The 254,920-nt window shown below is 53.3% G+C and overlaps 11 protein-coding genes across 19 annotated transcripts; 5 read left to right on the top strand and 6 right to left on the bottom strand.

Annotated features, from left to right (window-relative positions):
* Nucleotides 1-8,321: 8,321 nt before the first annotated feature.
* On the bottom strand, nt 8,322-18,884 carry ARFRP1 (ARF related protein 1). Its single transcript, XM_084296889.1, has 8 exons — nt 18,806-18,884; nt 17,877-17,976; nt 17,392-17,479; nt 16,816-16,898; nt 16,255-16,336; nt 15,695-15,765; nt 10,734-10,834; nt 8,322-9,208 (listed from the first exon to the last, which is right to left on the bottom strand). The coding sequence occupies exons 2-8, from the start codon at nt 17,967-17,969 to the stop codon at nt 9,121-9,123; spliced, it is 606 nt and encodes a 201-aa protein (XP_084153015.1). The 5' UTR covers nt 17,970-17,976; nt 18,806-18,884; the 3' UTR covers nt 8,322-9,120.
* A 280-nt stretch (nt 18,885-19,164) lies between these two features.
* Nucleotides 19,165-26,320, top strand: ZGPAT (zinc finger CCCH-type and G-patch domain containing). The gene is made up of 6 exons (XM_084296592.1): nt 19,165-19,908; nt 20,826-20,959; nt 21,672-21,830; nt 22,842-22,973; nt 23,766-24,183; nt 24,607-26,320. The coding sequence occupies exons 1-6, from the start codon at nt 19,265-19,267 to the stop codon at nt 24,743-24,745; spliced, it is 1,626 nt and encodes a 541-aa protein (XP_084152718.1). The 5' UTR covers nt 19,165-19,264; the 3' UTR covers nt 24,746-26,320.
* Nucleotides 26,321-31,333: 5,013 nt separating this feature from the next.
* On the top strand, nt 31,334-33,321 carry LIME1 (Lck interacting transmembrane adaptor 1; the record flags this gene model as incomplete). Its single annotated transcript, XM_084296461.1, has 5 exons — nt 31,334-31,452; nt 31,802-31,853; nt 31,954-32,041; nt 32,137-32,558; nt 32,923-33,321. 5 exons carry the CDS (start codon nt 31,334-31,336, stop codon nt 33,319-33,321), a joined length of 1,080 nt encoding a protein of 359 aa, XP_084152587.1.
* A 3,899-nt stretch (nt 33,322-37,220) lies between these two features.
* On the top strand, nt 37,221-40,955 carry SLC2A4RG (SLC2A4 regulator; the record flags this gene model as incomplete). Its single annotated transcript, XM_084296392.1, is given in 10 exon segments — nt 37,221-37,520; nt 38,336-38,486; nt 38,489-38,495; nt 39,231-39,340; nt 39,444-39,691; nt 39,947-40,047; nt 40,155-40,404; nt 40,488-40,514; nt 40,516-40,610; nt 40,706-40,955. Coding segments are annotated over 10 exon segments (1,401 nt in total). The 3' UTR covers nt 40,818-40,955.
* Nucleotides 40,956-42,400: 1,445 nt separating this feature from the next.
* On the bottom strand, nt 42,401-100,759 carry ZBTB46 (zinc finger and BTB domain containing 46). 3 transcript variants are annotated; one of them, XM_084296694.1, is made up of 10 exons: nt 100,698-100,759; nt 93,514-93,641; nt 91,603-91,741; nt 83,085-84,054; nt 67,792-68,073; nt 61,719-61,891; nt 60,567-60,618; nt 60,168-60,479; nt 53,305-53,480; nt 42,401-47,812 (listed from the first exon to the last, which is right to left on the bottom strand). In XM_084296694.1, the coding sequence occupies exons 3-10, from the start codon at nt 91,654-91,656 to the stop codon at nt 47,426-47,428; spliced, it is 2,406 nt and encodes an 801-aa protein (XP_084152820.1). In that variant the 5' UTR covers nt 91,657-91,741; nt 93,514-93,641; nt 100,698-100,759; the 3' UTR covers nt 42,401-47,425. The 3 variants fall into 3 exon arrangements, with proteins under 3 accessions (XP_084152820.1, XP_084152821.1, XP_084152822.1); XM_084296695.1 differs by lacking the exon at nt 100,698-100,759 and adding an exon at nt 98,499-98,869; XM_084296696.1 differs by lacking the exons at nt 60,168-60,479; nt 60,567-60,618; nt 61,719-61,891.
* A 19,942-nt stretch (nt 100,760-120,701) lies between these two features.
* TPD52L2 (TPD52 like 2) lies at nt 120,702-137,206 on the top strand. Of its 2 annotated transcripts, none has more exons than XM_084296781.1 (7): nt 120,702-120,809; nt 121,374-121,492; nt 122,583-122,731; nt 123,659-123,718; nt 128,870-128,971; nt 134,996-135,044; nt 135,258-137,206. In XM_084296781.1, exons 1-7 carry the CDS (start codon nt 120,791-120,793, stop codon nt 135,351-135,353), a joined length of 594 nt encoding a protein of 197 aa, XP_084152907.1. In that variant the 5' UTR covers nt 120,702-120,790; the 3' UTR covers nt 135,354-137,206. The 2 variants fall into 2 exon arrangements, with proteins under 2 accessions (XP_084152907.1, XP_084152906.1); XM_084296780.1 differs by having other exon boundaries at nt 120,746-120,809; nt 121,347-121,492.
* A 2,665-nt stretch (nt 137,207-139,871) lies between these two features.
* On the top strand, nt 139,872-170,715 carry DNAJC5 (DnaJ heat shock protein family (Hsp40) member C5). 2 transcript variants are annotated; one of them, XM_084296771.1, is made up of 6 exons: nt 139,872-140,025; nt 155,433-155,500; nt 159,096-159,231; nt 161,573-161,786; nt 162,870-163,041; nt 163,898-170,715. In XM_084296771.1, exons 3-6 carry the CDS (start codon nt 159,125-159,127, stop codon nt 163,999-164,001), a joined length of 597 nt encoding a protein of 198 aa, XP_084152897.1. In that variant the 5' UTR covers nt 139,872-140,025; nt 155,433-155,500; nt 159,096-159,124; the 3' UTR covers nt 164,002-170,715. The 2 variants fall into 2 exon arrangements, with proteins under 2 accessions (XP_084152897.1, XP_084152898.1); XM_084296772.1 differs by lacking the exon at nt 139,872-140,025 and adding an exon at nt 143,492-143,621.
* A 2,253-nt stretch (nt 170,716-172,968) lies between these two features.
* On the bottom strand, nt 172,969-173,385 carry LOC311215295 (urocortin-like; the record flags this gene model as incomplete). Its single annotated transcript, XM_084296391.1, has 1 exon — nt 172,969-173,385. One exon carries the CDS (start codon nt 173,383-173,385, stop codon nt 172,969-172,971), a length of 417 nt encoding a protein of 138 aa, XP_084152517.1.
* Nucleotides 173,386-183,533: 10,148 nt separating this feature from the next.
* On the bottom strand, nt 183,534-200,501 carry UCKL1 (uridine-cytidine kinase 1 like 1). Of its 3 annotated transcripts, none has more exons than XM_084296665.1 (15): nt 200,422-200,501; nt 194,424-194,617; nt 193,898-194,004; nt 193,581-193,751; nt 193,312-193,383; nt 192,234-192,423; nt 191,754-191,815; nt 187,903-187,922; nt 186,131-186,229; nt 185,654-185,747; nt 185,454-185,516; nt 185,035-185,157; nt 184,753-184,860; nt 184,377-184,533; nt 183,534-183,909 (listed from the first exon to the last, which is right to left on the bottom strand). In XM_084296665.1, the coding sequence occupies exons 1-15, from the start codon at nt 200,469-200,471 to the stop codon at nt 183,833-183,835; spliced, it is 1,587 nt and encodes a 528-aa protein (XP_084152791.1). In that variant the 5' UTR covers nt 200,472-200,501; the 3' UTR covers nt 183,534-183,832. The 3 variants fall into 3 exon arrangements, with proteins under 3 accessions (XP_084152791.1, XP_084152790.1, XP_084152789.1); XM_084296664.1 differs by lacking the exons at nt 187,903-187,922; nt 200,422-200,501 and adding exons at nt 190,674-190,690; nt 196,864-197,148; XM_084296663.1 differs by lacking the exon at nt 200,422-200,501 and adding an exon at nt 196,864-197,142.
* A 4,970-nt stretch (nt 200,502-205,471) lies between these two features.
* Nucleotides 205,472-231,438, bottom strand: ZNF512B (zinc finger protein 512B). Of its 3 annotated transcripts, XM_084296660.1 has the most exons (17): nt 231,319-231,438; nt 227,006-227,128; nt 223,927-224,006; nt 223,166-223,294; nt 222,687-222,859; nt 222,259-222,512; nt 221,483-221,554; nt 219,895-220,029; nt 218,672-218,796; nt 216,139-216,231; nt 215,198-215,296; nt 214,191-214,478; nt 213,405-213,596; nt 208,811-208,912; nt 207,715-207,777; nt 206,158-206,256; nt 205,472-205,826 (listed from the first exon to the last, which is right to left on the bottom strand). In XM_084296660.1, the coding sequence occupies exons 2-17, from the start codon at nt 227,124-227,126 to the stop codon at nt 205,530-205,532; spliced, it is 2,322 nt and encodes a 773-aa protein (XP_084152786.1). In that variant the 5' UTR covers nt 227,127-227,128; nt 231,319-231,438; the 3' UTR covers nt 205,472-205,529. The 3 variants fall into 3 exon arrangements, with proteins under 3 accessions (XP_084152786.1, XP_084152787.1, XP_084152788.1); XM_084296661.1 differs by lacking the exon at nt 215,198-215,296; XM_084296662.1 differs by lacking the exons at nt 227,006-227,128; nt 231,319-231,438 and having other exon boundaries at nt 222,259-222,469; nt 223,927-224,007.
* A 9,225-nt stretch (nt 231,439-240,663) lies between these two features.
* Nucleotides 240,664-248,672, bottom strand: SAMD10 (sterile alpha motif domain containing 10; the record flags this gene model as incomplete). Its single annotated transcript, XM_084296865.1, has 5 exons — nt 240,664-240,728; nt 241,845-241,985; nt 243,977-244,145; nt 246,658-246,851; nt 248,603-248,672. The coding sequence occupies 5 exons, from the start codon at nt 248,670-248,672 to the stop codon at nt 240,664-240,666; spliced, it is 639 nt and encodes a 212-aa protein (XP_084152991.1).
* Between the last annotated feature and the right edge of the window lie 6,248 nt (nt 248,673-254,920).

The raw sequence follows: 254,920 nt of genomic DNA, 5'->3' as shown, positions 1-254,920 counted from the left end.
AAGAATTTTAGCCTTGTGTTGACCAAAACTGAAACCTGTCTGAGGAATCCTTTTATGAGAATGAGAAAGCAGTTAATGAGAAGGAAACAGTTTGGTATCTTGATGTTACTCCCTAAAAAGAAGCTAAGGCACTTGGGCAGCCTGAGGACTTCACAGGCATTGCTGAAGGGTCCCCACTTCGGATCTGTGTCTGTCTTTCTTTTTCAAAAAAGAAAATTTTTGCTGTCTGCTGCGGTGTAAATCAAGAACAGGTGACTCTCCTTCATCCATGCTCTCCCTAGGTGGATTCAGCTGTTCGTTTGCGAGTATTAATACCCAGCAGACTCGGTCAGACAGTGCTGCAGCAGTGAGTCAATAGCTAAAAAGGGAGCTAAAGAAATATTTGTGTAACGTTTATTTTCAAGAAGCCTTGGATCTGGTTTCTTGCAGCAGCTACAGAGTGCCGTGCTGCGGCTCTCATTCATCTCCACTGAGCTTCCAAGCGGGTGCTGGGAGTACAATTGTCCTTTACAGAACATCTTGCTTTGGAAGACGTCACTTACAGGAATTTGTCCAGCAAACAGGGTCACATCTGAAGCAGATTCCTTGTATTTTCAGCCATTGTTTGGATCCCCCGTTTGTTCCCAAGGTACTTAGCTCGTAACACTCAGGTCTTGGTCTGGGCACTGTCTCCTCTTAGCTTGAATAAAAACAGAATACATTAGTAAGCCTTCTGATGCCCTTTAGCTTACATCAGTTTTCTGGGAAACATGCTCAGAAAGCTTGGAATGACTACAGCTACAACATCCTTACACAACACCCTCGCTGCTTAGAACCACAAGCGCTTCATACACTGCATTCCAGGTCAACACAAAACAGGGGTCTTCCCAAAGCCATTATTTGCTCAGCCTTTAAAAACATTGGCATTTTCCAGCTTGCACCACACCAGGGAGCCCAGTGTTACGTGACTAAGCAGCACCACGAGCCAGCGAGCTGGCATCACCCCGCTGCCGGCCCTTGCACCGCTGCGTGCCGGTCCTGCGCCCACCCCGTGCCAGCTGTGACCCCCAGCTCATTTTGGGGCTTTCCCAGCTGCTCTGGCCATAGCGGAGCTCCAGCTGTGCCGTGACTTAGCTGTGAGCCAGGGGAGTGGAGCCGGGAGACTTTGTCATTTTTCTATGGAAGCGCAGGGAAGGATGACTTCCCAGCTATCTCTGCAAGCGCATGAGGTCAGCGGGATGTGCGCCGGGCGGCCGGCGTGCTGCTGCTCTCAGGCTCGCGGGCTGCAGGGTGTTCTCAGCTCCAAAGTCTAGGTTAAGGTTTGGAGAAGTCAGCCCAGCCTCAGCGACACGCTGCGATGTGGTGTGATCGGGGAATCGAGCAGATTCCCCGATGCTGGTTTCTATTTCTGTCCCTACTTCCTTCCGCGACGCTGGAGGTTTGTAGGTGTTATTGGACTTTGCTTGGCCTTCCCAGAAGCAAACGGAGGAATATCTCATTGGGGAACTCGGCAGATAAGAATAGCCCGTGTGCATTCCCCACTTCGCAACTCTTGAGCCTCAAGGAACAGATCCGACCTGACGGGATCCAAAACAAATCCTTCCTCCCCTCGGTTTTGTGTCAGGCGCTGAGAGTGACACCAACGCACCAGCCGCCCAGCCCGTGACTCAGCACCTCTCCTCTGAGATCCCCTGCCCTCTGATACAGCAGCAGCACTCATCTGCTTATTAAGTCTTTCCCAGGCTGGGGCATGGAATATCTTGTGATCCTGCCTCTTCTCATGGCACAGAGATGAGCTGTCAAAATTTCCACTGCTCTGACAACGTGGGTGCGGGCTGGGGAGCGCTTCATCCTTCAGCGGATGAGGCTGCGGGCGCTCGGTGCTTTCAGCCCTGCCACAGGTGCCCAGCCGCCTTTGCTCCCTCTGCAGGAGGTGAAATCCAGTGAAAATCCAGAAATCCAGGCTTGCTGCCAAAAGCGTGATGGCCGCTGGATGTGGGTGTTGCACACAGCCTCAAATATGAGACCTAAAACCGAGCCTTGCTCAGTGTCAGAGGAGCGCGGTCCTTCACCAGGGCAGGATAAGCCCTGGCTGTTCCCTGGGCACAAAAGCAATGAGCAATGGGTTTTGGTCACAGAATGGGAGCACCCCATAAATCCCAGAGAGAAACACAGAGGCTGCTGTTGTGCTGCTCTGAATCCTACTGCTTAAACGGGGAGGCAGTGAGGAGGTGCTCCTTGTAACTCTTGTTCCTGGCGACAAATTCCTTATTCCCCTTTATAGCACCCAGTATTTTGGGAGCGTGTGACTCCAAAAATAGTGCTGAAGGAAATCAGCAGGAGCAGCAGTGCCGGGTTCGCTGACTTCTGAGGACTTGGAGGAGTTCCTGGCTGGGAACTGAACCAGAGCACAGGGAACCCTGCAGGTTTCTGCTTCAGGAAAAAAGCTGAAGGACCCGCTGAAGCTTACAGCGAATGCAGTTTGTCCTTGGAGCACTCCTTACAGTGCACATGAAAATAGGCTTCTTCAGGCTGGACTGAAGTGGAATTAGTGCCTCCAAACAAAAGGCAGGCCACAAAAATCAGTCAGAAGGCTGGAGCCTGGGGGTGACCTGACAGCAGCCTGCCAAGGCCTGAAGGGGCTGCAGGAAAGGTGGAAGACGGCTTTTTATTGGGGAGAAAAACGATAGGACAAGGGGTAGCAGTTAAACCCAAAGAGGGCAGCTTTAGATGAGGTACAAGGAAGAGATTCTTCCCTCTGAGGGTAGCGAGGCCCCGGCCCAGGCTGCCCAGAGGAGCTGGGGGTGTCCCAGCCCTGGGGGTGCTCACGGCCAGGCTGGATGGGGCTGGGGGCAGCCGGGGCTGGTGGAGGGGTCGTGTCCATGGCAGGGGAAGGAGCTGGGTGAGCTCTAAAGGCCCTGCCAACCCAAACCCATCTGTGGCTCTGTGAAATATGCAGCCTGCCATCCATCCGGGTGAAGGAGGTATGCCTGGCATGCTGGAGCTTCCACTCACAGCGCTGGGCCGTCCCCGGGGAAAACAGCAGCACTGCAGCACCCGTGTAGCTGCTTGCTTTGCACAAAAATCAGACACCAGGCGAGAATGTAAGGAGCTGCAGGAACCGTAGGAAGCAGCAGGAGAGGGCTGGAGGGAGACGTGCAAGCTGTAAGCTCCCGAATGGCTTTGCAAAGCCAGTGCCATCTATGGCCATGCACCGAGCGATGGCATTACTCACGAGCTGGGAGTGTTGGTAAGGTCACACGTTCTTCCAGCAAGGATTTTGTTTTAAGGAAAGAATTTTGCCAACCTGTGACTTCTGAAGCAGATAGATCTGCTGCCTCATCTTCACACTTACTAGTTGGTGGCATGTGCAAACTGGGTTGTGGGGAAGGGGAAGCTGCTGCAAAGGCGTCGGTTCCTCCTGTGTTCCTGACATCCTTGAAAAAAAAAGATGGGGGTAACGTGGGGTTTGTTCTGAATCAGCAACCTTCAGCTTTAAGGAAAGACAGCACAACTGACTAGGAACGAGGAGATTCCTTCTAAGCCCAGAAAGAGTGCTTTTTTTGTTTGTTTGTTTGTTTAAAAATAAATGTCAGGCAGAATTCCACAACCGAGTAAGTCATTGCAAATCCTCCTCATTCTTGTCTGATAAGAACCCAGCTTACGGAAGAAATGTGGGTCACTTTTTCCCCAGTGACGTTGCAAACTGCACTCTCTGTCCAAGTTCAGTGCGCCAGTCCTCAGTCATTTTCCTACATGAGGTTCCAATTACTTTAGTACTGAGTTGCTTTCATCAGAAAATGTAATTTGCACTCGCTTCTGAGGTAAGGAGTGTCACGGGTGAAGACTCTCGCGATTAGATTTAAGCTGTGCAGATGAAATGGTATGAAAGCAGGGGGCTGAGGCTACATTCTTGTGAACTTGTTCTGGATACAAAAAGAAAACAAACAAAAAAAGCCTAAGAATGTCTACAGAAACTAATGGAAAGCCCCCAGTAGCTGTCACGGAAGCTGGTTTTACCAGAGGAGCAGTAAAACAACTCTTTGACGTAGTTCAGAAGCACAAGAAGCAAAACTGAGGGGCGATGCTGCAGGAAATGCCTGAGGTCCCGCAAACAAAGCAACATGTATGTTATATACCAGGAATGTCTCGCTTGGGATTTCCAACTTCAAGTAAGTTAATTACAAGTTCCCAGTGTGAAAAAGCACCTGCTGTAGTTTCTCTGGCATTCTTTATCCTGAGAAGAGCTCTCCACTGCCTCTTATCTCCCTGGAGACAAACTCGAGCCAGATTTTAACAGCAAACTGTGCCAGAAAGGAGTTAGGGAGGGCATCCAGTCTACACCCTGCCTCTGTGGCAAGGTCAGTCCAGCCAAGTTTTTTTGTTTGTCACTTCTCCAGGTTGTTTTGGGGAAACCTGTAGACAAATCCTTGGGGGCACTTCTTTCAGCCTCTGAAAATGGGCCCAAGACTGAAGGCAAACTCTGTGCTTTTTGGGGGAAAAGCTGACAAAGGCAGCTGCAGGCAGAGGCAGAACCCGCTTCCCTCCACGCCTGGGCACCGCTGCCTGTGGCTGCCAGTCAGATGCCATCTGTGTTAATCGGATTTATTTAACTGATTGTTTGAAGGGACAATGATGAAGACCAGTGACAGTTCCACCCTTTGCTTTTCCTAGCAGATCCCTTTAGAGGTTCCCTCCTTGAATAACGCTTGCCAGCAGCGAAGTCCCATGATCCTGATTCAACAAGTGAAATGCCTAAATCAAGTCAGAACCTTTTAGGAACTTTGATCTAGGATTTCAGCCGAGGACTGTTTTAACTGTAAACCCATAATGGGGGGGGGGGGGGGGGGGGGTTATATACAGCTACGCTAACCTCAAAGTTATTTACAAGCACATTCTTCTGGAACTCACGACTAACCCAGCAGTCTCCCATCCATCTACAGCACCATTGCTAAGGAGAAAGAAGCTTCCAGACTCATTAAAAAATCCTTTTGTTTGAGATCACTATCGGTAATGTGGAAAGGCAGATCCTTACCCTAGCTGAACTGGTGGACGTGCTAGACGTGTAGGAGTGATGTTACAGGACACGTCAGCAGTACAGAAGTAGATGGTTAGGAAGAGAAGACAATAGCTAAATTAGGAATAAAACCACTCTGGAGCACTCGGAAGGATATTAAGTCCACTCCAGTATTACAGGCTGGTTTCATTTTAGTAAAAAAGGAGAAAATATGGCCTGGGGCAACATACCCCCCATAAATATCTCTGTGTTGCTTCTGCAGTGTGCTCTGTAATAGCTGGTGCTGGCCAGAGCCTTCAAGAAAAGGATGGATTTAGCTTGAAGCTATGGCTGCTTTGTCCCGGTGTTTCCGCCGGTTCTGCAGGACGGGATGACGTGGCAAGGGGGGGGAGACCCGGCATCTGCATAACCCAGAAGAAAACCACACATCAGGCCGCTGAAGCAAGGCTAACACACTGCTGCTGCCTTGCACTGGGAAGGGATTAGCTAGGACCAGCAAGAAGGAGCTCTAACTCAGCTAGTCCTCATCTTTCATCGGTTCCAAATGGAGCTGGAATTGCCACCACATGGGTAGCGCTATGATTCAGAGTTCTCAAAAACATTGTGTTTGGTGGTTGTTTTTTTTTTGCTCTTTGTTTTAAAGGAACATTCTTGCGTTCTGCTGCTAACAGCTAGTAAATATTTGCTTAGTAGGGAAATTCCAGAGGGGTGGCAGAAAATTAATCTTCCTGCAGCGTTCAAATAAGGCAAGTGGAGTAACTACCACAGTAATTAGCCACTTAGCTTTATCTCAGTGTATGCATTTCCTTTAACAAAGCATGTTAAAGGAAAGAGTGATTGCTGGGATGAATCTGTTTCACCTTCAGAATATAAAACAACTCTTCAGAGAAATGAATTGCTGGTAATGGGTATGGTCCAAACAGGCCCATCTCAAAAGCATCCAAAATCTGACAAACTGTTTACAAAAACTGATCTGCTTACAAATATCTTGGCATAGCTCGGAGGTTTTGGAGGGGACTTGTAATGCAAAAGCATTTTAAATAAGTCTGTGCTGCATTAAGGAATTAAATAAGGCGTTATTCTAAAATGTGATGAATTACCTTTGAATTACTCATCAGAATACAAAATTGGTATCAGCATACCATCTTTGACTACCTCAAGGGGATTTTCTTTTAGCAGTGCTTACGCACCGAGTACCATTCCTTTTCCGAATGCTTTTTTTCAAATTAATTTGTTCCTGTTCCTTGGGTCTGTACCGCTGCATCACTAGCTGTACAGACCTGCTTCTACAGACTAAAGCAGCAATAAAGTCAGCTGGAGGAGGAAGTCATCAGTGGCCTTATGCAGCCATTTATGGCCACACAGAGCAGATGGAACCAAAAACCCCAGCTGACTTCACAGCGTTCCATTTCTTTTGCCGTTCACGTAAAGGAACCGTATACGGTACGCGATCGGGGAGATACACGTCCAGGTCATGCTTGCACAGCAAGATATTTATCTTGCACCTGTCAGCTGATCAAGCTGAATTCTTTCAATGCGGTCATGCTGCAGCACGGAGGACACACCAAAGCAATTCAACAATAGGTTTGACCGTGCTTGCCTGCTGAGCTCACCAGGCGCCCAGGAAATCATTTGACAGTACCAGGTAGGTGTACTTATCTGTAATGCTTAAAAAAAACCTGTCTGCTAAGCTCTTTCCTAGAACAGACCTCTGAGGCAAGCAGCTGCATCTGTGTGACCTGTGAAATAATTGCTGTCACTGCACTAGAAGCTAACTGCGAATGACATAGAGGCTTCCACTACCACTTTTGGAGAAATCCTCCCTGACTTTTGTGGGCATCAGTCCATGCTCCTACTGATGCATCACAGCTCATTCATCTTTCAGGATGGAAGATGCTCCCACGCAATAACTTTGTAATTTTAAGTCAGAATGTTTGCTTTACTTGATGAGGTCCCACTGATACATGCTACAAAGCAGTCTTTGTGTCTAGACACTTGTGAGAACAGCTGTGTCCTTGGGCTCAGAACTGTTTTTCCTCTCTTGTCTCCCAGGGAAAGGAAGAGATATGATAAGGGTATGGAGATGGCTTGGGAAATTATATCCCATTAAACAGACATTGCACGTTACTTGACTAAAGCATTTTGTCTCTTAGCAAGGCACTTTTTCTCCACCAGCCACCATTTCACATCTTCAGTTTAATTGTTAGCATCAACCGTGCCAACTGAAACAATAGCCAGGTACCTTGAAAATCCTTAGGCTTTCAGAGACAGCCAAGTGAGGGATTTCCGTTCGAGTTAATAGCCACTGAGTAATATTCTGTTGTACACCTGAAGCTTTCAGCCTTGTAACACATGAGGTGCCCAGAAGAAGTGCCACTTCTTACAGTAGATGAGTCATCTTGAAGTCATCCTCTATGTCCACAGAGTGCGTAAGAAACCTGAGATGGGTTCCTGGATCTACAGAACCTTAATGAAATCTGGGTTCTTGTTGGATCTGCTGTGTTTTAACTCTTCTGGAATGCGGTAGTGACACTTACACCACACAAACTCAAACTCATGTATGATGTTATACCTACCGTTCTAACAAGAGCAAGTAACCGCAAGTAATTCGAACCAGATACTGGAACCACTTCAACTCTGTACCAATTTTCTTTTCACTAAAATCCCATCTGATAGGTCGCCTAGCCTTCTATTATCTTAATGTTATGGAGAAGTAAGATTCTGTTTTTCAGTATGAAGTTACTCCCACTAGATTCATGCGCTTAATGACGTACTGTAGCTCCCTTTAATTCAGTCATTAATTCCCTCACGTAAGTGAGAGGGAATTAATGTTCTCTTGCGGAAAAAATCAGCAGTAAGTGGTAAATTCAAGTGGTAAATTTAGCACAAAGTTCTTTGTCAGATGCCAAATACCATATATTTAAACAAATACCACTATCTAACTTGCTCAAACAGAGCTTGAATAATGTACCCTTACTCATATGAGCAAACACTCGAATGGTCACCAGCGCCAGGAGTAAATAAACACACGAAGAGCAATGCCCACTGCCAAAGCACCACAAAATGAATCCAAGTATTTCCAAAGAGGTACTCGGAAAAGTGTTAGTGATATGTCAGCTAAACCAGCTAAATAGGCTACATGACAAGTGAGCACTGGCTGACGTTGAGAGCTGCCTTCCTGTTCTTTCTTCCTTTAAAAAAAAAAACAACAAAAAAACAACACCTAGAGGGTTAAGTACCACTGTTTCCGAACTTAAACACCTAGAGGGTTAAGTACCACTGTTTCCGAACTTAAAAGACTCATCAGCTGTTTCAGAAAGACGAGTTCAAAGGAGCAGGAAACTTTATTGCATACTGATTTCTCCCTGCCTAGAGGTTCAGCTTTTGGCCTAGAAATTACACAAAGAGGGCCTCAATTCGTTCCAGTTACAGAAGATGATCAATTATTCTTACAATTAAGGGGAACGCACAGCAGAGAGACTGGCAGTCAAAGCAAGGCAGTGCTTCTGGAGTTCCCGTACTGTTAACACCCTTTTTAAACAGTGTCCCACTGTGCTGTTGCTGGCTTCCATTTACCACAGGTAAAAGTCAGGAATCAACGTGCCAACTGAAAATTGAGTTATAATCAACACTGTCTCTCCCCATTATACAAACGACAGCATAACAGGGACAGTAACACCACCTTTAGTAACCATGGGGCTGGAGCAGCAAGGTGTCTTCTCAGGCAGGAGGGTTCCCCAGGCTCCCTCCCCTTTCATATTCACCTGCCCAGTTCCTTCAAGGGAGGAGAGTTCCATGTCACTGGCCTCTAGCCCATTAGACTAATAAACCACAAATCACGAAGTAATACAGTAGAAAATTAAGTCCTTCTCATCTGCAATAAAGTGTGGATTGCCACATAGTCTGTGATCTTAGGCCAATGACTTAATATTTGATGTAGGAGATTCACCCTCCACCCCAGTTGGAATTCTTTGCTCAAGTGTTTTAGACACAGGAAGAGAATGTTTGTCTCCAAACTTAGGAAAGAATCAGGTGTAATAGAAATCTGGTGGACCACCTTCTTTGAAGAGAACACTAAATTCCGTGGAAAGAGACTGTCCGTTTCTTGGCTGACGTGGAAGGTCTTACGTTATGTCCTTCTTTCTTGGAGGTCGGTGAATGTTCCTCACCACACACTTCACCATCCATTCAATTCCCTCGTTCACTCCTTTGCTAAGGAAATGAGATACACAGGCAAGATTAAAACACAAAACCATGGCTCATGAAGTCCCTAACTGACCACTTACATGAGCAAGCAAAGGGTTCTGCCCTGCACTTATGCATTACTATGATAGTTTCTCACACACCCAAACAATGGGGAACTAATTTCTTTCCATTTGGTATTTACACTTTATCTTTTATTTTTCAGTTGTTTCTCCAAGTCTACATCCAGTTTAGTTAGTCATCAACTCTGTGGAAATGTTGAGATGAACAAGCATCAAAAGACTTGACAGTCAGCTGGTTTGAGGTTATTTTGCTGCAAGTCTCAGCAAACTTTTATCACATATTCCAATCCTGGCTTCAAACTTCTACAGTCATCTGTGCAGGGCTGCCAAGCAACTCACTGGCCTGTACAGTTTCCCAGCCAGGACTTCTGCAAGTCTTTTATTACTGCAAACTCAAAATGAAATTTTGAAAGGAAATTCCACATCAATCAAAAACAGAAGTGTTTGTACAAAAAAAAAAAAAACAACACATGAGAATGGTAAAGGTTACATTTCATAAGATTATTATCTAATTGTTCTTTTCTAGCCAGTGCCTAACAATTGCCCTTGTGGTCATCATCTGCTTAATGACATTTGATTCTCAGCAACGCAGACAGTAGAGGTTTTTCTCACAGTTTAAAAGGCTTTACTCACCCCTTTGCAGTAGCTTGTATTATATTACAGCTTTGTTTTTACATTAAAAGAAAAGAAAATTCAGAGCTCTGGATTCAGTACAGGCAGCAATTCAAAGAATATTTCCAGTCATCCGCAACAGTACTTTTGCCTTAATGCAAAAAAGCAGTTTTCACTCAAAGAACTAGAAATGCAACCAAAGTAGTGCAAGACACAACGTGCAATAGCGATGCTAAGATGTTGAGGATTTAGTGGCTTGGTCAAGGTCGTGGTAGGCAGCCATGTAGGCATGGAGAATCCCAGTCTCCCAAATTTTGGTCTGTTCTAGTCACTGCATCTTAAACCGCATGCTTTTCTACTGTACAAACTGTTATATCTATGGTATTATCTACATAACAAAGTTCATCTGCACACCAAAAAATATGAAAGCAAAAGCTTAATTACTCCAACAATGATGGAACACCCCTCACTGCCCTGGCAGTGTCATGAACAGCTCTATTTCCAACTGACTTCTTATATAAAAGCTGGGAGCTGTAGCAAACCAACTGCTGCCAGGATTATTTTGTAGGGAAAGGGGGACAATAAAGGAGAAGAACCAACAGCTCCAAATGCCTCCAAGTCCCATTGCTCTGAGCCAATGAGTAGACCAGGCTTGTACATTTTCATCAGGTCTTACAGAAGGAATCTACACGTGGAATTGCTGACTTGATGCGAATCCAATGTTCACAACCACGTGTCTGTCACTGCTCAGAAGGAAGCGCAGCTCCCTTCAGTGGTTATTACCCTGTAATTGTCGTTCTGCTTGTATGATACCCTGCAACTGTTCAAGCAACCAGAACACCATCCATTCCCAGACTCACCCAGTAAGAGCAGAGCAGGCTTGTGTCAGGCAGTCTCTCTTCCCGATTTTGTTAATGCAGTCACTAAATGCTGTCTTGATGTCAGGTATTGACAGACAAGTCTGCAGAGGAAATCAAAGAGCTACATTACAAGAGACAGTGACCTTCCAAAATGAATCCTCCTACGTCCAAAGTTCTGCTTCAGTCAAGATGGCACAATGTATTAAACTCTCTTATGCACTAACATAGAAAATCCTTTTCTGATCTAAGTGCTCGCTTGCTCTCAGAAGCCTTGGACAAGCCATACAAGGATTTTAGCTAGCCATGAGCCCAGCTTTCTTCCCCTCTTCGCAAAGAGATTTTGGCATTCCTGTGAGGCTCAAACACGTTTTACTCAAATGCCACACCAGATCCTCATGAGTCTTAAGGATTAGTCCATGTGGAAGTATACTTTGGAAGTACAGATTACATACAAACAGAAATTCAGTCTTCTCTAAGCCTGGGCCTTAACTCAGCAGAAAGATGGAAACTAATGATGGCAAGTATTCCTTTTGCAAAATACTGGTTCTGGAGAAATTAGATATAGGAAACTACTGCGAGGATGACTGTGTGATAAACAAGCACGTTTCAGAGCTTATAACTAAGAGCGGTTCTTAAGAAATGGCTTGAGAGGAGTTTAATGACACCCAATTCACCCAGTGCCCTTAAATCCAGACTTGTGACTTTCCATCCTGAAGAATCCATTAGTTGTGCAATTTTTTATGACTGTACTTTCTTATGACCTAAGTTACATTTCAAACTAGCAGTTTCAATTAATAAGCTTGACATCGTATCCAGAAACACTACGTATTTATTGCACCAGAGCCATAAAAACTTATTTCAAGATTTCTGCCAAATGGAAAGTGTGAAATTCAAAACGATGACCTGTCGTCCATACGATAAACAGTTATAAATAAATTTAAAATGTATATATATAAAATACTGACTTCACAGGAATCAGACTGGACTTGGGAGCAGGAATTCATACCAATATGTCTGGAAGATGGGCAAGAGATTACTACCAAATGATCGTTCTTTGCAAGTTTCTAAAAGATGCTATTTACTTTTGACACTATACTCACTGCCAAATAAGAAAGGCAGGACCAACTAATTCTTGATTAAAGCCAGAGTTCCAGACAAATCAATTACCCAATAACTGGGGAGGAGTGTTTTTTTGTTGTTGTTGCTTTTGTGTTGTTTTTTTTTTCAGTAAATGACACTTGGCAGCAGGAAGGTTAAACCCCAACGGAGTGAAACTGAACAAACATTTCCTGAAATATACTTTAATGTGTCGCAGTTTAGTGCCACAGAATAATAATTTTTCCTTGTCTGGATGACGATACGTTTCAGAACTTTTAGAAAGGAAATGTGAGAAAAAGCATAGGAAAGGTAGAAAATAATGGTGCAGAGCATTGCAACACTGTTCTTTACTTCTGTTTGCAAAGCAAACGGGCAATGAACTTCCCAAATATCATCAGGAAACCTGCACATGTCCAGCAGCACAGCGAACCTGTCTCCTTCACCTTGTCACCTTTAAGATGTCCACGTGTAGCTTACAGCTGCTGTAACCATATTATTTCCACCTTAATCCTTCCCAGTCCCTTCCCGTTCTCACTCCCTGGTGCAATGGTGGCCTGCTCTAACCTCCACGAAGCTGTCCAGCTGTTGATCTCCATGGGGATTTCTTTCAGGAAGGGTTTTCCTTGAAACTTTGCACCATTTACATTTGTTGTAGTAGGATGTCACTGCATCGTGACACTACACGTGGCCTAAGGCACATTTTTTTTCCCTGTGGGATGAAGCACAGCAGCACTGCAGAGAGGACAAGGCCACTGAGCTGATCCAGAAAAGCTTTGTGTTACTGTTCAAGGGGAAGCCATGGGCTGGAATCCTGTCTTACAGCAGAGGAGGAGGCAGCTTGCCCATCATTTCAACAAGGAGCATTTGAGCTTCTCGTGCTTAGGAGAAAATGTCATCTGTGGCTTCTAAGTTCCCCTCTTCTCCTCCTCCCTGTCTCCATTACAATGTATTTATTTACAGATGTGTTTCATTTCCCAACTGAAACCACATAAATCAAGAGCAAACTAGGCAAACGGGATCTGTGATAACATAAACAGCATAAGATTACAACAATAAAATCCACAGATGACCTTTCTGGAGCAATGTTATCTGCCACACCAGGGAAAACTCACAACTCGAGGAGTCATACTTCTATCTCAACTTCCCCTCAAGAATGAACTGTAAATCATCTTTCCACACAGGCTCTTCAAGGCATAGTCTATCTAGCCTGACCTAGTCTATGCTACATTATTTTTTTTAATAAGTTTATTTGAAATTAAGACAAATTTATCAGGGAAGCTGTAGTATTTCGTAAGTTGGAACTCTGAACTGCCATTGTGCAGAAGGTTTATTTTCTAACACCTGTACCATGAAGATAACACTGTGAGACTTCAGAGAGAGGCTGCCAGTCACCATGACTCCTTCAATTTTTCAAAGACACAATTCCTTCCATCACTCTGGGGATTTCAGATTACATTTCCAAAATTTATCTTACAGCTAGGAAGGCAATGCTTCCTGCCAGAGACATCACACAACACTTAATTCTTTCCATAGACTGTTTTTTAGCCCACTCTTTCTACTATTTTTAACAGTATTCCAAAATTGGTCATTCTATCCCCAAGTTTTAACTGTTCATTTCACAGCTCAGAAATACAGAGCTTGTGGAAACCTTTAAGCAGCTGTATTCACATCAAAACAGCAACAGAAAATTCTTATTTTGCAGCTTTCTCTGCAGTAAACAGTAAGTAGAGCAAAACCACCAGATGTTTTCAAAAATGGCGTTCTGACTTGGGAGTCCACATGAAATATCAGATAGCTGCGTCCCCAACAAAGCTGTAGCTCTCTTAGAATACAACAAACAAAACCCTCCCACAACACACATTTGACTCAGTATTTGAATGAATTACGAAGTGATCTAGTACTGAAGCCTCTGCTAAACACAGAGCACATTCCTCGTATGAGAAAATTAATCTATGTTATTATCAGGATGTTAATTTTTTCCTAGTCTGTGACTGTGATCCACCCCCTGATACTACCACACACCACTCAGGCAGTGCTGCGTGGATGCATTCTACTCTAGCTGTGACTATTAACAGAGGAATTTTCTTTCTACGAGGAATTTAGCTTCTGAGCCAAAAAAAAAATCTTACACTTTATGATTTCAGGCACTGAGTCCAAATTTTTTTAGCTTGCTGCTAGGAATGTAAATCTCTGTCAGAATTCTGATACATTTCACCACAAGAATTCTTCTGGCCTTTAAAGATGTAATCAACGTAAATTATCTTGCATCCACAAATACCAGTAAGGTTAAGACATCATTTATCTTCCCTCGCTATGATCCCTGTTAAAACAGAGGAACCGTGGGGAGAATCCTCTGTCACAATTACATGTCTGGAGATCCAGAGCAGAAAAATCTCTGCCAATGATAATCCTGCAATGGGCGATTTCCTTCCAGGGATCTTCACTTCTGCTCGGTCAGTGGAAGAGAAACAGACCTTTCCATTTTCTAAACCTTGCTTAAGAGAGCGTGAATAATTATTCAAGAATAATACACTATAGTCCATTTAATATTTGTTACAAGCATCGGTGTCCCTTTGCTCTGTGTTCACTTGATCGTTCTCAAAAGTACACTCATAAATATGGAATTTAGGTATTTCTTGGAAACAGATCTACCTCCAGTCAGTATAGCTTTGCTGATCTCGTCACAGGTCTGTGACCAAATAACGGCAGCGAATCTGTGGGCTGGTCTCGGAGCCTCTAGAGGGGGCAAGGAGTCATTCATAGTTTTTATCTTGAGAGCCTGTTCCAAATACCTCTTTCTAGTCATGTAAAGAAGTCCATTTGTTCATTATCCCAGCTAGGGTGCCAGAAGAGCTGGCCCTTGTAGAATGCCCACAATAAAAAAATGCATATACGGCCATAAGGAAAACTGAACAGCTTTCCAAGTCACTGCATGTAGTTTAATTCCCAAAATCTAAAGGTGAGAGTGCTGCTTACTGCTCACTGCTATAAAGCTGCAGTGTGGCATGGAAACATGAGTTAATATTCCAGGTTCCACATAGAAAAGATCATTAATTTCCCCAGATATCAGAGTTCACAGCAACGTCAGGAGCAGAAATCAGGAGTCTTGGCTCTTAATCTCATGCTGTCTCTTAAGTGCAATTACATTTATTTTATTTTTACGGCTAGGTAACCTTATCATCGTCCAAAAGATCTATTGTGTTGTACAACAATATAATGAAATCCTCCTTTATAACCAAAGCGATTTCTGTGGAACTCCCAAGTACTTCCTACAAGTACACTCCCTGAGATAGGTGTAAAGTCCAGAAGAAGCTGGGACGCACTGGCATACTTTGAAGGAGATCCTGATCACAGCCCTACAGGCTGGCACTCCAAATTCTACAGAAAGCTTCTAGCTCCATCTAGAGACTGATCTCTCAAACTGCAGTCCTGGAATTCCAGTACAATGCATGGAAGGAAAAGGAAGTAAAATACGGGAGATACCACAATCACTTCAGGCTCTCTCTTCCCTTTTTCTTTCCCAATTCTCTTTCCCAGTGCTGGGAAAGGCAGGGACTGCCCTGGGTGCATCACCTAATGGTCACACCACAGCACCCACAAACTGGTCGAGTACAGTTTTACAGTTCTGGATATGCTAGGAAAAAAATATTAAATTATTTTCAGGAAAAAAGCATTCATTGCCATTTACAGTCTGTGACGGAACGCTCCACAACAAAGAGGTTTCACTGAACAGATGTTATCTGATTAAGAACAATATTTCTTCACATACGTTTGCTGTGCTGTTACTAGGTAATAGCAGAGGCCCAGTTCTTCTTCTCAAGGCCCAGTTGCTCATTTAAGAAGCATGTCTGCAATAATCTTACCTCTACATCCTGCTTGTTAGCCAACACCAGAATAGGAACTCCTTCCAGAGCTTCACTTGTAATCATCTTCTCTGTAAAGCAGAGAAACAAAACCAGAGACATTTAGCCAGTTTTGGAAGACAAAGTTGCATAAATGCAAGACATCTCTTGCCTGATGAAGCAAGAGGCTCCTCCTCGTCTTATAGTTTCATTTGTAATGTTCAAAGCACTTTACTGAGAATTAAATAGGTGGTAAAAACAAAAAAAGGAAAAATTCCAAAATAATTAATGTAATAATATAATAAAAAATACGTAACATAATAATATAATAAAAAATAATTAACAATTCAAGGTCACTATAGGCGATGAAACTAAGTCTTGTGTTACTGACAAGACAGACTTCCAACACTTTTGCCTCAGAAACACACGGATTTATTATGCAAAGGTACAGAAGTACTACCAATGGGTCATCAACAGGCCACACGGCGTACTTCAAGCACAAGGAGCAGACAAAATAGCGATGAGAACTGTGCCACAACGCATGATGAAATCACAGTGCAGCTAAAATACTGCGTACTCACCAAAAGCCCTTTTAGATTCTGAGAGTCTCTCCTCATCAGTGGAGTCAATGACATAGATCACTCCGTGAGATTCAGCGTAATACTGAAAGGATAACAGGTATTAGTGTATGGAGCAGCTAGGACCACTTGTTCCTCTTCTAGATTTTTTTAATTTGGTAAAATTTTGCTAAGCATGAAAGAGATCAACCAGTCAGAGCCAGCTGTTTTCATCATGTATGCCTGGAGAGAAGAATGGTGGCACACAAAACGCATTGCCTGTTCTGTTTGCAGCCCTACTGAATGAAACAGGAAAAAACACGCCTGGCCCCCCACCACAGAAAAGCTCCTCTCTGCCACCACAACCCTCACATGCAGGTTGGTAATTGCTGTCTGTAAGCAACAATGCAAATACTAAGCACAATCTTTGCTAATCTTGCACAGATACACTTGAATCTCTGAAAAAAAAGTTGTTAATGCTGAAGACTAAGGTTACCAACAAAACTGTATGATTATTAAACGATCATAATTCTGCAATTCTGAAAGAGACAAAAACGTTTATCAAAGAAAAAACACATCTCCAACCTTGTCCCAAAGAGACTGCAGCTCCTCCTGGCCTCCCAGATCCCAAAACATTAGCCGAGTTTTGCCAACATCGATAGTACCAACTAGAGGGAAAGAAGGAAAAAAAGCAATCCGATGAAATCTGAAGGTGTTCTCTAAAGCACCAACACTTGCACATCCCCCTAAGAGTGCTGGCATGGCACAGTCTTCTCGAGGAACAAATCATATCCAGTGCTACTTCCAACAACAGAACTATACCTTAGCAAAAAATGACCATTAATATCAGACAGAACTGTGTCAGTGCAAATAACATCAGAATCAGGCCAAAGAACTCCAGTAAAATTTAACTTAACCTCTGAGCTTAGCACTGAAGTGGGATACCTGTTTTTATTTTATTTTTGTAAGGCTTTGAGTTTTCTTTCTCAGAAGCTAAGCAAGCCAACTTTATTCTCTCACAAAAAGACATGGGGAGTTGGGAGACAAGACCTCCATTTCCAGGAACTACTTTGATCTTGTCAATTTTTAAACACCTCAAACATCTAAGAATCAGCTGTTGCCTAACTGTGAAAAAGCTGAAAAAAATCCAGAATTACTTACTGTTTAAGCCTACAGTGGTTGTGATTTTGGATAAACTCATCCCTTTGTAGTTCTTGTTAAATCGAGTTTTAGTTTGTTCAAGAAACGTCTGAAAAGGAACGTGAAAAAGTATTTACTCTCAAATATTTTACTAGCTTGGGTAATTCTACCCCAAACCTGCCTTTTCATTACTGCAGAATCCTGTTCCAACAGATACTGCCCTACCTTGGAACAAACCACTGTTCTTGCTCCTTATTTTAGCAAAGCAAGAAGGGATCACGGGTGATTACGGGATTATCAAAGCCTCAGCTCCACACACCCCCCCCCCAGAAGATAATGCTGCATTTAAATACAAGGGAAAAGTTGATTCTTTGAGGGTAGCGTCACTAAAATAACTCACATTCCAGATGAAGAAAGACTGACCTGCCTGTTGCAAGTTTTATCTTTGGAGGACGGGGATGTTTAGAGTTGCATGCGATCCCATGCAATTGGTAATAAACACTCACCGTTTTACCAGCATTGTCCAAACCAAGGATCAAGATGCAGTACTCATCCCTCTGGAACATGTATTTATAGAGCCCAGACAGCAAAGTATACATCCTGCTCCTGCAACAAATGCCAGGAAATCGTTAACAAACATGATCATTAAGGTCATTTCCAGAAACCTTTCATTTCACAACCTAATTTCTTCCCAACACAAAATAAATATTTTTCTTTTTTTTTTTTCTTTTTTTTTAATCAGTAACTTTTATATTTATGGCAACCTCAGGAAAATCACAGACCCAGGAGAGATCGTATTTGCAAACGCGTGCAGGTGAGGGATGATCTCCCAGGGAGCTCAACCTCTGTTCCACCTCATAGCACACAGCGTCCTCTGTTCTCAGTTCAAACCTTTCTTATTTGCTTTGGGGCTAAAATGAGAGCTAAAGACAGACTTTAAGTCGCTTATAATAAATATTAGACCTGCAGAAAGAAGGAAGGCGATGGGATACAGCCAGGAGCAGAGTTTTGGGCAGGAACGAGCAGGTCAGCGCCCTCACGCCTTGCTCCTGACCCCTGTGACAGCACCGGGGGCTCTCAGCAGGCCCAGCACCCTGTGAACCCCCACCTACCCCAACCTTAGCCCCCTGTGAGCGCACCCTCGGCCCCAGCAGCGCTGTTATCTCCCAGCGCCACAATAAAAAACACGAATTTGCATCGCCAAAAGCGCAGCACAAACCAAAGCGACGCCTACGCGGGCCGCAGGCGCTGCGCTGCTGCTGGGCCCGCTGCAAGGCCCGCACCGGCTCCGGGCCTCTGCGGCCGGTTACCGGAGGGGCCCTGAGGCCAAAATAAGAAATAAAAGCTCCAAATTAAACATAAAATAGACATAAAATAAACATAAAACAAACACGGGCCCCGCCACCCCCTCAGGGCTCAGGGCCCGGCCCCTCACCGGGCTCCGAGGCCGCCTCCCGTCACCCGCCGCCTCCGCGCTCCCCCTCGGTACCGGCCGCCGCTGCCGCCGCCATCCCTCGCGGGGCACTCTGGGAAGTGTAGTTCAGCCGCGGCAGCGGCGGCTGGGATGCGAATAGCGGTCGGACTACAACTCCCAGGATGCTCAGCGCACAGCGAGCGCGCAGGCGCAGAGAGAGGGACGGGGCAGCCGGTGGAGCGGCGCTGGGAGGGAGGGGGAAGAAGCCGGAAGTGACGTTTGGGAGGGCGGAAGGCGGCGGGGTGTCATGGCGGCGGCTCCGTAGGGCGGCGGGGGCCGTGCGGGGAGGCCGGGGGGGACCGGGGGAGGCCGGGCCCGGGCTGAGGCAGCTCCGCGGTGGCTCCGAGGCTCCCGGGAAGGCCGTGAGGAGCCCCGGGTGCCCGGCGGGAGGCGGCCGAAGGAGCCGTGAGGGTGCCGGGGATGGACGAGGAGAGCCTGGAGGCCGCGATCAGCGCCTACAGCGCGCAGCTGAGGCAGGTGGAGCTGGCGCTGGGCGCCGGCCTGGACCCGTCGCAGCAGTCGGACCTGGTGCAGCTGCAGGAGGATCTGAAGCAGCTGATCGAGCTGACCGAGGCCAGCCTGGTGTCCGTGAGGAAGAGCAAGCTGCTGGCCACGCTAGACACAAATGCGTCCTCGTCTTGCTCGCCGGGAGGTGTGCAGGAGCACGGTGCCGACCCTGAAAGCTCTGCCCAGGATGAGGAGTATGCTGCCTTCAAGGAAGCCATCGCTGAGCTCGGAGCCGACGACAAGCCTGCGGCTGAAAGCAGCGAGATATCTGCAAAGGGAGATGAGAGCAAGGACAAAAGGGAATCGAAGGGCAGTGAGGAGGAGGAGGAGTCTGACAGGGAGGAGGAGGAGGAGGAGTTGAGCGGGATGAAGGTTAAAGCCCCGTACTACAGCTCCTGGGGGACGCTGGAGTACCACAACGCCATGATTGTGGGGACAGAGTACCTGGAAGATGGCAGTGCAGGAGTCCGAGTGCTGTACCTCTACCCGACTCACAAGTCTTTGAAGCCGTGCCCGTTCTTCTTGGATGACAAATGCAGATTTAAAGAGAACTGTCGGTAAAGGAGAAAAAGGAGCGGGAGGGGGTTTGTGGCCTGGCTGTTGCCAAAGGCCTTGTTCTAAGGGAGGAAATTCCCCTGAATGTTCTGCATTTGGGTTTTGAAACCAATGGAATTTTGTCTTTGCCATGTTTTTAAAGCGTGGTGTGTGTGTGGTGAGCAGCGGCATCAGTTTGGCTGCTTTCCTCAGCGAACGCAGAGATGAAAGGGCAAACCCTGTGGGCAAGTTGCAGAGGTTTTACCTGGTCATTTGAATAGCTAAATTAATAACGTGTTAATTGGTTAAATAAAACCACCAAAGACTGCTTGTCTATGGTGTGTAAGTCGCCCCAGATACATGAAGTTGTGGAGGCTCCATCTTTTGAGCCCTTCAGAGCTGAACTCGATGAGGCCTTGAGCAACCCAGTCAGTCTGAAGGTGGCTGTGCTTTGAGCAGGGGGCTGGCCTACAGACCTGCATTTCTGTGTGATCCTGTTCATCTCAAAGTTTTTTTGTTTTTTTTTTTAACGGACATCTCACTAGCAAAGAAACCTGAATTCTCTGGGGGTGGGATGTCTCCTTTTTTACATGGCATAAAAGATATGTTTAAGATGAAAAATGAGTAATTTCATCATTGAAATAACACGTGACAATCCAGTAACTACTGGTGCAGATTCACCCTTGCTGACAACTTGTTCCCCTTCCCTTTAAAGGGGGGGAGGCATTTTTATTGACAGAATCATTGAGGTTGGAAAAAAAAAACTCAAAGGTTTTGTAATCCAACCATCCCACACCCTAAACATGTCCCTAAGCACCACATCTGCCCCTAAACACCTCTGGGGACAGTGACTCCACCACCTTCCTGGGCAACCTGTTGCAATTAATTTAAAGGCAATTTAAACGAGGTCGATCTAATTCCTATTCACCTTCTCTGGCAGGTTTTCGCACGGGCAGGTGGTGTCCGTGGAGGAGCTTCAGCCCTTTCAGGAGCCCAACCTGAGCACCCTGGAGGTGGGCTCGGCCTGCCTGGCGAAGCACAGCGACGGGATATGGTACACTGCAAAAATAACTGGTGAGTGGTGTTTGAATGTGTTCCACCAGGATTCTGCGTGGAAAACGAACGCCCATGCTTAATTAAATAGAACTGGACTGTTTTGGTTGATAATAGAAAAGAGTTGAGTACGTGGTTCCAGCCTGAAACTGGAAAGCTTGAGGTGGCTGAGAAAAAGTTCTGAGCTTGGGGAGGGAACAGGGGAGGAAATAAAAGAGTGTTGGACAAAAACATGACATAAAGAGCAGGAATGCATGGAAATGTGCAGAAATGGTTACGTAGCTGTGTAGTGCACTGAAAGGAAAGAGATGATGCAGGAACTTGCATGCTTATTAGGTTAGAATTGCAGTAAGCTGTTCTTGCTTAAAAACAAAACCAAAAAAAACAGGGAGCTGGCCTTGCACGTCAGCTGTTGATGCAGACTTATCCCTGTCCTGAGAAGGGAAGGCTGAGGGTTTATCACATCTTTCCTTCCTTTCTTTGGCTATTGCTAGGACAGAGGGAACAAGTCAAGCTTCTCTTTAGTGCTGTTTGTCAGCGATCCATCTTCATCTTAATTAAAAAAAAAAAGCTTGAAGTATCAACCCAGACGTTGTGAAATAGCTTCTCATTGCTTTTGTCTCCCTTCTAGGCAGAAATCTAAAGCAAAAGGAAAGACCAGATTTTTTTTTTTTCCTAAACATGTATTCCTTGGGCCTTCCTGAATGTTTGTTCCTTCCTTTTCCTTCTGTAGATATCGACAGTGGTTATTACACTGTGAAGTTCGACTCCCTGCTGCTAAAGGAAGCTGTTGTGGAAGGGGACAGCATCATTCCCCCGCTACGGAGCGAAGACGCTGCCTCGTCTGCTGAATCTGATGAAGACAGCGTTGATGATTCTGGTTACGCCAAAGGTGAGAGCGGTGAGGGTGGGAGCAGAAGCGCCCTGTGATCTCTGCCTGCCTGTCTGGGACCTGGAATTGCTCTCCTGAAGCTTTCATTACGAGTGTCTCACTTCTGATGATGGAGTGGGTAATCTCTTTTCTCTGTTGCTGAGAGATAGAGACCATTAAGTATCCGTTGTGCTACAGCTGCAAACCCAGCCCTTTGTTTTCTGCCAATTACGTGTCTTAACGAGGGTTGGACGTTTCCGTGGGAACTCCCAGCACGTGGAAGTAGAGGGCGCAGTGTTTTAGAGCAGAGTTCAAGCTCTGAGTCTCTTTTTCATGTGGGTGGCTGAGCTGAGCTAATAAGTATAACGAGAGACTTTTAAGTCTCTCTGGGACCTTCGTGTAGCTGCATGACACCAGAGCGCAAGGCTGCAGTCATTAGGAGTGTTTGAACCTTCCAGTGCCTCGACAAGTACCGGCCGTGTCCTGTTTGACTGCTGAAAGCTGACACAGCCTAGGTGGCTTCTCTGAGCTTCCACAAACAGCCGTGTGCCCGTGCTCGTGTCCCAGTTATGTCACAGGGACAAACTCGTGTCCTAGAGCTCTTTAAATTCAGCCTAATAGAGGTTATTGGATCCTAATAACACATCGTTAGCGTGCTGCCCAGAGGAGTCTCCTGCTGGAGGCACGAATAACTATTAACATGTGTCGGTGCCAAACTTTCCTGGGATGGCACATGTTGGTGTGACCATCCCAGAAGGAAGGAGGGAAACATAAGGATGATTCTCCCTGGAACTATGAGGTGGTGCGTGCATTAAATCAAGCCAGATCTCATTTAGGTAACTCACCAAAAAGGTGATGTCTGTAAAGATGCCAGCTCAGTAGGAAGCAGGTAAGGCTGGAGGATGACTCTGAATGACTCTGTGGTGGGAGAAGTAGGTTGTGACTGCCCTGTGAGGGGTTTCACGCTTGTAAAGATTTTGCACAGCAGCTTTGTTTCTGTTTTTCACTTGTTTTGTCTCCTTTGTGCCACAGTGATAGATTCGGGGGGCCCGGAGAATGGGGAATGGGCTCCTGCGTGCAGCTCCTCCTTCGGTGGCTGGGAAGCCCACACTCGCGGCATCGGCTCCAAGCTGCTTGCTCAGATGGGATACGAGTTTGGGAAAGGTAAGAGAAGGTGGTCGGGGTGGTGCAAGGGCCTTCCTGCCTCTTTATCTCAGTCTCGTGATGGACCCTAAAGCTAGTTAAGAGGAAAAAGATTTTAGACAAGGCTAAAATGTTAGATAAGGCTCAAGCTCTGTGAAGAATTCCCCCAGGTGGAAGTGTTAGCAGGCGAGAAGGGGTAAGTGGTTAATCAAAGCACAGGCACATGTGTGCACCAGCCCCTGTATGGTAATAGCAGAAACTGGAGGCATTTCGAGCCATGGTCAAGTTCATGATTAAAGCCGTGAGAACTGTTGTGTGAGATGTTCAAAGGCTTCAGGAAGAAGGGAACTGATCTACGAAGCTTCTGATGTCTGTGTTAAGGCATCTCCCGGCTCTAGACACAGACTTCAAAGCCTGCTGAACTCGCTTCTTACTACACAAATGGCATTGAGCCTTGGGGGCTTTAGGAGGCCAGTCTTGTCTCCAGTTCTCCCAGAGGAACCAAACCAGTTTTAAAAAAGAACCTGGCTTGAGAAGCTGAGGATGTAAGGCTGAACTTTGTTTCACAGAAACTGGCCTGATGGATGGCCTTGGGGCTTTTACTGCCTATCTTCTGCAGTAAAGCTCCTGCTGTCACATCCACCGACGTGCTGTGGTTTGTGCTGCTCCCCCTCTGCTGGTGGTTACAGCATTTTGTACCCCAAAAGCCTGTTTTGAGTAAGCTTGTCACTGAATTTGTGGTGGGAAGTGGCTTGGAGAGGGGATGTCCTTCCTTGGGTAATCGCTCGGTGTCTCACGGCCTCTGCTTTTCAGGGCTGGGGAAGAATTCTGAGGGCCGAGTGGAGCCGGTGCAGGCCGTGGTCCTTCCTCGAGGGAAATCCCTCGACCAGTGCGCCGAGGTGCTTCAGAAGAAGAAACAGGGGAGGCTGGACCCTGGCAACTCGAAGAAATGCCGGGCAAAGGGAAATAACACTGGCAGGGCCTCTGCAGGCAGCCGCAAGCCACCCCGCAACGTGTTTGACTTTTTGAACGAGAAACTGAGAGGGAAAAGCACTGGGGAGAAGGCTGGAGGTGTGGCACTGCCTGAGAGGAACAGCAAAGAGATCTACCATGCTAGCAAAAGCACCAAGAAGGCCCTGAGTGTCCGCCTCTTCCAGACAATGGAGAAGATTGAACAAACGCAGAAGGATATCAGAGGAATCCAGCAGGCCCTGGCGCGCAACGTTGGCCGGTAGGAGAAAATTCTCTCTGGGGCTGCAGGGTAAAGTGAGGGCTCGTGGTGTGTCTGAGAAGGGATGGGCTTGAAATGAGATGCAGGGAGAACAAACGTGTAGAGGAGAGCTGAGGGGAAGTAGAGAGGAGAGCTTTTAATGTGTGTTTCAGCCCAGTTTGGGCACCGACAGACGTGTCTGGGGTCCTTTGCCTGTGGGGAAAAGAGGAGCTCTCCGAGGGAAGGGGCTGGGTCCTTTCCTCCCCACGCCCAGCTCTGCAGCATCACACGAGGACATGTTCCAGCCCAGGCTGTGCTGAGCATCAGAGCCTTCCTCTCTTCCTTGTGCTAATCCCCTAGGAAAGGGGAAAACCCTCTGGGATGGGGACGAGCCTCTGGCTTTACCGTGCAGGGTGACGTTGCTGTCATGCTTTTTGCTTTCAGGCACAGCATTGCGACTGCTCAGCTGGAGGAGAAGCTGGCTAACGCTCACAAACAGCTGGGGCAGCTGCAGGCGCAGGAAGCCAGTCTGCAGCGGGAGCAGAAGAAAGCAGACACTCACAAGAAGATGACTGAGTTCTAGGCTCCGAGGGAGGCGGTTGCCTGCAGTGATTATCTTTCTAGCCAGCCCCTGTGCTCGTGGCCTTCGAGCCTGGGTGTGAGCCACCCTGCTCCTCTGGCTCTCGGTCTGCCTGCCCAGCCTGAAAATTGGGCTGAAAAGCAGCGGTTTCCAAAACTTGCTGCTTCTGAGCTCTGCTGGGAGGGGGGAAAAGCGCACATCCGTCCAGCCCTGAGCCTTGTGTAAGGAGCAGCTCCCAGAAATACGGTTCTCTGCTGTCTTGCACACTTCTTTCCTGTTATCACTGCGGCAGCACCTCCATCCAGGGCGCGTAGCTGCTCGGGTGATAACGCTGCTGGCAGCGAAGCAGCCGAGGAGGGGCTTTGAAAGCCCCACATCCTGCCATCAGCTGTGGCTTGTGTTTGCAGCCAACTGATGAAGACAAGCGGAGGCAGGGTCCCGGGCACGTTGTGGCAGAGCAGAAAAAGGCGCGTGCTGGGTGCAAAACAACAAACCAGCCATGGCAAACGGCTTCAGCTGCGCTCTGCCATCCCTTCTGTGCTCTGGGATTTATCTCAGAACTCTGTTTTTTAAGAGCAGTTTCTTGTAAACCTGGTGTAACGCCTAGATGGAAAAGTGGCAGCTCAGGTGGTACCGGGGGCCTCACGAATCATATTTCTCCAGTTTGACTGTAGGAGCATCCCTAGGACATGCTCTAGCCTAACTTGGCGTAGAAAGCTGCCTGGTTCCACAAGCAGAGTGCCAAAGAGGGGAGAATGAGGCAGCAGAGTAACAGGTCCTCAAACCTCCGAGATAGGAACATCTCTACGAGGAACCTTGTGCTTCTGCTGCTGTTCCTTTAGTTTTTCTGTCCCAGGTGGCTCTCTGAACACAGCTCCTTTTATGAAAAACCCTCAGGACCCACTCCCAGCTCAGACCAGGCCCTGGGTGAGCACAAAGATGGGAAGTCTGCGTGTGCTGAGCGCACGGCTCTGCCCCGGGGAGAGCCTCGGGCTGTGCTGGAAGCAGGACACAAGCCAAGTGCCCTTCCCTGCGCCACAGACAGTCCTCGGCCACGAAGGATGTCTTCTCCCCAGGGTTGTATTCGGGGTTAGCAGCAGCCAGCGCTCCCCACGGGGGAGCTGGTGGTTTCATCAGACTCTCTTTCTGGTGGGGCTTGTGCATTGTAATTGTGTTGTGTTTTTTTTTTTTAAAAAAAAAAAAGGTTAGCAATTTCATGCCAGTATCTTAAGGACACATTTTTTTTTTCTTAATTTAAAAAAAAATAATCTGTTTCCTTTTATTCTGTGAGTCATTTTTCTCACGAAAAGTTCTGCTCCCTTAATGCCACCTCTTTTTAATCTGTTTCTAAGAAAATTCTGAAGCTGTCAGCCTGGGCAGGGCTGCACCACCTTGTAGGGCCAGACCTGTCTGATTCACTGCCAAGCTAACCAGAAAATCTAAGGCTGAAGGAGATACGATCAGAGCTGCAGAAGCCCTGTGTGATTGAGCATTACTGCAGACACACCTCAGAAAACACAGAGCGACAGCAAAAATAAACAAGGTGAATGTCTTCAGGAAGCCTCTTAGTGTCTCTTTCCTCTCGGCGAGCTTGGGTCCTGTTGCGATGGGCACCGTGCAGATGTGAAGGGCTCGTGGAGCGCCTCAAGCACGTGGGCATCCACGGCTTTCTGTCTGAATTGGCTGTGGTCTCCTCATTGTTCTGAATTCGTGCTCTCCACACTCTGGGTTTAACTCGGGGTTTAACACGGGCTGCTCAGTGCCCTTTCCTCCCCTTCGTTTCCCACTCTCGAGTGGTGACAGGGATCGTGGGTGCTTGCTGAAGTGGGCTGTGCCACGAGCTGAGCCGGGGAGAGAAATTTCTTGGGTTAATTTTGTGCTCCAACACTGTCCAGTATCACCTCTGTAACAGCTGAAGGTATCAGCTGCCTCGTGTTTCCATCCTTTTTGGATTTCCCTCAGCTTCCCTTGTCAGACTTCCATTCCAGCGGCTGCTGCCTCTCACCCGGGACAGTTCGAGTCCCTGGTGAATAAAGTTTTGGGTTTATTGTGTTTGTTTGTTTTTTTTTTTTTTCCCTCTGTCCTCGTTAGGCGCTGTTCATTTGCAAGGTAACGATCACGTGTAGCAAGTTCCTTGCCTTATATCCACCCGGGGACAGGCGGCTGCCTCCAAAACCAGCTGGGTGGGAGCAGGGGAGCGGCAGAGGGTGCTCGTGCGTGCTGGGTGCCTGCAGAGCCCGTTTGCAGCGCTGCTCGCAGAGCCAAGGCGGGGAGAAACCCAGCCTCCCGCCGGGTGAAGCAACAACCTCTGCAGGCCAGGAAGCGAGCTGTGGTATTGTGCTGCATGGTATCTGCACAGAGCTGCCTGCTCGAGAGCGAGCTGAAGAGGAGCGGGAGAGCTGGCATCGAGATGCTCGAAATCTTTGGGAGCAGCTAATTAGGACTAATTCCGCGGAGTAGAGGGAACGAAGCTCTCCGGGCTGACTGGCAAGGAAGAGAACATGACTGGATTTCTGTTCCCGCTCACCGGCTTTTGAGTTTCTGCAAGTAAGTGCTGGTTACTTTCTCGCCTGGCAAACTTGGGTGCCTGCATCTAAACCAGGGGCTGGAAATAGCTTTAATCCACGCTGCAGCCCCGGCTGAGATGCTGCTGCGGCTAGCTGGACTCGACAGGCAGGCTTCATATTTTTAATGCTTCGGAGTTGAAGCGTTGGCCGGGTAAAACTTTGAGCCAGCTGCGGGGAACTCGGCAGGCTTGGTGCAGCTTAATGGTTTGTCGCTCTGGTAGCATCTGGGCTCGGAAAGGAAGCAAAGGGCTCGAACGAGGCAGCAATGCTGGGATCCCAGGGCTCAAATCCTGGGGCTGAGGGGGAGCAGAGCACTTCCATGGCGAATGAGTTGTTTAGTTCAGGAGTTATGGGATGGTTTTTATTATTTTTTTTCTCCAAAAAAAGGAAAATCAGCTACTTTGTAGGGAGGGAAGCTTAGAGCTTTTGCTTGCATCCGGAAGAGCTCTTTGGGGGGGAAATGCTGAGCTCCTGGCTGCAGGTGGGGTCTACAGAGGCTTGAGAGAGTGCGATCGCTGAAACGCTGCCTTCGGTTCATCTGAAATTATGTCAAACCGTGCTGAATTTGTGGCAAGCAAACCACAGAGGTAGGCAGGCGATTCTGGAGAGAAAAAAAAAAAACAACAACCTGCATCTCCTGCCTGCCCTCGTACTGCCTACTGGAACCTGGCTTCCTCCCACTGCAGCACCGAGGTCGTGGCGGAGCTGGGGTCCTGCTGAGGCTCAGCTCTGCAGAAAATCCTCGTGCTTCCAGCGGTCACACGAGGCTGGGAAGGAAGGAGAACGCTGAAACGATCTCAGCCTCAACCGAAGCCACACGGCCTGGACAGAAGGGTCACTTGCCGGAAGGTTTTAGGATGATTTTTTTCTCAAAAGCCAGTCCAGCAGATCAGTAGCGGTCGGGACTTAGAGGAGTTCGTCCAAGTTTTGTGAGGTTTGGGTCTGAAATAGCCTTTTGGGTTTAGAAACAGCCGTTGGGCCTCTCTGCATGAAATGCCTCAGCAGGTGCTCGGCTGTGAAACCTCCTCAGAGCCTGCCTCTCCCGCAGAAACACAAGTGAAGGGAGTGAAACCTTGTGCCTGCTCCTCACTTGAAATATTTTTAAGATCTACTGATCGCATCCCATGATCTCGGGCAGGTTAAGCATCGGTGAGTAACTGCTACGAGGCTTTCACTTCGTAATTGGAAAAAAAAAAACCAACAACACCCTAAAATCTACTTCTGCTTCTCGAGCCTTTTTTCAGTACAAGTCCCCAGGGTACCAAGGCTGTGTCAGCTGCAGCCTTGGCCACCATCACAGGTGGAAATCGGCTCCGAATGTTTGTCCTGCTTCCCTGCAAATACGCTCGCAGTGGTTTCTTGGACTGCCCTTCCCCTTGCGCCGAGCATCGCACGCGCTCTTATCAGGCTAGATGGATCGCTGTGGGCAGCAGAACTTTGAATTTTCTAGGAAATTTAATTTCTTGGTCACGAAGCCCAGCGAAGAAACAAACGAACTCGCACGTCCTGCAGTCACGAGCCCACTTCGTGCTCAGCTGTCACGAAATGGAGCCGGGCCTCCTCGGGGCGCCGCGGGTCGCACCCAAGGACCTGCTGCCATCAAAACCATCTGGGCCCGTGGAGCCAGCGCCTTGCGAAACGCCGTCTGCCGAGTCTCTTGCCCCAAAGAATGGCCCCGGGACGTGGAGATTCACGGCTTTATTGGCAGGAAATTCAGTTGCACGTTTCAGGAGCGCTGTCGAAATCCTCGGCTGGCGAACCTGCTCGGTCTCGTCTCAGCAGCCTGGGTCGGGCACTGGGTTTTCCAGCGTCGGGGCTCCGGTTTGTAATTCTGGGGGAACCCACACATTGTCCCCAAAGTGCCTTCTCCCAGTGACTGCTGAACCTGAATGTGCCGGAGACGTTTTCTTAGGTCGGCAGCTCGAGAGCAACCCCAGACCCTCCTGCACAAAGCCGAGGCTTGGCAAAGTAGGTCAGGAGAATTTCTCCGCGTTAACCCCGGCTCAGGAAGCATCCTCGTGTTTGAACCTGAAAATTTCAAGGCTGGAAAACCCAGCTGCTGTGGGACCGGCTGTCCCCGCGTGTGCTTTCCTCGGCCTTCAAAGTTCACGCTTCGACTCCGATTTGCCGTCAGCCTCCGGCCCTTGCACCTCGTTGTAATTTTGTCCGCCCAGCTTGGGAGCCTGCTCTTCCCTCCTGCCCTGGGTGCAGCTCCTTTGGCAGCCTGTGATCCTGTGGCTGTAATGAGCCAAACGAGTTCAGCCAGGATTGTCTCCAGCGCCTGCCTGTGTGGCAGGTAATCCGAATAATGTATGCTCAGACAGAAAAGCCGTGTTGTCTAATTAAAACGTCGTTGAGCAGAGAGCAGGGTTTCCTTCCCAGCTCTGATCTAAGCCAGTCTGTCCAGCCCGGTTGGTCCCCTCCACGTCTCTGTCTCCGTTTCTGCATTGAAATAATTGCTCTCCAGGGGTTAAGGCTGCGAAGTCGGCGAAGTTTCCAAAGGTGTGGGAAGTTCTCAGATAAAAAGGGCCGAGACTTGCCCGTTTATCTGGGTAAAGGCGCACCCAACGTGCTCGTGTGTGGCACCAGGAGCACGGGGGTGAGATGTGTCCCTTGGTGGGGGCAAATCTCAGCTCCTGAGGTCCTTCCCTGGCCCGTGATGCTCTCGGGGGATGAGTGGCACATCTTGGGGAGAGGAGTCTGAGCTTTGGGTGCGTTGAGGATGCCCCTCGGTGCTGGGTTGGGCTCAGCGAGCAGGAGAGGGGCTGAGGGGAGCGCCCGGGCCTGGATCAGCGTTTGGGATTCCTACAAGGGGGCCTGGGCTTCTCGCCAGGCTTTCTCTGATCACTGGGGACAGGATTAAGAAAGGGATGAAGGTAAGAGGCCTGGAGGTGCCCTGTGGGGACCGTGCTGCCCGCCTCCCTGATGGCATCATCTTTGCACCACTTCTTCCTGCGTCTCTCTTTTCACACCGTGCGTTTCCCGATGCTGGCACACGCATCCCTAGGAGTTCACCAGCCCTTTTGGGGGCACAGGGATCAAGGAGCAGCCCCCGCTGCCATTTCTGACATGGGTGCGGGTGACATGGTGGCCGCTTTTGCTCTGGGCTTTGCAGCACACCAACCGCCGAGCAGGGATGGGGACGTTGGGTGTTGTCAATGCTCGGTGAACACCAACGGATGGGTTGAGAGCCCCGCTGGGACGGGTGGGGGCTCCTGGAGGGCTGGGGAGCCTCTGCTCTGCGTGCAGGGCTCCCCGACACCTCCCCACCTCGTGTTCCTGGGTGTTTTCTGCTCCTTTGCAGCCGCAGCAGCGAGCTCAGGGTGCTGGTGCAGGAGGGTGCACGGGGTCTGTGCGAGGAGCTGGCGTGGGCGCGGAGCCGCTGCAGCAGGGGGGTGCCCCGGTGTGTGTCCCCCCCCCGGGATGCAGGGATGAAGCTCTCCCCCGTTCTGGGAAGCCCAATCCTCCCCTTCTCTGTGTCCCCTGGCCCACACCACGACCTGCACCATCCCGGTCATCGCAGCCAGCCTCGGGGGCCCTTGCTGTCCCCGGCGTCTCGGTGACCTCGCCAAATATTTCCCCACTTTTCTGCCCCACCTCCGCGGTCAGTGCCCGGCCCTGGTGTCCCCAGAAAGCCCCGTGGTGCTTCTGGGGCGTCTCCTGCGAGTCTCCAAATTAAGATCCTGGGAGCTTGAGTTCTGCGTTGGTTCTTTTCTAAAAAGAACCAAAATCCAGAGCTTTGCCGTCCAGAAGCAGAGCACCCGCTGTGGGGCGTTTACACCTTGCTGAGCAGAATTGGAACCTCCAGGAAGGCAGCAGCTGGCCAGAAAATGGGGTCCCCAGTGCCTGCTCCCCCCAAACCCCCCCAGATTTTTGGGGAAGCCTCCAGGGAACCGGCTGCTCCGTGGGGCCCCACAAGGATTGGTGGCAGGGCGGTGGGAGCCGCAGCGCAGGACGCGTGGCCCCCACTGGTGTTTTCTCTCCCCAGGGCTCGACCCACGGCGGTTTCGGAAGCGGCCCCCCCATGGCTTTAGTCCACGGCGAGGGGCTGCCGGGACCCCCCCTCCTGCCGGCCCTGCTCGCTGCCCTGGCCCTGCTCGGCCTCCTGGTCTACGTGGGCGCCCTGTGCGCTGCCTGCCGCCGGTACACACCTCACCCCCAACACTGGGGGTGCATTTTGGGGCTGCTTTCCCCCCCCCGGACCCTGGCTACCCACCAAATGGGGGTCCTGCACCCAAAGGAGATGGTCTGGGGGTGAGGCTGTGGCCTCGGGGGAGCCCACGAGGCTGAGCTGCCCGCAGGGAGGTGATGCTGGGGGGTACTCGGGGGGTCCCGGGGTGCTGGTGCCGCACGCTCAGCGGGGTTTGGGATGGAGGTGGAGCTGGGGGGTGGGTTTGGGGGTGCTGCTGCTTGGGGGGGGCTCACGGTGATATCAGGGCTCTGGGTGTCTGCTGCCCAGCCTCCTGCCAGCTCACTCCTGCTTCTCCCACAGCCAGGGCAGGAGGAAGAAGGTCCCTCCGGATGGGGTGAAGCTGGTGGACGAGGTAAGCTGGGGTGGGGTGGGGTGGGGGGCAGGCTTGGAATGAGGGGGGGGCTCCGGGCATCCCAGCCAGAGCCTGATCCCTGCGTGTGTCCCCCCCGCAGTCCCTGCTCAGGCAGACGCAGCTGCGCTCGCTCAGCAAGTCGGACACGAAGCTGCACGAGCTGTACCGGGTGAAGGCCAGGGATGACAGTGAGTGCCCCCAGAGCTCGGGGTTTTGGGGTGGGGGGGACACACCCCACGGTGCCTGCTCCATCCCCGTGCCCCCATCTCCGCTCTCCCCGCAGACCAGCGACCGGCCAGCCTGGATTTCCCCCCACCCTCGGCCCCCCCGGGCTCTGACTCCCTGCACAGCTCCGGGGTCAGCGTCCTCCTGCACCGCGAGCTGCCCCAAATCCCCGTCCCCGAGCCCCCGGCCCCCGACCAGACCTACTCCAACCTGCTCTTCGCCCCACCGCGACGCCCGGCGCAGGACACGGTCTACGAGTGCCTGGCAGTAGGGGGGGGGGAGGACACCCCCATGCTGCCCCCCGTGCCCACGGGGACCCGGGTGTCCCCCCCACAAGCCAGGCGTGGGGCCGGTGACTACGCCTGCGTCCGCAAGGTGAAGAGGACGGCGCCCAGCGAGGAGCAGGATGGGGCCGTGGGGGGGCCCCCTGCAGCCCCACGGTGCTGGGAGGGCGCGGGCAATGCCCCCCCCCAGCTGAAGGTACGGTGCTGAGAGGGGTTCACCGGGTAGGGGGGTGCGGAGCAGCCTCCCCATAATGTCCCTGTCTGGAGAAGGGTAGCCGAAGGCTGCTCTGTGTTAACAGGAGCTTTTTTTTGGGGGGTGGGGGGTGCAGGATGGAGCTGGGGGGGCAGGATGGAGTTGGGATGCAGGGAGCGATGCCCGGGTGCTGCTCCGTGCCCTGCAAAAGGTTCCCAGGTGGTGCACAAAGCAGGGGACCCATGGGTGCCGTCACCCCGCTGGGGGCTGTGCCAGGCACTGGGGGTCCTGGGTGCGGGAATACCCTGGGGGGGGACACCCTGGGGTCATCCCCACCCCCCCCAAAACCACCCTATTCCCTCCGCAGGTGGAGGACATGTACTCCACGGTGTGCAAAGCCACCAAGAAGAAGAGCCAGGGCCCCGCTGCCTCCCCGAGGGCTGCGGGGCAAGGGGGGGCCGGGCAGTTGCCCCCAGCCCAGGAGGAGCCCCCCCAGGCTGGCTGCTGGTCCGCAGCCCCCCTCCCCGAGCCCTGCTACGAATCCATCAACGAAAGGGCCTGGACTGCCCGATCCCGAGGCCCCGACCCGGACTACGAGGCCGTGGACGTGACCTGGAAGAAGCCGACGAAGCGGGACAAGGCGGGGAAGCCCAGTCCCCATGAGAACCTCTATGAAAGCGTTGGCGAAATTTGGGCAGGGGAATCCCGGCGAGCCTCCGGCAGGCCGGCTGCCAACGGGCTGGAGGTGTACATCACCAACCTATAGTACGGATGGACGGACAGACAGACGGACAGATGCCATCGTGGCACACGTCCCCCAGGCTGGGCTCAGCCCCTCTCGGGGCCGGCGGTGGCTCGGTGGGGCCGGGCGTGCTGAGCTCTCTGTATATATTTTACGTTATTTTACGGGATTTTATGTTATTTTACGTTAATTTCCCTCAACCGTCCTTGTCCCGTCCCGCCCTGTGCCTGCGGGTTGGTGTCGGGGTGCCCCAGCCAGGGGAATTTGCAGGGGATGTCTTTTGGGGTTGCTGCTGGCAGGGCTCCGAGCTGGCCCCGTGGTGGATCTGGGCTGCAGGATCAGGCCACCCCACAGCAGGGCTGTGCCCTGAGCGAGGACGGGATGCTTTGCTCCGTCCCCCAGTGCTCCCAGAGCTGTTTTTGGAGGCAGGCAGAAGTGGTGGCTCTGGCTGTGACCATGGTGCGAGGCAGAGGTGGCCGCGGGGTCTGCTTTGGGATGGCCACCCTGCCTCGTGGGCCCAGTGCTGGTGCTTCAGGCACTGCGGTGGTGCCAGGATCACCCCTCCCGCACCAACACTTCGCCTACGGGGCCGGATCCTGCCCTGGCCGTGCCAAAGTCACAGCCCCGGGGCTCTGCCAGCTCCTTTTGCCACCGGGGTGGTGGCACCTCGGGGACCCAAAGGCTGCGGGTCCTGGCACGGGGCGGGATGCCCAGCCGGGCGCCGCGGCGCAGCGGGGAGGAAGGAAACCGTGCGCCCGCCTCCGCCGGCTTCGCCCTCGATCGAAGCAGGCGAGGAGATGAAAAGCGAAAACGCGGCACCAGGAGCCGCAGGCTGGGGACGTTAAACCCCCGGCAGGCGGGGAGGCAGCGGGGTGTTCGTGCCGGGGCTGCGCTAGATGCCAAACCACAGGCCTGTGAGATAGCACGGTTGGCCCCGGCAGCTGCTCCCATCCCCCTGCGAGATGGGGGCCCCGATAGAAAAGGGCACAGGATGGCTCGTGGTGATGCTGCCGCACGTGGGCTCACCCGCCGGCTGCGTCATTTCCCTGTCCCCCTTTTTTTCCAGCCCTTTTTCTCCATCCCCGTTCCCCCGTCTGATTCATCCGAATCCCCTGGGAGCTGCATTTGGGCTGCAGCAGCCCCACACGTGAGCGTCACGTCCTAGTAGGACCAGGGAAAGATGGGACCCACGAGTTTTGGGGTGGTTGGGATGTGGGAATCTCTGCGCTGCCTCCCCAGGAGCGGCAGGCTCCGCACGCACACCAAGGACAGCTTTCGATCGCTCCTGATGAACTCGGGGGCTGAAGCATCCCCCAAACCTGCCCCGGCAGCACCGTGGCAGCCAAAAAAAGCCCCGCTGGCAGGGTGCTGTCACCTCTAAGTCCCATTCAGCCTGGCGTGCTCCCAGTGAAATGCGAGAGCATTTCCCAGTCCTTGGGGCAATGGAATTGGGCCCCACAAAACAGGGTGGCAAACAAAGAATCCCAAAACATCACTTTGGGGTCTGACAGATGGGGTCCCCAGCGTGGTGTCAGGGGGATCGGGCAGGGCTGGCAGCACCGAGCACCCTCCCTGCCCGGGCACAGCTGGGCCCTACAGGCTGCAGGCTCCTGCCCCTCTGCTTGGGGTCCCCATCCCGCTGCAAGGGGACGGTGCTGGGCAGTGCTGTTCCCACAAGGGGGAGCGAGCAGGAGCCCAGCGAGCTGTAGGGAGCTGCAAGCAGGTTGCAAGTAGGTACGGTGCTGGAGTAGGGTGCTGTGCTGCACGCTGTAGGGTGCTGCGTGCTGTAGGGTGCTGCACGCTGCCCTGCACGCTGTAGGGTGCTGTGCTGCACGCTGTAGGGTGCTGCGTGCTGTAGGGTGCTGCACGCTGCCCTGCACGCTGTAGGGTGCTGAGCTGCATGCTGTAGGGTGCTGCACGCTGCCCTGCACACTGTAGGGTGCTGTGCTTCATCTTGTAGGGTGCTGCATGCTGTGCTGCACTGCACGCTTTGCTGCACAGGGTGCACATTTTGTGGTGCTGCACACCGTACTGCACACTATATGGCCCGGCACGCCCCATGCAGCCCGTATGGCTTCACACACCGTATGGTGCAGGCAGCCCCAGGGCTCTGCACCCACAACAGCCCCACACCCGGAGCTGTGCCTGCTGAGTGGCTCCGTACCCTACATACAGCAGGGTGGAGCCTGTAGGGCTCCAAACCCCATTTAGCCTACTCCCATACAACCCTATATCCCGTACAGTTTGCACCCATACAGCCATATATCCTATATAGCCCCATATCTCATACATCCCCATATCCCATACAGTCTGTGCCCATACATCCCGATATCCCATACACCCCCACATCCCATACATCCCCACATCCCATACAGCCCCATATCCCATATATCCTGTGTCCATACACCCTCACATCCCATACACCCCCACATCCCCCACAGCCGCATGCCCCATGGCAGGGGGCCGAGCCCGGTGTGCCAGGAGCGGTGCCCGCGGTGCCACCGGGCGTTGTGCCATTTGGGGTCGGCGGCTTTAACCATTAAACCAGGCCGGGGGACGGCCAGTGGGAGCCCCCACCCCGCTCCCGCTGCCAGAAACCCTAATAACTCATAAACCCTAATAACTCATAACTCAGGGTGCTTGGTTGTTAACTCCCGAGTGCTAACGAGGGCTGTGGGGCCGTGCTGGTCCCGCAGGCTGGGGATGTCCCGAGCCCCCACGGGTGCCCCTCAGCCCCCATCTGTGGTGTGGGGTCCTGTGGGTGCAAGGGGACAGTGGGGCTGGGAACTGGGGGATACTGGGGGGGGACACAGATAAGGAATTTGGGGGAGGGACAGGCGGGGGCCACCCAGGGGTGACCGCACGGACTCTGTCCCGGCCTTCAGGCTGTGGGGCGGAAAATCAAACAGCCCCACAGCGGCCCCTGCCCGCAGCCCTGTGGGTTTTGGGGCAGGAGAGGAGCAGAAGCGGCACCCCAAGGGTGTTGGGGGCCCAAGGACTTCACCCTAAGCACCCCACGCTCCTGGGGCACCCCAAAACACCCCGTGCTCCTGGGGCACCCCAAGCAATGGGGGCACCCCAGGACCCTGTGGGGCCGGGGGCTTTTTGGTGGGGTCTCCCCCAAAGGGGGGGCACCGTAACTCCCAGGGGAGCCCAGCAGCCAGTGGGGCACCCCCATAACTTTTGGGGGACCTTAGCGTTTTTCTGAGGGGGCTACCAGGATATTGGGGAACCCCACAAATTTGGGGGATCCCCTGTAACTGTGGGGTGAGTAATTTGGGGGGGGGTCCATAAATTTGGTCAAACACCATGTGGGGTGGCACAGCTTCAGGGGGAGCCCTGTAAATTATGGGGGACCCTATAGCTAACGGGGGAGCCCTAAGGCTATGAAGGGACTTTTTTTGAGGTCTGGGGGGGTCCTAACTTCGTGGAAGCCCCACAATTTTTTTTGGGGGGGGGGCATAACTTTTTGGGGAACACTATAGCTTATGGGGAGCCCCCCGACTTTGGGTGGCGGGCTACAACTCTGGGGACCCCTTTGGCCTTTAGGGGGCTCTGCAGGCTTCCCTCAGAGTTTGCAGAAGCTTTATTTTGGGGGGGGGGCACAACTTTTTGGGGAACACTTTAGGTTATGGGGCACTTTGCGCGGGAGGGGTCGGCAATCCCTTGGGGTCGCCCCGTGCTTTGGGGACGGCACAACTTGGGTGTAGCTCGGTGTGTGTGTGGGGGAACCGCTTTATTTGGCGGGGGGGGAACGGTACTTTTGGGGACATTCCGTCAACTTTCGGGGCACGGGGGCGGGGTGGCGGCGGAGGTGGCGGCGGGGCCGGGGCGGGGCGGCGAGAAGATGGCGGCGGCGGGGCCGGGGCGGAGGGGCGTGGCCGGGGCAAGGGAGGGGGCCAAGTGGCAGCGCGCCGCAACCAATGAGAAGCCGAGGAGGCGGCGGCCGCGTTCCATCCCGGCGCGTCGCAGCCAATGGCGAGAGGCGGCGGGGCGGGGGGGGGCGTGGCCTCCGCCGATACCGGGCCGCGCGGCGGAGCGCTCCCCGCCGGGCCCCCGGCCGCGGCCGCCGCCGCCGCCGCCGCCGCCCCGCATGGAGCCCCAGCGCCCCCCCCCCCGCCGCCTGCGCCCTGCTGCTGCCGCCGCCCGGCGCCGCCGCCTCCGCCGCCCGCCGCCGCCGTGCTCGCCGCCGCCTCCCTCCCGAGCCCGACGGGGCCCCGCAGGTACCGGGAGCGGCGGTGCCGGTGGTGGTGCCGGTGGTAGCGGTGGGGGGGGGGGCCGTGCCCGGTGTCCGTCCCGGTGCCGGTGCTGACAGCGGCCCCGCCGCGCCCTCCCCAAACTTTCCCCGCCGCTAAGATGGCGCCGGGGGGGGGGTGGTGGGAGGGCGAGGGGGGGGAGCGGACCCCTCCCCGGTACCCCCCCACCCCCCTCCGGGGACCCTCCGGTAACCCCCGGGACCCTCCCGGTGTCCCCCCCCCCCCCCTCTCCCGTCCCGTCCCGTCCCGTCCCGTCCCGTCCCGCTCGCCGGTGCCGCCCCCGGGAAGCGCGCGCTGCCGCTGGGCCCCCGCCCCCCCGGGAGGGATCCGCTGGCGGCCGGCCCGGCGGACACGCCCCCCCCCCCCCCCATTGGGATCCACCGGGGGATCCACCGGGGGATCCACCGGGGGGGCGGGGGGAGCAGCCCCGTGGTGTTTTTTGGGGGGCTGGGGATGTCGTGGGGCTCGGGGGGGTCCCCAGTAGATCCCAGTTATATGGGGGGGGGGGTCTATTTGGGATCTATTTGGGATCTATTTGGGATCCACTCGGGATATACCAGTGGGATCCCGCACTCCCCAAGCACAGCGCTGCCCCCCCCACCCCCCCAAACCCCCAAAATCACCCCCCCACACCCCCCTTATCCCCCCCAAACCCCCCTTATCCCCCCCCATACCCCTCCTTACCCCCCCCCCCCCCTATAGGGAACAGATCCCTGAAGGGATCAACCCAGGATCCAGCCCCCTAAACTAACGTGCCCCCCCCCCCTTTTCTCTCCCCGCAGGCTGCGCTGCCCCGCCGGGGGGCTCGGGGCTGGCTGCGGCGCCTGGGGGAGCCCCTGGGGCTGGCCCCCCCCGAGCAGGAGGCGATGCTGCGGGTGCTGGACGCGGGGCTGGAGCGGTGCCTGGCGCTGCACGCCGCCTGCATCCCCTTTCCCCCCCCAGGTAGGAGCACGATGGGGGGCACCATGCACCGATGGACCCCCCCCCGGGGGCTTCCCTGCTCGCCATGGGGGTCCCGGAGCCCTGGTGGTGGCCCTGTGCCCGGGGTTGAAAACGGAGCTGGTGGAGGCGGCAGCTTCTTGGCACCGGGGCTCCCCCGGTCCAGCTCTCGGGCGCGAATTTGAGGGAAAAGGGAAAAAAAAAAATAAAAATAAATAAAAATCTGGGCTTGCTCAGCGCGCGCCGATTCGGTTTTCGCGGGAGCTGGGGCACGGCAGGGCGCTGTGTCCGTCCGTGTGTCCGTCCGTGTGTCCGTCCGGGAGCCCCCCCACCCAAAATTCAGCCCCCCCTCAACCCCCCCGGGGCCGTCCCGCTCCTTCCTGCGGGGCCGCAGCTTTGGGACGCGGTTGCAAAATGGCTCCTGCGGCTCCTGACCTCCCGCTCGCGGTTTGTTGTTTTTTTTTTTTTTTATTATTTATTTTTTTCTAATTTTTCTATTTTTTTTCTATTTTTTTTTTTTCCACTTCAGGAAGTCGTTCGGCCCCGGCTGAGCTAAACCCACGTTTAACTCAGCAGGATGCAGGTGCCGGTGCCCCCCCCCAGCTCCCGGTGCCACCTCGGCTTAAGGGGAGGGGGTGGGATCACCCCAACACCCCGGGTGGGAGATGGGGGGGCATGGGGAGGATGAGGGGGGGCCCAGCCGTGCTCATTGCAGCCCCCGTTTGCTCTCGTTGGCAGAAAACCCCTGGGCAAGGCGGGCATCGACGAGGTGATGGCAGCGGCGGTGCTCACCAGCCTCTCCACCAGCCCCCTGGTGCTCGGCCACCCCCCAGCACCCCCCACCCCAGGTAAGAGCAGAAATTTTGGGGACACCGTGCCCCCCCATATCCCTGGGCATGCAGCGTGGTGGAATCTCACCCTCCTCTTCCTCTTCTTCCTCCTCTTCTGCAGCAGATCCTGGTGGCGAGCCCTGGCTGGAGGCGCCCACCATGTCCTCCAGCTGCAGCAGCAGCAGCAACACCAGCGGGGACTGGAGCTGGGACCCCCCCAGCGACCGCTCCACCCCCTCCACCCCCTCGCCCCCGCTCTCCGGCCACGTCCCCGGTGCCTTCCTGCCCGCCCCGCCGCCGGACGAGGGCCCCGACGAGCCCGACGGCACCCACTTCGTTTTCGGGGAGCCCATCCCGCGGAAGAGGAAGGTGGGATTGGGACGGGGACAAGGATGAGGATGGGGGCGGGGATGGGGCTGGGTTTGGGGTTGGGGCTGGGGATGGTGGTGGGCTTGGGGCTGGAGAGTTTGGGGGGCTTGGGGTTGGAGGTGGTGGGCTTGGGGTTGGGGATGGCGGTGAGTTTGGTGCTGGAGAGGGTGGTGGGATGAAATTTGGGGTGGCGGTGGGGATGGGAATGATGGTGGGGCTGAATTTGGGGCCGGGGCTGCCCCCTGTTTCCCGCAGAACTCCACCAAGGTGATGTTCAAGTGCTTGTGGAAGAGCTGCGGCAAAGTCCTCAGCAGCTCCTCAGGGATGCAGAAGCACATCCGAACCGTGCACCTTGGGTAAGCGCGGGGGCTCCCCTCACCCCGCAGCCCCCAACCCCTTTATTTTTGTGTTTTTTTGGGGTGTTAAACCCCTTCCCCTTACCCCAACCCCGCCGTCCCTCCAGCCGCAAAGCCGACCTCGAGCAGAGCGACGGCGAGGAGGACTTCTACTACACGGAGCTGGACGTGGACGTGGACTCGCTGACGGACGGGCTCTCCAGCCTCACGCCCGTTTCTCCCACCTCCTCCGTCCCCCCCGCCTTCCCGGGCACGGAGGCGCTGCCCAGCCCCGAATTGCCTCTGGCCTCCCCCCGTAGCCCCCCGGCGGCCCCCCCCGGCGGCCTCTGCCACGTCCACACCGACCACGCGTACCAGGTGAGGCCTCGCCCCGTGCCCACCGTGCTGCACCCATGGGTGCTCTTTTAAACTTAAGGGGTGCCCCCGTTATCTCCCCACAGGGCTGCCCGGCCCCCCCCGCGGCTCCCAGGGGGGGACAAGCGGCCGCCGGTGCCCCCCACCCCAGTGGCGATGACGCCGGCGGTGCCCACCCCGGTGCTGCCCAAGCCGCCCGCTGTCCCCAGGTGAGTCGGTGCCACCGCCGTGGACCCCCCCCCCTCACCCACCTCACCCCGTGACGTCCTCCTGACCCCCCCACCTCGTTCTTTTTCCCCCTCAGGAAGCCGCGGGGGGAGGCCAAGAAGTGCCGCAAGGTGTACGGCATGGAGAACCGGGAGATGTGGTGCACGGCGTGCCGCTGGAAGAAGGCCTGCCAGCGCTTCCTCGACTGAGCCCCCCCCCCTTTATTTTTTACCTGTCCCCCCCCTCCCCTCCTTTCTTCTTGCACATTTTGCACTTGAGGTGCCTTTGCGCCCCCCCCCCCCCTTCTTTGTCCCCCCTCCCTCAAACCCCGGGGCCCCCCGCCGGACTCAGGGAACGGCCCCGCGCTGCCGCGGCCATGGGGGGGGGGCCCCATGGGGCATGGGGTGGGGGGGGGGCCCATGTGCACCAGGGCCTGACCCTGACCCGCCAGCGCTCCCCCCACCCTAAAAAAAAAAAGAAAAAAGCTTTATGCACACAGCCCCCCCGCCCCCATCACCACCACAGAGCTTTTCCCTCTTTTTTCCTTTGAAAATAAGCTAAATCTTTCTCTGTCCCCCCCCCCCTCCTTTGCTGGCACAGCGGTGGGGGCTGGCTGGGGGGGGGGCGGCCGGCTTCTCCCACCCCCATTTGGGGTTGGGGTCCCGTGGAGCCCCCCCCTTAAGGGCAGGGGGCTGCCCGCTGCTCAAATAAGCTGTGCCTAGGGCCTGGGGGGGGGGGGGCTCACCGGGGTGCCTGTTCCTGCCCCCCACCCGCGTGTCCCTGAGCTGGGGCAGGCAGGGCACCCTGGGGTGCCCGAGGTGGACGTGGGTGTCCCCCCCCCGGGGGGTTTTTACTCTTTGTATCGTTGTTTCTCTCGATTTTTTTTTTTTGTAACTGGGGAGCAGCCGCTCCCGCCGGGGGGGCCGTGCTCCGGGAAGTGCCTGCAGGAACGCGCCCATTTGCACTAAGCCAAACTGCACAAAGACGTTTCTTTTTTTTGTTTGTTTGTTTGTTTTTTTCCTTTTTTTTTTTCTCCTTTTGTGTGTTTTTATTTTTTAAATAAAATATATAAAAAGTCCTATTTTTTAAACTACTCCCTCCCCGGGCCTCAGAGCGTGCCGGCCGTGGCGTCGTGCCGCCTCCTGCCCCGGGGCTGTACAGGGCTTTATGGCCTTCGCCCCTCTTTTCCCCCATCCCGTCCCGCTCCAGGGCTGCTCCCCCTTGTGTGTAGGGGGGGTCCCCATTGCAGGGTGCCCCCCCCCTCAGCAGGGGGTCCGGCTGCTTTGGCCCCGTGGGCTGGGACGGGCCCGTGCCAGGCTCGTGTCCGGCTGCGGTGCCGAGGTGGGATGTGTCAGATCCAGAAAAAAAATTAAAAAAAATTTGGATTCTTTTTTATTGTTATTATTCTTTTTTAATGATTTCATTTACCTGCTTGTTTTTGGGCTTCTGCTGTCACAAAGTGATATAAGGGGGGAGTGAGGAGGGGGTCTTGGTGCAGCCCTCGCCCCAATCCTGCAGCATCCCCAGCACTGGGGGGGCTGCACAGATCTGTCCTTGTCCTCCTGAGAACCAGGAACAGGGCATGAGGCAGCGTTTTCATTTCAATAAAAGCCCCAAAAGTGAAGAAATTGGTGCTGGGTGGGGGCTGAGCCACAGGGGCTTGGAGGGACCCGGGGAGAGAAAGGCAGCAGCACCCTGAGGGCATAAAAAAAGGTTAAAAAAAAAGAAAGAAAAAAAGATAGAAACAAGAGCCAGACCAAAAATTTAGCAGCAATTTCCCAATTTATTGAAACTGATTGATTTTTGCAAGTATGTCTAAGCTAAATCCCATCACAAAGTAATTATAATCAAGAGGCACACCTCCGGCGTGCCCAGGCAGACAAGAAACTGTGAGATCACCTAGAAAATAAGGGCATATTTACCTGAACTACATTTACAGAAAATCAGTACAACACAGCCATGTTCTCCCACTGACTTCTGGTTCCTAAAATCTCCTCGCCTCCCCCAAAATATTAAACACATCTTCAATACAAACACAGGTTTATAATAATTAATATAAAGTCAGTATAATATAGAATATTCCCAGCAAAAAAAATAATCAACAATCTTCAAACACTGTCCTTTTTTTGTTTTGTTTTGTTTTGTTTAGCTTTCTTTTTGCAGACAGGTTTAAAGCACGTTGAAAAATAAATATATATGAAAGCATACACACAGCACTCTTACTATGCAGGACTAAAAAAAAAATAGGCAGAAATTCAAAACAATATAGGAACTAAGAATAAAAAGAACCATTAAGTATGGCTTTCTTAGGAGTCGCACATGTCACAGAATGAGCTAAAATAAGATTATCTTTCAGGATATTGCAAAAAATTCCAGTTTTTGCATTTTTTTTTCTTTTTTTTTTTTTTTTTCATGGAGTTTCTTTCCTAAAGGGCGATGTGCAAAACGGGAAGCGGCGGGGGAGAGGGGCTGCAGGGCCTGGCCCCACGCCCTCGGCCCCCGCGGGCTGCCAGAAGTCCTTTTAATTCCCCCACCATCCGTACAAAACGCCGACCGAACGCAGCTTTCGCTTTGGAAAAGCAGAGCAGTTAAAGGCATACGTCGAGGTACAAAAGAAAAAACGGGACCTAACGCTAGAGCGGGCTTCCTTTCGTACGAAAAATATTCCTTTTGTAGTCCAAAACACTGACTTTTGGTTAAAAAAAAACAAAAGAGACAGTCACTTTGCGATCCTTCCTTAGTCCCCCCCTTGTCACCTCCCCACCGAACCGTCCCCGAGCTGTGAGGTCTGAGGGTGACCTTAACGCCTCGTCCACAAGGGACAAACCCTATGTGAGAACAGACGATTTATGATTTTTTTTGAGAATATATATTTTTGAAATAAATTGATGGGAGATGCCAAGAAGGGAATTTGCCTTAATTGCTACAGAATTCCCTTACCCACCGCGCCAAGCCTGCCTGCACGATGTCTCCGCTCCTCGGCTACGTCTGCTGAAGGCGAGGACAGCGCACGGATGCTTTCACACCCCCGGGTGCTGTCCTGCACGAGAAGCTCTCAAAGCACTTTTTGAAATGCTCTTCCAATTCCTGGCACGCTTTTATATTTGAAAAATAAAGAATAGTATAAAGAAATTCAGGGAGCAACCTTTACAAGTGTGAATACTTAAAAAAAAACTCATCACCGGACTACATGGATTAATTTTTCATCTCTAAGGGAGCTATTTCTGGAAACTAGAGCTGTATGTGCGTATATAGTGCTGTATATACACACATGCACACACACAGACATATATACAGTTAGAAAAAAAATAAAAAAAAAAAGGGAACCCCGGCAAGGCGTACGAAGCCCGGAGGGGACGTAGGGGACAAAGACGCGGTGCCGAAGGCCACCCTAGGTGGGTAGGACGGGCAGGGCGAGCGTTTTGCACCGAGTTTGCATAGGCAGTGTCCGGGCACAGAGCACGGCCCCACGGGGCTGGGGGCTGCAGCCCTTATCCCCCCATCACCCCCCCAAACCCCACGCCCGAGCCCCCCGGCACCGGCTGCTCGCGGCAACCGGTGGCATCGTATAAAGTTTCAGCATTAAATAAAAAAACCCAAGTGCCCTTTTTTTTTTTTTTTTTTTTTTTTTTTTTTTAACTACCGAGCCTCGATTAGAGCCCTCCGGAGCACGGAAGCGTCAGGAGCAGTTCTCCAGGACCTGCGTTTCCACGTCTGCACACCTCCAGCGAAACAAAGCACTTAAAAATATACATCACATATTAGAACGATTTTATTTGGTATATATAGTGTATGTTAGTAATATAGAAGCATGTGCTATATTATAATGGTAACATTATAACAAGTTAGCTTTTCTGTGGGTTTTCCTTTTTTTTTTTTTTTTTCTTTTCTCTGTTTTTTTTTTTTTATTTTTTTATTTTTTTTGCATTCTCAGCTCAAAGAGCTTCAAAAGTGGCACTACTAGGAAACGTTTCTGCAAGCCGCGTGGCTTACTGTCCGCCGTTAAAAAAAAAAAAAAATGGAAAGGAAGGGGGAAAAAAAAAAAAAAAGGAAATATTTCCCAATGCCAAGCGAAGTAAAGCTACGCACCCCGTAAGTGATCACGGAGATGGAGCCACCTAAATGCTAGGGAGAGGGAGGAGAAGGAAAACCTGGGGTGAGTGCTTGCGGCTCTCCCCCAGGGGCAGGGTAGCGAAACTCTTACTCTGGAATCGGAACAGATGAGCAAGATGGAATGTCACAGAAACAAAGGGGGTTGAACGGTTTGGGTTAAAAAAATAAAATCAAACAGCTCTTAGGTATAAAAAGCAAAGCTACAGATATCTTTTAAGTACTGTATGTATTTGTCTACACGTAACAAGTGAGGGCTGCGAGGCCGTCGGCCACCCCCAGCCCACCCCTCCACATTTACAGGTACAATAAATACAGAGCCCGTGCAAGGCAACGCCCCGGGACCCCCCCAACAGACAACCGCTGATTGGTTTTGTATTTAGGGAAAAAAGAAAAAAAGAAAAAAAAAAGCATACAAAGGTCCAATCGTAAAATACCGGTTCTGTTCACGTCTTTTAAATACAGCAACAGGGCTTGACAAGAAGCTAAAATGCAAAACCCAGGTTTGTACAAGGTCAATAAAAACGTTTTCGACGCGCCCCCAGCGCTCTATGCTTTCAATATTTCCCGGAGAGGGTTGTAGAGGGCTGCCCGTCCCGGCTCAAAGCGACAGGGTCCGCTTCACCTCCCCGATCCTAAGGACTACAGCAGCAGGACTACGGGGATCCCCCCCCCCCCGAGCCCAATGCTGCTGGACCTGGGGCCAGGAGGTGGCTCGGGGAGAAAGGAGCCGCCGAGCACCCAAAGCCGGCAGCCAGGAGGTGCTGGAGGCTCCTCCGTCAGCACGAAGGGGGAAAAAAAGGCAGAGAGAAGGCGGCGAGCTTCTGCGGGGAACCGGAGACGGCTGCAGAGCAAGGGACTCAAAAATAAAAACCACGACCCCTGGATGTGGCTCGTGCCACGGGGATGAGGGAGAAGCAGCTCCTGCAGGGCCAGGAGCAAGGCTCCCACCTGGCCACGCTCCCCAAAAACAAGCCCTGGTGCTCAGCAGCTCAAATCCTGAAAGATCCTTTGCTTTCCTGGGGTTTATTGTACAATAAACTCTGTTTTCTTGGCTGGGGGGAACCGTGCTTTTTCATTAAGGAAACAACACCTGCGACAACTCCTTCCCTCCCCACAGAGATCGCCTTTCCCACCACTGGAAAAAAAAAATAAAATAGCACCTTTTAGTCATTTGGCTTTCTGGCAACAGGTTTGTCTTTTGTGGCAGGTTTCAAGATACCGTCATCACAGACATTGTATAAAATTGCTCCACGGCAAGGAAATAGTGAGGTCTTCAGCTTTTTTTTTTTTTTTCTTTTCTTTTTTTTTGTTAAAAAAAGCACCAGAAGCAAAGAGGTGAAAGGTAAAACAAGCTTTCTCGCAGGAACAAGACACTTCCAATGCACTTTGTTGTCGTTTCCTTGTAGTTGGAAGAAGGCAACAGTGGCCGATATGGACAAGGAGAATCCAACTACCTGGAGCAGACCCACAAAACCTTTCAGGAGACGTGCTAGGAGAGAAACCTGGTTCTAGTTTTTTTAAAAAAAAAATCTATTTGCAAATTTACATCAAACTAGTGCAGCTGAAACTGAAGGTTTCCTTCGAGAATTTGATAGGCTTTACCCCTACCAAGGATGAATCGAAGTTTGCAGCTTGGCAAGGAAAAGCAACGCACCCAGGAGAAACCCCGGCCCCGCTGAAGCCTGCTGGGCAGGAGCAGCAGGATTTCCCCTGCCCCTAGGATTTCCTCACCTTATCTTCCTATATTTCACAGTCCATCCTGCACTTTGCTAAATGCCTCGTTTTTGTGTTTTGTTTTTTTTTTTTTTTAAACTACAGTTTGCATATATTTATGAAAAAGGCAGCTGAGCAAAGGGAGAAAAGTGAAAATATCTGTGGGAGATGATGACAGGTAGACAATTACCCATGCCCTTTATAGCAAAAAAGAGTTCTGTGGAAACACCAGCACTCGTTTGGGTGAATGCGGTAAGCAAGGCTGGAAGACGGGACACGGGTAAGGTGCCAGTGGGTCCAAGAAAATGCCATGATCTTTTCTGATGGTGATTCTTTTTGGAAGCTACGAATCTACTTGTATGACGAGAACTCGTAAGGCTGCAAATCTGACTTGCCTTTTGATCTATTTGGCTCCGTAAAAAAAACAAACAATAAAAACTCTTTACACAACTTTGCAAAAAAAAAAGGCCCGCATCGTTAGGGAAAGCCCTCAAAAACACGCCCAGCGATTTGTTTCCACATTAGTTCGCCATTGCACCGCCGCAGGGATTTTGTAACGCAGAAAAGGTGTTAAAAATTAAACAACCACCACCAAAAAAAACCTGCTTCGGATACAAGATCTCCCCGGTGTTGGGCTCGGGGCGGGAGAGGTACAGGGGGAAGAAGCTTTACGCAGCCTGCGAGTCGCCCGCTCCTCCCCGCGGACACCGTAAGTCACTCGCAGGAGCCCGGCTCGCTCCGGGTCGGGTTTCTTCCTGCAGGGAGAAGGGGGAAGGTGAAGTCGGTCGTGTCACTGGAAGCGACACCGCTAACACAGTATCTGAGTGGAACAGAGAAGGGCTCGTTTAGAAAACACAGAAAGTATTTTGCACACATGGACGACAACAAGGCTACTTAGTTTTTCCAACATACTCCTTCCTCCCCCGCCCTCCCGCCCCCTACAAACAACAGAACGAAATGAAAAATAATAATAATAATAATAATAAAATCCCTAAGAAATCCAGGTAAAATCCTTGTCGTTCTCCCCAGAGTTCTCCTGCTCCTGCGGAGAGTCGACATCTTTGTCGTCATCTAAAATCACGTCGTCTTGCGGCATTCCTACGTCGTCTTTCCACTTGATGTCGTCGTCGTCTCCCATCTCCTCGTCTCCCTCCACTTTGATGTCGTCTGGGTCTTCCATGTACTGCCCTTCGCCGGGGTACAGCTCGTCCGGGGAGCCTTCTCCACCGTTGTGGTCCAGGTGACCCGCGATGCCCCGGCCCGAGCAATCGGCGCAAACCCCGTGGCGGCGAGAGCCGTGCTTGATCCCCACGCTGGCTGCGGACATGAACACCCGGTTGCACACTTTGCAGACGTACTTTTTGTCCTTGCTGTGGACCTAGGAAAGGAGAACGATCAGAAAATGTAATGCCAGCGAGGACAGACCGGGGGTTTTAAGGACAGGCACGCTTCTTCTCTGCGAGGCACAACGCCAAGAACCAAGATCCCCGCGGGCCTTAATCGCTGAACTTTAGCCCATCACAATTAACTCAACTCTAATACTTTGATACAGCAGGAAACCCGTCCGAGGAGGCCTTTTGATCAAACTAGCAGTTTTGAGAGGAACTCCCAATCCCTCTGGTTTTCTTTTTTCCTTTTTTTCTTCTTTTCAAACCTGGGGCGCAATCATTTTACCAAGTTGGTACAGTTTTGGCAAACTAACTTAAAATAACCTCGATGATACAAGAGTTCCAAGCTGCCAGGAAACACGCCGGAAAGTTTCACCAATAAGACTGAAACGTGAGGTTTTCTGCCGGCCTGCCAGAGGCAGTAGTTCCCTCTGTGAATTTCTCATCCATAGGGCTGTGAAGCACAGCTACACCCAGGGATCATAACAAGGGGGAGCTGCACCGTGCCCAGCAAAGCATGAAAAAAGCACGAGGAAAATCTTTAGAAAAAAAAAAGAAAAAAAATAAGAATCAAACCCAACATCACCCCAAGCATCAGTTCTCTGCAGGCAAGAGCAGAGCAACGCACGATCAGACTGGTATTACGATCAGACTGGTATTCATGCCGTGTTAATTTAATGGTGCCTCTCTCCCGAGCCCACTGCTGCCAAGAAGCAGAGAGCAGGAGCACTGTGAGTGCACCCCGCATCCTAAAAAAGCAGCCGAATACACTCCTAAGCCTGCCTCTGAACTACTTTGCTGGCTGAAAAATGGTTCGTCACAAACGTCTGCTCTCCCAAGCATGCTGTATTTTACCTCTGAGGATAGCAGGCATATGGAGCCATCACACTTCCAGGGGAAGCTGTAAGTGGCAAAATGCTGCGCGGGGTAGGAGGAATCGCTTCAAGATCCAAACAAAACTACACAACGAGCAAAAGTGCCTACTTTGAGAAGCACGGGAATGCCTGATCAAAGGTGAGCTCTGTCTCTGGCTGTTTTTGCCTTGTTGGAAGCCAAGAAATTGGCCCAAAACGTTCACCTGCACCTCTCTTAGAGGGAATGGCCAACTACCACGAGAATGCCTGAATTTCATATATGTACACACAGACACAAGCTCTATATATGTAGTATATACATGTATGTAGGTGTATATATATATTAGACATACACACGCATATATATAATATATAAAAATAAAAGCAGGGAGCAGAGGCCGGGTAGCAGGCCCTTGTGGATGCTCCCAGATCAGGGTGAAGCTTCATTTATAGACGCCACGCTGGGACAGCCCAAAAGTTCACCTTTCCAGTGCCCTACCACTGGCAGTGCCCAGCAGCACAGGAACAGCATAAAAATAGGGAACGATCCATCTTCCACTAACTTCCAACAGCCCATGATTTAGGGTCACCCCGAGCAAGCTGCTACGTGCAGACCATCAGCTATCGGAGCCTCTGGGCATGGATCGCCTGTGTCTAATCCTTTTTTCAACTCATTTATTCTTTTTATCTTCACAATCACCTCTGCGAAAGGTTTCGCCGGTTAAACATGCCTCGTGTGAGAAAAAAAAAAAAAAAAGAGCTTCCTTTTATTTTAAATCAGCTGCCTGGTAAGATTTTAACAGCCTGCACATCGATGGCTCCGCTGCCTTATTCTCTGTCACTTGCCCTCAGCGCGAGGCTGCCTGGACCCCGGCTCAGCAGGAGGCTGTTTCAGCAAAATGCAGCTGATGAGACGAAAACAGGCACAGCTCTGCTCTGAGCATGTGGGAATCGACAGCGAGGCCAGCTCCTGGCTCCTGCCCCGCGTACAGGATAATCTGCTCTCACCGCCGGCTTCCACATAACCCCGCACTCGCTCTTCACAGGGCACACCCAGCTGAGCTGCAGATATTCGGAAAGAGGACAAATTGAGCGATTTTACCCCCCAGCACCTACCGCTGCCGAGCACTCGCTCAACCTTTGTGTTTCCCCAGCCCCGGCTGTGCTCAAAGCCTCAGCGCTCCTCTGATGCTCTCCCACCTCAGGCTTTCCTCGCTCTGAGCTGGTCTCCGTGTCTCATTCTTCAACCATATCAAGCAAAGTCATTGTATTTTATTTTTTTTTTTTTAACCTACGTGTAAGCTGTTTCAAAAGCAGCTGGGTAAGGCTGGTCAAAGCCATTTAACAAGCTCAGTACAGATCACTCGTTTTGAACTGAGGGCAGGGTGGTTTCCAGGAACCCGAAGCTGAGCGCTGCTGCAGAAGGCAGTAAAAGGGGCAGAATTGGGGCTAGAAGAGCCAGATAAAAATTTACAGAACAGACACTACGTAATTGAAACATCTTGAAATTGAAAGATAAATTTCAACATAATTGAAAGCATACATTTCAATTACGTCGAAACATAAATTTTAACATAATTGAACCATCTGTTAAAAACCCGATCATCTCCCTCCCTCTTTTCCAGTGCTGACAGTAAAGTCATCGTGTTCAAAGTGAGTGATAGTTCTGGGTGCTGATCAGAAAGTAGCCTGCTTACTGTATCACTGAATTATTAAGTATTAAACACAAAAACGGCATTTGGCACTGGGTATTTTAAAGTGTCATTAGGAAAAACACATTCTAACTGAATACGACTATTCCTTTGGACAGGGGAAAAATAAACGTGCTGACAATATCCTGAATTTCTGAAAATTACAGCTGGCCAGAAGCTGACCGAGGGACAGCCCTGCCGAGGATAAGGCACATGCCTCTGGGACAGCATCAGGGACAAAGCTGGCTGGGTATGCCATGAAATACCTGCCAAAATAACCAGGTTCACTGCTCTGAGCAGTCAGCAGTCCCGTGGGATGCTGCAGCAGAGCAGGTTACAAAGTCCTGTACACACGGAGACAAGTCACTTCGAACTAGAACTGAGAAACTGCTGATGGATTTTAGCTGAAAAACCCTGCAGATATCACAGGAGGGGACAGACTTCCTTTTGGGCACAACCTGTTCACTGCAATGGGTCCAGAAACCTCAGTTTGTTCTCTAAAACCACACAGAAGGATCATTTGTCCTGAAGTCTTTGCATCTCAAAAGTCCTGAATTTACTTCAACGTCCCAATTAAAAAAAAAAAAAAAGGCATTTATATTTAATTTAAATTTATGTAAAGACTAAAAAAAATATTCTTTTTAATTTGAGCTAAACATAAAACTAAAATAGTCCCCTCTTGTCTTTGGCTCTCAATTGAGGAACTGAAAGAGAAAAAAAGATATATTTTTTTGGTGATAAACCCATTTCCTTTTTCTACATGTTATTTTTGTAACGTATTTTCACTTGATGCGTATCAGCACTCATCTCTGCAGATTTGCCCGAGATTGACAATTAAACCAGAAAATGTTATGCATAACGGAAACAAGATTACCAGAGAAGCACAGCCTACAAATCCAGAAGTTAATCTCGCCACGAGCACTTCAGAAAGCTTGCACTGCCTCTTTTGCAAACGAGGATCGCAGTGTCACTTGGGGATAATAAAACACCCCTTTTCACAGCTTCATTTCAAAAGGAACTTCAGCTGAATGACAAAACTGGTGTTTTTCTGGGGCCTCGTTTAAAATAACCCGTGCAAGGCTCCCAGGTTCCCGAAGTGATCCCGCCACCAGCAGCAGGCTGACACAGCGTGGCAGGACAGGACCACGCACTGTCTTTTTTCACAAGGAAATATTTCAAAGCCAAATCCAAACAAAATTAAGGTTCATTTACTTGCAGTATCACCTCCCTCCCCAACAACAACAAAACAAGAAACCAAGCCAAACTGAAGTCCTCTTCTCCTTACTTTATCTCTTACAAGATACCTCGGAGTCATCTATGGCTCCTTGAAATGAAAACAAATTGGTATTATCAGCGTTGTGCTTTTTTTTTTCCAGGAATTTCTCCTGGCATGAAGAATTGGTAATCCAGCTGGTATTTTCTAAACTAGCTTAACTCCTGACACAAAAGTAGTCTGAGAGAGAGATTCAGATATAATACCCTCTCATACATTTATTCACATTTATTCATATCTGGCTTCATTTCCCTGTGTGTATAATAAAAGAACTTGAACTGCGAGCTCACTGCACCAAATCAGTGACCTAGAATGATTCCAGTAGCAAAATCCAACAACTAAAATTAATTTGCGGATCACCTCAATCTCACTCCTGCAGGATATAGTGCATTCTCCTGCCTTTGCCACAGCACGTAAAAATATGCTGATTTTCATGAGCATAGGACTACTTTGTAGAGCAGGAGAGGAATTAAAAATTATTATTTATTTTTTTTTTTTTACACTTGAACCGAGCTGCATCACTACTATTAAATTGCCTTTAAAAGAAAGTACGCAAGGGTATGCACACGCTTGCAGGACTGGGATGAGGGCAATGCATTTCTTTGTGGCTTTGAAAACTCCAAGCAGGAAAACTCTAATTAGCCTAAGCATACATCCTCTAGTGAGATATTCTTTACATAAAAAATTCAATAGGTAATGTAAAAATTGAAAAATAGTCGTTTAAGTGACTTCTGCAAATTAATTCAGAGTCAGTGAAACTGTCAATCCCGTAGATTTTTTCTTAAATCTCTCGTTGTAGGAGAGCCTTACAGCTACAATCTCCAGTATTTAAAAAAAATATATCAAAATTTCTCTGCAAGCCTAATTAGAGGGCCAACAGAACTTGCTGGCGTGCATTACTGGGATAATTACACTGAAACCGTGCTCTTCCAAAGTATCACCTTTATGCTAAGCTTTGACAAACCATTTTTGCATCGCAAATTAATTGTTCCCTGAAAAAAAAAAAAAAAAAAAAAAAAAGAAAAACTTATTTATGAAGAAGTTGTGAAAAGCCAACAGCCTCCCAGACAGCTTTGAGTAGCAGCCCTGAATAAAGCATTGAAATTTTTTTGGATAATTAATTACTGCCAGACTACGGTAGCATTGGCTTGAATTATTCTTGCCGAGTGACATATTTTAAGAATCTTTCTGTACCGAATCACGAAGAAATTTCCCTTTTCATCCTGAAGACGACAGCAGGAGCTACTTTACCTTCAGGCCCTAACGCACAGGCTCTCCGCGGCAGGCGGCGGCGCACGAGGAAAGGAGAAAGTCACGCTAGAAAGCGAGGCCGAGTTTGAGATGCTAGGTTCAATCCCTCACCTGCGGGCTAGCAGCACTAAGCGGGAAGTGCAGACTACTTCGGGTTGCTCTTCAGGAACCCCTCGGGCTGAGTTAGGAGAGCAGGTGTTGGTTAGCTCTGGATGAACAGTCAGCAAAACACTGGGCCTTTGAAAGGTGGGGAGAAAAGATACTAGAGAAGTCTTCAGAGGCTCGAGGAGCCCCAGAGGGGAAAACAAAACACAAACCTAGAGCAGACGAAGCTCCTCTTATCTTTAATCTCAACAAGCCACCTCCGGTTCCAGCCAACACCCACCCGAGCTGCCTCACGGGGGCCTCCTTACCAAGGTGTGCCGCTTCATGTGCTCCCGGCGCGTGAACTTCTTGCCGCAGATCTCGCAGGGGTAAGGTCGTTCTCCCGTGTGGGATCGCATGTGTCTCTTCAGGATGCACTGGTGCATGGCGGAGAAGCTGCAGTACGGGCACTTGAATTTCTTCCTGATCACCGTGAACTCGTTGACTGCAAGAGAGCAAGCAGAACAGAGGGATTACTCTCCGAGCGGTCAGTCTTCTGGCTTCGTATTTCACTATTAGATTAATTCGCTGGGAAATCACCATCCTCACCTCTTCACCACCTGCAGTTTCCTAAATCTTACTTGCACTGTCCTATTAAAGCTGAGAACTTCGAGTGCCTTCATCTCAGCAGCTTCTGAACAAGCCAGTGCACGAGCATTTAGCGACAGCCTGACACACATTACCTAAAGCTCGTTAAAGAGCAAATAAAGAGGGCTGGCAACCTGCTACGAGTCTGATTTACCATAAGCAATCACCCTAAATATCAACATACAAAATTCCAACGCTTATTTGTGGAAGAAATAGCTAGCCACGAACAGCAGACCCCAGATGCAACACCCTGACAGCGCCGCACGCTTTGCTTTATTTTGCTTTATTTTTTTTTTAATTTATTAAGTGCTCCCTCACGTGCTCCAGGAGCAGCTCAGTGAAGGTGCAAAAGCTGAGCTTCATCCAGAGCAAACAGGAAGCTATGACACACACACGCTGCATCACCCCACCTCCTGCTAGTACTACTGCTGTGGCAGATACAGAAATACAGAAGAATGCATCATGTTGAATTACAGCACGAGCCCTGTAAGCCTCCTTACGAGCCAACTGCACAGGCTTTGATGGTCTTTTTTTTTTTTTTTTCCCCAAATCGTATTTTGCTGAGCTAGAAAATGATGAATTTTTTTTTTTTTTTTGAAGCTATTCTGACATTGTTGGTTCTTTTCTTCTTGTCATCTCCTTAGAAGCGCGGGGAAAGCAGACTCGGGGGATACACACAGTGCTGACAGCCCAAGGGTCTAATTTGTCAGAAGAATGCACACAGCAGCTGTGTTGGTATTTCCTCCTCCAAACAAAACGAGAGCGCAATGTGCAAAATCCAGCAGGTGAAAACAGAGTATTTGCCATCCCCTGAGGACATCCACCCACCAGAAATTTGGAACTGACTGTCCACGTGGACGTGACCTTAAATCTCTACCTTCTAATAATTCCATTGCTTTCCATTAATATGTTAATTTTCACCCACTTTTGTCCTAATTATCATAATTTCCCAAAAGCAATATATTGTTTACATAACAAGGAGGAAAAAAAAAAGAAAGCAAATTCTAGTTAATCATCTTAAGTATGCTAACATGTATGCTAATGGGTTTTTGTAAATGAAAGTCTGTGCAGGAAAGCTAAGGGAACGAGGGAAACACCATAACTACTGTACAGACCTATAACAAACTGAGTACTTTGCAGTATTTTTGGATGCTTCTTGAAAGGTTATCCCCTACAAACACCCTACTAGCTGAAAGTCCACTGCATGCTCTTAGCATACCACAAATAATGCCCAGAGAGTTGAGATGTGTGCTGAGAAACAGAGAGGGCCTGTTTTAAAGAACTCAGTAGGGCTGTGTACTCGGCGTTATTTACTTTAGTGCCAAATTTGTGGGCTTTTATTTTTTTAATTTTTTTTTTACAGTTTACTTTGCCTTGTATTTTCAACCCAGATAAAACAATGCCGTAAGTAACGACACGTCCTGCTCGTGTAGAACTAGTGAAAACTCCAGGATGATGCTCCTGACATCCAGACATCCCTGAGCAAGCTACCACCACCTTTAGCCATCGGAACAGACACTTCAACACAAGCTCATCCTAGAAAAGCATTCCAACATGATTTTTTTGTTGTTGTTGTTGTTCTAATGTAGACTACAAGCAAGCTTCAAGCTCTTGAAATATGCCATGATATCAATTTTGTCCTAGCATTTGACTACTTGGAAGAAAACTCACATGCTGCAGCGCTGTGTAACAACGCTCCCAACTAAATCCAATACTTTTACAATCCTCACTCGCTGCAAAGAGCTGCTCAGCAACTCCTTCTCTCTGTCCCACAGATGCCTTTCTCTCTAACAGCACGTTTGTAAAGCTGTCAAGAACTTTCTAGCCCAAGGAAAAAGAAAAGCCTACCTGCCACTCACCTGGCCACGGCTGCAGTACAGATGATGACAGGGACAGCGAAAGCCAAGAATATTTCATTCACCTGTCAGGAAGGATTACTCACTGCAGCCAGGCAGAATTTTACAAGGCTGGTTTCCAGTGATCCTACACACACACGCACTTGCAGTGCCTTGGGAACCTCCGAAAAGAGCTGCATGAACACGACTAATGCCCAGAGCCCTGCGCAAGCTCTTGCTGATAGCCCAACAACTCAGCTGGCCCACACAGACCTTCTCCTGCCACAAACCTTCCCGTTTACAAGGAAACAACTAGAATATGGAACTCTATTTGCTCCCTTCCTGGGAAAACTTAAATTACAGGGAAAACATTTTCAGTTGCATCTTCTCCTTTGGATTTGACACCCCCCATCGATGTGGTCAGAGGCAAGGAGCCCACTTGAAGTCATAAGCAAGTTTCAGGTTTGTAATACACAGCTACTTATGCTAAACATGTTTCCAGTTTGATCTTGTAACTGCTTGAGCATTTAGGCCACACAAGCACTTATATTCCCCAGGATCACTGTAAACCTATTACCGTGCAGTCTAGACAAGGTAAGCAAGCTGTAAGCTGATCAAGCCAAGCCAACAGAGGTCACGTAACGCTCCTTCCTCTGCTCCACTCCACCCCAGTGCCCCCGACAGACAGCTAACGGAGAGGAGCTGCTCTGCACACCAGGTCTAACCCCCTGACTTCAGAAAATAATGACAAAGAGACAACCAGGACCCACGATTACAAAGGAAAAGTGCTTACAAGAAGGGAATGCAGCAAAATCCTCCACTTCCTACACCACCAGATGTACCCGATCCTGTCCTTTCCTAGACGACCGGCTGCCTTCTGCCCCTTACTGCCCGTACTTCTCTCTTCAGTTTATGCCTGAGCTCCTACAGCAGCTGAAAATGGAACTGCAAAACCCTCAGGTGCACAGCAGCAGCACTGACACGCTGCTCTGGTGCACGCAGAGCCACCCAGACACCGCTGTGTGCACCCCACTTGGGTCTCACAATCCGAGCGGGTTCACACTCATAGGACCTGTAACCACAAACCTGTCCCGAACAGCAAAACCATTCATTTCCAGAGAAGTTACAAACTCATCATACCAATTAACTACTTCCATTTATCAAGTGGGAGAAGCAAATCTTTAGGTCAGATTCAAAATGTGTTCCCAACATCACACCAGTAACACTCTGATTCCAACATCCCTGGTGCTTACTTTCGCCTGTATCATCTGAAATCACTACAGGATAACGTTGTTAGCTTCTGGTATGCTTACGTTTAAAAACAGTCACAAACATTTGTTGCAGCTATAGTTTTATTGAAAACTATTTTCCACCAAATACCCATATATTTAGCTTTTGTATCTACAAAAGTAAACACCTGAAAAATAACAGCATTGTTAGAAAAATAACTGTACTGAGGAGTTCACACTTTCACAGTATCGCTGAATATACGTGCCTACGAGCACATATATTTGATGAACAACGTACCAACTTTGGTATACGTATAATCTTTTGTCTAAATGACAATATTTCATAGCAGCATTAAGGTCCTAGGAACTAATCTTTAACAAGATCATGGAGACCATGAACAGCAGCGCCGTAGGTGGCTAGCTACCAGACACTGTCTGAAGGACAGCACCAAAACCAGAGAAAGTAACACAAACAGGATCACAGTAAAAAGCTACGTACTTCACTGAAATGTTTACAGATGTGCATTTGTAAAACCAACCCAACGGTGCTTGAAAAAAAACACCAAGTCTTTGGTATTGTCATCTCAAAATCTTATTTCACTGGGGCTGTCAAATGAAGCAGCCTCTGATGCACTAATGATTTTCTGCCTGGTAGAGTTACTTTAACTGTGTAAACCAATAAGAAGTTAATTAACACTGAAATACTACACTAATTTGTGCATTATGAAGAACTCAAAAACTTTAAGACTGGTTTTGCTCAGTTAATCCTCTTAATATTTAAGATTGCAAACAGAAATATGCAATTTGTCAACTTTTCAATTCCAATTATCTTCCTATTTTCTAACACAAAAATCCTCCTTTTAAAAAGTTTTCTATGCAGACACTGTTGGCCATACCCTGTGATTCTAAGGCTAAAAAACAAAGAAATCTGCTGCTGAACCTGCGGGTAAACACTGCAAAACCTCTGTGCTGAAGGCAGGAAGCGCTCCAACACACCAGCAAAGTAAAGCACTACTTAAACCTCTGCTAGAGGCGACGAATTATCCTGACTGCAGGAAAATAATTCTGCATTGAATTAAGTTCTCAAAAAAGTTCTATGAGTACTTTCATATACAGTTTGAGGTTCATAAGTCACAACCTTCAAATTTTTGATTTTGTTGAAAATAAGTTGATTCTGCCAGTTTTAATTAAGAATGGTGAGGTGTGACTGGACAAGCACTCGTGCTGGACACAGAGGTCACATCACATCTGCGATGATGACTGCGACTGGGTTTCCAACGCCATCCCTTTTGTCCCTTGAATACCTTACAGAAGCCAGCCTTGTTACTGATATTATAATGGCATCAAAATTTGCAGCACAAAAAAAAAACCAAAAAAAGTGAACCAACCTGGAATGCCTTTGAAACTCTTACGGTATGAACAAAACCTTTTAGAACTTGCTGAAATTACTTTTGCTGACATCTCGCTTTTCTGATTCAGACAAATCCCACCGTGCTGCTCCCAGATTACCAGGTAAGACTCATTTCAGTAACAACGTTCTCTGCTCACTCACCTCCCTCCTGTCTCACTTTGCTGATCACTGAAGAGCAAAGTAAATTAGGAGGCAATTAACGAGATGACAACTGTAACAAGCACAGCGAACACACCATGAACTAGACACGATGCCAAAGAAGTTGATGGGAACAACGACAAGAGAAATGAATGAGACACTGACAAAAAAAATAAAGAAAAAAGTACGTGTATTGCAATGATTACGCATGAAAGTATTCTCAGCTCTAACTATACCCTTCCTAAATGAAGAGTAAGAGCTAAGGCAAGCTGGGAAACTCTGGCTTCCCAGCTCTCAGAAGCTCAGCCTTTGTGCAGCATGGAGCTGCGTCCCTAAAGCTGAGGCTTTCAGCAGGAACGGACAGAGCAGCCCTAAACCAGTGTAACCCATCCGCTCTCTGCGGGGACGGGGCAGAAGGGAACAGCAAGTCTTTCTCGTCCACCACTCCACAGGAAAACGCCTTGCAAGAAATTCCCCACTGGGGAGACCTCCAGGCTGCTGCAGTCCACTTTGAGCACAACCATTTTGCATTTTTGTCTCCCTGAGATGCAACGGGATGGAGAGAGCTAACTTTTCTGAAGACCTCTAAAGAAATTGCTTTAGTCTCCTTAGTTGTATGCCCTGCACATTGAGGAAAGCAAAGCTAGAAGACATGCAACACTAAAGCTCAAACTGCTGACGAGCTGTGCTTTGCACAGCGCAGCTGGAGAGCACTACACTTAATTATGCTACTTTCATTTAACAGTTACTATAATCTGGTTTTGCATGTAAATATATAGCAAGAGACGTAAATATTTAACTTAAAAAAAAAATAAATGGATTTCATGTAACAAAATATGAATTACAGCAAGATTTCTACCTTCCAGTAACAACCACTCCTGATTTTGTACGTACACCATACCTTACAATTAGATCTATAAAAATCTTCATGTTCAAAAAACACGGATTCAGCTTGGCTAACATGATTATATTAAACAAATCAGTCAAAAATTACAGAACTCCAGAAAGCCCCAGCTCTACCCCATTAGTTTTGAGAACTCCTAAAACGCTCAAACATATCAAGTATTAAACTATATAAACCTTGTGACAGTTTTGAAGCCCAAACGCCATACCCTGTTGCACATGTGAACAAGCAGCATGCTTTCCACCCTCTCCTTTAATGAGACAGAAACACAGACTTCATAAACAACTTCCAGTGCTAAGCAACCCTGTGCTTTCACAGCTCATCATGAGCTGAAAACCCCTGAAATGTCTGAATTCTCTAATGGACAGAGCACTAGAGCAGAACACTGCAGACTGAATTCTAGTATTAATTCGACTGCTAACACACGCTCACAAGTTTCGGTACGTTATTTTCGTAGGGAATATGAGAAAAAACATCACCATTTCTTTTATAAAGCACTTTGAGATCTACTGATAAATAAAGTTTAAGACACTAAGTGCACCGTATTATCATACCAATAAAATATCCCAAGTGCCATTATACAGACTGACAGAAGTTATCTTTACAGAAAAGTTGCACCGTGGCTGCAGTTACACAGTATCTGGAACCAGCACGTTATCAACCTGATCGGTTTTGGGGAATTAACTCTTCTGTTACACCTGCGGTAAGTTTATTTGCAGCAAGAAAACAAGGAAACAATTTGCTTTTCCTAGTTTAAAAGCCAGGTCTAGCACACACGACAGCAGCTACACCTCCTCGGGCTCCTCATTTTGCTCTACGCTGTCCAAAAGCCCCAGCCCGCCCAGCTGGGCAGAGGCCAGGCAGCACACCTTCACGTGGTTCGTGAGGTTCTTCTGCGTACCAAAGCCCTTGCCACAAAAGAGACACACAAAGGCCCGCTCATTCGAGTGCACAGACATGAGGTGCCTCTTTAAGTCTGTCTTGTCGCGAAACAGCTTGGCACAGTGAGGACACTGCATCTTCTTACAGTTGAAGTGGATGGTCTTCTCGTGCCGATCCATGTTGGACTTCAGCGTGAAGCTGGCGGGGCACTTGGAGCACTGGAAGCGGGCGAGCTGGCCGGCAGGCACCCCGTCGGCGAGGCCAGGCCAGGCGCAGGCAGCCAAGTCGAAGGGGAAGATCATGGAGAAGGCGTGCTCGTGGATGTGCTCCTTCAGCTTCTCGGCACACTCGAAAACCCTCCTGCAGAAGCCGCAGGTCAGCCTCTTGGCTAGGGCTGAATCTAGGAACAGGCCATCGTTAGCTAAGTCCATGTCTTCAGACCTCAAAAAACACGGATCTAGAACAGAAATGCACACACACAAATCACTGTCTCCTGGCATAAAGTAACGGTAATTAAAAATAAGTATTTTTACTCTCTACTTACCCGTGTCAGAGTTATTAAACTGCCAAAGTGCTAAAAACCCATCGTAAGCGGCCTGCAAACGAAAAGCACACTGAGGTTAAGGCAAGCAGTTACAGGGCATCTTCGTAGCTAATGCTCAGCCTCCCTTCCTATCAGTCCCCTCGTCCCTTGTTTAAGGGGGCTTGGCAACACTATTCACCTTTACCAAGCTTTGTCCAAGCAGCTAAATTAACCGGGCCATATTCTACAAGATTTGGCGTTTAAAGGCAGAAATCAACATGTTTAAGTCTGTAACTGAGTCACTCCTCAGTTTCCAGCGCCCCATAGCATCTGTAGCTCCCACTCAGGCCAGCAGGAGCCCAGGACAGATTTCCAGCAGCTAGGAAAGGAGCAGAAAACCTTCCCCTAGCCCCACACGGCTAATCTTCCTGTCCACACAGCAAAGCCCAGAGAAAACAAACACGTTCTGCTCGCTTCCCTTTACGCAACGCTCCCTGGCATTGCTAATCCACATTATAAATAAAAGCTGACTTTTTTTTTATTATTTTTTTTTTCCCTAACCCATTTGCAATATGCCAGCGTGCAGCAGATGGCAACCCTGTGTGAGGGAGGTCTGCTGCAGCCCGGGGAGGCGGCTGCGAGCCGATCTCACCGACCCGCTGTGCGCTGCTGTGACTGCAAAGGAAAATCTCTGCTCCCCTCACGTGCCTAATGGGACGAAAGGGTCGCTGAAAAACAGGAAAACTAAGGAAAGCTACAGAAAGGTATGGATTTTATGTCAAACTCCAGACTCCTAATAAATACAGTCTGCTGCTAACCTGATCTGGATCATTACAAGAAACCCAAATTCGAAACACCAGGAATGGACAGAGGAGAGCTGGGTGCTTGGCTATTTTTATGCCATCATTAATATTCTTAAACATTCTTTGCTTTAAAAAATAAATAAATAAATACAGTTTTTTGAATGCACATTCTGCTGAGGCAAGGCTGAAAGGGGAAAATGAGGACTACGCCAGCCCTGACCTCACTGGATTTCTAGTTTTAAAATTACCTTATCTTTTTAAAAACCAGCTAATAGATCAAATAAAAGCTATTACGGTCTTCCCAAGTACTCCTAACTGGGGATTATTCAATTACACAGATACCTTTGGGTTTTTTCCCCCACGATCTTACCTGGGTTGAGGCAGGCATCTCTCCTTTTGTCATGGCTTCTGGTGACATGTCACCAGAGCAGCAGATCGCAGGGGGGCTCTGAGTGGCAAGGTGTGATGAAGGCAGCGGGGGAGATGGTGCTTCCACTTTGCCATCACATTCGCCCCTTGAACGATTCAAGTTGGTGCCAGGCCCTGGGGAACACAGGAAACGAATCTCACCCACGTGAACTAGCACCAGCTGGTGGTTTTTTAAAAAGGCCTCGAAAAGGCAGGGAATGAGCACTCGCAGCTTATCTTCTGGCAGTGGGAGGGAATGCAGCAGTACAGTGATGCCAGGCTTTTTTTTTTTTTTTTTTTTTTTTTGTTTAAACCCAGCCTCCCCACCCAAAACGTCTCGTCTGCGTGTGAGATGCATGCGGTGGAGTTATCCCATGGCATGGCCACTAAGGAGTCCGCTGGGAGGCAGGAGCACGGTGGGGCACAAACGTCCAGAGCAATCACATTTCTGGAAGACACTTCTTCGAGAAGCACCACTTCAAACGTATACATTCAAATCTTTACATAACATACACACGACAAACGTTCTGCTACTAAACCTCGAAAATTCAGCTTCAGATCTCAAGATTTGACCTCAGTGTTTTATTTAACACAGTACTGTTCATCCTTGATCTCAAAGTGCTTTACAAAAGATGAAATATGTATATTTATGTATGGCTTTGACTCTATACCTAGCAAGCATGGGAGTTCAAATAGTTGTACAAAGCTACTGAATGCTACCCAACAGTTGTTACATCCTAAAATCCTGCTGTAGTTGCAAGGAAAACATGGTTTGTCTGATGGAAGCAGTCATACCTGCTCACCTATCCTGTAGCAACAGCCAAACAGTGCATAATATCCCCAAAACGACGCTGGCAATCAGTGACAAATCCACAGAGAAATGAAGAGCGTGTGATCACGACCGGCGTACGTTACAAATAATTGAACAGACATTAACAAACACCTCGACTGTACGTTGCAATGATGCATTGAGCAGGTTTGGTGGTTTTTGTTTTTTTTTTTTTGAAAAGCAAGCAAGCTAAATCAGAAGTGAATATTGCACAAAAGTAAGTAAATTCATAAAAAACAAGCAAATTCATATTTGAAGCAAACTGTGCCCTCAAGCCTTTTTATTTCTAATACAAACGAGTACGACTGAATTTTTTATGCACATAAAAACCCACAGTCTTTAATGCAGCTGTGAATAACAAGTCAAAAGTTTATACTTTGCCTGAATACAATACCCTGCGATCAGGGTCCCAACAAAGCGTTCAAGTGAAACTGCACAAAGGTTTCTAAATCTGAACAATCCCAAACCTTTTTTTTTTTTTTTTTTTTTTTTTTTTTTAATTTTAAATCAGCTCTCAAAGGAAATTCTCCTCTAGTGCCACAAGCTGGATGTTTGATTTGCCTTCCTCTGCTTTGATCACAGATTGAAATCTTTCACAACTTAGATAACTCTGCTGAAGTGTGATAACAAGACTTGAAGGTTTTGTTCTGCTGGGGCTCATCTGTTGCTCTTTTAGTTTAAAGGCAGGGGACCAAAGTGCCAAGACCCCATAAAGGGAAGATGGGAGAAAAAATGAGGGGGGAAAAAGTGAATTTATCGTTATTTCCTGCCAGAAACCATCACCAGGAATACATCCCCAGGCCAGCCACAGGATTCCTGCCCAGCCATCCACATTTTTCCCTGGGTCTGGAGATCCCAAACTGAGTCAGATTGTCTCGTCTGTGCTGCAGCTGCACATGAGGACTTCAGGCTGCTTACAGGCGGTGCTGGGCTGTGCTTCCCTCAAAAGCAGTGCCCTGGCATGCAGTGAGGTTAGCCGGGGGGGTATGACTTTATTCGTTCCTTATTAGCACCTTTGGAGTTACCCAGGTCCCTAAGAAACTGCACCCTTCTTAAAGCACGAGTTAATGGATGAGCAATGAAACAGAGCAAGGAGAAACAAACCCAGGCATCCACAACGAGCCACAAACACGTACAACACAGCAAAAAGGTACAAATGTGGTTTTTAAAACAATCATTGATATTTATTTGGTTTCAACTAGACCACAAGAAGAGAACCCCACAAAGGCGACCCGTACTTCGTACACAGGAACGCGAGCAGCACCCGAATTCACATTTTGTTCCACTCTGACCAGAACTGTGAGAAACCTTTTTCCCTTCAAAATTTGCATTCATTAGATTTTAATGAAAAGTATTCTAACTTCTAAACCAGAAATGAAAAGTGCTTTCCTTCAGCCAGCTTTGTGTATGGAGGATGATGCACTGGTTCAGCAGCATTTACATGAATACAGTATTCTCTGGCAGCTGGACAGTGAGCTATTGTGGCAAACAAAGGCAAAGGTTATAATATCTCATTTAAAATTACATCCATTCTCCCCTAAATCTGGGTTTACCGTGTACAAAATCGTCGTGCCAAAGTGAATACCTTTAACTCCCACTTGGGAGAGCTGACCACTGCGTAAAATGTGTTCCTTTAACATCTAGTGCAAGGATAAATTATTGGCTCCGATGAACCGCTAACTAAAAATAAAGTATTAGCTGGGCTGCCCAAAAGAAAAGGGCTCTGTGCACCATGTAATCACTTGGACAACACGCTCCATAGGAATTGCTTCTATAAACAGTTTCAGTTGCAATAGGGTAAACAGGAAAAGCCAAAGTTAGACATATAAAGAAGTGTGCAATGTACTGTTCCCAAAATGTGGAAGAGTTGCTCTTTATGGCAGCCAGACCCAATCCCCCCAAAATCTGAAAGGCTTCTTTTCTTAAATGAGAACACAAGGATGCAAAGTAACCGACTCACTTTCTAATGAGTATTAAAATCCTCGTCCTCTTGATTACACTTGGCAGGAACTTCTGAGAACATTCAACTAAAGCCTCTGAGCCTTGTGTGGATGTGGTGGAACCGCACGCAACAATGCCACCAAAGTCCAGTACCATCAGTGAAATAAACCAGACGTTCTCAGAGGCGAAGGATAACCTTTTGCAGGCAGCCCACAAAAACATGTAAAGATGAGGAAAGCTGAACAACTGACATGGTCTCGTCTGAAAAAAAGCTTCAAAAAGAAGCTATGCAGGTTCGTTAACTAATAATACCCAAGAAGATATCCATGAACATCTGATACTTACTTTTTCCTGCAAAAACTACGTTCTTCAGGTTTCTGACTATAGCATGATGATAAAGTCAATCCTGACCATATGCCACGAGCTTCGTTAATTCTCAAAGCTGCCCAGCCACAGGTTATCTGGCAATCCCATCACCGGGATGGCAGGATACTTTTCTCTTTATTTTTTTAAATCAGTTTGAACCAGTTAACGTTAGAAATGCTGTATTTAAGTTTGAGTGTGTTGCAGCGATGCTCCTCTAAAAGAAGCAAAAAACTCCTCACATCCTGTGCTTCACTTTCCATTAACTGAGTGTTAAGTAATTTCACAGCTCATATATCGTTACAATATATACTGAATTAGGAAAAAAAAAAAAGAACACGAGGTAAAATGAAAACCTTGGGGTATCCTCTATTAACTTTTATAACAGTAGGAACTATGTGGAAGAAAAATTAAAACTTGTAATGTATGCGGTAACTTTGAGATTTACGGCCCCTTTACAATCCTGATGAGCCGTTTCTAAACATGCATAATATACTCTCTGATCTCTCCACTTCAACTAAGTCTTTTCCTCCAGAAAATAGATGTTAAACCTGCTGCTTGAGTCAGTTACTCACGGCATTAGCTCCTAAGAAAACACAGACAGTCTAGAGACAGCAGTTAAGGTCTGAAATACATTTTACATTTTTTAAACTCCAGAGATTTGTCACTTAAAATTCTTGAGATCGGCATGTTTCCTTTTTAAATCAGGCAGGTGAGAACTGCCACACACTGTGCTGGTTTTTGTATTTAAAAAAAGAATCTCGTTCGCTGTGTTCCTGCCCTCCCCATCACCCCCGTTTTTTTGGGTATAACCCAGGACTTAAAATGACTCAATATCCTCAAATTGTGTTTGAAGAAAAATGTGAAAAACACCTAACAAAGCAAGCACCAACCTAGGCTGTGTTTTCAGAGCTCCACATTCTTCTCATCACTTGCTTTGCTGTCATTTTTATGCTGAAAATTCTCATTAAACTTGATGTCCTATTGTATTCAATAATGACCACTTAAAAACAAGCGAGTCATATCAGAACATCTTCTTCAAGTGATTAAAATAAATAGATAGCTGTGATCTGAATAACATAAAAGAAAAAATGCATCCCCTAATTCCCTGCTTCTGTAAAAATTCTCTTAACAAGCCACAGCCACATCGACTTACTGTTGAGAGCTAGGCACAAAGTGAGCAGTTTATCTTTTTGTCTTAAGCAATTCTCTTCCAGAAAGATGAGCTAATTAAAGCTTAGCTGAATGAAATCCGAGTAATAGGAAGAAGCCTGGAAAGCAGGTACCTCAAATATAGACTGGAGGGCACCACCTGAGTCACCGCATCCATCAAACGCTTACCCCGACTTCTAAGTCTCTCCGGCTTTATTTCAGACCCAGTTGGAGTTCTGCCTACACCGTGCCTGTTTGGGAACTCCACTTCTCAGCTGGGTAGGCAATCTGTAGTTTCCAGCCCAAATTTATGGCTGCTTTACACTCATTTGTCTCTAAGCCAAGTGGTCCATCAGCTTTTTAAGGAAAATCTAAAATCCTCCAACCAAGGAGGAGATGATGGATGGAGTGCAGTCCCGTCATCGTTCCACTTTATCATGACAGAGACAAAACCACTGATTTCATCTGTCATGAATCACAGATTCTAACACCCTGCACATAAATCTCGCAGCCGTCCAGTGATCTGTGCTCCTACCCCACCCTGGTGCCAGCTGAGGGCACTCTTCTCCCTTTACGCCAGCCTGCCACGGAGGACCTTTGCTGGATCATTGCAACGAAGGGATTTTCAACACGGCAGCCTAGCTGGAACCTTCTAAATCTGATTTAATTGGAGATCATTCAGTAAGTGAACTACTGTGGGAATAACAAGAATGTTGCACTAGCAATTCCACCCAGACATACAAGCTGCAGAATAAGGTATAAAACCTTTATTTTCTCTCTAAATTTAGACAGATTAAAATAAATAAATAAAAATTCTCCTGTTCAGACACGTAAAGGGAAAAGAGGCTCCAAGACTGACATTATGTCGTACAGTTATTTCCCTTTTTCATGCAACCCAGGTGACCATTACAAGTTCCCTTTTTTGCCATTGAGGAAAATAAAAACGTTATAGATATCTTAGGTGAACTTTCGTTCTATTTAATTGGTCAATTTTCTCAGTGTAAATGAAAATACTCTTTTTCTGCTGAAAATGAACACACAGTACTACAACTCACTGCTTGTTCTATACTCTATCACAGAAGATATCCCCATCTTTTGAGATTACTAAAATGCAGCATTAAGAGCTTCTCTTTCTCAGAGTGCTAGAGAATCCAAGTATTTTACAATAGCAATGAAGAAAATGTGCTGGAAGATAAGCTGTCCACACCGGCTGCTGCAAATCAGCTGCATCTGACATATCACCCACGGAGAAACACTCATTTCCATGCACGAGCGTAAGAAAACAATTTAATAGCTGCCCGTTACCTAGAGATCCTGCCAGAAACAGGAGAAAGATCGCACCATCTACAACATCATAACTGTTTCTATGAACGTTCAGGTTTCCCCCTTTTCAGTTTCAACATTAGTCAGTTTTGGATTCGAAACATTTGTAGCTACAAAGGGACGCAAACACGTGTATTTGGATCGTAACTTCCTTCTGCCAACAAGGAAACCAGGCGTTTGACACCAAGAGCTATGCACACACCACGTGCTTGCCTTCCACAGCTTCAGCACTTCGCATCGAAGTTGGATCAATACCAAAACCACGTTTCCAAATTTCACGGCAAGTGTGACCGAGCAGAACTTAAAACCAGATGCAAATACATTGGCAGTAATAAGACAGCGACCTGCGTTTTCTTCTCACTAACGACCCCACTTAAAGCGTCAGTAAACAAAAAAAAAATAAATAAATACAAAAACACAAACTTACGAGAGAGAGAGTGCGTGCCTTTGGGTAAGTACTCGAACAGCAGCGAGCTGTCCTCTCCCAGCATGTCGGCTTTCAGGGACAGCAAGCTGTTCTTACTCATCAGGGCGGCCCGCAGGTTGGCGACGGTGGCGGCCTGAAGCGCGTCCTCCTTGTCGGGCGTCAGGGGCTGCGCCAGGTAGCTGGCCTCGCCGCCCACCAGCGCCTCGTCCACGTTGCCGTAGGGGTCCGAGCGCTCCACGCGGCTGTCGGAGCTGCTGGGCTCCGTCACGGCCACGTCGGCACCTGCGGGAAGGAAGATGGTGTTAGAGAGGCGTGAATTCCTGAGGTGAGGCACGATGAGAAGTGCGTGCGTGGTGGGTATGGGTTGAAACTGCCAAGAACCAGCTCACGACCCGTTTTCGCCTTTCAGGTGAGAGCACCGCTCTCCCATCTCCTCTTTCAAGAACCCGAAGATGAACGTGGCCACCCACAGGCCCCCATGGCCAGGGGACTTTCAGCCATCCCCATCCCCATAGGTACACCAGCGAGTCGCCCCACACGCCACAGAGGTGCCTGTGGGCCCTGTCCCCATGCCCAGGGGCCCGGTGGCACCCAGCCCTGCTAGCCTCCAAGGTTTTGAAAGGGATAAACAGCCTATAACAGAGGAGTGCTAATTAATATAAATTCCAAGGGGTTGTTTACTTGAAAAATAAACAGTAATCAGTGGTTTCCAGCCTATATCACAGTATAGGTTTTACACAGAAGTGAAGCGATCAACAAAACACAAAGCCACAAAACAGATCAGCCAGCTGCTTTACAAGGGCTAGCTACCAAGGAAATATATAAAAATCACAATGGACTACCAACAAAAACATCATTACTAAACCCAAACACAAAGGTTGTAAGAAGGTAAATCCCTGTAAATGGGGGCATTCGGGTGCTGTCCCCACAGAGCACGGTGATAAGTCCCGTTCCAGCACAGGGCTTACGAGGCAGGAAGACAAGACATCCATTTGCACAGCCTTATTAAAGCACGTTGACGAGGACCCCAGCACAATGCCTTCCTCCTGTAACCCCCAGCAGGGCAGGGACCATCGTTCCCAGCCATGTTCTCCAGGAGGCAGCGCCTCGCTCAAGGAGCCAGCAGCGGCCCCAGCCCCGATCACGTCAGATCCTCCCCAGGTCCTGATTTACTTCACTCTGCTGCCACTCCCTCTCGCTGTTCACTTTTTCCACCTCCTTTAAAAAGCAGAAAGCCTCAAAGCAGACAACGAGGGCACTCTCAATCCTTAGCAGAGCAATCCTGCACTCAGGGCTGGGGGCTCCACACGGAGCGACCCCGCACGCTGCCAGAGGTGCTCTCTCTTTAAAGCAAATTGTTTCCCTCCTCCATCTGCTGCTGTCTGTATAATAGAACAGCGAGATTAACTCCTAGCCAGGCTGAGGAACTCATTGCTTTGATTTTTATTTACATATTTAAGGTTAACTGAGGTGTCATGCCTCAGGTAGCAGGTATATGCATTTTTCCTGGAAGATCACGCAGCTTGTTTTCAAAGCAAACATTTCCGCATAAAGAGAAGTTACAACAACTTGACAGCTGTTACAAGAGACGGTGGAGACACTAAATTCTGCCCCATTAACCCAGTAACTTACCAGCTGGCTTTATCAGCCACCACGATAACGATAACCCCGCTGCTCCCGTGCTCCTCGCCACCCCAAGAGGCAGAAGCCCCTCGGGCCACAAGGGGTGCCTGCCACCACGTCCCTGCTGCCAAGTCACCGGGCAGTAACTCACCTGCCCTTTTCATGGCTCTTTTCAGGCTCCTTTCCCTTTTCATGGCCCATTGCAGACGCTGATTGACAGTCGCCAGAGTCTGCTCCTGCCTGCCGCACATAAACGCTAATTGCTAAAACACACGCAGATTAATTGTAACCACAATGACACATTAAACGCTCCTCAAAAGCCAAGATTAGAGACAGACAGCGAAATAGAGGCTTTAGAGCTTCCAGTATTTATAGCTAATCAAATACACATTAAGGCAAAATAAATATCCACTTAGTCACGTAAGTACTGAAATCCTCGCAGTACACCAAAACCCAAAAACGCACGGAGATCCCCTTCACGGAGCCTCCAAAACCACTTCTCCCTTCTCTCCAGGACACGGCTTCACTTAACGAGATTGAGCCAAAGAACTACACGGATCAGAAGCATCCGTCACTGCCCAGTAATCTAAACTGTTTACTGAAGTTCTTCAGAAGTACGTAAACCAAGCTTTACTAGATGAGCTTCTATTTTGTAACGACTCAAGACAACGGGTCACGGGCATCCTCGGCCGGCTCCTACCCCATGCACTGAAACCCCTCCGGCTGCACGGTTTCGGGAGCCACGAGCAGGAAATCCCGCTCAGTGCAGCAAGTTCAACACGGGATTAGCGCCGCTCCAAAAACTGAGCTCATTAGTCTCTTCAACAATTAATTATTTTGCAGTTATTCTATTACACCGAGGCGATTTTCCAAAACACGGAAGCCTCAGGAAAGCTCGATTAGTTCGTTGATTCGGATGAGCAGTTTGCCTTCAGTTGGGTTTAGAAACAAAACACGGGGCCTGTTTCTTATAGTTTCTGCAAATGATGCATCCCTGGAAGTCTGAAAGCAAAAATTGGCCAGGAAATTTCTTATCTGTACACAGAAGCCCGACACAGAGGAGCGCTGAGAGCCCGACCACCCGCACAGACCACGACAAACCGAGCGGGTGCCTGCTCTGGGAGCGAGGTAGCGACGTGGCTACAGCATGAGAAGGGCAAACCCAGACCAGAAACCCCATTCATCAGCAGGCACGCCGCTGCTAGCATTTGAAAAAGAGAAGATTTTCCGTCAAATAAGCTCAGATCTTGTCACAAATCCAGGCATCAGGAGCCCAAAACAAAGGCAGAAACCTACCGGCTGCAGGGGATCAGCATCAAGGTTGTCACCAGTACGAAATTCAGCCCTAGGCACTTTTTAGCTCAGATTGCACTACTCAAAGATGAAGCAGCACTACACGTGCCTGCCAGCTCCCTGGGAAGGGCTGTAGCAGAAATAAAGGTGATGCAACTTACTGCAGCACCCAAACAAAACATTAACGCAACAAATTGGTTTTCTACATCTGGGAGAAAAGTGACAGCAAAACTGACAGAAAAAAAAAAACATTAAATCTGCTCCAACAACTGAGAAATACATGTGCCACCTCAGAAAGACCAAGGAAAAGCTTCTCCACGTTAAAAGAATAACCCGTTTGAGTACCTTAATTTGATGCACAAATTTTTTTTTTCTTCAAGTCTTCTGCCTGTGTTTACTCACTGCAGCCCTGCTCCACAGCCAGCTCCCCCTCACCACCCGTTTCCTGGCTGTACTTACTGGTTTTACCTTCTCGGCACATCCCCAGCTCCTTCTGCTGTTTCCCAGATTCCCAGTGCTATCCTTCTCTTTCATAATCTGCTTTGCAGTCATCTCTTCTTCCAAGTTTTACTCCTGCTCTCTCATGTACATGGCTGAATATCTTCTGGAAGCCTGCACGTAGAGGTCTAACCCCATTTATCACGTGGAATAGAGGTGTGAATCAAGGCCATACAAGATCACATCTTCTGCTGGACTACATATTCTGTAGGAATATATTCATACATATTCTTCTTTTCATCCCCATCTCCAGGTAAGAGGGGATCCCATGCCTCCTGCTCAGCCTGCTGAGCTCCCAGCCCTCTGGCTGCATGGCACATCGGCCACCCCGCCGCAAATGCAGCGCTCCGTGAGACGAGGCCAGCAGCATTTAGCTTATGGTTTGCAGCCAAAGCCTTCAGCCAGTTTCTCAAAGTTTTCTTTATCACCCTGGCAAACATCAGGAAGCTTTTAGGATGCCTTCCAACCCGTCCTCAGCTCTCCTCGCCGTCAGTGCTTCGTCATGCAGAGCAAACCCTCCATCAGGAGCACGCTGTGAGCTGGAGGTTAGCGCCGTGTGGCACCTGGGGAACACACTGCAGCCCCACAAACCACCCTCCATCCCTCCAACGTCCCCAGACAGCAGCAATCACAGCACCTCCTGCCCATAAAACACACCTTTTACCTGTTCTGCACAGCTCACCCCGCTTGCACAGCTCCGCTACCTGCTTTGGTGGAATTAAACCTTCACCAGCATCGTCCCCCTGCCTTCCCCAACATCAGGAACGCCATCTGCTAAACCCAGCCAGCCCCTGGACGCTTGCGGTTTGTGGACACTTGCCAAAGGTAGGGGTAACAGCGACTATCTGGAGCTAATTAAAGAAACACCGGCTAATCTTACATTCCACTAACTCAGAAAGCACACTTTGCAACCATCAACACTCCGACACCCCCCTGCTCCCCAAAATTACGGCTGTGATTCTTCAGAAGCTGACGCAGTTCGCTCCACAAAGAGGTAGAAAAATCCACCTATATATTTCTTATCGCTGCATTTGGACAACGCAGAGATACCAGACTTTTGCTACCGCTAACAACAAACCAGTTAAGTGATACCTTCCAGCAAGTGCAGCTTAGTATAGCCTCTGAGCTACACGAACCAAACCGTGCACGTGGCTTCTCTGGCCAAGGTCACCGCGTGCAGTGTTCTAAGTCATCTTCTCTTAAAGTGGAATAAAGGTCGGTCAAGGTGAAACAGCACTCAAAAAAAATTTTCCATACAAGAATCTTTTGTACAGAATATTTCAGCTACAATGCAAGTTATCCAGTTCTTTATACTGAGCGTGAATACTGCAAATAACTTTCAACAAGTAGTTTGCGAGGGAGAGAACGCTCTCATTATATAAATTAGGGTGGGAAGATGAAGGGAAGTAAAGACAAGCTCTCATGCACACGTGTCCCACTGTCGGAAGCAGAAAGGCAAGTGTTTGATGTTACGTCTCAAGCGGTGTCAGCAATCAGCAGCAGTCCTGACTGGTGGCTGCGTGACTGCTGTATTCTTATACAGTTCCTTTTTTAAGGATCACAGACTCTGTTAGGTTGGAGGTGACTTCAGGGCTACTTCTGGAGTTACCTGGTTGCTCGTGGCCTTGTACAGTCGAGTTCCAAATATTTGCAAGGGGAGGGACCCCACAACTTCTCTGAGACTTTGCTCCATCATATGACCGCTCCGTGAAGAATTTCCTCCCTTTATCCCGTGAGAATTTCCCTTCCCATAACTCACACCCACACTCACACTTCGTTTCCTTTCACTGTACACATCTGAGTAGGGTCTGGCTCTGGAAAACCCCCCCATCCCCACCTAAACCAAACCTCATACACAGCACCCTCTAGCCCATCCCGATGGCCTCTGCTGGGCTTGCTCAAACCCAAAGCCCTTGCACTGGAGATCACCACGCCGGGTCTCGTACTCCAGCCGTGCTCTCACTTCCCTTAAACAGGGGAGCTGCTCAGGGCCTCCAACACATTACTTGTACAACTTTCAGTACAGTGGAAAACTGAACTTTTTTGTATACAACAAGACAAGGAGAAAGGGCAGAGGGATGCGAGGGAAGAGGTGCCAGCACTACCAACATCTGCTCCTACCCCAAACGCTCGCTCATTCCTGCAGCCCCCCACAACCCCCTCGGTTGTGTCCAACTGTTTGCGTAGTTGTGAAGTGAAATTGAGACAGGAACTAAGATATGTTAAAAATAAACTAGGTTATTAAAAAAAAGTTTATTTTTAAACCCAGATCAGTTCCCCAATCTGATTCACTGCAGGGTTGCACAAACATTGCCACCGGAACAACTGAACAGAGCGTGGGGGTGGAAATCAAGGCCAGGGGAAAGTGGGAGCCACTTCAACCACGATTTTCTTTCAAGGACACTGCCCAATTCTGACCTGAACCAAACTGTTTTGGATGGAACAGGTAAAATCAAAGACAGTTTTTGAGGTTCTTTTACGTATTTGTGCGGAGTACCCACTCAGATCTCCCTGACAGTGGATTTCACCTAAAACTTCACATATCATGTTTCTAAGTTTATAGAAGAAAGATTCAGCTAGATGTCCTTACGTGTAAAAGGCTTAAAGCAAACTCACGAGAAGGAAAAGCTTTCATTTCCTAGTGTTTTCTATGTCAGTTAAGAAAGAAGGGGTACCCAGGTTGATAGACAAAATGACTTATTTTACCAGCTGCCAAAAACATCCCTGAAGTTTGTCTTTTAGATCCCCCCTGTTTCTACGAAAAAGGGTTTCAAAACTTCGTATTTGTCAAACAAACCCCAGCATTCTCACATACTGGAATATTTACACAGAGAAGCGAAGCCATGAACTACAGTGGTTTTGATTAGCAACGTTTTACTGACATAATAGTATGCACATGGATATAATCCGCAGCACATTCAAAATAAGTTCCAAACCCCAAATCCAGGAGACTGTAGATGTTTAGCCACGACATACACGACCATTACAAACCGCCTTTAGCTTAACAACAGACACCTGAAGTAGATCCTCGTGGAGCTGAAAATTAAATCTGCTTCAGGCTGCGCTCCCTCACCTTCATCTTCCTCCAGCTTCGTGCTCTCCTTCAGCTCCTCGACCGTGATACAAACCAGAGCTGGGATGCTGTCCTGTGCTGTTGGATTTGAGGCACTGAGGAGCACCTCCTGTATAAAGCAGCAAGTTTCAGGTGCTGGTAGCTGCTTCTGGAAGACCTGGGGGGAAACTGCAGCCCTGGGACCCCTGCAGGTGAATCTTAACCTCTAGGTCTTAGCCTATAACCAGCAGGGATTCACCATGCATCAATAGCAACAGAAACTTCCCTCAATGCTTCTAGAATAGACATTCTAACAAAATATTTTAATTCTACACAGGTACAACCTGCTTTGATACTGATATTTCCACACCGGTATGCTGGAAGCAGAAGCACACCTGGATCTTTGTTTTCCTCAGAACAACAGGCAGCGTACAAAGGTCGACTGGAAAATTCCCTCTACTCCTCCAGGTATCTGATTTTTTTTTTAATTTTTATTTTTTCCTACAATATTCACTTTTACTTATTACCCACTCAAATTCTGAAGACTATTTTTTTTCCCCTGTGGGCTGTGTCAACAAAAGGAGCTCCTGGCCCCGAACGCCGCTGCTTGGTGTCACTGTCACCGCCTGCAGGTGACCTCGACTCAACTGTCTGTAGGGCCACGAGGTCAGCCTGGCCACTGCACTGACCGAAGCACCTAGACACAACAGAGCACCCACCTCCAAAGATGACAGAAATGGTTAAATTGGATGAGTTACTTCTTTTTGAAGTTATTGGATTGAAGTGGTCTGAGCAGGAGAGAATGGCCAGCACAGAAATATCTGAAACTACTGTTGTTTCCCCAAAATATGCAGAGAATCGTGCACTAACTTCACACAGGCTATCACTTCAAAAATACTACGCCTGACTGTAAGCTTAACCTCTTTTTTTCAAGAGTCAGAACTTAGTACAAGATCTGATACTATTTTCTGTTGCTCTTCAGTACGGAGAAGTAGTGAAGCGCAGGCTGACAGCACAGACATGAAGAGACACAAGCACAGCAGTCAAGTACCACATTCAGCATGAATGCTAGTACCCATGAAACGTCAAAAAAAGTAAAATCTGAGACCAATGCAGCAAAGTAAGTTTTCATTTCATTCTGACGCTGCATCCAAACAGCGAATCCCCACCGTGTGTGAACGCAAAAGCAGCACTTCAAATGCCAAAGTCCTGAACAGAGATGATCACAAAGAGCTAAAATTCTGAAAGCTTCACTTCTTACCACTTCCAATTTCAGTAAAGAAACGAGAGTAAAATAAGTAAATATATAAATGAATAAATGTATTTATTTTTGGATATGAAATATCTGTGAAGCTGAGCCTACGTTAGCCCTGGCACAAGGCACAAAACACAGGGAGAAGGGCACTGCAGAGAGGGAAGTGCCTCTGATCTCCAGGGTTAAGCAGATTAGCAGAGCTGGGGCTGTTACCATAGGGAGGAGGAAGAGGAGGAGGAGGAGGAGGGCGGCTCTGGAGCCTGGGGAACGCAGGGCGGGGAAAGGAAACGGACACAGAGCTTTGAGCTAAAGCTGGGTTAGGGTGGAACCATTTTAAAGCCAGGGTGTAGCCACGGCTAAGTGTCTGGGTTTAAAAGCAATGATTTTCATTTCCAGCCTTCAAAATAACCCGACCTCACCCTTTAATAACGGGAACTCAGAATAGTTATTCCTGCAAGGACCGCATCCTAATAATTTCGTTAGCCTCTTGCTGCGGTGATGGGCAGGACCCGAATTCTTCACCGAGCACCCTCCACGACCCTTGTGCAAAACCCAGCAGACGGACACAGAGGTTTGGTTGCTTTGTTTTTGTTGTTTTTTGTTTTTTGTTTTTTTGTTTTTGCATTTTGCTGCAAGCAGCAGCTGCTTCCAGAAGGCAAACTGCTGGCTTTCCGTGCCGGCAGACAGCACCGAGGACAGTCTGGAAAGCTGGGCAGCTCCAGCAGCCAGCGGAATGCAGAACAGGGGCTAAGCTGATTTCGGCACTGAGAAAGAATTCTGGGGGTGGCATTAGGGCAGAAATCCCCAATCCCTGCAGGCCTGGCACCACCGACTGCCATGGCATACAGCATGGAATTGCTTCGTGATTAAGAACATCATTAAACCCCTCTCAACAGTAGAATATCTTGCACTGTAACTACAACTTCTCGTAAAGCAGGTGGAAAAATGCACTAAGTGACTTTGTTTTCCAAGGTGGCGAGCTATTTGGGATTTACTCATGCTTATCCTCAAAAATACTCAACGCTTCTACAATAATCTGAACATTTGGATTCAAAACACCTGCCCTAATTAAAAGGTGATCTTTCCAAAACTGAGCACCAAACAATGAACTAACAGCAGGAAGCTATTAAAGTTCAAGCCCATTTTTAAACACCAGACATTAATTTGACAACTAAATCATCAACCACCCTAGTTTTCATTCATTGCTGTAACAATATATTTGCTTTTGTCCCCCCCCAAAAAAAAATCTACAACTCGCCAATAAAATCTGGTTTTAGGTAAGATCTAAAGGATCTTAAGAAACACCAAGGACGTGAGCAGGGCGTTGCTTTCTAATGTCAGTATGCGAAAGTGGAGAATGCCTGGACAGGAGGGAGCTCAGTTAAGTAAGGTTTATCCATCTCCAGGAGGAACAGGAGGGTTGGAAATAAATTCATGCACTGTGCCTCAGTGCTCAGCAGGTATTCCCAACACAGACATGTTCTCATCGAATCCTGCTCCCTCGTCACTTCAGCCTCTCTCAGGTGCTCCCACGGATGTTCGCTGGGTTGTCCCTTACTGCACCAAATGCAAGTTTTTCCTTCTCAGAATTTGTTCTCCATCCTGTGGTCCCTCTTCCCGCTCCTTATTCCTTCTTCTCATACAACTGCTGCCGCTCCTTCCCCTTCTGTATCTCCGGTCTGTGTCAGCACCCACCTTCGTGCCAAAGAGCTCTGTCCCAGACTGCAAAGCCCCAGCCCTCCTGAATTCATTCATGCTACATTTTCCTTATGCCTTCATTAACATTCAGTACTAGCCTGCGCATCCTCTTTCTTCCTCTTTTTAATACCAGCTCTTGAGGACAGCAATTTGATTGTTTATAAAGTAACACGTAAAGCCACAACGATTCCGTTTTTGCAAAACGCAAATCTTGAGTTCCTTAAACATCCAAATCCTGAACACAAACACTACGTTCAGTTTTTTTCCCCCTTTCTCAATATTTAAGACCTTTATTCCACCACATGGACCAAAACGCTTGCCAAATACCACAATAAAAACAATGCAATTTCCACTGTTTGAAAAATAAATAAATAAAAAAGCAAGGAAACGAGGAGACTGGGGTTAAGAAATGGATTTGCAGCAACTTAAGTTTCCTGAGCAGCATCTATTGAAACCAGATTTCACTGTGCAGTAGCTGCATCTACAGAAACCACCAAACAGCTGACGATTCCCCAAACGCTGGGCTGGCTGCATCTGCTGGCTATACGGCTACGTACACATGGCTTGTCTCACTTTTGGCACTCATCACAAAGCCGTTTGCACGCTCCAGTCACCACTGTCCTCTTCTCAAGAGGTCTGCCCTTCTCTCTCTCTAGGAAGAGGCATGCAAACACGCGTACCGCACACCAGCCCACAACCAACACCCCGGCTCAAGAAAGTGATTTGGTGCTGGTTTTGTGTTTGTTTGTCTTTTTAAGAAGTGTTTGGATCACGAAAAGAATGTGATAAATACACAGATGCTTACAACGCACACAAACCTGTAGCCAGGACTCGAAGTGTGGCGTCATTCTGAATACAGCAAAAGCAAAAATAATTACCCAGTTCTGCTTCGGCTGTCATCACTGCCCCATTAGCATGTCTACACATTTTTGGCAGGCAAGCAGCTTCCTGCCTTGATTGAGTATCCCCTGATGTCCTAAAGCAATCGAAGGAATTCCTGGTCCTCGCTGCAGCAGACACCTTCCGCTGACGTTGACAAAAATCTGTGGTTTCTCTCTGAAGATGATGCGACAAGATGAGGATTTGAAGATTTGCACGGAAAAGATTTGAAGATTTGCACCCAGAAGCTTGCTGAGAAAAAGATTTTTTTTTTTTGCAAGCATAAATAATTCCATAGGAGACCCCCCTACGCATCCAGACAGGCGCTGAGGCCTCACCTGCACCGAGTTGGCTGAGCTGACCTCTCTCCTCTCTCCGAAGCCTCCCGAAATGTTTCTGATCTACACGATCCGACCGCTCAGCATCTGGGCTCGCCAACAGCTCCCGCAATCGTAACTCACTCCCAAGGAACCAAGAGAGGAAAAAGGGATGGGAAAAAGCTTACGACACCAGCTGTCTCCAATCTGCGCGGGGAGCCAGTAGCACGACTCGTGGCGCTGCAATCAGGTTGCGTCATCCAAAAACACGCCCAAAATTCTCCTCGCCACGAGGGAGGAAACCTGTGCAAATCGGAGGATTTTGAAGGGAAATATTGAAGTACCTTGGAGCTCCACAAGGGAGGACACAGCGCAGTCCTGTCCGTCCTTCCCGTGAGGATTGTAACGTAAATCCTGAAGCTCCTCTTGCAGAAGACAACAATTTCACTACGTGTCACCAAAATGAAGCCGAAAGATCCTGAGCTATAATGTCTTTATAAATGACTGTTCTGTTTTGAAAATAATTGGCTTCATTTCACAGTCAATTGGCATCCAAAAAAAAAAAAGAGATTGCTTGCAGCTTTCGGGTGCAAACACTCTGAAGATGTGTGGGAGTATTTCCTTAGAAATAAATTCCTGAATCATAACTACTATGCTTGAACTAACGCATTAATAAAACCATCAATAAATTCTTCAAAAGCCCCCACCCCCAAGTGACACGGTTCTCCATTATATGGAGAAGCAAAACCAGCAATGTTTTGCTAGCGTAACAGCTCTTCTAGAGAGGATAACCACCCTTGTTGGTGAGAGCCTTTATAATATCATCCCATCCTGCAGGGAAGGCCCTCAAAATGTACAGTCCTGTACGAGCTTCGTCCACAAGTGTTAGCTGAGCAGCAACCCAAGGAAAATGAAGGTGCTCAAGACATGCGACTACTTCAGAATTTCATTAAAACCTCTGGTATTGCAACCAACAAACAGCAATGTTTCTCTAGAAACTCCACGAAGTTCCAGAAAAAAAAAAAGGTTAGAATAAAATGCAGACCTGTTATTTTCGCAAGTCTGCGGAGGAAATTCTTCTTGGCTCAGTTATGAAGAAGCGTATTATTTATAAAAGCCCATCCTTGCGTTTACTTTGGAGAACTGCTGTTCCAAGTTAATGTGGCTTGGCGAGGAAGACATACATCTGAATGTTTCATATAAGGAATGACAGAGCGACATCCTGAACAACCCAAACAGGATGAGAAAGAGAAACCCTCATGTGTTCCGTGACTCAACGGAGAACCCAAATTAATGAATTGGCAGCAGCGTGAAAAGAGGGCCCTCATCAAGCTGGGAGCCCGACTGACACCACCCTGCAGAAACAGAGAGCTTAATCCCATCCTCCATCTAGCATCCTGACTTAGTGGGGATCCTTTTGCAGATCTTGTTGGATCGTTCTGCCTTGGAGAAGGAAGATACGCTCTTTGTGACAGACATCAGGAATCTTGCTTCGGTAGCTCCTTCCACGATGCTAGATTACCATTCACAGGATTACTCCAGACACTCCTTTTTGTGTTAATCTGTAGCGTAATCAAATTCAAAGCCTTTAAGCATCATCCCACCAGCAACTGGGAGAGAATCAACTGATTTGAAAAGAATTTTACTGTCCTTTTAGTTAAAAAAGAAAATCTACGCCTGTTTTAGGCCCCACTATATCATGTCACACACACAGCTCAATGCACCTTTCTTGAATCAACAAGTTTCCCACCACAAGAAGCACCACCACAAAGTGAAAACAAACTGCTAGTTGGTTTGATCCAATGCCCAGCGAGATTCCTTGAAACACAACAGATTAAGTACTCCCATCTAATTGCCCTTCTCCCCCAAATCACTGAATTTAAAAGGTTATACCAGTTATTTCCAGACACGCCTTCCAAAACGCTGCATGCAAAAAAGGCCAAATGATTACCTGGAACAGTTTCAGGAGGAGGACACTAACACTGAAGTTTTAGGATGGGCTCTCCTGAATCAGCTTTGTATTATGCGAACAGAGGCATTTGCCAACGATATCCAAATTATCCCCTAATCAGGGCTTTCAGACTTAGCAAGCAGCATCTTAAAATAACCGATTAGATCAGAAAAGTTAATGAGTTTCAGAGAACAGAGTTCTAGGTAACTTTTTTTTTTCCAGCATATTCATGAAGGAACACTGAGCCATTTCCTCAGAGGGCACCTTTTCATCTCGGCCATGAACATACGGCTAGGGACACTTCTAAACGAGGGAGGGAACAAAAAGCCTAGACCATGGAGTCTGTTTTAAAGAACAAAGCCTGACACTACCCAATTCAAAGACAACTTTAAGCTGAAACATAAAGAATGAAGCCCTCAACCACATCCCAAATACTCACTACAAAGTGCGTTCTCTTTCACACTAGAGAATCAACATTTCTTCGTGTATTGGAGCTACGTTTGCAGCACCCCCAGGCTCCTCCTGAACTCCAGCAGGGAAGGGAAGCACCTGGGGCACCCCTGCATAACCCAGCAGAACCCTGCAGCTTCACAGCTGGAGAGCGAGCACTTCGCAAGAGGGTTGCTTCCACCTGCTGGAGATGGGAAACATTAATGCGAGACCACGAGACCCCACTGCTCGCGGGGAGAGACCCATGCTTTGGGGTAGCAGGGATGCTTCTCTTCTTCTCCATGCACTGGAAGAGAAGTGATCCCTCCTGCGATGCCCACGGTGACCTCCCAAAACCACACGCCAAGGGACACAAGCACACAAGGCTCGCTGCTCCCAAACACCTGAGTGCAAACTAAACCCGAACGCACACAGATCTGAGATCCGCCTACATCACACCCCAAAAATCTCTCCCTAAAATCAGGGAAATCAACCCAAGGCACATGCAAGGCTCCCCCTGTACCGCAGGGGTGTCAGAGCACCACAAGTGCTGCTGTTTGGTTCTTTTTGCTCTGCTAGGGCTGGTGGAACACGAAAACACCTCACCCAGCCTCCACCATTCACTAGGAACACCTCTTTTATCAGGAACTGTGTTTAAGACAAGATTTGCAATAAATAATTTGGTTGTATCTGCAGCACTGAGTCAACACCCAAAGCCATCTTCTCATCTGCAAACAGCTGTGAAGAAAAGGGCCACCTCTATTTAATTCCTTAACAATTGGGAATTAAGGGATGAAGCCATCGCTCAGCCTCCCGTAACACAATCTCTTCCATTTGGCACTCCTTTCAAAAGCATAAAGACCTTCTATTTATAGGCGGTTGGCTAAGATCAGTGCTACATTTCTGCTTCTGCAGTCACCACAACACGTGTGGTTTGCCTCATATACCTGTCCAAAACCCGCACACCTCGTAGACAGCACAAGTGGTGGAGTGGTTTTTATGGGATGCTACGAAAAAACCTGTGCCAACAGCATCCTAAGCAGCCCAGGGTGAGACTTCACCAACAACAATTCTAGAGCACAAGCATTGTAAAGCCAAGATTCATGATAAATCACTGTTATCTTAAGTTATCTCACATTTTTTCTTCTAACTGAAGTTGTTTAGATTTTATCATCAGCCAATTAGAATAATTACATGCAAGCCGACTGCAGTAGATAACTGTAAAATGTAATGCATCCAAAGATATTTGTCGAGTTACCCATCCATTTAAATACCAATGAAAGCCATATTTAAACATCAGTCTGCAAGCAACTTAAACATCCTTTTCCAGCCCATAAAGGCTCCTCAGACTTTCAGTACTGCTTACACGCTTATTTCATCCCAATCTGACACCAGAATCTCACACACCCTTCTCCTGGCTGGCTCGGAGTCTGGTGTGCAGGGAATGAGGCTAACTCACATCACAGACTAAATTCTTCAGCCTGAGGGGGTACCACACCACGCTCACTTCAAGTCCTTAGGAAAAAAAAGAAATTCACACCAAACCCCCTGCATCACCAGCGTTCCTGGATCTATTTATTGCACACAACTAGCGAATCAAAAAGCACAGTCATCTTCATTTGGAGACAAAACTAACTACCAAAAGGTTCAGAAGAAGTCAAGAAAACATCTCCCTCCCTGGCTATAATTTTTTAAAAAGCAGCCACTCAGACTACAAATAATCACACACCAAAATACATTTTTAAGCTTCGGAAATACCTCAAAAAACTGAATCCTGAAAGTTACCTGCCACCCATCCTGCTACTACCAGCAACAAGCTCTGGTGGCTTCCCTACACATCAGAGTGACACCTGAGCATCACAGAGTACTGAACCTCGTACCATTAAGAGTCACTAAATCACACCTCTGCGTGGCTAATTACACCATCAATATACATGCAAGGAAAATTCCTCAACGTTGACACGAAGTGATGAGCTTTACAGACCTGTCAAAATAAATTCGAATCTTTCATCTCATTAATTCCCATGATTATAACGGGGTTTGGGGGCGATGCAAGCTGATCTACATTCAAGGCCGAAAAAGAATTACCACCTTTTTTCACAGAAGAAGCAGCACGGCTGCAACACGGGCTCCCGGCTGAGCTGCACAGTGCCTGAGAATCGCTGGCAACGCAGGTTTTCACATTTCTCACACTCCGACAAGCTAATACATCTCAGAGACTGATAAGATCATACCATAAACAGATATAATTAACTCAGCATTTCCCATGTCAGCGACGGAAGCGGAAGAGTGACTTACTTGGGTCTCGACTGCTGTACGGCCATCCTGAGGCAGGTAAAAAAGACGGCATCGGGGAACTTGTCCTGCTGTCGTCCTCCACTTGCTGCGTAATGTGACGCACAGTTTCTTTATTTTTCCTGTTCTTTCTGCGCCCCGTGGGCTGCCAGCCATCCCCTACTCCTTGTTCCGAGAAAGTGTTCTGTATTGCACTATCCTTGGCAGAATGGAGTTCGCTCCCTCCGTAATGCGAGGGCGAAACCTGCTCCTCTTTGATACGTAAAGACCCGTAGCCCATGTCGCTAGACCAAAGGGACTGGGATGAAATGTCTTCGTGGCTGTCTGTTTTTGGTTCTTGATCCTCTTTTCCGTAACTGCTCCCTCCTTCGTGGCAGCTGGCGATCGCTGAGTCTCCAGAAGAGTTGGCTGGACTCGTTCGTCGGGCTAACCAGGGCGATATACTCCTGCCAGCCACCACCGCCGAAATCAAAGCATCCGTGCTGCTGCTGGAGGGAGCTCCCAGTTCATAATCGACGAGGTCGTCCGAGGCATCGGACTTTATGCTGATGTCGAGAGCTGCTTTGATGAAGTTGTGACAGGCTTGTACGATATCCGTCATCTGCAGATAGCTGGCAGCTGACATCACCTCGATGACGTTCCTGCTGGTCAGCGCGAGGTGCGCCGAGTACATGAAGTCAATGATTGCTTTAAAGCCCTGTGCAGTTACAATGTCTAAGTGGGTGACCGTGGCCTGGTCGGAGGTTTTCTGTACCTGGCAGTACAGCGTTTTGAAGTAGCGACTGCTCCCGAGCAGAACGTTTTTGTGAGCCTTAAATATCTTGCCCTCCACTATAATGCAAACGTCACAGAGGATGCCGTGCTGTCTCTGCTCGTTGAGCTCACGAAGCAGATGCCGGTAGTGCGAAGTAATCTCCATATCTTCCTTTCGGTTATTCATTTGGAAATCTTTGTGTTTCCTCTTCCACAAGTCCTGTAAGGGGAAGGAAACGACTGGATTACAACACCCAAAACAAACTCACAGACACGCTTTTCTAAGACTCAATGAGACCAACCCCACATTGCACCAAATTAAATAACAGGTTCCTCTTGAAAGAATCCCACAAAATACAACTGCCTAGAAAGATGTTACATGTATTACACAATGAAGCATGTTTTTTTTTTTTTTTTTTTTTTTTTACCAGACTTCAAGTAATTTACATTAAAAGAGACTAGATTTGAAGCTCAGTCTCCAGCATCTCACAGCATCCCAGAGAAATGTTTCTTTAAATCACTGCAGACTTGTAAGAAAACCTGTCTGGAGTTACTCGGGTAAAACAGCTGCCAGTTTTCACTGTTTGGGTTCAGTAAAGTTTGGTTTTGACAGAAGTACTACACTTGAAACCACGCTGATGGATACAAACTATTGAAGAGCACTCTGAAACACAATTTCCTCAAGGGAAAAAGCATTATGCGTAGCACACTGAATAGCTGAAATCCTCAAACAGCAGAAGCCAATTGAAACCAGCTATTTCCCTTGCTATATTGCCGTTGAGGGGCTATAAATACTGTTTTCAAGCCAGAAGAGCAATAGACAAATCCAAGACCACAGATCACAAAATCTCAAGTCCCCACCCAAACTAACTGGCGACGGATCAGAACTATGAAATTAATGTTATTTGAAGCTTAACTACTTATAGGCACAGCATTTTTAACTTTGCAATAAAACACGTTATTTCCTTGGCTTTATATCTCCAAGTTTACCCCACAGCCACCCTAAAGCATTGGGTAAAGAATTCTAATAAATCACCTAAAGGGTCATTTTTAGCAAGGATGCTTTTATGCCCAGAATAACAAGGCATCCATCAAGCTGATACGAATTCTTAGGACTTTTGATCACCTTCCATAACATTTGACAGCGTGCTCAAAAAAAAATGACAAGTTAGTGCTCGCAGCAAGACAGACACTTGTGTCGTGTAACTTACATCCAAAGTGATCTTCCTTTGATATTTCAAACCAGGTAAAAGAGAGGCCTTAAATCTGGATAGGTTAACAGTAATCAATAGCACTATATTTTCAGACTGAATTTTATTCTCCCTGCAAAGCAGAAGTAAGAGAAGCGATACATCAACACGGACTAGTGCTCACGGGCTTTCGGCACAGCTTTAAGTCTCTCCTGTGATGCAGTTTGGTCAGTTCCCTCTTCAGCATCTTTCAGGAGCTCCTTTGTCCTTCTTCTCCCAAGGTAGTGCTCGGCTGATACCCAGTATGCCAGCTCAGCCCCCCAGCTCACAGCATCCCCGTGTTGGCCAAGGGAGGAGGCTGCCAGTGCCCAACAACCCCACCAAGTCCTCACCACACCAATGCCGTGCTCACCTTTCCTGCCACAATTTCACAAATCCCTTTGCCTAATTTCTGGCATTTCACCTCGCTTATAGCAGCTACTTGGAGCTTGTCGTCAAGATTTATATCCCACGTCACAGTGGTTTAACTGTCCAACTAATTAAGAGTGCCAAGCTGCCATACGGTGTGAAGGATAACTGGAACTACTCCCTCCTTTCAAAAGCTTACATTTGTTCCAATAAAAGGAGTTCTAACTGTAAAGCTGATGTGGGGGCCTACATCTCAAGATACAGCTGTAAAATTGGTATGTGCTGACAAGACCAGATTTGGAGTGCAATTATGGGCAGGCACACACATCGGAGGCCTGCATTCGGGATTCTGGTGGTTCCTGATAAAAACAAAAACCACCGTGAGAACAAAACGCTGAGGTCTCCCAGGCTTAAAAGCACACATGGTTAAATATAAGCTCTGTCAGTAAGGAGGCTGCTGCGAGCTCGAAGCAACTTCTGAGCACGCCTCGAGTTCAAGCACACGCTCGGGCCCATCTGTTCGTGTCGCCTCGCAGCACGGGGCCGGCCTAGGACAGCCACGACTCCGAGCTTATTGACACGTGCAAATGGGTTCCCAGTGCTGTGGGGCACAGCTACGTAACGCCCGTGCCCCCTTCCCTACTCTGTGCTATTAATACCCCCCCCCAGAAGCGGAACAGCTACAGCTTCGCCAACACCGTTGGTTATAGAGCCGCCCCTCGGCCCACAGACCATACGGTGTCCAGGACCTCTCCTGCAGGGGATCCACCTGATGATTACACAACTTCTGCCTGCACAGGCTTCCTCAGCCTGCACGAACCCAGCTGTCTCCTCGGCAGTGTCAGAAATGTTAATTTGCCAGAGCAGCTGGGCCCTAACCATTGAAAAACATTCGCTTTCCCCAAAGAGGAAGGACCATCTTCCTTCCTGCAGCGCAAACAGGCTGAACTGGTGTTTATGTATTTCAGCTCTCTGCAGTTTTTCTACAGAATTAAGCACAAAGAAGCTTACCCTTTTTATTTGAAGGGGAAGAGGTCAATAGCAGCATAGCTCTACGCTATGTGAATAGCGCTACCCATGTAATGCTGAAATCCATCTGGGGACTTCAGTCAAGGTCTGACACAAAAGCCACCTCCGCCTCAATAAATGAAAACAGCCAAGCAAGAAACAGTTGGGGAGCAAGAACCAGAACTGATATTTGAAATGGCCTTTGGAAAGGCCTGAAAAGATCCTGTTAGACCCAGCCAGAACAGAAACCCTAATCCACGCTCTGAAGGTGGCTGCCACCGCTCCCCAGCATCTTCAGTTTTGAGAGAACCACTGATTAAGGCTGAACGACAGTTCAGTTTTGTCCTTATTCCAGAAACCACTGCTGCATCTACTTTTAGGAGCTGAAGAGTCAGCTTAGTCCCCTCAGGAAATACGAATTGCCACACAGCATAAAGTGAGTTGTCCGTCACCAGTTCTGTCTTCAACAGCTGCTGTATCCACACGATTCAGGGGAAGACGCAAGAGATCTCACAGCATACAATTAAGAAATGATCGGAAGGTTTTAGATCTGGCATTTCCTTCTGTTCTTCCTTTACAGGTATCAAAATCCATGCTCCGAGTCAGCATCTCCCTGGAATTGGTTGAAAAAAAGAATTGTTTCCTGCAAGGATAATTTTCCCTTCCTCAATTTAATACAGATTAGCGTCAGGAGTATTCGTCAATGTGGTCATCTGCTTTTGTGGGTTTATGCAACAGCAGCTTTTCCTGGATTCCTTCTTGAATGTCTTTCAGCTAGACATTACACTGATTACTTGAGACTTCATTTATTTACTCTTTTGTATATTTATTCAGCTTAGTTCAGTGTATGGTTGGGTTCCCCTCAGCGTTGATAACAGCCTGCTCTAGATGCACCTCAGTCTTTGTTTAAGCTGCCTATGCCAGAAAACTGGCTTACAGTATTTGTTCTCTTTCTCCCTTTGGTTCATACTGGACCGGTTTGAGAAGCAGACAGCCACTAACCCGGTGCTTCTTATGGACGAAGCACTTGCTAGGCTGTTTATGAAATAGCTTCTCTCTGACTTAATTTCCTATCAAGAGGTTTTTAAATCTGTGCAAGATTCCTTGCTGGCTTCCCTCCCACCCACCAGGCTCTTGACAGCAGACACCCTCCAGGCACGCCGGGAGCAGACAGAAGCATGTCACTGCGGCAGCATCGCGCTGTCCCCGTGCCCTACCTGCCCACGCGTCCAAGGGCACGGGGGACAGGCGCAGAAGGTGGGTAGGTGCCTTCTGGACCAGAAAGCCAAACCAGCTGACATGCTAAAATAGAACGAATATAATAAAACAAGTGAAAATAATGAGAGCATACGTTCCTCTGTGCAAAGGGAAGACAACTTATCCTTCCAAAGGGAAGACAACTTATATTTTTACATCCTTTTGAAGCAGGGTAAGTATAAAAAGAGAGAGGGAGGTGAACAAAGACAGCCACCACAAAGAGCAGCATCCCTTCCCCTGACAGGTGGCCACGTCACAGCATTTTCCAGCATGCAGAGAAAGGGATACTCGTGTCTCCAAGCTAATCAATAAGTTAACATCTACCAAGCCAGCAATCGTTACTGTAGATGTCTTGATCTTCCCCCGCCTAAAGGTCTGCCACCTTATACACATCGCTCCACATTCGACATTTGTCACAGCGTTGTACCTTTTAAACGAGAGGTCTTTGGGGGAGAAAATTAAATATGCCTCAAATTCAGAGGAATTAATTAGTTTTCTGTCTACCCATGTCAAACCAGAACACCCGTTTAATGTCAAGGATCTCTAGGGAACTAATCCAAGTTAAATTTAAGGCAATTTGCTAGTAGTTAAAAATTCAGGAAGCTTCAAAACCCTGTGCTCTTGTATTCCAATTTCACATGCTGTTTTGTAGCCTGTTGTTGGATGTTTGTTCCCCCCCCCCACCCCGTCATCCCCTTTTTCCTGGTAAAAATAATTATCACTCAGGTCTTTTTCCATATTCTGAAGGATTTCAAAGCTGAACACCTCCTCAAATTCTTTTGGCCTTGGCCTCTGATGACAGCACATGGCCACAACACAGTTTTCCAAGAAGTCAATGAACCATAAAAGCTCATCTGTAGATTTTCCACAAGCTGTAGGATATCAGGTTTTCTCCATAAATCAGTTCACAGATAGTACAGTAATTGAATTCCATTACTTTTCAAAAAAAATAAAAAATAAATCCCTAAACAAACAACATGTGCACACAACAGCAAAAAAAAAAGAACAAAACGTGAGCAAATTTAATCATCACCTTCATGCAAACTCGTGTCAAGCTACAGCACAGCTTTTTGTTTTTCCATGCTGTCAAAAACCTGGTCTTAAAGTAAGCATTAATAATTTATATAAACTTTAACCCCAGCTAGAGCGAACCTAGTTCTGCAAATATATCATTTATGAAAGCTGTTTATTTTACACTATCAGCGCCGTTGTTTGAACATGAAAATATCACCTGATGGCATAATAGCAGTCTAAATAAACAAGATATTCACCTAATGTGAATTTCGCCTATGGAGAAAAGAAGAACCAGTAATACTTACAGAGCCAATCTCTCAGCATGCATACCCACAGTAATTCCTCTAGCCAAAATCTCAATGCCAGTAAAATTAAGGGGTTCAAATCAGTCGCACCTAAACTCAGTAAATTATTTGAATTCTGACAAAAAGCCACAGCCAAGAAATGCAGTACACAGATGTAAGCCTCTACCGTACCGTCCCCTGGGAAATCGTGGGGACAAAAATAAACTCCAAAGTGCTTCATTCCCTTCACTCAGAAGGAAAGCTGCAACTGCAGAAACTGGACTACAGTTTTTCTGATCAGCTGGAAGTCCTGAACAAGAGAAAAACACTTTTTGCTATCTCGCAAAATATAAGCTAACCTAAAAACTGACCTACATGACACTTATTTTGTCGTAATTTTCTAAGCTGAAGTTGCTGCACTTAATGCTAAGGCCTCCCGTGAGCGAGCACCAGCACTCCCAGCAGTGTGCTGCTCCATCAGCCACGCTGCGCTCCCTGGAGAAAACAGGCCAACTGGAATTTAACCAAAAATGTGTTGTTTCCTCCCCCATCTCCCTCCAGAGAAAAGGAAAAACAGATCAAGGAAGAACTTAAATTCACTCCAACAGTTCATTATACCAAAAAAAAAAAAAAAAAAAAAAAAAAAAAGGAAAACAAACAAAACACAAACACACCCCATTTCTCTGCTTCCCCCATGTCCTTTCCATGTCTCCACTCCCAAGACATTCCAGCATTTTTTAAATTCCTCTATGAAGGCGCCCTGTAAGGTGAGATTGGGCTTGGAGCTCCTCCTTCCACAAGGCACAGAGCGTGTACGAGTTTCACTTTTACCTAGTTAAAGACAACAGAAATAGGAAGGATTCCTCCTCTGTATGTGCCCTATGCCGGAGGGGAAAAAAGAAAAAAAAGAAGGAAACCACAACGTAACCTTAGCAACTGAAAAGGACAGTACCTATACTTAGATTATTCTCCTAAATGAGAGAGAAAGCAGAAGAATCAGGATATTAATGGATGTCAACTCCCTGCAAAGACACCACTCACGAGTCTTTTCAAATAGATCTCTCCACAGCTAAACTTTCTCACCAGTGGATTTGTGGAAGAAGGGCACACAATTCTAAACAAGTGTTAATCTCTTTAGACTGGATACCCCAAAACTGCATTTGTGGTTTATTCAGTGTATTAGCAGCTTATGAACAGTTGTCACAAAACAAATTCTCCTACTCTATTTCAATTCAAGAAGCCAGTTTTTCTTTAAGTTGGTCGCTCCATCCACAGCTCTGAATTCAAAGAGCCATAGATAGATGTTTGTACACAGACCAAACCAGGCCCCTGGCCCAAGGAGGTTACTCACAACTCGTGGCTTCATGAAAGCAGCGTATCACTTTTCCCTTGTGAATGGGGTTAACAACATTTAATTATAGCCAAGCAGTGAACGTTCATCCTTATGGGTTAGGAATCGCATGAAGAAATAAGTCCCATCATTCAGGTGGAGAAAGACTGCAGAATTACAGCAAATGCAAGAATTTGAGGCATACGGTTTTCAGTGAACCTAAAAACAAAAACCAAAAATACACCCCCACACACCTAGTTGCGTTTTTATTAACAGACTTGAGAGGGACCCTCAATTCTTATTGACTGTAGGACCAAAAAATAAATAAATAAGCCGCCTTCCTCCCAATATTTAATTAACATCTGCCTGAAGGGGGTTCACTAAAATGTCTCTAATTTCAAGCCAGTGCCACGCCACCTTCAACAACAGCACAACAGCATTTCCACTCAGCATCCCTGTTGTAGTTACTCTCCAGAAAGCAGCAGCAGGGAAGCATTACACCTCCAGTAGCCCTAACGCTGGCAGAGCTCATTTCACTGCTGGTTGTCAGTGCAGGTGAAGGGATTTCACCCCCATCGGTCCCAATCAGATTTAGTCAGGAAACACAGTTAAGTCTAACACAATATCGTCAGGTTGTAACCGCCTCCACTGTGGAAATACATAGATGAAAATATGATTAGAAGGAAGGCCAATTTCAGCAATAATAAGGGCACTCAAGAACTCCGCATGCTTCCAGTCTTTCACCCTCCTGCTAAAGCTTCACTTCTGCAGCCTAAACAAGGACCACGAGCAAAACCTAATGCCCGTAAGCAGAACATTAAATAACAGAGCTGTCATTAAGCATTTCACAACTTTCAGCCAGTGACTTGGCTTTGAGCTGCCAAGCATCCACCTGAAGCTACTGGGCCAGATAAAGCCTGCTGAAGCCGCAGACTACAAAACCGTAGCAAGATGACGGGGCTTCTTCTGAAGGTATCTTCGAAAAATTCAGATATTAATCATCATTAACTGACAGCGTGTGAAGAATTTCACAAGAAAACCAGGTTTGAAAGTGAAATCTAGGGGAAAACTGTTAGCCTCCACAGTTTGGAGGGAGAGCAATTAGAAATCAGAATTATTGGAGAAAAACAAACAAACAAAACCACCAGAGATGCAGTTTTTGCTGGAGCGTTCTTCGATTAATAATTAGGGAAAAGATTTGTAGTGATCTTGTTAGAGAAAACATGCAAACTTCAATCAAGGAAAAAAAACGAAGAAAATACACAATTATTTCTTACCAGTAACAAACTGGGTTCCAGGTCTGGTGCTTCTCCTACAACAGCTGAGGACATCAACAGTCCTAGGGCAGCACAGGCAGTGCACTTTTCTTGACCTTCTGATAGCACTGGTAGGAACTCTTGTAGAAGAAAGGCAGAGCTATGATAAAAGACAAAAACAGAAGTTATTAACATTAAACAACAAGATTTCTGAACAGCAGAACGATACGTTTTTAAGTCCTTTCCCTGCAAACTCACAGATATAACGCACCTATTTATGATCTAATGAATGATGTTGACTCAAAGCATATCAATACACTACAGGTAATTAAAGCCAGATTATCTTTTTGCAAGAGCATCATCAAGAGTTACTTCTTCAAAGTACGGCAAAAAAAATGTCTAATTTTGGATACAAAAACTTCAAACAGATCCTTGAAACAACAGTGCTTCCTGTTTGGTAGCTTTTCAAAACATTCTCGCTTTAATGACTTTTTAAAGAGACATTTGTGGCCTGAAGGACGCTAATTCACCTTATCTGACCTATATAAGGCTGAGGCTAAAAAATTACCGGTACAATTTCTTTAGAAAAATTATATTTGCGATGGAATATTCAAGAGAATTTCCTCTTGAGACATCAAATTGCCAGTTTCTACTGGCCAATGCCATTCTAGGTTAAGAGACTGCACAATCCCAAGACTTTTTCCTGTGTAAAATGTAAGAGTCTAGGTGTACTGAGGCACATTCAGAGAGAGACTTCTGAAATAAAACATTACCATTTGTAATTATAATGCAGAGAAACCAGGAATAATTCATCTACACAAAGGCTTTGTCTGGTGAGGATGCATCCACTGCATGTTCTTAATACACCTTTTTTTCTTATATGCAAAAGAGAGGATTGTCTGCAGAATACACTCACTACACCTGCAGCATTTAACTTCAGCTAAAGCTTCTGACTCTAGTTTATTCCAAACTTTATACTGTTTATATACTGTTAGTTATTACAGTGAAGTATTTTCCATCTCTGTATTTCAGATGCATCTTCAACAGATACAGCCTAGCTCTTTTAGTGAAAATATGTTATAAATCAATAGTGTTGACTTCACGACTGACCCTCTCTAACAACAGATTGTGAAAGCAAACATCGAAGGATACAAACAAGGAAGCTTTTCCAATATAAACTAATATCATTATAAATGGTGAAATAGCATATCTAATAAACAAATGAAGTAAAAAATGAAAATCCAAGCGTTTTTATGGCAACAAGCTTAACTGTGAAAATCTTGAAAACAAATACAACCCAATTCAAGCAAATAACATCGACTTTGTTCTCAATTTCTATTTCCGACTGCCAAGTCTTGCCTTTCTCTAATTCTGATTGCTTCTCTGCAGCGATTGTGTTGGCTAGCTCTTTTTAGTCCTATTATTTAGGCAGTTTAAAAAAATAAAAGGAAGGGGGGGGGGGGGTCGGAGGGGCACGACCAACACAAATACATGGGAAATTACTTGGTTAGAAAAGTGTAAAATTAATATCTACTTCCACGTAGTCTTGGAACTGTTACTTTTAAGACTCTCATTTCCACCCTTGTCCCAGAGTCGCAGAATAAGCCAGAACAGCCTGGTGAGACTGGGAAAGTTGAGACCTAGCCTATTTTGTACCGCTCTTCAATTTTTCCGTGTCTCATCAAAACGGACAAAACCCAAGTGATTGTCATTACCAGAGGCACCCTTACCATAAGGTAGGAGCAGGAGAACAGCCCATAGGCGTTTCTTTAGCTTTTGCAGTGGGGTAACATTTCTAAGCAAGCCTTTGTAATCAACGTTAAGTCAAATTTTATTAAAGAACTGGAAGCCTTAACGACAATGTAATCTCCAGCTCCTCTTTCCCTTTCCATGACCGCATCACAGAAATATCTTTAGATGCTCAGAACTTACCAATATTTGACAGCGTTTTCTGTTAGCAAAAACACATGCCACGATGTTTCACAGCTGAGCAGTGCATGATTTAATGATCAGAGGAACATGGGCTCTGGTAACAAGCTCCAAGAGTTTCTTCAGATGTTCTGTGTTTGGGAACGGAAAGAACAGGAGGGGAAAAGTGAAAATCTGCACTAATACAAAAACTTCATTGTCACTTAATGAGAAGCAACAGTTAACAGAACTGAGCATTTATAATACCCTTTCCCATCCCAAACAGTACATATTCTGAAATATTTCCAGAACTGAGCAAAGGGAAAATGACTTAAGACCTTGTAGTAAGTTAAAGGAAGAGTTTAACATGAAAATTGAGGACACTGAAAAAAACCATGCACCCAGACCACAGTGCTTTGAGGAAGTCTCTGCAAAAACCAGTACTTGTTAACATTGCTTGAAGATGTATTATAACAATGGCCTAAGTTCTAATTAGCATCACAAAGACCTCATTAATGTTTACATGACACCTGCAATCCGCACACTTTACATGGGGTTACCACTAACCTAACCTCGCGGTTACACCGATACCCACCACCATTGCAAAAAAAAAAAACAGAGAATTTGCCCAAGGTTACAGAAAAACGAAGTGTCTGCATCGTACAAAACTACCAAATTTTAGCTCTATCCCTGTCCAACTCCACTGAATCACCGCCTGCAAAGCCAGTGCCACGCTCACGTGACGGAGCAGCCGTACTCCGTACCTGCGTGCGTGCCGCTTGTTCCTCTTTGCGAATATTTATAAATTCTAAAGAAAACTCACCAAGACGTACAAAAAAAAGCCACAAGTGCCCAGGAAAAGGGCACTTTTTCTACGTGCCATGCTGTGACAGCGACAGAGCAGGAGGCACCTTCCCCACGGGGCGCCACGCACGCCACTAGTCCTGAATGTTCCCGTGCGCCGGTACTTCCATCCCGTGCTCCCTCTGCTTTTCACCATTTCCCCATAATTTCCAGCCCCGTCCATATGCCCATCCCTCCAGCACGGCCTCTGGTTTCGCTGCTTGGGGTCTGAGCCCTGCTCTCCCCATCCCGGTGCAGAAGGGGAGGAACAGACCCAGTGCCACCGAGCGCGATAAGAACATGGGAAAGCCCACTGAAGTTTAAAATCAAGCTTCTTTCGGGGTACGAGGCTTAAATCTGGCGATCCCAAAAAATATAAGAAGGCAGCTACATACCTATTTGCTAGGATAGCAGCAGGGATTAAAGGAACCCTGAAATAAGCTGGCTGCCTATGGCTAGCACGAAGCTTACCTGTCCGAGCGATGCTAGCGCCCACGAGATCTGAGCTGCCACTTAAAAGAAAGGAGCCACAAAAATAACCCATGTAAAAGACCTCACGCTTGCGTATCTGATAGCCAAAAACCAACTCAGAAAGCACCTCAGGAAAAGCAAGTGAACAGCAGGCTCACCACGCTGGGAATTGCCCTGAAGGGCGCTTCCCCCAAAATAACGCTCTCAGCGGCTTTTTCGCCAGGGGATCTTTGGTGAAGTTCCCAAACCCGGCGCGTAAGAGCAGAGGGAGGCCAAGAAGGAGGAAGCATCAAAATGTAACTTTGAAAGAGAAGTGCCATGGCGGGAGGAGCCGAGAAGGGCACCTAAAGGCAGAAAAGGGATCAGGAATGACCCAAGAGCAGAAATCAAGCATCACAAAACTGAAGATGACGGTCGAGGGGCTCTGAGAGCAAATCTGGATTTGTTTCTGTAATTCCTACCGCAAGCCCTTCATGCCTTGGGTGAGCACGCCCTTTGTACTTTTTTTAGTAGAAATCTTTTCCTTTTTCCCTTCCCTATCGTAGCCGATCAAACCGAGAGGCAGAAGGAAGCCAAGGAGGGCAGGCAGGTAGCAAGAAGGAATTCAATCGGCTGCTTTTATATTTAGGCACCACCTCGCTCCCCAGTCCGACGGGGCTGTTGGGAGTGCTGCATCCTGATGACTTCGTTTATCAGTGCTTAAATTAGTCGGGTGTCAGGTTTGGGTATTTTAAGCCCCTAATGGCTAATACAGACCATCGATCCCTCCGCTTCCCTCCAGCAGCGTGTTAGGGCGAAAGGTGCAGGTTTTGGGGATCCTTTCATCAAGGAGCCAGCTAACGGCCGTGAATATCAGCTCGCTTTCTGCAGAAACCTTCAGCACGCGTTGGGAAACACCAGAAAGAAAAGTAGCTCGGGTGGAATAAGCAGTTTGTTCAATAAATAAAGAGGAAAAAAAAAAAATATAACCAGGAATTGAAGCGCTCCCAGGTATAAACATATTCCTTAATATGTAAAACCCTACTCACTTTTCTAAGTAGGGTTCTTAAGCAGCTCAGTTCTTGGCACACACCCCGACATTCTTGTTACTAAGTTTATTTTAATCCATACCCAAGCTGGTAGCTGCGTTTGTTGAATATTTCTGAGGCCCCGGTGCCTCGTTATAGGAAAAACGGAGTTGGGGTCTCCTGTAGGACCAACGCGAGGCAACCGCCAGCGTTTGCAGGACGTTTTCCTTCTTGTCCACGCGAATACCCGAAGTAACGGGACAGGAAGGCTCACAGCTGCATGGGCTGGGATAAAAGCTAGCCACGTCCCAAAAAGCAGGGCAAAAAGGTCGGGTTTGGTACCTGTTAGGTGCCCACAAAGCCCTGCAGGAAATAACTCACGGCGTGCCCTTACCTCGTGGAGCACGTCTGCAGCTCACAGTCGGTGCCGAGGAGCTCACCCTGCCTGCAAAGCGCTCAGAAAGCGTCCAAACCCGGCATCTCGGGACCAGTCAGAACAAAAAAAAAAAAACAAAAAAACCTGCTGCTTCTTCAACACAGGGGCGTGAGAGAAACGTAAAGAAACTGCTCAGGAAACAGCTGCCCGCGGCTATCTTCGCAGGGACAGAAAACCCCCAAAAATCTCGTGGGAAATTCGGGGAGGGCCGCGGGCCAGCTCGAGCTTACTAAGAGCGAGGAGGCTGAGCACAGCTCTGACTTTTCATGGCTTTGCCAGCCAGCGCAGAGGTGACTATTTAGAAGAGGTGACTAAACACTGGCACCCGGGCAGGGGAATCTGACGTGGGGCAGCGTGGCCCCAGAGATGAACACAGGATGGGAACTGAATCCCGAGCAGCTGTCCTACAAACCAGGCACTGCTGTGCATCCCAGCACACCGAGGCAGGGCACGGGAAGGCGTTAGGCTGAAAGGGAAGAGCCTAAAGAAACCCTACAAGGAGAGGTGTGTGTGGTTGTATTCCTCGTGCACCGAGGGTCTGGTGGGAAGCGAGAAAAATCCCGTCCCCAGGGGTCTTGTAGGGTAAGGGGGCTGCAGCACAAACCTAGCGCCGAGAGAAACAGAGAGGAGGGAATAAATGCATGTTTTTAAGGCAAAAAGGTGAAATTTTAACCCTGAGCTCTGAGAGTGTCGCTGTCCTTGGCCACACACCAGGAAAAAGGTGGTGGAAGCCCCCCTGGGGGCAGGCAGCGCGCCCCCAGCTCCCCCCCAGGACGCCTCCCTCGGCTCCTCAACGCTTCGAGGTTCAAATATCACGGGTGCAGAACACAGGTAAATATAAAAATTATATTTAAAAATATCCCGGGTGGTGGTAAGGCAAAAAGCAAAATATAAAGCTGGTATTAATCCCTTTGTGCCAAGTGTCACAATTCCCTAGCGCGACGCCCCCGGCCAGGAACGGACACGAGCTTAATAAATTAAATAAAGCACGTATGGGATACCCACAAGAACCGCAGGAGGAAGAAAAAAAAAAACAGGAATGCTTTTTTATCAATTTTGGGGGAGCCCAGAGAGCGCGACAGAGCTCGGGAGCAGGCAGCAGGAACATCCAGGGGAAAAAAGTCCCGGGGAAGGCTGAGCTGTTTATGAAATAATTCGGCCCTGAAAGCAGGCGGGAATAGTTTGGGTTGGGTGTCAGCCTGCTGGAAGGACAGGAAACTTCGCTGCGAGACTTCAAAAACACCCATCTAAAAACAAAACAAGAAAAGAAAAAAGCAAACCAAGAACTCCACGCCAGTAGCTAGGGAAGGAGAAGAGATTTCAGGAGGTGCCCAACCTCGCAGCAACACGGCACCAGGGGAAAAGGAGGCGAATTAGCAGCAAATAACAGATCCTTCACTTCTCCTCCCAGCAGAGGACTGGGGGGGGGCTGTTGCTGAACTGGTTTTCCTTCGAGCACTTCCAGTTATAAAGAAAAAAGAAAAAAAAGCAGCAAACCTCTCGCAAAGAACATCCCCGCTGTTGTACAACTGTCCCAGAAAACAAAGACCACGGGGAGCAAGTGGCCCATTTTCCTCAGCCTCCCAGAGCCCCGCGTCCAGGTCAGGTTTCCGAAGGCTCGGCCGCGCGCGCTTGCGAACCAAGCAGCAATTAAAGGCTCCGGGGAAGGGCTCGACGTGGGAATTATTACAAATTCTCACTATATCCCCTTTCCCCGGACCCTAAAACCGCCCCGATTACAGCTGCAAGTTCAGCTGCAAGCGTGTTTCCCCCTCCTGGCCAAGCCGTATGAAACCCAAAGCTGATTTTTTTTTTTTTTTTTTTCCCCCGTTTCAGTCCCATCCCATCCCACCCGTGCACCAAACCCAAAAAACCTCACACCAACACCACGCTCGGCACCCCCACGACGGCGCCGCTGCAGCTCGCTGCCATCCCCACACCCGTTTCTCGCCAGTTTTCCCCCCCAAAAAAAAAAAAAAAACACCTTAAAGCAACAAATCCTCGCCGCACGCTGAAAATATCGTGACTAATAATACACTCCACCCATTTTTCCCCCCCCCCCCTCCATCACCGAAGATTTCCAAATACAAAACTTGACGAGCAGCGAGCCGGCGAGAATTTAAGAGCAGCGATGGTAAATCCTATTTCCGAATAAAAGGGGTTTTAAAAAAAAAATAAAATAAAAGGTGAGCGAGGGACGGAGAGAAGCAAAAAAGCCACCCGGGCGTTGCGAGCTCCTTCCTCGGCGTTACCTTTTTCCTCGCTCTTCTGGGGTAACCCGAGCTTTTCCTTCCAATCCCCGAGGAACCCAAAAAAATTGAAAAAGCGACCAGAAAGGTAAAATCCTCCCTCTCCCCGTCCAGAAAACAGAGCGGCTCCGCTGCCGAGGCATTCAAGCAAGAAAGACTTGATGGAGTTGGGAGAGCCGGGACAGGATCCGGAGGCGATGCCGGGGAGCAGCCGAAACGCTCGGCACGGTTCGGGTACAGGTGCCTGCCCAATTAACGAAGCTCCCGCTAACGACCCCGTGCCTCTCGCCAAGCCGAAAGGTGGAGATGGCAAGAAGAAAAAAGAAGGAGGAAGCCGGCTGAGGAGAGTCCGAGTCGCCTTTGTTTTCTCCTTGCCTGGGCAGGTGCCGAGAGAGGGGGAAAAAAAAAGGGGGGGGGTCCCGTGGGGCGCTCGGTGTCCCCGAGTCCCCGTCCCGAAAAGCGGCTCCGGGGCTGAGTTCTCAGGGACTTGGTGGAGGGCTCGGGGAGGGGACGGGGACACCCAGGGGTGGGCAGGGAGGTGGCACGACCCCGCACCCCGAGCTCGCCGCCGCCGTCACCCGCTCGGGGTTGGGGAGGGGACCCCCCCGACCCCGCGTCCCCCCCTTTCCCCGGTGACTCGGTGCACTTGTCACAGAGCCGGGAAAGCCGCCTCCATCCGCCCCGAAAAGCGGCGTTGGGTTTAAAAAAAAATAAAAAAAAAAAAATAATAAATAAAATTTAAAAAAATAAATGGTAAGAAATGAAATAATCCCAGGGTCACTTCCCCCGGCTCGGCAATTAAAATGGAGGCGAGGCCGGGCGGGCTGCGGCTGGCTTTAGGGGGAGACAATAAACCCAAAACAGGCCTGGCTTTAAAAGAGAGGGGGGGGGGGTGTGTGTGTGGGGGAAATAATAAAATAAATAAATAAAAGGAATAAATAAATAAAAAAGAGAAGGAAAGGAGCGGATCGCAGCGTGCGCCTCACCACTGCCCGTGGGTGTCCCCGTCCCCCCCCCCCCTTCCCTTTGCAGCCCCGGGGTTGGGCTCCCCGCGAGGTCCCGCTGCAAGTTGTGGGGTGGGGGCCGGGGAGAGGAAGGCTTTGGAGCCCCCCCCCAAAAAAAAAAAAAAAAAAAAAAACACACAAAAAAAATCCTGAAAGCCCAAATCTTTCCCCCCCCCCCCTCCACTCCCCCACTAAGGGGCTCCCCCCTGGGGGGAGGGGGGGGGGGGGGGGGGCTCGGGGCGGGCTCGGAGCTCCGTCGGGTGTTGACGCAGCAGAAATTACCGGCTGGAAAATTCCCCTTTCGGAGAGGGGACGGGGAAAAAAAAATAAAAAAAAAATAAAAAAAATTAAAAAAAAATAAAAAAAATAAAAAGGGGGGGGGACAAGGGGGAAGGGAGGGACCTAAGGGGGTTAAACCCTGCCTTTGGGGGGGGGGCTACCCCCCTTCCTCCTCCTCCTCCTCTTCCTCTTCTTCTTCTTCTTCTTCGTTTTCTTCTTCCAAGCACTGAGGGGGGGGGGACACGGGGACACAGAGGGGGGGGGCACAAACAGTAGGGGGGGGGCACTGAGGGGAGGGGGGGAAGGGGAGGGACAAGGGGACACACACCAATGGGGGGGGGGGGGACGGAGGCAGTGGGAAAGGGGACACCGGGGAGGGGGGGGGACACACACACAGAGGGGGGGGGCGACACAGCGGGGGGGTCACCGGGTTGGGGGGGTGGGGGGGACACACTAGAGGAGGGGTCAGGGACGGGGAAAGGGACACGGGGGGGGTGTAGACACCGGGGGGGGGTCACACACATTGGGGGGGGGTCACACACGTTGGGGAGGGGGTCACAGGCACCGGGGGGGGGTCACACACATTAGGGGGGGGTCGTAGGCACCGGGGGGGGGTCACAGGCACCGGGGGGGGGTCCACACACATTGGGGGGGGGTCATAGGCACCGGGGGGGGGGGGTCGTAAGCACCAGGGGGGGGTCTTAGGCACCGGGGGGGGGGTCGTGGACACTGGGGGGGGGTCCACACCCCCCGTGCCCCCCCCCCTCCTCCCTCTGACAATGCCCCCGGCGGTAACCAACGGGGCGGCGCCCGGGCACGGCCCCGGGGGGGGGCTTAACGGAGATGGGGAGGGGGTTAACGGGGAAATTTTGGGGTGGGGGGGGGACGATAATAACGGGGGGGGGGCGGCCCCGCTTACCTGAGCCCCGCGGAGCGGCCGGAGCGCGCGGGCGCCGTCGGTCACCGGGGGCGGGAGGGGGCGGGGGGGGGGGGGGTGTGGGGGGGAAGGGGGGGGGGAAGCGGCGGATGGGGAGGGAGGGAGGGGGGGGGGGAGAAAAAAAGGGGGAGGGGGAGGGGGGGGGGCACCCGGGCGCGCTCCCGCCGCTCCCTCGGGCGCGCGGGGCGCGGGCCCGCGGCGGGCAAAGGGGGGGGGGGGGAAGGGGGCGTGGCCTCGCGGCGCGTGCCGCCGCCTGTCCCCGCCCCCTCGTGGCGGGAAGGTGGGCGGTGATTGGCTGGCGCGCGGCGCGGGTTGAGGTGAGGCCACGCCCTCGGCTCCGCCCCCTTCGATCCTCGGCTCCGCCCCCTCCTTGCGCCGGGGGAGCGGGGGCGCCGCCGGCGGCTGTGGCACTGCCGGACACCGGAAGTGAGGGAGAGCAGAGGAGATGAGGAGGGGGGGGGGGCGCGCGCCCGGGGCTGCGCAGCGCGGGGCATGATGGGACAGCGCGGGGCCGAGCCCTGAGGGGAGCTGAGGGGCTGGGTCCTCCAAAGCCCCCCCCCGGGCCGGGCTCGGTGTGGCTGTGAGGGGGCTGTGCCCGGCGCCCCCGTGGTCCTGCCGAAGCAGGAGCTGCTCAGGGTGTTGTGCTAAGAGTCACCAAGCACCACCGTGCCCTAAAAGTGTGGAAATTAACGCCTCAGGGTGTAAAATCCGCCCCCACTCCCCCCTCAATAAACGCCCCCCCGGGGTTTGGAGCTCCCCTCACGGTTTCTTTCCCCTCATCCCGAGCAAGCCTCAGTGTCCTTGTGGGGAGTGCCCTTCATTTCCAGTCACCCCACGGGTGTTTTCCAGCCCTGTAAAAAGCACCAAAATCCCCTTTTTTTGCACCCAAAATCCTCAATCCGTGTGGAACCGTCCTGCTGCACACTGCGGGGGTCAGATCCTCACACGCCTCTTCGAGGCTCCGCACCGAAACGTGAAGCACTGCTACAGGGACCGGTGGAAATCAGAGCTATACCTCTAGTCAAATTTATCTTTTATGTATAAAATCTGTCACATAAAACCTGCTGCTATGAGCCCCCTTCCCATCCCTGCTCCTCGGTTTGAGCCCACCCTGCCACCCCACAGCCACCCGCGCCCCTTCGGTTTTTCTTCCTGCCCCGTGTTTCTTCCTCAGGTCTTTTCTGGCAAAAAAAAAAAAAAAAAAAAGATCGTGGATCTCGCTGTGTTATCCAGCAGCAGCCAGGACACGGCCCCAGGAGCCCTCCAGGAGGGCAGGGTGGTGTTGTGCCTGGGGCTGCCACCCCCACAGGCTTCAAACAGCTTGGGAAGGTTTCGTATTTTTCGAAATAAAACCATTAAGGTTTTATATTCTTTTGCCATGAAGGTTTTGTATTCTTTTGCCATCGCGTGTAGCTCTGTCCCCTCCCTAATGAGGAGCGTGTATTGTGTTTTAGGTAAATACCGCAATTACTCAGCCTGTCCTTAGGAGAGAGGTGGTTTCTCCTCATTAAAAAGGAAAAAATGCACATGGGAAAAAAGAAGAGAAAGGGGGAAAGGAGAGACTGGAGGAAAAATCAGTGTGGCTCACGCGGTTTTGGTGTGCAAATCGCCATGAACAAGATGTGAGAAGAGCGGCGAGGAGCACGGCCATGGACATCTTTTGGAGGAATATCAGGGACCGCACGTGTCCGGGCTGAATCGAGGCCCTTTACGTGCCCCCCTTCCCAAACTGTGTCACCCATCTCCTCAAGGACTTTTCCAGCTTTTAGCCTCAGGGGAAGTAGGTAGAAGTCATGTTCCCCGACTTCTTACCAACATTCACGCATGTTGGTGAATTCTGCGGGCTGCTGCGTGCCCGTGGCTGGGATCTTTCAGGAGAAAACCCCAAGGAAGGCATCCGTGCCCACAGCCAGCCCTGCCGTGCTCCTTGGGGTCGGGAACGGCACCGGGGGAAAGCTGCAGGACTCTAATTGCAGATCCTGCGTTCAGCACTGCCCTGTCTCACACCCATCTCGGTTGTCGGGGATTTTGCGTTTAATAAATAAATTTGATTTCTTGTGTCTTTTTCATGTGGTTGGTTCGGAAGCGTGCTGAAAAAGCCACGTTGCCTAATTACTCCGGTTTTGTTTTGCCTTTTTTTTTTTTTTTTCTTTTGTTTCTCTACAAAATTGTGTAGAGGAAATAGAGGTGCAAAAAGATCCTGAGAGATCTGTGGTCTGCAAGCTCTGCTTGCCAAGATCCCCTTTTTGTTTCCACGCGGCTGCTCCGCGTGCTGGAGATGTGAGTCTCCATCACCAAAGCCTGCTCTTTCCTAACCCGTGCAGGAAGGAAACAATTTCGCAGGGCTCTGCTCCTGCCCCGTGCCTCAGCCCCGGAGCCCTGAACAACCCGGGACCATCAGCCAAGCCCAGGGCAGCTCCCAGCTGCTGAAAGAAAGGGTTAAGGGACCCACATTCCTGTCCCTATTGCTCAGGACCAAAGGTCAGCGGGTTTTTTACCACGAAGGAAGGGAGGGAGGTGGTGTGCAGCCCTGACCAGGTCATTTTAGGAGTGAACCACATCTGAGGCGAGCTAATGAAGCCGTGTTTGTCTCTCTCTCTCGCATGCTCATACTCCCAGTCGGTGCTTGGCGAGTTGGAATTCCTGCCCTAGTGGGAGTGAGCATGTCGATTGTATTTTTTCCATGATGTGTATTGAGGCATTTGCTAGGTTGTGGGAGTAAACACTTGGGGGAATTCTCCATGAGCTAGCAAGGGCAAGTCACAAGCCTACTAAATATGGTGAATGGAGCCTGAAAAAAAAAAATAAATATAAAAAAAAAACACAACACACAAACCCTGGAGAATAAAACTCCCTCTTCCCACCCAGCTCCCCACCACCGCCACCCCTGCCTGCGCTTTCTCATTATCTCGCGTTGCTCTTTGACTGCTGGCCGGGCAAATCCATTCCCATTTGCACACTGGGGAGCAGCAGGAAATGCTCCCAGGTCCGTAAATACCAGAGGGGGTGAGAGATGATGTTCATGTGCAAAGTATTTGGCCCGCCGCATCCCGCTGACCTCCTTCGGTGCTGCTCTGGCCGGGGACTGGCTGGGTTCACGAGCAGTTGATCATTAATGCTCCAGAAATGCCTTCCCCTTCCAGCCCCGCGGCGGGGAAGCGTCCAGGCAGGGCTGAGCACGGCTCCTGGGGCTGGTGGAGGATTGTGGATCCCGCTGCAGGTGGCACGGGGACAGGGTGCTCGGGGTGCCCAGAGCAGCATTGGGATCCTCCAGCCCCGTTGGGGAGCCTGGGGCCATCCCAGGGCCATTTCAGGTCCCAGCAGAGCCACCCCTGGGGGCCAAGCCCAAGCAGATGGGGCTCTGCCCCATGGATGCTGCTCACCTCCACCAGGGTTTCTCCCTGCTGCATTTTACACCTGAGCACTGCTCCTTCCTTTAGCTCCCCTCATGCCTTCAGCCTCTTTGGAAATGGGCACACCCATGGGGATCCCAAATGGGATCCAACTCGAGCCCCAGCCAGGGACGGTGCCCTGACGATGCGCTCATCCTTAAAGTCTGCCTTGCCTCTCCATCAAGCGAAAGCATCCCGAACTACTTGATGGTTGAGAGAGGTTCAGCCGGAGTTTATTCTTCTGCTTGCAAAGCTTTTGTTTTCCCGAGAACCCAAACAAATTGCAGGGCTGTGTCCGAGCCCGTTGTTTGATGCAGGCTTTATAAATAGCGTGTGATGCGAAAAACGCAGAAGCAACAGTTGAAATATATATAACTGCCCGAGGCTGGGGAGTGTGGTTTTGGGTTCAGCCCGCCAACTGGTAGCTCGCCTAACAATTTAGGCCACATTTGAGGTTTATCTAGGTTAAATATGGTTAAAGCCAGATTTTACTCTCGCTTGCTCGGAGCCCTGGCTGCCCCCGATGGGCAGGAGCAGAATGGGAGACGGGAGATGGGAAAAGGGAGATGGGGAAAGGGAGATGGAGATGGGAAAAGCTCCAAGGGGCTGGAGCCACCTCCCTCCCACAGCCCCTCTGTGCCCTGCCGGAGCAGCCGGGGGCTCAGCCCCATCCCCGTGTTTCATCCCCACATCCCTGGATTTATTCTGGGCCCTGGGGGCTGGCAGTGCCTGGAACGGAGCCGCAGGGCAGCAGCAGCTCGATGTGGCTGCTCCCCAACTGAAAACACAATAAATGAGAACCCCGGCAAGGCATCCCAAAGTGTTATTAAGGAAATAAGCAGCATTCTGCACCATATCAGAATTATTCAATCGCTCGTCAAGAGGAGCCATGTGGCTGTCCATAAACATCACAGGCGCACGCCCTGCCGTAGACCTGGGTCTCTGGAGGGTGAGCACCCTGCCACAAAACGGGGTCTGACCCGATTTCCATCACTGAATGGGAAACCAGCCACCACCTGGGTAAATCCCACGCAAGATCTGTGCTGGTGGGGACGGGGACAGGGATGGGGACAGGGCCAAACCCGGGGTCTGCAATCACCAGGGACACAGCCCAGAGGCAACCACAGCAGCAGAGGGGCTGTGGCTGTGCTGGGGACGTCTCCATCTTTTTTTATTCTCACTGTTTTCAGCTCTTCCAACCCCTTTTAAAAACGTCCACGCTCTCTTCCCCGCTGCTCTCTGAGCCTAACCTACTTGCTCTCATTACTCCTCTGCTCACCGGAGCACTCGGCGCTGCGTTAACTCCTCTCGGCACAAAGCCTCCCTGCACGAGCCCCTCCAGCTCCCCGACCCTTCCCGAGCTTGAATTCCTGCCCTCGATTCTTGCATCCGACCCCGGTTCAAAGGGCCCCGCAGTGCCTCTGCTCTCTGTTCCCGCAGGATCGCTGCGCGCCCGGCTGAGACCGCGCTTCGTCTTTTCTTCCACCCGGCAAAAGCAGCATCAGAGCTGCCACGCTGAAAGGGAAGAGGGGAAAAAAGAAAATCTCCTCCACGAGCAGGGGCTGGGGAAGGAGCAGGGCACAGCCCCAGCCCCGCACGGAGCACGTCGATGCCGCCCGTCCCCGCTGGTGGTACCGGGGGTCACCGCAGCCGGGGAGCCCTGGTGATGCACCCGAGGGTGCCCGGAGCCACCCGGCGTGGAGCCACTGCTGTGACCCCCCCCCAAATCCTCTCTGCCTTCCCCACCCGAGCCCAGGCAGGAGAACAGCACACGCCATGTGTTTTGGGTTTAATCTGCAGGGAAATCTTCACACCCTCCTTTGCTCTTTTCCTCGGCAGCCTGGCGGCGCGTCACCTCCGTGGGGGCAGGTTCCCATCTGTCAGCGGTTGCAGTTTTTAAACATTTTCCTCCCTCCTCCTCCTCCTCCTCCTCTTCCTCCTCCTCCTTCATCACCGAGGGCCTGCGCAGCCGCCTCTGCTCCCCCTCTGCTGACCCCAAGGGGCACCCCAAATTTCTCCGGGCATTTACCACGGGCGCAGCACCCGCAGCACGGGCACAGGGCAGGGTGTGGAGGTTCGGTACCGGTGCCGGTGCTGGTGCCAGCCAAAATTTGCCTCCCCCGACCTCCAGCAAGGGCAGATGCAGCGGGATTGGGGCGCGCAGCCTTGCACAAGCGCGAGCAAACACGTGTCTGCCCGGGGCCGGAGCCACGGCTGATAAGGGCAGGGTGAAGGCAGGTTGCCTCCTCTCTGCGCGGGGTTAGAAGGGGTATAGCCTGCATCCGTGCAGATGCGAGCTTGTTTATTCGTACCAGATAGTTTGATGGCTTTATCTGATCGCAGGTTTTCCTGAGGAAGGAAGGGTGAGTCTGAGTCACTTGAAAATGGGGGCCCTTCAGCTCTGGGTAAAGGCTGGTGGGGCCACGGACGTGCGCAAGGGACGTGCCCCCGCTGCTGGCTGCTCCCCAGCTCGTGCTCCACAGCCACGGAGGGGGACGCGCTGGCTGTTAATTGACACCGCGGTCATTAAGGGATGCAAATCCGAGGTGAACACCCGGGGATGAGGAGGGGATGGCAGCGGGGATGGATGGGACCCCCCAGCCGGAGGCGGCGCGGGATCCGTCTGGTGCCTGCGTCCGTCGGGAGCGCGGAGGGCAGCAAACGGTGCCCTGGGTGCAGCAAACGCCATCACGGGAGAATTGCAAGCACGAGATAAATCCTAGGAGAAAGTGATAAAGCCGACAGAGAGCCAGGTTCATGCCCTCCTGGAAGAAAACCCAGCTAATTGCACTGCCCTGCCCTGCTCACGCCTGCGGGGATGGGCTGCAGGAGCCGACCCGCTTGGGTTCATCTGCCTCCAAAAGGAGCTGGGAAGCATTCAGGGCACCTGGGTGGGGAAGGGCGAGGGGTGGGAGCAGCTCTGGGTCCAAAAATTGGAGATTTGGGGCTGGGGCTGGGGCTGCCTTGGTCCTGCCTTGGGGCCGTGGTCCTGCCTCGCTCCGAGCCCCCTTGGGCTCTGCCCCAACCCAGCACACGACCAGCCTCCCCAGCTGGCCCCGCGTCTCCAAAACCCACTGAATTTTCTCTAAAATGCCCTCGAAACGCTCACGCTTGGCATTTTACGGAAACCGAGGGCTTTCAACCCTCTCCGAGCGCGTCCAGGCACAGCGGCGAGGAGCGGAGCAGGCGCCGGCGCGCTGCTGAGTGCACTCACGGCAGGGCCCCTGGGGTCCAGAATTACTAGGACAGAGCAGGGGCTGTTCCCTGCGTGCTTTATTTATGGGAATCAGGCCAGTGAAGTTCCCCTAGCACACAGAAATAGTCTCAGCACCTCTGCTGCACGCTGCCCAGCGCCGTGACCTTGAGAAATGGCTGCGAGCGGGGCCGCGGCGGGGAAAGGGCCGGGTGGGGAGCACAGCGCCCCGTCCTCGCCCCCTTCCCCCGTCTCTCCCGGTGCCCCGTCCTGCCTCACACCGTGCAGGGGGCCAGCAGGGCTCCTCCCGTGCCACCGCCACCAAAGCCGTGAGAAAGGACCCGTGGGAAGCCCGAAAAAAATCCCCCAGGCACTGAGCAAACCGCGGGCAGCCCCGGCCCGACCGCCGCGCGCCCAGCAGCACCCCCAGCACCCGGGGGCCGGTCGCCTCCCACCCCAAACCGAATCCTTCAGGCTCGGAGCTGGAGACCCTGGAACAGGAACCCCAAATGGGCCTTTGTTGTATTTTGCTTTTTTTTTTTTTTCCTTTTTTTTTCTTAAACTTGCATTTTTTAGCCAGTTTCTGAGGCTGCTGCCAGCTTGCCACGCTCACCCCATCCCACCCCGCATCCCCGTCCCACTGCTGCTGGGGCTCTGCAGCCCCCTGGGGACGGCTGCTGAGGGTCAGAGCCCACCAGTAACACCAGTGATTTACTGGGAGGGCGTCGGGTCTGCGGCTGCTGCCCCGGCACACCGAGGGCACCCGGGGGGCAGAGCTGGGGGAACCGGGGGCAGAGCAGGACGAGGTGTCCCGGAGCCCCCCCTGGTCCCCTACTGCACACAGCGGTGCTGGGGCCTCATCCTGACCCCCTCCAGCCCTTGGAGCTATAGGGGAAGGCACAGAATAAATCTTGGTGCCGTGCTGACCGGGATACGGCCCCGCCGGATTCCTCCCGTTACTGGGAGAAGGCGAGGCAGGGGCTGAGTTTAGGGAAAAAAAAAACCCACGAGGACCCCGGGGAGGCACAAAGCGGTGCCGAGCGCCCGGTGCTGGCTCAGCTGGGCGACCACCAGCGTCAAGAGGGGGCAGCGGGGACGGGGGCACACAGTGGGCGTCTTTCGGGGTGAGGGTGGGCGCCTTTTGGGGTGGCCGTTCCCGGGGCTGAGTCAGCCGCGGGTGGGGAATCGCAGAGTTCCTCTCCCCACCCTGCGGCCCCGGCACACAGCATCTCCCTCCCTCCCGATTCCCTCCCTCCCGATTTCCTTCCCAGCCTCTCGCTGGCCAGGCCGGGCCGTGGGGTGGGTGGGAGCGGGGAGGTGTTTCCCGAAAATGCGGGGTCGTGCCAAGGGGCTGCGGTGCCCTTCGCAGCAGAAAATCCCCCAAATCTCCCCCCCCCAAGGCTGGCGCACGAGGCGGCACGGCCGGCACGGGGGCGCGGAGCCCAGCGAGGCCGTCCCGCAGCCGCCGCCAGCGGAGGGGAACAAAAGGCTCCGGCCGCCCTTCCTGAGGCACCACCCTGGCCCTGTCCTCTGTGGCTTGGGGACCTCCAGGGTTCAGGGGCCTCCACGATTTAGGGACCTCCAGGGCCTGGGAACCTCCAGGGTTCAGGATCTTCCACGATTTGGGGACCTCCGGGGCTGAGGGACCTCTACAATTTGGGGACCTCCACAATTCGGGGACCTCCAGGGCTTGGGAACCTCCAGGGTTCAGGATCCTCCACAATTTGGGGACCTCCACGATTTGGGGACCTCTGGGGCCTCCATGATTTGGGGATGTCCAGGGCTCAGGGACCTCCAGGGTTCAGGATCCTCCACAATTTGGGGACCTCCAGAGCTTGGGAACCTTTGTGGCTCAGGGTCCTCCATGATTTGGGGACCTCCAGGGCTTAAGGACATCCGTGGCTCAGGGACCCCACAATTTGGAGACCTCTGTGGCTCAGAAACCTCCACAATTTGGGGACCTCCACGGCTCAGGGACCTCCGTGGCTCAGAGACCTCTAAAATTTGGGGACCCCCTGGCTCTGGGAGCTCCCCACTCTGCTGCTGCCAATTCCCCAGGGTGGGCATCCCGCACACGGCGGCACAGCCACAGCCTCCTGGAGGAGGAAGAAGAGGCCAGCTTCCATCAACAGCCGTGGCATCCCCTCCCGGAGCAATTTTATCCCAGTTTTTGGTTAAATTAAAGGCTCGGGGGCACGTGGCTCCCACCCAGCTCCCACGGTGGCGTGGCCCCGGGGATAGGAGCCCTCCGGCGGCGTCACCCCAATCCCCGGGGCCGTGCGATGGAATCGGTGGCAGAGCTGACGCCGGGCTCTGCATCTTCACAGCCCCTTCTCCTCGTTAGCGGGGAGGAATCCAATTCCTGGGCGCACGGGTCCCGGGGATGCAGATCGTGGAGGCAGCGAGCTGGAACAGATTGCAACGAGCCCGAGCTGCTGCCAGCGCTCCGCAGGAAGGCTCGGGGACGGGAGCGCTGCCACGCTCATACTGGGACCAGTTTGCTCTTTGCCCAGGGGCCAAACCGGTGCTGGGCCGAGCATCCTGCGCTGCCCCGGTCTGCTCCGACCCCGGGGAGCTCAGGAAGGGTGGCAGAATTGTACCTGGGAGGCTCAGGGATGGGCTCCAAGGAGGGCGTCCCCCGGGGCCAAACGGCCCGAAATTGGGCTCGGGGACGCTCCCCACGGGCTCGGCCCCGCGCTCCCACCCACGGCCCTGGCCCCGTGCCCGCGGCTGGGTGGGGACCCGCAGCTCCTATTTCTGGTGCTCTCCATGGGAGGTGCCCCGCAGGCTCCGGCCCTGGGGAGGACGGGAACACCCTGACCCGCTCCCCGAGGTCCCCAAGGTCCCCGAGGTCCCCGAGGTCCCGTCTCCGGGACGTGCCGCACACACCCGTGCCCAGGGGACGGCTGTGCTGGGAACGGGGCGGGCAGGGATGTCCTGCAGCGCTCCCCGTCCCCAGCCCTCCTCCCCCAGGCTGGGTACTGACCCCATTCCCTTCCACATCCCTGTCCCCATCCCCGTTCCTGTCCCCATAACACATTCCTGTCCCCAGCCCCATTCCTGTCCCCGTAACACATTCCTGTCCCCAGCCCCAACCCCAACCCCATTGCCATCTCCATCCCCGTCCCTGTCCCTGTCCCTTTCCCTGTCCCTGTCCCTGTCCCCATCCACATTTCTGTCCCCATATCTGTCCCCTCACTGTCCCTGTACCCTCCCTGTCCCTGTCCCCATCCCCGTCCCCATCCCCATCTCTTTTCCTTTCCCTTTCCCTGTCCCCGTCCCTGTCCCTGTTCCCATCCCCATCCCAGTCATCGTCCCGGTCCCTGTCCCCATCTCCATTCCTGTCCCCATAACACATCCCTGTCCCCATCCCCATCCCCATCCCCATCCCCATCCCCATCCCCATCCCCATCTCTTTTCCTTTCCCTGTCCCTGTCCCTGTCCCTGTCCCTGTCCCTGTCCCTGTCCCTGTCCCTGTCCCTGTCCCCGTCCCCAGCCCCATCTCCAGCTGCCGCCGCCCCCACCGATCCCTCCTCCCGCAGCGAGACCCCCGGGGGCTGCGTCCACGTGCGCGGGGGGCACGGAGGGGATGCGGAGGCCGCGCTCAGCCGGGGTTTCCTTGGAAACTGCGCCCGAGCCACACGTCCCTGTCACCTCCCTGCCACCTCCCTGCCACCTCCCTGCCACCGTGCCACCAGAGGCGTCCCCCGCGTGCCACCGGGGACGGGGGGAGGCCGGTGGGAAGCGCGTGTCCCCCCCCCCACAGCCCCGTGCCACGGCCAATGTCACGCAGAGGGCGAGGGGTGGCTGCGTCCCCCTCCCCGTGGGGACATCGCGGAGCCAGCACCGGGGGGGGAGATGGAGGGGGAGAGGAAGGGCTGGGGGAGGCGGCGGCGGCTCCGGATGCGCTCCTGAAGGCCGCGGGGATGCTGCTTGCCATAAATCACCCCCCCCCTCGGCCTCCCCAAAACGCTGGCAGCAGGGTTTGAGGGGCACGGGGCCGTCCCCACGGCGCTGCGCCTCGGAGAAGCGAGCGAGGAATTTGTGGGGGGGGATTTTGGGGATATCGGGGGGATGTTTGGGGAGGTGGGGGGCACGGGAGGGGGCGCAGGGAGCGGGGGCAGGAGGCAGGGTTCAGGCAGAGGGCAGGGAGCCCGGGAGGGAGGCTCGGCACGGAGGAGAGGAGCGGGACGGCGAGCCAAGGAGGCTCAAAAAGGCAGCCGCAGGGCTTCAATTAGCCCGAGGATCCTGCCCTAAATAGAGCGGGCAGGGCACGGCACGGCGGGCAGCGTGGCACCCGGAGGGGGGGGGACAACGGGGACAAAACGGGGACAAAACGGGGACAAAATGGGGACGTGGAGGGGCTGCGGGAGGGGGGGAGCGGGGCTGGAGGCCGAGAGCAGCTGGGAGGAAGGAAGAAGCGGCTAAAATAAGCAGGTGGGTGGACGGGGAGGAAATCATCGCCAGCCTGATAACGCAGGGGCTGGGGAAGGGGGGGGGGGGGAAAGGCAACAAAATGTCCCCAGGAAATCGGAACAAACCCCCCGGAGGTGGAGGAAGGTCACCGGGGCCGGCCGGTGGCACTGGGGACGCAGAGAAATTAAGGGGGGGACACGACGTGAGGCTGCCGGCTCCTCGTGGCACTGGGTGCCCCCCGTTTTGGGCAGGGGGGTGCTGGGGGTGGCACGGGGACGCCCCAGCCCCCCTCCGGTTGTGTTTTGGGACAGGGGGAGGCTGAGAGGAGGAGAAAACCCCCAGGGAGAGCCGGGCGGAGGTGATTTACGCCCCGGCAGCTGCCAGCCCCGCTCGGTCATCACCGGGGGGGGGACGGGGACAAAACCCAACCCCAGGGACTGCCCAGCCGGGAAGGTCCCAGCCTTTGGGGAGGGGGGGGCCCTGCGTGCATCCCCATCTCCCCCCTCCACAGATCAGGGCCGGGGGTGCCCAAATTCCTCCGTCACCCCCAGGTGGGAGATTGGGGGCGTCGGGGCCGGCGGAGAGGGGCTGAGGGTGGCCAAAAAGGGTTCAAAGGGGGGGGGGGGGGGGGTTTAGGGTAAGGGGTGGGGGCCGTGCTGCAGGAGGCTGGCTGCTGGCAGCAGGAAGAGGCTTTTTGGCCGGACAGCAGGACACGGGGCAGCCTGGCTGTGCCCTGGGAGTTTCCACATTAACCACACACTGTTTGCATTTGAGCTTTTTCCCCTCCGCAGGGCCGCCGCTGCTGCTGCCGGGGGGTTATTTCCTGCCCTTTTCGCTCTCCCCCCCCCCCCCCCCCCCTCCGCCTCCCTTTGCCCACCAACCCCCCCCCTCCACCCTTCCCCGGCCTGCAGAAGCTCCGTCTGCTTCCTCTCTTACGCCCCCGGGGGCTTTCCATGCTGCCAGAAAATAAATCTCATGCTATTTTTAACGGAGGGGAAAACGCGAAAGGTCTCCTCCGGCCCCGCTCCGCCGCGGCCGCTCGCTCGGCGCAGCCGGGCACCCCCCGGAGAGATGAAGGAGGGAGAAGGAATTCGCAGGGAAGGATGTGGGAGGAGGGCGGCGGGGGGGGCTGGGGGGCTTTCATCTCCCAAACCTCGGCCAAGGGGCTCGGGGAAGGCAGAGAGGGGCGAGCGGGGGGTGCCGGTGCCGGGGGGGCGCACGGGGTTGCGCTTCCAACCCGCCTGGGTATGGCGGGGGGATGGAGACACCCCCATCCCTGCGCCCCCCGAGCTCCTGGGGGAGTTGGGGATTGGGTCCCCTGGGGTCAGGGTAGGGCCAGGCGCTGGCTTTAACCCCCCGAAGGGATTTAGGGAGGCTGAGAGAGGGATCAGCTGGATAATGCCCTGCCTGGGCAGGGGGGAGGTGGAGGGAGCTGATGATAACAGGAGGGAAGAGGCACCCCCCCACCCCATTTGGCTGTCCCCGCTCGGTGTCACCGTGTCCCCTGGCAGCGGGGTGGGTGGCACACAGGGGGCTGTGTGGGTACAAGGCCCTGACGCTGCCACCAGGACACGGGGACCTCGTATTTGGGGGCTGGGGGGTGCTGAGTGCAGGATGGGTGCGGAGATTTTTTGATCTGAAGCAACGCGGGCACCACCTGGCGCCCCTACACCACTCCAGGGGCTGGGGATTTAGGGGAGAAGCCAAGTTTTGTCCCGCTGAAATGTTGGCGCCTGCTGGGCCTCCTGGCCCCTGCACCCTCCCCATTGCTGTTGCTGCGAGGAAGAGGAGGAGGAGGAGGAGGAGGAGGAGGAGGAGGAGGCAGAGGTCTCCTCGCTCTGCTCGCAGCCCTTGCGCAAAGCCCGGTGCCGCTGCCATGACGAATGGCAACGCGGGGAGGGAGAGAAAAGCAGGGAGTGGGAGGGGAGCGGAGAGCAGGAGGTGGAAATGTCAAACCCAGCAGCACCACGGCCTCGCTGCCACCCCCCCCTGCGCCGTGCTGGGGACACCGGGCCTGGCCCTGGCCCCTTGTCACCCCCAGCACCCGGCTCCGAAACGGGGCCGCCGCCGGCCGTTGGCACCGGGGTTGGAGCTGCTGGGAACCCGCGAGCCCCACGTTCCCAGCCCCGCCAGCAGCCTTTGATGCCGCTTTCCTGCGGCGCTGGGAGGAGCCGCGCTGCTCGCCCCAGCGGGGGCAAGGTGGAAACGGGGACGAATCCTGCTGGGAGGGCTCCTGGCACGGCCGGGGGGGCCGCAGCGCTCACCGACTGCGGCACCCGGGGGGCGCAAACCCTGCCCGTGAGCCCTCTGGGTGCACCCCACGTCCTGCTGGAGGTGCAGGCAGCATCCCTGGGGCTCACCGGGCCCCCCCGCTGTCCCCATGTCCCCGTGTCCCCGTGTCCCCGCAGCCCCCGCGTGCTGATTTCCTGCCTCCGGAGGCCGAGCCGCCGCCGCTTCCCGGCCGTGGGAGCGAGCCCCAGAGCCGGTCCCAGGGCACCAGGAGCGTGGCCCCGGGGAGGGGGGGACATCCCCAGGGTGTCCTAACCCGTCCCGGCTCCAGCTGAGCCCCTCTGCTGCGGCCCTGTCTGCTCGCTCATGCCCGACCCCACTCCCGAAGCCTCTCCCGGCCACGTGCTGCCCTCCCCGCGCTGTCCCCGGTGTCCCCGAGGCTCGGTGCCGTGCCCCAGACCCCGGCACCCCGCTGGGGCCGGAGCGTGGGGGGTTTTGGTGGGGTTGCCGGGGGCTGGGGCACGTGGAGCAACGTGGTCGGAGGGAGATTTGGAGCCTGGAGAGAGCCCCGAACCCATTTCCCCTTCCCCTTTCCCCTATTTTCTCTCCCCTCTCCCTGGTTTCACATCTCAGCTCGGCACTGACAGCGGGCACGAGGCGCAATTCGAGACACAAATCCTGCGGGGATTGCGCCCGGGGCAGGGCAGCCACGGAGCTTTTCTTCTCCCCCTGCTGCACACCGGGGATTTGAGGCGCTTTCTCCTCCGCTTTTAATTGTTCGCCTCCCAGTTTTGCTCCGGCTCAGCCCGCGCTCTCCTTCCTGCCTCTTTTTCTTTCCTCTCCCCGAGCTCCCGGCTGCGAGGCGGCACCGGGAGCTCCTCCGTGCCCCCAGCACCGCGCCCCCCACCCCAGCATCGCCCCCATACTGGGGCTTTCTGTGGGGTGCCAGGACCGGGGATGGCCCCAAACCATAGGGAAGCACCCAGGAGCTCGCCCAGCCGTGGAAACCCAAAACCACGCCAGGGCCTGATCCTATACACGGACAAAACACTGCTGGGGGGGGGAAAGGAATAACGGGGTTATCCCCAGATGGGGTGCTGACCCCACAGCAGCCTCCCAAGGGTGGCACCGAGGGGCTGAGCCCATGGCCAGCCCCCCGGGATTGTCCCCAGGCATGGAGGCAGCGGGTGGCCCGGTCTCCTTGAGCATTGCCTTCGGGAACTGTCTATTTTTAAGCCCAGGAAAGCTATTTTTAAGGAAGGAGCCTATTTTTGTTGCCCGGGGCTAAGCCTTTCCTTGCAAGCTCACCCGGCAGCGGGGTTTGGAGCCATTCAGCCGGGGCACCCAGCGGGATTTGGGGTGCTGCTGGTGGATCTGGGGGGGTTCTCGGTGCTCCCCCAACCCCAGGAGGCTCCGCTGTGGGGCGATGGCCAAATCCTTTATCCATTACCGGCACCACGGTGCCGTGGGGGGGGGCCAGGCCCCTTTTTGGGTGGATTTTCCGGGCTGTGGAGGGCCAAGAGCTGCCAGCCCGCATCCAGCCCGGCGGAGGATGGGGATGCCAAGAGGTGACGGGGCCGCCTTTCCCCTGGGCGTTGTGGGGCCACGGGGGCCTGGGAGAAGCGGGGCCGAGCTGGAAGCAGGTGTTGGGCACGGCCCGGAGGGAAGGGTGGGACCCTCGGGTGACCCCCGGGGGGGGCAGCGGGGGGCACATCTGGCCGCGGGGAGGGGGTGGCAGGAAGCAGAGCGCTGGCTCGGACCCCGCGTTTGGGGTCGCGGGAGGGGGGGGGGACCGCGGCACTGCCAGATGTTGTGCAGCTGTCGGCCGCGCTTCCTCTCGCCCCGAGCCCTCCAGGAAGGTCCCCCCCAGCGGGGCAGCCCCCCCACACCTCTCCCCCAGCCCCTTTCTTCTCTCGCCAAGCCGGCCTGAAGCCGTCCTGCCCTGTTCCGGGGGCTGTGGGGTCGGATCCTGCACGCCAGCCCCCGACCCCACCGCTCGCCGTGGCCACGGAGCTCACCCCAATCCCTGCAGAGAGAGCAGGGCATGGAGGTGGAAGCGTCGGGCACATTTTACTGCCTTTTTTTCCCCTTTTTTTCCCGAAAGACCCCGCAGAACCACTGCATTTTGTATTTTCCTGCAGCTGGAGCCAGGCCCTGGCTCTGTGCCCGCAGCACCAGGCCCACTGCGGCCGCTCCACTCCCTCCCTGTCCCCATCAGCAGGGAAATCGGAGCTGCACCGAGCCCCGCCGAGCCCCACAAACCCAAAAGCTTGCCCCCAAAAACCCCGGGGGGAATGCCCACGGCTGCCGGGATGCGGATGGGATTCGGGGGATTAGGGCGGCTTAGGGAGCAGGGGTTTTGCAGGCGGCAGATGGTGCCGGATGGGTCCCGGGGCGAGGTTAGAAGGATGGGAAATCAGGCAGAAATGGGGAGGAGGTGGATTTTTGGCCAGAAAATCCCCCGTTCCCAGATAGGAGGCACCAGGAGGGCTCCAACATCGCCCGGTGCCAGGCAGGACGCCCCATGCACACACATCAACCCGTGAGTGCACGGGGACCACAGGGGACACGGGACGGGGACAATCGGACTGGTTTTATGGGGCTGGAACGGGGCAGTCCCCCTCCTCCCACAGCTCTTGCATCCCCGCTGTGACTTCACCCCAAAGGCTGCCGGGGGAATTCCCAGCCCTCGGGGTGGGGATGAATGAGGCCAACTGGTTGAGATGTGACAAGGTGGGGATGAGAGAGAAACCCCCCCCCCCCCGGCGGGGACGCTGCGCTCAGGCAATCCCCGAGAAGCCCCAGGGGCTGTTTGGGGCTGAGAGCGGTCAGATAACGGGGTAGAAATGAGGGCCCCATTTCCAGGCAGAGGCGTGCAAAGATTTGAAGTGGCCCCAAAGGAAGAGAGAGAAGCTACAACGTGGTTCAAGCCCTGCCATGGGTACGGGGACCCCTTTGGGGTGCCGGGGACCCCAGCCCACCCCGGCTGTTTGATGTCTTGGAGCCGTGTGTCCGGAGCCAGCTGTCTGTCCTGATGCGGGGTGGCACCACGGGGGTGTAGGATTGCAGCAGGATCCCGCTGGGGACCAGCTGGGCACCCCGCAGGGGCTGCTCAGGATGCAGCCCACGGGCCCCACGCTTGACGTCTGCCCCCTGGCCCCAGCAGCTGCGCCCTCGTCCCCCCCCCCAGCCCCGTTTGAGAGTCCCCATCCCTTCCCAGAGACGTCTCAGAAAGAGGAAGCATCACCTCTGGCGTCCCCCCTGCTGCAGCCCGGGGCTTATTTTGGGTTTCGAGAAAAGAGGAAGGCTGCACGAGGTGACAGCAGGGCTGGCGGGCGGGCGGGCAAAGCCCCTGCAGCACGCAGGGGGGGGGGGTGGCGGGGGGGGCTGGAAAAGAGGAACATCGCCGTCACCGCCAGCCCGCAGCCCCCGCTCCCACCCCGGGGACAAGGCTGAAGAAAGCGGATCCGTCCCACCTGAAGCTCAGCGGGGTTTTTTGGGGTGCACGGGGGCGGCTCGGGCAGCCCCGCTGCCGCAATGGGGAGATGCTGGGGAAGCGGTGGCTGCGCCGGGCCCCCCCGATGCTCCCTGTGCCCACCCGCTGGCGTCCAGAGCGGGGGCGGCGTTGATGCAAGCAGTTCTTGGTGACTTTTCACTCGTAAGGGTGATTTTTTTTTGCCCCCACAGCCCACGTAAATGCCATCCTGCCCGGCAGCCTGCTGTCCGAGGAGAGCCAGGGAGCTTGGGGGGGAAATTGGGGACAGCAGGGGTGGCACGGGGACACGGGGGAGGTGCTGGTGTGCGGGTGGATGGAAGGGTGGTGGGCACATCAAGGGGTGGGCAGAGGGACACGTGGAGGCATGGATGGATGGGTGGGTGGGTGGGAGGGTGGGTGGAAGGACGCAGAGGTGTTTCACAGGGTCTGGGGCAGAAGCTCTGCCCGTCAGTGCCGAGGGATGGGATATTTTAGGAGCCCAGCGGGGAGAGCAGATGGGGTGAGGGCTGGCTGTGAGCCATGGGTGCTGCGGCAGGGCCCCCACCTGCAGGGATGCTCGGGTAATGCTTTGTGAATGGGTAAGAGTGGGTAAAATAAGGGCCCATCAGCCTGCGGAGGCTCCTGGTGGTGTTAATCGCCACCGGGTTAACGAGCAGGAGCCAGGGCTCCTCTGCTGGGCCCTTTCCAGCTGCAGGAAGGAGCGATGAGGAAAGCGGAGCCGGGCGGCTTTGCTAGCGGGCAGCGAAATCTAGGTCAGGGCTTTCTGTAAAAGGGGCACGGAGCCCAGTTCGTGTCGGCTTCCAAGGGAAGCAGCAGAGCCACAGCAGCGCTTTGCCGAGCAGGGAACGGCGACAGGGAAATGTCCGGGTCCTCCTGGAGCATCCCCGGCCCGGAGCTGTCAGTGCTGGGAGGGATTTGGGATCAGAGCGAGCGGGAGCAGATGGTGCCTCGGGACACCCGTTCCCATTGCAGGGCTGCTCACGCAATTCCTGGCTTTGCTGGAAAAAAAAAAAAAAAATCAACAACGTGTTTTGTAACTCTGCCCGGGGACATGCCCTTGCTGGGGGCACGGGGAGATGCCCGGCACAGGGGAAATGCTGCCAACCCCCCCCCTCAAGGGACATCAGAGCTGTCCCCTGCCCTCCCCTCCACCTCCGTGTGGCAGACAAAGCAGCTGGGAGGGCATCAGTGAAAGGAACTGACCCCAGGCCTGACATTTCACCAGAAAAACCCCATCGGAGCGAAAAGCCCGGCAGCAGCCAAAGGAGAACTGGACGGGGGGCAGCGTGAAGGGCACGGAGCTGCGGCCAAAAGCCTTGGCGGAGGGGGCAGCCCAGGGGGGACACCCCCAGCAGAGCCACAGCCATTCCGAGCAGCAGCACCATCCTGGCACACGGAGGATGTTTTTTTCCACCCCAAATGCAGCTTTGCTGCTTCCCCGACCCAACAACACATCCAGGGGCTGAGAGAGAGAACAAGCGAGCGGGCGCTGGGATATGTTTAATTAAAAATCGCTGCTCGAAGAAGGTGCAGCAAAATGAGCCAGCAGCGGGTGCTCGTCCGCCGGCCGAGGAGGCACACCCTGCTCGCTGGCAGCCTGGACTCTCTGAATCGGGTTTTTGTGCCTGGCAGAGCTGTCGGAGGCCGCGGCGGCTCCCAGCGAGCCAGAACCTCCCAGCGCCTCCTGCTGCCTCCATCTCTCGGGGCCGAGCTGCCGGGAGCCCAAAGCCCTTCCCCGCGTTTCCCCCTGGGTTCAGCTCTCGGCTGGGTTTCCACTGAAATCAGCCTGAATTTCAAAATAAGCCCCCCTCCAGGCCCTAATAAAATCAACGATAAAAAGTTGAGCTCTTAAAATGCTCCCCATCCTTTTCAAAAGGGAACATCCAGTGCCTCTGTGTGACCTCGGGGAGATGGGGCTCTCCTCCTAGGCGATGTGCTCGGCCCCTGGCAGGGTATTTCCATCAGCTTTTGTGTTTTCCAGCTTTTTTTTTTTTTATTTTCTCGCGAGCGCCGAGTGCGGTCCCTCTGCTCGGTGCCCACCGAGTGCCGCTGGAAACGGCTCTGAAAAATTAATGCACATTTCCCCATTTATATTCGCTTCCCCTTTCAGGCTCGTCTCGGGCAATGAAAACAGACCAGGTGGAAACGGCCCTGAAAATGAAAGGGGCTGGCAACGGGGGTGTAAAGGAGCCGTGGGGCTTTCAGCAGGGCTTGCAAATTCTCCATCGGCTGCCCAGGGCTTCCCCGGTGCCCTTGTGATGGCTGCTGAGGGCTTCCCAGAAACACGGCAGGAGCCGGGGTGTCACAGCGCAGGGGGTTTGGTCGAGGCTCAGCACCGGGGCTAACAGCATCCCCTGGGAGCTGCTGGGGCTGCCTGGAGATGGAGGAGTGGAGTTGGGAGGGTGTGAGGTGCCATGAGGTGCCATGAGGTGCTATGAGGTGCCACAAAGTGCTGCGAGGTGCCATGAGGTGCCATGAAGAGCCATGAGGAGCCGTGAGATGCTGTGAGGTGCCATGAGGTGCCATGAGATGCCGTGAGGGGCTGTGGGGAGCTATGAGGTGCCATGAGGTGCCGTGAGGTGCCACAAAGTGCTGTGAGGTGCTGTGAGGTGCCGTGAGATGCCACAAGGTGCTGTGAGGGGCTGTGGGGAGCTATGAGGTGCCATGAGGTGCCACAAGGAGCTGTGAGGAGCCATAATGGTGCCATGAGGTGCCACGAGGTGTCATGAGGTGCCGTGAGGTGCCATGGGGAGCTATGAGGTGCCACGAGGTGCCGTGAGGTGCCACCGGTTGCGGGGCTGTGTGGGGTGAGTTCCTCAGCCCCGCCATCACCTCCCTGTCTGGGTGTGGATATGGGCAGCTGGTGGGTGCCCCACTGCAGCCCCCACATTTGGGGAAGGGGCACCCGGAGCCGCTGGGGCACGAGGCCATGGGGGAGGCCCGGGGGAGGCCGAGCCCTCCTGGTTCTGCCTCCCCGTGCCATTTTGGGTTCAATGGGGACTGGCAACAACAGGGGCGGACACAGAAGCCACCATGGGCTTAAGGGGGGGCTCTGGGGATAACTGGGGGGGAGTGGTGGCAGCCTTATGACATCACCCCACCCCCATATGATGCAATCCCAGCCACATATAACATCACACCAACGCTATGACGTCATATCAACGCTATGACGTCATCCAAACGGGTGAAGGGGGCGGGGGGGGAACGTGGCGCCGTTGCCATGGCGACGCGCGGGTGACGCGCTCTCCCCGCGCCCCCCCCCCCCCCCTCCCGGAAGCGGGCGCGGCGCTGATCGCGTCACGGGGGGGGGCGGCGGCGGCGGAGACGGGGCCGGGGCCTGGGCGCCGCCATGGAGGGCGCGAGCCAGGGTAGGGGGGGGGCCGCGGTGGGACCGGGGCTGCGCTCGAGGTCTCCTTCCCCAGGACCTCGGTTTGGGCTGGGGGGGAACCGGGGGGAGCTCCGTGAGGGGAGAGGAGGCCGTGATGGGGGGGCCGGTGCTGTGACGGCGGGGCCTGGTGGTCAGAGGGGGGGGTCCCGGTTCCCTCAGGGGGGGGGTCCCGGTTCCCGAAGGGGGGTCCCCGGTGCCCCGAGGGGGGATCCCAGTGCTCCGAGGGGGGGCCCCGGTGCCCAGAGGGGGGGTCCCGATTCCCTGAGGGTGGTCCCGGTTCCCTGAGGGGGGGTCCCGGTTCTCTCCGGGGGGTCCCGGTGCCCAGAGGGGGGGTCCCCCTGCCCTGAGGGGGGGTCCCGTTGCCGTGAGGGCCTGGTGAAGGCGCTGCCGTTTCTCCCCGTTGCCGTCCAGGCACGGTTTCCCTTCCCCTTCCCGTCCTTGGCCTTCCCCGGGTGGGTTTGCAGGACGCGTCCTCGCTTGCTGCCCGCTCACCCTGTGTGCTTCTCGTCTGCGGCAGATATCAACCTTAACTCTCCCAACAAAGGTCTGCTGGCCGATGCCATGACCGACGTGCCCGTGGACAGCACGGCCGCAGCCAGGACCGCGGCGCCTGAAGGGCTGACGGCCGCCGAGGAAGAGGAGCTGAGAGCCGAGATCGCCAAGGTAGGGAGAGCCTCAGTCAGGTCCTGCTGGGGGGGAAAGAGCAAGAACTTGGGGTGCCACAGGAGCAGGGCTCGGGGGTTTTATATTGCTTCTGATGGTGGCGTTACCTGTGCGTCTCCAAGGGCTTTGTTAAAATCAACAAAGCTGGCAGACACTTCAAACGGTGCGTGATGTTGCACGCTCTTTCCCAGAACATCTTAATTTAGAGCTCTCAGGAAGTACACGGCCTTTGATGCAGTGAAATTCATCTAGACTTGTAGCTGTGCTTGAAGCAAGAAAACACTTTAGGCAAGCGGTAGGCAAATGAAACTCTCTTATGAAACCGAGACAATGGCATACTTAATGTGCTTTCTTCTTCTATCTTTTCTCTTAAATATTTATTATGCGTTATAGGCAGTTGTTTTTGGTGCCCGTATGCTTTTGAAAAGCTGAGAGCTTATAATGCAATATCCCGAATCGTAGGCACCTTCTGAGTTTTAAAGGTCAGCTTATAATTTGTACCTGAAATAGAGCTGAAGGTAGTTTTGGTTGTTTTTATGTTTCATTTGAGAATCTCCCTGATTCGTATGTTCTAGCAAGGGGGACTTCACTGTTTTGCATGGCCATGCAGCTGCTGGGAAGCTGCAGTTAACTAAAAGTAGAAACGAACCTTCTCTGTCCCGAAACAATTCTAGAGTGTTGTGAAAATCTTGTAAGAAATATCTCTGAGGGAAAGCTCTTTGTTCTAATGGATGTTCTAAGGATTGGAACCCTAGTTAATAAGTATTTGGCAACTGATTTTTTCTTTTTAATGGTATTTTCTGTTGAAATTGCGATGCTAGGACTGCGTTCTGATAAACTTGCTGCCACTAAGTCACCAGTATAGCAGCTTCTATGGGTGTTTTCCTAACTGAAGTCTGAGGCTCTGGCCTGCCATTCCGACACCATTCATGTTTAGTTGAATTATTTTGTGTGCACCTGAAGGTTCCTGCCAATTCTCTGTATTCATGTTAGTAAAACTGTAATAGTTTTGAGGGAGGTGGAAAGCTGGCTTAGTTTTCAGAATTTTATTAAACTGTGATACTGAGATCTGTGTCTATCTCTTTCTAAGGTTGAAGAAGAAATTGGTACTCTTAGACAAGTCCTGGCTGCTAAAGAGAGGCACTGTGGAGAGTTGAAGAGGAAGCTGGGTCTGACTCCCTTGGATGGGTTAAAGCAAAACCTGTCCAAAAGCTGGCACGATGTGCAAGTCTCCAACGCGTAAGTGTTGCTCGTGATGCACATTTCACATTTAAGTGTTGCTCTGTAGCAATTATTCCCCTGCAGCATGTTCCAGGGCTTCTCCAAGTGTCTGAAGGCTTTTGCCCTGATGACTATATAGAGAAAAGGGTATTTAAAAAAACAACAACAAAACAAACAAACAAACAAAAATTATTAATTTAATTGATCTCATGTCAGTGCAAACAGAACTGTAATATTTATGATCTGAATAAATTGTTGCTGGTTCTTTTTTGTATAACGTTTGAAATCTAGATCACCACTGAACAGTTCAGTTTGTGTACTTCTGCCCATTTCTGTGAGGCATAGACTGCTGCTACCTCATTCTGAACTCAAGCTCAAAGAGAAGTGCAAAAATTGCTAAAATTCACTGAGCTAATTTCCTGAGGTTAGGTAACTTAAAAGTGTTACCCTGTGTTAGTTCAGAAATCTGTTTTCTGGGCCATATAGCTTGAATTTAAAAAGTCTGTGTATTCTAAGAAGAAAAACATCCGTAGCATTACTGTGCCATCAATGCCATACGCAGAGGCATCTTTGCCTAAAGAATGTTTGAAATTAGGCTGACTGTTCCTCAACAGGTACTAAAGTTACAGCACTGCTCAATAGTGCCAAAAGGAGAGGCAAAGGGGTAAGTTTAACCTGCAGTTATGCCCAGATATAAGAGGCCCTTTGTGCCCCCAGGGTTATTGTTTGGTCTAAAAATGTCACATGTAACTTAACTAGAATTAGGAGTTACTGACAGTACTACTGCAGGGCAGATCTTTGAGCTGTTACCCTGTTTGTTTTTCTCTTCCTCGTCTTCCCTCCTACCCCCCTGCTCAATTTCTGTTACTCCTTTGTAACTGAAATGTGTCGTTGTCTCCTAAAAATGAATATTAAGTTATATTCATTAACACTTTCTGTTTCTAGTTATGTGAAAACATCTGAGAAACTTGGAGAGTGGAATGACAAAGTGACACAGTCTGACTTGTGAGTGCCTCGGGCTCCTCAGCAACACCTTCTTGCTCCTTGCTGCGTTCCCCGATTTGTGCTGCTCCTTGTTCTCACAGGCATCAGGGGCTGACTGGGAGCTGGAGGCGTGGTAGAGCCACAGTCAGGCCCGCTGGCAGCAGCATGCCCGACTTCCAGCTCTCAGCATCCCTCGGTTGCAGAGGAGATGAGTAAAAGTTACTACTAGCATCTTGCTCTTAGTCTTCCCATTGCAGAAGAAAAATTCCAATCAGTTACCAGACCACACTTTGTTAAAGAATAACGTGACAAATCAACCACAGTCTCACTTCAGCTGATCGCTGTTAGGTTAATTTATTGTAATGTCTTATTAGCAAACCTCTGTATTTACTATGAAACTATTTTTCTTCTTGTCAGGTGTGGAATCAGTTTGCTTGTTGCCTTTCTGTACGGCCACAGGGGAGAGAAGATGCCTGAAGGCATTTACCTGTAGCTGAAAATAGGGGCTGTGCAAATATAAATATATTTATATTGGCTTTTGCAAGCTGTAACGACTTGGCTGGAGGGATTGATGTATGTGAACCTTTCTGCTGCTGTCAAACACTAAAAAGCAGTGGATTTTAGTCTGGCAGTACATACAAGCAGGTGACAAATGCAGCTGGCTGTTTTTGACTCTAGAATGTATTCTGTAGTATATTAGACCTTTGTTTTCGTTAGACCCAAATCACTTTGATTCTTGTTTTTTAACTGAACATCAGGGAGACCTTGAATATTTTCTACGCTGAAGATTCTCTCCCTTCTGCGTGTTGTGTTTAAGGAGGTGGTTGTTTGGCTAAGCAGAAATGTGAGTTGGAAGTTTCCCATCAGTAGGCAAAGACAGTTCTTGATCTAATTGGGAATAGTTTTATTTCTGGGGTGACAGGAACCGCCTGCAATATACTACGTCCTCTGAACACCTCTACATGTTGTCTGAGCTGGTAGCAGACACTTTTTGTAGTACCTGTATTTGTTCTGTACATCCGGCATGTATTCTCACAACTCCTAAGATACTGTTTTAGGTATAGGAAAGCATGATGATTTCTAAAGATGAGAAAATGAAGTGCAGTTTAGCAGTTTGTCAAGGTCATGCTGTATTGATAAAATCCAGCTTTTGGTGTAGCAGTCAGATTTTTCGGCTCTCTGCTTAATTCACTGCTCTGTGCTTTTAGCTTTTACTATACAGCTGCCGTAAAGTATTTAGGAAAGGAACAGAAGATCTGAAGTCTCTCAATTCCTGACACCTTCTAAACTGCAGGCTTTCTTTGTGCAAAGTGTTTGAAGGTGCTTAAATGAGAAAGAAAGCAGAGCTTGGGTGTCTTCCTGCCTCTCAAACAGCAGCTCCTTTCCTTCTGGCTGTAACAGAGAAGGTGGAAAGGCATTGTCAGGGAAATAAAACCCAAGATACTGTAAGTGGAAAGAGACACTAATAATGTGGAAAGTGTCGAAAGAAGCATCTGTCATGAATCATGGCACTGTGTCTAACCTCCGTTGTGTTTGTAGATATCTTTCAGCCAGCAGCACACTGGAGGACTGGAATGAAAAATTAACTCAATCAGAAGCGTGAGTGTCTTAACCTTCGGCATTAACCAATGCTTTCATGACAGTCTGCTGCCTCTCATGTTCTGTGCCCCTGCTCGCAGTCCTCTGCTTTGACTAGATCTATTTAAGCACTTCTTTTTTTTTCTAGCTTTGACTTTTTTTTAACCTGATAACTGTCTCTTCTGGGAGAGGGAGCTTTTCCTCAGGTCAGTATTTGAACGGTTTCCCTGCGGTCCAAGCAATATCCTTCAACCACCCGCCTGCTCTCAGAGGAGAACTGGCTGAAGCCTTGAAGTCACTGGGTACCCGAGAACTGCATGCCAGCTTTCATAGCTTCAGCTGACAAGCTGTGGAATAGACAGGCTGATCTCTTCTTACCACTTAACGTGCTCTTTGGGGAGCGAGAGCCTTTCTTTTTGCTATGGTATCTGATCAGAACAAATAGAGCTTCAGTGTCCAAGGCAGCTGTTCTGTCATTTTGGGGCTGCAAATGGATGTGAACAGCTTAAACCTCACTGCTGTTGTACTCCATTTGTTGGCTGCAGAAGTCTCTTAGCCAGGTTTTTATTAAGTGCCTGGAATTAAATTCGCATCTGGACTAAATTATGGAAGCCTGTTATGAAAGTTGGCCTTTGTCCTTCTCGCTGCATGTTTTGCACAGTTTGTAGGGGAATCCTTTACAGCAATGCAGTGGGAGCAGATAGATTTTGTCGTTGCTTTCTGAGTTGATTTAAACCATGATGGGGTAGGTCTTGGGTAAGTCAGATCTTCCTGTCCTCTGGAGTAGGGATGAAATCGGGTCCTTTGAGCTGGGATTTTGTCATCGGTGGCTGTGGATAGGTGTTCTTCATAAGATGGGTGAAAGATGAGAGCAGATAAAAAGTAGGAGTATCAGAAAACAAAAATCAGGTCTGCAGGTTCTCCTTGCTATGCTCTGTGGATGTTTTCTAGATTAAGAAGATGTAAATTATCCCTATTTCACTTGCTAAAGAGAGTGACCTTTATGTTCATGCTTGCCAGCACTGGGACTGACTGCAGTGGTGGCTAATCAGAGTTCCTCCCTGGGTGTGCCTGCTAGAATAGAAAAATTCTCATTATATCTGTTTCCTTGTGCTTAACAAGTGCCAGAAGGATATGGCGGAAACGTGCTTCTGGGGAGTGCTCAGGGCCTGGCTAGCTGTGGCAGGCTAGTTTTCCTGCTTGCTTTGGCACTAGGCAGAGTGACAAGTCATGCTAACGAGGTGGGTGCCAATTAAAATGGAGAGGCGAGGGGGGGGTAAAGGTACGATTCCGGCAGCATTTCAGAAAATGCACAAAATTTCTGTTTTCGTTTTTTAAAGCTCAGTAAATGCTAGGAGCTGAGTTCGAGAAAACTGAAGATAAGGTTTTAGTTGGTTGTTTTGGGTTTGTTATGCAAATGCCTCCTCTTTTCCTGTTTTCTCAGAGCTCTCCATAACAGCTAGGAAGCATCCAGTTCGCTTTATGGCTCTTTCGGGCTCTGCTGCATTTCCTAGCAGGTGCTGCTCCTCTCCCTCTTGCTCCAGTTTTGTTGTGACCAGGACGCAAGGTGACATAGATGGTACGAGCAGGGACTGCCGGATCGGAGCGAGCGGAAGCTGGCATTAGTGGATAAAGAAGGATTTGGGGATGCAGGGCCTGGCCCCTCCCCGGCAGGATTTATGGGAGAGGGATGCAGTGAAGGGTTTGAGTACCACAGGGCAGAGATCACTCCCGCAGCCAATTGCCTGTTCGTTAAGCAAGGTATTAAAGATAGCTGATGTTTATGACTCCCAGATTTGGATTATTCCAGTGTGCTTTATGCTGGCATTAAGGGAGGAAGGCGAGTGACCGTGAGTTTATAGCGACGGTGAACCTCACCGTGGTGCTTGCAGGAGAGCAGTTGTGGCTTCTGGGTCAGAGCTGGGTGTGGTTAAGTTGCACTGAAGTCTTGTATAACCTGGTCCCTGCTTGTCACAGATGCAGCTCCACATCTGTGTCGATGGCAGTTCTGGGTTAACGAGCTTCTCATCTCAGCGGTGCTTTCCTGGCTCTGCCTACTGTGCTGCAGTGGTGGAGGTGTGTGTGTGGGAGCTGTGGGTGCAGGACTAGACTGGCAACCTGATCTGGCTGCTATCTTTTAATTTATTTTTCCTTCCAAGCTTCTATTTCAGCCAGATTGTTTTCCTGTGTAAATCACCGGCAGCACACAGTTGTGCTGGCATCACGAAGGAGCACACTGAGGCAAAAGGAGCAGCACTCGAGTGCTGAATTTCAGTTGTTTTAAGAATATTGCTGTCACGTGGGGAGAAAACGGTTGGAAAGTCTCTTAGCTATGAAGTTGAGCTTCAAGAGATAAGAGTTCTCAGCGTGTGCGTGGTGGGATGGTGTCGTTTGATTCTGTAAACTGCTCCTCGTCGCTGTGCTGGTGCTTGGTGCTAATCTGAGAGAGCTGAGTGCCAGGCAGAAGTGGAGTAAGCACAGCACGTTTTAGTGAGCACAAGGTCTTCAGTTTCTCTGGTAGACAGCTGGAAATCCAGTCTCGTGAGAGGGCTCAGCACCAGGGGAGGATCACAGTCTGGTAGCCTTAGGAGCTCAGAGATGAGAACATCAGGCTGTTAACGTTAGCCCAGGAGCTGGATTCCAGGATCTTTGTGGGTCCCTTCCAACTCGGGATATTCTACTCTGTTTATAAATGTCCTTCTCCTAAATATTACACTTGAGCAAAAAAGTAAGTTTATATATGTATTTATGTATTTGGAATAAGAAAACTTGGCTTAAATTATCGGAATTGTTTTCCAGGCTGAGTCTTTTTTATAACTTGAAGAATGCCACAAATCTAGATGTTAATCACCAGCTGTGGAATAGCTTAGTTAGAAGAAAATGGCTTGAAGGATCTTTGTACCTAGGGCTTTGGTTTCCATCGAATGAGAAGGCTTCGAGTGTCTTTTCCAGCTCTTGTATAAACCCAAATGTACTCAGCTGACGAAGGCAAGCTGTCAGACTGACTGACTGTGGTTAATGGTAACTGATAGGAAACTTCTCTATCAATTTCATTCTAAACCGCATTGTAGAGGTGGTGCTGCTTCTTGTGTTTCTGTTTCTGTGTGATGATGGCAGACTTGCTTCTTTCCTCCATACCCTAACGCTACAACAAAAGCTATTAATTTCTTCAGGACTACAAGCTTGTAATGGAATAAATTCCTAGGCTTGTTTTCTCAAAGATTCCAAAATATTTTCATAGAGCAGAGGGGGTATAATGCTGTGGTGTTAGAGCTTCCACGTGGAAAATTGGCCTTTTTTTTTTTTTTTCCTTCAAATATTTGTCAGATTTAGGAATGAATGGTCAAAATGGTAACTGAACTGAAGTGAGTGTATGAAAAGGTTAGCCCTGCACTTGCTGCCTTCTTAAAACTTAAAGTCTTTGATCTATGCAAGACTAGAAGGGGCTCTCTCAGTGAGGTCAGTGCAGCTCCACTAATCCAGCTTCTTTCCTTTACTTTGGGTTCCTTTTTCCAAATGGGGGGATGCTTCTTGCTTTCTATCCTAACCCTGTTAGCACAGCTTATTGGTGGTTGTTTTTTTTTCCCCATTTAGTTATAAGAAGACCCAGGAAACCCTTTCCCAGGCAGGACAGAAGACTTCAGCAGCCCTTTCCAATGTAGGTTCTGTTATCAGCAGGAAACTTGGTGACATGAGGTAAGATTTCTGCTTTGTGCTTTGGTGCTTTGATCTCGGTTTCAAACAGTAACGAGACTTGAGACAATAACTAGGCTTTTTTCCATTTTTCTGCTTAGTTGGCAGCACTTTGCAGTTGGTTCATAGTTCAGGACAGGTTAAACACTTTTTAAAGACTGGTTGATGGATAAAACCCGTTCCAAGGCATTGAACTCAGCTTAGCAGAACTGACAGAACATCCCTTCCCTTTCCCCTTTTCCCGTCACGGCTTCACTGCAGCTTTTGCACCACATATAAGAAAGTAGAATTCAAGTCTACCTTTTCTGTTCACTGTTGTGTTACAGAGGTGTGTTTTCTCCATGTTATGGGTTAAGATTAGAAAGAGGTCATCATTGCTGTGCTCTCTTACACTTCAAAACATGACAAAGTCTGGATGCTGCGTGTCATGCAGCTCCAAGCCCCTGTGTCAGTTTTCCATGACGAAGGGCAGCTTGCCTTCTGAGCACAGTTATGTCACGTAGCTTGGAAGACATCAATTGATCAGATCATGATAACATTACATATTTCTTCTTGTGTTGGTGGTTATCTAGATTCCTTTAGATGGCAGCTGCAATAGTTGCAAGTTTAAACTTTTCTCAGTCAAAAAGTCAGGGGCTGGTTCCTCAGTTGCTGGCTGAGGTTCTTGCTCTGGGAATTCTTCATCTGTACAGAGCTGAAGGTTAGCACTGGGATTTTCCTGATCTTTAGAAATGAAAGCTGAAGGTTGCTTCCCCGTTAATGGTGGCGTGCAAGGTTTTCATGCAAAATACATTGCCTACACTTTTCTTGGAATTGAGAGCTAATTCTGAGCAAATGAGCTATCTGCATGATTAAGGAAGTATCCTTAGAGCTTGTACTTAATTTAATGTGCCAGATCTTGGAGTGAATGGGCAGCTGTCATTCTTTGTAGGGAATTTCCTATTCCGCTGTGGCTGGGAGTACCCAAGTGGTAAGAACTTGTTGGCCTCTGATCACATAGTACTGATTTGTGCTAGATCCCTCCTCCTCGAGTTATTTGCTGTGTTTCTGGAGGGTAATCACTGGTGAGTGTTTTCAGTAGCTCACTTCTCTGAATTTGGCAGAGGACTAGTTGGCTTCCTACCCCTTCCAGTATTCAAGTTTTCATTTTTCTTTCCTGGAAGCTACGTTGTCTGTTGGAAGAAAAGACTTATGTGTAATCACTTGAGACACAGCAGACAGACACTGGCGCAAGATGTGGCGGTAATAGATTTTCCTAAACTGATAATGGTGAAGTAAATGTGGTAAATCTCTAAATTCCACAGTCTGCTCAGGCTGTTGTGACAAAGGGCTGGGAGCTGTCATCCTTACACCACGTGGGGAGCTCCTGAACCAGCACTGCCATCAGAAGAAGCTGTTCTGACAGCTTTGGTCCTGCCTGGCCTCTCTTTTGCAGGCAAAATCTATTTTACCACGAGGTTGCACAAATGTTTGTGCCATCCCAGGAGCACCCGATGGAGGGAAGGGATGCACGGCCAAACAAAATTTGAACTCCTGGTGGCAGGGCTGGCCCGGCAAAGTCCTGGTGCAGATGCTGGCTGTGGATGCTGGCCTGGCTGACTACGTACACGTCAGATCTCCGCAGCAGTGGTGTTGCTCAGCATTAATCACCAATTTAAAAGCCTCTATTCCTTTTTACAGATAATGCCTTGGGGGTTATAGCACAAAACACAGGCAGCTTCTGTCTTATAAATTGAGGGAATCCCTGCCAAATTTACTTCAGAAGAATTCGCTTTGAGTATGCGGCCCTGCGGGGGAACACAGTAATGATAATTATTTTTTAAGAAAACCTTTAGTTTTTCTCTGCATACATAAACAGAATTCCATCTCCTGTGCTGCATTCAAGTCTTGATGTTTCTGATTCTGAATTAAGTTTAACTTTGAGCATAAGCTTCTGCAGGGACCGTCCCATTTTCTACCCCTGCCAGGTGAAAGTGCAGCTGGTGTTCTGATATGTGATCAGAGCTTACAAGGAGTGAAGCTGGTTTATTGTCGTGATCACCTCTCTGAATGCATGGGGATGATCTCTGTCCTTAGAGAATCTCTTCCAGGCCTCACAGCCTATGCTGCAACCTCGGTTACTGTACTTGCTTTTTCCTCTCATGCTCCAAATTCACTTGTAACCAAGGTTTATTTTCCAGCACTGGAAGTGTTGAGATAACAGAAGGGATTTCCTTGTTTAGTCAGCCTTCACCGGTTGATAAATGCAAGGAAGGCGTGATGAATGGGACAAACGCCTCGGACACACAGAGGGCGTAGTCATAATTTCATCAGAAATGCTTGGACCGAGGTGATGTGAAATAGCAGTAACGTGTCCCTGGGTTAAGTCCTTCAGGGTTGCTGCGTTCTGGTCACAATCCACAGCTTGAACGTTTAGAAGTATTTTAAGGAGAGATTGCGAGGTTAATGCAATAACTGCACGCGAAGTGTATTAATGCTGTTACTCTATTAGGCTGCCATGAGGAGAGAAAATGTAGCTTAATTAATGGGAGGGATTTTTGCAAATCTTGGCCAATTCAGCTCTTACTGTTATCTCCACTTACAGTTAAAAAATAAGTTGGCTTGCAGACGTTCTGTTCCTGCATTTTACTGACCCCAGTAAACTGCAAATTGAAAGAGTTTTCTTCTTGGCAGATAACTGCTTGCTTTGTGGTTTTGTCTCTAGCCCAATACATTTTGTATTGTCTGATGGAGTTTGCTACTGCATGTCGTGCTACGAGCAAATTCATTATGAAATGCTAGCCTGAGCCCCAAAGGTGGCTGAAAACTCCTGAATTTATAGACTTTAAATCCTCGTGACTGGAGGAGAAGGGTCACTGCTAGGTCCAGGCTAAGGTGCTGAAGGAGTCTGCCAGTGCTTGTGGTGTTGCATGCGGAGCAGCATGGTGCATGGGCACGTCTGGCTGTGTTCTTTAGCAAAAAGTAGTAGGAAGTTAATTTATTTCACATGCAAAGACAGCATTTCAAGGAGTCTGCCTTGCCAAAGAGCCGACTGTGATTTCATTTCCCCATGAATCCAAAAGTCTAACGTTGCTGCTCAGGCTGTAAGGAAAAGCCCTCGTGCTCCTTGCCAAGTACTTCAGACCCAACTTGCCATGACTGCTTCTCTGCTGCCAAGGCAAAAACGGTGTCTAAGTGGAATAAAACACTGCTCCTGGTAGGAGAAGCCCTAAACCACCCTGGTAATCCTACTGGTGCAAGAAGAAAAGCTTGGACTGGTATTTCAGACCCCTGAGATGCATTGCAGAATCAGGTGTGGAAATTGGCAACCTGGTGGGAGATAATTTGCCTCGAAACTTAAAAATGGGCAACCAGGTTGTTGGGTACGTGTGACACCTTTTATACGAAGACTCTTATCTTTATTATGCTGAGAGATGTTTGCTCAGAGCGGTACCTTTGAGATCTGCATACTTGGCAAGATAACGGGCATCTATTGCAGGTTACTGTTACAGAAGTTCTCAACCAGAAAGCCTGGCAGTGCTGTCAGAGCTTTTGGGGAAGGAAATGGTTGTACCAAATTAGCTAACACTTGGTAAAAACCTCAGTTTAGGAAAACATGCTCTAAAAAAAAATGGAATGACAGCAATGTGTAAGGTTGAACAGGTGCTGGTATGTTCCTCTGAAAAACCTCTTAGCTTGGGTTATTTGATTTAATGAAAAGCAATTGTGTGTTTTTTTGTTTTTTTTTTTGCCTGCTTCTGTAATTTATTTAAGAGGCTTGCTCATGGTTAGGTGACTTTACTGTCCCGTGATCCTATGGCCATGCTCAACTGCCCTCTTGGGATCTGCACAAGTGTCTGACTGTTGCTTCCCTTTTCTCTCTGCTGCCCGTGGCTGCTCTCAGGGCTCACCCCTTCTCGCATTCCTTTAGGTAAGACACTCTTCAAGGTTGCTCGAAGAGCAGATGTTTCTGTGCCAGGCCCTCGTGGGTGTTACAGGGGAGGCTGATTAGCTCAGCCTTGCCTCCATCTCTGACACGGATTGAGAAACCTAGCTCAGTGCAGTGCCTGGGGGTTGACTTCTGTATCACAGCTGCAATTTGCAGCGCAGCTTGCCACAGGATACAGCTGCAGCTAGGAGGGTGTTAACTGCAGAGCAGTAGGGCTCTGAGCTCTTCCAGCAGTTTTCTTTCAGGCCATGCTGGAAGTACAAATCCAGCACACCTGGGAGTGCTCGCTGCATGCCCTGTGTGTCCTTGTCAGCCTTGGTTTGGGACTACGGCTTGGAGGAAGCCTTTACTAGTAAAACTTACTCGTCTGTGTAACTCGATATAAGCCAGTTGTGCTCATTTTTGTCCCCTGTAGTTGCCTCTGCTTCTTTTAAATGTTATTTATAAAAAAAATACCCTTGATAACGGGTGAGATACCTCCTGTGTCCTGGGCATAGCTGACAAACCCTTTTCTAAAAATCTCACTGGGGGGGGGGGACTGATTTCCTTGTGCTGACAGGAGCAAATCTGCACCCAACTTTTAGGAAAGTTTTAAAACGAGATGTGTGGCTTGCTTTGTTTGCATTTTCCAAATAATAGGAGTTAAATATTCACGCTAACAGTCCCACAACCAGAAAACTGGTTCTGGGCTGCAGCTTTTGACGAAGGGAAGGAAGAAATGCAGCTTCTATCAGTGCATTTGTCCACAGCTGCCTGTGTATGGACAGCAAGCACTCGGGACTGGGGCGTGCTGCTCTTGCGTGGTGCCTGTTTAATTGTCACTTAACCTTTTCCTCCTCCCTCTGAACGCTTCCGAGTAGCAGTTACTCCATTCGCCACTCGATCAGTATGCCTGCCATGAGGTAATGTCAGAATCCTGCTTCCTGGGGGGGCGATGGGTGGGTATGGCTGACCGTCATCCTTCGGGTTTGGGTTCTGAGCTGTGCAAGTGCTTCGCTCCAGCACGACGCACGGTGGGGTGATTGTGTCCCGCAGTTGGAGCAATTTGGGGCTTTTTTTTACCCAATTCCTTTTTGTGGCCATTAGCACCTGTGTTGTTCCCAGGCTAAGTGCAGTGTTGCAACTGTACCAAAGTCTAATTGAAATTCGCAGCTTTCAGAGGTCCCTGGAGGGGAGGGATTACACTCCTCCTCTGGCAATTTACAGCACAGCCGTTGCTAATACCGAGAGGAATCCGAACTTGAACCTTCTGTCTCCAGCTTGGAAGCTAAGTGCCCTTCTCAGCGTGCCCTCGCGGTGCATTAGATGGGGATCATGTAGGAGAAACGATTGCCAGAGCTGAATGAGGCCCATGGATGCCCTCTCTCTGCTCATCCTGGTTCCAGATGGACAGAGGTTACTTTGTGGGCACGGGTATAAAGTGATTCTTCTGCACAGCAAGAACTGAGATGAGGCTCCTCGTCGCCCAGCTCCTGGTGTTTAGAAAACCTTGCCCAGGGAGAGCAGCCCTGTGCTAACAACTGACCTGGCTTGCTTTGCCACAAACACAAAGTCCTCTGACTAATTTATTGCACCAGGGTTTTCCTGAGCATTTCCTGCCATAAATGACCACTGCTCTAGTAACAGAACTGCCCATAGGTTCAGGCACAGGGCCCTTCCCCTTCCTGCCAGCAGGATGCAATGTGGGAAACTGAAGCCTTTTTTTTAATCCCTTTTCAGCTTTTCCATTATTTAACAAAGCAAGCTTTTAGTTGGAGGCCTTGTAAAGCTAAGGACTAGTTTCTTCTCTCCGTATCGTGCGTTGATTCCCTAGTGAACTAGGGCTTTTTCCCTCAACTTTTCAGCTTGAGCAATCAAGCAATTGCACATGGTAGAAATGTTTTCCTTCAGAGTTTTTGTTCGTGGTGTTTTGTCTGGTGTGCCTGAGATATTCATGCCAAAGGGCAGCGTGGTGAGGAGCTGAAAGTGTTCTGAGTGCTGCTGGCACTGGCGTTGCATGGGAATGCCCAGAGAGACCAGTCACACGGTGCAGTTTGGTTCAGTTAAGAGCTAACTTGTCTTGATTTTTTGTCTTTTTTTTTCTCTTTCCATTCTTCAAGGAATTCTGCAACCTTCAAGTCATTTGAAGATAGAGTCGGGACCATAAAGGTAACAGTCTGCTTTGTCTTGGAAACGCACATTGTGAAGCCTTAAGCGGAAACTTTGATTTCTGAGCTGTTTTTCTCGTGGGCTAGTATTTGGCCAGACGGCCTCTCAGATATGCAAAGTCTTTGCTACAGCGGGTGACCTTGACGAGGGAGAATTCCCCTGGTGTTCTCAGTGCTGCTTTCTTGTTATCCTAACTCGCTTCTCTCCTTTCAGTCCAGAGTGGTGGGCAGCAGGGAAAACAGCACCGATGGCCTCCACTCCCCCTCGGGAGCTGGAGACAAGCCTCCACAAGACAACGCTCCTTTCTAGACCTGCGGTGTGGCTTTGCACAGCTGTGCACAACTCCGAGAGCGAGCCTCCTCCCTCCCAACTCTTCACAACAGCAACAACATGCGAATCCATGAAGGGGCTGAGAACCAGTCTGGAGAGATCCATAATCCATTCATAGACACTGCTGCTGGATCTAAGTCAAATAAAGAGAATGCAAAGTTTTGTACACAAATAATATTTTACACTAAACTTTGTAGATGAAATGTATCACTGTGCTGTCCTTTTGGGAGAGCACTTAAGATGGAGTTTCCTTGAAGTAGCTCAGAAACGCCGCTGGCACAGAAAAAGCAGTTTTTCCCACCTCTGTCATAACTGGGAGCAGATCAATTGCCCCGTGCAGCGTGAGGAGGGCAGTCACAGGAGAAGCCAAGTGCATGGGCATTTTAGCTTCAGCTTCTGGCTATGTTCTCTGCTCAGGGCATGCCATGTAGCAACTCAGCAATCTCCCAGGCTTCTCCCATTACTGCTTCCTCTGGCTCTCATTGGAGAAATCTGTTAAAAGGGGTAAATAGTTAAGTGTGTGTGTTTTTTTTTCTGGGCTCCTAAAAGGGAAACTTCACTTAGCAGCTGCCTCGTTGTTACACTAATGCTCTAGCTTTAACAAAACTAAAATCTTTATTTTTAAATGCAACGAACTTTAAAGAAATAAAGCTTAAGAAAAAAAAGCTTCGGCATCATATTAGGGAAATGCTCCCTTGGACTTTGAAACTGAATTGCAAGCCTTACATCACCTTATGCTTTACTCGTTTATGATTTTTTTTTTTCTCTAGAGAGGACTGTAAGGGTTATAAAGCTGGATATTGAGCACTGGAGTTTTTGCATCGTTCAGTAGTAGCAGCATGCTTAGAAGCCAGTTCTTGTGTTAACTTTCAGTGGTGCACTCTGTTGCCTGAGTGTATAAAACTTGCTTCTCCCTTCTCAGCTTATGCCTTCCTTCCCGGAGGAAGAAATCCTGAAGGCTGCTAGCAACAGGGCCGGGTTTAACGAGGACAAAGCTGTTGCTGGTAATTAGGGACGCTGTGCTGGAGGGACTCTGCTCTGCTCTCCGTGGGCTCCTCCGTCTGGTACATCTGACTGGGACTGTGGGGGTCGTTCAGTCGAAAGCCCCGGCTGGGATCTTGGTTTACAAACCCAGCAGAGTCACAGAGCTCGACCAGTTCCCGAAGCAGATAGATGTTTTTGCTCTTCCGAGGTCCGAGCTCATTGCTCAGGAGCTGAAACATTGTAAGCTTTCTTACAGAGGCCTGATCTTCTTCTAGGCAAGATGCCTCCAAATAAATGCACCTGCAGTGAGTGTTTCTGTGCCTTAGAGGCCAAGTGGGACTTGCTCAGGTCTTTAGACTTGCCTATGTACATATCTGGGTAGTTTTAGTAGTTTTATCACCCTGGAGGGACTGGACCATCTTTGCCCTTTCTTTAGAGAAGCAAGTTTTGACACTTTGCTGATTAAATCTCCATTTCCCCCATCCCCACTCCCTTCCCTCTGCTGATCCGGGGACACACGATGAGGCAGTAGAAGGCAGATGTGCTAGGCAGTAGGCAGAGCGTGGTGTGTCATTTACCAGCCCTCCTCGTTTGACTAAAACTGGCCTCCGTGCGAGGAGCAGAGCCAGTGAAACGGGGACTGCTGGAGCGTGGGTCTTGAACTGTTTCTCTTCACAGATAAATACCGAGGAAACTTGTCAATAAAGCATTCCTTTGGGAGAAAACAAGCTGAATGTTTTTGACTCGTTCTATCTAACGGCACTGAACTCTGCTCTGAGGTGTGTTACGGGCATGTCAGGCGAATCCCAGCCCCCTGCAGTGGTCCCCCTGACTTGTTTGTGCATCGTTCCCTGGATGCTTTCTCATAAAGTGACTTGTTCAGTATGGTTTGTGGTCTGATTTTTCCTTTTCAAGATGCTGAGCACCTCCTGGTTCCCGAGACGTAGCTCAGCCAGTTACAAACCCATGGGTTTCCTCCAAGCGAAGCGTGTTGCTCCTTCACCACTGGTGCTGCAGGTGAACCCGACGTGCCTCGGGCTTCCTCATGCCCCTTTCCTGAGCTTGGGGCGCGGGGCTGAGACTGGGGAAACTTGTAACGTGGAAAAGCAGCAGCTGTGCTGCTGGCTCAGATTTACAGTGCGGTACCTCGGGGAATCGGCTTCTTGGAAGCTCTGGCAGTCACTGCCGAGTGAAGCAGCACCGTGGAAGTAGCGAGTGCGTGACCTGAGCTGGGAGCTGCTCTCCACTTGAGCTGCTTGTGGTGCTGGGCTTGCAGAGGGAGAAGTTGCTTGGCGAGGTTAGAGCCATCTGCTCGGTTGGTGAGGGTTTTGTTTTTGTAGGGTTTGGGGTTTTGTTGGTTTGGTTTGATGTGTTGTTTTTTTTTTTTTTTCCTACTTTGGTGTGTAAAACTCCATCCCTGCAACTGGGTCGAAGGGCAGGAGGGTTGGTGTCGCACCTGGAGGCAGAGCAATTTGTGGAGGAGATGAGGCAGCAAGGGACCTCGTGTGGCTTGGAGGAAGGCTAATTAAACCTCACCTAGCATCCTGCCTACGGGCTCGGCAGTGTTTTTGTCACCTCTTGGTTTCCAGGAGCGCTCCTGGCAGCTCTCAGAGGGAAGAAAAAAAACCACTTTTTTTCCCTTTGGGGCCCTGGCAGCCCCAGCTGTGACAGGGGAGGAGGCTCCAACATGGGAAGGTCCCTTCTGTGTGGGTTCTGGTGGCAGCCCCAGCGGGATGGAGCTGTTCCATGGGGCTCAGCAGCTCCCACATCCTTGTGCCTGGTTGTTTTGTGTCTCTGGGGGCTTCCTATGCCTCAGAGCACGAGGTGACGTGCGTCCTGTGCCCTTGGTTCATGCGCTGGAAAGGACAGAGTTTGGGAAAGGCTGGTGCAGAGCACTGAGGCCACACTGAGTTGGTTTCAGAAGGCAATTTGTGTTACTTTACAGGAGGCGGTGAACATCCAGACCTGATAAATTGGAAGGCTTATGGAGGAGCACGAGGCGCAGAGGCTTCGTGGGGAGCAGTGCGGGATGGAGGGAGCTGCATCGCTTTCCCGTGAAGCAGACAAACAGCAAAGCTGCAAACTGATGGCAAAAAGCTAAAGGAAGCCCTCTTCCCTGCAGGCACAATGTTCCCACTCCCAGCTAAAAGCAAGGAAAGCCTGTTTTTAAGGGTTTGGGTGTTTATTGTCGCAGGAGGGGAACAACTCCCTGGGATCCTGGGCTGGGGGAGCAGCGTGGGGAGCGCAGTGCTCACCCACAGCATCTCTTTGTCTTGTGGGCTTGTGCCTGGGGGTCCTGGGGTGCAACATACTACATTTTGGGGGCAAAAAGGACCAGTTGTTCCCTGGAGGGTTGGTGCCAGCCTGGTGGGGAGCCGGGCATAGAGTGAGGAGGGCACATGGGGGGTGATTAGCAGCTGGGGCTCCCTTGGCAAAGGGGATTTGGCTCTGTTTGTTTCTTTGAAATGTGAGTCACAGCCGGGAAGGGCTGGAGGAGCTGCATGGGGATGGCAGGAGCCAGCAGGGCCCTGCTGAAGCTGGGACAAGCAGCCGGGGGCAGCGTCCCCACAGCGTCCCTGGGGTCACCCCCTCCGGGACCCTCCATCAGGGCACTGCTGGGATCTCACCCGTCCCAGGGGGAAACCTGAATAACTGGGAAAAACACCCCGACCCCGAGCTTCCCATCGACCTGATTGCCTCTAATTATAAACCAAAGCTTGTTTATTAAAAAGGAACCAGCTCCTGAGGTGGGCGAGAGCCCTGGGGGGGGGCAGGCTGGGACTGAGGGGGTGCCCAAAGGAGGGGGTCCATGAGGAGGGGCAATAAAGGTTGGATGTTAGGAAGAACTTCTTTACTGAAAGGGTTGTGAGGCATTGGAACAGGCTGCCCAGGGAAGTGGTGGAGTCCCCATCCCTGGAAGTCTTCAAAAGACGTTTCGATGTAGAGCTTAGGGATATGGTTTAGTGGGGACTGTTAGGGTTAGGTCAGAGGTTGGACTCGATGATCTCGAGGTCACTTCCAACCTCGAAATTCTGTGATTCTGTGAAAGGGGCGATGGAGCTGGGTTAGTGCCGAGGGTCAGCAACTCCTGAGGAACCCCGGCACCGCCGCTGCACCCCAGGGGACCTGCGGGAACCGAGCCCGGTCCCCCCTTTTCCCCCTCAATCCCCCTTCAGCTCCCGCTCCCCTCAGCCCCGTCAGGGCGCCGAGCTCAAGAGACGACGAGCAGCCCCCATCCGCATCCCTCCCTGGTGGTCTAGTGGTTAGGATTCGGCGCTCTCACCGCCGCGGCCCGGGTTCGATTCCCGGTCAGGGAAGTTCCCTTTTGTTGCTCCCTCTCCACGCCCCGCATTCTCACTGCGCACGCGCCCCTCCCTCCCCTCCCTCCCACTGCTTCACGCGCGCTCCCGCTGCGTGCTCGCGCCCGCGCAGGAGGAGCGGCGCATGCGCGGTGCGCGCGGCTCCGGCCCCTCCCCCGCCCGCCCGCCCGCCCGCGGTCGGCGTCGCCGGGTCCCGTCAGGAGCGCTCAGGGGGCGCCGCCGCCGCCGCCTCCCGGAGCCGCCCCCGCCTCGCTCCGCCCCGCCCGGGGCTGCCCGGCCCCGGCCCCGGCTCCGGTACCGGCCTCGGTCTCAGCCCCGGTACCGGCAACGAGCGCGGGGGGGTGCAGGTGAGCCCCGGCGCGGCCTCAAGCTCTGGGCCTCGGTCTGGGCCCAGCCGTGGCGTGAGGGGGGGACGGGGCTGAGGGGAGGCTGGGGACTGAGGTGAGGCTGGGCCTAAAGGGGGCCTGAGGGGGCTCTGAGGGGCCTGGAGAGGCTCTGGGGGGGATGGGGGCTGAGGGGACAGGGCCTGAGGGGAGGTTGGGGGCTGAGGGAGCGCTGAGGAGGCTCTGGCGGGGGCTCTGGGGGGCCTGGGGAGGCTCTGGGGGAGATGGAGGCTGAGGGGAGGTTGGGAACTGAGTCGAGGCCGGGCCTCAGGGGGCTCTGGGGGTCCTGGGGAGGCTCTGAGGAGGCTCTGGGGGTCCTGGGGAGGCTCTGAGGGGGCTCTGGGGGAGATGGAGGCTGAAGGGACGTTGAGGACTGAGGCGAGGCTGGGCCTGAGAGGGCTCTGGGGAGGCTAAGGGGGCTCAGAGGGGGCTCTGGGGGGGCTGAGGGGGCTCTGTGGGGGATGGAGGCTGAGGAAATATTGGGAGCTGAGGCGAGGCTGGGCCTGAGGAGGCTCTGAGGGAAGGTTGTGGACTGAGGGGGCTCTGAGGGGGCTGAAGGGAAGCTGTGGGGGCTGAGGGAATGGGGGCTGAGCCCTGAGGGACCCTGAGGCCCAAATGGGGGCTGGGGGGGGGACACACCGGGGGCTGGGGCTGTGGGCACGGGGCGAGCCCCGGGTGGGTCGGGAGCCAGCATCCATCCCTCCGTGCTGCGGCGCTGGGAAGCACTGCGGCGCCTTCCCTGGGAAGCTCCTGCTTGGGGGGGTGGGAACCCCTTCCTCCTCTTTCTCCTCTTCCTCCTCCTCCTCCTCCTCATCTGCCGCCCACATGCGCATTCCTCCACCGCCCCACAGCGTTTTAGGAGCTTGGATCCTCCGGCTCGGGGCTGTAAAGATTGAGAAAGAGACAAAAGCACAGGCCCTGGAAAGGTGAATCCTAAATGAAAGCCGTTTGTGCGCCGTGGGGACTGTGATTCACCATGACTGGCTTTCGCTGGAGGGATCTCGGAGGCTTTTTGCTTCCCCTTCCTTCCGTTGTTCTGCTTAATTTTTTTTTTTTTTAAAAATGATTCGTAACTGCTCAGATTACGCCGCTCGTTAAGCACGGCGTATTACCGGCAAGCAAATCCAGCTTTAAAACCAGAAACTTGCGAAGGCAGCATTATTCTAATTATTTGCGCGGTGTTCCGTGGCTCTCGCATTAAGAATTCCAGGCAGGAAATCCTGGTGGTGCCGAACGCACCGGGATGGAGCAGCCACGGTGGGGTCGCTGATAACGCCGCGCTCCTGCCCTCCTGCTTCATCGACACCTCGCTGCCGTGGGCTTTGCTGCTGGGGGAGCCGTCCCCGCCTTGGAGAGCAAGGTGGAAACCCTCCGTGCCTGCGAAGGGAAAGCTAGCCGGTGTTATCCCTTTTTTTTTTTAAGGTTTGTTTTTGTGGAGGTGTTAATTTTGGGGTAATGCGTGCCGAGAGACGTTGCTGTAGAGCTGTCTGTGCTTAACAGCCGTTCTCATGCGGTAAAGCTCAAGAAAACTGCGTACATCGGGTCCGTGATCACGCAGCGGTATAAAATAATTCTCCCAGCTAATGTCTGTCAAGTGTTCCTGTGCTGGTTTATCTTTAGGAAATAAAAACGCTGTGTCTGTGTTTAAATACCACATGGGTTTGCTGCTGCTGAGGCAAAAACTTGCAGGCCACGTTCACCCGGTGGTGGTTCACCCGCTTCCTTGGGCAAGTGAAGCTCTCACCAGGAGCCAGATGTGAACACAGCCCAGAAGGTCTTGATTTTCCTTCTGAATCCCATCAGGATTGTACCTATTTAGGTTCTTATGTAGTGACAGCTGCATTTAAATGGAAATTATTACAGTTACAACAATTTTATTAGAGGTTTTTTTGAAGTTTTGAGGTGTCTGTTGGTTTTGGGCTGTTTACTGTTTTGTTTACCTTTGGTAGAAACTGGTGGGGTCCTAATCTAAGAGATTCCGAGAAATAGGCACCAAATTAATTTGCATTAATGAATTAGTTCTAATTTAAGTACCCTCTGCTTTGGGAGGGAGAAAAGAGGGGCGACAGAAGCTGGAGTGAAAGAGATTGATTTCGACAGAGTACAGAATGCAAAGAAGTTTAATTTTATTGAGCAGCTTTCTGCGGTTTGCTCGTGGTGCTCTGAGGACTTAGAGAAACGTGTCCTGCTGTTGGCTGAGCAGCCTGCGGTGTGGCCAACCCCCAGCGTGGAGGTGAGGCTTTGACTCACAGCTGTTTGCAAGCATGAATAAATGTTTCTTCCCTCCATCCGTTACTTGGTCTTGGGGATTGTCCATGACGTTGAAATGAAAGGGAGGTGCTGCAAGTCCGTCCTTTTTCCACCCAAATTTCTGTGGTGTTGCACTGATGAACTGCGGGTCCGAAGCAGCGCTAAAACCCAAGGGGTGGTTTCCTAACTTGACGGGGCGGCTGCTGCTATATTTAACCAGCCTTTATCAGGGAACGGCTGCGAAAAGCAGCGTCTTTGTAGTATGTTTTGTCTCCACGTAGCCTTTGCGTCTGCGTTAATTACTCCCCACAAGCACCAACACCTTTCGGGCTGCCCTAAAAGCCAAGAACCCTGCCTGCTGATCAGCTGGCGAGCCTCCTTCTCTAGCACGGCGTGAACAAGGCAGCATGGTTTGTGGTCGAGGTGGCACAGCCGTCGGTAACGTCAGTTGCAAAGCTGCCCGAGGTGGTTGGAGCCTGCAAACGCTGGCTCTGCAGCTGATCAGAGCAGCAGGGGAAATTTCTCTGCTCCACAGGCAGGTTTTTCTATGGGGCCGAGGGCAGGCGCCCATCGTGGCAGTAGTGAGGCTGGATGCTTTGGAAGGACGGAGTGGCTGCAGAATGTGGTGTGGGGGCCTGGTGGGACGCAGGTTGGGTCTGAACATTGTGACTGGGCTCGCAAGTTGAGGTCTTAGGTGGTGGTTGTCATTTGTCATCGTATTTCTTCTTCGTGAGCTTCAAGAAATGATCGGTGTTCAGGCATTTGGGTGGTGAATGTGAATGGAAGCCTCATCGCGTTACATACATCCTGCTTTAGGTCAGATGTAAGAGGTGCTGATGTGGCTTTTTCTTATTTTAATTTATGAATTCAGTTGCCCAGGTGTCCTCTCTGGGAAGGAGGGCATGATTTGAGAATGGCAGGTGCTTCTGCAAACCCCTTCTGTCCACGTGAATGCTTTAACGTGCAGCAACGATACCGTAACCACCCTGCGATGAATGCTCTGCTTCCCTCAGTTTCCTGGTGTTTGCTCTTATTTAAATCTCTTTAATATTGGCATCCAGATCAAAATGTTTGTGGTGTGTTTGGGCAGCTCGGGAGCGGGGCCGCCCATTCCTGGGAAGCCTCACCCGAGGAAGAGGCATTTTCAGAGCCGGGTTTGCGTTCTGTTCGGCAGGTGGCCTCAGCTCTGGGATGGGACCCCTAACCTGGGAGCAGACGGCGCGGAGCACGGCAGCGGACAGCTCGGCAGCCCCGGGAAGTAGTTGTGCGACTGCAGGACACAGAGGGGTCGTGGCAAAGTCTGGGTGGAGGTACGAGGGGCGTGCCGAACGCTGAGGACCAGAGCAGAACGGAGCAATTCTTTATTTTAACACAGGAAAAATATTTTCCTTGTTCTCCAGTAATTCAAATCAGGTGAATTAAGCAATATTGGTTTAGGAGCATCCGTGTAAATGCTTTGCGTGTTTAACTCTCTGCCTGTGCTGGCCAGCAGAGCTCTTCTCCGATTTCAGAAAGGTTTGGTGGCTGGATGTTTGCAAAAGAAAAGGCTTGAAGAGGAAAGGAAGTGGGGAAGTGCTGTTGGTGTGTGGTTGTCAGCAGGTTGCTGATGCTCACAGTTGCTGAGGAGCTGCATGGGAATTCTGGCTGTTATTTTCATGTGTTTTGGGGAGGATTTTGGTACTGCCTTGGCTGCTGCTGGTCTGCTGACCAGCGACTGGGTTTGTTGTTGAAAGGCAGGAATTTGAGTAGTGGTATATTTTAAGATTAGCTCGGAAGTTCAGCTGGACCCTTATCTTCACAACTGGGCTTCATCTGTTTTCAGTAGAAAGTGCACGGTTTAGCTCAGCAGCACTCCGTTTCCTACTGCAGATGGTGTAAGCTGATAGCAAAGAATTACATTCCAGAAGGTAAATTCTTCAAAACATTGCTGAAATATTTTAATACAGTGATAATAGCTACCAAAAAGAGTAACGATTTTCTTCTCTGCGTGCAGGAGCTAAATAATGATTCCTGATGTTAGGTAGCGGGGTTTTAGTGGACTGATGCTCTGTAGGATTTTGTTGGGCTGGGGTGAACAGGTCTGCTGTAGGATCTGCTCAGATTTCTTGTGTCCTGGCGACTTCTCCTAACTGCACCGAACTTCTATCTGCATTGCACTAAAACGTGCCTGTTTAAAATCCTTCTCCGCCTTCTTTGGAGATGCCGAACCACTTTGAATGCCAGCGTGTTGTAAGGGCAGCATTAAAATTCAGTGCGTTTTCCTTCAAGCTGCAGGTTTTCCTCGAGACCTGAAGGTGCAGCGGCACGGCGGTACCCATGCGAGCAGCGCCAGGCTTCTCGGCCCAGGTCAATTGAAATTAGCTGTCCCCTTCCCTTTTGTCACCTCCTCAAATTGGTTGTGATGACAACACAAGTTCTCGATGAAGCTGCATTACCTTGTAGTGCTGATGTTCTGGCACGTTTGTGGCCAGAAATAGGGCCAGGATAGGAAAGGGGAACGTGTAGGACCTATAGGATGGTAACACATTGCCATGAGGGTAGAAAAAGCCCAGAGTTTACTGATGTTACAGGAGCCAAATAGGAAGTTGCAAAAAGAAGAAACCTGCACGTGTCTGCTTGCTTTTCTCCTTTTAAGCCTTTACATTTCTGGCTGTATTTCAAAGGAAAATATTCTATTTCTTTCCATCTGTCATTGCTTATTTTACGTCTTACCAGGATTTTCTGTTCCTGCGATGGCAATATCTTAGCGATCTTATTTATGCTCGGAAATATTTTGCAGTTTTTGTGCCACAATTCCAGCACGGGGCGTGTAAGACACATGTGGGCTTTGGCCTAGGCTGGGCCAGACATTAAAGAGATTTCCTTAGGAATCTGCTTTTCACAGCGTGGGGATTTAGGAACGCTTCCTGGAGAAACATAAGGAGGTTTAAAGCTGCACGTCGGGAGAAGGGGGACTTCAGAGGCCTCCCTCCAGCTGCTTTGCTGGCGGTCACTTGTGATGATCATGGATGGCTGTTGTCGACGGAAGGAAGACACAGACGCTCAATATGAGTGAACAGTGAACTTCAACTTTAATGGATAGCTCAGTCGCCTTTTATCTAGTTTGAACATAATCAACTCATACATATTGCAAAAACTAAGCTCAGGATTGGCTAACATTTCCCGCTCTTTTCAGGTAGTTCCTCCTTCTTTTAGCCACCGTCCCGCCTTAGGGACTGTCCCCATCGCTCAAGGGCATCGTGTCCTTGAGCCTGATTGGCTCTCAGCCAGCTGTGTACGTGCCAGACTCATGTGAGTTGAGTACGGTACTTCACTAGCCCATTGCCTCTTAACTGCCCAACATCCACGTGTCCTATTTCACTTAACCATTCCTCCACAATTCCCCCGTTTTTATTTTGCGCTACAAATACCTTCTCTGTGAGTTGCTCTAGTTTCTTAGTTAGGCAGTTAAAGATTATACGTGCAGCAACTATAATCAATATAATTATAAGTAGAAAGCGAAGTCCCTCTTTAACTAACAAAACCCATCCACCCATGTTCCCAAAAACAGATTTAAGCCAACCTTCAAACCAACTATCTTGTACTACAATTTTTTGCATATGATCCCTTAACCATTTCAACTGGTCGTGAATTGACTAACCATGGTCGGAAAGATAAAAGCAACACATTCCTTCTACATCTTCACACCCATGTCCCTGAGCCAGCAGTAAGAAATCAATAGCGGCCCTATTTTGCAATACAGCATGTCTTAGACTCTCCATATATTGTGACATTTCAGAAAGAACTTGTGTTGTTACATTTGATTGTTTAACAGCCCAACAAGCAAGCTTATTAATGTTAGTCAAAGCGTGTGCAGTTCCCACACCAGGCACCAAAGAAGCAAAGAATCTTTCTGCTGGACCCCACAATTCTACATCATCATTACAGTCAGAACCCAAAGTTTTTAGTTCTCGTTTAATTCTTCTGCTCCTTGTCGAGTTCTGCCACGAGTGTAAATCTGGAGTGAAAAGTGTGAGTCGCCCTAGGTAACACGGTCCTCCAAAAGCATTGGCTGGTACTCCTTGCCATGCACGGTCTCCACAGATCAAAAACATGCCAGAGAGAAGCAGCACAGCCGCCGCTGCTTCCATGGTTACGTCAGACAGGCTGCAGGGTCCTGATGTCCGTCCCTCTGCTCTGTGCCGACTCGCCACACGGTGAACTCCAAGTGCAGCGCTGCTCGTGGCGGTGACTGAGGGGGGTGGGGAGGCTCCCATTGCCCCGTAGCCCCAAGGCAGCGTTATCATTCTCTCTGAAGGCGGCAGTGGGCAATGCCCAGCTCCAGCACTTCCCGGCAATCCCAGTCGCTCTGTAGCGGCAACAGCGACTCTCTGCTCAGCCTGATGTGTAGCTAAAGCGCTAGTGACTGTTCTCCAAGGCTTCAATAAATTTTTTAGCAGACTTAATATCATTAATAACATCACCAAACAATTTATCTCCAAATTTACGCCACTCTGTTTGTTCAAAAAACTGTATCAGGATTTGTAAAACAACCCTGCGCTACTGCATATGCTAATAACCCTGGCAAATCTTTTTCTACAATCTATATCTAAAATACTCCGCTTTTCTAAAAAGCATCTGAGCAAATTATACGCCGCTTGTTTTTCATACCTTTATATATACAGTTACAGCCTTTCCAAAGACCTCGGCGGCGCTTTTCCGGCGGGACCCTTTATAGGCTCATCCCGAGTGCGGGGACTCCCTTCCACCTTCTGAGCTGCGGGTGCGGGGACTCCTGTCCCTTTCACCTTTCAGACCTTGGCGACGCGTGACCGTCGGGATCCTCTCCCGGGTGCGGGGACTCCACGTCCCTTTCACCTTCCCGACGCGGGTGCAGGGATTCTTGTCCCTTCCACCTCCTGGGCTGCGTTGCAGGACCAGTTCCTCCCTTATTCCGTCGAACACGTGGCCCAGGATCACTGCCAGCAGTGTCCAAATCCCGTTCAGACTGGTCCCTGTTCGGGCGCCAATTTGTTGTCGACGGAAGGAAGACACAGACGCTCAGTATGAGTGAACAGTGAACTTCAACTTTAATGGATAGCTCAGTCGCCTTTTATCTAGTTTGAACATAATCAACTCATACATATTGCAAAAACTAAGCTCAGGATTGGCTAACATTTCCCGCTCTTTTCAGGTAGTTCCTCCTTCTTTTAGCCACCGTCCCGCCTTAGGGACTGTCCCCATCGCTCAAGGGCATCGTGTCCTTGAGCCTGATTGGCTCTCAGCCAGCTGTGTACGTGCCAGACTCATGTGAGTTGAGTACGGTACTTCACTAGCCCATTGCCTCTTAACTGCCCAACATCCACGTGTCCTATTTCACTTAACCATTCCTCCACAGATGGCTGCAGTCATCCAAAACGTGCCCGGTGTGGGAAATCCATTCCACCAAGGCCAGGCTGCACCGCCTGAGATATTTCTAATTTCAGGTTTCACCTATTCTTGCTTGGCAGGCGGTTAGAGGATTTAACAAACACGCTAAGAAACGTCTTAATCTTGCTTCTCTGAAGTCACGAGGGCAGCGTGGAAGTTGGTGTTCTTGCTGCTGATAAATGCAAGAAGCAGAATGGGATGTGGTGGAGATCTCGATCGGGTCGCGCTGGGCGTCTCCGGCACGTGATGGCTGCGGGAGCAGCGGGCAGAAGGGGCGTGAAATAAATTCACGGCGTGTTCACGTGCTTGGGAAGGGCACGCGGGGTCCTTGTGAAACCAGCTGCTGTCTTGTGCTGGGAATTGAAACTACGTTTTTTCAGTTTTGCTCTGGTTTGGGTCCAGCAGGGGCTGGTGCTGTCCTGACACAGCGCCAGGTCGCAGCAAGCACCCGTGCGCGGGCTCACCTCGCCTCAACGTGCTGCATTTCAGGGGGGATCTCACTGCTCAGGGATGCCGGTGGGGCAGCTGTCTGTTTCTTTTCCTCCTTTGGGGTTTCTTTTCCTTCTTGCCCTGTTTGGCCTCTCCTGTTCTGCTCGTTGCTGGGGAGGGAAGGGCAGCCTTTGATACCTCGGTTACAGCCGAGGTGACCGGTTTCTCACAGGCTGTAACCAGTGATGTTTGGTGATATTTTCTGCTCTACGTGGAGTCGAAAAACCCAATTCAGTGACTACTGAAAACGTTGAGTTGATTCAAGTTCCAGGTTCGTTCTGAGTTCCTGTTCTTTGTGAGCTTTAGGACTGCTTTCCACGTGATAACCACCCAACTCCAGCAGTCACACGGCGAAGCTGTTTCTCCACCAAGGGCAACTACAGTGTGTGCCTCCAGTTACTGGGCTGAGCGGGGGAAGAAAACCAGGCAATGAACCACGTCTGCTCTTCAGAAAGCTTCTTTCCTTATCGCAGGGGTTTGGGTGGACAAACAGGCTGGTGGTTCTTCTTGGAGGCCCTGAAGTTAGTGCCAGGAATCACAGCGTATAAGGAAATACCACACTTAGCTGTAAATAGACCATTTTGAACACTGAGCAAAATAAATGCATGTTGAACAGAAATACTTGGCCTGGATGATAATGAGAATATTGCTCTTTGTTAATGACTCTCTCCCTCCGTCTTTTTTTTTTCTTTCCTTACCAAGTTCCTGATTTCCGTGCTCACTTAATTCATCCTTCTGGCCCTTACAAAAATTGCTTTGCCACAACGTTTGCTATTCACAATTAGCTTAGGAAAACCAGACAGGCTGAATTAATCAGAAGCTGTTGGGAGCTGCGTGGCTGGAACTTCCCAAGCACGTCGTCATTTCCCTGAGTGGTTCAGACAACGGGGTAACAGGAACAACGATCCCCGTGACTTCATTTTTTGGTTCCAGCCCTGAAACGGGACGTGTTGGATGAGATACCTCGCAGGATGAAAACCCAGCGTCTCCTGTAGCTGTCCTCTCAGGTGCAACTTCAGAGCCCGGTTTCTTGCATCTTATCTTAAAACCACGTTTCTTCCCGTGACTTCTTGTTGACATCTTCAGCACAAAGCCTCTTGTGTGTTAAAAATTATCTTTCAGCGATGGCTTCCACTCTTCCTTCCTTGCCGTTATGAAGCTGCTTAAATGTAGAGATAGCTAAACTTGCTTAAAAGTAACCCTAAGTAAGGAAACGGTGGTATTTTGCAACAAATTCTGCTCCTTTTGGGGTGTTCAGGAGGAGGTACTGCCAGACCTGGAAAGAGCGTGAGGATACCGGTGGTTTAGCATCACACCACGGGTGCGGGCAGAGCGACGAGCTGTTTAACTCCGGTGTCAGGTAGGATCAGAGGGAGGAATGAAAACAGCAGTCACAAAAGCCATAGGGTTTCCTGGCTTCGTTCTCAGCTGTTTGGGTGGAAAAAAAAGCCTAAATGTGATAATTCCATGCTTTACAGCAAAACTAAAAGCCGTATTTACTAGGAATGGCAGCGATTAAATTATGAGGTAGTGTAATAGCCGTGATTTTGTCCTGATGCCTCTGAAGTGTGACTGCAGCCTGAAAACTCATCTTACAAAATACATATGCGTTGGAATAACTCAGTTACAGGCAGTCTGCAAGGCGCTTTTTTCCCTAAGTGCCAGGTTTGCAAACCAAGTCCACGTCTCAAACTCCCGCTGTGTCTTGTTGTTAATCACCGGTGAGGAGTGGGAAAATCAGCACCGTTCCGTTACCGTGTGATTTCTAAATTACCGGCTTGCTTTTTGCCTAAATAGCCAGGAAATAGTGGTGCCAGAGTGAGTGGTGGAACTGAAGACCAACTTCACCACACGGCTCGCGGGTTAGATGTGTGCAGGGAGAGAGAAGAGTGGGAATAACTATCGGTACGCTTCGTGATCCTGAGGGGGGGATAACACAAATCCTGGGTTGGTGAGACCACGCTGTGTAATTAGAAAATACCAAGGGGTTTATCTCCTGTGAGAAAACGGCAGCTCAAATGGAAACCACTCTGGACCAACCCCTGGGCTTTATTTTGGATGTTTCCAGCCAAATGAGCCCAGCAGAGACAACGAACGAGGTCCTGGGTCCGGAGCACATCGCAGGGCAGACTGCTTGACCACGGGGATTGTGTGCTGGTTCACGTGTTGGTGTGTAGTAAGAATAGAGTTACATTAGGAAATCATTCACAGAGACTTTATTCCGTGCTGTGAAATCTGTTTTTAATTGCTAGGCACTAAATGTGTGTCATCAGCCCCAAAGTACTTTTAGGAAGCTGTAGAAAACTGCAGTCTGAGTTGTATAAACTGTGCTGGTCGGTTCAGGTTCTCTCAGTCCTAATGGATCCTTACCTGGGCCTGGAGGTGCTCTGCTCATGCCTGTTCCCCCTCACAGCAGCCTGGCACCAGGGTTTGGAGGGGTTTCTCCCACCTACTTAGGGCCCACTTCTTCCTAGGGACTTCACTTCTTGTGTGGGTACAACCTGGCAAATAGGAAGGGAAAAACAGCCTGGTGGTTTGCTGTTGTTTCCATACATACCTCCTTGGTATCTGATCTTGTCTGAAAAGAAAACAAACCTGTTGTGCTTTTTTTTTTTTTTTTGGCCTTTGTTTCTTTCTGGTCTGATAAAGAAGCCTTTGAATGCCTGCGAGAGGCTTGGGGTTTCTGTTTTGTACGGGAGGAAATTAAAATGTTCTTTTCTCTGGCAGTTTCTGTGAGGAAGTGAAATGATGAAATAGTGAAGTCTCCTCCCCGCTCCACAAAAACCGGGGAAATGCAGTTGAGTAAGTAGGAGAAGAAGGGATTTTTAGAGATGCTTAATTTTTAAACTGTGCAAAAGGCCAAATCTTTGGAGTGGAAGTCTTCACAGCTGAAGGATACAAGCGCTGCTCGTCTTAGGCTGGGGAGACCTGATCGGATACCAGAGGTAAAAGTACGTCAGAGAAGAGAAGCTGCTTCTTTTCTGTCTTGATCAGTTAAGGGAAGAAACGGTGAAATTTTGTAGATTTTTAGTACCTGTGAAGTAGGAAGAGAGGACGTGGCTTAACAGAGCCAGTTACGTTGGTTCCTGGTGTCAGACAAAGGCACTTCAGCCTTTTCTTTTTCCTGACATGTGTGGCTTGGAGGGTGGCTGTGTCTGGGAGTTTGGCTCTCTAAATTCTGCTGGTGTTCTGCTTCTTTTGCGTTTTTATTCCTGACTTTTGAAGAGGGAGATCTGTGTGCTGGCCTGGGGAAGAGATAATTAACAGACAGCTGAATGGCAGAGATTAATGACCTGAAAACAGAGGTAAAGGTTTTCAAAACAAAACGTTTGACTCGATCATTTTATTTTAGACCAGGTTGAACTTGTGCAAATTACCTTCTGTAGCTGGTACAGCCTGGTGGGTTTTGCTTTTTTATGCGTTAAACTATTAAGTCAGTAACAAAAACTTCATGATTAAAATGGCCAAGAGTTTATTTAATGACAGACAATTGCAGTAATCAATTAGTTGTGAAATAATTCAGGTCTACCATTTGCACTGTGTAAAACCATGCTCATATATTCCTGTCCTGATGTGGGGGAAGAACTTACCTTTTAGTCTGCCTCCCTGGCTGGTAGCAAAAGAAGACAGATGGATTTTTTTTTCTCCCTCTCTTGCCGCTGTAGATGCGCACGGGTTCATCTGGCCCTGCCCTTGCAAATTAATTTCTAATAAATCTCTTTCCCTTCGGTGGACAATTTGTAACTTGAAAGATGGGTTCGTGTTTGGGAATGTCACGGCGTCGTTTTTTTGTGTCTTGGACTGCTTACGTGGCTTTTCTGAGATGTACTGCGTAACCTTTCCTTGTTCCTTTTTTTTTTTGGCTTGCCAAAAACTGCCTGTGCTGCAAGAAGGTGCTGCTGGGCAGCCGGGCTTCCCTCACCCACCTGGAGCTGCTTGGCTTTCCTGCACGGCTTGTCTGCAGCTACACACAGCTTGGCCTGACCCCAAAAAGCAGCAAGGTGCTTGGAGCAGCCTGCAGAGGGTTTGGTGGGCTCGTTTTGCCAGCCTGATCCACTTTGCTGAGCTTCTGCCCCAATATTTTTTATATATATTTTATTTGTTACAAATATATTTTATTTGTTTTAATACAACACCTTCAGTCGTGTTGCTTAGCAGTGTGAGCTGTATTTTTACGCGAATAAACCCATGTGTTTCTTCTAACACTTCTGTATTTGAAGCTTAATGCTTTACTCCATTGGTGTAGTTCGTAGCAATAGGACTTTTAATGATAGTTTATTCAACTCAGCTAGCGTGGAAGGAGCTGCACCTCGTCAAATGCTTTTAAAAAAGTGCAAGATCTCCTTTTTTAGAAGAAGTAAGTGACATCAGCATCACTCACCCGCAGCACTGAATGTTTTCCCTGGTTGGTTTTAGTGCACCCACATGCTATGAGTGGTCAGTGATCCAAACACCGCGTAGATGGTCATGGAGAAACATTTAGGAGTAATAACGAGGCAAGCAACACAACTGCTGTTTTTTCTTAAATTTTTAGGTAGCCGAGTAAGCAAATGTAGTTTTTTTGGTAGCCATATCTAATTTGTGACATTTGCACTCTGCCCCATAAACTACTGTAATGCCATAAGCAATAATTTAATTTTGCTGAAGGATTAAGTAGGAGAAATGAAATCCTAAGCAGGGAATCTATCCTAAAACAAGGTTTTAAAGAATAATTCTTCTAGCTGAGGAGGACAGAAAATGTAAATCTAATAGTTATTTTTTTTCATGATACAGAAACCATTCCTTGGTAGGTTTGAATCTTACTCTAGTATAAGGTCCAAGGTCACAAGTTTTTATAACAGGTTGGTCAATCAGACTTAAATGGCTGCATTTTAATCTGCTAAGCTTATTAGAGCAACAACACTCGCGGTGCTGTAGTTAAGTTTGCTCCAAGTTTCAGTGCAGCCTCAGTCCGTGATGATGGGCCTTACCTCAGGCTAGGCCTGAGTCAACAGGGAAGTTGGGTTGCCTGGGACTTCATTTATTTTAAAAACTGTTTTTTAACCCACTTCTACTTTAGAGGATTCAGTGGAGATTTTATGAAAACTTTCACTGCTGGAGACCCATCTTTTGTTCCAAATGGAGATAAATTGGGGCTCTTTGTGGGAGAAAGATGCGTGCATTTGGAATTAATTCCGTGGCTCTTAGGTCAGCCTTACCTGGGTATTTACATGTTAAAACTCTCTGGAGTCAACGTGCTCTTCAGGATTAAAGTCAGAAAGGTCCATTTACAGCTTTCTGCAATTACATTTTACCAGTTTTTGGTTCAAGGACAAGTGAAGTTAGAAGAACTGGTGTTGGCATGAGCAAAGTAGTTGAAAGAGCAGGCAAACATCCCGAGCGTGTTTCTTCATTTGTGCTACAAAGCTTCTTGCCGTGGTTTTAATACTGCTGAGTTTGGAACCAGGTAACATCCATTAATCTTGATTTATTTTTTTTTTAAACAATTCCATTTTCTTTGCAGATTTTTGTCCTTTTGTTTTCTCTCCCTTTGTTTCTGTTCTGATACCCGGGGGTAGCTCCAGGCAGGGTGTGATGTGGAGCCGAGGAGCTGCTGGCTGTGGTGCAGGAGAGCCCGGGGCGCCCTGCGGCTGGTGCCCCGCTGGCGGCAGCAGGAAGGAGGAGATGAAGTTGACTGTGCTCTGATCTAATCAGAAGTGGCTTTGTGACTCCTGGCGTGGGCTAGGTTTGTTCTGTACCTGCTTAATCAGAAATAAATTCCGATTTATTGCAGTGATGGCTTTTCCTTAAGGTTTTCTGCAGCACCATCTAGCTTTTTGAAGGTCCTTCTGTTCATGTTCTCTTGTTTTCACAGTCCGCAGCAGCCCGTGTGACTTTGTCTTGACCGACAGAAGAAGTATTCTCTGTTGCTGCATCACTTCAGGTTCTCTCCCTCCTTGTATGCTGAAGCAAGGCTTGTTTCTTCCCTCTGCAATCTGCTTCAGAGCACAGGAATGGGAATTAGAATAGTTTGGAAGGGGCCTTCAAAGACCATCATGTCCAACTGCCCAACCGCTTCAGGGCTAACCAGAAGTTCAAGCATATTATTAAGGGCTCAAGAACCATCCTTTGGGATAAAAGTGAGGTTTTCTTGATGGAAATTTGCCCTGGCAAATTGAGCTGATGCTGCTGTGCAGTGGAAGCACATGGAGCAGTATGGATGTTGTGCAAAATGACGTTGAAATTTGCAGAGTGCAGCTGCTGTCTCCTTACATGTCTTGGTCATCAGAGAGGCAGTGCTGTTACTACCTGTGAAGAAAGGTGCAGTACAGGCAGTGCTGTTCTTCCACTGAAAATAAAAATAAATATATATGTTGGTCAGGAAGGCATGTGGGATGTGAACGCTGCTAAACCCTCTGTGCTGTGCAGGAGTTGCAGTGCCGTGGGTAACTTCGCCTCCCTGGCGAGGGAGGCAGGAGAGGCTGCGTGCCTGCTGCTCCTGTGGTCCTCCTGCTAGCTAAGCTTCTTTAGCAGTCTCTCTCTAACAACATTACAGGTTCTCAGGACTTAAAAAACACACTTCCTTTGTTGAAAGTCCAGATCTTTCACAAATGCCTAAGAAGAAAAAGCCTGAAGTCTTACTGATAAGTGGTTTGTGTGTGCCCAGAGCTATCTGTGTGCCTGGCATCTTATTTTGGTTACGTGTTTGTCTCCGTGTAGGAGGTTTGGGAGAAGAGGCTGAAGTTACAGATAGAAGCCCAGAGCCCTTTAAAGTACAGATTCAAGTATTTCTAACTTCATTTGACCTAATCATTTCTGAAGATAATATTTTACAGTGTGGAGATTTCCTGTAGCGTAAGATATTTGGGGCAATAAAAATACTCATGTTTTATTTTGGACATTGACAGCAAGGCAGTGTGTGAGTGAAAGCATGCTGGAAATACTGAGATGCAGCCTTCAAAATAAGTTCCTTGATGCCAGCTGACCACGTGGTAGGAAGGTGTATGCGTGGTGACTGTGTCCTGGCTGCAGTGTGCCTCTGCCTTCCCGGCAGCTCCAATATTTATCTACTTCAAGTGAAAATTCTGCATAGTTAGATAATGGTTAACTTCTTTATTTCACTTCCTTCTCACTTTTAGCACGTTGCAAAGGATTGTTCCGACAAAATATTGGGATGACAACTTGGCAATGAGTCCTCAACGTAAGTCATTGAAAAACTGAACTTGCTTTTGTTCTGTCTTTAGGAGATTCGGTTCTGGAGGTGCCTGCGAGCAGTTCCCGCTTACCTCAGAATAGTCCAACGAGATTCCAGGTGAGTGCTGGCTTTTGTGGTTTCCTGCAGCTGTGTGGGAAGAGCCTGTCTCTTCGGTTCCTGCCCTGCACTTCCAGCATGGCTTTGCATTTCATTTTCTCATATTTTACCTAATGTTCTTCTCTGGTAGTGTTCTGAAAGTTATTCGGTTTCCCCTGCCCCTCCCAGACTTGTCGGTGGTGCTGAGCATCCGCAGCTCCTTCAGCAGCCTTTCCCCAAGCCTTTCTCCCAGTGAGGAATTCTGAGTGAGCAGCTGTGCCTTTGTGGCTTACATGGAAAAACAAAAAAAAAAAAAGAATTAGAAATGTGGAAAGGGATATTTTAGGCAGCTTGGTGCTATAGTTTCCAAAGGTTTGTTAACGACTAAATATTTAATGCCCCAGCCTTGGAGTGAAGTGGAAAGCTGCTGTTGTTAGGCAGCTCGTGGATGCTGATGGCACTGAAATAATGCTTACCCTCTGTCAAATTAGCCCTCCATCACTGTATTGCTCCAGGTTGTGGTTCTTTCCAGCAGAGATGTGACTTCTGTAACCTCCCCACTCCTTCCTACCACACAAATAAGCTTGGTGTCTTGGAAAAGTTGATGCCCCGCTCCCTGCCCCCTTCCAGTTCACCTTCTTGCTGCAGGATCTGCTGCTTGCCAGAGCTGGGGCTGGAGGAGTGGTGGAAATTCATGGCTGGGGCTGGGAGAGAAGGAGGCAGGGCCCCTCCTGCCAGCAGCAAGCTGTTAGCTTGGGAGGTCTCAGGCTGAAGGGGCAGGAGTGGCCGGGCCAGGTTTGGCTGGGATAAGGTTTAAAAGGGAGAAGTTTCAGCCCTCCTTGCTTCTAACAGCATTATCTGCTGTCATCCTTGGTGCTGATACTCATTGGGATGCCCCCAAAAAAATAGCAGGGAACTATCCTTTTTTCTTTGTTTTAATTGTAATCTGCCATTTTGATGGGTTAAATTCAGGTTATAAAAGGGTCTAAGAAGCAGCAAACCTGGCAGAAAGAAACATATCAACAATTTCATGAAGCTCGATAAGATTCTTTTGAGAAGTTAAAAAGAAAATCAGTCTTTCTAAGGCCCAATTTACCATTGATGTGTGTAAAATATTTATACACAGTTTTCCTGTAACTGTCCAGGTTTAATCTAATTCTTTTTGTTAAGCTGGTGCCGATTACACTTATCTGGCCACGCTGAGAACAGTTGCATGTTCTATTAAAGCTGACTAATGCGGGACAGTCTGGCACACAGCTGGTTAAAAACTGTGCTGTTTAATCCGGGGGATTACCTTTCTTCAGGACCTTCTGAGCGAAACCTCTTCAGGGAATCCTGCTCGCAGATGCCTTGTTACTGCTGGGTACAACACTTCTTTAAAAACAGAGCTGTGCTGTGAGTTAGAGCCACTTGTAAAAACAGGAGGGTAGGCAATATCCTGCTTTATGAAGTCCTGTAAACTTAAATAACTCGCGCCTTTATTGGATTTGTAATTCTGTTCCGTATTTGAAAAGCCAAAGGTTGCTTTCGTAGTCATAAGGCTGTGCTGATCCTTTAAATAACAAGTTTCCCAGGTGAATTCCTGTTACCACCTCGGCCTCCGTTCTTCTGCCGATGCCTCCATGTCCTCTTCGTTCCAGTATTGAAAAGTAAATGCAAGCACCCCCCTACCCTGAACTTTTCAGATGAAAATGATTAAAAAATTGTAGCAGCATGAAATTTTATTCCTATAACTGTCTTTATTCTTGACAAGCAGCCTGCAGACTGATAGCCACAGCCTGCATCAAATTGAATTTATTTCTACTAAGCCAATTGGCCCTCATTTAACAGTAGAGATTTTATTAAGCAGAACATGGTGTGTACCTGTGATCTGCAGCATCTGTGTGCCAGAGGCGTGTTGGATTGATTTGGAAAGGAGCTCATTTTGCCTAAATGGAGCTACAGACTGCTAAACGCAGGTAGTGGAGTGCCAGAGAAGAGCATCCCATGGGCTGGATGCTGCTCACAGCCCGTGGGTGTGATAGAAAGTGCAAGAGAATTTCCCAGGAAGGCCGTGAGGAAGAGGTGGTGCTTGGTGGATGAGAATGGAGCACAGGAGCCTGCGCAGCCATTGGGGCAGCCTGTGTGATTAGCTAGATTACCGGATCCACGTCAGGATCACCAGTCTTTGACCTCCGTAGCGGGACTGCTGGGGGGACAGGCTGGTGGTGGCAGGCGTGGAAATCCCACCCTGGAGGGTGTTTTGTCTCCTGTGCTCTTGGACGGGGTGGTTCTTGATGGTTTTCCTCTCCTTGATATTTTTCCTGTCCTGTGGAAACAGCTCAGTAGCTTATCACTATCTTTTTTTTTTTTTTTAAAAAAAACAACAACAACAACAACAAGATTTTTTTCTTCCTCCACACGTATCCTCCTTCCCGACTTGGAGTGTATTTTGGATTCTTGGCCTATGAATTTAGAGCTGCTGCTATTCTTACTACTGTTATCATCATCATCATTATTAATTCACCTCTTCTTTATTAGGTAGCATTTAATTAAACTTACCAGAGCTGCCAATGATTTCTTGAAGGAAATTAGATGAGAGTTTACTAGTTCAGCAGCTGCACTCCAGTTACCAAAACCAGACCCAGTTATCAGCATTAAACTAATTTCAAGCTGGGGAGGCCGAACACAGCAGAGTAGTTACCAGGTAGGCTCTGAGAATCAAGAACCAAGCAGTGACAGATCTTGGAGTATTTCTTTTAGGTAGCATTTAAAAAAGCTGAAGTTATTAACTTTGTTATATTAGACAAAGGGTTAAATTTGAAAAGTCTGGTGCTTTAAATATCTTTTTCAAAGTCTACATAATCTGGTGTGGGCTAGCTGTAATGACATAATCCAAAAATAGCCAATAGTCTTCTCTTCGATGCTCATCCTCGCTGCAGTTCTGCAGCTAAAGAACGGCAGATGCTAATCTCCTAAGGATGTTAGAGGGCGTATCCATATCTGTCTGCGCCGTGTCGCCGGGGAGGCCTCCGAGGTCTGCACATCTGAATTTAGAGCAGGAGGCTGTCGCTTTCCAGTAGTGTGATTTATCTAGAAGACAAGTTAAATGGTTGATTCACAGATTTTGGTTCTTAGGGGGGAGATGGACACAGAGCTTTGTGCTTACCCCAAACACCTGTGGTGCGAAAAGGCAGCCTCAGCGTGACAGCAGCCTTGCTGTTGTCCAGTTATTTTTCTAGCTGTTGTCATGAATAAATAACATTAGGACAAAGAAGATGAACAGCATTAGGGATGTGAATGTGGGACATACCTGTAGCTACGCTTCAGCTGTCGGTTTTTATTTTATTTTTTTAAAGAGTGGAATTGAGAACATACACCGGTGATTCTGTAGGACCTGCTGCTGTGTTGAAGGTGTAGCAGTTTTCACTGATAATTCACTGTTGGGTTTTTTGAAACTTTTTAACTTCCACATATATTAAGAGCTTTTTCTCTTCAACGCCCCTTAAAACCTACAAGGTGAATTTTCACGTGCAGTTCTCATACCCTGAAGCCTCTCTTTTCAAGGCTGATTTCTGTAATAAGGTCTGTCTTCTTTTTAGTTTAAGCATTTCTTAATTTTTATTTTTTTTTCCAGGGACCACTCCTCTGTTCAGGCTAGTTAAGATGGCAGACCAGAGGCAACGTTCGCTGTCTACCTCTGGAGAATCGTTATACCATGTGCTAGGACTGGACAAGAATGCTACTTCTGATGATATTAAAAAGTCATACAGGTAAAGGTTTGAGTCTTACACCTGTTGCCTGATACCACAAATAGCTTTTTAAGTGTTCAACCGATGTGGTATTTATGTATAGGCTTAAATTGGTTTATTTAAAACGTTTGCAAGAAAAATTTGCAAGGACACCAGGTGAAAACACGTGGTTTCTTTTAAAAATTGTGTGAAAACCGTGCCTAGACTTTGTGTGCAAGACTTGTTAGATCCTTAAATATTCTTTATAGCAAGTTAAATTCTCAAATGTGCAGTATCATTCTGCAAGTTCTTTATCTGAAAGTTGAACCAGGTTTTAAGGCTGGGATCAGAGTTGAACTCCTCATTTACGTTCTGTAGCTTTGTGCCTGGCTTAGAGAACACAGCTGGGCAGTCCTGCACCTTTACCCATCATTTCTAGTTCTGACACTGTGAGGTGCAGACTGAAGATGTAAACAAGGATGGAGACTGACAATTCTTTCTAAAATTACATGCAAAATTTCTGACTTTATGTGGAGTTAGTTTTAAAATTGGATTTTTTTTACCTCTTTTCTTAAAGTTGGACATGTGAAGTGGCTTCACATTGACCGAGTAAAAACTTAAAGTCCTGTAACCATCCTGTCTTCCCATGTTCTCCCCAGACTTGTTTATATGCAAGTGCTTTTTTTTACCTTAAGCATGAGCTACGTACGGTTGTGTTATTTGACAAGTGGCAATGTGTGTAACATTACACTAGGGGTCAGTAGAAATCTTTACTTGAGAATACCTAAGTTTTCTTCTAGTTTTCAACATTTACCAAACCCTTTTTCCCTTTCCAAGTCACTTTTTAATACTGATAGCGCTTACAGAGTGAAATCCATCAATAAATTAGGCAGACAGACTATCCAGAATTAGCTATGGCTTTCTAAAATCTTCTAACTGGAAGTTTGAGGCAGTAATCCCCTAGCCTCGGTGACCAGAAAATGACTTCACTCATGGGAGTAAAAACTGCAAACTTTTTTTCCTTTGGAGGAAGGACTCGACTGGATCCAAGGGGGAATGTAGCTGCTTAATGTGTATCTGAAATGTCACCTTATCTTGTTGCCTCTGCTCTTTTACTGGCCACCTCGTTTTCGTTCCATTTGATCTGGGATGTCCTTTGCTGGCCTGTGGGCTACGGAATCTGTGTGCACATGGGAAATGAAAAATATTTACCTGTTGCAACCTGATAGCAGTGGAGTCCTCTTTAAGTTTACATAACTTCCCTCTAATTGTAAAAACTGTGATTGCTTCAGTCCTCGCTGAGCCTATGGCATTACTGGCAGCCCTGGATGTTACCTTCCCACACAACATCATCACAGTATAAAAATGCTTCAAGTGCACACTTGATCTGTTATTTGAACTCTGTTGTGTATGTGCATCCAGACCTGTTCTTGCACAAATATTTTATCTGAATATTGCCCAGCTTCAAAGTTGTCATGGGTAAATGTCTGCAGGTTTCTTTGTGTTTGTTAAATAACAACTTGTGGTCATTTTCTACAAAAGGACAAGTGCCTTTTTGGTGGTGGTGAGCATAGAATTCCAAATCATTTTCTGCTTTGGAGCACAAATGGCTCAAATGGCCAAGCAGTGTTTTTTCTGCGTTCGTTAAAGAGGTGTTTGGCCAGTACTGATTTCTTTCACTGCTTGGGCCGTGTCTGAACTTGCAAATTCATCAGTCCTTAAACTTTTGGATTTTTGTGCTATCCTTTGTGACCTCTGGGTGCTGTAAACCGCTATCATTTAGTTGTAAGATCTCAGATGATATGGGGAGGTACGTTAAAATTTCCTGATATTTCGAAACTCGAAAGCCAGTTCTGTTCTAGCAAGACTTGAACTGAAATGTATTTTGTACCTGCACAGGAACTGGTGAATTAACCACAAGTGATTGTCTGTTCTATTTTTGTGTTCCACCGCTGTAGATAAGTTGTGGCAGCTTGCTTATATTTACTCTTTGATACTGTATCATAAACATGCGGTGTCTCTTTCTTCTGTTAGCTTGGTTTTTGCTTCAGCAGCATGAAAACCTACTGGTGGAAATTGCTGGGGCTGAGGGGTAGAAGGGAGTGCTTTCTTCTTTTCTTCATTGTGCTGAATTTTTCCAGTGGATTTCTGAGGATTCAATCCAGCAGTCTGAAATCAATCCTGCAAATTAAGCTAGACAGTGCAGCAGTGTTTTGTTATCAACAGGGAAGTGAATCAGAAATGAAGGAAACCAGAGCTGCTTAGATACTTTCAATGGGGCCTTGAAAACCTCTCCTGAGTGGCAGGCTATGGAACAAGGAGGTGGTGGGGATGGGGAACGCAAATCCCATTTTTTAATCTGTACTCTTTTTGCTTTCTGCAGGAAACTTGCATTGAAATATCATCCTGATAAAAACCCTGATAATCCAGAGGCAGCAGAAAAATTTAAAGAGATCAATAATGCACATGCAATATTGACCGATGCGACGAAGCGAAACATTTATGATAAGTATGGTTCTCTGGGTCTGTATGTAGCAGAGCAGTTTGGTGAAGAAAATGTGAACACGTATTTCGTCCTATCCAGCTGGTGGGCAAAGGTAAATAAAAGCGCAAGGAGAAGTTATTCTGGATTGACATTTAAAATCCTTAAAGAGCTCCATTTGATAATGGTGTTTGCTTTTACTTCTGGAACTTGTTGAACCTCTGACGCCTTGTAATTTAACCTTCTTTTAACTGTGATTTCACAGACTCCAGATTATTTGTTCACTTGCCAATCATTGTTTCTTGTACAGTGGAAGAGTCTCACAGTGTACCAAATTGCACTGCATGTTTCTTCACAAATGCTTCTAAAGTTTTTTTAAAAAGGTGAAATAATTATTGTATAGATGTCTTCTGTTAGCACCAAGGAATTATTTTACTGGACTCATTTTTAAGCATAATATGCCTTGTTTTTCTACCGTGTTGCCAGCGTTGTCTCCATCTCTCTGTCCCCTTGTAGGAAGTGAAGTCCCCAAATCAGAGTGATTTGCTATCTTGTACGATGATTTTTTCAAACAGTTTTAGGCAGTGACCTCTGAAAATTTTCATTTTGCTCATGAAAATTCATTTTCATGAGAAAATTTTGCCTCACAGTGATGGGCACCCAGACAGGCTCAGCTGGCTTTGTGTTGGTTTGCTCAGGTAGTGGTAGGATCTAATCTCCTAACTTCAGTGTGATTTAGCTTTGCAGCCATGCCTACGGCCTTGGGTAAGTCCCTGCTGTAGGTACACGACAATCTGTACGTCGGCTAGCTAGTGTAAATCTGGGCCAGGGATATTATGCAGACTCCAATCTGTCCTGAACTATTGTGCCTCTGGATTTCACTCCAGATTTGCTTCAGCGTCATCTTGCAGATGTAGCAGAAAACACAGACCACTTAAACCTAATTTCTAGGAATTTCTTCAAGTAAACCAGACTGACAGTATTCAGCTCAGTAGAAAATGTTCATAGCTGTCACCAGTTTTGCACATATTTTAAATACCTCACGGTGGTTAAATATAAAAACGTAGCCAATATGTTATGCCTCTACATCACTTTTTTTTTTTTGTCTCTAGTTTCCATATCAAAGTCTCACAAACTCAATGGTCGCGGCGTGGTGGGTGTAGATTATGAACATTTCTTTATCTTCTGTCCTCTGCAGGCCTTGTTTGTGTTCTGTGGGCTCATCACAGGCTGCTATTGCTGTTGCTGTCTGTGCTGCTGCTGTAATTGTTGCTGTGGGAAGTGTAAACCTAAACCTCCTGAAGGCGAAGAACAGGAATACTACGTCTCTCCAGAGGACTTGGAGGCACAGTTGCAGTCAGATGAAAGGGGTAGGTAAAAAAAAAATAAATAAATTAAAAAAAGCTGTGAGATCTGTACAAGTGTAGGATGACTGATGTTCAGAGAGTATCGGTCTCTGACCTCGTGCTCAGTGGGCTATTTAAGGAGCAGTGCTGGCTTTGAAGAGAGATCAGCACAGGTCTCTGGGGGAGAAGAAGCACCAGAGTTTAAACGGTTACACGGGTAACACCACCACAGGAATACAGCTGCTGAGAAGTCCCCGTGGGTCTGTTCAGCTTCGGAGAAATGGGTGTCTGCTGTGGTTTAACCCAGCGGGCAGCTGAGCAGGGAGCCATTCGCTCGCTCCCCGCCCAGTGGGACGGGGGGAGAGAATGAAAAGAAAAGTAAAAGAACTCGCGGGTTGAGATAAGGACAGCTTAATAAGAAAGAGGGGGGGAAAAAAGTGAAAGAAATTAAAATAACAACAAAAAGAACAGACAAAGCAAGTGATGCACAAGGCAGTTGCTCACCACCTGCTGACCAGTGACCGAGTGATGGCAGCCCCCATCTGCTTCTGTCCCCTCCCAGCTCCTCGTGCACCCCCAGCCTGCTCAGTAGTGTCCTGGGTGTGCTCTGATGATGCTTGTAACTGGTGTTGCTGAATGGTGGGAGAGCAGCAGCTGCTCTTAAATGCAGAAAGAAATAAAAGCTACGTACAGAACATTTATTGCGAGGCTAATGGCGGTGTGTGCAGACTGAAAGACCATAAATCCTCATCGTGCTCTAGAGGAGTGTAAAATTGTGTTATCAAAGTGTTGCAGGGAGACGGACCTTCCGCTTGCCACGCCACAGAATGCTGCTTTTTCTTCTGCTTGACGTGCTAAACCTTTTGTCTTTGCTTTTCAGAGGCCTCAGACGCACCTATTGTGATACAGCCAGCATCAGCCACAGAGACGACCCAGCTCACAGCTGACTCTCACCCCAGCTACCACACTGATGGATTTAATTAAGTTAAGGAAACACTGTAATTAGAATGGATAAAAAAATTACATGGCCAACTCAACACTAGAATCATGAACATTAGAAGTAGAGAATGGGGAGGGGGAAAAAATTCTGCCAGAGTAAGAAGGCAGCTTTCCAACCTGCCGAGAATATTTTGTAATCCCTTCAGCCTTTTGTCACCTTTCAGTGTCGTATCTTGATGATACGTGAAGTGCTGTAGCATGCAGTATTTAAAGCAGTTTAGCTACGGTTTTATGTTTTCTTTCTCTTTTTTTTTTTTTTTATAGCATGTATGGAGTTATGTTAAATGTCTGTGGTGTAATGTATTGAGTTGTCACAATATGTGTGAGGGAGACGTTCTGCATTTTAAGCAGTAGTACTGGCCTAAAAATGAGATTTAAAAAGAAAAAGTTTCACAGAAGCCACCATTTTTTCATACAGCCAAGCTGTCAAAGACCTTTAAAAGTTCATGATTTTCATTTGGGTGCAGCAAGCCAATTCTCTTATTCCTGCATTGTTTAAGCAAGTTTACAAAGCCAAGAACCAAAAAAAATGCCAGTCCTGCAGAGCTGGAGTTCTCTTTAATGCTGGTTTTCAGCTTAAATAAATCTACCTTGAAAAATAAGAAGGGAGAGTTTCCAATCTTTGAACAGGTAAATTGATGAACACCTCTTTATGCATAGGGGTTATCCTCAGTGTCAGTGTAATCACAAGCTGTAGTTTGTCACAAAACCAACTGTGAATGGGTTTCTTTGGTGGTGGCGGTGGGATTTTAACTGCAAGCACAATTCTGGTTTGGTTTGACTTTTCCTGAAGTGCTAAAGACCAAATAGTGCAGCTTTTCGGAATGCATGAGAATCTTAAAGTGAAACTGGTTCATTGGTTTTCACTGAGAGCAAGTGGATAAAATACAGACAGTAGGCAACAGCATAAATGTTAAAAAATAATAATAATAACAATTGGCTTTTACATTTTTTTCTAATATTCTGAGATACTAAGAGACAAATGGGGTATTCCGTGTTTTTATAATCCATTAGCCCTTTAATTTTCTCATGAGCATCTTTGTGGAGCACTTAAATGGCTTTTTAAGAACAAACCACCTTTCTTGATGTTTATATTGTATAATTTGCACATTGTTTTGCGTTTAGACTTGTTTACACCAGTTTTTCTTTTCCTCGGAACAACTGTGGGGAAACCATTGAAAGGTTTCCTGTTCTGTTGTGAAGCCAATAATGTTTGAATACTTCTCTTGAAACTGTGGTTGACTGAGATTTGTTTAACTGTTAAAGAGGCATTTTAGTCCGCTGCTGAATCGCTGGTGTATTTTGTTGTTAATTCTCTTGGTTTAGGTGATACGGAGCCGGGATCTAGAGCAGCTACCAGTAAGCCTACGTGTGGCGCTTCTAGCAGTTAATTACAGCCTCGTTAATTCTGCTCTCATGGTTTTATATCACAATGCCTCTACTGTGCTTTGTACCCTCATCTCCCCTTTTTCAGTTTTTACCTGTTTCTGTCCAGAGGCTATTTACAGCCTCCCGTCCGGGGTGTGCTTTGAAGGTCTCTCCCGCTGCTCTTTTAAGGTCCAGGCGTTACGAATGGGGTAAAAAAAAAAAAAAAAAAAAGCACTGTCAGGCTGTGGGAGCTGCCAGCGAATGAAGGGTACCCTCCTGCCAGGGAATCTTTCTGAATTTATTTTCACTCCATCTGTGCATGAGCTGGAAACGATAGAGCACATAAAATCTGATGTGAAGCCACGCTCAGCGCACTGGGTAGAAGAAAATGTTACCAACACAGTCTAAATACCGAGGGAGGAACGCGTGCAAAGTGGGATTTTACTGTCGCTCTTGGTACAAACCCATGTTTATTGCTCGCCTGTTGCAAATAAGCATGTTTTTGTCACCACATCAGGTTCCAAAAAGGAAAACTGACGAGATATAAGGAGCACATTTGTTAACTTCTGCCTCGTAGATAGGCCTTCAGACCTGAAACCTTGTGGGTTAGTGAAAGATTCTAATTTGTCAGGAAAACTTCCTTGAGTGGGCTTGAGGACAGTTGTTGTGATTTGGCTTGAGGTCTTCAGTTAATTCTTTGTTTGACTCCTTGGAAAGAAAAGCAATTTTAAAGCTTAAAAAAATGGCATCACGTTGGCTGTCCTTGTAGGTTTTGCCTGGTGCTGGTTCTGGGTGTTGAATTGCACCCTGGATTATGCTTGAATTTCACAGAATTTCTAGGTTGGAAGAGACCTCAAGATCATTGAGTCCGACCTCTGACCTAACCCTAACAGTCCCCACTAAACCATAGCCCTAAGCTCTACATCGAAATGTCTTTTAAAGACTTCCAGGGATGGGGACTCCACCACTTCCCTGGGCAGCCTGTTCCAGTGCCTCACAACCCTTTCAGTGAAGAAGTTCTTCCTAACATCTAACCTAAAACTCCCCTGGCTCAACTTAAGCCCATTCCCCCTCGTCCTGTCACCAGGCACGTGGGAGAACAGACCAACCCCCACCTCGCTACAGCCTCCCTTGAGGTACCCATAGAGAGCGATAAGGTCGCCCCTGAGCCTCCTCTTCTCCAGGCTGAACAAGCCCAGCTCCCTCAGCCGCTCCTCGTAGGACTTGTTCTCCAGGCCCCTCACCAGCTTCGTCGCCCTTCTCTGCACCCGCTCAAGCACCTCGATGTCCTTCTCGTAGTGAGGGGCCCAAAACTGAACACAGTACTCGAGGTGCGGCCTCACCAGAGCCGAGTACAGGGGGATGATCACCTCCCTAGCCCTGCTGGCCACACTGCTTCTGATACAAGCCAGGATGCTGTTGGCCTTCTTGGCCACCTGAGAACTCGCTGGTTCGAATGGCCCCTGTAATCCACGCAGATCAGGCGATGTTGTCAGCTTAAACAAACAAAACCGCCCTGGGGGATTTTTTGGCTTTTTAAACGAGCGCAGTTGATACGATTGACTGGGTAGAGCGAGATGAAGGCTGTTTTCCCCGTGCGCTCTGCGTGTGTTTCTCCCATCTCCACGCGTTCATCGGGACGTGTAGCAAAAAGCTTTGACTGTGCTTCTGTTCCTTAACCCCCAGGCACCTCTTTTCACCCCAAAAAAAGCTGATGGGGAGCAGCGAGCGGCCAGGAGAGCGAGCGAGTGCACCAGGGCTGGCGTCGGGGTACGAGGAGGCAGCAGCAGCGCGGGGAAGCTGTGCGGGCGAGCTGGCAGCAGGTCTGACGTGTGGGGCAAAGGGAGGATGGAGGCGATGCCTTCATCTGTGTTCTGCACTGCTTGGAAGAGGTGACATCCAGGGGAAACCGCCCGGTTTGGGTCCTCGTTTAGCGAGGCGTTGGGCTGAGAGATGCTGCTTTGCTTTCCTTTTGGTTGTTTCTGTGGGTGTAGGGTTGGTCTGAGTGCTGCTAGATGCTCCGAGGGAAGCTACGCTGAGATCCCGGGCACAGAGTGAGGAGAAAAAGCCTTTTTAGGCAAATATTCATGTTTTCTGAAACAGTCTTAGTTTGCCTGTATTCCTCCTCAGACCTCTGAATTTAATATTATTGTATAGTAACGTCTTTCCTCCTGAACTCTACAAAAAAGTTATTTAAACGTTGCTGCTTTAAGACTAAAATTGTGTAACCAGAAGCTAGGTAGGGCAATGCCCACTTCTTCTTGTCGTTGGAAGTAAGGTACAAGAGCATCCCCGTGTCAAACAGGAGTTGCGCCTCCAAGTGGCCAAATTTCATCCTAGTAAATGCGAAGTTGTGTTGGAAATAATTGTTAATTGTGGCACATTTCTGAGCTGAAGTCGCTGGCGCTGCGTTGTCCCTGCCAGAGCTGAAGCAGCAGCTTCGCGGGCGCTGCTTGCGTGCAGAATGTTTCCTTCCAGAGCTGCACCCGAGCGCTGTCACCTCTCTTCGGCCTGCCGCCCGAATGAAAGCTTGAGCTTGGATTTTTTTTTTTGGTTATTTTTAAGAAGTTGCATCGCAGTTTTTTGTTTTACGAGTTGCCTGAGACCTCAGCTCCGGGAGCGCGGCCTCCCCCCGCTCAGCGCCCGTTTCCCGAGCGCTTTTGTGGCTCCTCCTCGCGGGGAGGAGCGCGTCCAGAGCCCGACTCCGTGGGTGTCGAGGGCTGGCTGCTGGCTTTGCTGTGAGTTTCGTTGTGCCCTTCGTGGCTTCGGGTAAGTGAGGAGAGCCCTGAGCACGGCACAGCAGCCGGGGGCTGTCGGCGGTGCGGGGCTGGCGGTGCCTGACTCCCTACACTCCCTGCAGATACGGGGTACGAGGACTGCGCCCTCGCTTGGAGCTGCTGAAGGGTTATTGCAGCAGTTTCACGTGTATCGTTTTGTTGGTGATGTACGTAGGAAGTTCTTAAATATTTATCTGTATATAACTTTTGGTTTTGTAAGCCCCCGTGGTGTCCGATAATGGTGTACATTTCTGCCGATCCCACGCGGTGATGTTTTAGAGCCATCGTACCTTTTTAGTCTTATTTTTAGATTTGTAATATTTTTAAACTGCTTTAGATATTAGCGCTCCTAGTGGTATTACGATGTGATGCTCTTGGAAGTCGGGTCCTGCACAGCCTGCGGTCTGACCGGAGGCGCCCGCGCTGGGAAGCGGCGTTGGCACCGAGCTGAGCCACGCCGAATCCCGCGACGGTGCCCTGGGAAGGGGGAGTGCAGCTTTCAAACCCTTTCCTCTCAGAGCCTACAAACACTACAGGTATAACCCAGGCAGGAACCCGCTGGGAGATGCCCTCCCATCCTGTCCTGTCCCGTTTATTAAGGCAGTTACGCTGCGTGGTGTCGAGGGACCCTGGCATGCTTTTTTTTTTTCTCTGAGTGGGGCACATCTCAGAGCATCTGTAACCTGTGCACTCCAGAGGGGTACCCCGTTCTCTCCAGTAGTTTGTGCCCTTCGTCTGTCTGGTGCCCTTCAGTGTTCTTGACGTTTCCAGAGAGTTTAGGGAACGTCTTTGTGCTGCAGTTTTCCCTACCCGATGCAACTGGATATTGGCATAATATTTAACAGGAGATCCCCGCAAGGCAGTCAGGGAGCCTGTTGCCCCTTGGCGGCCCCTGCCTCGTGTTAATAATTCCGGATGCTGTTTAAATACGCATTAATCTTAGAATCAGAGCACTGAATCGTAACCCCCCAGCACAAGTGTTAGTGGCGTAAGGTCGGTATAAACTTAACTCGCTTCATCATTTGATGCCGCTTCTCTGTATTGTCGTGGAAATCATCTAGTTTGTAGCGTACCATTGCACCAACTGCTTAAATATCCTGAAAGTATGACTGATAGCTAACTCAGGGGCAGGAAATCTGTCCGTGTCCGAGTCCTGCAAGAACTCTGGTCTGCTCCACGCGCTGCGTTCGGAGGTTTTAAGCGCTGTGTGGGACTCTGCAAGATGGAAATCCCTGTCGAATCCCTGTTCCATTCTGCGAGGCTTTCTGTACACGAAGGAACCGCACGGGGGAAGCTGTCGGTCTGTTTTCTGTTTGCACAAGTCAGATGCCATAAATGTGGAAGACAAACCTTCGTTTGGAAACGAAACACCCGTGTTCTGTGCACAGCTGATTTTGTTGCTCCAAGGGGGTAGACGCTGGGAATGCCTGGTGGCTCTATATATATGTATGTATGTGTACAGAGGAAGCGCTTCTATAAAGTGGCCATTCATTCTCGAGTGCTGTTGTCTTCTCTGCTCCCTTTCCCCCGCGGCCAGCAGCGTGGCTGTGTGCCCGTGGTCGTGCTCCGTGCGCGGTGACGGCTTCCACCAAGTGTGATCTGCTCAAATTTGGCCTCAGCCCGGTCGGCTGGCGCTGGGCTTTGCTGCTCGGGCTTCTCTTTAGGGAACAAAATGAAACCCAGCAGCCGCAAGGAGGGCAAGGGGATAGGTTTGGCTTGTGTGGGCTGGGACGTGGGGGTGGTTTAAACATGCTCACTACCCTCATCTCTAGAGGTGGACAGAACAGCTCTTTTTTTTCCCCCTATGCTGGTTTTCACCACGTTGTACTCTACAAAGTGGATTTCTGAGCTCACAAAGCAAGGTCCCAACCTGCGCTGTAGGTTTTGGATCGCAGCACCGTGTGTGTGTATACACATACATATATTTATACAACAGGTGTGCACCTCGCACTTGCTGCCGTTTTTTCTTTGATGGTAAAATGTGAAATTTGGCTCCAAGTGCTTCTGTGAGCTCTCAGACGAGCACACGGTGCGAGTTTTGTGTGGCCAGAATTGGGCTTTCTCCTTGCAGCTGCAGGAAAAACAACTCCTGGCTTGAGTGCCTGGTGAAACAGCGGCAGGATCCTGTTGTATAAATAACGAGGTGGTGGGCAAAGCAGGGAGCTGTGCTGCTTGGGAGGGGGAAAACAATCTTTACCGTGTCCCACGCGGTCGATGAACTCTGCCTCTTGCCAAGTCCCAGAGCCTCGCCGTGTCCTCGTTCGGGCGTGCGCCACGTGAGCCAGTTGCTGTCATTCCTTCCTCTGCTCGTCCCCACCTTCTCCCACTTTTTTTTTGGGCTGGGCGTGGGTCGTTTGCTTTGCGTTATCAGCTCATCCAAGGCGGTTTATATTAATTTTGCATGTGAGCAGGGCCCTGAGCTAAGGAATTCATCATGGGGTTGTGTTGTGCTGGCCTCTTTCCGAAGCCTGAGGGAGCTGAGGACGGCAGGAGGGAACGCGTTCGGCGTTTGCACTGTACTTCACCTCGGGCGGGGCGGGGTGGGGGGAGCCCGTCTTTAAAAACAAACAAAAAAAAAAGTTGTAAAAAAAAAAAAAGAAAAAAAAACACACAATCGAAGTATGAATGCATCTGAGAAGCAATTATAATATAGACATATATATATTTTGTTATGTTACTAAAGGACCATACTTTGAACTGTATGTAAGTAGATGTGGCTGTCCGAACCTTGTGGATTGTAACACTCGATACTACTGAGCTCCTGTACATACCCGCAGTTCCAGCAGAAGGAATTATTTTATGTTCTAGCATGGTAGTTTTGTGTATCGTACGTCTGAATATAAACTAAAATAAAGACTGCTAAGTTATCTGAAACCACTGTTGTAAAATAAATGTTTTCAATGCAGAACTACGCCTGGGCTGCTTCTTTCCTTACCCGCGTGCTCCAGTCTGTCACCGAGAGCCGCGGGGAGGTTTCTGTGATTCCTGAAGCCGGGAGGAGGTAGCACAGCCCCGGTACATGGGGCCATAAATGTTCCCGGTGAGTTCCCTTGAGTGGTCTCGTATGGTTTAACCCTGCAACGTGGTGCTGACATCGGTTCTGCTGTCCCCAGTGGTGGTGAAGTGCCGTGTTTCCCCTTTCCTACCACCCCTGCTCAGCTCTCAGCCCGTTTGTGCTGCAGCAGGGCCGACAACCGCCTCGGGTAAGGGTTTGTCCTACCAAAGATCCAAAGTTGGGGTTTCACCGTCCTAAGGCACTCGTGGTGGGTGGTGCTTTGGGGCTCAGACCTCTCCTGCTGCCGAGGGATGTGTGAGGACCTCGGGGTTAGGGTCACAATAAAACCCACTCAGAGCTGCTGCAGTGAAGCACACGTTCCTCCTCAGAGCACCTCCTGGCACAGCACACAGTCTGCGCCCTCCTATAACTTCACATTTAGCTTGATTTGTCCTCATTTCACGCAGCTCCCCTCCCTCGCTGTCCCCGGGACCCCAAAGCTCCCCCTGTCCCCGTGCTCAGCCCTGACCCACCGCTGCGTGATGCTGAACGGCGCGACCCTTCTGAGCCCCCAGAAGGAAAAACACCCCCAGGGCTGCAGTAACGGGGGCGCCTTGGAGGCAGGGGGGGCATCACCCAGGTCCCACGATGCCCCCCCAGCTTTCCGGAGCGGGTTACCAGCGCTCCCCAGCTGTGCCGCCCGCCTCAGGCTGCGTCACTGCCTCTGATTTAACGACCCGTTCCTCTCTTTTCCTTGAGCTAATTACTGCTTGGATGGATTCCTTACCTTTTCTCGTTAATGGGAGAAAAAGTACTTTTTGGGGGGGGAAAAAAAAGCAGCCCAGGGCGCATCAGCAGAGCAAGGTGTCCGGCGCGAACGTAGCCTCCAGCCTGACCACGCTCCTCGTGGTGAGCTGATGGCAGCTCTGTGTGCACACGCGTGTGCACGCTTGTGCACGTGTGTGTCCGCCCCACACTGCAGCTCCGGGCTGTCCCCATCACCCCAAAACCCTTTGGGCTCGCTGGCCGGAGGACGCACACGCTGAGCATCACCACCAGGCTCCCCAAATCTGCGTGGGGCAGGACCCGGCCTCGGGGTGCACCCAGGGGCAGCCCCGACCCTGCTGCAGCCCCCCCGGGCTCCCCGTTCCTCCTCCCATGGGATCGATCGCAGCAGCAGCAGCAGGGCACAGGGCAGGAGGACGCAGCCCCCGGCCCGGCTGCGCTCCCGTTTCCACCCCCAGAGCCCTCCTTCAACCCTTCAACACCTGCCAGGTGCCAACGCTGCACATTTTTTTTTTGTTTGTTTTTTTTCCATATTTCTGGGTGGAATTTGGGAGCTGTGGTGACAGCAGAGCGCACAGGGGGTCCGGGAGCACCAGTTTTAGGGCTGCAGGGCCCGAGCAGATCCCGGAGGGCAGCGAACGCCCCGGTACCCACAGCTGGTGCGGGGTCACCGTCCCCAAACCCTGGCTGTAAAGTGGCCGGAGAGGTGCGGGGGGGGGCATTTTAAGGGGTCTCCTGACCCCCCCAGTGCAGGATGGATGGGATGCTTCAACCCGGCCCCAAAGGGCTCAGACCCAGGGACCCCCCCACAAAAAAATGGGCTGGGGGAACACGAGGGCACGGCAACGGGGCGGGTGCGAGGGCGATTTTAATGCACAACCACACGGGACACGACCGGGGAGGGGGGGTCCAGCCCCTGGCCGGGCAGCATCTTCCCCTCTCCGCTCCACCGCAGCCACCCTTGGGCGCTCTTTTCGGTCAAGGGTGGTGGGGGGGATATCCCCTTCACCCCCCCCCCCCCCCAAATCACTTCCCTATACTCTGCAGCAGCAGCTTATTGCTCAGCGCCTTCTGGGCCAGTCTCTCCTCGCGGGACATCTCCAGGAACTCGCGCAGGAGGTGGAAGGTGAGGTCCAGGGAGTTGGGTTTCCCCTCTCGCCTCTTGCCCGCCTGCAGCCCCCGGGGGTCGCGGGGCAGTTGGGGGGGGGCCGTGGTGGTTGGAGATTTCCCCCCCCCCCCAATTCCTCTCCGGGGTTGTCCGTGGGGTTGGGGGTTGCCGACGGGTAGAGGGTTTGGTCTCGGGGGTCCCGGCCACGTTTCCCAATTGGGTTGGGGGGCTCCGGGCAGCCTGGGGGGGGGCCACTGCAGGGGCGAGCAGGTCTCCGAGGGCAGGAAGAGCAGGACGAGGACGGAGGCAGCCGAAATCATCCTGAGCCGCAGCATGGTGGGTGCTCCAGGAGGGTGGGGGGCAGGGGGGGGTCCGGATGCCTGTAAAAAAGGACCCCCCCCCCCCGCCCCCAGACCCCCCGAGTTTCCCCACAAGCGTCAGGGGGCTCCCCACGGGCTCCGCAGCACGGAGAGGTGTGGGGGGGGGACCCCTGCTCACCACGAGGACCCCCCCCCAAAAAAAAAAAAACAAACAACCCGGGACCCCCCCAGGACTTGGGGCAGCGCCTTGGCGGGGATGGAGCCCCCCCCCTCCCCAAATTCCCTCCCCATACCCGAGGAGCGGGACCCCCCCGGGACGCCCCCAACCGGGACACGGGACCGGGACCCCCCCCAAAACCGCGCTCCGGGGTTTGGGACCCCCCCTTCCCATCCCGTCCCATCCCCTGCACTCCCGGGGCAGCCTCTAAAGGGGGGGGGGGGGGGGTGCCCGGTCCCGGTCCCGGTGCCCCCCCCCCCGCTCACCGCTGCCGCCGCCGCTCCCGGACCCGTTCCCGGTGCCGGTGCCGGTGCCGCGCCCCCCGCCCCGCGTTTTATAGGGGCGGGCGCGTGACCGCGCTATAACCGGGGCGGTGCCCCCCGCCCCCCCAAAAAAAAATCCCAAACACGTGATGGGGAGGGGAAGGGGAGGGTGGGGGGGGGTGGGGGGTGGGGAGCTGTCCGCGGTGCTGAACGGCCCCGGGGGGGGGAACGGGGATGGGATCTGGGGGGGGTCATTGGGGGTGGGGGGGGTTATAGGGGGGTGGGGAGGGGGAATTGGGGGGTGTGTGGGGGGGGATGGGGATAGTGGGGGGGCGTGGGGTGGGCCTGGGGGGGGACACAAGGGGGGTATGTGGGGGGTTGGGGGGGGGAAATGGGGTGTATGGGGGGGCTGGGGGGAATTGGGGAGGGTGGGGGGGTCTTGGGGGGGTTGGGGGTAAAGAGAGGGGTTGGGGGGGCAAATGGGGGGTGTATGGGGGTGTTGGGGGGTAAAGGGGGGATAAAAAGGGGGTGTTGGGGGGGAAATGGGTGGGGGGAGTACTGGGGGGGGGCTGGGGGGTGGTCCGTGGGGACTCAAGGGGGGATGAGGGTGTTGGGTGGGGTCCCTGGGGGGGTGAGTGCATGGGGGGGGGGTTATGGGGGGTGTATGGGGGGGGTGTGAGGGGAGCCCCCCCCCCTTAACCCCACCCTGCCCTGCCCCGCTGCCCCCACCAGGCCCCCCCCCCCATTCCCGCTGCCCCCCCCGGCTCCTTTGGGCATCGCCCCGCGGTGCTGGGTGAAAGGGGTTTGGGGAGGGCAGCGGGGGGGGTCCCCGCACCCCACAGCTGCCAAATAACAGCAGAGAGCCTGGGGGGGGGCACCCGGATCCCACCCGCTTTGTGCTTGGGGCGTGGTGCGAGGGCCTTCACCGAAATCACCCCAAAACGCCGAAAGTGTTGGTTCTCGCACCAAAATTGGGCTGGGTGCAGCCGTGGCTGCCTCGTGCCGCGGGACCCATCCTGGCGGTGCCGCCTGCGGCCATCCCGGACCCTCTGCTGCTCCCGGGACACCCCCAGACCCCAAATACCTGCAGCTGTGGGGGCAGAGGGGCAGAGCCGGGCTCCCTGCTGGAGCAACCGCAGCTCCGGCCTCCCATGGGTGCTGGAAATCTGCTGTTTTGGGGGGATTTTCGGCACTTTTGGGGCTGCTCTGCCCGCGGGGATTGATCCCATGGGCAGGCATGAGGGCTGAGGCTGCACGGCCCCTGGGGACAGGCGGCTCGGGGCGTCCGTCCCCATCTCCCCGTGCCCAACACCGGGCTGGCACCGCACGGGGACATTTCCCTCCTTGCCCGTTTGCTTTCGGATTAGTCACTAAATTTCAGGAAAGACAGCGGGGCCGGGAGTGCATCTTGTGCTTTTTTTGTTGTATTTAGCGACTCGGGGTGGAAAATTTTTAAAAAAACATCCCCCTTCTTTTCTTTTTTTTGGCTGCTCCCCCCGTAAATCGCTGACACGCTCAGCCCCCGGCGGTGCCTGGGGACTCGTTACCCGTCTTCCTCTCGTCAGGGCTGCGGGGAGCGACGTGTGCTGATGCTTCCAGAGCCTCCAAATCCACCCTGCAGCTCCGCTCGGGGGCTCGCAGCCCGTGGTGAGGGTCGGGGGGGTCCCAATTAGGCGCTGTTGGCACCCGGAGCCGCGAGCGCGAGCACCAAAGCGTGGCCGAGCTTCCAGCAGCTTCTCCCGAGGCACGGCTGGGACGTGCTGAGCCTTGCCTGGCCCCAAAACGAATCCTTTCCCCGTCCCCACTCCACAAAGAGTGAGAAAAACTCTTTTTGGTGAGAATATCCCCGGTGTTGTTCCCCTCTCCGCCGCGTTTCCACATCTCCCCCCTGCACGAGGGGCGGCCGCGGGGCCGGCGCTGCCCGTCCCGCTCTGGAGAAGGCGTCTCATGGGCTGACGAACCTGAGATTGACCCTCATCTTTCACCATTCTCAGGTTAGACAGTCCTCGAGGTGCCCCTCGCTTGGGCAGCCGCGGCCCCACACCCCGCGCCCTGCACCTACCCAATCCCACCAAGCTTTTGGGGGAAAAAAGCAGAGAATCAGCCCCTCGGCTCTGCCCTGCCTCCATCCATCCATGCCCAGCCCCAGGCCCTTGGGAAACCGTCCCCTTCCCAAATCTCCACGTCCCCACCGTGCTCCCCAAATTTTCTCTCAGCTCCTGGCTCAGCGCTCGGGGACCGAAATCCCCGCTCAGCCCAAAGCTCTGCGGCACCTCCGGATCCCGAGCAGCCCGGGTTTGCCAAAAAAATTTGGGTTTGCCTCCACAGGAGCAGGGAGGAAGGGTTTCTTGGCCCGTGCCCTCCTGGAGCAGCTCCGAGGGAGCTCGGGGAGCCTCAGAGCGAGCTCCTGCAGGGCCTGCCCCGGGTCTCGCTGCTCCGTGACCCCAAATCCGCGTCCCAGCTTCAGCTTCCCAATGCAATGGGGTGCTTCCAACTGCTGCTCCGGGGAAGGGAAGCCACGAGAGAGTGGCTTGCCATAACCATGGGAAAACGAATGTTAAAAACCCGACAATTAAAAAAAAAATAGTAAAAATGAGCTAAGAGCAAAATCCAAGGGAAGGATTTTTCAAGTTTCAGCACCGACGGCCTTAATGTAAAGCCTGAGCAGGGCTTGGAAGCTGCCAGAAAAGGCAGAAAGGAATTAGCGATTGATTTTCAGTCCTTTTCTGGATTTCTCGCTCCCTTTGGGCCCCAAAATGTTCCCGTGCTCTGTGCATGGATGGGGCCAGATGAATCTTCATCACCCCCCACGCCAGGACCCGCTGCTGCGAAGCCGTGAGTCTGGCTGTGCCTGGGGCCGGGGAAAGGAAAAACCCTTTCGGGCAGCAGCCAAGGGGACTGCAGAGCCACAGCACGGCTTCACCTGCTCGATTACCTCTCTTCCAAACCCGCCGTCGAAGTTTTGGGGCTTTTCTAAGCTTTGCAATACGGGTTTGGGGAAAAAAAAAAAAAAAAAAAAGCCAAATGGAATTAATTTCCAGCAGCAAGGTTAAGTTCGGGGACGTGTGGGACAGAGCGGCCACGGAGCAGCAGAGCCCCCCCAGCAAACCCCATCGCAAGAAGGAGCCGAGCAGAAAAATGCAGCGAGGATGGGCAGGAACGAGGAGAAATCCCCGCGGCAGGAGGCAGGAGGAGAAGGCGAGGGCATTGCTGCCTTACCTGCCACCCCGCGGCTCCCGGCCCCTCCGTGTGTGCTCTGTCCCCCCCCCAGCCGCCCCCACGCCGGCTTTTATGGCCTTCCTCGGCGCTCGGAGGAGTTGAGCCGGGCTACAGCGAATTGCCACACTTTCTGCTGGCTTCCTGTTTGTTCGTCGCAAGCGTCTGTGGTAAAATTTCCATTACACGCTGGACAGACAGAGACGGGGCGGCAAAGAGAAGTGAAGAAAAAAAAAAAAAAAAAAAAGAAAGAAAAAAAAAATGCAGCCCCTGTGTTTCGGTGGTTCTCTCTCGACTCGCCCGAAAATGAGAAAGCTCGCAGGCGGCGAGGAGTGCAGGGGGGGATGCCCGGGGGTGCCCGGCCACGGGAGCTGCTGAGCATCCTCTGGTGCCCGTGCTCTGCTTGGAGCTGCTCGCTGCTCCCCTCGGTGCGAAGGGGTCTGGTTCAGCAAGCAGAAGGCCTTCATTTCCATCCCCGCCACCAAAAAAAGTGCGTTTCCTAATTGCTCCCTCTCTGAATGGAGCCGGAGCACGAGGGGAGGCTCTGTCCGCATCCCCTCCTGCACAGGGCCAAAAGAGGAGCGAGGAGCAGCTCCGGCATCTCACAGCTTGACGAGCACATTTATGAAGGGCAGCGAGTTATTTTCCTCTGTTTTACTTGCTTCCAGGCCCAGAAGAGCTGCTGTGGCTGGAGAACACAGTGTCTGTGGATAGAAAGCAAAGGGGAAGGTGGAAAACCTGCTGCCATGCAAGGACCGGTGCTCGCCAAAGATCCCCAGCCATATGAGAGCAGCCCGTGGCCGCAGCACCGTGGTTGTGCTGGGGACACCTCACTGCGGGCAGCTGTGGTCCTGCCACCTCTGCAAATGCTGACCCTCGGCTGCTGCACTCTGATAGCTCCGGGTTTGCTCCTCTCCATATTTCTCCCTTGCCCCAGCCCGGGCTGCTCAGGGGCCGCGGGGTTGTAGCCGTGACCTCGGTGTGGCTCGGCGAGAAGTTTGGAAAGGCTGCGCTGCTCAGACCTCCCCGCTTCTCTTATCCCCTTATATTGTTGGCACGAGAAAGGACAGGTGGGCATTTGCACATTTTTTTGCTTTTTCTTCATAAAAAGCAGAGAAGGAAAACTCCAGACCCAAGATCTCCTCTGCTCTGAATGCGAGCAGTTTCACACCCACGCTTTTTCCCCCAAAAAGTGCCCTGTTTTTGGCTCTGGTGCGATGCACCCCATGGATCCAGGGTGCAGGAGGAGCCTTGTGCCCTCGGCTGCTGCCCACGGGGATGGGGGCTCTGTGCTAAACCCACCCTCCCGGCACGGCTCGTGGTGCTGCAGGGGAAAATAACCATCAGCTAAACGAGCCGGCTCTCTCGATAGCTACCTGCCCTCCTGGCCACGGTTTCCAAGCCCTGAGACCCTGCTAGTTAGCAGTAACATAAAAATATAACTCCTCCGTAATTAATATTAAAACAATTGTGGCAGAAATGAAGACAGACGAAACGGCACGATTTTGCAGATGCATTGCTGGGCACTGGGAAATGAAACGGGAGCTGAAAAAGTCCTGCCACGTTTTGGGGACGCTGTACTGCGTTTCAAGGCACACGGTAATTTTACTGGCTAACGAACCACATCAAACGCTGCAGGGCAAGGTTTAGAAGAGCCAGATTAGCTCGGACCGGCTGCTAAAAGCTACCAAATGTGTGTGTGCAGGACTTCGTGGCAGCCTTTAACCAAACCCTGCACCTCCCGGACCGCTGTGGCCGATGCCGTGGCCGTGCCGATAACATTGTACAGCCCTCCTCTGAACGGGATTGGGAAACTGTGGGGATCATGAAGGAGTCCCAAAACAAGGAGAAGCTGCCCAAAATGCAGCACCGTAAAATCCCAAACAATTAAAATTTGTGTCACGGACACTGTTGGGGATTCCAGGCTTTGCTTAGGCTTCAGGCCATTTTATCGCACTCTTGCCCAACCCTTTTTTCTTCTTGCTGCAATTATTCATTTTTTTGGGGGGGGCAGTGGGGTCAAATGCACCTTTCGTGTATGTTCGTTGTTGTTAAATAAAGTCTTTTAAGTGTCTTCGATTGTTATAAATGTCTCTGCGGTGAGCGAACATGACCAAGGGTTGCTTTCAGAGGCAGACAGCGTGAATTCAGCTTTAGGTGTCACCGAAAAGTTTCCAATAATTCTCTGCATCGGCACCAGCTGAAGGAGTCCCTGCACAACGCCTCATGTACATGGTCTGAGCTCTGTGCTCAAACATTCCTCATACAACAGCTTCAAAACGCACCCCATTTTCCACTGCCGTTTTGATGCTGACGTCTGAAAAAAAACACACCTCTGTGAGCAGAGCGGTGTTTTTAATGCACTACCAGGGGCTGCTCGTGACAAATGTCCTCATTTAGATTACGCAGAAATTGAGCTTTTGTTTTTGCAGTTGGTGGGGCTGTGCCTGGCTCCTGGATGAGGTTTGAGGGCCGGAGCCCCGGGACGATGCTGGACCCCAGGGCCGGGCAGGGGCCACGCGATGAGCTGCTGAGTTTTTGGATGAGTGGCGGGGGGGAGCTCAGCCCACAGGCGCTGCCTCTTTCTGTACAAATAGGAAACCAACGGGTAGACAGCTCGAAAGGAAAATTAAGTCGTTTGTTCTGACCTGAGAGAGCACCGCTGCCTTTCCAGCCCCACCAAGCCCAAAAATGGGGCAGGAGTGGAGATGCCTCAGCCCAAGGCTGGCAGCCGTGAAGCATTTCCACCTCTTTCAGAAAAAAAAAAAAAAAAAAAAAAAAAACAGGCTTGCCTGCTGCAGAAAGAGAAAAATATAACCTGAAAGTTCTCCTCGCAGGCGCTTCTGCCTCCAACCGAGTGCTTTCTCTTTGATGGTCAAGCAGACCATTTTTTTTTTTTATTTATTGTTCTCTGGTTTTGTGTGGTTGTTGTTTTTTGATTATTTTTTTTTTTTTAACCGCTCTGGTCTATTTTTAGTGCCGAGGGGATGGCGTTGAAGGGCCTCTGCTGCTGGCCATGGCGCCTGTCGTTTGGGTTGCTCCCAGAGCAGGGCCGGAAGCCAAAGCAGCCCCTGGGGCTGCAGAGAGCTTGGGGTCCATGGTGGGCTGGGATCTGGTACTGGGGGGCTGCCCAAGCACCTTGAGATAGCAGGAGGTGGCAATAAACCCAATTCCTTCAGGAGATTAATTGCCTTTTTTAGTTAGCACACCGAAGAGCTGGAAGTATGGCATTGTGATGTGTAATGAGAAAAGAAGTGGTGTTTATTTTTTTTCCCCAATTTTCTCCAGCACCTCCATGCTTCAGGAGGAGGCCAAGGGGCTGTGGGTGCCCAAGTGGGTGTCCTGCAAAGCGTCCCCCTGTGCTGCATGGCTGCAGCCAGCCTGGGTGACAGAGGCAGCAAGATGGAGCTGGAGCCGTGCATGAGCACAGCCCTTGCCTGTCGCCTTCAGGGCCTGGAGAACACTTGGCTGTGGCAGCTGAACACCACACGATATCTCAGGGCCTCTCATTGCTCCACAAAGTGCAAACCAGCATGTTTTCTCTTTCTTTCACTAAAAAAAAAAAAAAAAAAAAAAAAGTGGTGTGACCTTCGCAGCGCTTCTTGGGCTGTCGAGGAGGGCAGTGCTGCTGAGGGCTGCAGCAGCAGTGCGGGCAGCACCAGCCACCCCAGTGAGGTGCAGGCTGGGGCTGTCTAAAGAAGAGTTAGATAAATATCTTGGCGCCAAAACAAGGTGGTTTTGTTCTTGCTCTCGCTGCCCAGACCCACGAGAGGCCATCACGGCCACCCCGGTGAGCGCGCATGCCTGCCTGCCGGCCGGGCGGCCAGAAAGACAGAAGCAGGGAGGGGAGCCGTCCGCCGCCCACGCAGTGTTTCCGAGGCGGTGTGTTTGCCGCCGGCAGCTTGTCACAAACACAAAAAAGTCGATCTCAAACTGCTGGCGATGGCGAGGCGGCGAGAGGGGGCCCAGCGGCCTCGCCAGATGGCGGCTGTGGGCGGCTGAGGGGAGCCAAGATGGCGCCGCAAGCCGGTGGCGAGGGCAATGGCAGCAGGGATGGGGCTGCCAGGCATCGAGGCCTCCCGCCATGGCGTTTGTTGCTAAATTCACCATTGCTGCCTCAAACAAGGCAGGGGGAAGGCAGGCGGGGATGGGGAGGGAAGGCGCCATGTTCTCACATGGCAGGAGCAGTCTGCCCAAAGGGGAAGCGGTGACATGGGTGCGCCGCCGGTTTGCTGAGGTAAAAGTCAGCTCTGTGGTGGCAAAACACAGCTTTACGGGGCTAAATGTGGGCGTGCTGAGGAAAAGTGTGGCTTTAGTGGGGAAAAACACAGATCTGGTGAGGAAAAGTATGGATCTAATGCAGATGTGCAGAGCAAAATTATGGAAGTACTGCAATAAAAGTGGGAGCTGCCCAGGGTGCAGAGGTCTCCAGGACCTTTGGTCTGTGCGATCCCCTGTGGGACAGGGTGTGGGTGCTTGGCCCTGAGGCCATAGGGTGCCATGCCGTGCTCTGCTGTGCTGTTTTGGGTGTGCCAGCTGCCGTCCATGGGTGCTGGGGCTGCCTGGGTGCGTGGGTGGCACGCAGCAGCCTGGAAGTGCTGCAAAACAAGACGTGGCAGCCGGAGGCTTTGGTGATACCTCCTCCCCTCCACCCCAGGTTTGTTTTCCCCTCCCATGGCGGGACATCCTACAGGTGCTGGCTGTGCTCATCACGAGCTTCCTGAGGTGATGGGCCGGACCACTGGTACACGAAGCCCTTTGGTGGGCTCCATGGTGGGTCACAGCCCCATTGCACCCAGTTCTTCTCCAGTCACACCTCGTGGGCTGCTTCCTGCACGCTGCTCCTTGGGGGCTGTGGTGAGAGACCCAGAGCCACAGCACCCATGAGGTTTCGAGGAAGTTGGGATGAAAGATGCTTGCTTTGCTCCCCACCAGGGAATTGTTGTGGGTTTTTCACCCCCACGATGGACCCTGGGAACAGCCCCTACTCAGGACCCACTGGTGGCCTTGTCTCCCTTAAGGAGGCCAAGGGCGGTGCTGGAGCTTTATGCATGAAGAATGATGGGGGCATTCATTCATGGGGTTGCACATGGTGTGGCAAGCAGACACTGGGCTCCTCCAGCACTGCCCTGCGCAGCCGGGAGGCAGGAGGGCTGGTGCAGGCTCCTCCATGCTCCTGGTGCAGCTGCAGCCCCTTGTCCCACACCTCGTGCCATGGCTCACCTGGTGCCCCAGCCCCAAAGCCCTGTGTCTGCCAATCCTCCTGTGTTTGTGCTTATGAGCTCTCCTTCCACCTACGCAAAGAGCTATTTTTAGCAGGCCCTAATCAAGTGTCAGCGCTGGCTCTGAGCGTGGCTTTCAAGAAGAGGGCTCATGCTTTCACTGAGTGCTTGCAGGAACTTGGGCGTGTGCTTTCTTTTAAATTTAGTCGAGAATTTATACAATGTGCCACAGAGCGGTGGCGGTTATTTTGGGCTCCTCACACCTGAGCCCACACTGAGCCGGCACCAGGAGGCTCCGCTTCAGCACATCATCCCCCTCCTGGTCCCATTGCCCTGGCTGCCTGCCTTGCCCTAGCCCTGAGAGACCAGCTCCCAGCCAGGGGTCCCCAGACGAGGAGGGGTGGGCTGGCTCCTCTTGGCCCCTTTACCTCCAGCACAAGGATGTCGCACGGGTACTTTGAATCGGGCAGGAAGGGAAAATACTCTGCGTTCAGCCACAAGGGTCACAGCTCTGACTAAATCCACCTCCTGGGGCTGGCTGTCTCCCTTCCGCTGAGGTTACCCTGGCCTGCTAGCAGCCTGCTAGCAGCTTCCTGGAGACCGTTACGAGACCCACGCCGCACGGCATCGCGAGCAGCTCTGATTCAGCAAGAGCAGCCCGGTGCTTGCGTGAGCTGTGTTTCACTTCGGCTGCTGAACTGAAACAAGGGCTTGGTGCTTTTTAACCCCAAGCGTGAGGCGATCCCAGCTGAACTTCAGCTTCCTTGCAGAAAGGAGGAACAGCTGTTCCTCCGGGACCAGCCCTTCACCCGGATCTGGAGCACGGGATTTCTTCCCTGGAGCGAGGCAGCAAGAAGAGGGAGCTGGGGAATAGGGGTGGTGGGTTCTCCTCCTGCCCCAGCCCTGCTTCAGGAGGAAAGCCTTGGTTTGAGGGGGGTTATACCACCCTTGCAGCAAGGCCACAAAGAGCTCTCTGTCCCCACCAGCTCTGAGGCTTAGAGCAAGCAGGACTGAGGGCACGTGCTTCACAGGGGTGTAAGGACTTCAGTGCTTACTGGAGGGATGCAATGAGCAGCCTGCTGTAAGTAGCTCAGCCAAAAGACAGAGCTGCAAGAACCTCTCTATGGCTGCAGGGTCAGCGTCCCTCAGCAGCATCCACCTCCACGTGCAGCATCTCCCAGGGTGGCGGTCCTGAAGGGGTTATGACTTTTTGTCAACCCCGGGCTGTGACAAGCAATGGCTCCATTCAAGAAAACCAGAGAAAAAATTTATTATTTTTCTTTATAAAATATCTCCAATAAGTTATATAGGCAAATATTTAAATTAAAATAAATTAACTCCACTCTATGCTGGGACACGCGACTGTCCACAGAGTCAAACTAGGATTTGTGTTTCTTTGAAAAAATATGCCCTAGATCTCCAATGTAAGATTTGAAAAAAATATCTATGCTTGGTGAGGAGAAAGGAGAAATCTTTGCGATGGACAGAAGGGGTTAAGGTGCGGTGCTGAAGCTGCCTGCCACCAGAGGCACCTCCACGTCCAGCTAAGTGCTAAGAGCATCTTCATCATCACTCCAGTCAGGAGGAGCGTCCGTCCCGAAGTACCGATCGCCGAAGTTCCCTGTGGGGAGAAAAGATTGCAACCACGGTGCAGCGTTGCAGGAGCCTTGGACCAGGCTTCTGGCTGCCCAGCAGGCGAAGAAACAAAAGCAGGTTTATCCGACAGCTTGAACGGCACTAAAATTTGGGTAGCAGCAAAACTGGAGCAGCCTGGAGGCTGCTTTAGCACCCCGCAGGCTGTTTTAGCACGCTGTGGCAGGGTTGTTTCCCGGCACAGCAGAGGTGAGGACAGAAGAACACGGTGAGCTTGTTCAGGACAAGCTCGTTTCAGGTGGCAGCTTTGGAAATGAGGTGGGCACTGGTCTGCCCCAGCTGTCACAGCCCAGATTCTCAGTTTTGGGCTGGATGAGGCTCACGGCACGAGGCTACGGCTGCCTGACAGTGCTCAGCGTGCACCTCGATCCCACCACCCGCACGGCAGCAGGAAAATTCCTCTGAAACTGCTCATTTCTACCCCCAGGGACTCACCAATGCCAGGGATTATCCGGAACAGGTCATTCACCTTCTTGTCCACAGCTGTGGTGATGATCTTCACCCGGGGGAAAGCGTAGGCGACTGAGTGGACACCCATCTCTGCCATAAGCAGGGAGAGGAGGAAGATCTTGTCTTCTGGGACATCGTGATCCTACAGGAGAGGCACGGAGAGAGCACGGGGGTGTGTGGGACGAGGAGCTTACAGGGTGCTTACAGAGCCACTCCAGCTCTTGCTGTAACCCACACCACCCTCTGCAAGGACGGACCAGCTTCAGTGGGGCTGTGGCTGGCCCTTTGAAGGTTTTTTTGGGGTCAAACACCGTTTGTCAGCCCACCTCCGGCCCCGCACCCCCCTTGAAGTCCCCCGTACCAGCAGCACCCGCACGGCCATCATAGCTGCTGCGCCTGTGGAGACCGTGCAGTCCATCAGGATGACGTGGTCTTCGCTGATGTCCTTGGGCAGCCGCAGGTAGTGGAGCTGGGCAGGAGGGGAGAGAAGAGGCGAGAGCAGCTCAGGGGCTGCAGGCTTCGCGCAGGGACCTCTCCTGATGGGCAGAGTGGAGCCAACGCGGCACCCCCAGCCCTTCTTTTAGAAGGGTGCAGGCCAACAAGCAGGAGACGTCTCGGGGGGGGGGGGGGGGTTTGGTTTTACCTCCGGCTCGCCCGTGTTGCAGTTGGTCTGGATGAGGATGGTCCCGATGCGCACGTCCTTGCACACAGCCCGCAGCGCCGGCTCCATCGTCTCGCCCGCCCGCAGGATGGACACCCCGGTGATCTGCAGCGCGGGGAAGATGGAGCGAGAAGGCACGGTTCTCTAGGTGTGCCATTTGGCCTCGAACCTCGGGACCTCTCACGGGCAACCCCAAAGCAGTCCCAAAGAGGGCTGCGCTGCTCCTGCCTCCCAGAGTGGTGGCACGGTGACACTGCTGGCACACTCGTGGCAGCAGGAACCATCCCCAGGGCCTGGTGGAAGCCCTGAGAGGCCAGGGTTGTCCTCCCCCTGCAGGCAGAGGGCTTTCAGCTTACCCCACCAGGCAGTTTGGGTACACGGCACCTCTTGTTTCCACTTACTTGCTTCCCACTGTACGTCCTCCCTTCGTAGTCCTGTCCCTGAGGGGTTTGGACTGTACAACTCTACGAAAAACACACAAAAAGTGTTACCACAAGCACTGGCACGGCTCTCAGAGGAGCTCTGGTGACAGGGGGACAGCCAGGCTGGTCCCTTAGAAAGTGGGGCTGGACAGGGCATCGTCACCCAGCCCCAAACCCACCTGGAAAGGGAGAAAGGAGAGCGCGTGCTCAATCAGCAGCCGCATCAGCCTCTTGGAGTAGAAAATGAACTCGTCCCTGCTGGTCTCCTTGTTTCTGGAGGGGAAGGAAAAGAAACGTAAGCTGGAGACCAAAATGTGCTCCCCCCCCCCCGGCCCCAGCACATCAGGGAAAGCCCCTGCCCCAGCTGGCTGTCAGCTGCTTGTTTGCACGGGGCCCACGGGTTGAGTTTTAGGGTGTTTTAAGGTGAAAAGTTTTAAGGTAAAAAGCAGAAAAATCGTTAGCAAGATGAGGGAGCATTTTCCAGCTTCTGAGAGCACCCCAGCAACACTCCCACACCCAGGACCCCCTCTCGGCTCCCCTGTCCCACGTCCCCAAGCCCTGGGGCAGGGCACAGGTTGAGCTCTGAGGGTTCGGGAGCCCAAAATGAGCCAAGCCCACCCCATCCGAGCCCCGTCCCGTCCCGGGGGGGGCTTTACCTGATGATGGTGTGCATGCCCCTCACCTGAGGGGTGCTCTTCAGCACGCTGAGGGTCTGCGGGAGAGGGTGGCACTGGTGGGCAGAGGCCAGGGCGGCCCTGAAAACCAAAAACGGGGTCAGAAAGGGGCTCCGGGCGAGGTTCCCGAGGGCTGGTGCACAGCACACGGCCGGAGCCATCCTCCCAGATGCCCAATCTCCTGCAAACTCACACCGAGGACGTTTGGCCGAGCCCAACGAGCGGCCAGCCCTGCCCGGGACCCCGCGGTGACGGAGGGACCCGCTGCTGCTGAAGGGGCAGGGGGTGGGTGCTCGGGATTTAACCAAAAAAAAAACCAAAATCCCAACGTCCTCCCGCTCGGGAGCTGGAGCTGGGGGATGGATCCTCGCCTCATGGGGTGAGGAGGAGATATCGTAGCGGGCTCGGTGCCACCCTACAAGCACAGGACACCGGGTGAGCACGCATCCATCCCGAATTGGGAACAGCTTCAAGGCTGTGCCTGCGGGGCCGGCTGCCTGAGTCATCTCCACGTAAGTAATAGGGCCGGGAGCTATTCTGGGATCAAGGGAAGACCATTGAAAGGGGGGAAGAGCACAATGGAGCCCCATTAATCACCTCTGGGTCTGTAACGAGCTGAAGGTCACAGCCGCTGGGCTCCCCGGGGGCCGGGCAGGATATGGGGCAAAGCCACTTTGTCTGGGAGGAGGGCTGGGGTCACAAAGCCACACGTCACACCAAAAAAAAAACCCCAAACAAACACGTGCCAGCGGCCGCTCAGAGAGAGGACGGGGAGGAGGAGAAGAGAGCAAACAGACACAAAGCAGCGGGTGATTAAGAGTCGCCATCCAGCAGAAACCTTGGATTAATCGCCCGCAGGCGCACACGGAAGGCACAGAAGCAGAGGAGAAGGCAGAGAAGATGACTGGGGGGGGGGATGGAGGAGGGCAGGGCTCCATGGCTCCAGGTCTCCATCCACAAAGCCCAACGAGACATTCCCAAGGCCTGGGGGAGCTTCAGGGCTCCTTTTTGCTTTTGCCAGCCACGCGGGGAAGGATCCCGAGAGCCGAGGCAGCACACGGGGCAGGCTGCGCCCCCACTGTGGGTCCGGAGAGCCCCCCCTGCCCCTCTGGGACCAGCAGCCCTCAAGACCCCGCAGCAGCCGTCAGCGAAGCGAGCTCACCCCGTTAGCCCCCAAAATTTAGGGTAGGTGCTCTCAGAGATGCAGCTCTGCCCCCTCCTGCAGGACCCGGCCCCAGGGACAGGTTCTGGGGCCGTGGCCACCACCCGGACCCCCTCCTGGCCCCAAAAACGCGGCCCCACTGAGCCAAAGCTGCAAGGGGTGAGCGCTGCTGCCTGCTCCCGGGGCTGGGGGGGGGCAGAGATCAGCCCCCGGCACCGCACTCACACCCTCCTCTCCCAACCCCAGCGGGGTTTTTGGGGCTGGAAACTGCTGTCCCCAAAATCAGAGCAGCTCCAGGTGCTGGGGTTGAGCCCGTGGTCTGCGAGCAACCCCGTTCCCTGCGGAACGGGCTCAAATGAGGCTAGAAAAAAAAAAAACAGGGCTAGAAAAAAAAAAAAAAACAAAAACCACCTCGGGACCCTCCCCAAGTCCCAATTTGGCCCACGAAGCCCCCCAGCAAAGCGGGACCCGGTGTGCAGCCTGCCCCAGGACCCCCGCCCGGGTTAGTGCGGCTCACACTGCGCTGCCCGCGGTTAGTGGCACACCCCCACCGCGGCCGTGAGCGTTATTTGTTTTTTTTTTGGCTCCTCACATATCCCAGCGCAGCTTCCTCTGGTCACCGGGTGGGAGGGACGTTCGGGGGGAGACAAGACCGGGCAACAGCAGAGTTTTGTGGGTTTTTGTTGTTTTTTTGTTTTTTTTTTTTAAGGGGAGAGGGACAAAGACGACATGGAACAAAGGAGAAAGCACCGGCATTAGTTAAAAAGGGGGGGGGAAAAAAAAAAAAAAAAAAAAAAAAAGCCCAGTGCCCGGGCTGGCACCATACAGCCCCCAAAAGCCCCTTCCTCGGTGGCCCTGTCCCCTGTCACCAACCCTGGTGCCACCGTGGGGACTGCCACGTCCCTGTCCCAGCTGGTTCCGCAGCTCCTGGGCTCCTCGAAGCCCTGAAATCCCAAAATAAGTGCAGGAGCTTCAAAAACCGAGCCTCGTCCCGCACGTCCCCCCCCCCTCCTGGCACGCTGGGGGGGCTCTGCCCCAGTCCTGGAGAGCCGAGAGCACTGGGAGCACTGGGAACACTGGAGAAAGGCAGCCCTCAACCCACCACCAGCAGCTGGAAAACCTTCAGGACCTTCACCCAAATCCGCCATCCTCGCACGGGGGCTCGCGGGCAGGGGGCTGGGGGGGTCTCAGCCCTGCCAGGGGGGGATCTGGTCCCCAAACCCAGCACCCGCAGCCTGCCTGCGAGCTTCCTGCCCCCCCCTTCCTCCTCTCGGGGCAGGACGGCGACGGAAAATTCAGCCAGGCAAGAAGAACGTCTCCGTTTGGAAACTTCATTATTATCTTTTTTTTTTTCCCCCTCCCTCAGAACAAAAGGTTCGAAGGTAAAAAAAAAAAAAAAAAGAAGAGAAAAGAAGAAGAGAAAAGAGAGAAAAGGGGGGTGAGCATCGCTCAGGGAACATCAGCTCTTTGTGGAGCGCGCCGTCAAACAGGAAGCAGACAAGAGACATCCAGCTACAAAGGAGCTGATGCAGTCAGGGCATTTCAAACACGAAACACGGCCAGCAGCTGGCTTTCACGGCCGACATTTCAAACCAGGGCTATTAAAGCCACGCCACGGGCTGATATTTAAAGACACAATCGGCAAAGGGCACGCCGAGCCCATCGCGACCCGGAGCGGAAGGAGGATCGATCGGCGAGGGATAAAGCTGAAAAGAGCTCCGAGAGCTGGGTTTGTTGCTGAAACGGTGCAGAAGGGGCAGAAAAAAGGCTGGGGACACACACACGGGTCCCTCTGCTGCTGCGGGGCACGAGGAGAAACACCCGGGCATGGGTGGGAAGGGAGCAGGTGAAGGTAATCACACCTCCCGCAGCGCCGTGGTTAAATGTGGGGCCAGGTCGGAGCATCCCGCTCCTATCCTACCTGCCACCAAGGCCTGGCTGAGTCCCCACGGCCACCAAAGGGTGGTGGCATCAGAAAAACACGTGTGACATTTGGATGAAGCCATTCAGGACGAGGAATCGCTTTCGATGGCACCCCAGGAGCACGGAGCCCGGTGCCCGTCCCTAAATCCACCTCGCAGGGCTGTGGGGCCGCCGGGAGCTGCCCCGACTTTGAAAGCACCACGATGCCAGGAGCAAAAACTTCAATTTCACAGGATTTTTTTTTTCCAGACCCTCTGGCAAAGGCATCAATGGAAACCAGGGGCCTGAAACGGAGCACGCACATTTCTGCGGCCTTGATGACTGCAGGGGTCAGAGTTCTCCTTCCAAATTTGCTCTCGGGACACTGCTCACGTTGCCTCAACCTTTTGCTGAGTACCTGGCTTAGAGGGCGCACAAAAAGTTCAAAAGATCGCCTGTGCTGAGTGCCAGCTCCATTAAAGAGGAAAATCACCAGAGAGAAAGGAAATCCTCCAAATATAAATACATACACACACAGATATGGGCATGCAGACACGCACACAGCCTGCTCCCTGATGTCATCCCTGCAAGATTTCGGGTAAAAAACTTCTCCCTGTGCTAAGGAACAACTTCCCACCTGAGCCTCCGGACACCCCAGGAAGCTCACGCAGGGAAATGCCGGGCCCCGTGGTGTTAAACAAGCAGAAAACCCGAGAGAAAATCAAACATCTGGTCGCTTAGTCTGGGAAATAAATGACTGAAGCAGAAATACGGAAGGCGGAGAGCCTTTTCCTGTCCACCGTAGGTATTTTAAAAGCTTTCTGTGTGCCTCATGTAAATCTGGGGGTTACTCGTGCTAAGTGTCTCCGTACAACGATGGAGATCTAAATGGAAACCCTCTGCAGGACCGCAGAGATACCCGTAAATCTCGCTGGCTGCCTAATGGAAGTGAGAGAGCCTCGGTCCCACCTGGATGCAGAGGCTGAAGAGGCTGCGTAAATCGCTGCCTGCTCCACAGCATCCTCCTGCGGGTCCTGGGAAAGGAGCAATCCTGCTGGGCTGCGGCCAAACGGGTCGCCTGGTCTCCCAGAGCCTATGCCCGGTGAGGGATTTGGGGCTGTCACCTCCCTCCTGCGGCTTCGTCCCCAGGGCTGGGGAGGGAGAGAGGCTCCAAAACCGCTCGTCTTGGAGGAGGAAGGGAAATGAGAGCAAAATCCGGGACGTGGAGCCCCCCTTTCCTGCAGGGTCCCGGCTACAGACCTGGCGGCGCCCCCGTGGCACAAACACGGCCCCAAGGACCGGCCCCGTCCCTGCTGGCCCCAAAACCGGGGACTCGTGGCCTCTTGCCATGGGATTCGGGAGCTATCGGTCTCGCCAGCGGGTCGGGGTTTAGGCCAAGCAGTGCCTGGCATTGGAAATGCCTCGGGCTGCACAGACAGGGCAGGGTTAGGGGGCTCTTACCTGACACTGAGTTCACGCTGCGGCAGCAAGACAAAGACACAACGCAACCGGTATTAAGCATTGCCAACACCACACGGTCGTTTCAAGACAAAAGAAAAGGAGAAATAGGAATATTTTCCTGCATTCCCATGCTAATTCCCATGTAGCTTTTTCCCCTTTCTTCCCCTCCCCGGGTAAACGTGAGCCCCCCAGCCAACCCCTCGCCTGGCTCGCAGTATTTGCTCTCCCTGCCACGTCTCGGGGGGGCTGGAAGAAAACTTCCATTCCCCCTCCACCTGATGCCAGAGATGATGCCAGGGCTCTGGGCTTGGCTCCTGTGCCCTGGGAGCAGGGTTTAGCAAGAAAGCAGCTTCCTGAGCTGCCAGAGTTCAGCCCTGGGGTGTCCCCAGGGGAACTTTTCCACCCTGGTTTTGTGCCGGAGCAGGCACAGGACGCACGGTGCTGTCACGGGCACCAGAGGCTGCACGGCTCCTGCAGGAACCGAGCCCTTGGCTTTTGGGGTGTCCGTCCCCAGGCTGTGCTGCTCCCCGGGTATCACCCCGAGCATCTTCACAGCTCGAACACGAAAGCTACAAAGCAGCCCGGCGCCGTGGGGCAGCGGGAGGGGGCTGCGCTGCCCAGGGAATGGCAACACGCAGCTGGGAGCGAAACAGGACAAGACTTTTTTTTTTTTTTTTTAGGTTTTGCTCCCCACGGGATGCACCCAACGAGTGGGAAACCGGGCTCTGGGTTGCCAAAAGCGCAGCAGTGGCTGCAAGGGGCGAAGAGGAGAAGCCAGAGCCGGAGAGCAGGAGCGCTGCAGGGCTCGGCGCGATGCTGGGTGCGGGTCCAGCATCACTCGAGGACGGCTGCTTTGTCCGTGGATCACTTGCTGTCCCGGGGAGATGGAGGCTGCTGCGGGACCGCAGCGTGCAGCGAGGGTTTGTGCTCGCTGGGACGAGGCAGGCTCCTCCGGGCTGGAGGAGCAGGGCTTGGAGGAGTTGTTGGGGACAGCCCAGGAGCACGGAGGGATGCCAGCCCGTTCCCACCTCGGCACCCGGCACCCCGAGGGTCCCCCCATCCCTCACAAGCACCTCTTACCTCCTCCAGCTGGCTGTGGACGTGCTGCACGATCAGGTCGATGGCCACCGTGTTCCCACTCCCTGAAGCAAAAGCAGAACAGAGGAGGTGAAGGCCACAGCGCTAACCACGACAAGCTCCTTCCCCAAATTCCCCGCTATGCTCAAAAATAAACCCTACTCCCGCAAAGCATCATCCACCAGGAGACATCCCTGCTGTTACCACCTTGCTCTTTGGTAATTTATTATTGAATATCTAGAATATAGATAGATATTAGATATAAATAATAATATAGATATTAGATAGAATATCTAGATATCTTGATATTTTTTAAATTTCTAAGCTACCGGCGCTTGTAGGGCAGGACTAGCTGAGGGAAAAGCGGCACGAATTCCCCAGGAACCTGCTTTTGGCGAGTTTTTGGGTCTCTCGCCTGCAAAAACCTTTGCTTTTGCCCCTCTCCTGCCCTCGCCCGCCGGGCCCCAGGCAGACGGGCGGTACCTCGGGGCACCACGATGTCGGCCAGGCGCATGGTGGGCTGGATGTACTGGTCGAAGGCGGGCTTGACGAATTTGTTGTACTGCTTGATGACGCCCTCGATGTCACGGCCGCGCTCGCTGATGTCCCTGCGCAGGCGGCGCACCAGGCGGATGTCCGAGTCCGTGTCGACGAATATTTTCAGGTCCAGGAGCTGAATGAATGAGAGGGGAGGGAAGAAATCCCAGCAGGAGGAGCATGGAACAGGAGCTGGCCTCCAGCAGGCACAGCCGGGAGGCTGAGCCCAAGGCACGGCACGGCTCTGACCGAGCTGAAATCTGCTCTGCACGGCTCCGGGCTGCAGCGAGCTTTGCCTTTACAGGCACTGCCAGTTCAGACACTGCCTCCTGCCCCCAAGGACCCGTCCTGCTCCAGATCATGCCTCTAAGCACCCCCAGAGCTTTGGTGGGACGGTATTTAAGGGCGAGGAGGAGCTGGAAGGACAGAAACCAGCGGGTTAATCCAGGAGCCGCGGCTCGCTGCTGCTGGAAGGGAGCCAGGCACAGCAGGACAGCTCTGGGGCTGGGATCCCTGACGCTGCCCCCAGCCTCCAGAGACAGAACCGAGGGATATTCGGAGGAAAAGCTCCTCGGGGATTTACCCAGCTGTCCACTGGAGGTCATCGTTGCTCCAGGAAAGCTGCAGCACAAACGCTTGGCAGGGGAGCGAACTTCCTAGACTGAGCCTGGTGAAGCTTGTGCGTGGCTCACCCCCACCCTGCAGCATTTTCCATGGACCCAAACACTTCCCAGGAATGCCTGAAGCTCTGGATGAGCCCGCCCTGGGAACACAACCCTCTGCAGAGCAGAACCTCAGCCAGATTTGCCTCTGGCTGTGCAAGCTGAGACGCGGGGTGGAGGTGTGCTATTTCTGGGCGTATTTATGCACCGTCGCTGCCAGGGCCCGGGTCACCACTTGGCTCCTGGACACAAACAGCAGAGACCAAGGCCTCTGCTTAAAGCCTGGGGCTTTTCCCCTGCTGCTGCAAGAGCCCAGGACTGTTTCTCCCGCACCCTGAAGCTGGACAAGACACACAACTCACCTTCAGCAGCTCCTTGTCCGCAAAAGCCATGATGCCTTCGAAAATAATCACGTTGGCGCCGTACAGGGTTTTCTGCGGAGGCAGAATCGATGTGGTTAGAGCTCAGAGATCCCCCGCTCCAGCAAAAAATAATAAAATAAACCCAGAAGAACGATCAGCTCCTTGTTTCCCAGGCTTTGGGGTGACTTTGGGGTACCCAAAACCCGCACCCTGCTCTCACCCCGGCAGTCCCCCCCCCACCCCATCCTGCGCCCCTCGGTGTCCCTTACCCATTCCTTCTTCCTGCTGTGGGTGGTGAAGTCGTAGATGGGGATCTTCACGCTCTTGCCTTGCTTCAGCTTCTTCAGGGTGGCGATGATGAGGTCGAAGTCGAAGGCATCGGGGTGGTCGAAGTTGAAATCGTTGCTGGCCGCCTGCTCCTGCTGCTGCTTGGTCAATACCTGTCCCCGGAGAGGAGTTTAGGGCTTGTGGCCGTCCCCCTTTTGGGGCAGCCGTCGCTCCTCCTGCCCCAAATAGGGCCAGGGGAAGCAGGAGGCTGTCTCTGAACCCGCTCCACGTTTCCCCATCAAGGCCACGGCTGCCTCACCTTGTAGAAGGAGTCCATGGAGAGCAGCACCACCCAGGGGACGTCCAGAGCCTCGATGATCATCGTGGCCACCGTGGTCTTCCCGGAGGCGCTGCCTCCTCCCAGACCTGCCAGAGAGAAGGGGAGGAAGCCCCCGAAATCCCCTCCAGACCCCAGGAGGGGCTCGGGGGGGCTGCTCTGATGCTGGGGACACAGTGAAAGAGGGAGATGCTGGGCGAGGTGATCCCTGAAACGCCCAAAGGCGCTGGAAGTGCCAGCAACGCGCACGGCTCACGCGGTGCTTGTGTAACGAGGGGAGAGCTGGCACGGGAACAGCCGAGGCTAAATCCCTCGTGACCACTCAGGCAACCCACAAGCTCTGGGAATATCCGCGAGGACTCTCCCCGAGGCTGAGCAGCTCAGGATGGAGCCAGCCTCCAGCTTCTGAGCAGGTTGTGGGAGCGCGGGAGGAAGCAGGAACCCCAAATCAGGTCTCCAAGAGGACAGCACCGATGCTGCCGGAGAAATTCGAGCTGTTTCTGCCTACCTATGACGAAGGCCTCCTTGGACTGGGTGCCGTGCTCGTTGTACCAGGGCGGCCGGCCCGCCGTGTAGATGGTTCTCTTGCTGGTCCTCAGCAGGGGCGGCTCCGACTTGCACTGGCTCGTGGTGCGCTTTCGGGGAGGTTTGGAGGACCCCACGGCCGGGTACAGGCGGTCCAAGGACTCGGCGCTGCTGTTGCTGGGGATGGGAAGAGGGAGCAGGGGTTAAATAAAAAACCGAGGGCTCTGGTGAGCACCGAGTGCCATCACAGAGGGCGGCGGGGTGCCCCGAAAGACTTTTCTAAGGGATGGAGGCCAAAAACGAGCTAGAGCTCGGCCAAATTCTGCCACGCACCCCATGCACAAGCCCTCTCCTCGCAGCTTGGACGATTTCCAGCCTCAACCCTTCCTGGGGCTACAGAGCTGCTTGTGCCCGCTGTGCCGCGTGGGCAGGGCAGGGCTGGGAGCCCTGGAGCTGCTAAAAACCTCTCCCCGATCTGTCCTCCCACAGCGGGGAGCGGGGGGAGCCCGGGGGCTCTGCGCTTGGCAGGGGTTGTGGTGGCTGCGAGGCGATAACGCGGCGGCCGGCCAGGAGATAAGCTGCAGCCCGCACCAGGAGGATGATTTCCACCCCCGGGGCACCGAGTTCTGCACAAGCAGGCTGTGCTGGAGGACAAATCCCAGCTGGAAATGGGGCTTTTTCCCCAAAACAACCCCCTGCAACCCCCCTGGCACGACCACGAGGCGCCTCCGGGAATCACCAGGTGGGGATAAAACCTCTGCCAGGGCACCGAAGGGTCAGAAGGGTTTAAACCTTTTTTTTTTTTGCTTGGTTTTAAGCCGTTTTGGTACGCAGATTAGTCCCCTCCTCTCCCGCAGCCCTTTTTAGGGTAATTCTCGATAATGACCAAAATTTGAGACCGGCCATCTGTGCGCAAAGCCGCCCGGCACCTCGCGGGGTGGGGGGGGGGGACGGCCGTGGTGTGGCTCTGTGTGATCCTCCCAGCACCGTGCAGCGCCTTCCCCAGCACCAGGAGCTTCCACATCAGTGCCAGAGCTGTGAGCATCGCATCCGGAGCCTCGCTCAGCACCTCCAGAGCCTTGCTCAGCACCCCTGGAGCCCTCTCCCGTTTTCCCCCGAGGCTGCAGGGCCTCGAGGTGCCAGCTCCTGTCCCCGGTGTCGCTCAGCACCAAGCCCAGCCCCTGGTTTCTGGGGCTGAAATCACGATCCCCAAACCCAGGCACAGCCCCTGGATTGATCCTGGTCTCCGAAGAGGTTTCTGGCAGCCAGCAGCAGGCTGGGCTCTGCCTCCAGCTCGGATCCACGCAGCTCAGCTCCAGGCGGTGACAAGGAGGCTCTGCCCCCATGGCTTCGGCTGTGCCCCCAATTTCAGGCTGCTGTCAAGGTTTTCTTCTCCCCGAGGTGCCCGCAGTGCACCCAGGCTGCTGGCACCGAGGGCACGAGCAGCAGATCCATCCTCCCCTCGTCCTCCCCGATGCAAGGAGCGTTTTCATCCCGTTCCCGGAGCTCTCCTTCTTCGCCTCTTCTCCTCCCAGTACGTCTGGACCTCTGCATAAATTGTGTTCCACCTCTCCAACCGCTGCCCCCCATGATTTATCCCAGATAAACACGGCTCCGGGGGGCGGTGACTGCTCTGGACTCCTGCAAAGGTCACGATTTTGCTCCTGGTGCCAACTTGAGGCTCTCCCCTCCGAAGGTCCCTCAGTCTCAGCTCCCTGATTTCCCCGCTGGGTTCTTCTTTTGCTTTGTAGGGCCAAAACCTCGCTCTCTGCACCTACTGAGGAGGGAAGAGCCCGGAGAAAGGCCACTATTTACAGCCAGAGCCCCTGGGCTGCTTCGTGCGCCCGGCGGCGAGCCCGGCCAGACCTCGCCGGGAGGGCAGGAGGGGAGCACAGCCCTCGTCCTCATCCTCATCCTCATCTTCATCCTCTGCAGCCCCGCCGTGCCAGGAGAACGCGTCCCTGTGCCAGAACAAGGCAGGTACAGACAGAATCCCCCCCCTCAGTGCCTTTTTGGGGGCAGCCGCCCCCATCTGTCCCCAGGTTTGGGGACGTTTCCCCTCCTTGCCGCAGGTGAATCCTCCCTGCTGGCACCGGCGCTGCTTTGCCAGGGGAAACCCACCTGGATTGGAGACCCCTCCACGCCCACTCCCCACCTGGGTGAGGGCAAAACATCCAAATCCAACACCCCAGCTGCAGCCAGCGAGGGAAAACCCCAAACCTGACCTTGCCACCCCGCAGGAGAGCTCCTCCTCGGTCCCATGCCCCGCAGACACGGCGCCAGCCTTCCAAATCCTCCCCCTGATCCCCCCCCGGGGAAGCTGATCTTCCCTCCAGCTGCCAGCCACGATTTCGCAGGCCCCCACCAGAAGAAAAAAGAAGAAAGAAAACCCCAAACCCACCCCAAAAAGGGGCAGAGCTCACCTGCCTTCGGGCCCGAGGGCCCAGCAGCCCGATATGCGGACGCTGGCGTAAGCCGGGGGGCTGCTCATGGCTGGGCACCTCCCGGGGGGAATTTGGGGGGGAATTTGGGCTCGGAGGCTTTGGGACGAGCCATGCGGGGAGCGTCCCCGTGTGGCTGGGGGGGCACCGACCCCAGAAATGGGGGGGGGACACCACGGGGCTCAGTGGGAGGACGGGAGGTGTTTTGCTGGGAGCCGCGGGGCGGTCAGCGCGCATAAGAGGATAGCTTAACCCAGAGATTACGTTCATTACCTGATATTAATAGCCCTGGCTTGATTAAAGGAAAAAAAAAAAAAGGGGGGGGGCAGCAGGGGGGTGTCACCTCCTCCAAACGCCCCGGCGGCGGATGAACGGGCTCGTTTTGGGGCCGGGGCTCCTTCAGCTGCTTCTGACACTCAGCGCACGGCTCCGGGGCAGCTCGGTGAGCACTGGGGGGGGGGCAGCAAGGGAGGGTTCCAGGGGGGGCACCGGGATGGAGCAGGCACCCGGGGGGGCACCGATGGGGCTGCACAAGGCTCGGTGCTGCCTTACCGGGGCTGTGGGTGCGGGTTTGTCGCCCTCCTGTAGCCCCCAGGTGGGGGCCGGTTGGATCTGACCCCCCCCCCCTTTGCCGTCCCCGCGAGCTCGGCAGCCCCGGAGTAAACAAGCCCTGGAAACTCAACACCCCCCAGGCTAAGAATAACGCCGCCACCGCCGCCGTTCCCGCTGCCCCCCTCGTCCCCGTCCCCAAAATCTCCACCCCGGGTGTTTGGGCTCCAAGCAGCCCGCGGATTTGTTTTCCTGCGGCGCCTGAGAAATCGCCCAAAAAAGCCACGGTCACCGAGCACCACGGCCACCAACGGGACCACCACGGGACAGCCGGACACCGAACGGGGTCTCAGCGGCTGCCTCCTGGCCCTATAACGCTGAGCTGGCCCCGAAGAGCAGGATTTGACCCGGGGGATCAAAGGAGCCCGTCCCGCGCCCTGCCATTTCGGCACCAGCTCCCCTCTCGCTGGAAAAGCGCTCGCAGGAGTTTAAAAATGAAAACCCCTCTTCCGCAGCGATTTGGGATCTTCCTCAAAAAGAAGAAAAAAAATAAAAATAAAAATAAAAATAAAAGGGGACCAGAAATTGGAACCGAAGCTCTCCTTGCCCGTGTGTCACTGTTCCTTATCGCACGCTCCCCGCTGCCTTTTTTTTTTTCCCTGCCTTTGTTTAAAGCCTCTGAGCGGCGGCACCGATGCTCCCAGCGGCTCTCCCGACGTCCCAGACGAGCTCCCAGGTAGGATGGGAATTACCCACGCCAAATTTTAATCCCGGCAGCAACAAAAATCCCCCCGGGGGGGCTCAGCATCCGACCGCGGGCACCGGGCGCCGCCGCGGCTGCGGGCACGGCGCTGGGCAGGGCCCTGGGTGTGCGCCTTCGCTTCCTGGTTCCCCAGCTCTCACGCAGGGTGAACGTTTTGGGACTTTTTTCTTCCTTCTAGAAGATTTTTTTTTTAAGCCCGTGATCGCAGGGCTGGGGCAGCCGGGCTTGAAATTGCGAGCGAAAGCGACGCGGCGAGGGCGGATGGAGGCGTGCTGGGGCGGCCACCTCAGCTCCCTGCGCCCCGCGAGGAAATGCTGGAGGAACGGGAGGCTGAAGGAAGCGTTCAGCCTAAAAACCAAATACCTTGAGGAAAAAAGAGCAAGAACAAGGCCGTCCGAATGCACAGGGGCTGAGACGAGGACGTTGGAGACGAGGACGTTGGAGACGAGGACGTTGGAGACGAGGATGTTGGAGATGAAGATGTTGGAGACGAAGACGTTCTCCACGAGAGGTGGCGCAGACTTTTGGGACCTCGCCTCTCCTGGGGTGCTGGGATGAAGCAGAGCCCCCCCGCTGCTCACCACGATCCAGACATCACCACCAGGTCCTTGGGAGAGCTCTGGGGGTGCCCAAGCTGAAGCCAAGCAGCGCTGGCAGGATGGATCAGCTCCAGTGCCACCCCTGGGTGCAGTTTGCTGGGCTCTGCCCGCTGGCACGGGACAACTCCAAGGCTCCTTGGGATTTGGGGAAGGGCCACGGCAAAGCACAACGACCGAGACGGGTCCGATCCTGGATGCTGCCCTGCACCCCGCGGGGCTGCGCTGCCCCAGGACCCCCTCGTCTGAGCGCTGAGGGGGCTGCATCCCCCCTGCCAGGTTTTGGGAAGCCCTAAGTGCCCGGAGAGAGGTGGCGGCGTGGAGATGGGGGACGGAGGCAGCCCCAGGGGCACGGGGTGCCCCTACAAACCCGAGCAGGGCCACAGTTGGTGCCCCCACCTCACCCCGCACAGGGATGGAGTCAGCCCCCCCGGCGGGGCAGAGGGAACACCTCCCTCCTCCGATCCCATTAGCTTGCTGCTATTTATACCCGGCACAGGCAGCTCCACCGCAGCCTCGCGGTCAGTGCCCGCGGCTTACACAACCCCACGGTGCCCTATGCCCCACATCCCGTCCCGTTCCATCCTATCCCATTCTTTTCTGCCCTGTTCCATCCCATCCTATCCCATCCCATCCATCTCATCCCATCCCATCTCATCCATCCTATCCTATCCTGTTCCATCCCATCCCATCTCATCCATTCCATCCCAACCCATCCCATCCCATCTATCTCATCCCATCCCATCCCAACACACCCCATCTTTTCCAACCCATCCCACCTCGTCCATCCCATCCCAACCCACCCCATCCCATCTTATCCATCCCGTCCTATCCTGTCCTGTTCCATCCCATCCCATCCATCCCATTCTATCCTGTCCTTTCCATCCCATCCCATCTCAACCCATCCTATCTCGTCCATCCCATCCCATCCCATCCCATCCATCCTATTCCATCCCATCCATCCTATTCCATCCCATCCATCCCATCCCATCTCTCTCATCCATCCCATCCTATCCTGTCCTGTTCCGTCCCATCCATCCCAACTCATCCATCCCATTCTATCCGATCCCATCCCATACATCCCATCCCATCTTGTCCATCCCATCCCATCCTATCCCATCCCAACCCATCTATCCCATCCCATCCCATCCTGTCCTGTCCCACCCCACCCCACTCCACCCCCCCAAAATTCCCCCCCACCACCTCCACGTCCACCCCCACCCCCACCCACCCCCACCGCCCCCTGGCTCTTCCCCACCCATACCGACACCAGCAGAACCCCCCAAAAAAAATTTTACCCCCCCCAAAAAAATTCACCTCCCCTTCCAAAGACCAGTCCCACACCCCCACCCGGGGGCCCCAAATACCGATTACACCTCCCACCCCCCAAAACCCCCCAAAACCCCCCCCGGGACTCATTCGCAGCCCCCCGGAGCCCATTTTTGGGGCCGAACCCCCCTTTTTTTTATCCCCCCCCCTCCCCAAATTCCCGTATTCCCCGGCGCTGCTTCACCCCGGGGGGGCCGAGCCGGGTTCCAGCTCCCCCCCCTCAGCCACCCCCAACCCCTCGGGACCCCCTCGGGACCCCCCCGGGACCCCCTCCCGGTGTCCCCCCCCCCCCTCCCCCGGTACCTCCCGGCCGGTGCCGCCGGGGCCCCCTCGGCCGCCGGGGCCGCGGCCATGGCGCTGCCGGGGAGAGGCCGGGGCCGGGCGGGGCGGAGCTGGCGCGGGGGGGGCCGGGACTTGTAGTGAGGGGGGGAAATAGGGGGAAAAAGGGGGAAATGGGGGGAAAAGGGGGGGAAAGGGGGGGAAAGGGGGGGAAAAGGGGGGTGAAAGGGGGGTGTAGGGGGGTGTAGGGGGGTATAAGGGGGTATGGGGGGGGTATAAGGGGGGTATGGGGGGGTAAAAGGGGTATGGGGGCTGTAGGAGGGGTGTAGGGGGGGTTATAGGGGGGTGTATGGGGGGGTATGGGGGGGTAAAAGGGGGGAAAAGGGGGGTATGGGGGGTGTAGGGGGGTATAGGGGGGTGTAGGGGGGTGTAGGGGGGTATAGAGGGGGGTATGGGGGGTAAAGGGGGTGTAGGGGGGTATGGGGGGGGAAAAGGGGGGGAAAGGGGGGTATGGGGGTTATAGGGGGGTGTAGAGGGGTATAGGGGGGTTATAGGGGGGTGTGGGGGGATGTAGGGGGGTATAGGGGGGTATAAGGGGGTGTAGGAGGGGTATAGGGATGTATGGGGGGGGTATGGGGGGTATAGGGGGGTGTAGGGGGGTATAAGAGGGGGTGTAGGGGGGGTGTAGGGAGGGTGTGGGGGGGTGTAGGAGGGGTATAGGGGGGTATAGGGGAATGTAGGGGGGTATGGGGGGTATAAGGGGGCATATGGGGGGTTATAGGGAGGTATATGGAGGGTATAGGGGGGTATACCCTATATACAGGGGGTGCTGGGGGACCTGGGGGGGCTGAGGGGTTCGTGGGGTGCTGGGGGGCCTGGGGGTGTTGAGGGGCTCCAGGGGGTGCTGAGGGTTTCAGGACGGGCTTAAGGGGTTCGGGGGGGATGAGGGGTCTGGGGGGGGGCTGAGGGGCTCCAGGGGGTGCTGGGGGGTTTGGGGGTGCTGAGGGGTTCGGGGGAGGATGAGGGGTTTGGGGGGTGCAGCGGGGCCTGAGAGGCTTGGGGGGTGCTGAGGGGCTTCGAGGAGGGCTGAGGGGCTCGGGGGGGGGTTGAGGGGCTCCAGTGGGTGCTGGGGGGCCCTGGGGGGGGGTGCTGGGGGCATTTGTGGGTGCTGTGGGCACGGGTGGGTGCCACCCGGGTGCTGTTGGACTCCGCTGGGTGCCGCGGGGCACAGGAACGCACCCCGGGGCGCGGGTTACGGTGCCGGGGGGTGCAGGGGAAGGCGTTCCCCTCCTGCGGGGCTTGTGGTGCTGGGGCAAACATTTTAAGGTGATTTTAAGGCGATTTGAAGAGGAAACTCAACCGGGGGAGCCCCCTTCCCAGCAGCAAACCTCCGTGCCCCTACGGGATTTCATCACCCGGGAGGGGAACGGCAGCGCTCGCCGTGCCCGCTCCCTGCAGACCCCCCCGGCAAACTGCAAAATAACGATGATGGTGATAATAAGAATAAAAAAATCAATAAACATTTATTCGATACAGCTGCTTTTAATACATACAGTACATAGAGTTATCCCTCCTCGGTGCTCGGCGGCGCTGTGGTTAATAGCTGCTCGTTACAGGACTCTCAAACTGAGGATTTGTCCATGATTAACAAAAGAACAGATCGTCACAAATCGGGAGTTTATTATAAGATAGTTTACTGTTAAAACAATTTTATTTTTTTTGCAAATAAACACTTTTTTTAATATATATATTTATATATTTATATATATGGTTACAAGTGATAAATTGAAAATTCTTTTTTTCTTCTTTTTTTTTTTTTCTTTTTTTTTTTTCCGTTTCGCTTTTTTCCCCAAAATACACTTACGCACTAATAACTGGCGTCGACGAGAAACATTCGGATATGCCGTGGGATGGGTGGCACGGGGAGAGAAAGAAAAGAACAAAACGGTCCCAGCCCCGGGGGGGTGCTCGGTGTGCCCGGTGGGACCCTGGCACCCGCAGCCCTGGGCGCACGTGCGGGTGCGGAGCCGACCTCGCCGGTGTTTCACGGCAAATTTCGGCACTGGGAGCTACCAGAGACATTTTTGGGGCCGGCTTCGTGTGAGGGCTGGGTCAGAGCCCTCCCGTCCCCAAGCACGCGGAGGTTTTTTAGCCCTTTCCTCGGTGATGTGCGGGTGCGGGTGGCGTGAAGATGAATTTGGGCAGCTGCGCCCCCGAGCCCCCCGCTGACACCGTGCGCATCCAAGCAGCGGGTCCGGCCGCTTCAGCCCAACCACGTCTCCAAATCCCAGCAGGAAAGGGGATAAAAGGGCAGAAAAATAGCTCACCGTGGAGCCAGCCTCGCCCCCCACACCCTGCTGCCCCCCACCCGCTCGGTTTTAGGTGCCCACCTCCAAGCACGAAGCGGCGGCACCGCGCGCCACGGGGCAGGCAGGAGCTGCTGATCCCGTTATTGCTTCGGGGGTGGGCAGCGAGGGGCGAGGAGCCTCCCCCGAGCGGGTAAAGGAAAGAAAGATGCTCACGGCGAAGCAAAGCAAAAGGTTTTCTCTGCCCTCGTGGGAGGAAAAAGCTTGGGTGGACCCGGGACACGAGGGACGTGCGCTCACTTGGCTTTGAAGACCTGGTCGCAGCGGGCTGGGGGCTGCTGCACGAACCCAGCTCCTTCCAGGGATGCTCTGCCCCTCGCCTCCCACTTTGGCCCCATTTCTCTTGGGGTCTGAGCCCCAGCTGGGAGCTCCCGGTGCCGGGCCGGGTCGTGTCCTCACCGCCGGCTGCGTCGGCGCAACCAGGCTGGAGGAGAAATGTGTCCCTAGGCTGTCATGGCCACCAACGCTTTTTGCAGCTCTTTATGGAGAAGAAAGCGGTGGGAGAACAAATCCTGCACCGAGTAATGAGTAGCAGGGGAAAAAAAATAATCAAAGGGAAAAAAAAAACAACCCTGAAGAGTTCAATTCCTCATCGAAATTTCCTTCTGACCAGGGAGCTGCTTTTTGGGCAAAAAAAAAGCAACTTTTGTTGCGGATTTAATCAATGGGAATCAAATTAATCGCGTGTTAATGAAGGCGAGCCCTGGGATGTTCCCCAAGGTGGGCGGTGGGGTTGCAAGGGGAACCTGGAGCCAGCGCAGCCGGGGCCAGGACACGGAGGAGCCTTCTCCCGATGCCACCTCCCAGCTTGAGAGCTGAATTCGGCCACAGCATTCAGAAATTTCAGCCACATCCCTCGGGGAAGGCGGATTTCTGAGGAGCAGAAATTTGCTGGGCTCCCGAGCGCGTTTTGGCACGCCCTGCCTGGAGGTGGGCACCGGCCCCACGGTCACAGCCCAAGAGGAAACCACATTCAGCTCCCAAACACCCTGATTTTTGGATCCAGCAGCTCCCTCTGACGTTAGCACGGAGCTGCCAGCTTCCCAGCCCTTTTGGGGGCACAAAACCCCTCCAGCAGCCTCTAAAATGCAGAAAAAACTCTTGGGACCGCGTCCCCGTGTCCCCACGTCCTCCCTGCCCGAGCCTGGGGCACCCCTGGTCCTGCAGCTCCTCGCAAGCCCCGCGGAGATGAGATTTGCACGGGCGATAGCATCAAAGCGAAGATGGGACGAGCCAATGGGATGAGCTGCCGTGACTAATTAAGCTTTCTCGCTAATTGCTTCCAAGCCCGAGGCAGCAGCAGGGTTCCCTCAGAGTGGGACAGCCGCTGGGGCACGAGGGCCAGCTCCCAGGGAAGCCACCCCGGCCTCGGACGGGCTTTTCACTGACCAAAAAACCAAAAAAAGCAGAAGCTCCCCTCCCCGTCACCACCTTCCCGAGCCCCAGGCGGGGGAACAGAACGGAGGAAAACCCGAAATGAGGTTTTTTTTTTCTGTTCCACCACCAGAAAAGCGCCGCGGGTGCCCCGGGGGCCGCGTCCCGAGGACGGAGGTAGCCTGGTTTGTGTCTGCGGACGGACACCGCTGGCTCCGGGGACCCTTTCCTCCAGGCCAGAGCGAGGCATTTGGGATGAGATCCGTGCGGGAAAAACCCCGAAAAGAAAAGCCAGGAAGGGAAGCGGCGCCGTGCCCGAAGGCAGGAGCTGTGATTGTCACTCCACGCTCACCCTGTGTCCCCATTGCACGCCCCACCGAGGAGCCGGGTGCCCAAAATGCTGCTCCCCTTTTTGGGGCCATCGTTTGGGGCAGGATGGGGGCTCCCCGAGGTGCGCAGCGCGTGCCACCCGGTGCATGAAGCCTTTGGAGACGCCGTGGCCGGGCAGTTTCGGGTCCTTCTCTCCCTGCAACCTTCTCTTAAACCCACAACCCCTCTCCCATCTCCATCCAGGGGTCTGTGGGTGCTCAGCACCTCCGGAGCCCCCTCCTGCACCCGGCACGGGGACGGCAGCACCCAAGGGTCCCTGCTCCGTGCCACCTCCCCGCTCCTTCCCTATAATATGACAAAAAAAAACCCTACAGCCCTCGACTGGAGGCACCACGGGGCAGGTCCCCGCTGCGGGCAAAGTGCCACCAGGTCCCCCCCCAGCACCCTGCTGTCCCCCCCAGTCCCTTCCCACCCCACGGGTCCAGCATCTTTGGGAACGTCGCCCCCCGAGGGGGGGCTGCGGCCACAAAAAGGCTTCGATAAGGGCAAGGGGGGGCTCGGGGTGAGCCCCCCGGCAGGGCGCAGAGCGACCCCGTGCACCGGGGCCCTGCTGCTATTGCACTTTTCTTTCGCTCAAGCGTCACCAGTTTCACACAGGGAGGGGAGAAGGGAAGGCAGGGGGACACGGGGGGGGGACGGCAGCAGGGCCCCGTTGGGCTGGAGGGGTTGTGGGGGGGGTATGTACATGGGTAGGGGGGGGTGAGAAGGGTCCAGCTTGCTCGGTCCTGTTTGCTTTCCAGTGTGAAACAAGGTCCATGATTTGCTTAAAGTGGTTAATCGCTATTTTCCGTCTCTTTTTTTTTTTTTTTTTCCTTTTTTTTGTAAAAAGGGGGGAAGGGAGGGGGGCTGAGCGGATGGGTGGAGGGAGTGGGGGAAGAGGAAGGGAAAAGAGGGGGGACAGAAAACCGGGAGCAGCCCCCCCCCCCCCCCCCCCTCAACCTCACCCTGTTACCCTGGGCTGTAAACGAATCCGTGAATCCTCGCGGAGGAGTCTCTGAGCTCTCATTTTTCGGGCACCTTGCTGCCCCCCCCCTTACGGTGCTGGCTCGGGGGTTTGGGGACGCGCTCGTCCCCGGCGGGGCTGCAGCGGGAGCCCTCCCAGTGCTCGGGGCTTTTCTTGTGATTAGTCTTTGCTGCCAGGCTCTCTTTGCCTTTGGGGGATATTTCCGGAGGCCTCTCCTTGGGTTTTCTCCCCCTTTTCTTCCCGTTTGTGCTTTTCTTTTTTTCCTCCTTGCTGGATGAAAGCTGCTCCCTGCTTTTCTTTTTCCGGCTGGCCTCGGCGGCGGTTCGGAACCAGTTCTGCATCCACGGGGTGATAACGGGGGCTGGTTAGGGACCTGCCTCGGCCCCGGCAGCCCCACAGCTCGCACCAGGGCTCTCTTGCCCCATTTTCCCAAGCCCCAGCTGCCCCATGCCCTTTGGCATCACCTCCCTGGAGGTTTTTGAGCACTGAGGCCCCCCCGGGCTGGCTCAGCAGCTCCGTGCCTTGCCCTGAGGCTGTCCCAATGCGGCTGATGCTGATGGGAGCTGCTGCGCCCTGCTCCTGGTGAATTTAAGGGGCTGGAGAGGGGCAAACCGAGCGTGGGCGCGTGGCAGCAGGGCCCCGGAGCAGCCCCAGCTGCTTCCTTACCTCCGAGTGAGCCTTGATGATGTGGTACTTGACCCCGCTCTCGGAGCTGAACTCCTTCTGGCAGAGGAGGCAGCGGTACTTGCCCACCGAGTGGTCCCCCTGCAAAGACAGAGCACCGGCGGGCAGCCCCAGGGCAGAGCCCAAAGCTCCCCGAGCCTCCAAATTTCGGGTCCTGCAGGCTCGCAGGGCACAGCCAGCGCCCAATTTCGCTGCCCCTGCGTTACCCAGGGCGGCTGCGGGGCTGCGCAGACACCGTGTGGGGCCGAACGCCCCCGTTCCCTCGCTGTCAGCAGAGCTGTGATCTACGGGGACCGAGCCCTCGGCTAATTTACGCCCCCCAGCCTCACCTCGCTGCCCTCTGAGGCTGTCAAAGAGCTGCGGCTACCGCTGGGTTCCTGTCGGCACAGCCCTCCTGGGGGTGACTGATCACCCGGCTCACGGAGAGGGGGGGGGATAAATGTGTTCTCTTATTGACAAGGGGTTGATGGATGGCCCCCTCGGGCCACGCAGACATCGCTCGCTGGGAATTTCTCCCTGGCTGGCTCCGGGCTGTAAATCTGCAGCGGGACAGCTCGTGCGTTTTGGAGAGGGGCAGGCCCGGCTCCGTAAACCCTCCTGCAAAAATCAGCTCGGCTCCTCGAGCCCCGCCGAGGACGGGGAGCTGCAGCGTGGGCTATGCCAGGCTTGCCTCTCGTGGGCAACGCAGCTGTGTATTTAGAGAAAATAATCCCGCAGGCCCTGGCTACCTTCTGTGCACAGGCACCAGAGCAGCGACAACAGAACCAGCCAGAAAACGCCTGGTTTTCGCTCAGAAACCATTTGCTGCTGGGTGCCCGGGTCTGCGAGCTCGCAAAGGAGCTGCCGGAGCCTCCTGCGCTTGCACTTTTATCCTGTGTAAATCCTGCTTCTTCTGCCGGGTCTCTGCAGCCCATTTTCGAACTGATCTCATTAGGGGCTGATGTTCCAGCTCGTGCTGGAGGAGTGCGGGAGGTTGTGTTTTTAATAACCGTGGGGTGTGCGTTGGAGCTGCCTCCTGGAAGCTGTGTTCAACGCAAGCTGCAGCTGGAAACGTTTCAGGGCAGAAAGCTTTACGAGCTCACCCCGTTCCAAGGCGAGGGACCTACGCTGAGCTCCCGAGCCCTCCTCCTGTGGGGGCTGCAGGCCACCCGGCCCCCCCGGCGCTCGGCAGTGCCACCGCTCTGCCTGCCCGCAGCCCTGCGGTCTCTGCAGGGCTCCTGGCAGTGCTGGCCACAGCTGTGACTAAATCAGGGGCTGCAGGAGCTGTGCAGGGGCTGCTGCGGGTTGTCCTTGGGTCAGACGTTGGCTCAGGCAAGGGTTTTCCTCCAGGAGATAAAAGCTCTCCGCGACGCCCGCTGGGCTGCAGCCTCGCCTCCTTCGGGTACGTGGGGCTGGGGGGTTGATCCCGCCCAGGTCGCCATCCTTTAACCCACGTCCTTTTTTAATTTTTTTTTTATTTTGTCCCTTGGCCTGCTTCTTCCGAAAGGACAAGCCCAAGCCCACCTCCGAGCCGAAGGTGCGAGAGGAGGCAGGACCTACCTTGGTGCAGTTGGCCAGGTGAGCTTTCAACCCCGAGACGCTGGAGTAGATGGCTTCGCAGCACTGCGGGAAAAGAAACACAGGAGGGTTGGCCACCTTTTGCCCTCGTCTCCAGGCCTTCCTCTAGCCCGTGGCCAGGAGCCCGCTGGGCCAGCGAGGCCACGGGTCCAGGCGGAGCAGCGGGAGGTTAATGCTGTGCGAGACGCCGAGGGCTCTGGGCACACGTTTCCTATTAGAGCTAATGGGAGCCATGTGGCCGCGTTCCCCCTGCAACGGGCTGGAAAAAAAAGTCTCCCCTCAACGTCTCCGTGGAAAACGTCCATTTGCGAGCAGTCAGGAGGCCCTGCTGGGCTACAGGAGTTCTTGGAGCCACAGCAGACGCTTAACGGAGAAGGGAAATCACCAGGGCAGCGGCATGACCAGTTTCTGAGCCACGTCTTTTCAAAGCGCCTGTGTGTGACATTCATTAGCCAGTGCGTCTCCCCCGGCCTTGTGGTAACAGCCCCGCTCAAAATTCCCATTGCTGAGGCTTTGTTTCACGTTATAAATCAACAGCCCAGCACGAGGGTGGAGTTCACCTCCCTGCGAGCTCAGGCCAAGGCTGTTTTACAGCGAGATGAAGCACACACACCACGTCCCGGAGGCCTTTGCCTATCCCAGCGCTTAAAAAATAAAAATAAAATAAAAAAACACGCACGAAAATACCCCAAACGACTTAAAACCAGCCCTGGCTTTACTCTGGGAAAAGCAGGTTCTGTGCAAAAAGGGCTCCTAGGCACAGAGCACGCAGCCTTCGCCCTGTGCTGGTGCCGGAGCTCCCCAAAAGCAGCCCCAGCTTTTGGGGAGCTCCAAAACCTGCCTCCCACCAGCACCCAGGACCTGGGGGGTGATTCCTGAGCCCCCCCTTGTGCTCAAGAACCCTGGCAGGGGACGTGCTTCCCTTTCCATGGACCTTGGGGAGAGCAGCTCAAACCCAGGGCTGAGCAGCAACAAAACTGCTGCAGCCTCGGTGCCCGGGAACTTAAAGAACCGGGGGTTTCTGCCCCAAAAAATTCCCCTCGTGGGGTGAAAGCGGGAGAGGAGAAGCGGTCCTTACGTTGTTGGGGCAGTTGATGTGTCCTTTCTCCTTCACTTCGTTCTTCCAGTTTTCCAGCAGCCTCGGGTTGAGCTTGGGAAGTCCCGGCCGGGTGTAGTTGAGCTGTGAACAAGGGGAAGGCGTTAGCAGAGCGGCCCTGTCCCGGGGGGGAGCCCCTGCTCTCCAAACGGGTTTGGACTCCCCCCCGTTCCCCCCAGAGAAGTGAATTGGGGTCGAAAACGAGCAGGGAAGCTTCCCCCGAGGATGTCCTCTCCCCTGGCACTGAGCAGCACGGGGGTGGCTCTCCTGCCTCCAGCCAGGGGGCAGCGGGAACGGGGGGCGGTGGGGACGGCACGGGGCAGGAACCGCGGCCACCTCCAGGCAGAGCCACGAGAGAAGGTTCTAGATCCTGGGGCACGCTCCCCACGGCTGCTCGGGGCCAGGCCTTGTCTCGGAGCAGCCCCTCGGCCAAATTTTGTGACCCGCAAGCTGGGCAGAGGGGACAGAGCCCAGCTGGAAGAGCCCCCGTGGCTGCCTCCCACCGGGTACCGGGCGCAGCCCCGTCGAACAATGAGAGCCTCTCGCCTCTCTGCCTCTCCTTCTGGCAGCGCTGCTCCTTCCAAGTGCTTTTAATTACTGCTTTATTAGCGACTCAGAGGGTTAGCTTAGCGGGCTGGCCTCTTCCAGCTCCGTTTCTGAGCATTCAGCCCATGCAAACGCCTCCGTGGGGTGCGGGGCCCTACCTGCGGGGCTGCTGCCACCAGGGCGCGGGCGCAGCGAGTCCCGCAGGGCGCACGGGGCTGCTCCTCCTGCAGCTGGAGCTGCCCTCGGCCGTGCCACGATGCAGGCAGGAGCTGGGCGAGGACCACGGGGTGCTGCTCGCCTCCCCAAACCCTCGTTTGCTCGGTGGGACCCGTGAGGCTTTGGGGACGGGGGCTCCTCCAGCACATCAACGTAACTTTGCTCAGTGGAGACGGAGCAGGCTCAAAAAACATTTGCAGAGAGGTGCAAAAACCAGGCTTTTTTTTGGGACTTGCGGAAGGGACGCTGGTGAGGACGGATGTGGAAAAATCCCCCAAGCCCCGGCGTGCTGCTCCTCTGTCACGCCTCGCGGCCACCAAGATGCCAGCAGAGCCCTTTGAAGCGCTGGGATGGGGGCACCCACCGCCAGCCCCCGTCCTCCCCTGCCCGGGGAAGGCGATGCCACCTCCAGGGGAGAACCCAGGAGGCTTTTTTTTGCCATTGATACCGAGAGCCGGGGATGCCAAGCGGCCTCCTTAATTAAAAGCCAATCAATCCCATGAACGAGCAAACATTAACGGGAACCGCAAGCAGCCCCGGCAACAACCCTCTCCCCCTGAGTGTCCCCGGGGAGGAGGCGGGGGGGGATGTTCAGAGATGCGGGTTCTGCTGCTCCGGCTTCCCACTCTGGGGAAAAAAAGAAAAAATAAAATAAAATAAAATAAAATAAAATAAAATAAATCCCTCCCTGCTCTGCTCCAGCAGGCACTGCACAATGACATGCAAATCCCATGTCTTCCCGGGGCGCTGCGGTTCTGGGAATGTCAAAGCCATCTTTATGTCTCTATTAAGCAGGAGCCCCAGGCATGGAATATTTTATTTTCTTCCATTTATTTTCCTCAAACAGCCTGTAAGTGAAAATCTTCGGGGCCAGATCATTAAAAGAGCTACAACCGGGTTTGGCCGCGGCCCATCTTCCTCGGAACAGTCGAAGGATGCCGGGCTGGGAAGGCTCCTTTTCTGTGACGGGCACTTTTATTCCCTTAAATTGCAGATTTTGATCCTCTCCGCTGTGCCCTTCCCCAAAATACATCGCAGCAAAGGAGAACCACGCAGGCCAACACCTCGGCACAGCCCTCTGACCTCTCCGTGGTCCTGCCCCGTGCAAAATGCAGCTGATTTCACCCGGGAGGCAAAGCCAGGAGCTGTGGCCGGGCTCCTGAGCGAGGGCAGGGCACGAGGAACAGTCCTGGGGGGTCCTCACCTGAGCCCCCTGCTAGCAGCCAGCTCGGCCACCGCTGAGCCGAGTCCTCGGGGCTCAGGCTGGCTCCAGGACTTGCCGGTTTCTGCCCAGATGGCTGGGCCATTGTGTTGGGGGACAGACCCGAGCCAGATTTTTCTGGTCTGGGAATGCATTCCGCTCCCAACGTGGGGTTTTCTTAAAAAAAAATCAAGCCCGCGGATGACTTCTGCCCTCGAGCTCACTGACTGGTGTGCGCCGGCGCTTTGCTGCGAGCTCCCCTTCCATCCCAGCCCCTGCTGGGCTCAGCTCCCCTTTCCCTGCTCCTGCAGGACAGCAGCCGGGCCCCCAGCACCGTGCAGACCCCCAGGAGCAGGCAGGAAAGCAAATATTTCCCCAAAAAGTGCTGGAGAGAGCAGGAAGGGCCGTGGTACCCGGCTGGAGCTGGGCTCGTGGCAGCACAAGACAAAAAAAAAAAAGCTCCAGGAGCACAAGCTGCTCCACGGGGAAGCAGTGAAGGCATCAGCCCATCACACAGCCGGATTTCCAAGGTGTTTTCTCCCTGCTTGCCTCTTCCCTCCGCTCTAGGAGGCTGTTTCCCTCCACCACGGGGTTCCCCTACCCAAAGGCTGAAGGCACCGAGGCAGAGCTGGGCCTTGCTGCAGGTAGGGGCTGGCTCCAGCAAAGGCCGGAGGAGGGCCGGGGGGATTGGCAGCATCTTCACGGAGCTTCTGGAGAGGAGATTTTTTCCCAGAAAAGCAGCAGGGGTGTGTGCCCTTCCCCAATCTGACATCCTCAGCAAGCGGCCGTTGTGAAATCCCTCATCTGGTTCAGCTTATCCAGAGGCAAATAAAGATCGGAGCGAGAAAATCAGGCTCCAGTGTATATTTAGAAGTGCTGGATCTGGTTAGCGCAGAAGGAAGGCATTGCAAGGCCTGGGATCCGAGCAGCAATCGTTTATTCTGATGCCATGGCTTTGGTGAGAAGGAATCCATCCTCCCGGGGGGGAAGGCGAAGGCGTCCCACCACGGGCCACCAACGGGATCCCAAAGCAGCGTCCCAGCCCGGCCAGGGCCGGCTGCGGCACGGCCACGGTGGGCACAATGTGGTGGGGGGGCTGCAGGGGGGCACCCGGAGGAGATTTGGGAGAGGCAGGATGCTGCCAAAGGAGCTGCCGAGGAGCTGCACGCCCTCCCCCGAGGAAGAGCTTGGCTGCTTGGAGAAGGACGGAGCAGGGGGTGGCTTTCTTCATCGCCTCCCTCAGCATCCCCGCGGGCTGCTGGGGCCGTGGCGTGTCGCTGGAGAGCTCGGGGACAGAGCAGGTCCTGCTCTGAACCAAACGGTGAGCAGGATGGGTGCTCCCAGTGCGGTACTGGCTGGAACTGGGAGCACTGGTACCCTCTGGGGCCCTGCAAATCCCTGGGTGTTGCTGCGAGGTGAGGCCGCAATCTGCCACCGACCCCTGACATCTCACCTCCAAGGCAGGGAAGGGGCCTGCGGGCTCAGCAGCGTGCTCCAAAGGGTGGAAACTTCTTCTTCTTCTCACAGTTAAGCAGGATTTGTCTCTTTGCAGCCCCAGTGCCCGCTCCCTGGGAAGGACGAGCACCGTGGGGGTGCTCAGCAGGAGCGCCGGGCGATGCGCAGGGGTGCTGAGATGCTGCCCCCTGCCTGAAGCCCATTCAGAGCAGAGGGGGAATTCAGGAGCAGATGAGATTTCAGCGTGTTGTCAAGGCGAGACGCACCCACAGATAAACTCTCACAGCTCCACACGCATCCACTCGCCGCGCTCTGACCTCTGAATTCATCTCTGCAGCGAAACCCGGTGCAGCTGGGGCCAACACAGGGCTCGAGGTCCTTGTTCTCCAGCCCAAAAGCCTCGCCTGCCACCTAGGAGCTGGGCTTGCTCCCCCCTTCTCATCTTCGACGCCAATCTGCTGCCACCAACCTCGCAGCAATTCGGTTTTCTTAGCGCTGGGACGGAGCTCACGCGTTCAATTTAAACAATTAGACCATGAACACAAGAAACGTCTCGTAAAAAAACACAAAGGGAAGTTCATGGAGCTGTTGTGCCAGGAGCTGGAACCTTTCCGAGGTCTTTGTGTGCCGGCCTGCACATGGGCATGCTGGCCGGGCCCCTCCCTCAGCTCAGCCACAAAATACCCAAAGTCAAGAGCAAGGAGGAAAAGAGGAATGCAAATACCGAGGGGGAGAAGAGAGCACAACGCCTCTCCTCCTGGGAAGAGCCTCCCAGAAATGAAGCAGGAGAGATGGAAGAGATGAAATTCTGCCTGGGGAGTCCTTGCTCTCTGACGAGGTGATTGTTTTAGACCTGACCTGCTCTCTGTGTGTGCTCCTCGCTTGTCAGCCCGCACCATGCCACAGACAACACACCTTCCTCCGTGACATCCTCGGGGCCAGACCCTGATCTCCCCACTGCTGGTATGGAGCCTCCAGATCATGGAAGCAGCTCCGGGGCTCAGCCAAATTTCTTCAGAAAGAAATCTGCCATCCCTGCTAATTCACTGCACGCACCGAACACGAGAACGCGAGGCCTCGGCCGCCTGGGGCCCCGCTGCCGTGCCGGGATGTCTGCGCACGAATAGCTCAAAGTGAGGAGGAATAAAAGCCTCTTACCCGCTTCGTTTCGGGTACCAGGTCGTCCTTCATCCTCCGCTTGGTCCAGTCCCTGGCGAGCTCATCCTCTGCTATCTCCTGCAGGTGGAAGACGGCCACCTGAGCCGACGTGCGACGGATGCGGCCGCTTGGGGTCCTTTCAAAATCCTCCACGGGGCTGGGCTCTGGCTTCACCTCTGGCTCCTCTGGAGGCTGCAAAAAGAGACAAGAATTATGACTAGGGGAGAAGGGGAGAGCTCTCCACAGCCCGGGGATGGGGATATTTAGGTTTGGGCTGGTTGCAGACCTGCTGTGTGCAGGGACAGCAGCACCCCAGCACGGGGACCCCAGGCGCATGCCCGCCTCCTCCCACAACCACACAGCCCAAGCACTGAGCTGATCGTGTCCTTTCCCACTCCCAGACTTCCCACGTGTATAAAAGTCTCAATTTATTAGATTTATGGGGTTATTAGAGTCGGATGCACTGTCAGGAGGGATCAACAGCACAGAGGATGCTCCCCAGGGACGCATCCTGCCACCCCCAGCGGTGGCGAGCAGCCGGCGCTTGCTGGCTGCTGGAGGAGTGATCTGATCTCTTTTTTTTTTTTTTGGCTGGAGCACAGCTGGGCAGCCCCACGGGTGCTGGGGAACACCGCCCGCCACTCCCCTCACTTAAATACAGCTCCCTGCTTTTTGGGGATGGGCAAAGGGGGCTGTCGCCCGTTCCCCACCTACACTGCAAGCTACAACGCACGCGTGAGGCGACGAAAAAGGAGAAAACAACATCAGTCCGACGTCTGCACCTGCCTTGCCCGGCCCGGCCCTGCCCGGTTCGGTCCTGCCCACAGGCTCTGCAGCTCTGCAGTCCCCTACAGGGAGGGCTGGCCCCGTTCCTCGGGCTGCGGAGGTGTCCGGGGGGCTCACCGAGGCCGGGTGTTCTGACCGCACATGGTAATCGTGGCCAGCCTTGGATTTGTACTTCTTGCCGCAGTGTGGGCAGCTGAAGACGGGCTTGTCGGCCTCGGCGAGCTGCTTGCCGCAGCGCTTCTGGTGGTACTGGTAGCCCATCAAGCTGGAGAAGTTGGCCGCGCAGCCCTGGGGAGAAAAAAGGGAGAAGAGAAGGGTGAGGGAGGGCTGTGATTTCGGGATGAAACGGTCCCGGTGCCGCTGCTCCGGGCACGGCAGGAACGCGTCCTGCTCTGCAAACCCCTCCGACACGCAGGGGACCAACAGCTCCACTCCCCTCTGGCTGCCCCGTGCCCACGGAGGTGACACGGAGAGGCAGAGGGAGCAGCCCCCGATCCCCCTGAGCTACCTGCCCTGCTCTGACACACGGCCAAGGCTCCCCGGCCGGACAGACGGCAGGCAGGGAGCAGAGAGCGCGGCGGGCAGGCGCTGCCACGCGCCCCACGCAGCCAGCAAACCACCTGCAGAGACAAACCTCAGCCACACGCCCCCGTTACCTGCTCGTGACTCGTCTGCAAGTGGCTGGGCACCGTTCCGGCGCGGTTCGGTTGGGTTTACGCTCTGTGCAAGGGGCCCACGGCAGCTCCGTGCCCCTTTTTTGGGTTGGAGAGGCTGAGCTCGGCCTGCGGCCCTCCTCACCCTGCCCTGCTGCCACCCTGCTGCTAGGACGGCCCTAAGAGCTAGCGGGACGGGGACAGGGACGGGGACACGGAGAGCTGAGCTAAGGGGGAGCGGTGTGAGAAGTGGAGGGCGCACCGAGGGGTGCCAGGAGAGCACGCATCCCCTCTGCCTCGGGGCTCACTCCTTCCACCTTTTCACAGAACAAGAAACAGGAATCGTTCTTGTACCTCATTGGGGCATTTCAGTTTTCCCATCTGCTTTAGCACTTTCCTCAGCCTTTCCCGCTCTTCCTGTTCACCAAGTCCAGCGGTTTCCACAGGAACGGGCTGGAAACAAGGAAGTAACAGAAGCGACAGAGTCAACCATTTACTCATGTCCTCTGTGCCAGGAGTGGGTGGTAAAGCCCTGCCTCGCAGCAGCTGCCCCGGGCGGGCTGCAAACCTCGCCTTAGGCAAGCTGGGTCTCCCACTGCTCCGTGGTTTCGCTGCTAAACGCCAGCTTTGCTCACGCATTTCCCGTGGCTGCACCCAAAGGGCGAACCGAGAAATCCACGAGCAGTTCCTGCACAGAGAAGTCACCAGCCAGGCCAAAGAGCAGGAGATCAGTGCGCAGGTGAAAGACAAGTCACAACTGGTAAACACGGGACATGGAGAGAGAGGGTTCTGCCTCGCCCTGCTGTCTCAGAGGCGTACACAATCGGGTTTTTAAGAGCAGCACCTAAATCGCTGCCTGCCAGATTTTGTTCGTGGCAAATTTTGTGGCTCCTTCTCACGTGGATGGTGGAGAGCAACACGTGGGATTTGGAGATTAGTGCAAAGCAGCACCCATCCATCCTGGATTTGTGGGCACAGGGTTGGAAACAGAGCTTTGCCCCTCAAAAGCCGCCTCACCACACTCACTGAACCTTCCCCCGTTCTGGGCTTGGAAATCCTGTTTTGTTTTTCCAGCTCTCTGCTCTACGCTCAGGGGTGAACACGAAGCTAACCAGCTGCCTGGGGACGCAGGGCTTTGCTCGGCAAGGACGGGGGAAGGCTACTGCGGTCGTGGGGATCCCTCCTTTGAAAAGACAAAGGAAAGCGAGCTGCCGATTGCTTCGTCTTCTGCATCTGCATCTTTGGGGAGAGAGGAGAAACGAGGTGTGAGGTTGAGAGCTCCGCAGCCCTCTTACCTTGCTGACGTGTTCAGCCATGGTGTGGTAATTCAGCCCAGCTTTGGACTTGAACTGCTTTTTGCAGTGTTGACACTTCAAGGCGTCCTGCAGCTGGAGGAATCAGAAGCAAATCATCACGGGGGCTGCCAACACCTTCAGGTTTCCGAGGGCTGCTCCTCACCGAGCCCCGGGGGCAGCTGCTGCTGCGTCAGTTCCCCCTGCTGGGACTCAGCAGGCAACTCAGCACCCGCGTCCCCCCGACCCCATCTGAGCCTGACGCTTGGTTGGCCTGGATATGCCCCAGTTTTTGGAAAATATTCCATTGTGGGTGCAGATTTCAAGCCCCACTGGCTGGAAACATCTGCAAATGGTGTCTTAGTCTTCCCATTAGAGGGTTAGGACAGAGAAGCAGCTTTGATCTACCGGCCTGTCAGCGGATTGTGCTCTGTGCCCTGCTACCCAGGACAGATGCCGGAATACGACGTGCTTTATGGGCACCTGGGCTGCTTGGAATCGAGATGCAGATGATGGCTTTTGCTGGGGCTGGTACAAGAATTTATTGACTCAGGAGGTGAACGCTCCGAGCACCAGGAGACAGGATGTCTGGTGGGACAGGATGGTGCTGGGATGGCCACGGCTGTTCCTGCTCTTCCTGCCCGGGTGCTGCGCCACTCTCACCACTGCCCGTTCCCTCAAGTCTGGCCTAGAAGCTGGGGAGGGGATGCAGATGGAGCTGTGAATCCTTCCTTCTCCTAGAACTCTTGGAAAATGATGAATAAACTTACAGCAGCTAACTGGGAATGACCACTCGTACCTGTGCTCTGATGGGTTAATCTTGTTCCAGCCCCCAGCAGCATCCTAACGAGGTGGGTGCTGAAAGCTCCTGGACTCACCAGATGCCAGTGCCAGCCAACGTGGGGTTTATATCACTCTGGTTAACACTGAAGGACATCAAACGTTGCTGTCCTGCCAAGCTCTTCCAGCTGGGATGCTGGGAGGATACACCTGCCCTCATCTCCTTTGGGCTCAAGGATGTTGCAGCCATCCCTACCCCTTATTTCCTTTCTAAAACCTACGGAAAAGGGCAGACTGCTCAGTGACAACAGGGGTGAACAAGGAAAGCAGGACCCAATTTCGGCTGTTTTACAAGAATTTCTGGAGTCTGCACATCCTTTTCCCGTTGCCCAGCTAAGAAATACTTCAATCACTAAACAGAGAGCGAGCAGAGAGGGTGCCTGCGCTGCGGGGTCACTTCTGATGGGAGCATCCCGAGGGTAAAACCTGCTGCAGGCTCCCTGCAGAGATGCTGCTGAGGGGTGGACCTGCAGCCACACACCCCGAGTCTGAGGACTGTCCTTGCCAGGCCACAGGCTGCTCTGTGAAGCTATTTAGCTCCTGAAGTGGCACGGCCACCCGGGAGGGACTAAACCTCGTGGGAAAGGGAAGAACACACCTGCTCCTTCAGCTGGAGCCGGCGTGCCCACTGGGACCAGCGCTTCTGCTGCTGCAGAGGGAGAGGCAGGCACGTCCTCCCGGGCAGGCGTGACTCAAGGCCACGCTAACTCTGCTTTGTCGTGAGCTTGGCAGGCTGTGCGAGCCCCGATTGCTTGGCTGAACACCCACAGGCCTATTTATAGAGGGGAAGACAGGCCTGACGGCTCGCGCAGATTTGCACTCGGGGGGCTGGCTGGCCTCGCAGCCCACGCGGAGCCTGCCTGGCGAGGGAGCCGCTCGGAAAGCACAGGAGATGAGGGAGCTGATGGCCAAGATCCTCCCTCCACCGAAGCCAGGACGCTAGTGGAGGCAGGATTCTGCCCAGCATCGATGTAACGCAGGGTTTGGAAGGGATAAATAGCCTCTCGCTGCTGGATAAAGAGGGAGGCAAAGGCTGAGGAGGCACTGACAGAAAATGAATGTGGAATCAAAGCTGAGCCATGTATTTTCAAAGTGGGAGGCATCGATCCCACGTTGGCTTTCTGTGGCAGTGGCTCTGCAGCATGCCAGGTGACAGCTGAAGATGTAATCCTTTGCTCTGACGGATGGCGCTGTGGCAGAGGGACAATTTTTCACTGTGCCATTACTGAACTCCTGCATCGCGACAGTCTGCCCGCAGCACATCCAAGCTTGGTGTCTCTCTGAGACGTGCTCTCATTCAACCACAATTTATCTGGCCCGATGCAAGGCACGGCAGGCAGCGAAACCCCATAGCCAGGTCTCTGGAGGAGGGCAGATTAAGAGACAACCCCAGCAATCTCTCCGGCCTTAAAACTATTCATTTAGCTGCTAGAAATAACTGACTCTGCTGGGTACACGGGGACAAAGGGCCCAGACCACAAAGGGAATTCAGAATTGATGAGAATTAGGTGTCCAAATTCCTCTCTGTGTTTGAAACAAAGGGAGGCAGCAGCTCTCTGAAGATGACTAGCAAGAGCTCTATCAGCCACAGCCCTGAACTGCTTTGAGGAGTACCAATATGGTTTGTGAGCAGCGCATGCACGTGGCCATTGCCTTCCAAAATCCAAACGTGTCACTGAACACGGCAAGCCCTTACTTTCTGGCAGACGTCCATGTGCTTTTTGAGCCCAACGACAGTTTTCCTGGTTATCACGCTGCAGGTTGGACAGGCAACTTCCCCCTTCTCGCTGATCTCCCGCTGCCACTGGTCCTCGGGATTTGCTGGGGAGAGGAGAGGAGAGGAGAGGAGAAGGGAGGTGTGACACCCAGCCAGAGACAAGAACCGCCTGGACTGTTCAGCAGAGAGCAGCCCTTTGTTATTCCCCTGCTGGTATCTTGCAGAGTTAAAATATCACGATGCCCCTGGCCACCTGAACTTGCCCTGCTTGGAATAACTCCCCCCTGCCAAACAAAACAGTGAGAGGGAGGGAAACAAAGGTGAGCGCCTCGGCTCCATCCGGACGCGTGCCTGGAAAGCTTCCTTGGCATTCCTCTTCCCAGCAGACACACGGTCAGCTAGGGGAGCGCTGGCTTCCAGGCGTGTGTTTGTTTGAATGGCTGTGACCAGCTTAAAAAAAAACACCCCAAATAAAAAGAGCCACGTGACCAAAACGTGTTCCCAGGTCCAGAGTTCACGCCGCGTTCTCAGCAGAACGACACCAGGTTTCCAGCAAGGGAAGCCCGGGCTGAATGAAATCCTCCAAGGCTGTTTATTTGGAAGCGTTTGCATGGCTGGGAGATCAGAGAGTCATTTATTTGAATCTGAAACCAGCGCAAGGCGTTGCAGCTGTGTTTATCTTCTACATCCTGCGCTCCTCCTGCTGTCAGAACTCCCAGGGAAAGCCAGCAACCTGGGCTAGGATGCAGGCTGCAGCCCGGAGGCTCCACGAAGAAACAATCATCGTTAGAATTACACACACCCAGTGTCATTTGTGGGGATGATGTTTGGAAAATGCCATCATCCCACAGGCTGGCCCAAACTATGGTCACACTAAAGCCAGGTGGACCCAGGATTTGGCTGCCAGCTCCCAGCACTTGCAGGAGGCTGATCTGTCCTCACGGTGAAGCAGAGCTGGGACACCCCTTTCAGGATGTCAGCTGTGACTGCAGCAACGTTTTACGGTCAGCAGTGTTTTTATGCTGCACCTCAAAAAGGGAAGGAGCTGCCTGCATCTATTTCTCGTGCTGTTTTCAGCTCCTGCTTCCACAAACTGTGGAAGTGGGACTCGTGCAGGCTCAGCACAGAGAACAGGACCGAGGCAGCAAGCAGCCAGGCTGCAGGCAGAGCTGCTGCCTCCCATCTGCCTCCACCAGCCCTACCTGCTGGTAGATGTGCAGCTGCTTCCTTCTTCACACCAGCTCCCGGAGTTTTCTTTTTCAGCTCCTCCACGTTGGTGCTCCCCTCCAGCTTCTTGGCTCGATGGGCTTTTGCCTTGTCCTCTGCTTTGACAAGACCTGAAGAAAGAAGGGATGCTTATTCAGCACTTGATTCCATACCATCAGACCAATCTGCATTCAGCAGGGATCCCTCGTAGAAAACTGGGCAAACTGGGATCCCAGACACCAGATCCCACAAGGTCTCATCCCACAAGGGCTCTGTGCACAGCCGTCATGATGGATGCAGGCCTCTCCCCGTCCTGCTGGCTGCTGGGGAGGTGAGGAAGGACAGAAAGAGAGGGAAGAGGAACCCCCTGGGCTGCTGGCACCATTCTCGAGCTGCCTGCAAAGCAGAGAGGCTGGGAAATGATGGGCTGGGAGAGGGATTTGAAGGCAGGGCTCTCTGTGCACACACAGACAGCATCCTGTGACACCGGTGGCACCCCTGTGTAGTGGTTCTTCAGGGAACGACTGCCTCGTGGTGTCACAAGCTGCACGTTGAACCAGGGGACGCAGGCAAACGCCAGCTCTGTCTCACTCTGTTGGAGGCAGCAGGTCACAGGGGGGGCAGCTTATTCACGAGGAACCCGCAGCAGACATTTCAGTTTGCAGAGGTGCCTCTGTGGGGAACTTAAGGGAAACGACCCCAGCCTTCCCAGGAGGCAGAGGCCAGGAAATCGCAGCGCCCACATCCTGTCTGCTCTCTGGTGAGCGTGTTTGATTCCTTCAGAGCCATCAGTGCCTCTCCCCCAGGACTTGTACTGGAAGGCGCTGCCTCCCCCAGTGCCTTGGAAGCCCATGTTTAATTCCCCCAGGTGAACAAATTTCAGCACGAATCCAGCTGCTCTCATGCTGGGGTGCTGCAGGTTTCCTCCCTCCACACCCCGCTGCGTGTGCAGAGGGAGCGTGGCCACGGTCCCACACAGCTCTGCCAGGCTGAAGCAGCCACCTCCCGAGCCTCCTCTCAGCAAACATCCCGGGAACAGGGCTCTTCCCCCCCGAATTCATTTTCTGTCATGTGGGCGACCAGCTCTGAGACAGTCCAAGGGATGGATGTGTCACCCAGCCTCCCTAAGCAGCAGAAATCCCTCGCAGCTCCACGGGAAATACCGTGGCATCCCAGGCCAGCGTTTGCCTGTCTCATGGCTCCCTGGTGTAAAAAGCTCATTCTTTTTGTGTTGTGGCCTTTACCACGTCCTTCCCCCTCTTTCCTCATTCTCAGGACTGGGTTCCTGAGCAGAGCAGACGGGGTTGTGATCAGTGCCAGCAGTGCTACTGCCCCGCAGTTCCCTTTCGACACCTTTATCCACCTGGCTTTAGTGTGACCACAGTTTGGGCCGGCCTCTGGGATGATGGCATTTTCCTAAAGTCATCTCCACAAGGCATCAAATCCTCCAGAGAGAGGTTCCCGTGGCCCGGGGGGCTCCCACGTTACCTCCACCACGGGGAGGGCTCTCGGGGAAGGGGCTTGCCTGAAGTGTGGCAGGGAGAAGTTACGACCCTACAGCTGCCCACGGCCATCCCGCGTTACCTTTCAGTCCAAACGTCCCCGAGATGGATGGCTGCTCCCCCGTAAACTTCTTAGGAGTTTTCTGTTTCCTTCCTGACTCAAAAGAGAGAAACAGAGAGAGAGATTTGGTTAAATACCCATACTGCTGGGTGCTTTTCAGCAGTCCCGGGGCCAGGGGTGCGCACACTCAGTGTCAGGAACAGGCAGAGGGAAATCCCAAGGCGGCCTTCACCACGATGAAATAAAAGGGGGTGCTGAATGAAACAAGCAGCCCAGCAGCCACTAACACCACAAAACTAGAAGGAATAACGGTACCCAGGGCCAATTCAGCGACTGCAGGCATGGCTCTGCCCGGTGCCAAGAGCCTCGTGGTTTCCCCAGCCTCACGAGCTAAGGTATTTGTCGCTGGTTCACTTTGGAGCTGCAAGCAGTGTAAACCCATGCTCTGATGGATAAGCAGGGCTCAGGCAGTGCTAACGGAGACTCCTCACTCCCCACAGGCAAGGAAAATGTGTTTGCCAATCACCCCGGCTCAGGACGGATGAGCTGACAGAGCAGCGTGCTGTGCCGCAGGTAATTCAACCCATTTCCAGCCGAGGGGCCCTATGGAAATATCCCTGCCACAGCTGCAACCTTTTTTTTTTTTTTTTTTAACTCCCAATGGAGTTCAAAGCAAGAACCCGTGGGGGCAAATTCTCAGGATGTGGAAAAAAGGCTTCAGAGAGAAAAGCTTCGGAGCAGAGCCCCAACCCTTCCCGGGTTCCCCGACCCAGCACAGCCCCGGGCTCTAATCTTACTGTGCTTCATCCTCTCGGGGTCTTCCTCCTGCAGCGAGGCCTGGCTGCCCCCCTGCTGCCCGGCGTCCTTGCCGCTGGAGGATTTGGCCGTGGGGGTGGCAGCCGCGATCGCCTCGGCCGCCGCGATCTGAAACTCCTTGCTCTCGCGGCTCTCCGCCGGGCACTCGCCGTTCTCGGCGCGCTCCTGGGCCGCGGCTTTTTCCGTCTTTGCCTGTTTGGGATGGATGGTGGGGCAAGCTGAACTCTCAGCAGCTCTAGGGCAAAGCACAGAGGGCTCGTTTAAAGAGGGCTCGAAAGGCAAGATGTCCCTGACACCTCTCCCCCACTCCCTGGCCCGGATGGTGGGGATGGAGGTGGGGACGCCGCCCTCCTCCCGGCTCCCAGCCGGCCGGGTGCCACCACCACGCAGCCCGGCCGCAGCCTGCTACCTTTTCTTGCCGCCGCTCTTCCCAAGGGCTTTCTGCACTTTGTTTTCTGCTTTGCTGCTTGGCACCGGCCGGTCCAGGTGATTCCAGAGGCGATGCTTTTCTAGCTGGGTTTTGGAGGTGAAGGCGGCTTCGCAGTAGGAGCACGAGTAGGTCAGCTTCTCCGAGATCGCACCCTGCGCAGGGCGAGGAGAGACAGGCAGGCAGAGGTGTTAGGCCACAAAAGGGCCAGGATTTTTCTGGTGCAGGGACTCCCAACCCTTCCCGATGGTCCAAACTCCCTCCAGGCTCCAGGTCCTGCTGTGCTGCAGGGCCCTGAGTCCCCGCTGTGTGCACCTCACACCGTCCCCAACCCGTTTGTGCCCTCCCCGTCTTCATCTCAGGTTTCTCCTGGGGTTTGCAGCCCGAGAGGAGCTTTACCTGCAGGCAGTAACGGAAAAGTTGGCCGCCAGGAGGGACACGCAGCCCTCAGGTCTCCTTACCCCTTGGCAGCGCTGGTAGTGGTACTTCAAGCCGTAAATGCTGGGGAACTCCAGCCAGCAGCCGGAGTTGGGGCATTTCACCCTGGAGTGGGCTTTGAATTCGTCCTTCCACTGGTTCATCAGGGGGAGCTGGGAAGGAGAGAAGAGAAACGTGGCTGAGTGAGAAGCTTCCCGTTCCCTGGCTGTGTCCTGAGGGCTGGAGTCACACGCGGGACCTCTGCCCACCACCCAAAGCTGCTTTTTCTGCAGGCTGGTAGTTCCTCCTGAGCATTTACCTTGCTCCCAGCCAGGCTGGGGAAAATAAATCAGGCCAGAAGCCGCCCGGGTGATTTAACCACCCCACATTTCATCCGGTCGGTAAATCACCACCCCCCCCCCCCCAGTGCCCACGCTCTCCTGACAAACTGCTCGGCGCGTTGTCCACGCTGGAAATTAAACTGCACAATTCTCGGGGGAATAAATCAACCAGCCCCTCGTGCTCTCTAATCATCAGCCAAACCCGAGGCGGCTGCGAGAGCTTATCTGGGAACGACACGGGGAAGGGGAGGTTTGTGGAGGGTCCTGATCCCCACCAGGGTTTTGTGGGGTGCTGGGTGATGCCGTGCACCCCCATGGAGGGGACAGAGGGGCTGAAATCTTGCAGAGCTGAGGAAAATACTGCTCTGAAGAGCGGGGCTGGCTGTGGTGAGCAGTGCAGCAAACTTTGGGGAGCAAACCAGGGGCTGGGGTCAGATCCGGAGCCAGGGAACGCGAGGTCTTACCGGGATGTCCTTCAGCGCCTGGTTCTCCGCCTTGGGTCGTCCTTTCTTCTTGCCCTCGGTTTTGTCACTGGTCGCATTTCCTGCAAACAGACACGGCGCTCGTCACCCGCTGCCCCAGCCCCAGGCTGCCCTGCCAGGGGTGCAGATTCCCCTCGGGAAGGGGATTGCAGCTTCCCCACGGCTCGGAGCACAGCCCGGTACCTGCAGGCACCCGTACGGGAGATGGCCGTGCCCAGCTTCTCCTGTTTTTTGGCTGTTTTTTTTTTTGACCCTTCTCCTTTTATTCGCAGAAGCAAAGCGGAGCAGTTGCAGCACAGCTGGGGCTTGCTTTGGAAAACCACACTTCCACTGGGGTTGGAAGAAAGCCTTCCTTAGCAAAAGAAATCCGTCTGGGGCAGGGGCTGGGCACAGAAATCCCCCGGCCCCTTTGCCGGGGGATCCTACAGATGGAAACATGGCCCCATAAAAACCAGTACAGCCTGCTCGGAGCCAGCAGCCAGGCCTTTTTGCCATGTTCACTCACGCTGCTTCTGCACAAAAGTGTTTTTGGGCACAGGATCTGTTTATTGGGATGATTTCCAGGCACCCCAGAGACATGCTCGGGTTCGTCTCCATCACCAGAGACCTGGCAGCCCGCTCACAACCCCGCCAGGCTCAGGAGAGCTCTGGCAGGCACCGAATGCTTCCTACCTCACCTGCAGCTCTCGCTCTGCTGGCCGCTTGGGTTTTGCAGGTTTTTCACCTGCTCCCTTGGGTGCAGCCCCACGCCGGGGCGGCGAGCACACCCGGCCACCACGGCCACCACGCCGGGTCCCTGCGAGCCCAGCTTGGCCACAAGCAGCCTCCCCTGGAGGCTTGCAGAGGGCTGCCAACCTCAGCAATCTGCTGCTTTGGTTATTTCCAGCGTGCTGTTTGCTGCCCTGGGGACTTGGAGGCGCTCGTGGTGCTGGCACCGTGGGTGCTGCGCGCCGCCCGGTCCCTCCGTCGTGCTCTGATTCCCCAGCCTAAGAATCGCTAGGAGAAACATTCCAAATCAGGGCAATTTCTGAAAATACAGGTCAGGCAGCGGAGCTGAGGGGAGGGGAGCGCAGGGAACAGCACTGGCAGATTTCTGCCAGGTCTTCTGGCTTGGTTCGTGGCTTGGCTGCAGCCGTGCCAAAGCCACCACCCTGGCCAAGGGAAGGGCACCGGTTCCCGGGCCACGTTTTTAACCCTGCTCCATCCTGGGGCACGCACAAATCCTCCTGCACAAGCTCTCGTTGTCACAGCTCGAAAGGGGGAAGCAAAAGCAACGACTGAGGGGAATGACAAGTGCCTGGTGGCAGCAAACTCCTCCTCTGGGTGCACGCAGCGAGCGCTCACAGCAGCAGCGTGGCCGTAGGAGAGGGTGGCTGGTGGTGGAGGTGTTGCTGCAAAGCTCCCGAGGCTGAGGGCTGAGGGCTAACCCAGAGCTCTGAGCCATGCAGAACATTCACACCGAGATCTGGGAGGGCTTTCCTGGCGAGAATCAGATAAAAAGGGGTTGGAAGCCGAGCCGGCAATCCCCCCCCAAGCTCCCGAGGAACCGCAGCTCGGCTCCGAGCCTGTGGCTGGCTGCGCTCAGAAGCCAGCCCAGGATTTCTGAACAAGTGAGAGAGATTAAACACAAAGCCGGCCAGTTACCTACAGAGGCGCTGCCAAAAACATCCAACTCTCTCCTTTTTTTTCACGCCTCCTGCCCCAGCAGCCAGGGGTAAAATGGCAAAAAGCAAGACAATTTCCTCATTTCTTTCCAGCCCTGTGAAGTCCGGCCAGCTGGTTCGCTTCGCTTTGAGAGCCACGGAGGCGTCATTTGGAGCTCCTGCACCCCCTGGGAACTCCGCTAGCCATGAAGGCCTGCAAGAGGTGGCTCCCAGCACTGCTGCTCCCTGCTATTCCTCCCCTTTTTTTTTCCTGCTTTCTCTCTTAAATGCTTCAAACTAGCCCGAATTCCAAAGATCCCAGAGCAGCAGGAAGAGCACACCCCCCTGCAGAAGCTTGGCACGCCTGCGGCCACAGCTCGCTCAGGCTCTCCTCTCCTTTTAACACCTTCCCCAAGTCTCAAAACTTTTGGGGACGCTTCAAGCCAGACAAGTTCATGACAGCTTCCAGGCAAGGCACCTCCCAGTGCCCTCAGCGATCAGCTGCTGGCTGGGGTCAGCGAGGGCAGGCAGGGAGAGCAAGCAGGAGGAACAGAAAACGCTTCTCCTTTTCCAGCACGACGCCTGCGGTCGCTGTGGTGAGCCGTGGTGTGCCACGGTGCGCCGTGCTGGCATGCAGCAGGCACCACAGCACGCTGGCTGCTGAACCCCGGCCTTTCCAGGCACTCCTCAAAGGCACAAACCTGATTCTGAGGGTATTTTCGGGGCTGGCACCGTGGCTGTGCCCCCCTGCAGCGGGTCGTGCTGTGTCAGCAAGGTGGGAACGGCGCGCTCTTTAAAAACGGGGACTGGGGATGGCTCTCGCCAAGAGATTTAGGGTTTCTTTGGAGCAAGACTGAAAGCACAGCACAGAAAGTGCACTCCCTGCCCTGCCCTGGCCATGTGGGGTCAGCAAAGCAACCGCAGGAGAGGCTCCTTCCTCCCCAGCCTGCGCTGAGCCAAATTCGCCCTGGCACAGCGCGCCCTGAAGCTGCACCCCGCGACGTTGAGGAGCTCCGAGAGCCTCTCAGCATCACAGAGCGGATTTACCCGGCGGAAACAGACAGGAGAAAAATCTCCTCGGGCTCCGGGATTCCAGGATAGAGCAATCAGCCATCCATCAGCGCGACAGCCCTTAGCACGAGGGTCCCCCAGGGCTCGTGCGGCGGCGAGCAACCTCCTGGGGGGGCGCGACACGGGAGGCAGCAGATGCTCTGTGCTCCTTTCAAGCCTTTCCAGCCTTTTCATGTAGCACTCGGCTCCCCGAAGTGACAAATAGAGGGCGAGACACCCGGCTCGTTAGACTGGCACGGGTTCCTTTAGAGGGAGAGACCTCTAAAGGGAGAGAGCTCTAAAGGGAGAGAGCTCTAAAGGGAGAGCCCGGCCCCTCCGCCCTGTGGAAATAAAGGCTGGTTCCTTACCGAGCTTGGGGAGCTCCGCCGGGGGGTTCATCCTCGCGTCTGTCCTGCTTTCTTTGCTGGCAGCGGGTTTGGTGGAGCCTGTTGTTTTCCTTCCCCCTTTGCAGGTGTAGGGATCCGCCATCTCTGCAAGGAGCAAGGGACGGGTTAGGATTCACGCACGGGGCCCCTCGGCGCCGCGAACGACACGTGGGAAAGGCGAGGGGAGCTGCTGGAAAGGAGGCAGGGAGGGAAATTAGGGAAAGTGTCCCACGGCTGGAGCGTTCCCACCAAGGGGAGAAGCGGGGCAGGTTTCTGAGTGTTCGTTCGGCGGCTGAGCAAAGCCACAGACATGGTCGAGAACCTGCTTTCATTATCGGCTGCTTCCCTCTCCGCGTGCAACAGCAAAGATTTTATTAAAAATTATGGGCTGGCTCCGGCCGGGGAAGCAACGAATAAATGGCTTTTCCTCCTCGTTTATTTCTCTGCTTTCATTGAAGACACCAAAAGGCAAAAAAAAAAAAAATAAAAATAGTGAGTTTTAATGAGCAGATGTAGTGATAAATTTCCAATTTTCCTTATTAATGGGAAACCGTTATAAACCGAGGATTGTTAATGTTATCTAAATTTTCCGTATTAATAATTCAATTTGGCTTCTCTGGAAATAATGAACATCAGAAATCATCGCAGAAGGCCCAAGCTTGCTCCCAAGGGCAGGAGGCAGCAGGACACCCCTCGACTCCAGCCGTGCCAGGACGAAGGCCGTGGAGTGGCCGCTTCTCGCCCGAGCTCCTCTCAAGCACCCTGAGACATCGAGCCCAAATCCTGCCGTGCTCTGGTTAACAGGGGGCACAACGAGGCTCCAGACAGAGTGAGGACAGGTTTTAGTCCCACAGCGCTTCATTCGTTCTTGTTTCTTCATTCCTGGGCCCATCTTCACGCCCCTGAGCCCACCACCTGCTTGCACCCGTGGGTGCCGGCTGCCGCGGCGCTTCCTCCCCGCCAGACGTCTGCGGATCCGTGCTGACGAGGAGCAGCACTGCTCCGGGGGAAAAAAGTGCCCCAGAGCTCTGCAACGAGGCCACCAGATCCTCGGGAGCGAGCCCTGCTCCCCACCAGGGCTGTGTCCATCCCCGGAGCTGGGAAATCGACTCCGGTGCTCAGCCAGCACGTCCCCTCCCGGCACGTGCGCGGCCGGTGACAAATATCTGGTGCTCTGCACGGGCCCAGAGGTGAAGCAGATCAAACGGGAAAGCCCAGCCTTGAAAACAGGTTCTCTGGATTCCTGCACTCAGGAATCGTTTATTCAGCTCGTTTTGGCTGGCTGGGAGCCGCGGCTCCCTCCCCAAAACAGCTCCTCCACGTGCGCGCCGCCGGGGACAAACCTGTCCCCGTCCTCCCCTGCCACCTCCTGCCACCCCCAGGCCATCCTCGCAGTCGAGAAATAAAATTCCTTGCTCGCAGAAATAGAAGATTTGCGAGATCCCAGCTAAATGGAAGCTGAAGAAGAGCCAATCTCAGGGAAAACCCCGCTGTGGTCCACGGCACCGACGTCCTGCTCGCGTCCAGGACCTACTGGTTCATGCCCTGCTCCCGCAGCTCATCCTTCCTCCCTGTCCCCTCAACGGGGTCCTTTCTGGCCAGCTTCGGGGGTTTTAAACTTCTTTGCTTTCCGCACCAAACACTACTTTGATTATTTTTCCCCCCTCCTCTTATTTTTTTGACTACACGAAAAATAAAAGCAAAAAAAAAACCACTCGGCGAGAGCCCAGCTCCGCTCCCCGGCCACCGCCACAACCCCAGGGCTCCCGGAGGAATTGCCCCAGAGGCGGAGAGCAGGAATCAGCCCCATTGTTTCCCACCACGTCCAAACTTCTCACTGGGTTTTGAGGAAGGCACGCTGAGAGCAGACACCGGCCCGCGCCGCGCGCCTTGCCGCCATTTCCTTGCGTTTTGGTGAAAACCCTCCTGCAGCTGGGGACGGGGGAGCAGATCCCGGCGGGTCCGACTGCGAGGGCGCACGGGGAAAACCGGGGCTGACCCCACAGCAGCCGAGGGCACCCTGAGCACCGACCCGGCTGCTGCAGCAGCTCCGCAGATCGAGCTTCCAGCTCTCCTTTGGGTACCTGGCGCAGAAGTTAGCGGCGGCGTTTTTTTAAGCATCCCCACTCCAGCATCCGGGGAAAAAAAAAAAAACAAAAAACACAAAAAAACAGAGTGCCAACGTAAGAGCCAGCACGGGATGAGCAAGGAGGAAAGCTGCAGAGCCTCACGAGCTAACGGGGAGGAAGCACGTGGTGCTGGAGGGTGAGGAGGGAAGTTTGGGAACCCGTCCCACGCACGCTCCTCTGCTGGGCTTCAGCGGGGACAGCAGCGTCCCCGTGCTGGGGACTTCCCGTGCTGGGAAATTCGGCACGAATTGGAGACAAGGAAGGAAATCCACATAAAAATACCTGCCCGGCACCTGGGCACGCAGGTAGCGAGGGATGCTGCGATGCCCCCGGCCTCAGCACACCCCTACGAGGGGGAGAAATCACCAGTCGATGCGCTCCGCTTATCATCAATAATTAATCGATGGCTTTGGATGGCCCAGAGAGGTGCTGGCGGTGCCAAAAAATCAAGAGCGGTGCCCGCGGTGCCCTTTCGGGCAGAGAGGCAGCGAGGTGACGGTCACCACAGGGAGCTCGCTGACCTCAGGCCGCACCAAGAAACTTTCTGGGGGGGAAAAGACGAGGAAGCGCTGGGAGAAACTTCCTTGGAAGGGAAGGGAATCGCCACCAGCACGGGAGGTTTCCCAAAAGGGAGGCACCCGCTGGGTGACACAGCCCTAAACGGGGCAGGACAGCCGCCCAGAGCCCTGCTCTGCAGGGCCAAGAGCTCTTTTGGGACAGAGCCACGCATCAGGGGACGTCCCCCTCGGGGTCCTTCAGCCCCCCGAGGAAAAAGCAGCAGAAAACCGGTGGCGTTGCAGCCAGAGCGCCTCTTTCTGGGCGTGGGCGCAGCTTTTTTTGATGGTTTAAAGTTTCTGTTGGGAAGGCGTTCAGCAAGTCCCTCCCCCCCCTCGCCCATCCTCGGGCACAAAAGCAAATGGGGAAAGCGCGCACACACATAAAAAAAAATAAATAAAAAACACACACACAAAAAAAAAAAAAACAGCAGACAATGAGCAGCAGCAGCGGCTCCGTCCCCAAATCTGCTCGGCCTCAAAGCCTGGACGGAGCCACCACCCTGCCCCGGTGACAAGCAGGGGACGTGGGGACAGGGTGATGGAGGGGCAGCGGGTGGCCGTGGCGGTGACCGGGCTGTCCTTGTGCTCTGGGCATCCTCGGAGTGAGAGGACACGGGCGCTGTCACCTCACTGGGCTGTCCTGTCCCCTTGTCACCTCGCTGGGCTGTCCTGTCCCTTGTTGTCACTTCTCTGGGCTGTCCTGTCCCCTCGTTGGGCTGTCCTGTCCCCTGTTGTCACCTTGTTGGGCTGTTCTGTCCCTTGTTGTCACCTTGCTGGGCTGTCCTGTCCCTTATTGTCACCTTGTTGGGCTGTCCTGTCCCCTGTTGTCACTTCTCTGGGCTGTCCTGTCCCTTGTCACCTCACTGAGCCGTCCTGTCCCCTGTTGTCACCTCATTGGGCTGTCGTGTCCCCCGGTCACCTCACTGGGCTGTCCTGTCCCCTTGTCACCTCGTTGGGCTGTTGTGTCCCCTGTTGTCACTTCTCTGGGCTGTCCTGTCCCCTGTCCCCTGTCGTCCCGTCCCCTTGTCACCTCTCTGACCTGTTCTGTCCCCTGTCACCTCTCTGAGCCATCCCGTCGCCTGTCACCCCTCTGTGCCACCACCTTTCACCCCCTGAGGCCGATGCCACCCTCCTGTCCCCTCCCCACCCCTTGTCCCCCCTCCTCCTGCCACCCCATCCCCCTGTCACCCCGTCACCCCCTCCCCGTCCCCTCAGCACCCCCTGCCCCATCCCCATCCCACCCCGCTGCACCCCCCCCACATCCCACCCCCCCCCCTCATCCCCTTCACCCCCCCGGTCCCTGAGGGGCCACCTCCCCCTTCGGTGCCCACCCTGAGGGCTTTGGGGACCGGGGGGGACCCCAAAAAAACGGCCCCAAAAGCGGGGCCGAGCCGCGCTCCCCGCTAGGGGAAGCGAGAGGCAAAATGGCGACGGGGCTGCGGCGGGAGGAGAGCGGGGGGGGGGGGGGGGGGGGGGGGGGCTGGAACCGGGGATCCCCGCACCGGAGCCGAGCTTTGGCCGCAGCGGAGCCGGGAACCGGAGCTGCACCGTGAAGCCGGGAGCCCAACCGTGAAGCCGGAGCCTTGGCCTTCCCCAGCCCGGTGCTTACCTCGGCGGCCGCCCCTTCGGCTGCGGGGCTCCCCGGCGAGCCGCCAGCCGCGGAGCCGAGCTCCGGTGCCGAGCTCCCCGCCCGCCGCCGCCGCCCCTCACCGCCCCTCACGGCTCCTCCGCGGCTCATGCGCTTTTCCCCAGCCCCCGCTTTCGGTCCCCGGTTTCTCGCCTGGCTCCGCCACCGGGCCGCGGCCACGGGGCGGGAGAGGGTGGCGGTGGCGGTGGCGGCGCCGCCCCGGTAGGGCGGGCCCCGGGGAGCGCCCCCCTCATGGCTCCGGGACACCCGGAGGGGGTTAAAAGGAGGCCCCGGTGCTGTCCCGGTGCCCTCAGGGGGTGAGGAGGCTTCCAGGCCCTCTGAGGCCTCCTCACGGTGCCCCCCGGTGCCCCCCGGTGCCTCCCGGTGGGTGGTGGGGGGCACCCGAGGGTGCGCCTCGAGCGCCTGTGGTGGGGGCTGGCACCACCAAAGGGGTCCGGCACCGACCCGTCAGGGGGACACGTTCTCTCTCGGCCTCGTTTTTATGGCCAAAGTTGGTGCTGGAGGCCCGAAACGTGTTGTCACGCATCCACTGCACCCACTGGGACCATCCCAGTTAGAAACTGGTTTGGGTTGTGGGAGCGGTGCCGCTGAGCGTCACCCAGAATCACACCGAATTTCGAGGTTGGAAGAGACCCCACGATCATCGAGCCCAACCTCTGTCCTAACACCAACAGTCCTCCACTAATAAACCATAGCCCCAAGCTCTACATCGAAACGTCCCCTGAGGCTTTAAGCACCCACCCCACACACGAAGCCCCCGGCACACGAAGCTTTCCCCCTGGTTTTCCCAGCTCCGTGTCACCCCACGGGGCTGGTGGCAGTGCCGCCGTCTCGGTGTCTGCCCACAAATCGGGGGGAAATCCGACAAATTTCGCCACGTGGGGTTGAAGCCCAGTGTGTCCATCATCTCCAGGGCTGCCCCCAGCCTTCCCGTGCCCGTCGTCACACATCACCGAGACAGCTCTGGGCACGGACCAGCAGCACATGACGAGGCTCCTGGCTCCGTTCCTGCTCCATTTCCCCTGTCCCCAAGGCCACGCGGGCGAGCAGCCGCAGTCTTTGGGTTCAAAAGGCTGCAAAACACCGCTCTGCCCGGCAGGACGGGGATTTCCCAGCGCTGTTTTTACGGAGCAGGGACCCCACGAAGCCATCCCCAGCTCACGGGGAAGGTGACGAGCACCTTGCAGCCGAGCTGTGCTCCCAGGCACGTCTCTCCTGCTGTCTCTGGCACCGTGGCGTGGTCCCATAACAGATCCAAGCCCCTTTAGGCATGCGGCTCCTCGGTGCCACCGCTGAACACCAGCCTGTGCGAGCAGGGTCCGGCCGCGCCGCACCATCGCAGCACTAAAACGCGAGCTGGGATTTCCCCCCCCCCGGTTCCCCTCTTTGTCTCCGTTGAGGGGAAAGAGCTTAATTAATGTCTGCGGAGAGCATGTAAAGCTTTGTGTAATTGCTAGGTATTATTATCAGCGGAGCAGAGGGTGAGCAGCGGGGTGGGAGGGAAAGGCACAGCCCACCTCCTTTGTACGAAACGCGGCGCATCCGAGGGAGCTCCGCTTCCCAGCCAGCGGCCTGCCTGCGAGCAGAGCTATTAACCTGCAGCGGGGCTGTCAAGAGCCTTGACGTGCCCGGGGGGGACCCGGGAGCATCCTGAACACGTTCAACATCTCCTCGTTGTGCGGCTTCAAAGTGCGCCTGGATGCCCTTGAATGCCCCCGCGCATCCCGCACGTGCTCCTGCTGAGCGTGCCGAGCTGCAGCCCCAGAGCCAAAGGACAGCAAAAACGAGCTTGGAAGGGGCTCCTCGTCCCTGTCCCCGTCCCTGTCCCCGCCACGATGCTCCTGCTGAAGGCTGCGCTCGTTTTCTGCGTTTGCAAAGCGTGGTTTTACGGCCCAAGGTGCGGGGTGGGGGTGAGAGGGAGAGGCTGGGGAGCCCGGCGGCCTCGGAGGTTGTAGATGGGCTTGGAGAGCGGCCAGCTGCGGCTGGTCGAGGTACAGAAACTCCTGAATAATGCAGCAGGAAGGCGACCACAGTTACTATTTTCAGGCCCCGCTGAGAGGAGGGGAGGGGGGCCAAGGAACGAACTTGAAAAGAACAGCAAATGCGGAACAGATGCGGAGACGTGCTTTGTGGTGCTTTCCACGCACGGGGTTGCGCCGGTGTGGGAGAGCCCGGCTGGGAAGGGCAGGGGAGACGAGGAAGAGGAGGAGGAGGAGAAGGAAAAGGAGGAGGAGGAGGATGAGGAAGAGCAGGAGGACGGGAGGATGAGCGCTGCCATCCTTGGCGTGCTGGAGAGAAACCATCGCGCTTCCTCCTGAGCCGTGGTGCTGCCAAAGGGGCAGTTTGTGGAGGGAAGCTCACGCCGATGGCGTGGGGGTGTGGGGGGGACACCCGTGGGGACCTGGGGTTCCCCCGTGCTCTGCCCTGCAGCTCTCCGTTTCCACCCCACAAGGCAGGAGGAGGCGGAGGGGAGGCTGCGGCCATGAAGGTGTTGGGCGGTGGGGGATGAAGCAGTCAAAGCCAGCAAGCATGGAAATTAAATTGATACGGACCCCAGGAAGAGGAGAGGAGGGGGGGGGGAAGCAATTACAGAGCAAGGATCGGATAAATATTTGTGCAGAGGCCTTTTCGTTTCAGGTCTTGCTCCGCTGGGGCTGCTCCCTTGGTGGGGCTGAGCTGAGGATGAGGGCGGCAGCAGCGGGGTGGGCATGGGGGGGGCTCTGCCCTCTCCAGAGGGCAGGGGAAGCTCCTGGCAGCTCCTGCTGGGGCTGGGCACGGCCTCATCCTCCGCCAGAGGAAGGATTTGTTCCCAGACACGTGTGGGTCCCCTCCTCTCTCCGTTTGCTGTACCTGTAAGGGCTGGGGCGCAGGACGTGAGGACAGCCCTCCTGCCACCGCTGGCCCGATGGTTTGCTGACCTCAGCCAGCTTTCACCGAACTGGGATGGCTGCAGGGCCACCAGAACAGCGACACATTTCATCCACATGTCGCCAAGAGGCTGACATCCTCATCGGGACAAATCCACGGGGCTCAGATGCTCCTGGAGCAGCCCCGGTCCCGGCACAGGAGCAGCGGGAGCAGCGGTGGCGGAGCAGCAGTGCAGCGAGCTGCTGCCATCCTTCGTGCACTTCCCACACTGCTCGCCTGGCCGGGCAGGGAGCACAGGGTGCCTGTCCCGTTGGTGGCAGGGAACAGACAAGCAAGGTGACTACCCCAAAAAAAAATCCCATCCTGGGGCTCAGCAGGGGTCAGTCTGACCCGAACGGCACCTGGCCAGCGGATTAAAATGTGCAAGCTCCTCTCTCAGATGAAAGGTAGGAAATAGTTCAGAAATCGGTGGGTTTTGGATGCGGGTCCTCCCCAGGTGTTGAGGCAGTCAGGGACACGGTGCTGTTTGTCCCCGAAGCCATTTGTCTGTCCCCACACCCCAAATGGGGTCAGATGGTGAGTGGGCACTGCCCCGGTGGGTGACTTTGAAGCGCGGTGACACCAACAGGCTGCAGCAGCGCCCTTCAGACCATTAAATCTGCGGAATCAAACTGGCACTGGATTTACAGAGCCGCTTTCGTCTGCCACCACTCTTGGGGCATGGCAGAAACGCATGCGGAAAGCTGCAAGAGCGGGGAGAAGGAGCCCGGTGCCAGGATGTGCGCCCGCGCTGCCAGCCAGCACCAGCCTCAGCCCCGACGGGGCACTGGGATGCACGGAGATGGGACTGGGAGCGACTGGGAGGGACTGGGAGCTTGGATTTTGCTGAGCAGGGCAGGACGAGGTGAGGGGAAGAGCACAACCGCGGTGCCCGGGTGCATTTTGGGGACACCCACATTTCCCAGAGCCGTCCCCAAACCGCTGCTGCCGGGCACAGCGCGCGCAAACCCCCCCTCCCCGCTACCCTCAGAGCAAAACCCCACGGCTCCTCTCTCCTCTCCGCTACCCACGGCAGAGGCCGGGCTGCTTTTTGGCTGGAGCAGAGCGATCCCAGAACAAAGGGAGGATGGCTGGTGGCTGGCGAGGCAGCATCCGGGCCATCCCCAGCCTCCTTCTGCACGGCGCTGGCTGCGCAGCGTGGGCCTCTGATTGGAAACGGGAGCCCGAGCCGAGATGGCTGCGCGAGCTATGAATTATGCTGATGGCTTTTTTTTTTTTTTTTTTTTTTTCTCTTTCTCTTCCTCCTCCCGTGCTTGAATACATCCAGCAAATATAAGCAAAAGGAAAAAAAAAAAAAAAAAAAAAAAAGAGCGAGAGAAAATCCGAGCAGATTTAATTTCAGATACGGCGAGGAAGGAAAATGGCTGCGGTGCAAAGAGGGGAGGTTAATGGGGAGAAGGATCCCACCTGAAGAGGAACGATGCTCCCAAAAACCCTACAGCTCTGCTTGCTGCTATTAATTATTTCATTATTAATTATTTACACAGCCTTATTGGCTTGGTGGGGAGTCTGCCCCAAGCCGGGGGGTCGGGTATGGGGGCTGCCCCCCGGAACAGCGGGGCAGGACGGGGACAGTGGGTTTGGGGACGGAGCTGTGAGGTGTGAAGAAGCCCCCTGATCTCAGCCGGTTTGAAATAAACCCAACAACGGATGGGAAATGAAGCTCCTCGCTTCAGGCTGGGGGTCTGGAGGTTTTTACCTGAGCCTGGAAATGTTGTGGCGAAAGCAAGCACCAAACTTTCCAAAAACGGGCCAGCTGAAACACTCTGGTGCCTCATGCCACCTGGAAGAGTTTGGGGGCATTGTTCCCCGCGGTCATTTAGGAGCTGAAAATGAGAACCTAAAAGCGAAGGAAGTTACACGGGCACAAAAAAAAATAATTATGAAATGAAGCAATTATCCCCGCTCCGATACATTCTAATTACGGGAACTGTCACCCTTATTAAGAGCCTATTAATTCGCCGTCATAAGTCACCATCAGGAGTGCAAGCACCAAAAATGTGCCCGGGCCGTGGGGACGGCTGCGAGGAGCTGCAGCATCCCCTGGTCCCTGCCTCCCCTGGGCACAGGAGAGCTCTGGCTGCACCCTTGGGAGGCCAAATGCTGCCGAGCCGCGGTGCTGAGCCTCCTCCTGCAGCTCCAGGTGGGGTCGGGCTCATCCCTGCCCGTGTCCTCGTGCCGTGCTCGACCCCTTGAATGGTGTAAAGGAGGCAGAAGCTTCTCAGCAGGGAGCAGCCAGGGGAACCAAAGCCCCGGGAGGTTGCCAAAACGTCCTCAGCGCCGCGTTTCTGCCAGCGTCACCTCCTGCTCGTAGCCAGCTCCGTCTCCGGCAGCCTCTCATTACGCATTCCGCGTGGAGGGCCCTGCATCAGCTTAATTAACAAGGTACGAAAGACAGGACCTTTGAGGAAATCTTAATTATATTATCCATCTCGCCCTGAGTGGCACCTGATCCAGCCCGACGCCGTTCCCAGGTTCATTAGCAATGATTCAGGATTGATGAGTCCTGGATGCGCGGCGCGGGCACGGCCAGGGGACGGGGAGTGGAGCCTCAGGATGGGTTCTGGGGAGGGAAACGGGGCTTTGGGATGGGGACGGGGCTTTGGGGATGTCACAGCATCCTTGGAGGAGCCGTTTTGCTGTGCCTCAGCCCCTAAATGGCCTCACAATCACCTGCAGGCTCCTTCTTGAGGTGCTTTAGCGGTGCTGAGCGCACTCACAGCCCTCACAGACAGCCCCGGTGTCCCCGTTTGCCTTCTCCACTGCTGCCCCAGGGCTGTGGGGTCTGGTGATGTGCCACATGCCACCAGCACCTGGGACTTCTCCTCCTTGCCTAGGATCATCATCTTTTCTTTGTGCAGGTGCCCACAGGTCTCCAGCAGAGGGACCTTCCTAAAGACCTGCCCGGGAGCACCAGGAGGGCGATGTTGCGGTGCGGGTGGCGGTCCCAAAGCCACCCATCAGGTGGAGAACAGGTTCCTAATTCGGGTGAGCACATAACCTGCCAGGGAAGGATCCAAACTGGCCTCTGTTCAGCAGAGCCCTTCAGCAGCTGCTGACACCCAGCAGCAAATCGCATCCCAAAAGCCCGGCACAGCCAGGGAAATGTACGGCTGCCTCCGGAGCCAAGCACGAATGCACTTGTCGGGGGAGCGTTTCCTGAATCAGAGCAGCAATCAGCGGCGTTTCAGACCTGGAGGTATCTGTATCATCAAGCCAGGCTCAGTAATTACTTGGACAAATTAGGCATGCATTTTCTATGTGCAACTGTGTTGTGGTTGTGTGTTTGTTTTTTTTTTTTTTCTTCTTTGCTTGAAAAACCTCGCCGCAATCTGCAAGCTGCCTCTGCCACCGGGAAGGGATTGCTGGATTTTTCTTTTTTTTTTTTTTAAGGCCAGAAAAAGCCAGCCGTTATTTTTTATGCCAACAGCTCATTGTCTTGCAAAATAAAACAAAAAAAAAACAAACAGCCAAGAGCAGAAGAAGTGAATCAGACGCATCCAGGTCGTGTGCGCTCTGACCGCGGCCGTTCCCTGCCCGGCCACCGCATCCCCCTGCCGGCTTCACGGGGCTGATTTATGCTCGCTGCTGTCCTCTGCCTCCTCTTATTGTTGCCTGGTTTTAATATTCCACGAATCTGAGCCCTGTGAATCTGCCTTTCATTGCCTGGTGCTGCTTGGTTTTGGGCAGCGCCTGGAACAGCAGTGGCCAGATAAATCGAGGGCATTTTTCTCGCCCAGCCCGAGCACCCTTCTCCCTCCCGTGCCCGTGATCCCATTGCAGCACCCACCGGCCCAGGGTGCCCCCAATTTGTCCCTGCAGAGCCCAGCCCGGCTCCCTGGGACACCCGGGGGCATTAGGTGGCGCCAGACACTTGCGCAGCGCAGGACCCGTGTCCGGAGCCGGCTCAGGGGATGCTCCGCGCTCCCCATCCCCATCCTGGTGGGGATGAAGGCTCAGCCGGCGCTCACCCCATTAGGACAGCTTTTAGGGGCGCCGGGGCACCCCCTTGCCCTGCCTGCAGCTCCTCCAGCCCTGTCCTCAGCAGGAAGCCCTCGGTGGGCCATAGGGACCCTGCAGGAGGGCCGTGCTTTGTGCTCAACCATGGGTGCTGGTGGGGTTCCTGCCTCCTTCTTCCTCCTCATGTGAGATCCAGGCTGCTCCAGCTGCAGCAGGTGCAGAGAAAAGCAGAGATATTGCCCTCGGCACCCCAGAAATGGGGTGGGCACCCCGGTATCTTGGGGTTCTCCATGGGGTCCCTGCGCTCGGTGGCAGGAGAGGAGCCAGAAGGAGCCGGAGCGCAGCTTGGAGTGGGTGGATGTGGCAGAGGGAGCTGGAGCAGGGGTCCCAGCAAGGGACAGCGGGGCCTTGGGGGTGGACTTGGGGGGCTCCATGGGGTCACGGGTGGCCCCACCCAGCCGCAGCCCCGCTCTGTGCCCCCTGACTGCAAAACTGCCACCGAACCGCTGCGTGAGCGCAGCCCGAAGCAGCCCCCCAGGGACAGAGAAGCCATTTCTCCTCCTCGCCTCTCTGGAGCTCTCCCAAAAAAGCTCAGCATCTCCCTCTAACGATGCTCGCCCGCAGCAGGAGCCCAGCAGCCAGGGGCTGCTCTGGGGCAGAGCACCCGGCCTCATGGGGACGGTCACCAAGTGCTGGCCACCCCAGTGCCACCAGCCGGCTGCCTCCGCTCCCCGCTCCCCACTGCCAGGGCAGGGAAAGGGTGGAAAAATCGAGCTGGCTTTTCTCCACGGGTTTTCTTACCCAATCTTTAGTTAGCCCTGCTCTGACCAGGCTCAGAGATTTATCAGGGGATGCATCAGGAAGTGATGGGGCCTCATCCTGCTCAGGGCTCTGCTGCGCACCGCAGCTGGCTCGGCACAGCCCCGCCGCTGCAGGAGAGATCATTTTTTTTTCCCCCCCTGATTGTTTTCTTTCTTTTTCTTAAAATTCAATAAACTCGCTCGGCTTTGTTGCCGGTGAAGTCCTAGCGAGGTGAGGGGAGCCAATTTGGCTGCATTTTTGAAAAGGTCAGCAGCAGCTGAAGAAATTCAGATTGCTGTGCGCTCGCAGGGAGGCGAGGGGCTGTGAGCGGCGGAGCCCCCCGAGGCAGGGGGGCTGCCTGCAAACGGGTCCTGGGGCTCACTGCCTGCAGCGAGGGCACCACACGAATGGACATCAGCCTCCTGCACACCGGGTGCCACCCTTTGGGCACCTCCACGTGCCTGGAGCACCCTGAGGAACATTTATCTAGGGGGTTTCAGCAGGGAGACCAAAAACCTTTGGGTTTCATCATGATTTTTGCTAGTCCTGAGCAAACAGCAATTTTTCTGCTCGTCCACCTCCGTGGAAATCTGCTGCCAGGTGTGCTGGGGACACTTCCGAGCAGGGAACGGGGCAAACCATGGGACGAGCCAGGAGACCAGCACACTAAAACACCAGTCTGATTTTATTCACACAGCAGGAGGCGGCGGTGCACGGCGGCCACTGGCTCCCGGGCACCCACCTCTGCCAAGTCCCCATGGCCCTGGGGTGCTGCCTGCCGGCTCGGCAGGAACCCAAAAAATCATCAGCCGGGTTATCGGGATGCTGCTGGCATCGGTGGCACCGCCACCAGCCCCAGGCTTTTGCAAAAGCCCTGTGGAGGCAGAGCTCTGCAAGGAGCCCGGCCAGCATTGGGAGGGGGAAATAAATAAAACCCTGGAGGACGGGAGGCCGGGCACATGGATGGAGAAGGACGCGGAGAGCTCCTGGCGCAGCGTCCTCCGGAGCCTGGCCGCGGCGTGCCAACCCCTGGGCTGCTGCCCTCGGTGCCTCAGCTCCTCTTTAATTCACAAAGTGGAGCCAGGCGCTGGTGACTCTGCTCTGCTTCTTGTTTTTTTTGCCCGATGGGGTCACATTATTCACTACCGACGTTATCTCCCAGGCCACTGGAAGACAGCCCAGCCTGAGGAGAAAGCTAAAGCTCCCCAAACAAGCTCCGAGGCATTGACACAGGCAGAGCTTGGAGCACTCCCCAGCCGTGCCGAGAGCCTCCAGGTGCTGGGACACCACTCACGTGCCCAAGGTTTCAGCGTCCCGTGGGTGGCTCCAATCTGTCCCAGGGGTGGCCGTGCTCAGGCTGTCGGCACCGCTGAGCCCCTCTCGTCGCCGCCTTCTCTCCGTAATTTCCCCCTGCGAGGGGTCAGGCTCAGACGGGCAGGAGTTGATCCATCCCCGGGGCTGTTCTGCTCCTCTTCCTCTGGCTGGGAGCCTCGTCTGCTGGAGGAAGCAGCCCAGCTCTGCGCAGCGATGTGTTCGTAGAAAAGAAAAGAGAGAAGAAGAAAGAGAGAAGCCCCGGAGTGGCTGGGAAGCTGCCTCTTCGTATTCCAAGCACGCGGTTCAGGTCTCGTATCTGCGGTGCACAGTCCGTCCCAGAGGTGCTCGGTTCACAGTGCTGGTACAATCTGCCAAACAGACGGAGCAGCTAGGAGACATTTCCAAAAGACGCTGGAACAAGGAGGGGAGAGGAAGGAATAAACAGCCTGCAGGGTGGCACGGGGGAGCCAGCCCTGGAGAGCCTCGTCCTCTCAGTGCCAGTTGCCATCGGGGGAATTGGTGCTGTGCTCCACGGCCTGTCCCTGTGCACTGCAACCTGTCCCTGCGTGCCACAAGCTGTCCCTGTGCTCCATGACGTGTCCTTGTGCGCCACGAGCTGTCCCTGTGTGCCAAAACCTGTCCCTGGGCATTGCAACCTGTCCCTGTGCACCACAACCTGTCCCTGTGCACCACGACCTGTCCCTGTGCACCATGTCCTGTCCCTGTGTGCTACAACCTGTCCTGTGCACCACGACCTATGTGCCACGACCTGTTCCTATGCATTATAACCTGTCCCTGCGTGCCACAAGCTGTCCCTGTGCTCCACGACCTCTCCCTGTGTACCACAACCTGTCCCTGTGTGTCACAAGCTGTCCCCATGCTCCACGACTTGTCCCTGGGCATTGCAACCTGTCCCTGTGCACCAGGACCTGTCCCTGTGTGCCGTGACCTGTCCCTGTGCACTGTGACCTCTCCCTGTGTGCCACAATCTGTCCCTGTGCTCCACGACCCGTGTGCCACGACCTGTCCCTGCGTGCCACAAGCTATCCCTGTGCTCTACAACCTGTCCCTGAGCTCCACAACCTGTCCCTGGGCATTGCAACTTGTCCCTGCGCTCCAGGACCTGTCCCCGTGCACCATAACCTGTCCCTGTGCTCCATGACCTGTGTGCCACGACCTGTCCCTGTGTGCCACAAACTATCCCTGTGCGCCACGACCTGTCCCTATGCACCAGGACCTGTCCCTGTGCTCCACAACCTGTCCCTGTCCTCCACGACCTGTCCTATGTGCCACAACCTGTCCCTGAGCACCGCAACCTCTCCCTGTGCACCACAGCCCACCCCAGCTGCAGCACGGGCTGGATTTGCCCCAGCACCGTGCCGGTGGCTGGGTGGCCGTGGCTCTCGCCACCACCGCTCTCCTTTTCACCCACCTGGCGAGGGGCACGACCTCCCGGGGTTCTCCTCCCTGCCCTCCCCGCCTACCTTGGCTGAGCAGCTGCAGGTTTCGGACCTCCTCGCGCACCTGGAGCTGCAGGACCTGCTGCAGGACCTCCTGGCGCTGCGCCTCGTGCGCGATGCCCATGCGCTGCAGCTTCTCCCCGTTGAGCCGCAGCAGCGCCCGACCTGCAAGCACAGCGCTGCTCAGCACCACGCCCCCGGGGGGGGGCACACGCACGCACACACGTGTGTGAGGTGGGAGCAGGGAAAATGGAGAGGGGTGGAATGCTAAAAATCCTAAATGTTTCTGGCCTACGGAGCCGGTCTGTAGGGAAGGAGGATGGGATGGGATGGGGTGGGGTGGGATGGATGGAATGGGATGGGATGGGATGGGATGAATGGAATGGGATGGGATGGGATGGGATGGGATGGGATGAATGGAATGGGATGGGATGGGATGGGATGGGATGGGATGGGATGGGATGGGATGGAATGAATGGAATGGGATGGGATGGGATGAATGGGATGGGATGGGATGAATGGGATGGGATGGGATGGGAATGATGGGATGGATGGAATAGGATTGGAGGGATGGGATGGGATGGGATGGGATCATATGGATGGGATGGGATGGATGGAATAGGATCGAAGAGATGGGATGGGATGGGATCATATGGATGGGATGGGATGGGATGGATGGAATAGGATCGGAGGGATGGGATGGGATGGGATGGGATGGGATGGGATGGGATGGGATGGGATGGATAGGATAGGATAGGGTAGGGTAGGATAGGAAGGGATGGGAATGATGGGATGGGATGGGATGGAATGGGATGGGATGGATGGAATAGGATCAGATGGATGGGATGGCATGGGATGGGATGGATAGGATAGGGTAGCATAGGATAGGATAGGATAGGATAGGATAGGATAGGATAGGAAGGGATGGGAATGATGGGATGGGATGGGATGGGATGGGATGGGATGGGATGGGATGGGATGGGATGGGATGGGATGGGACGGGACAGAAGCCTCACACCGTGTGCCCTGGCCTCACCCCAAAAACGGGTGACCCTGTTTTTGGAGCGCACGGGGTGGCAGCTCGAGGTGCCAGCCCCAGGACAAGGTGCTGGCTCCAGCGGTCACGTAACCCATCCCTGCGGGCAGAGGCTTTCCATTTCTCCATTTCTCCATTTCTCCCTTTTTCTCCTTTTCTCCGCTCCACCTCCCGCATCAGGACGCATTCTCCTGACCCCACGCACAGAAACGGGGCACCCATCAAAACCCATTAGCACCGCTGCCCCCCCGTCCCCACGCAGCCACTCTCCTCCAGTCCAGGGGCTATTAGAGGAGGGATTCACCACCAAGCTTTTGTCCTCGCTTCCCGGCTAATGCTCCCTTTATTTCCCACACAAGGGCTCGCTGAGCTCTTGCATTAGGGCTTGACATCCCTCAAGGGCACGGAGCTGCAGCTCTTTATGCTGCCCTGACCCTACAGAGCTCTGAGGAGCTGTGCCCGGCCATGGATATGTCGTGGTGGGATGGGGACAAAACTGGTAGTTAAGGGTCACAGCCACCATCCCATAGCCACCATCCCAAAAATACCACCCCAAAAACACCATCCTAAAGCCACCATCCCAAAAACACCATCCCATAGCCACCATCCCAAAAATACCACCCCAAAAACACCATCCTAAAGCCACCATCCCAAAAACACCATCCCATAGCCACCATCCCAAAAACACCATCCTAAAGCCACCATCCCACAACCACCATCCCACAGCCACCATCCCAAAAACACCATCCCAATAACACCATCCCAATAACACCATCCCATAGCCACCATCCCAAAAACACCACCCCAAAAACACCATCCTAAAGCCACCATCCCCAAAACACCATCCCATAGCCACCATCCCAAAAACACCATCCTAAAGCCACCATCCCACAACCACCATCCCACAGCCACCATCCCAAAAACACCATCCCAATAACACCATCCCAATAACACCATCCCACAAACACCATCCCCAAAACACCACCCCAAAGCCACCATCCCAAAGCCACCATCCCAAAGCCACCATCCCAAATCTCACCATTTAGGGGGGCAGAAACAAAGCCTGCCCAAGACCCCAACCCCCCAAAAACCTGCACGAGGAGACCCCGAGGGGCATCACCTGTGATGGCGTGGTGCGAGAAAGCCTCGACGTAGACCAGGTAGTTGTGCGGGCAGTGCTTCTTCAGCCATCGGCACACATCCTGCTGGGTCCAGAGCACCACCGGCTTGGTAAGGCTGCCCAGCGTGGGGCTGGTGTGGTAGATCCCATAATGATCGCAGCCACGGCCCTATAGGGGAAAAAAGGGGGGAGAAGGGAGGCATCTGTAGGGCTCGGCGCCACAAGGAGCAAACCATCGCGGTGGGATGCAGCCCGTCTGCCGGGGATGTTCCCTTCAAATGAAGCAGCAGGAACCCAGCCCCAGCTCTCCAAGGGCCTCGTGGCCCAGCGGGGTGTTGCACGGGTTTAGGGCCACCCTTGGGTGCCACCCTGGAGGTCCCAAATGTCCCCCCGGGGATGCTAACGGAGAGCTGGGGCGCATGTTGGCATCCGTCGCTCCGCAGCCCGGCGTGGTGCTGGAGCATCCAGACCTGCTGGCTCCATTTCCTCGCCCGTGTCACGGCACCTGCAGCCTCCCCAGGCTGCTGCAGCTTGGATTTATCTCAGCGTGCAGCCAAATCAAACCCCAAAAGCTGGAACAGCGCGAGGAAACGAGGCTACTTCTGGCACGGCAGCGCCTGCCCGGGCGGATGCCACATTCTGGGTGGGGAAGGGGCGCGCCAAAGCCCGAATTTCTCGGGTTTAGCTCCCGGGGGAGAAGCCAGGGGGCTGCGGAGAGGGGCACAGGGTCAGCGCAGCGATGCTGAGGACTCGTCCTCATCCTCTGCACGAGCGTGGGGCCGGTGAACATCGCTTCAGTGGGCTCAGCGTGGCACCGGGGGCACAGCTCACGTGGAGCTGGGGCTGCAGGAGGAGCCCCATCCGTGCTGGTGCTGAGCAGGAGGGGACGGGGGTCCCGGGGTCCCTCCAAGGATGCTCCTGTCCCACGTCCAGGGCACCAAAGGGACAAGGAGCCGACACGGGGACCCGGCGGCACCGCTCGGACCGCGGTGCGCCAGCGCCGACCTCGATGTGTGAACATCGGCTAATTAGGCATGCCTAATAGAGGAGCAGAGATAATTAGTGTAACGGGGGCTCCAGACATCCTGCGGTTGCTGAAACTAGTAGCACGTCGCCGGGTGGTGGCGAACAGGAGGTGGCAGAGGGTTGGAGGGGTTTGGGATGCTCTGGTGAGCCCTGGGGTGCGGGTGGTGCTGCATCCCCTGGGCTCAGCAAAAACAAAAGTGCAGGAGGTGCATTTGGGGCCATAAAGGGACCGAGCAGCCCTCGCTGTGGCCACAGGGGACAGGAGGGAAGAAGGCAAAGCTGGGAGGTGGTGGATAAATACCCAGAGGCCGTCCTGCAGCAGGGCACGGCCACGATGTGAAGCCTGAGCGCTCCCTGGATGGGGTTTGCAGGGTTTGCAGCAGAGAAAATTTCCCACCCAGCTTCAAGCTGGCGCAACGGGGGTCCTGGGGTGGGCTCTGGGGGGCTGCGTGCTCGGGGTTCCCTTCCGAGCCACGATGCGAAGCACAGAGCCTGCCTCCACCACCGCTACCTACGGCAGCTATCCGAGCGCGCGGCCGCGAGCTGCGGGACGCGGCCCCCGCCGGCTCCTGGAGGCAGGGACGGGGAGATAACGAGCACCGGGCTGCGTTTTCCAGGCGGCTGAGCCGCGCTGTCTCTCTGATGAAGCCTCAGCCGTGAAGGCAGAGGCTGGCAGTGGAGGCGAGCAGGCAGGAGCGGTGCCCAGGAGCCGGGGGTGCCCGGGGGGAGCCGTCCCCGCGCCGCTGCGTGGGGACCTGCAGCCAGCAACTGGCGTCACCTCCGGTCCCTGGGGCGTTTTCTCTTGTTTGTGGCACGATTAAAGACTTGATTTGTACCCCTAAACCCCGCTGGGAGGCACTTGGAGGCAGGCAGGGGGGACAAGAGAAGCGCAGCAGCCTGGAGAGTGGCTGCTGTGTCGCTCTCCCCGTGCAGAGGTGGGGGACAAAGACCCTGCTGCTGCTCCGGGAGGATCCCGGTGTGACCACGGGGCCCTGCTCCTCTCTGGCAGGTCCCCAGCAGGTGAACGCGTCCCCCCGTGGGGTCTGTGCCCTTTTATCTCCCAGGTTTTCTCCCCAGCAGTCACCGGCTGGATTTGCAGCCTCCGAACGCCTCTCCCGAGGGCTCCACGTTGCTGCTGCCCTGTCCTCACGCCATCAGCAGCTCAGGTTCATGAAGCACCAAAAGCTGTGAAGCTGTCGACATTTGGGGTTTCCAAGCACTGGGGACCCTTCCTGCTCCCTCCCACGGCAGCACAGAGGCAGGGAGGGAAGCGAAGGCTGGGAACTTGGGGCTCGCTGCTTCAGCCACGCGCATTCACGCAATAAAGTCCAGGATTGTAGCCAGGTTTGGAGCGTTTCCTCCTAAACCACACGCCAGAACGCTCCGGGATTTTAAGGCAATATAAGAAATTCGGTGCTGGCACATTTCCTGCAGAGCCGTGCCAACTTCCACCTCCAAACGTGGAATCAGCGACGCGCCGGGCTCACCCCACACTCCCCACCCCCTTTAACCCACCCCTTACCAAATAACCCCCAAACCCCAACCCCATAAAGGCCTGACCCTGCAAAAAAAACACCTCCTGGGGGGGGAAAACGAGGCGCTCACTCCCCCTCAAAGCCGTGGGGATGATGGCACCCCCATAACCCCGCGGGTACCTGCGCGCCCTCGGTGCCCGGCTGGCGCAGGAGCTTGACGGCGCGGGCGCCCTCCGAGCGCTGGCTGCGGCCGTCGTGCCAGGTGAGGCTGGTGCCGGGGCTGCGCTGCAGGCGGTAGCTGAGGTTTTCGGCCGACACCGTGTGCTCCAGGAGGCTGCGGCAGAAGCTGAAGTGAGCGGCGGCGGCGGCGGCTGCTGGGGGGGGGTGGAAAAAGGGAGCGAGAGGTGGCGGCGGCGGCGGTGGCTGCGTCCGTCCGCGCCGCGCCCCGCGGCGTTGCCCAGAAATGCTGCTTTTTGCCCCAGGGCTGCAGCCCCGTGTCCTGATGGAGTTGGCTGTGCCCGTTGCTGGAATCCCCTCCCTCTCCATCAGCACCTTGCTAGGGGGAAAAACCCACCAGAAAACCCTTTTTTTCTCATCGGTGTGGCACGTAAAGGGGAAGAGCGCAGCCGGTTTCCGCAGACCGAACTGGATCCGTCCCCGCCGAGGGCTGGAGAGGTCCCAGGGGGACAAAACCCACCCTGGGCACCCCGGTGGCGCTCACCCAGGTGACAACGGGCACACACAACCCATCAGCAACGGCCACTTGTTGTCCCTCGCCCCTTTTAATGAGCTCAGACTTCATCTAATTGCGTGGTGATGAAGGTGCAAAGCTCCCCTCCGGAGCTGGGGGGCGAAGGGGCCGCCTGCTGCTGTAGGATCCGCGTGGATAGGGGCAGCTGGATGGGGATAAGAGACCCGAGCATCCCCCAGCACCTGCTTTGACCCCAGTGAGCCAGGCACAGCAAAATCCCCAAAAAACAGTGATGAGATACGATCCACGGTGAAAAATAACCAAGGGTGGAGGGTGACGGGGCTTGGGAACAGCCACTGCTGCTCGTCCCCAGGGGTTTTAAGGTTTCACGGGGTCCTCCTGTGCTCCTTTGGGCAGGGAGGAATTGGGATGTGAGCGGTGCCCCTTGGATTTATGGCCGGGACAGAAATAAACCTGCCTGAGGACTGGAGGCGCGGGATCAGTGCGGGAAGCGGAAAATGAGAAGCCGAGCGTCAGACTTGGCTCCACGAGGGCTTCAGCTCCAGAGCAGCCTCCCAGGAGGGGAGGCCGGAGCTGGGGATGACCCAAGGGGATCTGAGAACAGCCCAAAGGGGGCACCTGGCCGGGGACCGAGGCTGGGGACGTGGATGGGAGCCGAAAACAGCAGGCACCCGGCTCCGGGTGCAGTGCCCCTTCCCGGCACCGCCACCGAGCTGTCCCCTGCCAACCCCACCGGCAGGAAATTACGGCTTAGCCATAAAACTTTGTGCTCAGCCGCTCTCATACGGCAAGGGCTTGCCCTTGAGCAGGGGATTTGGCAGGAGAGAAACGGAGCCGAGCCCCACGGGGACGCTGAGCACCAGGGGGACGCGGGGCTGGGCTGGGGGACCCGTGGGGAGCAGCTGGACGTGGGCATCTCCACCCCCCCCCCCGAAAAAAACGGGGCTGGAGGCGAGGCAGGGGAGACAGAGAGGGAGCAGATGGGAGAGGGGGGAAGCAAGGGGGGGAAACCTGCCTGGAATATGGCAGAGCAGGGAACGTCGGAGGCTCTGCTCCGTGGCGGGGGCTGCAGTGGCCGTGGCGCAGCCCAGAGCCCCCCCAGCACCTCCCCAGCTCCTCACGCCCACCTCCAGGGACCCCAAATTCCTGGTGCAGGTGAGAGGAGAGAGCTCTGAGCCGTGGCACAAGGCTCGGCCACGTTGAAACAAGGAGGGGTCACAGGGAGAGGAGCCCCCATGCCCACCACGAACCCCCCTCTCCTCCCCGTGTCCCCCTAGCAGCGCACCCATCCTTCCCCCCAAAACCCCGCGAGCCTCCCCATCCCCTCCGAATCTCTTTCTGCCGAACCCCAAGCTGCACCCGCACCCTGGGGTGCACCAGCAGCCCCCCCCAAAAGCCCCGTGCCCCCCTCACCTGGCTCAGGGGCACCCCGCGAGCTGCGGACAGCGGAGACGCAGCAGAGGGACGGGCGGCCCTGCTGCATGCTGGCAGGGGGGAGGGCTGCGCGCCCGCGCTCGGCACCCGGCTGTCACAAGCGCAGCTCCATCCCTTCCTCCCCTCATTGCCTCTTCCACACCTGACTGCCTCCTCTCGCTGCCTCCCCGTCCTCCTGCCAATAAGCGGCGGCCGCACGCTCGCCCCAGCTCCGGCTCGAGGCCGTTTTGCTCGGGGAGGGGGGGACACGCACACAGGAATCGCCCCCACGCAGTCCCCGTCCCCAATGTCCCGCTGGCTGCGCCGCCAGCACCTCCCCAAAGCCTTAATCCCCCCCCGGTGTTGTTTGATCTGAATCTGCTCCGCGCTCGCCCCGCGTGCCCCTGCTTAATCCGGGGTTGGGGGGGGGGTTTGGGCAGCTGGCACCGGGACGGGAGGGGGCTACGGGGTGGGGGCTGAGCGGTGCCAGCAAGTGGCCGGGCATCAAAGCGCCTTGGGATGGGCAAAACCGTGGCAAAATCCCACATGGCCCTGAGCCACCCTGCCCCCAGGACCCTAGGGGTGCTCCTTTTGGGCACATTGGGGTCAGGGGGGGGTTCAGCCTTCCCGAATTCCCACGAGCCAGGCTGCTGTCCCCTTTCTGGTTCTCCTGCCAGCTCTGTGGGGTGGGTGCCTTGCTGCTGGCTCGGTCCCCCCGCGGGCTTGGGAATGGCTGCGGGCTCCTTTTCCCTCGGTGGCTTCTTTCTTTTCTTTTGGGCACCCCTCCAGGAGCGCGGGGCGGGCAGAGGGAGGGCGCACGGGGGGCAGCGATGGGCACTCTGTGTCTGCCCCCTTCTCGGCGTTTTTATGCTGGGGAGAGGTGGACGGGAACCTCCTGAGACGGAAACCTCAAAAAAAAAAAGGGGGAAATCGGCCAAAAGCAGCCAACTTCACACCTTAAGGGTGCACGGAGCGAGGCGCAGGGGTGCGGGGAGCCCAGCACCGGATCCCTTTGCCACTGGTTTCCAGCACAGCCTCGTCCTGCGCCTCTGGTGTCCCACAGACCTGCCCTGCTGCAGGGATGTGTTTGCAGGCGAGGGGCACGGGGAGAAGTGGGGGGCACGGGGAGCAGAGCGGAGACCCAGGGGAACCCCGCTGCAGGGAGCAAACCCCGCTGCCATCAGCGTGCCAGCTCCTGGTGCCTCCCAGGGGAAGGGACATGGGGCACCAAATGGTGCCAGAGGTTTGGTGGCAGCCACACAGAGGGATTTGGGGAGGATTTTCAGGAGCTGCTCCCGGGACAAGGGGGACAGGACGACTCAGCACAGGCTCTGCTCGTGGGGCCGCTCTCCAGGGGTTTTGTCGTGCTTTCGGCAGCACCCACGTGAGCCACGAGCCCAGCTGGTGCTGCCATTGCCCCGCTCCCCTGCGTCGTTTCCACGTGGTGCAGGGCAGAGCTGCTGCTCGCAGGGATGGAGTCCCCCAGCCCCCGGCCCCAGGGGCACAGCACCGCTCCCCGGGACCCCTGGGACACCCCGTGTGTGAAGCCGTCCCCGTGTAATGTCCCTAGGGACCGGGTCCTGCCCTGAGCCATTCCCCAAAACCTGCTGGCCCCGAGGAGGACAAGACAAATCCCAAGCAGAGGATCAACACCCGGGAGCTCCAGCCTCTCCGTGGCATCCCCGGGGCGTGCTTGGCTCAGGACCTCACTGTGCTGAGCATCATCCCAGCACCTTCCTCGTAATTAATTCCCTGCTCACGGAGCTCAAATCCTGAGCCCCTCACGCGCCTGGGGACAGAGCTCGAGCCCACAACTGCTCTCTGCAGGAGGAGGAAGGGGACAAAGTGCAGCTGCCCCTTCCGTGCTCCCCCTGCCCATGAAGCTGGGGGATCCGTGGGGGTGCTGCCCACCCCAGAGCAGGGCTTTGGGGTGCACAGCGCTGAGATGGGAGCCCTGGGGCACAGCCTTTTGGGGCTGTGTGTGGTTTTGGGGGTGCTCCTGCGCCCTGGGGACACTGCCAGGAGGTCCCTGAGCACCCCAGGATGGGGTCGGGTGCCCTGGGGGGGGGTGCAGGCAGGGAAGAAGCCCAATGGCACGGGCACCCCGGCCTGCAGCGAGCCCCTTCCACCCCCACGAGCCCCTCCTGGGGGTCCCATCCTGCTCCAGCCCCCCTCCGGCCTCCCCTGCCCTGGCACCCACCCCTCTCCAGCCAAATTTCCCATCCTGTTTTATTGGTGTCCCCCCCCAAAAAAAAAAAAAAAAATTGGGGATAAGGCTGGGGCCAGATGGTCACCATGGATGGAAGGGGCAGAGCCCAGGGCTGGAGGAGGGGGCACGGAAAAAGAATCCCCAGGGCTGGGGACAGACCCCTGGGGTGGTGGGGACAGCTCAGGGGGGGGGGACAGGCAGCACCCCCGGCATGGAGAGGGCAGAGCCCAGCACGAAACACACACGGGGGACAGAAGGAGGCGGCTGGGGGGGGCTCTGAGGCTGGGGGGCACCCCCCGAGGATGGCCACGGAGCCCCCCTGCGTTCCTGCCGGGGATTTTGGGGGGGTCCCGCTGCGCACCTGAGCCCCCCCCCCTCCACATCCCCATCCCCATCCCCGGCTCCTCCATCCCCTCTACCTTCCATGTCCTTGGCGTCGCCGCAGCTCATCCTCCTCTCCGGAGGGGGGGGACGGAGCCCCCGCGCCCCCCAGCGCCGCCGCCGGCACCGGGAGCTCCCGGCGCGCCCCGCCCCGGTGCCCGCTCCGGGGGCGGCGCCGCGCTCCGCCACCCCCCGGTGTGCGCTCCGCCCGCCGATCCGCCCCGAATTCACCCCTCTGCTCCCCTCCCGGGGCTGCCGGTGCCCCCGGAGACCCCCGATTCTCCCCCCTAGCCATGTAGCCCGGGGTCCCCCCCTTTCCAGCATCAGCGCCCCCCCCAAGGAGAGGGATGGGGTTTGGGGACGCGCGGATGGCACCGGGCGCGTCCCGTGGGTGCAGTGGGGAGAGGAGCAGCGCCCTCAGCACTGAGCACCGACCCCAGCTGAACGCCAAACCCCCCAAAAAAACAAAATTCCCTTCTCCCCCGATGGGTGCCGGAGGGTGCTCGTCCCCATCCAGGCTGTGCGCGCTCCGGTGGGTGGCCAAAAAATGTCCCCGAGCGCCACGTGCCAGCGTTTTGTGGAACAAGAGCTCGTCGTTCCCCCACAGTAGCAACCCCAAGAGCATTTTTGGAGGTGTCCACCTTCGCCCAAGGTGCACAGATCTCAGCCAGGGGTTGATGCTCCTGGGTTAGAGGGTTTGGCCACGCACCCACAGTCTGATGGGGACGAGGACAAAGCCAAGCAGGTGCCCGTGCCATGGAGCCTTGCCACTTTGCACGGTGCTCCCCATCATCCCAGCACCAGGCGATGCTCTGTCCATGGTTTAAAACCAGAAAATCTCAGGTTTCTGGGATGTTGGCCCCAAAACCACGCGTCCTCCTCATCCAGGAGCTCCGTTGGGGTGAGAGCACGTCAGCACCGCGGGCGGGGGCTGCGAGGCACCGGGTGTCACCAGCTGTGTGCGGGGGCTCTGCACCAAATGGCACCGCTGCGATGGCGAAGTGGCTCAATTTGGGGCTGCTCAGGCTCGTACCTGGTCAAAAACGAAGTTGCAGAATTTTGGCTGCTCGCTCAGGAGCTGCTGTGGAGGGGGCTCAAGCCCCAACGTGGGCTCACCCCGCTCACCCCGGCGCAGTGCGGGTGCATCCTTCCTTCTCCAAGCTTTCACCTCTTTAAAAAGGAGCAGGAGCCACCGAGCAGGAGCAGAGGCGGCCCCACATCCTCCCCAGGGTGGCACAGCCAGGACAGGACAGCACCGAGTGGCACTAAACCCCCCCACAATGCTGTTAGCATGGCTCCTATCCCTGCTGCAGGAGAGGAGCTGGGGCAATTTTGCTCAGCGCAGGCACCCGGCTCCTTCCAATAAGGAGCGGGCCCATTTCCCATTACTCTTAACCCCCCAGTCCTCCTCAAATCTCTGCGCACGGAGCTTTCAAGCCGTGGCAGAAATCTTCCAGGAGAAATACGGTTTCGCAGGGGCCTTGGCAGGAGAAGGCTAACGTTGTTTGAAAAATGTGTGCAGATTGCGCCAAGCTGTTATTAAAAATAAGCGCCGCGCCGCTCCCAGCCGTTGCTTTTCCTGGTTTTTCTAGCGGTAATTGCACTTCTCCAGGAAGGGTTTAATGCGCACAGGGGGGAAAGAATTTCTTCCCTCATCATCGTTTGCAAACAGCTCTGTGCAAAGCCGCCCGTCCTCCTGCTGTGCGGCGATGCCCAGCTGTAATTCCTCACGGTTTTGGAAAAAAAAATCCCATCCCAGGGGAGCTGCAGAGCTGAGGTGCCTGTGTGAGGCTTGGAGAGGGTCTGGGGAGAGCCCAGGCTCCTTGATGCTGCCGCACACCTCAGCTTGTGTCACATCCCTGCCTCTTTTTGGGGTCACCGACTCAGCCCCGCGTGTGGCCGAGCATCTCTTGGCCTTTCCGCTGTAAACCCAGTTTTTTAAACAGCCATTTTTCTCAGATTTGGAAGGAAAAAAACCGTGATAACTTGGGAAATTTTCAAATGAGATTGCAGGGGGTGTGGGAAGGTCAGAGGGCTCTGGTGTGCCAGCCCCGTGTGGGGCTGTCCGCAGGGGGATCCCTCCCCTGCCCCAAAACGGAGCCACCACCCAGCCAAGGTGTTTCTGACCCTGACTTTCCCATTTTTTCCCTTTTCTGCCCCAATTTGGCTCAGGTGGGATTGGGTTTGATGCTGTCAGCCCCACAGCTCAGCGTCTGAGAGAAGGAACCAGCCCTGGGGAGCTGGCTGTAAGATTTCGGGGTGAAACAAGCGGCTGTGGCTGCGGGTCTCCACCGAGGGCTCACCACAGTCAGAGAAAACAGGAGGAAAAGAGGATGAAAAACCCCACGTGTGGAACCCAAACACAGAACATGGCTTGGAAAGCTCAAACCCAGGTGCCCGTGCCCCCCGCTTTGGGGTCAGGGCTTTGGGTCGGGGCACTGATGTCACCGCGCGCCCGTCCCTGCGCCTCCCCGGCGGGTGCAGGGTGGGATGATTCAGCTGGCTGGTTTTGCAGAGGAAAAAGGAAATTAATTACCCACCCGCTCTCCTCCTGACGAAGCAGCCCGGGAAGGATAAGGAGGAGATAAAGAGTCTTCAGAAGGAAGTTATTTGTCGCAGGAGAAAAGGGGGCTCTGCTCGTGGGAGCTCCGCTCGCCCGCTCCTTATTGGAACCCACGGAAAAGGGACACGGGCAGGGGAAGGACGCCCAGCACCACTCGGTGCCCTCAGCCTTGGGCTCAGGATCAGTGTCTGGAAGCAAAACGCTGCCAGGGCTTTTCCTGAGCTCCTCTAAATGTTCCCAGGAACGACCCCAAAGGATTTCGTGAAGGCACTCGCAGGGAGACAGAGGAGAAATCTGCTTCGTGCCCACCGCCGGAGCGGGGTGACGGATGGTGCTGAGCTGGTCGGGCGTGGAAATACTCACGAAAATCCTCTCTCCTGGAAAATAATTCATTTCCACGCCGATCACAGAGCCGCACACCTCACTGTGGCAGAGCTGCCACCGACGTGCCACCAAGGCCACGTGGATGTCCCCGCGGCGTCCCCAGCACCCTGTGGCCCCGCAGCTCCCAGGGGCGGGTGCTGGATGTGCTGCTGCCTGCTCAGACACCCCACAGACGTTCCCTGGGTTTCTTGAGACTGTGGGAGCTCTTCTACTCGGAGGTTTCTATAGATATATTTAATTGGATTTTTGCACGTCACAGTTATTTTCAAGGCAGCCTGTAATTATTTGAGAGCACCATTTGCCTCCTTTCTCCCTTTTTTATTTCTTTTTTTTCTTTTCTTTTCTTTTTTTTCTTTTTTTTTTTTTTTTAATATTGTTTCCCGAAACGAAACTGTAAATTTGCAACTTAATCCAATCAGGGGACGCACACACACACACACACACACACGCTGCCACCGTCTAGGAGGGCAGGAGGCAGCGTGATTCATGTTTCCCAGCTTCGCGATCAATTTGCAGCGAGAATAAAAGACTCAGAGCAACATTTTAATTCTTTCCTGTAAGAAAAAAAAAATAATAAAAAAAAATGTTTTAAGGACGTGCACCGTGCTCACGGATGCTTTATGAACCAAAGAGGCACGTGGCGGGTCGCGTGCACCCCGTGGGGGATGCTGTGCACGGGGGGGCTCAGCCTTGCCCAGGAGCCTCCCTGCACCCCCAACCCCCCCTGATGCAGGTGTTTATTGACATTATTATTATATATTTTTGTTTCTTAACGTATTTT

This window comes from Netta rufina (genome assembly GCF_964035555.1).
Source record: "Netta rufina genome assembly, chromosome: 16".
NCBI lineage: Eukaryota > Metazoa > Chordata > Aves > Anseriformes > Anatidae > Netta > Netta rufina.
Note: the sequence above shows the minus strand (reverse complement) of the source record. Positions and strands in the feature narration are given on the sequence as shown.

What these genes read in the sequence shown, in the direction of transcription:
- ARFRP1 (XM_084296889.1), bottom strand. Translation starts at nt 17,969, where the DNA reads ATGTATACTTTGCTGTCTGGGCTCTATAAATACATGTTCCAGAGGGAT. An exon ending in TGCAGTCTCTTTGGGACAAG is followed by an intron (nt 16,337 to 16,815) that starts GTTGGAGATGTG and finishes TTATCCTTTCAG; the next exon opens with TATTACGCTGAATCTCACGG. An exon ending in GCCTGCTCTGCTCTTACTGG is followed by an intron (nt 9,209 to 10,733) that starts GTGAGTCTGGGA and finishes TCATTTCCTTAG; the next exon opens with CAAAGGAGTGAACGAGGGAA.
- ZGPAT (XM_084296592.1), top strand. Translation starts at nt 19,265, where the DNA reads ATGGACGAGGAGAGCCTGGAGGCCGCGATCAGCGCCTACAGCGCGCAG. An exon ending in GTACACTGCAAAAATAACTG is followed by an intron (nt 20,960 to 21,671) that starts GTGAGTGGTGTT and finishes TTCCTTCTGTAG; the next exon opens with ATATCGACAGTGGTTATTAC. An exon ending in GGGATACGAGTTTGGGAAAG is followed by an intron (nt 22,974 to 23,765) that starts GTAAGAGAAGGT and finishes TCTGCTTTTCAG; the next exon opens with GGCTGGGGAAGAATTCTGAG.
- ZBTB46 (XM_084296694.1), bottom strand. Translation starts at nt 91,656, where the DNA reads ATGTCCTCAGCTGTTGTAGGAGAAGCACCAGACCTGGAACCCAGTTTG. An exon ending in AGGCACGCACTCTCTCTCTC is followed by an intron (nt 61,892 to 67,791) that starts GTAAGTTTGTGT and finishes TGTGTTCCCCAG; the next exon opens with GGCCTGGCACCAACTTGAAT. An exon ending in GAAGACCATCCACTTCAACT is followed by an intron (nt 53,481 to 60,167) that starts GTAAGAAGATGC and finishes GCTCTCTTGCAG; the next exon opens with TCAACGAGTTCACGGTGATC.
- TPD52L2 (XM_084296780.1), top strand. An exon ending in AGGAAACTTGGTGACATGAG is followed by an intron (nt 128,972 to 134,995) that starts GTAAGATTTCTG and finishes CCATTCTTCAAG; the next exon opens with GAATTCTGCAACCTTCAAGT. An exon ending in ATAGAGTCGGGACCATAAAG is followed by an intron (nt 135,045 to 135,257) that starts GTAACAGTCTGC and finishes CTCTCCTTTCAG; the next exon opens with TCCAGAGTGGTGGGCAGCAG.
- DNAJC5 (XM_084296771.1), top strand. Translation starts at nt 159,125, where the DNA reads ATGGCAGACCAGAGGCAACGTTCGCTGTCTACCTCTGGAGAATCGTTA. An exon ending in GATATTAAAAAGTCATACAG is followed by an intron (nt 159,232 to 161,572) that starts GTAAAGGTTTGA and finishes TGCTTTCTGCAG; the next exon opens with GAAACTTGCATTGAAATATC. An exon ending in TATCCAGCTGGTGGGCAAAG is followed by an intron (nt 161,787 to 162,869) that starts GTAAATAAAAGC and finishes TGTCCTCTGCAG; the next exon opens with GCCTTGTTTGTGTTCTGTGG.
- UCKL1 (XM_084296663.1), bottom strand. Translation starts at nt 196,931, where the DNA reads ATGAGCAGCCCCCCGGCTTACGCCAGCGTCCGCATATCGGGCTGCTGG. An exon ending in TCCACAGCCAGCTGGAGGAG is followed by an intron (nt 187,923 to 191,753) that starts GTAAGAGGTGCT and finishes CCCGGTGACCAG; the next exon opens with AGGAAGCTGCGCTGGGATAT. An exon ending in GGCATGCACACCATCATCAG is followed by an intron (nt 185,748 to 186,130) that starts GTAAAGCCCCCC and finishes CTTCCCCTCCAG; the next exon opens with AAACAAGGAGACCAGCAGGG.
- ZNF512B (XM_084296660.1), bottom strand. Translation starts at nt 227,126, where the DNA reads ATGGCGGATCCCTACACCTGCAAAGGGGGAAGGAAAACAACAGGCTCC. An exon ending in GGCGGAGCTCCCCAAGCTCG is followed by an intron (nt 224,007 to 227,005) that starts GTAAGGAACCAG and finishes GTCTGTTTGCAG; the next exon opens with GAAATGCGACCAGTGACAAA. An exon ending in ACTACCAGCGCTGCCAAGGG is followed by an intron (nt 222,860 to 223,165) that starts GTAAGGAGACCT and finishes CGCCCTGCGCAG; the next exon opens with GGTGCGATCTCGGAGAAGCT.